This window comes from Carcharhinus amblyrhynchos, chromosome 3, assembly GCF_965287045.1.
Source record: "Carcharhinus amblyrhynchos chromosome 3, sCarAmb.v2.hapA, whole genome shotgun sequence".
Classification (NCBI taxonomy): Eukaryota; Metazoa; Chordata; class Chondrichthyes; order Carcharhiniformes; family Carcharhinidae; genus Carcharhinus; species Carcharhinus amblyrhynchos.
Window position 1 is genome coordinate 55566305 of NC_137326.1, and position 221186 is coordinate 55787490.

The 221186-nt window shown below is 43.7% G+C and overlaps 3 protein-coding genes across 3 annotated transcripts; all 3 read left to right on the forward strand.

Annotated features, from left to right (window-relative positions):
* The first annotated feature begins 20804 nt into the window (after positions 1–20804).
* On the forward strand, positions 20805–67266 carry LOC145339606 (protein SSUH2 homolog). Its single transcript, XM_080184108.1, has 13 exons — positions 20805–20997; positions 30163–30224; positions 33846–33944; positions 35059–35137; positions 39570–39699; positions 43514–43574; positions 44722–44846; positions 45908–45970; positions 48693–48775; positions 52039–52131; positions 55274–55379; positions 58820–58927; positions 64450–67266. The coding sequence occupies exons 1-13, from the start codon at positions 20975–20977 to the stop codon at positions 64591–64593; spliced, it is 1176 nt and encodes a 391-aa protein (XP_080040234.1). The 5' UTR covers positions 20805–20974; the 3' UTR covers positions 64594–67266.
* A 21508-nt stretch (positions 67267–88774) lies between these two features.
* On the forward strand, positions 88775–148873 carry LOC145339616 (protein SSUH2 homolog). Its single transcript, XM_080184118.1, has 12 exons — positions 88775–88950; positions 120287–120391; positions 122611–122689; positions 127548–127677; positions 129924–129984; positions 133656–133780; positions 135044–135106; positions 137708–137790; positions 139862–139954; positions 141631–141736; positions 142540–142647; positions 146417–148873. The coding sequence occupies exons 1-12, from the start codon at positions 88926–88928 to the stop codon at positions 146552–146554; spliced, it is 1116 nt and encodes a 371-aa protein (XP_080040244.1). The 5' UTR covers positions 88775–88925; the 3' UTR covers positions 146555–148873.
* Positions 148874–155537: 6664 nt separating this feature from the next.
* LOC145341386 (interleukin-1 receptor-associated kinase-like 2) lies at positions 155538–211373 on the forward strand. The gene is made up of 14 exons (XM_080186326.1): positions 155538–155751; positions 167715–167894; positions 179749–179889; positions 182277–182380; positions 183429–183623; positions 187952–188016; positions 191694–191808; positions 192345–192460; positions 193814–194024; positions 196325–196387; positions 196955–197146; positions 202774–203602; positions 204722–204847; positions 211233–211373. The coding sequence occupies exons 1-14, from the start codon at positions 155652–155654 to the stop codon at positions 211235–211237; spliced, it is 2442 nt and encodes an 813-aa protein (XP_080042452.1). The 5' UTR covers positions 155538–155651; the 3' UTR covers positions 211238–211373.
* Positions 211374–221186: the final 9813 nt, after the last annotated feature.

The window sequence follows — 221186 nt, forward strand, 5'->3', positions numbered from 1 at the left end:
TGGTGGAGGCTACCTCGCTAAATATTTTTAAGACGCGGGTTGATGGGTTTCTGATAAGAGAGGGGATTAAGGGTTATGGGGAGAGGGCGGGAATGTGGAACTGAGCAGCGACAGATCAGCCATGATCTTATTGAATGGCGGGGCAGGCTCGAAGGGCTAGATGGCCTACTCCTGCTCCTATCTCTTATGTTTCTTATGTTTATGTTTCTTATGTTTATGAGCTCCTGGCTCCCCAAAGTCTACCCACCATTTACAAGGTTCAAGTCAGGAATGTGATCAAATATGGTCTTCTTGCCTGGATGAGTGCAGCTCCAACAATATTCAAGAAACTCATTACCATCCAGGACAAAGCAAACCGCTTGTCATCCACCATCTTCAACATTCATCCCTCCACCACTAACACAGAGTGGCTGCGATATGTGCCATTTACAAGATGCATGGCAGCAACTTACCAAGGCTCTCTCAAGCAACTTCCAAAGCCACAAGCTCTACCACCAAGAAAGACAACGGCAGAAAACAAACAGGGACACCATCCAGTTTCCCCCAAGCCACGCACCATCCTGAGTTTGAATTATAGATTCATAGGATCTATATAGAGCAAACAGAGGCCATCCAGCCCATCGAGCCTACACAAAAAATATTCCTACCCAGACTCTATCCCTGTAACCTCACATATTTACCCTACAAATACCCCTGATAATAAGTTTAGCGTGGCCAATCAACCTAACCCGCACATCTGTAGGAGAAATGTGGGAATGTGGGGGGAAACCGGAGCACCCAAAGGAAATTCACGCAGATATATGGAGAGTGTGCAAACTCCACACAGACACAAGGCTGGAATTGAACCCAGGTCCCTGGCACTGTGAGGCAGCAGTGCTAACTACTGTGTCACTGGGTGCCGCCCAATTAAATCACTGTCCCTTCACTGTCACTGGGTCAAAATATTGGAACTCCCTCCCTAACAGCACTGTGAATATACATACTCCACATGGACTGCAGCGGTTCAAGAAGGCAGCTTACCAGTACCTTCTGCAGGACAACTAGGAATGTGCACTAAACACTGGCCCAGCCAGCAATATATTCATATAAAAGGTCTGAAAGTACTAACCAGAACACAGTCTTTGAAATATGATGTTCAATGTCTGGGGCATGTCCTCAGGCTGGACTAGGAATCTGGTGTGCACAACAGTTGGCAGAGGGACTTACAATTTTAATTTGGGTACAATTTTAAAATTGCTGTCCTGCTTCCCTTGAAGACAGGAGCAGTTTAATAGTGCCGCCTGCTGGTATACAAAGCATTAACAGGCTGAGTCTGTAAGAAACAAAACAGAACTTGCATTTACTTAGCACCTCTCGTGACCTTCCAAAGGATTTCACAGCTGATTAAATACCTTTGAAGTGTAGGCACTGCTGTAAAGCAGGAAACTTAGCAGCTAATTGCTGCACAGCAAGATCCCACAAACTGACAGATTGGAGAAACTGGGGCTGTTCTCCTTGGAGAAGAAAAGATTAAGAGGAGGTTCTAAGAGGCGTTCAAAAGCATGAAGGGTCTGGACAGAATAGAAAGGAGAAGACATTTCTGTTAGTGGAAGGATTGAGAACTGAAGGGCTCTGATTATAGGGGATTGGGAAAAGAAGCAACAGCGACATAAAAAATATTTTTGCACAATACGGGTGGCATGGTAGCACAGTGGTTAGCACTGCTGCTTCACAGCTCCAGGGTCCTGGGTTCGATTCCTGGCTCGGGTCACTGTCTGTGTGGAGTTTGCACATTGTCCTCGTGTCTGCATGGGTTTCCTCCGGGTACTCCGGTTTCCTCCCACAGTCCAAAGATGTGCGGGTTAGGTTGATTGGCCATGCTAAGAAATTGCCCCTTAGTGTCCAGGGATGCGTAGGTTAGAGGGATTAGTGGGTATAATATATGGGGGTAGTGCCTGGGTGGGATTGTGTGCAGTGCAGACTTGATGGGCTGAAGGGCCTCTTTCTGCACTGTAGGGTTCTATTATCTATAAGTGGTTAGAGCCTGGAATGCACTGCCTGGGGGTGTGATGGAGGCAGGTTCAATCGAGGCCTTCAAAAGTAAATTAGGTAGCTACCTGAAGGGAAAGAAATTGCGAGGGTGAAAGAGTCAGACAGTGCCAGATGCTGAGTTGTTCTTGAAGAGAGTTGGTGTGAACACAATGGGCAGTACAACCTCCTTCTGTGCTGAAACCATTCTACGGAAATGATAATCTGGTTTGTGATGTGAGGGATAAATATTGACCAGGACACTGAAGAGAAGTCCCACGCTCGTTGTAAAACTTGTGTCATGGTTAACATCCACCTGACAGGACAGAGAAGCCCCTCAAGTTAATATCTCAGCCAAAAGACAGTGCCTCCAACAGTGTAGCACTCCCTCAGTGATGCACTGGAGTGTCAACCTAGATTTTATGTTCATGCCTCTGGGATTCGAACCCAAAATTTGATTCCAAACAGGTGTCCAATTTCCAACCACCACTCTGACTCCTTGGATTCCTGGCCACATCGCTTTAGGCAACACCGTCACAGTACAGGGGCAGTTTAACTATGTTTTGTCCAAGAATGGGCACAGCTGAAACTAGATTTTTAACCGTATAGATTGCTACTTTAAACTGCATGTCACATTCTTAACCACAGCACCTCCATCATCAAATGCTCTTAGCCATTACCAACACTCTCAGCTTCCATGCAGCTGTCAATGGGTAGCACACTCCTCTCTTAATTCCAAAGGTTGTGGATTCAAGTCCCACTCCAGGAGTTGAGTACAAAAATCAAGGGTGTTGTTTCAGTGCAGTAGTTGGGGAATTGTTTTTCTGTCTGCTACATAGAAAAGATTCCACAACACATTATGGGATCAGAGCAGATGTTGAGGATTAACCAGACAATGCATGGTGAGTACTCAATCTTTCCAAGCTTTATTACTTGCTAGCAAGGAGAACACATATTCAGCACAATGCACTGCTGGGTGTTCTCTCAATTCATACAGATAATTAGCAGTTATAGTTAATTACAGCAAATGAGAAACGAGCAACTTTCTAACCCTTCATTTGCATACACAATCCACCAACATAGCATAGCCTTTTACCTTTTCTTATCCAATAGAAAACCGTCTCCTTCATTAGTGTAATATGTCAATATATCTTGTCTTTTGGTATTTGTCATGCTAACTTGTCTTTGCTTCATCCTGTGGCCAAGGCCAGGAATGCAGTATTTATGAAACTGACACAAGGTTAGAATAGTCTATTTCCTGAAAGCGTAATTGTTGACCTCAATGGGGCCTTGTTTGATAATAGTTTTTTTTCCATTTTTGCTGACATTGTTGTTGTAACTTCATTTCCATATATTCATGTGGAAGGACCCAGTGGAGGGATTGAAATAGTTGTTCTGATTTGGAATACAGTGCCTAAATGGTGGTACAAGTAGATTCACAAAATAACTTCCAAATAGGAATTGGATTAATACTTGAAATGAAAAACTGCAGGGCTATGGGAAAGAATAAGGGAGTCAGACTAATTGCATAGCTCCTTTGAAGACACTGAATAGACACCATGGGTTGATTTGCTGTATCATTTTATGATTAGTCTTGCAGAGAAGGCTCATGGCAAGATTCCCACCAGCTTGTGGGACAAAGTTTGCAACATTGTAATGTGGCAATTCTGCAGCATCCAAGGAGGTGCCAAGAACCTTACAAAGCGACACAAGTAGTGAGCTGGAGTTTTAATCTACTTGTTTGTTACCCAGTAAATTAGATGAATAGGGGTTAAATTAGAAGGTAAGATGGTCTTAGCGAGGCCCTCTCCCTCCAACTTGCCATCTTTCATTCTTGGAAATCTAGTCACTCCTCTTCCTGGTACTTTGACACTCCACAGATCTCAATCCTTATCTCACTTAGTGTTTGGGAACAAATATCAAATATCCCTGAGGACTTACACTGAAACAGAAGTAAAATTCTGCAGATGCTGGAAATCAGAATTAAAATACAATTTCAAAACCCGATCTGAGAATGTGCCATATTCAACTCAAAATGTTAACTTTGTTTCTCTCCCTCTGCAAATGTAGCCAGATCTGCTGTGTATTTCCTGCACTTTTCTATTTTTATTTCAGATTCCCCGCATCCATGGTGTTTTGCATTTATCCCTGAATATTGGTTTGCTCTGAGCTCTTGTAGCTGGTTTACAATCTCATTCTCAGTAATGTCAAAACTGTGAATTCTGTTTAGGCTTTTTCAGTTTGTGGAAGATACACCACTGAACAGTTTGGGAAAGTAATCACTGGGTGTATGAATTATCTCCCGTGCATTCTCCATTTCAATCTATTTGTAATGCTTTAGGGGTGTAATTGCTCCAACTATCCTCTGGCCGGTGTAATTCCAACATAATTTATTGTTACTGTGCTTAGTATCTGTAATCATGTTCAGTTTGGTAATCCCCTTCATCTACCTGTATGAAGATAGAATTGGTTATGTACGTTAAATAGTAAGGTTTTAAGATGAATGCTCCTCTTTCAGCCAAGTACCCCATGCTGTACGAAAGTATTTTTGAATGGACACCAAATGTGACTTTGGTGTAGAAAGGGATCAAAGGATATGGGGGGGAAAGCAGGATCAAAGTGCCAAATGGCCTCCTCCTGCTCCTATTTTCGGCATGGTGGCAGAGTGGTTAGCACTGCTGCCTCACAGCGCCAGGGACCCAGGTTCAATTCCTGGCTTGGTCACTATCTATATGGAGTTTGCACGTTCTCCATGTATCTGAGTAGGTTTCCTCCAGTTGCTCCGGTTTCCTCCCACAGTTCAAAGATGTGCAGGTTAAGTGAATTGGCCATGATAAATTCTCCCTCAGTGCACCCGAACAGGTGCCGGATGTGGTGACTAGGGGACTTTCACAGTAACTTATGACTACTTAAGACTAATTATGACTACTTATGACTAATTAAATTTACTTTCTTTTCCTTTACTTTTACTTAATTTCTATGTTTCTAAGTACATCCCAAGACATTTGAAAGAGGAATACCCCCCCAAAAACAGCACACTCCATCAAAGAAGACATATTGGGAGATGCAACCAAAAGTTTGATCAAAGAATAAGGTTTTAAGGAGGGTTTAAAAGAAGAAGAGTGGAGAGGCTGAAAGGTTGAAGCAGGGAATTCTAGAGTGTAGGAGTTAGCTGGTAGAAAGCATGGTTACCAGAAGGGGAGTAGGGGGGTTGTGAGGGAGGGGTTGAGGAAGAGGCCAAGGCCAGAGGAGCAGAGACTTCAGGGCACCAAGAAAGGTAAGGGGAGGTCATGAAGAGACTTAAACACAAGGAACTTGAGGCATTGGGAACACGGCAGCCAATGTTTAGCAAGATGGAATGTGACCTGTTGCAGGATAAAGGCAGCAGAGATGTGGATGAGCTGGATTCTATAAGAGTTGGATGATATTCTCTGGTGATCCATCCTCAATGCCCTCCACCATAAATAGCAAACCACACCCACTACTTCCTGTAGCATCTCTGACAGTATTTTCAGTGCTTTAGGTATCAATGCTAAAACGGAAGCTGGCTTTCTGAATATGCCCCACTGACTGTCCGCCACACTTACATCACTACGTCATGAGCTGGCAGACTGTGAGCTGCTCATGTATTCAGCTGGTACTCTCTACATTAGTAAATTCAACTCAAACACTTCAATTGTTGTCTTCCGAGCATAAAAACAATGACAGGCAAAGAAAGATGCTTTGTGGCAGTCAGCCCAGAGAACGGGAATACTGTGTAAATACATTCCCATCCCACCACGAAGCTCTCGGACAGAGAGGTGAAAACCAGAGAAAACCCAGACTAATCAGTGAAAGAAGTCTGGAAAATTGTTCTCAGAGCCCTTCTGGAAATGAAGATAAATCCAGGAGACCACCGAAAAGGGTTAAAAATCATATAAGCTGCAAGCTGAACTTCAGTCACACAGGGAAAGCTATGTGCAAATGACAGGCTTTGATTCAAGTAAACCCAGATTAGAGTCAAGGACCACCTAATTGAATGATAGAATCGTAGAATCCCTGCAATGCAGAAGGAGGCTATTTGGCCATCAAGTCTGCACTGACCACAATCCCACCCTGGCCCTGTCCCATAACCTCATGCATTTACCCTGCTAGTCCTCCTGACACTAAGGGAAAATTTATCATGGCCAATCCAGCTAACCCGCAGTTCTTAGGATTGTGAGAGTAAACTGGAGCATCGGGAGGAAATCCACACAGATGTAGGGAGGAAATCCACACAGATGTAGGGAGAATGTGCAAACTCCACACAGACAGTGACCAGAGACCAGAATTGAACCAGATCCCTGGTGCTGTGAGGCAGCAGTGCTAACCACTAGGCCACCACGCCATCCAAATGCTGTGCAGCTGCAATTCATGTCTACTCATTAGAACAAGGAACAATGGAAAAGGTGGTTGAGATACCATTGGTCAGAGATATAGCTATCATTTCTTGATGATATAACATGCATAAGTTTTATTTGGGCACTATACCTTATGTATGCATAATGTAACCTTTACTATAATTGAATATGCTAATTACTTATAATTGGAGTTGAATCTATAATTGTCTATGTATTTCTGAATTTTACACTCTGAATGTCTGAATGACTTCATTCAGAGCCCTAAAGCTATAGTCTTCTTTAATAAATCGTCCTAAATCACACTGTGATTTTGTCTGGCTACTTGAGGGGAACGATAGTTTAAAATATAAGAAAACCATCATAACAGTCCCATAACAATACAGTTTATAAGAGGCACTGTCCATCACTGTCAGAAACTGATCAACCTCGAACCAACATCTTTCACACAAACCAGAGTCCAATTGTCTCTAAAAAAAGAAACACTTCCTGATCAAGTTAAAATTAAGCCTTATACAATGTACTATTGTGGCCTTTGTCCTCCTATTAATTGAAACAAGGTGGCATAGTGCCACTGTTGCTGGACTAATAATCCAATATATGCTGCTTCGGGGGCACAGGTTCAAATCCCACCACAGGAACTCAATTAATGAAAAGAATATCTGGAATTGAAAAGTAGTCTTAATAATGGTGATCATGAATTTATTGATTATTGTTAAAAAAAAAACCTCACCTGGTTCACCAATGTCCTTTAGGGAAGGAAATCTGCCATCCTTATCTGGCCTGGCCAACACATGACTCCAGACCCACAGCAATGTGGTAGACTATTAGTTGTCCTCTGGAGTAGCCGAGCAAACCAGTCAGTTGTAACACATACTGGTCTTGCCAGTGACACCTACATTTCATGACAGAATTTAAACATGAACATAATCTATTCCCTTCATCAACTTGGTAAACTTTAATGAAGTCTTGTGTAAGTTTATCTTTTCCCAAGAGTAGAGCCCAATCTTTGACAAAAAGGTTGCTTCATATTGAGAATTAATCTTGTCCTTGCTCCCCCAGAGCTGTATCCAAAACTGCAACATCGTCCACCAGATCAAGGGATTCAAACAGGACCAAATATTCTAATGAAGGTCTGATCAAAGTCTGACCTTTTCCTGTTCCTAGCCACGATGGATTCAATGACAAGTGGACATGGGAAGCTTGTAGTGGGAACTGAAAAATTTGTGCTGCATAAACACGCCAGTAATGGTGGGTCACCATTCCCACCAGAGGCCAAGTGATGCTGTTTTACATCCAATTAATGGGAAACAGATGAAGGCCTAACTGGAGAAGATGTTGTAGCTTCTCCACTCCAGGGAAGTACTGGATGATGAAGGGTACTGTATCCGCTATGCTCCGTGTTTGTTTTCAGAGGAGGTTGGTGCGTTTTTTCACTGTGGCACATTGGAACTGTCGATCAATGAGTTGAGCGCCATATCCTGTTCTTACATGGGCTTCTTTCAGCACTTGTACATATCTATTGCGATTCTTATCTATGCAGATCCTGCGTATATGGAGAGCTTGTCCGTGGGGATGGTTTTTTTAACGTGTTTAGGATGGAAGCTGGAGAAGTGGAGCATCATGAGGCTATCCATGGGCTTGCGGTACAGTGAAGTGGTGAGGTGACTGTCCAACTTGTTGATCAACAGTTCCGATGTGCCGCAGTGAAAAATCGCACAAACCTCCTCGGAAGACAAACATGGAACACGACGAACAGAATATCCTTCGTCGTCCAGTACTTCGCCAGAACGGAGAAGCTACGACATCTTCTCCAGAGCCTTCAATATGTCATCGATGAAGACGAACATCTCCCCAAGGCCATCCTCACGTCTCCACTTCTTGCCTTCAAACAACCACGCAACCTCAAACAGACCATTGTCCACAGCAAACTACCCAGCCTTCAGGAGAACGGTGACCATGACACCACACAACCCTGCCACAGCAACCTCTGCAAGATATGCCAGATCATCGACATGGATGCCATCATCTCACACGAGAACACCATCCACTAGGTACATGGTTCATACTCTTGCGACACAGCTAATATTGTCTTCCTGACCGGCTGCAGGAAAGGATGTCCCAAGGCATGATACAATGGCAAGACCATGCAGACACTATGAAAACAGATAAAAGTACACTGCTCAACAATCACCAGGCAGGAGTGCTCCCTTCCAGTCAGGAATACTTCAGCAGTCAAGGGCATTCAGCCTCTGATCTTCACGTATGCATTCTCCAAGGCAGCCTTCATGACATACGACAACATAGAATTGCTGAGCAGAGACTGATAGCCAAGTTCTGCACACATGAGGACAACCTCAACTGGGATCTTGGGTTCATGTCACACTATCTGTAACCCCCATGACTTGCCTGGGCTTGCAAAATCTCACTAACAGTCCTTTCACACTTCTTTAACATGTGCTTAACCCTCTCTCCACTCACATTGTCTGCACCTGATTACCTGTTAAGACTTGCATTCCAACCATTATCTTGCAATTGAGTTTGTGCCTATATATGCTGTGTTTGTGAACAGAACTCTTCACTCACCTGATGAAGGGGCAATGCTCTGAAAGCTCGTACTACCAAATAAACCTGTTGGACTTTAACCTGACGCTGTGAGACTTCTTATTATGTTGACCCCAGTCCAACGCCGGCAACTCCACATCCTGACAAATGGCAGTGACAGGGTTAATTGTTAATTTTAAGTCTGAGAGTGATAGACTTTTGTTAAAGATGTCAACTGTTATGAGGCAAGGGTGGGTATATGGAGTTAGGGCACAGATCAACTGTGATCTTATTTATCAGTGGAACTGTCTTAAAGAGCTCAATGTCTTTCCCTGCTTCTATCCTCCCAGTTATACATCACTAAGATTATGTCATCAGTAAGATGGCTTCACAAGTCTCCATCATCAATGATGGAAATGAGTCATGGGACATCCACGCCCAGATGCAACCTTGATAAATTACTCTTATGTGTAAACTATATTCTATTCTGGACTATTTTTGTTCAGTTCAGAAATGCCGCCTGCATTGCGTTATGTGCTCTCCAAGAAGGGCACTTTCAGTTTAATCAAGTAAAGGATCAGATGCATATAATTATTTCAAAGTGAATTGGGAAGCTGAGTCTAGAAAATATAATAGTGAAATATTATATTCCAAATCTTAAGTTAGGACAAAAAAAAGTTTCCAATAAGGTAAGTCAGGAATAGAAAAGGGGAAATTCGTGAAATTGGGATAAATCAATCTTGTTCATGTTCATGTTGTCTTGTTCACTATACAATGACTCCTCCCGAGAAAGATATGTTTCTGGATCTGTACACGTCATATCAATGCTGCGAGTGTTTGATGGGGGCAGTGTAGAAAGAGCTTTACTCTGTATGTAAGCCCCTGCTGTCCCTATCCTGTGAGTGTCTGATCGGGACAGTGTAGGGAGAGCTTCTTCTCTGTATTTATGCCCATGATGTACCTGGCCTGTGAGTGTTTGATAGGAACAGTGTAGAGGGAACGTTACTCTGTATCTAACCCCGTACTGTACCTGCGCTGGGAGTGTTTGATGGACTCAGTAAAAAGAATCTTTACTATGTATCTAAAACCTCTTCTATGTGTTAAAACCGCTTTTATTCTTGCTGAAAAAATAAAATTTCTCTAATCTTTCCTGTAATTTAGTCCCTCGAACCGAAGCATCTTCTCTGCACCACCTCTACAGTTGGAGTGTTTTCTTCATGCCTGGATGGGCACTATCCTCAAGGTGTGGTCTGTCTGATCAGAGCAGGGCAGTTTGAACAGGATGTTTACTATCCTGGTTATGATCAGGTCCCTTTGTTTCTGGCTGCCCTGTATCTAATCCAAGATTCCTTGATTTTATTCCATCTCCGCCAAACCACGATTATCCTGTTGACCAACACAGAGGCAGATCCCTTCATCTATAGCTGGACTCATTATCTTGACTCAGTCTTTCAGAAAGTATTTGACAAGATCGTGAACAGGAGATTGTTGGAGAAACGTATGGGAGTGTGACAAATTGAGGAACCACATAGAAAAATCACTGGAACAGGGATATGCCATTTTACTGGTTGAGACCTTTCCACCACTCAATGAAATCATGGCAGATCTGTGACCAAACTCCAAAAAAAATGTCTGTACCATATTTTTTAAGACCTTTGGATAACAAAAGGATGGCACAGTGGCTGGCATTGCTGCTTCACAGCGCCAGGGACCCGGTTCAATTCTTGGGTCATTGTTTGTGTGGAGTTTGCATGTTCTCCCCATATCTTCATGTGTTTCTTTATGTGTTTCTCTGGGTGCTCTGGTTTCCCCTCTCAATCCAAAAGATGTGCACTGGCCATGCTAAGTTCTCCCTCGGTGTACACTAAAAGGCGTAGGAGTGTGGCAACTAGGGGATTTTCAAGTAACTTTATTTCAGTGTTAATGCAAGCCTAACTTGTGTTTAATAAACATAATTTTAACTGTGCTGTCTTTGTCTTTGGAGTGTTTGATGGGGACAGTGTAGAAAGAGCTTTACTCTGCACCAAACATTGTGCTGTACCTGTCCTGGGGTGTTTGGTGGACACAGTGTAACAAATCTTTACTCTGTATCTAACCCTGTGATGTACCTGTCCTGGGAATGTTTGATGGGGACTGTGCAGAGGGAGCTTAAATTTGTATCGAACACCTGGAGTGTTCAGAAAAAAATCACGTAAATCCCCCCACCAATGTTTTTTTCCAGAAAGTATACTTCATTGACAAAGCCTGAAAAGAAACATTAAAACCAATTGAAATGTGACAGTTCACATAGTGCAATACTGATCAATTTAGTTCAATGCAGCATTTGGCCTCTAGGGTGCCTTGTTCTACTTAGAATGCAGACTATTCTTATATTAACATTCCATTAAACTTTTCTGACACACACACCCCAAGGGATTTTTGCACAGGTTCTGGCCCCTCAGTGTACAATAGTGGCAGGGCCCTGGACTGTGGCCTCTTCCCCACGGAGCGATAACAGTGGTTGCCTGAAATTTCAGTGCATCCTTTGGTACATGGTCCTGGACCTTGAAACATGACAGATGTTTCCATTCTCAGGTTATGGAACTGCTCGGAATAAATGTTGACCAATACCACTGCAACTCTTTCCAGACCTGCCTTGCAAGCACACACTCCAGAGAGATAGACGATGGTTTCCACCACAGTGTAGTCACCTGAAAGGTAGCGTGCAGTGGGCGCTGAGTCACTGGATGCATAGGAACTGGATGCATCAGTTGGACTGAAACCTGGTGTTGTCAGACTTTTTACTGTGTGTACCCCAGTCCAACGCCGGCATATCCACATCATGCATAGGAATTGACAGGGCAGGAGGGCCTCTCTTACCACCAGCCAAGCCTTTTCTGATATTAGCAGTCTGCTGAAGGAACAATCATTCCCTTTGTCCACACAGCCCCGAGAACTTTACATGCAGCCAACGGCCTGGTTAACTTGTGGTCAAATTTAACAAGCAAGAGCAATCATTGAGATCGGTGAGGTTGATGTTACGGTACTGAGAGGGAAGTGGTGGAACGAGTTTCACTTCACACCACTGATCAGAGGGTGCAGGGTGCGGGCCCCCTTTTCACTGCAATTGATTGGAAATATGTGTGTCACATCCTCTTTATTAGATGGTAAGCATGAGTGGTATTCATACCTTTTTGCTCTGTGGGTCTAAGTGTGAAAATCTATACCCATGAATAATTGTGATGAGTTGGAGTGGGTTATTAAAACAGCCGTTACAAACTAGAGGTTTGGCCAAAATAACAATGATAAGAACGACATCTCCAGTAAAATACAGCGGCTTGAGGTCATTAAACGAAACAAATTCCATATGGAAGATCAATCCGGATTTTACCATTTTGATTCTAAGTGCTGGGCAGATTTGAAACTGGAAATGTTTCAGATCTGACTTTTAGACCCATTCTCAGGCGCTCCCATACACACTCCAGCTGCAAAAAGATCAGTGATTCTGAATCACACTGCACAAGCCTGTGGGCAGGGCTTAACGCGCCCAAAATCCTGCAGCATCGGAACATCCAACTGCGTGTGCACAAGAAAACACGATAGAACGCTGCTCCTCTGCCACATCCCTCCCAGACCAGATAATGTCTCCCCTGGCCCCCACAGACATTGCCTGACCCCCAACCCAACATTACTGACCTCTTATCTCCCTACCCCCTCTGTCACCCAGACCGATCACGGGCCGTTCCCCCCTCCTTTGCCTTCACAGATCTCAAGCAGAGAGCCGTTGGACCAACTCCCTCCCACCCCCCCCCCCCCCCCCCAACCGATCTCACGCAGAGAGCTATCGGACACTCAGCACTTACCTCCTCACTAACTGGAGCGCCTGCATCGGACTTATGTGGAGCACATCTGTTTTGCGCCGATTCTGGATGGACGAACGCGGTGGTAAAGGGGGAGTGCCGGTAAAATTGGGCATGTAGCCCATTAAGTCAATTTAAATGCATTGTAATTGCCATCATGCCCGTTTCGGGTGTGCTCCCGAAAGCAGTCATTTTCAGGCCTTGGTAAAGGGGGAACCTGCGCAGAGATGCATGGGGATCATGCTACTCACCTCACATCCTACTTCATCAAATTTTCATGCCCAAAAATAGGCGCAACTTGATGATAAAATTGGGCCCCCAGCCTCTCACAATAGGCACCTGTTAGCCAGCACATGGAGGTCCAACATTTTATACGTAAACCATCCAAAATCTCTCCTTCATTCCCGGATATCCATTATCCTACATATGAACCAACCAAATTCTTCAACAACTTGAGTTTATGGTTTTAATGTAAAAAAATTACCCAAAGCACTTCACAGTGTCAGAGGTAACAAAACAGGTGGCAAATATACTGCCTGGTACGGTGGTGGATATAGCTTCAACTGTAGTCTACAAAAAGACATTGGATAAACATCTGATGGTTAAAAACACTGCAGTGATATGAGGAGGTGGGAAGGGACTAAGTGGATTGCACAGAATTAATGGGCTGAAGGGTCTCCTTTTATGCAGCACCATGCTGTGATTCTCAGCTGGGATAACTAGGAGACAGATTCTGTGGAGGATGTTAAAGAACTGAGAGGTGAAGACATGGAAGTGTTCAGAAAGAGAATTCCAGCATGTGTGGGATATAAGCAGCAGAAGGTATGGCCACCAAAGGAGGGAGCTAAAGGAAGAGAGGGTGAACAAATATCTAACTGCAGGGCAGGAGGGGTTACAGATATAGGGAGAAGAGGATGCCATGCAGCCTCAGAAGGAAGAGAATTCTAAATTGCATTTCAGCCAGTAACACATTATATCTATTATTCTAAATATAAACCATCCAAGGATTTTGATCCACACCCTATCCCTAACACATTCTTGCCTAATTATTGTTCTCCTATTAAAAGAAACTGGAACAACTCAATTAAGTGATGGATTATAACCTGGCTCCGGATATCCAATATTTATTACACAAACCTGTGAGGATCATCTCCACCTTCAGTCTGAACCCCAATCCCAATGAGGCAAATAATGACAAATGTAAATGAGGGGACTGTCACAAGCTGCCATCCTCACAGTTATCTGGTGGTAAATGGGACCAGATCATTCAAGACATTCCCAATTAATCAGAGAATGCACAATTCAAACGATTTTCAATCACACAGCCCAGATGGAACCCTTTCAGTCCATATCGCCCATGCAAGCCTTTTGGAAGAGTTATCTAATTACTCCTGCTCCCCGGCTCTTTGTCCATTGCTCTGTAAAATTCTCTTCTTTAAGTGGTTATGCAATTCCCTTTTGAACAATCCTATTAAATCTGTTCCAACATCCTTTCAGGCAGCGCATTCCATAACTTACTGTATTAAAAAAGTCTAATTTGTGCCTGGGTTTTTTGCCAGTTGCATTAAGTACATGTTCTCTGAGTACTGATATTGCTGCCAGTCTAAAGTTCCTTCTTGTCTACTCCTTCAGATCACTCTCATTTTAAACACCTTGATAAAATCTTCTCTTAGCCTTTTCTGCTCCAAAGAGGACAGAGTTCCTCCAGTCTCTGTACATAACTGAAGTTGCTCATCCTGGACGCCACCCTTCACTATCGCTGAGTCATTATCCTGGAATTCCTTCCCATAACAGCACTGTGGGTGCATCTACATCACATGAACTCTAGCAGTTCAAGAAGGCAGGTCACCACCACCTTCTAAAGGGCAATTAGGGATGGGCAATAAGGTAGACGTGACCAAAGAAAATTCTATTAAATCTCCTCGATATCTTCTCCAAGGCATTGACATCCTTCTTAATGTTTGATGCCCAGAATTGGACATGACACTCAAGCTGAGGCCTAACCATTGTTTTCTAAAAGTTTATCATAACTCTCTTTCCTGAGCACTCTATGCTTCAATTTATAAAGCATCACATATGCTTTTTAATCAGCCTTCTCATCTTGCCCCGCCAACTTCAGAGCTTTGTGTAAGAGAACCTCAGGTCTCTCTGTTCCTTTATACCACTTAATTTGGGCCACTTAAAACTATGTGGCATATCTTCACTTTTCTTTCCAAAATGCATCATAATTCTCTGTGTTAAACTTCCTCTGCCATCCCATTTTACAAGGCTATGCTATGCCTTGTTACTATCCTCTCTCTTTCTTACATCTGGAATCAGCTAGACACCTTGAGGTTATGCCTGTTTATCCAGATCATTAATATATTTCAACAGAGAGTGGCCCCAATACCAACCCTACGGGATATCACTGTGCACACCTCCAGGTCTGAATAACAACCATTGATCACAATTCTCTGTTCTTGATAGAGAAGTTTTTAACTCTGAAGATTCCACATTTCAATATAAAACTGATGGGGTTGCAATTTAACAAAAATTGCAAAAATTGTGTTTAGTTTTGCGGGGGTTTTTTCCCTTTTTACGAAAGAAGTAGGTTTATTGCTGGCCAACAGCAGATGTTCAAAAAAGCCCTCAGCAATTTTATCCTGTGCCCTCTGTTGCATCATTGATTTTCACAACTGCTTCTCCTTCCCGTTGATCAAACGTTCCGTAAAATTAAGAAGTCAATGAGTCACCTCAGCAACTCTGTCAATGTATCCAGCAAGTAACGGCTTTCAACTTAATGTTAGACCAGACCCCTGAGTGTCCTCAGGGTGGTTGCAAAAGGTCCCACAACACTACTTTGAAGGAGGGTAAGGGAGTTTGCCCCAGTGTCTTTATCAATATCTGTCCTTCAATCAACAGCTAAAAGAAACAGATTAACAGGTCAGTATCCTTACTGATGTGTGTGGGAGTTTGCTGTGTGGAAATATCTGACACATTTCAACATTGCAATAGCCATAGCACTTCAACTAGCTGTAAATTACTTTGGGATTTCCTGTTATTGTGCAAGGTGCTGAACAAGTTCTTTCAAACAAAGAGCGCCAGTTCCAGTCTGTGACAACAACACAAACAAAAATACTGGAAATTCTCAGCAGGTCTGATAGCATCTGTGGAGAGATAACAGAGCTAACGTGTCAAGTCTGGATGAACCTTTGTCAGAGTTGTGATGAGTTTGCCGCTGTCAAATCTTCAATTTTCTTCATCTACATTACTTCAAGTGAGGGGGAGGATTATCAGACTCAACTACAACAACTTCAAATCATACAGTGGCAACAACTTTGCACCCGTGTTTGCCATGAGTGCAAATGATGACATGGGTGCAAAATATCGTGAGAGTTGGAAAGTGAGAATATCGCTGGCAAAATCTTGTTTTCCGATTCTTCCTGCTCCTCGCCAGTGACAGGTCAGGAATCTCATTGAAATAAATCATAATCTAAATAAAGGGCATCCCCAGCCTATGTTTCCCCCCCATAGCAGGATCTCTCCTCTTGCTAACGTGATATCACATCAGCAAGGTTTACAGCAAGCTTTTAAAAATGGGAATCAAGTGGAGAAGGGCACAGGTAAGTATAGCCCTTGGGGGTGGAGGAATATGGTCGGGCAGTACTCTGGCATTGTCCCCTAGCACTGCCAGGGGGCAGTGCCAAGGGAGCCTCTCTGTGGAGTTCCATGATCAGTTAGGGGGGCTTTCGCTTGTGTGTGCGTGGAGAGTCCCCATGTCCATTGGGGGAGGGCACTATGTCCATGAGGTTCCCCTTTTGTGTGTGTATATATACGTGTGGGGTGGGGGGTAGTGGAGGCATTCCTGTCTTTTCTACTTGAAATCGGGGCACCCTTCCTAACTTTGAAGTTCCTAGCTGCTGGCTTTCTCGGCTCCGCCCGCCAGCAGATGTTTTTCTGAGTGCTGGATTATCAGCCGCTGGTGGATTTCCTCGCCTTAGCCAGCTTTCTGTACAGAGACTGGAAAATTCCACTCAGTGTCTTGAACACAATGATGCTTCACAGTGTGGCACTGAGCCACATGAGGAAATATTAGGTCAGATGATCAAAAGCTTGGTCGGAGGCTTGCTCTCAGAATTGTTGCAAAAGGAGGAGGTGTAGGGTGGAAATTCAAGGGCTTTGGGGCCCAGGCAACTGAATGGTGAAGCAGCTACCACAGGAAATGAGCAAGAGGCCAGAAGGAAAGGCTAGAGGGGATTAGCAAATTAGGGAGGGACATGTCTGTGGAGGGATTTGTAAACAAGGGTTTGAATTTTAAAATCGAGTTTGGGCAGTGGACACAGAGATATCCACAATGTCACCAAAATGAAGGAAAGGAAATTGTCATCAACTTCAGGAAGCGTTGAGGAGAACATGCCCCTGTTTACATCAACGGGGACAAAGTAGAAAGGGTTGAGATCTTCAAGTCTTGAGGTGTCCAGATCAACAACAACCTGTCCTGGTCCCCCATGTCGACATTATAGTTAAGAAAGCCCACCAATGCCTCTATTTTCTCAGAAGACTGAGGAAATTTGGCGTGTCAGCTACGACTCTCACCACCTTCTACAGTTGCACCATAGAAAGCATTCTTTCTGGTTGATTCATTGATTGGTATGGTTCCTGCTCTGCTGTAGATTGCAAGAAACTACAAAGGTTGTAAATGTAGTCCAATCCATCACGCAAACCAGCCTCCCATCCATTGACTTTGTCTACACTTTCTGCTGCCTCAGGCAAAGCAGCCAGCATAATTCAGAACCCCACGCACCCCTGACATTCTGTATTCCATCTTCTTCTGTCAGGAAAAAGATACAAAAGTCTGAGATCACGTACTAACCGACTCAAGAACAGCTTCTTCCCTGTTGCTGTCAGACTTTTGAATGGACTTACCTTGCATTAAGTTGCTCTTTCTCTACACCCTAGCTATGACTGTAACACTACATTCTGCACTCTCTCATTTCCTTCTCTATGAACGGTATGCTTTCTCTGTATCGCACGCAAGAAACAATACTTTTCACTATATGCATGTGACAATAATAAATCAAATCAAATGATAGGGGTACAGGACTTGTTGCAAGTCAAGTCAAGGGCAGCAGAGTTTTAGACAGCCTAGGTTTACAGAGGGTGGAATGTGGGGGAGCAGCCAGCAATGCGCCGGGATAGTCGAGTCTACTTAACAAAGGCATGAATGAGGGTTTCAGCAACAAATGGGCTGAGAATGGGGAAGTTAAGCAATTTTTTGGAGGTGGAAGTAAGCAGTCTTGCTTCTGATTGCCATCTACTGACTCCTGTTTGGAGAATGATGCAAATTTCTCCCTCCCATAAAATTTCCCCATCCCCTAATTTTCCATGCCAGGAGGGTCTTATCCCACTGAGGTGGCCAGGCTTCATTCGTCTGCTGTCAGGAAAGTGAGCAACCCAGGGTAGGCCGCTGGCCTTCAGACGGCCAGTCTCGGTAATGCCCTGATATTAAGGCCACCTCCAGGCTGCAATAAAGGAGGTCTGTTGGTGTGTGTGAAGGGTCAGATCTCGGGATGAGGAAGACCTTTATAATCAAGTGCCCAGGCTGTTTCCGTAAAGGCCAGGATTCCATTTTTGCTCCTCCTGGCTCTGCTCCCCCCAAAAAATACAATGCACACAGGTTTACCTACCAGGCATCTTCTCTTTAGCTTACAAAAGATGGAATGTGCATAACCCAAGCTGAGCTCACTGTTGCCATGAAATGGTAAATAGGGTGCTACATATGCCACAGGATTCCGGTTGACTTTTGAAAGGGGTCTGTCACCTGGCTCAGACAGACTCTCTGCAAGCCCAGTGGATTAGCACCACTGGTATGGAAACCACAGTAACCAGCCAGGAAATCATTATCCACCATGCCAGGTGGGCACAGGGACCCTCCTCAGGCCATCCATGATCTCAATGAATGGTGGAACAAGTTCAAGCGGCGAGATGGTTTCCTCCTATTCCTATCAGGATCTTGATTTGATTTGAGTTATTATTGTCACCTGTATTAGTATACAGCGAAAAGTATTGTTTTTTGAGCACTACAAGACAAAGCATACCGAACAGAAAAAAGGAAAAGAGAGAGTGCAGAATGCTAGGGTGTAGAGAAAGGTCAACTTAATACAAGATAGGTCCATTCAAAGGTCTGATGGCAGCACAGAAGAAGCTGTTCTTGAGTCGGTTGGATGTGACCTCAGGCTTTTGTATCTTTTGCCCAACTGAAGAAGGCGGAAGAGAGTATGTCTGAGGTGCATGGGGTCCTTGATTATGCTGGCTGCTTTTCCGAGGAAGCGGCAAGTGTCAATGGATGGGAGGCTGGTTTGCAATATTGATTGGGATTCATTCACGACCCTTTGTCGTTTCTTACAGTCTTGGCAGAGCAGGAGCCATATCAAGATGTGATACAATGAGAAAGAATGCTTTCTATAGTGCATCTGTAAAAGTTGGTGAGAGCCATAGTGGACATGCCAAATTTCCTTAGCCTCTTGAGAAGGTAGAGGTGTTGGTGGGCTTCCTTAACTATGATGTCAGCATGGGGGGAACCAGGCAAGTTGTTGGTGATCTTAATACCTAGAAACTTGAAGCTCTTGACCATTTCCACTTCATCCCCATTGATGTCGATAGTGGCATGTCCCCCATTATGCTTCCTGAAGTCCATGACTATCTCCTTTGCGTTATTGACTTTGAGGGAGAGATTATTGTTATCACACCAGTTCACCAGATTTTCTATCTTTTTCCTGTCTTCCATATCGTCACTGTTTGCAATCCAACCCACTACAGTGGAGTCATCAGCAAACTTGAAAATCAAGTTGTAGGGGAATTTGGCCACAGTCATAACTGTATAAGGAGTACAGTAAGGGGCTTAGGACATAACCTTGTGGGACATCGGAGTTGAGGACGATCATGAAGGTGTTGTTGCCTATCCATACTAATTGTGGTCAGTGGGTTAGGAAGGCTAGGATCCAGTCACAGAGGGAGGAGCTGAGCCCCAGGCCACAGAGTTTTGGAGGAATAATGGTGTTGAAGGCTGAGCTGTAGTCAATAAATAGGAGTCTGACATATATGTCTTTGCTATCTAGGTGTTCCAGGATTGAGTGTAGGGTCAAGGAAATGGCGTCTGTTGTGATCTATTATGGCCGTAAGCAAACTGTAGTGGATCCAGGACTAACATTTCAAAGCACTTCATGATGATAGATGTCAGATGATAGTCACTAAGGCACGCTCCCTGGCTTTTCTTTCGTACAGGATGATGGTTATCTTCTTGAAGAAGATAGGGACCACGGATTGGTGTAAAGAGAGGTTAAAAATGCCTGCAAATACCCCTGCCAGCTGTTCCACGCAGATTCCGAGTGCTCATCCAGGGATCCCATTAGGCCAGTCGCTTTCTGTGGGCTGACTGTTGAGAAGGCTGATCTTACGTTGGCGATGGTGACGTCAGATACAGGTTTGGCCAAGGCTTCCAGGGTGGATGGCGTGCTCTCGCTGACCTCTTGCTCATAACAGGCATAGACTGCATTGAGCTCATTGGGGCCTGCGATTCTACATGCCTTCATGTCGGAATCTCTGCTCACGTCAGGTTATCTGACAAGAGATGGGGTTAGATTGTACAGCCACAAATGGCTTGCCAACACACCGCCTGAGTAGAGAATGGCCACTTGGGGGCTTCAGAGTGGCATCCAAGGGAGCCTAGCCCTCATGTGTTTTCACCATGGAAAAGGTTGGGTTTGAACTGTTTAACATTTAAGAAGCTAAAGACTTGAATATCTGATGATGTGGAGTTGCCGGCGTTGGACTGGGGTGGGCACAGTAAGAAGTCTCACAACATCAGGTTAAAGTCCAATAGGTTTATTTGGAATCACCAGCTTTTCCTCGGGTGAATCAGGCTGAATATCAGAGCCGGTGATATGCCTTTAACGGTGAATACAGTCACTTCCGCTACTGTGGTGTAGTTCTGAAAGAAGTACTGCATGAACCTCCCCTGAATGTTTAATTCCCAGTCTGAGAGGCTGCTACGGAGAAAGGAAGGAGGGATCTCGCAAAGGCGTGGAAAAGTGTTCCTGAAGGGAAGAAACGAAACTAACTGAGCCCGGAGGCCACTGAGAGTGAAACTGATCCAGCAGGGAGAGGAGTGCGGAGGTTTGGCAGAGTGAAGACATCGCTGGGCACAGACACTGACTGCCGTCCCAAACTATGGACAAACAAGCACTGCTCAGGTAAAAGAAACCCCAACCTTCTACAACTCTCCGGCTGCAGCTTACGTTCTCCCCTGCTGTTGACTGAACCATGACTACAGTGTACAGTAAAGCTGGCTTCTTGTAAATATTATAATTGCAAGTTCAATCAACCGGCCATTGCAACTTGCAACAGCCGGAATCGACTTTCTTCCCCGAGGTTTACTGAGACTGAGGGGGAGGGGGGGGGGGGAGGAGGAGGAGAGATTCTCTATCGCAGATATCACTGCATTCCGATGTCCTCGGCTTTAACATAGCCAGATGCAACAGGTAACGGTGGCAGCCAGTGGCTTACAGGCTGCACTGTGTTGCACAGACTGAAGTGTATCCCATGATGTGGGAGTCTGTGATTGAAGGCTAACTATTGGAAAAGTGTTGTGAGCAACTCGGCAGGAAAATGCAGAGGGGCATGAATTAATGTGTTTTTATCTCACAGTTTTCTTTAAGCCCCTGCTTATTGGCCCATTAAGAATATTTGGGTGGGAATTGGTTGTTTGATTGACAGTCAGTAGTCATCCAGTTGGATGATAGTCTCTTCGCTTTCCTATTGATGTGGGATGGTGGCACCCCGGAGGATGGATGTGTCCAATGATCAACTGTAGGGTGGACAGTTTGAGACTAGAATCCCTACAGTGCAGAAGGAGGTGATTCAGCCCATCGAGTCTGCACCGACCACAATCCCGCTCAGGTCCCATTCTCGTAACCCTACACATTTACCCTGCTAATCCCCTGACACTAGGGTCAACTTAACATGGCCAATCCACTTAACCTGCACATCTTTGGAGTGCGGGAGGGAACTGAAACTCGCGCAGACACAGGGAAGATGTGCAAACTCCACACAGACAGTGATCCAAGGCTGGAATTGAACCTGCGTCCCTGGCACTGAGAGGCAGCAATGCTAACCACTGTGCAGCCATGCCGTCCCGGGGCTGGGATTTTACCGTCCTGCTTGCCTCTGGAATTGGAGCAGGTGAAGGGCAGACCATGGAAAGGCCTGTTGGCCTCAGGCAGGATTTTATGGTTTCAAGACAAGTGAGACCATAAAATCCAACCCTCGAGGTCTGGCATTAAATCTCCACTGGGAATATCGCTAACCAGGATCGACAACTAGAACTTCCAGAGGTTCTTACTCTGCTTGTCTTGGTGGGGCCTCAGAACACCATTTCAGACCAAAATCAGTTTTTAAATCCAATAACTGTATTCCTTTTGCTGACCAGAATGTTTCCAGTCTTGTGCCAATAAAAGAACCTAACAATTAGAACATTACAGCGCGGAACAGGCCCTTCGGCCCACAATTGAGAGGGTGAATCTCCTTTCCGTTGAGAAAGAAGACTGAGGGGGTGACCAAATAGAGATTGTTAAAGTTCTGAAAGGTCTTGATGGAGTAGATACAGAGAGAATATTTTCACTCGTGGAGAAGAGCATAACTAGAGACCATCGATATAAGACAGTCACCGAGGAATTTAGAAGAAACTTCTTTCCCTAGGGTTGCCAATTGTGATTAGCCAACACACCCATCCTTATTATGTGCTACCTTCCTATGCCAATTGGACAGCAAAAGGACTCATTGCCCAATTTGATAATGCTTAACCGGGAGCCAAACAGCCATTGTTTTCAATATTTTTATATTTGATATAGAGAAATGTTCAAAGAAAATGAGAACTTTTTTACTGTCCCAATATATTCTATACTATGGTCAATACAGGGAATTATCCCATCTGCTTCTTAATCAATTTATCTATCTGACTCGCACATGCACCACAAGGTCACCTATTTCTGTATACTTCTCAGAATCCAATCATTTATAGTGTATACCCTTGCCCGGTTTGTCTTTCCCAATACACTATTTCATAACTTCTGCAGACCTCTTTTTTGCACACCATGCTGCAGGTTTTTCCATTATTTTTCAACCACACAACCAATTTTTGTATCATCAGCGAACTTCTTACTCATGCTTCTTACATTTAAGTCCAAATTATTGATATATGCCATGGACAGCAAGGGATCCAAAGCTTGAGCCTGATTGAATCACACTTGAAATAACTTTCCAGTCGCAAAAACACCCACTGATCACAAACTCTTTCCTTGCTGCCATTGAGCCAGTTTTGGACCCAACTTGTCCTTGGAGCCAAGGAGCTTTCATGATATGACCATGTTAAAGGCCTTTCTAAAATTCATGTTGACTGCATCAAATGAGCTACTCTTATCAACCCTCCTTGTTACCACCTCAAAAAATTCAATCAAGTTATTCAGGCACATTGGGCAGGATTTTACAGCCTCGCTTGGGCAAGATCATAAAATTATGCCCGAGGCCATCAGAAATTTCCATTCTGGGAACACCGCCCACCCTGGAATCGGAGTGGGCAATGTGGTAGGGTTTTTTTCATCTTTCCCTTTACAAATCCATGCCAACCGTCATTAATTAATCCATACCTTTCTAAAAGATGATTTATAATGTCCATTAAAACCTTTTTTTAATAATTTGCCTGCCAGCAAGATTAAGCTTTTCCACATAATGCTATATTTTGCTGAATTGTAGTCACTGCCATCAAAATACTCTCCACCCTTCCCCTGATCCCCTATCCACTGGCCCAGCATCATTCCCTCAATTGAGGTCCAGAACTGCTGCTTCCCCTTCAGACAAGCTGTGCATTCGCTAAATAGTTCTCCTGAATACTTTTTAAGAATTTTGTGTCCTCTACCTTTTACAGTGAATTTAACCAATTAACAGGAGACTAATTGAAATCCCGTATTTTAAAAAGTTAAACTTAGCTTATTAGTGTCACAAGTAAGCTTACATTAATACTGCAATGGAGTTACTGTGAAAATCCCCTAGTCACCACACTTCTATTGTTCTGCAATTTGCCTGTGCATTTTCTTTTATTTCCTGCTGGCCATTTGGAGGCCTATAGTCTATGTCACTGCTTGTTTCTTTATTTGATCCTGAATTCAACTCATTTGATGCTGTATCTAGGACATTATCCCTCCTTTCAGCTGTCCCTGTTTCCTTAATCAAAATCCCTCTCTCTTTCCCATCTGAAAATCCTGCAACAGGAACGAGCTGCTATTCATGCCCTTGTTTAAGCCATGCTTCAATAACGGCTATAATATTCTACTTCCAAGTATCTGTCTGTGCCTCAGCTCATCTGACTTATTCACTAGTCTCCTTACATTGAAGTATATAACATCAAGCACTGTCAAACTCCTTTGTTGTCTATTTTCTAACCTTTGACTTCTCTATCCTCCATACTTGCTTACTAATTTCATGTCTTCCATTTCCAGCTTTGTTTCACATGCTTGTGAATCTCTGTTCAGGTTTCCATCCCTCTGCCAGGGTAGTTTAACCCTCCCCAACAGCAGTAACAACCTGCCCACTATGATATTGGTCCTAACCCTGATGAGATGTACCATGTTCCGCTTAGAACCATCTCCCCAGAGCTGGTCCCAATGCTCGAGAAATCTAAAGCCCTCTCTCCTGTACCACCTATTCAGCCACGGGTCCTGTACCCACTAGTGTGTGGCAGCAGGAGTAATCCGGAGATTACTATCTTTAAGGTCCCACTTCTTAATTTCCTTTCTAGTTCCTTAAAATCTACTTGCAGGATTTTATCCCTCTTTCTATCGATATTGCTGATACCAACATGGCCTGTGACTTCTGGCTGTTTACACTTCCCGCACTGCAACAGTTCAGTGTTATCCTTGACCCTGGCAGTAGGGAGGCAACATACCATCCAGGCATATATATGGCTGCAGAAACGCCGATCCATTTTCACAAGTATCAAATCTCCTATCATTTATCACTTTTCTGGCCTTCCTCTTTCCCCGTTGCACAGCTGAGCCAGTCATGGTGCCATGGACCTGGTTGTATTCCCCAGAGATTGCCGTGGACCTGGCTCTGATTGTAGTGCCCAAGAGATACCATTACCCTCAACTGTATTCAGATCTGAAAATTGGTCAGAGAGCACAAGGCACTTGGGGTTTTGTGATCTATCTGCCTCTTTATCTTTGACTATCTGGCAGTCATCCATTTCCTCACTGTCTGCATAGCCTGAAGTTGCAGGATCATCACCTGCTATCCCTGTAACTCTGAGCCCTACTGATACACCACAGAGATGCCATTTCTTGCTGAAGCTGCTCTAGCTGATAACTTATGCACATATCGTTGTCCAATGCCCTGTTTTGTTTTAATTTATTTATTAGTGTCACAAGTAGGCTTACATTAACACTGCAATGAAGTTACTGTGAACATCCCCTAGTCACCACACTCTGGCGCCTGTTGGAGTACACTGAGAGAAAATTTAGCATGGCCAGTTCACCGAACCACATCTTTCAGATTGTGGGAAGAAACTGGAGCACCCGGAGGAAACCCATGCAGATACTGGGAGAACCTGCAAACTCCACACAAACAATGACCCAAGATTGAACCTGGGCACTGTGAGGCAGCATTGCTAACCATTGTGCCACCATGCTGCCCTGGTGCTTCCACATGGTACAAGATGCACATTCAACAAGACTGAGGTGCCCTGACTTTATTTATTAAACTAACATGAACAGAAAAAGACTTGTCCCTGATCGGGACAAAAACAGGCATACCAGCTACTTTCCAGCCACGACATTGTCCCTTCCTTCGCAAGTCTCTGATTGGAAATATTTTTGCTAAAGCAGTTATATTATCATCATTGTTAGAATTCTCTGGTCCTTGTGCTTGACAGCCTCTCCTCACAACTGCTTCTCCCAGATTTTACAGTCTCTCCTCTCCTAAGTTTGATGTTCTCCACAGTTTTGGGTCACCTGATGGTCATAAAAGGCATCATATTCTTTCTTTTCACCATCTTTACTTGTCTGTTTCACACCTTTGACGGCTTTTCCTGACTTTCCCATTCTCATTATTCTAAATCTGAAACACAAATCATTTATTCTGGAATCCTGCGTATTGAAGCAAAACCTGCCTTGGCTCCATGTTCTCCTCCCTTAAACACTTTGATCAAATCCCATCCTTACTGGCTGAAAAAAGAGTTCCAGTACAGCTAATTCTTCTCATAGTTCTATTCCCTTAGTTCCCAGAATCAATCCAGTAGTTAACAAAGAAAGACCTGCATTTATGTAGCATCCTTCACAACTGTATAACGTTTCATTTGAAAAGTAACACCTCTGACAGAGCAGCACTCCCTTAGCACTGCTCTGAAGTGTCAGCCTAAAGTTTGTGCTCCAGACTCTGATTTGGAATTCCAACTTGCAATCTTTTTGATCAGAGACCAGACTGTTACCCAGCGAGGCACCACAGACACACTGACCAGGATTTCATAGCCCTGCCAGTTTGTTACCTGCCAGCAGGTACGGTGGGCTATTTAGATTCCTGTTTATTCAGTGAGATTGTAATATCCTTTTGAGTGGGAAGGATCTTAAAATCCTGGCCACTAGATTACAGGGCTTGTGTGCATGTATGTTTTACAACAGCTAAATGCTAAATTGTCTCTATTTATTTGTATTTGTAGGACACAATGTTATTCTTACAGGACTAATAATGCAGAGGCCCAGGGTAATGCTCCGGGTACCTGTGTATGCCGTAAAAACTCATCTGGTTTACTAATGTCCTTTAGGGAAGGAAATCTGCCATCCTTACCTGGTTTGGCCATCATGTGACTCCAGATCCATAGCAATGTGGTTAACTCTTAACTGCCCTCTGAAATAACCTAGTAAGCTACTCAATTCAAGGACAATTTTAAAGTTTTAAAGTTTATTAGTTTCACAAGTAGGCTTGCATTAACACTGCAATGAAGTTACTGTGAAAATCTCCTAGTTGCTACACTCCGGTATCTGTTCGGGTACACTGAAGGAGAATTTAGCATGGCCAATGCATCTAACCTAACCAGATCGGACTGTGGGAGGAAACCGGAGCACCTGGTGGAAACCCACACAGACATGGGGAGAATGTGCAAACTCTACACAGTGATGCCCACATCCCATAAAAGAGTAAAGAAAACATGACTGTGTACATTTCTGATGGTGTGGCCCATTCGTTCTGCCTTTGTTTCTCTATAAGTGCATCCACGTGTCTGTTTCAGCTCGACAATGCAGAGGGACCTTGGGGTCCTTGTGCATGAGTCGCAAAAACCCAGCCTGCAGGTGTAGCAGGTGGTCAGGAAGGCGAATGGGATGCTGGCCTTCATAGCGAGGGGGATTGAATATAAAAGTAGGGAGGTCTTGCTGCAGCTGTATAGGGCATTGGTGAGGCCGCAGCTGGAGTATTGTGTGCAGTTTTGGTCGCCGCACTTACGCAAGGATATTTTGGCCTTGGAGGGAGTGCAGAGGAGGTTTACTAGGCTGATACCGGAGTTGAGGGGGTTGAGCTATGAGGAGAGGCTGAATAAACTAGGCTTGTACTCGTTAGAGTTTAGAAGAATGAGGGGAGATCTCATTGAGACATATATGATGATGAATGGGATGGATAGGATAGAGGTGGAGAGACTCTTCCCGCTCAGAAAGGACAGTAGGACTAGGGGGCACAGCCTCAAGATAAAGGGGGGGGTGGTTTAGAACGGAGTTGAGGAGGAACTTCTTCACTCAAAGGGTGGTGAATCTCCATCAGCCATGATCTTATTGAATGGCGGGGCAGGCTCGAAGGGCTAGATGGCCTACTCCTGCTCCTATTTCTTATGTTCTTATGTGCCTTTCTTTTCTCCTCTCTCTCTCGCTCGCTATCTCTAATTTATATGTATGCGGAAACTGATAACTTCCTCTGGTTGTCAAAAATAAGTCTGGGGCCAAGTGATCTTAAAAAAAGATAAACCACATCAACAGCTGCATGTTTCTTTCGTAATGTGACATTGGCCATGCTAAACTTGCTCCTTAGTGTTCTGAGATGTGTAAGTTAGAGGGATTAGCAGGTAAAATATGTAGGGGCATGGGGAACGGGCTGGGTGGGATTCTGGTCAGTGCAGACTCGATGGGCTGAATGGCCTCTTTCTGCACTGTAGGATTCTATGAACATAGGTATATAGATCGGAAAGGAACCACAGATTCTTACAATACCGTAGGGGGTTGTTCAGCCTGTCTTTGATGTACCTGCTGTTTGAAACAACTGTCCAATGTAGTCCCACCTCAACTTTTCCCCAAAATGCTACAAGTTAGTCCTCTCCAAGTACACATCCAATTACCTTAAAAGTCCTTATGGAATCTGCTGCCACCACACTTCCAGGAGTCTGTTCTATATCACAGCTGTCCTTGTATGAAAATAATTGTCCTCATTTCTCCTCATGTTGTTCCATATCTACTCTGTCCAGACCTTTCATCATTTTTGAATAACTTCATCAAATCTCCTCTCAACTTCTCCAGTCTATCTATGTAACTGCAGTTCCTCATCCCTGGAACCATTCTCTTGAATAATTTCTGAACCCTTTCAAATGCTTTCTCACTCTTCCTCAAATGTGGTGCCCACAATTGGACACAATACACTAGTTAAAGCTGACCAGCAATGCAAAGTCCCCATCCAGCACTGCAGTCACACACTGTATCTCCACAGGAAAATTGTTCTTTTTGTCCCTAAAAGTATTTTTGCCTTCCGTTTTGGGTTATGGTTGATCTTTTCTGATAATACCTCTTTCCCCCATAATAATCATTCTCGACTTCCTGCTGCACTCTGCATCCTGACTTGGAACTATATCATCATTCCTTCACTGTCGCTGGATCAAAATCCTGGAACTCCCTTTTTAGCAGCATGGTGCGGCTCCTACATCACATGGATTGTAAAGTATTTGTGACACAGTAACAGGCCAGTTGGCTCCACAGGTCCATCTCAGTATTTATGCTCAACCTAAACCTCCTCCCACTGTTCTTCATCCAGCCCATTCATAGGTCCTTCTCTTCCTTTCTCCTCTATGTATTTATCTAGCTTCCCCTTAAATACAGTATTTGAAGAAGAACAGGTCACCCCAGTGTCTAACCCAATATTAATCCTTCAACCAGCACCATCTAAATATTTTGGGCATGATCTTTCCAGCCCGCTGTGCCAGTCGATCAGCACAGCGTACGAGGCTTTCACACCAGACGTGAACCAATCTCACACTGAAAGCCATCTTTCCAGCCCTGCTTTGCATGTCATTAATGCGCCCAAATCACTGCTTCCAGCCTCCCAGACTTTTGCCCTCATTGGCAGGACCGCCGATGAGAATCACTCATGGTCCCCACCAATTGGGACCAGACATGATAGTCATGCCGGGAGGATTGGAGGCCATTGAAGTCCCTGCATGGTCAGGGGCATGGCCAAATACTGCCCATGGGGCAGCGCTAGCCTGGCAGTGCCCATTGGACTCTCTGGCACCTCACAATGCAACATAAATGCGCCGGGGTAGTGTCAATGGGGTAAAGCCTGAGTGGGAGTGGGGCAATGCTGGGGGAGGCAAGGGGAGAGTTCTGCAGTGGATGTGAAGGGAGCTCCGAGGGGTATTTTTGGGGGGGCGGGAATGGGAGTGGGGGACTACACTTTGCAGACAGGGGGTGATCAGCCGGGGTGGGGGTCGAACTCTGCAGATGGAGGCATGATCGGCAGGGGGTTGGGGGGTGGAGTGGTGGGGGGGAGTTAGCTAGCAGAGGGAATGATGGGTTAGGGGGCAGATATCTGTGCCAGAGGTGTGGCAGGATATCTGCCAGTGCATTGGAAGATCAGGGCACCTGTGCAATGGCACCTCAAGTGCTCAGCAGCCAGCTTAGGCTCTGCTATTTCTCCTCTCTTCCCCCCCTACCTTACTCATCCAGGCTTTTTTTTGCACTGAGTGCTGTAAGATGGCAACCCACAGCTCACCATAAAAAAACTTTGAAATTTTTTTCATAAGATCATGCCCTTTTCTGATCAATTATTTCATTTCTCTCTATGGGATCTCACTGTGTACAAATTCACTGCCTCTTTCCTACATTACAACAGAAAAGTGCTTTGGATCATCTTACGCTCGTGAAAGACATTACATAAATGCAACCTTTTTGATATTTTAAGATCCCTGTGATAGCAATTTTATCTTGATAGATAGTAGGTCATACTTAGCATAAAGGGATATGGTTTGATTTGGGTCTCCCCAATATGTCCAAATGAAGCTGATTGTACATGTCGTAATCTTCAATTCACACTGATAAATTCTTGTATTTTTCTTTCAGTGACACTCAAGGTCATTATGGATCTACGTACTCTGAGCCTTTACCGGCATCCACAGCTGCAGGTAAAGCCTGGTCAGGTCTGAATTAACTAAAATATTAAAGGGCCACTACCTGGGCTAGCTGCTTTTGGGAAGCATATCTATTGAGATTGTGGACATGTAGCAGGTAAATTTCAATGAATGCCATCCTCTGCTGAGAATCCTTGATCCCAGTGTTAACCTCTTCAGGACGGGATACGAAGAAATCCATTGGAATGCTTTAGTAAAGTCATAGAATCTTTACAGTATACAGAAGGAGTCCATTCGGCCCATCAAATCTGTACAGACTACAATCCTACCCAGACTCTATTCCCGTAACTCCACACATTTACCCTGCTAATCCCCCTTTCACTAGGGTCAATTTAGCATAGCCAATTCACCTAACTCGCTCATCTTTGGACTGTGGGAGGAAACCGGAGCACCCAGAGGAAACCCAGCAGACATGGGGAGGATGTGCAATCGCTACACAGTTGATGACCTGAGGCTGGAATTGAACCTGGGTCCCTGGCACTGTGAGGCAGCAGTGCTAACCACTGTGCCACCATGCTGCCCTAAAGTATTTCCACATTATTTTTAATCAGTTTAGTGTGGAACCTGAATGATCATAAACCCATTGTAGAGGAGCATCATCTTCAAGGAATGGCCACAAAGCAGTGGCAGATCAGAACATTATCTTCTTAACAGAACTAAGGTAAACTGGGGCAATGCAGAGGGAGCTTTACTTTGTGCTAACCTACCTCAAGAACAACTTGTATTTTATGTTATGGGGTGGGTCCTGAACACACTGGCAAGCCCAGCCTCACAGAAATCGGACCCCCCCCCCCCCACACAGACAGTGGTACCCCCTCTATCATTGAAGGCCTGTTCTCCTTCACCCACCACAACAGAGATCGTCAGCAAGATCGCTCTTCCCCCCAACCTTCCCGTAACATAAATCACGGCATTGGGGCCCTCCTAATATATCCCTTTTTCATGTCCCACTCCTTTATGCTTCACCCCTTGGCACTGACCCTGGCAATGCCACTCTGACACTTTCAGGACAGCGCCAATTTGGCATGGCCCAACTTGTCCCCAGCCACCCGATGGTTTCAATGGCCTCTGATCCCCTTCACATGGTCCAGGGGCTCTCGCTGGCACTAAATATGCTCGGCCCCTCCCCCACAATTCTTCAACGCCGTACAGCCCCAGCATACTCTGGGCCTGAGCATGCAGGGTCGGAAAAATCACCCCTCACTGTAACAGAACACCAAAAGTCTGGTCAAAGTGATGGGTTTAAGAAGGAGAGAGGGACAGGTGGGGAGGCAGCAAGTCTTATTGAGGGAATTCCGGAGCATTCCAGAGAATTCCAGACCCCTGAAGGCAAAACCGGCAATGGTGGGGTTGTAAGGGCGGTTTTTGGTAAGGAAATCAAGGGTGTGCGAGAGATGGCACAGAACCTTTAGGTGGGAACATCTTCATTTGGTGCGAGACATTCTCAAATGGAAGAAAGATCGGCAAGTGTGGCTGTCTTGGTTTGCAGGTGAGGGAGGGAAGTGTTGGGGAGGTAAACTGGCGAGCCTCACTCTCCCGAAGGTTAACAGTGTATGTTAGACGATGGCTGGATCCAGCTCAGCTGAAGTACTGTCAGACCTGCTCCCTCTCTCATGATTGCCTGGCTGGCTGACCCTCTGTCCGTGGTTGCCTAGATTTTACAGCTGAATCGCTGGCATTGTTGAACCCTCGGGGAGAGAGGAGAAGAATACAAATGGACTCCTGACTCAGAGACAGGAGTGTGACAAACCTGGCTCTTTCCAAGTTCAGATATACACCAGTAAACAGTTCTGAGTTATTGAAATGGCACACAGCAAACAGCTGGCCTTATCCTGCTTCACCAACATTCTTAACCACATATTCTTAGGAAAGATAGCACAGAAATGGGTTATTTGGTTCAACCAGTCCATGCCAGTATTTATGCTCCACTCTAGCGTCCTCCTATTTTTCCTCATCTAAATCCATTGTAACTTTTCATTCCCTTCTCTCATATGCCTAGAGTCTCCTTAAATGTGTCTACTTGTTTCAACCACTCCCTGTGGCAGCGAGCTCCACGTCCTTACCGTTCTCTGGGTAAAGAAGTATCCTCTGAATTCCCTATTGGATTTCTTGGTGACTATTTCATACTGATGACCTCTGGTTATGCTCTTCTCCACAAGACAAAACATTGGCTGGAATTTTCCGGGCCCACCAAAGTCAATGGACTTTTGAAAGGTTTGCCACATTTAACAGCCTCCCCCTTGTTGCAAAAGGGCTGAATTCTGTCCAGGACCACACGATCAAAGCCTTTCGTAAGCCTTCTATTAGTACATCCCTCAGGCTTCTTCAAGAAGAAAGAGATGCAGCCTGTCAAACCTTTTTTGATATAGTTGATCTCTCATCACCTTAAGTTTTAACAAGTTGAGTAGAGGAAGAGAATGAGAATTCTTACTTGGCGACATGTTTTTCGGTTTAAACGTAACCTTTGCTTCCATCCCGTTGCAACCTAAGTGAGAATGACAGCGGTGAGAAGGAACTGAAGCAAGACAGATGTGTAGATTTGCTTTGTTACATCTCCTCAGTCCAACACTGAAATTAATGACAGAAGTTTGCAATTGCAATGCAAATGAGGTGATGATTTTCTAATGCTACCTGACCTGTGGTATATATGTTTTCCACAGAATAAAACAATAACAGCAATACTGAAAGCCTGTGGCTAAACCACAGCGCCTTGCTTCAAAAACAACCTCAAGTGTTGCATCAAGTAACAGGCTTTTTCTGAGAGGGTGACCTCTTGCTTTGTCGGGTACTTTTCTGGCTGGAGTTTACAATAAACGGAACGCAATTAGTAAGATGTTCTTCTGGTTGCTAAAGATGGGAATAAGGAGGCTGAATGTTTGTCAAGACAAATGGTCAGAATGGCAAGTGAAGTCCTTGGGGAAATCTAAACCAGTTACATTCTGTGCCTTATACTTACATCAATGGCTTACACCCAGTCTATAAACAAATGTAGTTAGTTAAACGAGAACAAAGATCTAGTGTAGAGAGGATAAGCAGAAAGAAGATTCTGCCCTTACTGTAGTCACTGTTCTGGTGCAGACACCAACTGAGCTGTTTTCTGGTGAGGAAGTAGATCCCAATGCAATCCCTTGTATTAGCAACATGCTGAAGAGACTTTTCCATGAAAACCGTGCCCTGGATATTAAAGTGAACAGGTAGTTCTACGGAATGGCTGTCTCCCATTGCAAAGGTTTTCTCATGAGGACTGTGGATCAGGAAAAGGGAGATTAAGCTATTGCCATTATTCTCCAAACCTTAAGAACTGTTGGACTGGAAGTGTGCCCATTGTTGGGTGGATGGGTGGGGGGAACACATTGGAGAGCTGACCCAACACATGTTGTTCTGAATTTCCATGCAATGAGAAGAGGTATATGTGGAACATTAAGACTAACATGGACAAGTCGACCTATTTCCGTGAATTGGGCATGAAACGTAGTGATGGGGAAAGACAACTGTGAATTTCGAAGGGTTAGCGGGTCTCTTTAATGATTGGTCACGTTTGTTTCATGAAGGCAGTTGCTTGCAATGCAAGCAGTTCAATCAAATGATTAATGAATGCCTCCTTCTTCTTTGCAGCTTTCCCCGAAGGCCCACAGGACGAGGAATGGGCATCAGCACCACCGGCTGATATGCTGGATGATGTGGTTGGGTATGAAGGAACCATAGCTGGCGGCGGTAAGAGGCATCGATTCAGAGGGTCTGTTCACTAAGTGTAGCAGCATGTGTGCAAACGTCATCTTGTTAGACAAAGAGGCTTCATCCAGGGGCAGGGTAGGATCCCAACTCCTTATCTGCATAGCAACTTTCCAATTGGCGTCAGTGGAATTCACTTTGCTCAGGCGCTGAAGTTGTGGATTAACTGAGCCCAGAAATGGTACATAGCCAGCTGGAGGATTGCCAGTGGTCCTGCTCATTTGCATTGAGCAGGGGAAGAAAGAAAGATTTGTATTTCTAAAATGTGCCTTATTTTGTACTCCTCAAGACCCTACACCCAGCCATGGGGGGAATAAATAACTTGCCTGTGTGTTTATTCGTGCTGAGAGGTGTTTGCTGGCTAGGATGCAACAAGAACTCGTAGTGCCATGAGATTTTTTATCACCACCTGAGGCAATGGAATAAACAAGCACAGCCTGCCCTTTGTATTGGATCTGCTGTGCAGCATCTCTGACAGTGCTGCATTGGAATGTCTTCCCAGGTTGTGTGGCCACTCTGAGTGGGGTGTTTGACTCAGGCTATGTATATATATTATGTACGTGGGGGCAGTGATTCACTTTAACCTGCAACAAAATGGGCAGAATCAAGATGGGGAAACGCTCTTTCCATTTTTCTCAATCTCCTCCATTCCTGAACCCAGTGTCTTCTCACTAATCATCCTCCTTTTTGCCCAAGAGTGATCTCAGAAGTGATCCAAGTGCCAGCAGACTCTTTGACTGTGGCAGGTATCACAGCCACAGCCAAACCTTTCTGCATCTAAATGTCAATGGTGGATACTTCCCACAGGAATAACTGGACATCTAAAAGGAATGAGAACCCCATCACCACCTTTATACCCTCTTGGTACTTCCATCTGAATTAAATTTTAGTGCCCCAACTCAGGAGAGCAGAGTAGCATTAGGGTTTTTCCAATCTGTGTGGCTCAGCACTCACCGTCTCAGCTGGCTAAGCTGCAGTGGGTGGGGTGAGGTTGTGAGGTAGTTGGCAGCAGTGGGTTATTTGGCGGGGGTGGATGTTTCAAGATGAATGTCTGAGTTCTGCAACTGACCACCTAATAGCCTATGTTTATTCACAGAAGGAAGCTTTGTTCTCCCGCCTATTTCTATAGCAGAAGCAACAAGAAGGAGTGAGCCTTCTCCACAGAGAGCGTGGAGGTGAGATCCTAAAGCTGGCAAGTTAGAGTTAACCCTCAGCACCTGAATCTTATTTTTAGCCTTGCACCCTGAGGAGTTGCAGGGTATCTGAAGCCTGAAGGGCATCTCCTGGGGTAACTGATGAAAGAAAACAGCTGGAAAGTGCAGTGAACAACCTGAGACCTAGCTGCACATTTCCCCAGAAGTCGAAAGAAGTCAAACCACTGTCTGGCTTACCAAATGGGTGAGCCAGTGAATGAGTGGAAGGGGAAATGCTAGTACCCCAGTTTGTAGGCCCGTTAGTCAACATCAACATGAAATACTTTGGTTTCTTTCTGATATCAGGAGAACTGAAATGGTGCACTCAGTTACTGCACCAGCAGCACCTTTTATTTCCTCAGGTGCAGCTGAATTATTTTTGAAGTGTAGTCATTGGTGTTATGTAAGCAAATGCAGCAAATTCCCACAAAGAGAACATGACCTGACAATTGGTTCGTAGTCAAATTGGCTGAGGGATAAATGTTGACCAGAATCATAGAAACTCTGCAGTGCAGAAAGAGGCCATTTGGCCCATCGAGTCTGCACCCATCACAATCCCACCCAGGCCTTACTCCCATGCCCCTACATATTTATCCACTAATCCCTCTAACCTATGCATCTCAAGACACTAAAGGGCAATTTTTAGCACGGCCAATCAACCTAACCCGCACATCTTTGGATTGTGGGAGGAAACTGGAGCACCCGGAAGAAACCCATGCAGACACGAGGAGAATGTGCAAACTCCACACAGACAGTGACCCAAGCTGGGAATCGAACCCAGTCCCTGGTGCTGTGAAGCAGCAGTGCTAACCTCCGTGTTACCATGCCCAGACTAGATCAGCTCTTTTTTAAATAGTGCCCTCGGATTTTTCTTTGCATCCACCTAAGTGGGCCTCGATTTAAGATCTTTTCTGAAAAACGGCATCTTTGGCAGAGCAGCACTCCTTTGGAGTATTGGCCTAGATTTACGGCTTTGCAGTATTAGCCTAGATTCTTTGGTACTGTCCCCGGGGTGGGACTTCCACCTTCTGCCTTGAGACAACAGTGACACTGGAGTTGTTTTGGGCCCTGCAATTAAAACTTTTTCAGTTAATTTATAATGAGCGTGAATCCCCCGAGCCTGCTTTTAAATCTTTGGGTGGGATTGTTTGCTTCCCTGCTTCAGCCTGTTTTCTGATGGCAGAGGCAGCCTGCCATTGGCTGGTGGCGGGGTCACCCGGTCCCGTAAATGTCGGGGCTGCCAGAGAATCCACCACAGGGGTCATCATCGGCAGATTTGGAAGATCCCGCAAGCGGGAAGGGCCAGAGAAATCAGCAGTTGTCAATTCCGACTTTGGATTTTTGGTATGGCTATGCTTCTGTCATGATTAATTATGTTAACCATTTATATTTTTGCTGCCTATCTCTATTCAAATATAGAATATCAATCATACTTGCTTCCAATTGGCTCAAACATCAATGAATGACAATTAAACCACCCTAATAAGCAAAAAACAGTCTGGATGATGCTTCATTAGGGCTTGATAAAGAACTCTGAAGAGTCATCCTGCTCCAAAACTTGGGTCAAATAGCCTCCTCCTGCACTTTAGGGTTACTATGGAACTTTCACTGTTCTTTCTCCTGCTGCTAGGGCAGACAATGGCACGGTTTAACAATGCATCTGAAATACAGCACCCCTGACAATGCTGTACTCCTTCAGTACTGCATTAGACTGTGCACCTAGACTGGAATGGGGGTTGAATCCACGGAGATCTAATCCTGAAGCAGAAATACTGAAGCAAGGGGCAGCACGGTGGCACAGTGATTAGCACTGCTGCCTCACAGACCCGGGTTCAATTCCCAGCTTGGGTGACGATCTGTGTGGAATTTGCACATTCTCCTACGTCTGCGTGGGTTTCCTCCCACAGCCCAAAGATGCGCGGGTTAGGTTGATTGGCCATATAAACTGATCCTAGCTTTGGGAGGATCAGCAGGGTAAGTATGTGGAGCTACAGGGATAGGGTGGGATTATTGTCGATGTAGGCTCAATGGGCTGAATGGCAGCCTCCTGTACTGTAGGGATTCTAAGTGATCAAACCCTGGATAACTCGGGGGATGCAGTTAGCAAGCTGTGTAGGCAGGAGGGACTGCACCTGAGTTTGAAATTAGCGATACACTTTCTTATCCTGGAAATTCATCTCAATCTTTTTGACGCAACATTGGCATTAAGGTTTGGTCTACAGTCACTGGGTTCAGCATCAACTCTATGACGTCTATGAGGTCTGACAGAAAAAAGCAAGAAGAATGCAAAATGACAATTTAGCATTCCAAAATAAAGAGAAGCATGACCAGACCAACTCTTTTAGAATCTCTACAGTGCCAAAAGAGGCCATCTGGCCCATCAAACCTGCATTCATTTTTTGAAAGAGCATGCCATCCAGGCCTTCTCCTCTGTCTTACTCCCATAACCCATTTACCATGGCTAATCCTTTTAACCTACACATCTTTGTACACTAAGGGGCAATTTAGCATTGCCAATCCACCTACCCTGCACGTCTTTGGACGGCGGTAGGAAACTGGAGTACCTGGAGAAAACTCACGTAGACGTGAGGAGAACCTGAAAACTCCATACAGACCGTCACCCAAGGCCAGAATCGAACCCAGATGCTGTGAAGAAGAAGCACTAACCACTGAGCCACTGCGCTGCTCTTTTGGTTTGTCTGCTGAGGTTTTGATTTGCATTGGGAAGCAAAAGGGACTTTCCTTCAAATCAGTGTTTTTTGGTCCATCGGTTATGCAAATGTTCATTGCAAAATCGTTCAACATTGCCACAGTGAAGTGTACTTGCACATGGTTAATGACTCAGTATCACCATTTTTTAAGCAGGATTATCTGGTGCAGTGTAATAACTTTAAGAAACACAAAATAAGTTAGTGTTGGGCATGGATTGCTTTATTTGAGAAATGTTTGAAATATTCGACCAGGGAGGTAATGGTAGCATTAGAAACAGGAGGAGGCCATGCAGCCCCTCGAGCCTGCTCTGCCATTCAGTTAGATCTTGGACGATCTGTATCGTATCTTCATCTACCAGCTTGGCTATGTAATGCGTAATGCAGTGAACAAAAATAGATCGATCTCAGCTTTTTGAGATATTCAACTCCCTACAGCCTCGTTTTGTTTTGGGGGTTGGGGGCCTGGGGAAGAACTAGATTTTCACAAGCTTTTTTGGTAAAGAAGTACTTTCTGACATCACCTTTTAACAGGCTAGCTTTAATTTTGTTCGACCAAATTGGTGCTGGGTTCCCAGATGAGAGAAAAAGGTTTCTCCTTCTCTAATTTATCAATTCCTTTAGAGTGTTCTTGGATACAGTAATAGACAAATTAATGTCATATATTCTGCATTTACTTGGATTTGTTTCACCTATTTGCTTAAGGGTATGACTTCAACGTGACGCTCCAATGTCTGCATTGGTATGGTTAGCACATCCAATAGGAAGATTCCCAGTCTGCTTTGAAATAGTTGCCCAGGTTAACAGTAGCTGGGAGGTGATACTTTGGGGAGAGGGATGCGATTTTACCATTTTGATTCTAAGAGCTGAATCTGGGCGCAATTCAGATCCGACATGGAAACTTGTTCTCAGGCGCCCCTATACGCACTCAGCCTGAAAAAGAATCACAGGTCTGACTCGCACTGTGGGTGGGGCTTATCGCGCCCGAAATGCTGCTGCTCCAATCAGAGCTCTGAACTGCGCATGCGCAGTGAAAAAAAATTTGAAAAACGCTCCCTGTCACATCACTCCCAGGCTGCAAAAAGTGGTTGGCCCCCACAGACATCACCTCACCCTCACAACATAACTGTCCCCCTTATCCACCCACACCCTCCCCGCTACCCAGACTGGTTGTGACCCCCTTCCCCCCCTAACCAATCGTCACGAGTGGCAGCAGAACCCCCCCCCCCCCCCCAGCCCCTGCTACCCCCACCAGAGAATGATCAGGCCCCCCTCTCTCTGCTCCCCCCCCGCCAGAAATCCATCTGGCCCACCCTCCCCCCACCCCAAGATTCTTCTGACCCACCTTTGTATGTCAATCTGATGGATTCCTGTGTGAATCCACAAATTAATAAACTGATTGAATTCTGTTTCACAAAGTTTCCATGATGAGATTTGAACTCTTAACTTTTGTGATGTTTCTCTAGTGCCATTACCATTACAGTAATGTAGCTATGTTTGGATCAGTATCTGAAACGTGTTGGTACACATGGGAGTGACTTTGAACTAGGCCCCAGTGCTCTTGAAATGCATGTAAAGACTGCCAAAAACTAATGAGATGAAGAAACCTAATGAAAAAATGCCAGAAATGTATTTTGTAAAACTTGTGGAACAATTGTAACATCTTGTGTTTTTCTTCCCTGCCCACCTTGTCCTCTCCACCTCAGTATTCCAACCATCACTGAAGACGTGGCTAGAGAAGCATTCATTCAATTTGCATCCAGCATTTGTTGCTACAGCACCAAGCCTGCTAAAGAAATGGTCTTTCGAGATTTGCAGGCGCATAACACCTACAGAGTAAGTTATACCTTTTTCAAAAAAAAGAGAAACTGGCATTAATATACCGTTGTTATTTATGTTGGGGCATGCCCCTTTAAGAGAATGGGTCAGGTGACTCAGGACTGGCGCTCCAGCTGAGTGGAGCTTGCCTGGGCAGTCCTGTGCTGACTGTGTGCTAAGTGAAAGATCTGTTAATAAACTGTTCCAGTTAATTTACTACCACTGACCTCGAGGTTTATTATTAGTCTCGATATCAGAGCAGGCAACGAGGCTGTGTCACAGTCCACAGGCTGCATATCACTGCCTATTTTCAGGAGAGGCAGGAAGATTGACATTGCCATCCTGGACTCTAGAAATAGCGGGAATCACAGAGGTACTTGGACAGACTCGAGGGAACAGGCCTAGTATCAGTTGTGACGGGACTCGGACCACATTCGACGCCACAAGAGGTACTTGCCGGGAAGGCTGAAAGCAGTAGTCATGAGGGGACTTGGGCTACAGTTGGAGGCCAGGTATTGGAAAGGGATCTCTCCACTGTGAGCATCAAGACTTTCAGGAGAGAAACAGCCATGAGGGGACTCGGACAGCAATCGACGGGAAGCGTAAGGGAGCATAGTCAGCTAGGACGTGGCAGTGCAAAGCATGCAAGGAAGTGGCAAAGCATGCGAAATGTAGCTACAGAATGTGACAGAGGGGAAAAACTCCTGCCAACAAAAATAAAGCAGGCCAGTTCGGAGTAATATGGTTTTTAACGAGGACATGGAGAACTGTACGCTATATGTGGAGCGTTTCAACTCTTATTTGAAAGCAAATTAGGTGCAGAATGAACTAACAGGAGCAGTTTTCTAAAGTACTATAGGGAGTAAAACATTTGCGACGTTATGAGGTCTCATACAATCATATAAACCCGCAGAGCATCACCAGTAGAGCTGCATGAAGCACTAAGGAATTATTATACCCTGAACTCATTTATGATAGCATAACAGTTCTGATTTTATAAGAGAAGGTGATCCATTGCACAATTTGTGGGAGTGTTGAAGAGACAGGCTGAGCACTGTGAATTTGGCCTGACAGTTCGGAAGGAGGCCATTTGGCCCATCGAGTCAACAAAAACAACAGTCCCACCCAGGCCCTATCCCCGTAACCCCATGTACTTACCTTGCTAATCCCCCTGGTGCAATAATGCACGGCCAAATCAACCCAACTCGCATGTTTTTGGAGTGTGGGAGGAAGCCAGAGCACCTGGAGAATACCCATGCAAACATGGGGAGAATGTGCAAACTCCATACAGACAGTGACCCAAGCTGGGAATCGAACCTCAGTCCCTGGAGCTGTGAGGCAGCAGTATTAACCACTGTGCCACCGTCCCACCCTTGCAAGGATAAAGACATGTTAATAAACTGTTCCAGTTAGTTTATTACTGACCTCATGGGTCTTTTATCAGACCTCAGATATAAAAACTATCTTATCGTATGTTGCTGTTAATGAATCATGATTGAAGTTTTTCTGCATCAGCACTGGCTCAGTTTGTACCAGTCCGACTCATTGTGTCTCTAGGTTCAAGTCCCCCCTCCAGGACTTGAGTGCCAGAATTAAAGCTGATACTCCAGTACAGTACTGGGGCAATGCTGCACTGTCAAAGGTGCCAGGATTTGGATGAAAGGTTAAAAAATAAAGCATCACACAAGGTGAACAACTCTAGGGAGGGGGAAAAAAAATCAAGGACACCATGCACCCTAGACATACTTTCTTTCACCTTCTTCTGTCGGGAAAAAGATACAAAAGTCTGTGGTCATGTACAAATCAACTCAAGAACATCTTCCCTGCTGCCATTTTGAATGGACCTCCCTCACATTAGGTTGATCTTTCTCTACTCCTTAGCATTGATGTAACACTACATTCTGCACTCTCTCCTCTTCTTCTTCCTTCTGTATTCTATGAATGGTGTGTTTTGTTTTTATAGCAGACAAGAAACAATATTTTTCAATGTATCCCAATACATGTGACAAATCAAATTAAAAATTAAAGGACACCTTGGCTTGGTGAACTTCACAACTGGCAGGGATGATGCTGATGAACCTGGAAGTTTTGCTGGGAGGCAGCGGGGACGTAATTGTGAGGGTTGAATGGGAGGGGAGGCATTATGGGCAAGTCCATACTGCGCAAGCGTGAGAATCATGGCTCATAAAATACAGGAAAAACAGCTTCCCACTATGTCCTGGACTTAAAAGATGGAATAGTTCCACAAAATCCAGGCTGGCTGGTCACCCTGACCCCATCTGCTGGCTTGAGTAGATGTAAAAGCTCTGCCAGTTTTAATTTGAGGAAGAGCAGGAAAGTTATCTCCAGTGTGCAGGTCAATATTTAACCCTTGTTGGCTGGCAAGCATTTTGAGATATCCAGTATTTGTGAAAAGTATTATAATTATAAATATAAGTCTTTCTTTCGAACTGAGTTCATTTCTTGAGATGATGAAAAATGATTTACAGTATATCATTGCTAATGATACAGATTTTAGATTGTAATCAGCCCAATTAAAATAAATGCATTCAAATCTGCATCATGATTGGACAACCAAGGCCTTGTTGTCTTTCTGAGTTTCCGTTTCAAGGGTGGAGTTTTCTGGCCCCATCATGGCGAAAGCGGGGATGCAAAATGCAGCAAACAATTCAAAGGTTCATTCACTTTGGCAGGACTGGAAAATCTGCTGGCAGGAGGACTGTAAAATCTCTTCAAGTATTTTTCATATTTGTTTATTGGATACCCGGTACTCAATTTGGCTTTGTCTGGGAAGGTTGGTGCATAACTTTGTGTAAGGAACAGCCCTAGGATCATTCCTTTGTCAGAAAGTTTACAAATGTTTACGAGAATGTATTAAACCCGATCATCTGCTTGTTGTGCAAAGCAGCATTCCACTTTCTGGTGGGCTTGTTGTGTGCAACGCGTTTGGAATTAAACCATTGTGTTAACAGACCCAATTCAAAGTTTGGCCATAAGTAACTGGGATGTTTTCTGTGATTTATAAAGCATATCCTCTGGTAGGTCTTGATTAAGTCTTTGTAACGTTGAGTAAGTTAACTGTATGTATTTATTGTCTGCATTTTTTAATCATTCAAGGGATGTGGGCTTTGCTGGCTAGGCCAGCATTTTTTGCTCCTCCATAATTGTGCTTAAGAAAGTGGCAGTGAGCTGCTGCCTTGTGGATATAGACAGTATAGAGTTCAAGCTGGGAGCTGTCTTCATGCTGGTATATTCACACAGCTCTATCCAGTACTACACTGACCCCAAGGTGCAGGTAGTGTGTTCTCTCGCATTACGGTTTGGATGGTACTGTATCTCACATTGACCCAAATGACACACAGTGCTCTGTCAAATAGATAAATCTAACAAAGGGTGGATTTGTGTCCAACTTCCATAAAGACAAACATTCGCTACCAAATGGACCACCTCTTCAATGGAGAAATGGGATTTTAATGCTGAATTTATATCACCACCACTTTCCGTGATATAGTCAAGGTAGAAGATTAGATGACCCAACTGCTTCCCAGCCAACTCTGGTTGGGTGACTCAACCACTGTCCTCACCACCCCCCCCCCCCCACCCCAGATCAGCCTGGGTGACATGACCCAACCACCTCCCAGCCAACTCTGGCTGGGTGAACCAACCACCCCCACCCCCCACCCCCCTCCAAACAAGCTCTGGTTGGGTGGGGGCATAAACTCTGTCCTATATTGCTGAGCCATATTTTAGAAATATAACTTTCAATCAAATGTATGAATGTAATGTATTTATGGATCTGCAACACTGCTAAACCAGGTTTGTTTTACTTCAGTATCGCCTCGAAAGCTTCACTGAATCCAGATCAACTGAGTGGAAGATGGTGCCTTATAAGGGTAAGCATACAAACACAGAACAACTTCAATCCAAAGTACTTAGTCCTTCACAAGGATCACAGGCACCAGGTCACTGATATACTTTGAAGCCACACTATAAGTTAAACCATTGGTGTCAGCACAGCTGCGTCATTGGATAAGTCAGTATTGACGATAATTCACCCTTTTCAGCTACTTTGCATTTCAAATTGGCATGATTTTTTCTTAAGTCCATTCTGTTTCCCAGCGCTCCCAGCCAACCCCTAAATTTTGTTAAGTGCGGCCTCAAGATTTTGCAGTTGACTCAGACAAGGTTTCATCCAATGCCTCTTGACTTCCATTCTGCTCCATATGTCCTTTCCCACTACTGGCCCCTCCACTGTCAATATCTACACTTGGAAAAAAGCAAAATACTGTGGATGCTGGAATCTGAAACAATGCAGAGGATGCTAGAAAACTCAGCAGGTCTGGCGGCATCTGTAGGGAGAGAAAACAGTTAAAGGCTAGAATTTTCCACGCCCCCTTCCCTGGCCCCGCTCTTGCATACTTACCACTGGTGAGATAGCCTGCCATTGGCTAACTTCTGGTCTCACTGATGTCTACGGGGTTTTGTATGCCCGCAAAGGGGGAAATCATGCCACAGGATGTTATCACTGGCGGGACTAGACGATTCCCCCAGCGGGAAGAACTGGTACATTTCAGCCACTGTTTTGAGTCCATTTGACTCTTCTTCAGAACTAAGGAGGGAGGAAACGTTTGATATTACACAGTAGCTGAAAGGTTGTAGCGAACTTAAGAACAAGAGTCAGATGGCCCAGCGTAAGAGAGGGGAAACACTTGGAAAAACTACTGCTCTCTTACTGTCTAGCATTATCTTTAACTCTCATAATGAAGGCCCTGTCAATCTTCTGTGTGATTAACTCACATCCGCCTTTGATATCCTTGTCCCTCACAACTGGTATGGATTTAATTGGTAGATCTAATGATGCCTTTGTCCGAATTTAGGGACAACGTATTGCAGCAGTGCTAATAGCATAGAATATGATCTTGCCCCCAGAGCTCAGCTATCTTCAACATTTTCCACTTGTTTGAGAAAGATTTTGCTTTTTCTGACTTTGAGTAGCTGTCAGTGGTTTCTGAAGGTTATGGTGGTCTCTTGCTATTTTAGGTCAATTTGTTGATAACAGTACCTATGGAATGGCTCCCCTCCCCTGGGATATAATAGTGGAGAGGCCTCCAATGTTTCAGAATGATGTCAGTAAAGTCCCAGTGCCACACACTTCATCCACAAAGGTAAGCCTTCACACTGTTTCCTCAGTGCCATACGTGGGTAAACTTCAAATATCTTTATAAAGAACACATCAACGGATTTTGCTGCACCCACCATAAAGAATATCACAAGAAATCAGCCAGATTGCATGTGCTCATCACTGATGTGGTCGGACAAAGTGGTGCTAATTTAGAAGCAGAATCAAATCTGTAAATGGCCAACAGCAAAATTAGAAATGCAATTTGGGGCAATATTCCTCTTACGGTGTCCAGAAGGTCCAGCCTATCACAGCAATGGTTCTGAAGGGGTCTGGTTGTCCATCATTTACATCAAGTAAAGATTGTCAGAATGTACAGATATTCTGATCTCCACATGATAATTATATCCCATCTCCCTTATGAAAATTGTTGATGGCATTTATCACCAAGGGAAATCAAAGCAATCAAGTGAATTTGTTTCTGCTTTTATCAAATGCATTTTAAACTGTTACAGCATGAGTGTTTCTGAAGATGAAGGGATAAAATGAACGCCATAATAAACTGAGCCACAATCTCACTTGCTGATGGTTCTTGGTTCATCTGCATTGAACATGTTAATCAAAGTCACAAACGCCTCCTAACTTCGGAAAATCCATGATCTTTGAACAATTTTTATCATCTGTCAAATTCTGCTTCAAGTACACAGCCCTTTTGAAGATAAGTGGTTTTCAAAAAAAAATTGCCCAAATTTTGAAATGCAGAACAAGAAGTCAGCATGTACTGTACTGCCTTGTATTGTTACGTCTTTTTAAAGAGTGTCGTCGGTGCAATGAGTGCTTTCTGGAGCTGATTTTCACTTAGCGATGTTTTTGTCACAATTATACCATGCGCAGTAACATTTTCACACTGAATGTCCCCACAAGAGTTTATGGAGTTTGATTGAGAAACAGTACAGCATGAAGTCGGCATTCAGCCCTGTGGATTTTCTGTGCAGCTCTCTGCTTTAACACAGCAAGAATAAATTCACTTCTGCTGGTTTGAAGATGAGCTGATGGGGACACAATGAACATTTATCTCATGTAATTGCATTTCTGTCTCTCTCTCAGGGGTGTCCCACATGTATGACATTGGGCAGAATAGCATGTACTGAATGCACTGCAACTGGAAAGGTAGGGATTGAGCTTGAGAGCTTCGTGTTTTTGTTTTTGCAGTAGTTTTGTCTGGAGGTTACTTCTAAAGACTGAAGGGTTTGTTAGCAAGGTTATTTTCCAAGTGTGGAACCTCATTCAGTAGAAACACATGTTGCAGATTGACCCAAGGTATTGAAGGCTTATCTGTAAAACATACTCCCATTGAGTGATGTTCTCTGTTGGGACCACAGCCTCACTGAATACATTAATGCGTCTCCCTTCCGTGCGGTTTTTTCATGTCGTGAGATCTTATCCTACAAGAAGAGTACCCAATTAGACCCATCATGCTTGATCAGCTCTTTGATCAAACTATCCAATTAATCCCTTTCCCCAAAGCCACATAAATGTTTTCACAAGTATTTATCTAATTCCCTTTCAAGGTTACAACGGAACTTGCTGCTACCAACTTTTCAGGCAGTGCATTTCAGATCATAGCAACTTGCTGTGTTTTTATTAAATGCTTCCTCATGTTGCTTCTGGTTCTTTTGCCAATTACATTAAATCTGTGTCTTCTAGTTCCCTACCCACCCAAACTGGAAACAGTTTCTCCTTATTCACTTCAACATTTTGTGAAAGGGAAATCATGTGTAAGCAATTTATTAGAATTCTTTGAAGGAGTCACATGTACTGTCAATAAATGTACTGTACTTAGATCTCCCGGAGACACTTGATAAGATGCCACATCAGAGGTTATTGCAGAAAATAAAATCTCATGGTAACATGTTGGCGTAGATTGAAGATTGGCCAGCTAATACGAAATGGTGAGTTGGCATAAATGTTTCGGGTTGGCAGAATGTGATGAGTGATGTGCCGCAAGATCAGTGCTGGGACCTCAACTTGTTACAATTTATATAAATGATTTAGATGAAGGTGTGATTACTAAGTAGGTAGGAAAGTAAATTGTGAAGGGGACCTAAAGACACTACAAAAGGACATAGGTTAAGTGAGTGCGAAAAGATCTGGCAAATGGAGTGTAATGTTGGCAGTTTTCCAGGAAGAATAAAAAAAAACTTATTATCTAAGTGGTGAGAGGATGCAGAGTGATCTGGGTGTCCCAGTGCATGAATCACTAGTAAACAAGTACAGCAAGTAATTAGGAAAGTGAACGGAGCATTATTATTTATTGTGAGGGAAATTGAATACAAAAGTAGGGAGATGATGCTTCAGTTGTAGAGGCCATTGATGAGACCACACCTGGAATATTGTGTACAGTACTGGACTCTTTATCTAAAGTTAGAAACAGTTCAAAGAAAGTTTACTAGACTAATACCAGGAATGAGCAGGTTATTTTATGAGAGTTGGAGGGGTTAGGTTTGTATCTGCTAGAGTTTAGAATAATAAGAAGCGACCTGATCGGAACCTTAAAGATCATAAGGAGTCTTGACAGGTGGCTGTGGAACAAATGTTTCCTCTTGTCAAAGAATCTAGAGCTAGGAGTCACTGTTTAAAAATAAGGGGTCAAAGCAGAGATGAGTGAATTTTTTTTCTTTTAGAAGGTCTTGAGTCTCTGGAACTCTCCCTCAAAAGGCAGTGGAAGCAGTCTTTGAATATTTTTTCAGGCAGAGCTAGATAGATTCTTGATTAACAAAGGGGCAAAAGGTTATTGGGGTTAGGTGGGAATGTGGGGTTGAGGTTGAGCCATGATCTGATTGAATGGCGGAGCAGGCTTGAGAGGCCAAGTGTTCTACTCCTGCTCCTTATTTGTATGTTCATATGCATGTAACTTCTGTCAGCCTTGGTACAATTCTAGCAAATCTCTTCTGCACTGTATCCAAGGCCTTGACATCCTTGCTAAAGAGTAGAATTGAATGCAATTATATAGTTACAAAGTGTTTACAGCACAGAAATTTAGCCTGATTGGTATATTCCAGTGATTATGCTCCATTTGAATCTCTTCCCATCCTTTTTTTCACTCCAACTCCACTGAGATATTCTATCCCTTTTTCCTTAATGTTTATCTAACTTTCCCTTAAATGCAATTATGCTGTTCATTTCAACAATCCCATTTGATAGCAGGTAAAAAGAATAGAAAAATATCTCAATGGAGTTGAATTGAAAGAAGAGCGGGAAGAGATTCTTCTGGAACATAAACACTGGAACATACCAGTTAGACTAAATTGCTTTGCTATAATTGCATTCAATTCTACTCTTCAGCAAGGATGTCTGGTTCACTAATGTCCTTTAGGGAAGGAAATCTGCCGTCCTTAACAAGTCTAGCCGACATGTGACTCCAGAGCTTCATTGACTCTCAACTGCAACAAGGGATGGGTAATAAATGTTGGCCAGCCAGCGATGCCCATGTCTCACAAATGAATAAAAAAAGGTATAGCCTCTCAGTTCTGGTATCATTCCAGTGAATCCTTATTTGTATCTTTTCCAGTGCTGTTATGCACCTTTTTATAATATGGAGACCAAAGTATTTCAACTGTTATCTGTACAGGTTTGATGTAACTTGTTAGCTTTTTAATTCTAATTATGGATTTAAGATAAGCTAAACCCTTTCAGCAGAAGCATAATGTTTGACATCAAGCTACTTAATGAATGTAAGTTCCTTTATTCTTTATCTGTAAGATTCACCATCTGAATCACGTATCTTCTGTCCACTTCCATACACTTGTATGTCGAGCATTGAACTATCCTTCACCAGCCAATGGATTACCACCCAAAGATATAAAGTAACACTGCTGTCTTGTAAACACAGGTGAAATGCTGGGTGTGTAAAGGCCGAGGATACCAGTTGAACGATGATAGTTGCAGCCGCTGTAATGGCACTGGGCTTCAGTGGTAAGAAAACATGATCAAGTTATTATGCCAAATCCATGAACCTCAGAAAGATCAGAGATCCCAGACTGGGAAGGTTGTGTGTTTGGAGTTAGGCTGTGAGTGTGGATGCTTGGATATTTTCAATTCAATGGCACACCAAATAGTATGTTCTCAGTAATGAGAGTGCAGCCTTCTTCTACTCAGAAGTGTGAAAAATAAATACACTGAAAGCTATTAGAGAGCCTACAGGCTATAATGGCTGTAACTGAATTAGAGATTTAATCAAAGTGTGGTTGGCTGCATTCACTTGGTTATAATTACCTGAATCTTATTCTAGAATCTTTTGGGAGATTGAGGTTGATATATGGGACACAAATTCATTTGAGTTCTAGGACAGAATTCTCCCAAACAACCTGCAGTGGACAAGTGCAGTGAATCTGGCAGGAGAAACCCGCCAGTGTTAAATCACGATGCAATTCTCCGAATGGAGGGTCAGTCTTCCTGCTGGCTGGTGGCACAAATGCCATTTCCAGCTTGTGAATGCTGATTAAAATAGCTGCCACCAGAATCCAGTCTGGCCTTTCATTCTTGTGCCATGCCAGCAGGAAATTATATCGGTGTCAAACTGAATTTGCTAATTAAGAGGTGTGCACAAAGTAATTCACCAGAGACCTTGGGTGAGTGCAACAACTTTCTGTCAAGGTTTGTGCTGCTCCTGACATGCTGTTCACTACTGCGCCAGGGCAGATCAAGTTCCTGCCCGCTATCGCCATGCCTAGCTATGTGCCTGTGCTCATGGACTGCACCGTGCTGCTGGATCCTGCCGGACTATCATGTATCACCTAGTTGGATCAGTATTGAGCCTAGGGTTGGAAATTGCAGCAGTCTTCTTGCTCCTGGTGCCACACAGCAGTGTCTGCCTGGGCAGCACTGCGATGCCAGACTCTCGCTGCCATCGCAACAAAGGGGGGAAGGAGGGGCAGCAATGTGGAAGAACGGCTGTGCAAAGGGCAGGGGCTCATGGTGGTAGGCAGAGGGGCAAGGTGATGGATAAAGAGGATGAACCGTGCAAGGCAGAGGGAGGAGAGGGAAGCTGGACTCTGACAAAGCTTCATGAAAAGCTCACAAACCAGGGAGTCAAAGGATACCACATTGTTTATGGAAGGGAATGCGTGAAGACTCCAGATGTAATGGGTAGAGGTCCAAATAGGACATGGGCATATCGCAGGTGGTAAGCTTGTGGAGTGGGTGGTCAAATCAAGGAATGGACCCCTTGGAGCTGCTAGCCTTTTTCCTCTTTTTTTTCCCTCTATTTCTTTCCCTGAACACAGACCAGGAATCAAGCTCAGGATATTCTCATTTATAATAACAGCAGCATTAATGTAGATGGTCCATTTTAAACATTCAAAACCTCTAAATGAAAGGTTTTGACAGTTTTATAAAAAAAGAGAAACTGTTTCCACCTGTAGATGTGACAGTAACCAGTGGATGCAGATAACTGGCAAAAGAGTCAAAGGGGAGCGAGCTTTATAATTTGGAATGTACTGCCTCAAAGGGTGAAGCTGCTAGTCGTTCCTCTGACATCCTGCACACTCTGGTAATGACAGGTGGACTGGATAGAGTAATACGAGAATGCTAGGACTGGTGTTTAAATATGGCACTGGGAACTTTGAACCCATCAATTGAGGCCAGAAGGGTTGGAGGGGAACTCACTTGGGCATAATTAATGAGCTTCCACATGTAGAATTTGGCATGGGATCCCACTATTCTGGTTAGCAGGATGGATACTGCTGCAGTCAGCTGCCACCAAACTTAGTCACAAGACGGGAGAATTCCACCCTTAGTATTGAAAAGAGTATCACTGATGATAGAAGGTAGTTGTTAGTTTCTTTCATGCTTTGGGAGTTAGAGGAAGGGCTTCTGAGGTGGTAAATCTGTGAGAGCTTGAAGCTAAATCACACCAGGAATCTCATTGAGTTTTAATCAAGAACATTATTCTTTTAATCATAGAATTCTACCACTCAAATGGAGGACAGTCTGCCCTGGAGTACTGTGCTAGCCCTTTGAAGAACTTTACTTACTCTCACCTGTTCTTTCTCCATTGCCTCACAAATTTTTACTTTTCAATTATTAATCAAATTCCCTTTGAACATTACTATTAAATCTCCTTTGAGGCAGTGCATTCCAAATCATAAAGCTCACTCCCCTTTGATTCTTTCGTCAGTTACCTTTAATCTGCATCCACTGGTTACTGTCACACCTACAGGTGGAAACAGTTTCTCCTTTTTTTACTCTGTCAAAACTTTTGATTTAGGGGTTTTGAATGTTTAAAATGGGCTGTCTGTATTAATGCTGCTGTTTTGCAAACATCCTGGGCTTGATTCCTGGCCTGTTTGTTAATATCACCCAGGGAGACAGTGAGGATGCTTCAAATGGCCTTGATGCCTCTGGGCCAGAGAGAGGGAAAGTTGTCCTCGTCCCCAGATCCAGATCATTATTCTGAGATTCAGCTGTAAAGTGCACAACTATTGAGTTAGCACTGCTGCCTCACAGCGCCAGGGACCTGGATTCAATTCAATTGGGTTATTGTGTGGAGTTTGCACATTCTCCTTGTGTCTGTGTAAGTTCCCTCCGGGTGCTCCGGTTTCCTCCCACAGTCCAAAAGACGTGCTAGTTAGGTACATTGACCATTTTAAATTCTCCCTCAGTGTAGCCAAACAAGTGCCGGAGTGTGACAACTAAGGGATTTTCACAGTAACTTCATTACTGTGTGAATGTAAGCCTACTTGTAACAAATAAGTACAAGGAAAATATGAATTTTTACTGTGTTGCCCACCACCATGGGAAAAGCTACTAGCGCTAATGGACTAGGTTCACACACAAATAACAGCCATCTGAATGAGGTATCAGTGGCCACCGATGCTTTTTTTTTGCAGCTTACTCCAGAAAGGATGGGAGATTGAAAAAGAACAGTTTCCTGAATGTAATGGAACATGATTATGTGGACACATCTTGTTATTACTTGGGCAAATTACTAAAGTGGAGTCAGTCATATGATTGATAGACTAGAAGGAATTCTCAAATTTAGGGTATCAAATATACTGAATTTTAATTTTTTAAAAACTATTTTTAGAGAATAAAGGCTACCTTGGGTTGGCATCCTAAAGTGAGATTATGCAACGTGCAATACCTATAATGAGGTGAATAACAAGCTTATGAGTAAGGTTGATTGGATAGAAAATATACTGATATTTATCTGTCTCTGGTTTCTTGTTGATCCTCAGCTGTGGTAAGTGTTCTGGCAATGGCAAAAAAACTTGCAAAACATGCAGAGGAAGCGGACAATTAATGGTGTTCATCCAACTGACAGTCAAGTGGTAAGCGTAATGCATTTATAATATACTGCAATGTTCGTAGAATCATAGAATTCTTCCAGTACAAAAGGAGGCCATTTGGCCCATCAAGCCTGCACTGACAACAATCTCACCCTATCCCCGTAACCCCACATATTTACCTTGCTAATTCCCCAAAACTAGGGTCAATTTAATGTGGCCAATCAACCTAAGCCGCACATCTTTGGACTGCGGGAGGAAACCAGAGCACCTGGAGGAAGCCCACGCAGGCACGGAGAGAATGTGCAAACTCCACACAGATGATGACCCAAGCCGGGGGTCGAACCTGGGTCACTGTGGCTGTGAGGCAGTCAAGGATCAAGCCAATTAGCCATAACCCAATAATTCGCCTCCCAATACCATGGAGCAGTGAGTCGGGCAGGCCGTTTACAAAAAACACTTTTAAAAGGTCAGGAAGGAAGGAGGGGTACTATCTTCAAGGAGTGCTCTTTTTAGAATTTGGGGGGGTGGGTAGACACCCCCTTGCCTCAGTATTTCTGCTTTGGAATAGAGTCATTGTGGATTCAAACCCAATCCTACTAAACAGCAATCTTGAGGGAGTGTAAGAATTTTATATAAGAATGTTGCCTGGAGCGCTGTTTCCTCAGAGTTCTTGTTCAGATGCCTTTCAGTTGAAAGGAGGACATCAAGATGGAAATATACTGCATATTCTAGCTATAATGTAAGATGGCAGGCTCATTGCATGGGTATGTACCCATATAAGTTTAATACCTACTAGCAGATCTCTCTGATCGATCTCAAGGATGGCTGATGAAAAAACCATATTACATTTGTAGCACTCTTGAAATTGGAGCCAGTCTCCATTTGGTGCAGAAAGGAAATGCCATGCTCCTAATTTAGGATATTTTGGGCGGCACAGTGGTTAGCCCTGCTGCTTCACAGCTCCAGTGGACCTGGATTCAATTCCCGGCTTGGGTCACTGTCTGTGTGGAGTTTGCACATTCTCCTCGTGTCTGCGTTGGTTTCCTCCGGGTGCTTCAGTCTCCTCCCACAGTCCAAAGATGTGCGGGTTAGGCTGATTGGCCATGCTAAATTGATCGTAGATGCGTAGGTTAGAGGATTAGTGGATAAAATATGTAAGCATTGGGGATAGGGCCTGGGTGGGATTGTGGTCAGTGCAGACTCAATGGGCTGAATGGCCTTTTTCTGTATTATAGTGTACTATGATTTCTATGATTTTATTTTTCTGGAAATACGCCGTGCCAAACACACGGTGACAGCAAACAAAGCAGTCGAGCAGAGATTAAAGAAACGATAAGCCTGCGTGAGCTTGTCATTGGAAGACAGGAGGAGGAATGTTGTAGGAGGCAGATTCTAATGTAGAAGGTTTCCCTTTCATTCACAAAGATTCTGGAGTGGAAAGAATATTTGAGTAGAGAGATTTGTTTGAGATGACCCTTTCAATTTTAACAGTGCACACACCGATACCATGAGTATACAGCACTGTAACATGTAGAAAGTCACTGCAGAAATAATTGAGGTACGCTTTTTGAAAGCAGAAGCAAGGAAGTTGTTCAATAGATGAAAATGCTGCGGATGCTGGAATCTAAAACAAAAACAGAAAATGCTGGAATGTTCTGGTAGGTCTGACAGCATCTGCAAAGATAGAGTAGAGTCAACATTTCGAGTCTAGAGCTCTAATAAAGGGTCATCCAGCCTCTCTCTGCTCAGATGCTGTCAGACCTGCTGAGATTTTTCAGCATTTTTCTGCTTTTGTTCAATAGATTGATGGAGCTGGAATACTAATGGAGGGTTAAGTGGAGCGATCTTTAGAGTTAGGGAGCAGGAAATAGGTTCTTTAGAGATAGGTTGGTGATGGATTAATTGTGGACAGGGAGTTTCTGATTCCAGTGCAAACTGAGTAACGTGAGATGGGATCGTTGGTGTTTGTTTCCAATTGATATAATGAAAACTTGTGAGGGGGTGGAGATCGAAGGGCTCTGACTGTTAACGCTGGACCTGTATGTTGTGTCAGTGAAGAACTGGTTGGAGGAAGGTGACCTCTTTTACTGCTGAGGGGTTGAAGGCCCTGTCGCAGGAGGTCTTTAACAAGGTGTGGCACTTGTCTTTAACAAGGTGTCCCACTCCATATTATGGGGATGGTCGGTGCCAAAATCAGCAGCCTGCCCACCATATTCAAGTAGTCAAGGATCAAGCCAATTAGCCATAACCCAATAATTCGCCTCCCAATACCATGGAGTGGCGAGTCGGGCAGGCTGTTTACAAAAAACACTTTTAAAAGGCCAGGAAGGAAGGAGGGGTATTATCTTCAAGGAGTGCTCTTTTTAGAATTGGGGGGGGGGTAGACACCCCCTATAAAATATTACCCCACTTTTTCCTATCTGCTTGCTTTGTAAAACCAACTACCCCTGCCCCCTCTCCTCTCAAAATTTCCCAAACCATCTCCCACCCAACACTGTGGCTTACCTTGCTCCAGGATCCATAGGCCTTCTCTTCGAGCTTGCTTGCAGTCCTGGCAGTGCCTATTAATGCACTCTTAGGCCGACAGCTCTTTAGGGCAGGACATTTTCTGTGAGGCGTGGAGGTCTCACTGGCAACCAATTTAGCTTACCCTCAGCACACTATGGCAGCAGGACAAGCTGGCGTGAAGTTTATTCTACGGTGACTTTGCTTCTGGGTTTGCCATCCACCACCCACCCCCTTCCCCTGGAAAATGCCACCCATGTATACAGGTTTGAATTGCTGAGAGAATTCAATTGTAGTCAAGCTTTGACCATACTCAGTCATAACTTAATCCATGGTTGTTATGGTAGTGAACTAAGATAAGGAATAGTTTCTGTTCAGTTTTGTTCCAAGCCGATATCCACATACAATGGCACGCCATTTGTTTACAAAAGTGAGAGGCAAAAACCCAAGACATAGTAGCATTAACAGAGGCCCAGAAACAGTTTGATTCCCTTGAGTGTGTGCTCTGGGTAATGTGCAATGTGAGAGATCAATGTCCAAAATACTAGTATTCCATTATAATACAGGCTCAACTAAGGAAAGGATATTTTATTGGTGTTTACAGAACAAAGTGAAGTGAGCTCTATCTAATTTACTGCTACACTACACTGAAAGAAATTAACTTATCTTCTTCAATCAGGAAAAATAATATTCTTGAAAATATTGCTGAGCGACAAAGTGGACTTCCCATAGAACGTTTGGACAAAATTAATGGCCAGAACATCTTCACTGATCAACAATTCAGGGTGAGGAAAAGAACTTTGTCTCAAAACTCCACATAATCATCACACCATTTTAATCCAGTTGCATGTGGGCTTGGGCCAGTAATGCCGAGTGGGTTTACGAAATTAGCTTTAGAGAGATGGTTTGGTATGGGAGATGAGGAAAGGACATTGCTGGAGCAGGAATTGCATTTCTGAGACCGCGTTAAAGCTGATTTGGGAGTGGCTAATGCTGGAATTGGGTGACATAAGCTACGCCCATTTCCAGCTTGAATTGGAATCTGCTAGAAATGTTTGACATTCAACCCTAAAGGTCTCTACGAGTAAACTCATTTACCTTTTGGGGTCTTGTCAGTATGTGCCATCTTCCAAAGAGTTATGAAGCACATACACTGCGTGATAGCAGTATGTCTTGGTAATGGGTGTTTCAGAACAGGAACATCTGGCCAACCTAGAAGAAGTCCTGCAACAATTTTCCAGGGCAGGAGTTCATTTGAAGAAAGAGAAATGTGTTTTTCAGGTGGCTGAAGTAACCAATTTAGGCTACAAAGTAGATGGCAAGGGGTTACTTCCAGTAGAGGATAAGATAAAGGTCATTAGAGGCACCGAACCAAAGGAACACCACAGAACTAAAACTCGTCCTGGTGTTAGTCAATTATTATGGAAAATATCTCCTGAATTTGATTTCCCTGCTGCCCTCCTTGCATGCCTGACTATGAAAATATTCTTGGTCTTGGGTAACTCCGCAGGCAAAGGCTTTACCTAATGTTAAACGTCAGTTATTGTCATCCAACTTACTGGCCTATTTGGCCTTTAAGAACATAATTTAACCTGTAAAGCTTTCTTGTACAGGGTTGGTGCAGTGCTGTCACATCACCAGAAAGACAGAACAGAGAAGCCCATTGGGTATGAAACATAGAATCTAGGAGTAGACCATTCAGCCCTTTGAGCCTGCTCCGCCATTCATCTTGATCATGGCTGATCATCGAATTCAATATCCTGATTCTTCAGAATCCTTTCGGATGCAAAGCAACAATATTCTCAAATTGAGAAGGAAGGGTTTACGGTTGTATTTGGTGTGAGGAAGTTGCATCAATAAGTCTACAGTCAATTTTTTTTTAATTACTGACCTTAATGGGTCTCTTCAAAGAGGACAAAGCAATTCGCACCGTCACCTCCATTCAGATGCTTGTTATTGGCAGCCTAGGAGTGTCTTTTGGAACAATCCCCTGGACCCCGGACAGCTAATGCTGACATACTGAGTTGCCTCTGTTTGCCTACAGGCTTGGCTTCTTTACCAGCAATAGAACAGATTGTGATGACCGTGAACTCTTTGGAGACCTTCCCGGTTCAGCAAAGCAGATTAAAGCTTGGACCCAAAAAGACCCAAATTACGGCAAATGATTTTACGAAGGGGATTCCAAGGACAATGGCCGAAAAAATAAAACGCTACCTCATTAAAAAAGCTGAATTTAGTGTTGTGGACGGGATTATTCTCTGTAATTGTTGCCCCTCCCCACCCAGGACGACCTCCAATATTAACAGAACTGTGTAACGGGCACCCGGGAATCTGAAAAATGAAGATACAGGCCAAGCCTTACATCTGATGGCCGGGTCTTGATTCCGACATCACAGACTTGGTGAAGTTGCAAACTTTCACCCTTGCTCTACCTATACCCTTGGGAGTGGCCTGACATTGAGAAGGAAGGTTTTACGGTTGTATTTGGTGTGAGGATGTTCCATCAGTAAGTGTACAGTCAACGTTTTTAATTACCGACCATAAATACTTAGTGGGCCTCTTCAAAGAGGCCTTGGGTGTGCGTACATGAGAACTTTGCAGGTCTCTTTATGGGTTCTATGCTTTTAATTATGGTGGATGCACACTTCAGGTAGTTAGAGGTGCATGGTATGAGCTCCACAATCTCTCAGGCTACTATTGAGAAATTGCGACAGAACATCAGCACACACGGAATACCTTACGCCCTGGTTTCCAATAATGGCACGGCCTTTAGTAGTGGCGATTTCCAGAACTTTGTGCTCTCTAATGGCATCTGCCACATCTGGACTGCACCTTATCATCTACCAACAAGTGGTCTGGCAGTATGGGCAGTTCAATCCTTCAAAAATAGTATAAAGAAACAACTGGCGGCATCCATGGAGACTAAACCATTCGAATACAGGGCCACACCACAGAGGATGGTGATGGTCTGGAATGTGCTGCCTGGGAGAGTGGTGGTGTTGGGTTGATTCACATCCCTTAAAAAGTATCTGGATGAGCATTTGGCACATCAGAATATTCAGGGTTATGGGCAGATGGGATTAGGTGGAGTTCAGGTGTTGCTAATGTGTCGAATCAGACTCAGTGGGCCAAAGAGCCACTTCTCCGCTGTGTGATTCTATGAGACCACAACAGGGATTGCTCCAGCAGAGCTGTTGATGGACAGCAGCTTCATACCAGAAGAGCTGGGGGCTTAAGCTGGCAACCTGTATGCCTCCATTTAACTCGCTGTTAGCTCAGTGAAGAGCTTGTTAACAGGCCGGAAATTCAAATTCTTATTTCCCGACTTAGCATGCAGGATGCCTGAAGTAGTCACTGGTGAGTTCTACCTGTCAAATAATAACTCATGTTTGAAGATGTGCAGTTTTCCTCAGTATATTGCTGTATTATTTGCCACGGTTTCAACAGAGTAGAATTTAAGTATTGTCTTTCAACTTTGGCTGAACTCACCAGAACCTGAGCACGCAATCTAGACTGATTCTGCATTTAAATACTGAAGGAGTGTGGCACCATCAGTTGTACCATCTTTTGGATAAGACTTTAAACTGAGGCTCCTTCTGCACTCTCATGTGCACAGGAAAGATCCAGTGGAACTATTCCATGAGCAGAAGGATATCCCACCTGGTGTCCTGTGGCCAACATTTACCTTGCAATCAATGTTGTTCAGATTATCCAGTCATTTAACTCATTGTTGGTTGTGAGACTATTGCTGCAATTTTACCACCCCACCTGCCACAGAATTGGAGCTGGCAAGGGATGGACAATAGAAATGTCTGTTGACCTCGGGTGGGATTTTCCAGTTGCAGGTTGAACGAGGCTGTAAAATCCCACCCTACGTGTGCATGTGTGCAGACTGGCCGTTGCATTTCCCTAAGTACATAAATGGTTATACTTAATTGGTTGGGGGGGGGGATAGTGAGATATCCTTAAGGATGTGAAAGGTGCTATGCAAGCGCAAGTTCTTTCCTGCCTTTGTTTATTTTCCTCCTTTTATCAACATCCTCTGCTGTGCAATAAAATAGTTCAAACATCTGCAAGACTTTTGACAATGTGATACTGCTAACATCAGTAATTTTAAGGTATAAGAAAATCAATTAACTAATACAGGTAGTGAATTGTGTTTCCTGGGGTTTTGAACATTAACTTTGGTGCTTTTGTTAATGTGGTCTTTTGTTTGTTGCACTAGGTCAGTCCTATAGTTGCATTTCCAGACTCTCAGGTCAATCTGGCCTCCCAGAAGGCCATCCAAGAGCATGAAATCCAGTTGGCCAGAACCTCCTACATAATCCAACAGGTGAGTTGCACACTGTGCACAGTACCTACAGTAATCCATTGTGAATCTCTGTTTGCAGACATTTGTGTTTGAGTAGAATTCTCACAAGGGATTCAGGCATTTTGTGTGAAATCATGTGTGATCTGACCAAATATCAACTCAATAACTGACAGCTGAAATCACTGTGTTTTGACACTTTAGACAATGCTCGCTTTTCAGGGTCTTAAACTCCTCTTTTCAAGCTGTTGTTTGAAAATTTGATTTTCCCGACCTGTTAACAAGCTCTTCAATGAGTTTAACAGCAAGTGAAATGGAGATATGCAGGTTGCCAACTTAACTCCCCAGCCCCCCCATCCCACTGTCCTTTTAAAAATTCAAGCCCATCATGAAGGTTTCAGAAGACTGAGACGTCATTTGTAATGACTTCAATCAGGCCACTGAGGTTGGTCTATTGGAATATGAATTCCCTGATTAAGGAGTCAATTGATGGGCCAATCAGGGAATCTTTTCCTTGTATTTAAAAGGGAATGTCAGTGCCTTTGGCACTCCCGAAGGTAAAGTGCTGACTGATAGCACTTTGTGTACTGCTGTTGGAATTGTAAATAAAGGGACTGCTGCCTCTGAAGATCTGATATACCATCCAATTGTATTATTTTCTAAGCATGACCCTACATGCAATTGAAAATTCAGGGCTTTGTGCCAGTATTCATTTCGTGTCAGTAAAGCCTCCCATTTTTGTCATGTTTCATGTGAAACATTTCCATGTAGGAACTCCTCATGCTCACACAATGGGAATTGTCAAAGTAATTACACCCACTGGGTAACAGTGGCACTCTAGCGCCTCAGCCTTTCACTCCCCAGCTCCTCAGCCTGTCAATGTAAATGTATAAGCTGTAACTTGTTCTGCTTTCTGCTCTCCACATTGCCTTCAGTACTGCTGTTTAATAATGCAAAAATATTGGGCTGGAAAAAAGAATATATGACTTTGCAAATAGAGTGGATAATGTCTGTGCAGACTGTACAATTATCCACTGCCTCTTAACCTTACTTTATCTACAGGCTACACTTGTCCCATTATTTCCTGTTTCCTACACGAAGGAAGGTTGACTAGTAAATGGTGTCGTCCAATTTGCAGACAGTGATCTGTAACTGCTCTTCCTATTGCCCCTCCAGATCCCCAAGAATCTATCCTTAGCATCTCTTCTGTTTCTTAAGCTACACACTGCCCCTCAGTAACGTCATCTGAAAACGCAGCATCAGTTTCCACACGTATGTTGGCCACATCTAGCTCTTCATTACCTTCTCTCAGCACTTGTACTGTCTCTAAACTGCCAGACTGCTCGACTGGTACTGGATAAGCAGGAATTTCCTGTGGTTAAACACTGGGAAAATCAAAGCCACTTGGTCCCCAGCACACACTCTGTTCCTGAGCCACTGACTTCATTCCTGCCCCTGGTAGCTGATACTGAATCAGGCTGTTCACAGCCTTGCTGTCCTAGCTGACCCTGAGATAAGCTTCTAACCACAATTTTACATCATCACTAAGCCCACCTATTTCCACCTCCGTAACTTTGACCTGCATCTGCAGCTAAAACCCTCATCCATCCTTTGTTACCTGTAGATTTAACTATCTCAACGTGCACCTGGATGGCCTCTCATCTTCATACTCTGCTCCCCCCTAAAAGTAAACCTATTGAAAGCCCTGCTGCCCATATCCCAACTGGCATTAAGTCTCATTTCCCCTGTGTTCGCTAACCTACATTGGCTCCCAGTTGAGCAATGCCTTGATTTTAAAATTCTTATCCTTGTTTTCAAATTCCTCCATGGCTTCACTCCTCCCTATCCCTATCAACCCCTCCAGGCCTAAAACCCCCTGAAATATCAAATTCCTGAGCATCCCAGTTTTAAGCACTCCACATTAGTGGCTGCACCTTCAGCTGTCAAGGCGCCAAGCTCAGGCATTTCCTTCTAAAACCTCTCTGCCTCTCTACTTCTTTGTCCTCTTCATTAAAATGCCCTTAAAACCTAACTATTTGTCTGATCTTTTGATTATGTGTCCTAAAATCTCCTTATGTTAAATTTTGTTTGATAATGCCACTTTGAAGCACTTTCAACATTTCACTTTGTCGAAGACATGATTACATGTAAACTGTTAATTTGCATCCCAGAGTCATAGAATCCCTACAGTGCAGAAGGAGGCCATTTGGCCCATCAAGTCTGCACCAGACACAATCCCATCCAGGCTACTAATCCCTTGACACTAGGGACAATTTAGCATGGCCAATCCACCTAAGCCGCACATCTGTGGACTGTGGGAGGAAACCGGGACATCCAGAGGAAACCCACACAGACACGGGGAGAATGTGCAAACTCCACACAGACAGTGACCCAAGACCAGAATTAAACCTGGATCCCTACCGCTGTGAGGCTGCAATGCTAACTACTGTGCCACCACGATTTTCTTTGTAAATACTGGAGTCAGTGTAATGTCTACCATTTTTCAATATAATGTACACAGGATGGTTCAGGGGATAGAAAGGGATGTAAAAAGGGGTGGGAGAGTTTACACTACTGGTTAAGGAGACTATCACAGCTATACTGTGGGAGGACACCTCCGAGGGTTTATATAGCGAAGCAATATGGGTAGAGCTCAGGAATGGGAAGGGCGTAGTCATAATGTTGGGGGTTTACTATAGACTGTCCAACTGCGAATGGGAGATAGAGGAACAAATATACAAGGTGTAAAAGTAACAGGGTTGTTGTGGTGGAGATTTTAATTTCCCCTATATTGACTGGGACTCACTTAGTACTAGGGGCGTGGATGGGGCAGAGTTTGTAAGGAGCATCCAGGAGGGCTTCTTGAAACAGTATATAGATCGTCCCACTAGGAAAGGGGCCATACTGGACCTGGTGCTGGGGAATGAACCCAGTCAGATGGTCAACGTATCAGTAGGGGAGCAGTTTGGGAACAGTGACCACAATTCAGTAAGCTTTAAGGTGCTGATGGATAAAGATAAGTGTAGTCCTCAAGTGAAGGTGCTAAACTGGGAGAAGGCTGATTACAACAATAATAGGCAGGAACTGAAGAATGTAGATTGGGGGCAGATGTTTGAGGGCAAATCCACAACTGGCATGTGGGAGGCTTTCAAGTGTCAGTTGATAGGGATTCAGGACTGGCACATTCCTGGAAGAATGAAGGATAAGTATGGCAAGTTTTGGGAACCTTGGATAACAAGAGATATTATGAGCTTAGTCAAAGAGAAAAAGAAAGCTGGGAACACATTGAGCAAGTGTGGAATACAAGGAAAGTAGAAAGAAACTTAAGCAAGGAGTAAGGAGAGCTATAAGGTGTCTCAAAAAAATCATTGGCCAGCAGGATTAAGGAAATTTGTAAGGTTTTTTATACATATATAAAGAGCAAGAAGGTAGCCAGGGAGGGGGTTGGCCCACTCAAGGACATGAGAGAATCTATCTGTGGAGCCAGAGGAAATGGGTGAGGTATTAAATGAGTACTTTGCATCAGTATTCACCAAAGAGAAAGACTTGATAGATGATGAGTCTGGGAAAGAGTGTGTAGATAGTTTGAGTCATGTTGAAATCAAAAAGGAGGTGGTATTGGGGTTCTTGAGAAACATTAAGGTAGACAAATCCCCAAGGCCTGATGGGATATACCCCAGAATACTGAGAAGGCAAGGGAGGAAATTGCTGGGGTCTTGAGAGAAATCTTTGTATCCTCACTGGCTACAGGGGAGGGTGCCATGATGTGGACGTGCTGGCGTTGGATTGGGGTAAGCACAGTAAGTAGTCTCACAATACCAGGTTAAAGTTTAACAGGTTTATTTGGTAGCGTAAGATTTCAGAGTGTCACTCTTTCAGGTGAAAACTCTGAAAGCTCGTGCTACCAAATAAACCTGTTGGACTTTAACCTGGTGTTGTGAGACTACTTACTGTACAGGGAGGTCCCAGAATAGCCAGTGTTGTTCCTTTGTTTCAGAAGGGCAGCAAGAATAATCCAGATAATTACAGGCCGGTGAGCCTTGCGCCAGTGATAGGGAAATTATTGGAGAGGATTCCTTGAGACAGGATTTACTCCTGTTTGGCAGTAAGTGAACGTATTAGCAAAAGGCAACATGGTTTTGTGAAGGGGAGGTCGTGTCTCACTAACTTGATCGAGTCTTTCGAAGAAGTGACGAAGATGATTGAGGATAGGGCAGCGGATGTTGTCTACATGGACTTCAATAAGGCCTTTGACAAGGTCGTTTATGGCAGATTGGTACTGAAGGTGAAGTCGCATGGGATCAGAGGTAAGCTGGCAAGGTGGATACAGAACTGGTTTGGTCATAGAAGACAGAGAGTAGCAGTGGAAGGGTACATTTCTGAATGGAGGTCCATGACCTCAGGGGTCTGTGTTGGAACCTTTGCTGTCTGTAATATACATAAATGATTAGGAGGAAAATGTAACTGACTTGATTAGTAAGTTTGCGGACGACACAACAGTTGGTGGATTTGCAGATAGCAATGAGGACCATCAGAGGATAGCTGGAGGCTTGGACAGAGAAATGGCAGGTGGAGTTTAATCCGGACAAATGAGAGGTAATGCATTTTGGAAGGCCTAATGCAGATAGAAAATTTACTGTAAATGGCAGAACCCTTAAGAGTATTGATAGGCAGAGAGAGCTGGGTGTACAGGTACACAGGTCACTGAAAGTGGCAACACAGATGGAGAAAGTAGTCAAGAAAGCATACGGCATGCTTGCCTTCATCTGCTGGAGTATTGAGTTTAAAAACTGGCAAGTCGTGTTGCAGCTTTATAGAACCATAGTTAGGCTGCACTTGGAATATAGTGTTCAATTCTGGCCACCACACTACCAGAAGGCTGTGGAGGCTTTGGAGAGGGCACAGAAAAGATTTACCAGAATGATGTCTGGAATGGAGGGCATTAGTTATGAGGAGAGGTTGGAGAAACTTGATTCGTTCTCACTGGAACGACAGAGGTTGAACAAAGAACAACACAACACGGGAAACAGGCCCTTTGGCCCAACGAGCCCATGCCGCCATTTGAACATTGTGAGTCCCCTCTTCCACCCATGACCCTTGAAGTCTGATAGAAGTCTACATGATTGAGGCATAGACAGAGCTTTTACCCAGGGTGGAAGCGTCAATTACTAGGAGGCACAGGTTTAAGGTACGAGAGGCAAGATTTAAAGAAGATGTATGAAGCAAGTTTTTTTTTTACACAAAGAGTGATAGGTAACCCACTGCTGGGGGAAATAGTGGAAGCAGATATGATAGTGAGCTTTAAGGGGCATCTTGACGAATGAATAGGATGGGAATAGAGGGATATGGTCCCCAGAAGGGTGGTGGGTTTTAGTTCAGTCAAACAGCATGGTCAGTGCAGGCTTGGAGGGTTGAACGGCTTGTTCTGGTGTGTAATTTTCTTTGTTCTTTGCTCTTTTAACCTCTGGTCATGTCTGATATAACCAGTCTCAGACTCCAATCAGGAAACTCTGAACTTTGACTAATATGCATCTTTTCCTTGGCAGCGTCAGACGATTGAGTTCATTCCCATCACTCAAGTGTACTACAGCTGGAAGGATGAGGAATACAGTTACTTTACGTGTGGTATTGACAATAAAGTGTATGCCCCAGACTACCCCGCAAAGTGCTGCTGCTGCAGCATTCTGTGAGCGTACCAGTCAGAAATTGCTGTTCCTCCCTGAAGTGTTGTCCACACAACAGCTAAAATGCATAATGTCCCCACCTACCTACATTGCAAAATTCCAGATCAAGTTCAGCATTTTGTTGGTGAGTTAAATCTGACAGAAGCATGTTGTTTATTCTGATTAATAATCAATCATTAAATCAATAAGACAGTGGACCTATTTCCCAAGTCCCTCAGTATTTGAGTGGTTGAATGCCCCAGCCAGTTAGTTTTAGTCTGGGATGACTCTTGGTTCAATCAGTGATTCTTGCTGGTCTCAGCCCTGGTTGTGTTATGGGCACTCCAGTTGCTGAAGGGGGATTATGAAATTAAGTAAGGCTCGTGCTCTGGTTCATTGACTTCTGCTGGCAGTGTGGGGCTGTTTGGTGGGATGGAGTCCGGTTTGACTGTATCAGTCCCACTTAAGTAGAGCGTTGGAAGGCTGGAAGGGACTCTGGATCTGTGCCCCTTTGGGAATCACTGGCCAGGATTTTCCATATGGAAGATTTGATGTACTAGCCAAATGTCCATTGACTTCTGGGAATGGAAAATCCCAGCCATTGTTTCTGGATGAGGGTGGGGAGGAATCTCCCCATAACTATTCACTCCTTATAGAATAAGAGTGTGATAAGGCTCCAAATCCACTTGTGTGCGGAATCTTTGTCATGCTTAAACACTAATTCCAAATTATTGAGACAATACAATAGAAACCTTTGATAATTGTATATTAATAGTGTTTAATTATATAGAATCATAGAATCCCTGCAGCACAGAAAGAGGCCATTTGGCCCATCGAGTCTGCACCGACACGCAATCCCACCCAGGCCCTGTCCCCAGTACCCCTACATCTTTACCCACTAATCCCTCTAATGTACGCATCTCAGGACACTAAGGGCAATTTTTTAGCATGGCCAAACAACCTAACCCATACATCTTTGAACTGTAGTAGGAAACCAGAGCATCCACAGGAAACCCACACAGACACGAGGAGAATGTGCAAACTCCGTAGGTAGAGGACAATAATAGGGTTTCACTTGAGCACATAAAAAGACATTGAAATTGTGAGCTGGTTGAGTTAGGAGGTGTATGCTTGTCACATTTTACTCTAAATAAATAAAATGGTGAAGATTGACTCCAGTATCCTCCTTCACCAGCTGGCTTTCTGGGTGCTGTAATTTGCATATTCCATGTGATAGTAATATATTATCATCAGACTAAGAAGAACAACGTTCACAAGGACTATTATAAGTAAGGAGGGTGAGAGAAGGAAAGACCAAGCAATACACAAAGTGAGAGAGACACAGGCAGAGAGAAAGATGGAACCTCACACAGAACAAGACAGAAACACAGACAGACTGAGAGAGAGACATACAGACAGAAGAAGAGACACATAGAATGAGAAAGAGAGAGACACTCAACCCAAGAGAAATAGACACACAGACTGAGAGGAGGGCAGAGACACACAGACCAAGAGAAAGATGCATGCAAATGGAGAAAAAGAGAAATACACTCAGACCAAAAGAGAGCTATACCCATGCAGAATGAGGGAGATAGAGAGACACACAGAAAAAGAGAGATACAGACACAACAAAAGACAAAGCCACACATAGACACACCAAGAGGAAGAGAGACACACATACAAGAGCAATAGAAATACAGAGACACACCAAGAGAAAGAGAGATATTCTCTGAGATGCAAGAGGGAAAGACAGAGATACTCAGACTGAGAGAAAGACAGGCACATGTGCCACCTCCCCCCACCCACTCTCCTGCCTAAGGAGACACCCAAATGAATTATGAATTCTCCATTCCATTCTCACTCTGACCTCTCTCACCTTGGTCTCCTACACTGTTCCAATGAAGCTCAGTGTATGGAAGAACAGAACCTCATTTCATTTAAGCACTTCACAGTCTTCCAGATTCATGGAGTTCAACAATTTCAGATAATAACCTCTGCCATCGTTCAGTTTTGGTATTTTTTATTTTGATTTTTGGATGGCAGCTGTTGATAATGATTCGACTTTCCCACAAACACCTTCTATCGGCATATTAGTTTCTTTACTTATCCCTTCTGCCTTGCATCATCACTGTCACAGACTTATCCTTCTGTTCTACAACAACACCCCACTGTTACAACTTGTTTTAAACCTATTATTATCTCTAAAGATTTTCCGATCTTCGCTGCTGCGCATTTGACTCCATTTCTCTCTCCACAGACCTGCTGAGTACTTCCCAGCATTTTCTGTTTTGAACACAGTATAGTTAGGGATTTGGTCTTTCCAAACTACTGCTATTCTCAGGAGAGAATGTTGTGGCTGTGCTGCACTGGCTTTGGATGCGAATGTGTTTAGAAGCACTGGCTAAAGCCTGCTTTTCCAAATAGCTTTTTGAGACCCACAATAAGCCTAATTACCACACTGCAAACTGTAATTGTTATAATAGTAATGTTGAGGAAAGGTAGTACGAATGGGATGAATTGATTTACATTCTCATACATGATGGTGAGCTTTTTATAAACATCACATACATCACATTTTTCTTTAATGTCTGTTATATTTTAATTGTAATGAATGTTAATTGTGTAATTGTCAAATGTTAGGTGTTGGAATACTTGGTGAAAGGGATCAATTTCATTTTATTAAAACAATTTCAAATGTCACTGCTCTGTCCTGTCTCTTTTTTCACACCTTCAGTTTCAATAAAATATTATGGGTGGGAAATCTCCAATCTTATCTGTTCCCGTCCCACTGCCAGCAACAATGAAGAATTTGGCATTCAGCCAAAACTCCATTCACTGCAGTGGCACCAGAGAATCCCAGCCACGGAAAAGGTCGGGGGTTTTAGGCGTATATGTTTTAAATGTCACACATTGCTTATCTGGAGAAACTATACGTCCGTCAATCTAAGTGGCATCTTGGTAGGATTACTCATTATAGATCCCACCTGCCTGTCATGCTACAGTTGCTCACTTCTGATGGGAGGGGGGTGAACAGCCAGAGATCATAGTTTACATTAGTACTAATGACATAGGAAGAGAGACAGGAAGTCCTGCGGGCAGATTTCAGGAAGCTAGGAAAGGAATTTTAAAGTCAGGCCACAAAGGTAGCCTCCGGATTAATCCCAACGTCACGCAATAGTGAGTACAGAAGTCGGAGATTAGTGTAGCTGAATGCATGATTGGAGAGATGGTACAGGAGCGAAGGCTTTGGATCCTGAGGCGTTGAGTCCAGTGTTGGGATAAGTGAGATCTGTACAAACCAGATTGCTCACACCTCAACGGAGTCAGAACCAATAGCTGATGAAGGAGCAGCACTCCAAAAGCTTGTGATTCCAAATAAATCTGTTGGACTTTAACCTGGTGTTGTGAGACTTCTTACTGTACCCACCCCAATTGAATGCCAGCATCTCCACCACATGTCAACCAATAACTTGGCGAAAATTTGCTAGTGTTATCAGGGAGGGTTTAAATAACTTAGTGGGGGGATCCTGAGCATAGGGCAAGAAAGAAGAGAAGCAAAATGAGTAAGGAAGGTCATAAGATTAATGGAAAGATGATTGATGACAAAGGAGTGTTCAGTTTTTAGTAATATACACGTCTATGCAAGGAGTCAGAGAGCAATGCATTTGAGCTGGGGCAAAGACATACTTGGAACTATGATATCATAACTATTACTCAAATGTTGCTTTAGGAAGGGGAATTTCATCTCACCGTTCCTAGTTTTCAGATGGGACAGCGAAGGGGATTTAAAAAATGTAGGAGAATTGCAACATTAAAGAAACAACCACAGTTGTGAGGAGGGATGGTATGCTACAAGAATCATCTAAATAAGCCATATGAATTTAACTGAGGAATGAAAGGGGGAAATCATGTTGCTGTGAGTGTACCACATAGACCCTCAAATAGTCAGAGGGGAACAGAAGGCAAAGTGCAGAAACAAAAAGACAGCAGTAGAAAGGGATTTAAATTATCCTAACAACCTGGATAAATTCATTGTTAAAGATACAAATTGCAGAATTAATAAAATATGTTTAGGGGACCTTTTTAGCCAGTAGGCAGCAAGCCCAATGAGAAAAGGAGCAGATCTGGACATCATTTTTATAAATTTCAGTGATGGTGACAGTGACTCCATTATGAAAGGGGCAAAGGTAGAATAAGAGGTTGAAATTGGGAAAAGGAGCTAATTTAACCAGGCTTAAATAAAATAAGTTTATAATTACTAAAAAGCTAAGAAGAAATAGTAAAACACATGCATCTGTATTTATTTGGATTATCAGTAAGGATCAAGTCCAATAGTAAGTGAATATAAATGAAAGGTTATGCGGAACAGTCCTTGTAACAATTTGGGGGTATCCTCGCCAGACAGTGACAAATTGAAGGGTCTCGCCCAGACCAATAACTTTTGGGGAATCTCAGCTGGGGCACCATAAGGTAAAAGGGTGGAATTTACAAATCTAGATTCTCTGGATATCAAACAGCATTCAGAATAGGGTAAGGAAAAGAAAGTAACACATTGGGAAAAGGCCAATTTTTACTGAGCTGAGATGTGGAAGTTACTTGAAACTAAATTAGTGTTAGAGCAGTGAGAGGCATTCGAAGGAGGAAACCAGGAAGGTTGTGATGATGAGGGGAAAGAAAACGTGGAATTATGCACAGAAATATTGGACTTTTAAAATGGACACAAACTTGAAGATGGCTAAGAACATATGGTTAGCCACCGATAGGAATGGCAGCAGGATGTTTCCCTAAAGAACAATGGACAATGTTCTTCCAAACAAGTTACTTCTAAAGACATCCAAAGACTGATTGCCATCTCTGGTAAAGACAAAGGAACATAATAACTATCTCATCTAAAACTCTCTGGATGCAGTTACCTTCCTAGACTGGCTAATGAGTTCTGGATCTAGTTGGAGTACACAAAGGGGATTAAAAGCCAGCTGGGAGAACATGCCTGTATTTGCCCTGCTGGTGTGTGTGCTGTGAGAAAAGGCAGCTGGAAAACTCTCTGACTGTGGTAGTGAACCAGCCAGCAAAAAAGGATTGCAGCTGGGAAAAAAAGCAAAATAGCTCCAACAAGCAACAGAACACCTGAATCGCAGAATCAACTACATGTCCCTAGAAGTCAACTATACTGGAATCAATTTCTAATGGTCGCACACTTCATCATCCACCTCTCACAAATAAAGGATTGCTTCACATAACTTTATATTTACTTACTATAGGACTCAGTTCTTACTTATAATCTGTATGAATATAGATGCATGTGATTTGCCATTCCTTCTGCGCTTTTTAGTAGTCAATAAACTTATTTTATCTTAACTCAAGAAAGCCAGGTTAAATTAGTTCCTTTTTAAACATAACATTTGGGTCTGAAAAGGTGTCCATTTAATCTCAGTGGACAATGACCAATTGGGTGATGTCGTCCAGCTCAACAACTTTTGAGGAACCTCAGCTGGGGCTGGTCATAACACCACGATGTAAAAGGGTGGAATTTACAAACCTAGATCTCCTGGATATCTGAGAGTATTCAGGATAGGATAAGGCAAAGAAGGGAAGCTTGTATTAGCTACCAAGAGCTGAATACTGCAGAAAATACTGGTACTCTTCAAGATGATAGAGTTTGCAGGCTTGGGAGGGGCTGTCAAAGGAGCCTTCCTGAGTTACTGCAGGGCATTTTGTACATTGTAAATTGCCACTTAATGTCCCAAGATATGTAGGTTAGGGGGATAAGGAGGGTGAATACATGAAGGTAGGGGGAGGTAGGGCAGGGGTGGGCCTGGGTAAGATGCTCTGTTAGAAAGTCGGTGTGGCCCAGATGAGCCAAATAGTCGCTTCCTGCTCTGTACAAAGAAAAAGAACAACACAGCACGGGAAACAGGCCCTTCGGCCCAACGAGCCGCCATTTCAACACTGTGAGTCCCCTCGCCACCCATGACCCATGTCTACTCTTATGGCACTCCACATTGGAAACCAGATTGAGGGGAGACTAATTTAGGGACAATTTGTTACACCAATCAGCCTAAGAGCACATCTTTGGGGTGTGGGAGGAAACCGGAGCGCCCGGAGAAAACCCACGCAAGCACGAGTAGAAATTCAAGATATGTAGATACTGTGGAAAGTAGGGGATGTGAATGTTTAAGGGTGGATGAGGTGCTAATCAAGTGAGCTGTTCTGTCTTCGATGGTGTTAAGCTTCTTGTGTTGTTGGAACTGCACCCATCCAGCAAAGGAAGAGCCTTCCATCACATTCCTGTCTTATGCCTTGTAGATGATGGACTGGCTTTGAAGAGTTAGGAGCTGAGTGCCTCAGACCTGCTTCAGTAGCAACATATTTTATATGGCCAATTAATTTCTGGCCAATGTTAATGCCCAGGACACTGATGGCGGGGGGGGGCTCAGTGATGATAATGTTGTTGAACGTAAAGGGGATAGTTAGATTCTCTCTTTTTGGTAATTGCCTGACATTGTATGATGTGAATGTTAATCACCACTTATCAGGTCCACCCCTGGCCTATTCCCGTACCTCCACCTATTCACCCCCCTTATCCCCCTAACCTACACATCTTGGGACATTAAGTGGTAATTTACAATGTACAGAATGCCCTACAGCAACACAGGAAGGCTCCTTTCGAACATGCAAACTCTATCATCTCAAAGAGCAGCAGTATTTTCTGCAGTATTGAGCTCTTGGTAGCTAATACAAGTTTCCCTTCTTTGCCTTATTCTATCCTTGTTGCAGGTCTGGACTGCTTCATATCTGAGGAGTTGTGAATGTTGCTGAACATCGTACAATCATCAGCAAATATCCCCATGTCTGAACTTCCGTTGGAGGGAAGATCTTTTGATGAAGCAGCTGGAGATGGTTGTGCCTAGGACATCACCCTGAGAAACTCCTGCAGTAATATGGACTGGTGGGCAGAAAACCGGAGGTAATGCATTTGGAGATGACAAACAAGGCAATGAACAAACAATAAATAGGGAGTTATTCAGAGGCATAGACGAACTGAAGTTTCTTGAAGTGGAGGTCCATAGATCCCATAAAGTAGCAGGACTGATCGGTAACATGATCAAGAAGGTATATGGGATATCTTTCCTTGGCTGAGACATAGGGTATAAGAACAGGAAGGCTATGCTAGAACTGTATAAAATAATGGTTAGACCTCACAGTTAAAGTACTACATGCAGTTCTGTTCACCATATTACAGGAAAGTTATGGTATAGAAAAGATTTATGAAGATACTGCCAGGATGAAGAATTTCAGATTTAAAAGACTTCGGTTGTTGGGTTGTTTTCTTTGGAAGAGTGGAAAATAAAGGGAAATTTATTTGTGGGGTATAAAATTACAAAGGGTCTAGAAAAAGTGGATAGGACAGATCTAATCCTCTTAGCAGAAAGGTCAGTAACCAGGAGGCACAGATTTAAAATGTTTGATGGAAGGATTCAAGGGCTTTGAGGAGTGTGTTGGGGCTTTGGAACTCACTGTCTGAAAGAGTGGTAGAGGCACAAACCTGCATCAAATTTAAAAATAATACTTGGATATACACTTGAGGTGCAGGGTTATATACCAAAAGCTGGAAAGTGTTATTAGGCTGGAGCAATCCTTTTGGCTGGCATAGACATGATGGATTGAATAGCCTCCTTCTTTGCTGTGAATATAGTAACATAGAAAATAGAAGCATGAGTAGGCTATTTAGCCTTTCGAGCCTGCTCTGCCATTCATCTTGATCATGGCTGCTCATCAAATTCAATATCCTGATCCCGCCTTCTTCGTATATCCCTTGATCCTTTTCTATGTTTCTACCAGCAGATGGAGCATCACACTTATAACTAATCCTGATATGGTACAAGGAAAATTTGACTCTATAACCGCTGTCAATAAAATGGCACAGGCCTTAAGTGTCAACTGGTTCTCTACCTGTGAGTCTAAAGTTGGCAGCAGGCTGTTCAAACGAGTTTTGGGATGTGAACAACACTAGCAAGGGCACATTTATTGTGGTGATGAACTGCCCTGTATTGAATGGTGCCATCTGTGCTTGCTGAGTGAGTAGCACTCTTGTTATGAGGCCACAAATACCATGGGGAATTATCAATAGATCTATTTGTGAGCCTCATGGAGTATGAACTACCTTATTGAGTGAACGGAGGCTTGCCCAATGTGAAGCGGTATAGGAGTGGGTATTTAACCTGTTACTCCACGCGGACAGTTCTTACAGGTCCTGAGATGAAGACTGTAAGCTGTAGTCATAGCCCATTCCTTTGGAGCACAATAAAGAGTGTTGGTGACAGGAAACTGGCATTTGGCTAAATTACTACATTGGTGATGAGAACTTTTATTGTCCTCCCTCTTTCCCTCTGGACCTTGTACGTCAACAATTTGGACTTTAAAAAAATCCATTAAAAAAGCCTTTTCACTTGAGAACACAGAAAAATGGGCTCAGCAAATACAAGGGGAATCAGGCAGCAATGTCCTCCAATTAAAAAGAGGGCCTCATACAATCAATCCTCAATGGAGAGTGCTTGTGTAAATCAGGTGTTAAAGGGCGCCTTTCGATATAGGAACTCTAATGTCACCACCAGGAATGGCAGTGACAGAGTATTAGAGAACATACTCCAGAAAAGTGCAGTTGCCAGATGACAGATTTTTGCTATCAAAAGAACAGCCATGGCAAAGTTTCCAGAACTAGCAAAACTCACGCTGCCAAGGAAGAAGGCAGAGGCTCGTAACTGAGCATCTCATGCAGGTATTCCCTCTTCCAGAGACAGGGACTCTGCGACTGGGCAGCATGGTGGCATAGTGATTAGCATTGCTGCCTCACGGCGCCAGGGACCTGGGTTCAATTCCCAGCTTGGGTCACTGTGTGTGGAGCTTGCATGTTCTCCCCTTTCTGCGTGGGTTTCTTCCTGGTGCTCCAATTTCTTCCCATGTGGGTTAGGTGGATTGGCCGCGCTAAATTACCCGTTAGTATCAGAGGGACTAGCTAGGTTAAATACTTGGGGTTATGGGGATAGGGTCTGGGTGGGATTGTGGTCAGTGCAGACTCGATGGGCCGAATGGCCTCCTTCTGCACTGTAAGATTCTATGACTCTATCTAACTGAAACATTATTAGAATGAAATTTGCTTCAAAAATGGTGGAATTACGAGTGAATAACCATCCCTTGAAGATAGAGGTGGACTGGGCAGCTGCAGTCTCCATTATTGGAGAACAAATTGATAAGCAACTCCAATCGGGGATCCAACTCTTGAGGTTTGAAAATACAAAGGCCAGGCTAGCCATCTACACAGGGAACATTACAAATAAAAGGCACTACAATGACCCCAGTAACTTCTATGCAACAATTCACCAATCTCCCACTCATTGTTATACAGAGGCATGGGCCAAGCCTTATGTGGAAAGACTGGTTCCAGCAGAACCTGCTAAACCGGTTGGAGATCTTTAGGTTATGCAACTGGGGGAGTGTACAAAGTTATTAGTAGATACCCTGGGGGTTTTCAAGAGAGACTTGTTCATCCAGCACTCAGGATACTTCAGTTGCTAGCAATAAAAGAAGTAACTTCACAAAGTAAATCAGAGAAAAAGGTTTAATAAAAAAACTTCACTACGTCAACAGTCAGGCCACATCCTGGGCCACACAAGCTCACCATAATCTTAAAATAATAATGCTTATAACAATAGTGCTTTCTATTTGTACCTTTCTATTTTGTCAGCTAACCACCTATCATTTTGCCATTGGTTACATTGTCAGTCAGGTCCACTGGTCAGCTGACTCTCATGTTTACATCGATTACATTGTAACAAGCCTGGGAAAAATAAAAGGAGCCAAGGCCAAAATCTGCATTGACCCCAACCCTACACCCAGGTATTTCAGATCAGTCCTGTCCCCTACTCCATGCTGGAGAAGGTGAAATTGAACTAGGGCACTTTGAAAGCTTAGATATAATAAGGCCTGTACAATTTGCTGCATAGGCCATGTCCATAGTTCCTGTTCTTAGGCCTGCCAAATCAATTTGTCTTTGTGGGGACCAAAAATTAACCTTCAGTCGGGTCTCCAAACTTGATGGGTACTCAATTCCCCGAATCGAAGATTTGTATGTGAGGTTAACAGGTGACAGGACATTCTCCAAGTTGGGCATGAGACATGTCTATCTTCAGCTTGAATTGAATTGCCATGCTGGAAATATGTGACAATCAAAACATGGAAGAGGACGAGGCAGGTGAGGTTGGTGAGCAAACTGCACACGGTACAGTGATGCAGCAGGACATAGGCAAAGAGAAGGGGAAAAGGAACGTAGTAGTGATTGGAGATAGTGGGGTGAAGGGTATTGACACTGTCCTTTGTCACAATGACAAAGTGCACAGAAGGGTGTGTTGTCTGCCTGGTGCTCGGGTACAGGATGTCGCAGCTGGGCTGCAGAGGAATCTGGAGTGGGAGGGTGAGAACCCAGTTGTGGTGGTACATGTGGGTGCCAGCGACGTAGGCAAAGTGCGGACTGAGGATCTGGGGAGGGAGTATGAGAAGCTGGGAATGGAATTAAAAAGTAGAACCGACAAGGTGGTCTTCTCTGGGCTACTGCCTGAACCGAGTGCAGACGGGCGTAGGGTTGACAGGATAAAGGAAGTGAATGGGTGGCTCAGAGATTGGTGTGGGAGGAATGGGATCGAATTTATGGGGCATTGGCACCAGTATTGGGGTAGGTGGGACTTGTTCGGGCAGGATGGGGTTGGTCTGAATCGTGCTGGGACCAGAGTGCTGGCGAATCGAGTAAAGAGAACTGTAGACAGGGCTTTAAACTAATTAGGGGGGGGGAGGGTGCGAGGGTAGGTGATGTTAGGAGGTCTACAGTTAAGGATAGGGTACAGGTAAGGGAAGAGGCTGAGGATGTCCCAAGTGGTGGCGTTACGGCAAATAGGGTCCAGAAGAAGGCTGGGATGAAAGCGCTTTATCTGAATGCACGAAGCATTCGGAATAAAGTGGATGAGCTGGTGGCGCAGATCGACACAAATGGATACGATCTGGTGGCCATTACAGAGACATGGCTGCAAGGTGACAGGGACTGGGAGATGAATGTACAGGGCTATCAAGTGTTTAGGAAGGATAGGCAGGAGGAAAGAGGGGGTGGCGTAGCTCTGCTGATTAAGGACAGCATCAAGGTGGTAGCAAGGGATGATATCGGAGCCAAAGAGCAGAAAGTGGAATCGTTGTGGGTGGAGATTAGGAACAGCAAAGGGAGGAAGACGCTGGTGGGTGTCGTCTATAGGCCCCCGAATAATGATCTGGAGGTGGGGCGGGCTGTTAACGCGCAAATAAGTGCGGCGTGCAGGAATGGGACGGCAGTAGTTATGGGGGATTTCAATCTGCATATTGATTGGTCGACCCATGTTGGACGAGGTGGGCTCGAGGAGGAGTTCTTGGAATGCTGCCGGGATAGTTTCCTGGAACAGTGTGTGTTGGAGCCGACGAGGGAGCGAGCTATCTTGGATCTGGTGCTATGTAATGAGGCGGGTAGAATTAGGGACCTTGAGGTGAAGGATCCTCTTGGAGAGAGTGATCATTGTATGGTGGAGTTTCTGTTGCAGATGGAGGAGGAGAAAGTGGGTTCCCGGACACGTGTCCTTTGTTTGAATAGAGGGGAGTATGGTAGGATGAGAGAAGAATTGGCGAATGTGGACTGGGGGAGTGCGTTGGAAGGTAGGTCTGCTGAGGAGCAGTGGAGGATCTTTAAGGAGATCTTTCTTGGTGCTCAGCAGAAATTTATTCCGATGGTCAAAAAGGACAGTAGGAAGAGAGGTAATAAGCCATGGATAACGAAGGAGGTGAAGGAAAGTGTTAAATTAAAAGCGGAGGAATTTAGAGTAGCTAAGAGTAGTGGGCGAGAAGAGGATTGGGAAAGGTTTAAATGTCAACAAAGATTGACAAAAAAGTTGATAAAGGAGGGTAGAAGAAGCTATGAAGCTGGGCTAGCACTTAATATAAAAAAGGATAGCAAGAGTTTTTATAAATATATAAAAAGGAAGAGGCTGGCTAGGGTGAACGTTGGTCCCTTAGCGGATGAGAAAGGGGACCTAGTGGTAGGGGATGGGGATATGGCTAAGGTCTTGAATAACTTTTTTGTTTCTGTCTTCACGGAGGAGGACGTGAATAATTTGCCGGGTGTTAGCGATGGAAAGGTGGTAGGACTGGAGGGTCTTAATGACATTACTGTTACTAGAGAGGTGGTGCGCGACAGACTGGAGGGGCTGATTGTGGACAAGTCCCCAGGACCGGATGGAATGCATCCGAGGGTTCTGAAAGAAATGGCGGAGGTGATAGTGGATGCCTTGGTGGTTATTTTCCAGACGTCGCTGGATTCCGGGGAAGTGCCGGAGGATTGGAAAACGGCTAATGTTACGCCGTTGTTTAAGAAGGGTGCCAGGCAAAAGGCGGGGAATTACAGGCCGGTTAGTTTAACGTCTGTGGTAGGTAAAATGTTAGAATCCGTCATTAAGGAGGAAATTGCGAGGCATCTTGAAGGGAATTGCTTGATAGAGCAGACGCAACACGGTTTTATTAAAGGGAAGTCGTGTCTGACAAATTTAGTGGAGTTCTATGAGGATGTGTCTAGGGCGGTGGATAGAGGAGAGCCGGTGGATGTGGTCTTTCTGGATTTTCAGAAGGCGTTTGATAAGGTACCTCACAAGAGGTTACTGCAGAAGGTCAGAGGACATGGAGTTGGGGGTAGGGTGTTAGCGTGGACAGAGGATTGGTTGTCAAATAGGAGGCAGAGAGTGGGGGTCAATGGGTGCTATTCGGATTGGCGGTTGGTGACTAGTGGAGTGCCCCAGGGGTCGGTGCTGGGGCCTCAGCTATTTACCATTTATATAGATGATCTGGAGGAGGGAACCGAGTGTAGGGTGTCGAAATTTGCTGATGACACCAAGATTGGGGGAAAGGCAAATTGTGCGGAGGGTGTGGAGAGTCTGCAGAAGGATCTAGATAGGCTGGGCGAATGGGCCAGGAAATGGCAAATGGAATTTAATGTTGGCAAGTGTGAGGTGGTCCACTTTGGTAGGAAGAATGGTAGGAAGGACTATTACTTACGTGGCGAAAAACTGCAGCAGGCGACAGTGCAGAGGGACCTCGGGGTCCTTGTGCATGAGTCGCAAAAACCCAGCCTGCAGGTGCAGCAGGTGGTCAGGAAGGCGAATGGGATGCTGGCCTTCATAGCGAGGGGGATTGAATATAAAAGTAGGGAGGTCTTGCTGCAGCTGTACAGGGCATTGGTGAGGCCGCAGCTGGAGTACTGTGTGCAGTTTTGGGCGCCGCACCTGCGCAAGGATATTTTGGCCTTGGAGGGAGTGCAGAGGAGGTTTACTAGGCTGATACCGGAGTTGAGGGGGTTGAGCTATGAGGAGAGGCTGAATAAACTAGGCTTGTACTCGTTAGAGTTTAGAAGAATGAGGGGAGATCTCATTGAGACGTATAAGATGATGAATGGGATGGATAGGATAGAGGTGGAAAGACTCTTCCCGCTCAAAAAAGACAGTAGGACTAGGGGGCACAGCCTCAAGATAAAGGGGGGGCAGTTCAGAACGGAGTTGAGGAGGAACTTCTTCACTCAAAGGGTGGTGAATCTCTGGAATTCTCTGCCCGTTGAAGTGGTGGAGGCTGCCTCGCTAAATATTTTTAAGAAGCGGGTTGATGGGTTTTTGATAAGAGAGGGGATTAAGGGTTATGGGGAGAGGGCGGGAAAGTGGAACTGAGCCACGACAGATCAGCCATGATCTTATTGAATGGCGGGGCAGGCTCGAAGGGCCAGATGGCCTACTCCTGCTCCTATTTCTTATGTTCTTATGTTCTTATGTTCATCAGGAACTCTATGAGCATATGTGTTTGGGTTCTCGTCAACGTGTGCCATCTTCCAAAGAGTTATGGAGAAAACCCTCATGAGCTACTCTAGATAGCAATATATATAGATGATGTTTTGGTCACAGGTGTTTCAGAACAGGACAACTTGGCAACCTAGAAGAAGTCTTGCAGAGATTTCCTAAAACAGGAGTATACTTGAAGAGGGAGAATGCATTTTCCAAGTGGCTGAAATGATCAATTTAGGTTACCAAATAGATTGCAAGAGTCCAGTGAAGGATATGGACCATCAAGGAAACATCAAACCCAAGGAACACCACGGAGTTGAAATTCTTCCTGCGATTAGTCAATTATTATGGAAAATTCATTCCGAATTTAGCTTCCTTGCTGGCCTCCTTACATGCCCTATTACGAAAAGACAAAAGGCGGTCCTGGGAAGCTCAATGGGCAGAGGCTTTCTCTAAAGTTAAATAGCAGTTAGTGATCAAACTTACTGGCCCATTTTAACCCTAAGATAGAACTTAGATTAACTTGTGACACTTTCCCGTACAGGATTGGTGCAATGCTGGAAAGGCAGGATGGAAAAGCATATTGCTTTGATTGGGAGAACAGAACCATTTGACCCCAAAGTAGAAAACAAGAGACAGTATATTGAAAGGCTGTGTTATTTCTTTGTAACAAATGAAATAACATGAAAGAGAAAGAAGAAAATTAAAAGGTTAAAAGCAAAATACTGTGGATATTGGAATCTGAACCAAAAGCAGAAAATGCTGGAAAACCTCAGCAGGTTTGACACCATCTGTGGAGAGAGAATACAGCCAATGTTTCGAGTCTGGATGACCCTTGGTCAAAGCTGACAAAGAGCTCTGAGTCTGATGAAGGGTCACCCAGGTTCGAAACACTGGCTCTATTCTCTCTCCACAGATGCTGTCAGACTTAAAATCAAAAGGTTATTCTGCTCAAAGTCTGCAGCCCACAGTCTTACAGCTTAGTAAAAAGTTTAACATCACCTGATGCTTCAGACACAAAGGGGGCAATCTTATGAAAAATAAGTCTAAAACAAGCATGATAACAGGAAAATGTTGGATCTGTTTTCTCGGCGAGTCAAAATGTCAAATCCTACGTACTTAGTGCATGAAAAAATCCTAAAATCCATTTCTCATCTGTAGGGGGAGTGGGTGAGACTTAAATTTCCCAAAAGTCAGCCAATAACAGCAGAGGGTGCTATTGTGTATGTCCAGGTGCCATTGTGCTTGTGCAGGTGAGTGCAGCTGAGACCTGTCACACAGCCTCTGCTGCTATCACCAGCCTCTGAGGCCTAATCCCAGCACCCCTCCTTGTGCTACCGTGGGGCTCCACACTCGTTTGTAAACCCCCATCCAGACCTATTACCCCTGCATCCCCTGGACTGATCGCGCTCCCCCCGCCCCCGCCAACCCTGGCCTTACCAATCACTCCCCACACCCACCCACCCTCCCAACCCCTGCTGCACTGGTCATCAATCTCCCTCCCCCCACACCGATCGCTGCGCAGAGCAGTAGCAATTCCTCCCTCTCCCCCCTTTAGCCAACCACAATGCAGAGTGCACAATGGTCCACCACCCTGGTTGGTCCACCCATGGTCTGGCCCCACCCCCTAAGGCACCACCCCCTTGGCACTACCTGGTGAGTGGGTGCCCATAGGGCTGCCAGAGTGCCAGGCTGGAACCGCCATAGAGGCAACCCCCCCCTTGCTCCTGACCTCCTGAGTGGGGCTCTCAGTGGCTGGCCTTCATTGATGGGGGAACCATACATGATCCTTGCCAGACAAGCCTCCCTAGGGAAGGCCACACAGACAAGCGAGCCAGACAATTGCACTGATTCTAATTAATTATATATAAGTGCAAGTTAAACAACTTATTAGGCCTCGTGTCAGAAATGGGCGCGAGGCTGATCATACCAGATATTTGGTGCTGGTAAGGTCAGGAGAAGAGAAATCAGGCGAGAACCTGATATCTCAGCTTTCTTATGATCTTACTGGCTTGCCCCACCCAATGCAGCACCATGGATAAGATTGTCTCCAAAGTCTTTTGACTAGATAGTTGAGTTGGTTAAAAATTATTTCTAAGCTGACCCTCAATCATTACAATGAGATACAAACTTCAATCAGCAGTCCGGGAGCCAGGGAGGACAGCCTTGGCTTTCTGGCCAAACTGAGAGGATGGACAAAGCATTGTGAATTCAGCCTAGCTTTAGGAGAAGGGACTGTTCTGTCAGTAGTATAAACAGTCTCATCACTTGGCTGAGACCAAATTCACTTTAGAAAAAGTTGTGGAGTTGGCTCAGATGATTAAATGTGCAGAACAGGATGTGAGTGAGTGAGTTGCAAAGCGTGTCAAACAAGACAAACCATTTGTGATAGGAAATGGTCGTTTTGAAGAGCAACCAAATACATGTGCAGAAGATAAAAGGGATACATCAGAGGGCAGAAGCTTGTTGTCAGTGTGGGGGAGAACACTTGCAAGAAGCCTGCTGATATAGAAGTGTTTTAGGTGCAACAGAAAGGATGATTTACAAGCACAATGCAGAGTGAAGCATTTGGGATGGAAAGTGCAAAGAAAACCATAAAGGTTAGTTTTACTCCTGTGAAGAAATTGGCTGAGGAACCTGACAAGAGGCCCGAATCATTTATCTTTAAACAGGTCCAACTGAGGAAAGTGCTCCCTATTGAGATAGCCTTAATGGTAAATGGCACATCTCTTAAAATGGAAATCAACACAGGGGCTGCAGCTACGGTTATAGGGGAGCAGGCATTTCATTACCTTCGAAAAGGCCTCCGATCATTGCGATTGAGTGAGTCATAGAGCCATAGGGGATCGTTTTACTGGTGCAACCCCCAAGGTTCGAACGATCCTGCCCAAAGCCAACAGAGAATGCTTTGCTCTGAGCCTCACCCACCCCTGCAATCGGGGCGGGCACACCGATAAAATTCCGCTATGTTGTCTACACATGCTGGAGAAACATTGCAGACTTTAGGGGCAGCAAGCCACCATGTCCTATAAGGATCAGGCAGTGTAATTACCTGAGTTGGTAATTAAGGGTCAGCAGCCTTTTTTATAGGCATGATTGGTCAAGTAGACTAAACTGAATTGGTTAGAGATATTAAATTTGCAAGATGAAGGTTTTCAGGAGCTGCTGTGTAAATATTCTGGGTCTTCCAACATCAACTAGGATGTATAAGGGGAGCTAAAGCAAAAATTTATCTGAATCCAGAGGCAATACCAACATTTTTCAGGGCCCACCGAATGCTCATGCATGTCATCATGAGATTGAAGTTGAGCTAAAAGACTGATATATTTCGATATCCTGAATTCTGTTCAATTCTCTGAGTGGTCAGCACCTAGAGTCCCTATCCTCAAACCTGATTGTATTGTATTTGTGGGGATTATAAATTAACAGTCACTAGAGGAACTCAAATAGACAGTTACCCCATTCCTAGAATTGAAGACCTCTAGCTGAAGGTTTAAAATACAGCAGGTTATACCCCAGTGGATGAAGATTCGCAGAAGTCAGTTACTATCAACATTCACAAAGTTTTATACCAGTATACATGGTTACTTTTTAGAGTCTCATCAGCCTGCTCCATTTCCCATTGTATGATGGAAAGTTTATTCCAAGGCATCCCAAATATAGTGGTTTATCATGATGGCATCCTAACTACAGGAGCCACACTGAAGAACACAAACCAAACTTGAAGAAAGTTTTGAAAGGATTTAAAGAAGTAGGTGTTGGGCTAAAATGGTAGAAATGTAGTTTCTAGGCAGGTTTAGGGTCGGCACCAAAGATTTACATTCTTTGTAAGACAAAGTAAAATCCATAAAAGAGGCCCCACAGCCAAAAAAATCTCACAGTTAAAGTCATTTAGCGGAATGGTGTATTATTATGGTAGGTTTTTACAAAATGTGTCTACCAACTTAGCCCCACTCCATTACATGTTAAAGGAACATCAATGTTGGAGGTGGGGAGAAGAACAGTAGCTATTACTGTCAGTCACACAAGAGATAGTGCTGGCATTACGTAAGATCAAGGCCTTGCTAGTCTCAGTGAAGCACATGAAGATATGGACAGAGAAAGCCCGATGTTATCAAAAGTTAAGAAGGTGGTGATGCAAGCGTGGTGGCAATATGATAAGGCAGAGCTGCTTAAACTCTAACCAACAAAGCAGGATGGAGATAACCTGTGAACCCGGGGTGTTGTTGTTGTGGGGGTTGGGGGGGGGGAGCTGGAATTATAATCCCACCCCAATGGACTTTTGTTACAACAATTGCATGACTCATATCTAGGACAAACTGGATGAAAGCACTAGCCAGAAGTTATGTCTGGTGGCTGGGCATTGATAAAGAAAGGATGGTTAGTCAATGGCCAGTTGTGAAGCTCAACAGGCTTTGCCGCCACTGGCTAAGATGCATCCTTAGGAGTAACCAGGTAGCCCCTGGGCAAAAATACATATTGTTTCTTATATTAATGGACACACACTCAGAGTGGTTGGATGTCTAATTGATGAAGCCACAATGTCCACTGCCACCATTGAAACATTGCGAACATTTTTTGCCATTCATAGCCTCCCAGAGGTCTCAGTGACAGACAATACCACAGCACTCGTGACAAAGGAGTTTCAAAAAAATTGTAAAATGAAATGGCAGTTGCCATGTTAAGCCAGCCTCAAATGGGTTAGTGGAACATGCTGTGCAAACATTCAAGGTCTCAATGAAGAAACAAGTCAATAGACTCTTGTGTATAGCCAGGTTTTTGTTGTCTTACAACACCATGCCAAATGTGACCACAGGGGTCTCGCCAGCCAAGCGACTAATGGGCACTGTTTAAGGATATGACATTTGGATATGATGTTCCCAGATTTGGCAGGGAAGGTGGAGGCTAGGCAAGCCTCTCAGAAAGAAAATCCACAACTCAAGGAAGAATGACAAGAGTTTTCCAAATTGAGTATCTAGTCATGGTCAAGAATTTTGCAACAGGACCAGCATGAGTGGCTGGCAAGATTGTGGGAAGGACAGGACTGATCTCTTACATCATAGAGATGCAAAGATGTCGCATCAAGAAATATGTAAACCATTTGACCAGCGCCAGATACAATGGATTAACAGGCGACTCCAGCAGTAAATTTGGATCTCCAGGATTGGTTACAGGGATCCCGGGTGTAAATGTGGAATGGAGCAACTAGTGATTTCTGTTACTGAGAATACCGCAGCTACCGAAGGAAATCACGTCTGCGAAACAGTCTTCCAGTTCAACGAAGGCAAAAACTGGTTCCTTCTTTTGGGAAATTACGGGCAAAATCTTACCAAAAAATGGCAGATTGTTGGCTGAAATTGAATCCAGGTCCCTGGTGCTGTGAGGCAGCAGTGCTAACCACTGTGCCACCATACCGACCAGATGTAAGATATAAGAATGTTGTCAGTAAGACCTCTGGGAGACCATGAATGGCAAAATATGTTCTCAATTTTTCAATTGTGGCAGTAGCCATTGTGGACTTCATCAATTGGACATCCAGTCACTCTGACTGTGTGTCCAGATATAGGCACTACTGTCAATCAGTCACCACTTTGTTTTGAATGTTTGTCAATAAATTTCAGTTTGTTCATCCACAGAGCCTCCACCTTGTCTGTTCATGCCACCAAGCTTGGGTAAACCACTGTGTTCACCCAACACCTCATCCTGTGGTGTGTGAGAATGGCAGTGCTATGTCCCTCCCACCCTCTTGCCAGCCCCTACCAAGAAAGGGCATTCCCTCAGCTGCAATATGGACAGGAATCCAGGAAGGAGGACAAGCGCTCCCTGTACACCAGCCTTCACAACCCCTTTGAAGCACAGGGTGCACCGACATGATGGGAAGGAAAGGGCTCTGAGTGACCCCACTCAACCCCTTTCCCCAAAATGGTAATTCTGGGACCCCCCACGCTGGCCCCGAGTTGAACTGACCTGTGTCTTCCAAGTCCTCTCTGGTGCTCCCTGAGAAGTGCACACCATGGAGGGTGTTGGCTGCCTGAACACTCACCTCTGAATTCCCCCTCAGAGGTGAAGCCGCCAAGTTCATGCTAATGTAAATGGAGCCAGCATGACATCATGCCAGCACCTGCAAGTGGGAGAGAAGAGCCGCTAATGACGTGTTAATATATTAAAATGAGCTTTCTGTCGTCCTGTGGTGTGTTTCATGCTATTCCACTGGTGAGGCACCGCAAAGATCAGAACTCAGAAACTCATCAGCGTGAATCGCTCTCTCTAGATTTTGAGCACGTACCACCATTCTCGCTGATGGAAAGCGTGGGCTCTAAATCAGCCCCTATATCTACAACTGCTGCAGTTCTGATATTAGCAATGTTTTCGTATCCTACAATTATACATTTTCTTTTTGATATTATTCACCCTGTGGAGTCAGCTTCGGGGAGGTATGTGCCTGTTCCTTACATCTCCACTTTGAAGTTATCCCTTCTATAGCCCCATTCTACAGTCAGATATGTGTAAACACTTCTTTTTCCGTTTCCTGTGTTCTGCTCTTTTATCCATTGTTTCATTTTGTTTTCAATCTTAATTTTTCCCAATTCTTGACAGCAATGCAGACAAGTAGGGTCAATAGTCAATGGTTAGCATGTGGGAAGCTGGAAGATTCAGCAATGCTGGAGGTGGTCGGGAACTAGAACATGATTTCTTTCCCCAAGCAGAGGCGGGGAGGGGGTGGAAATGAACCAGTGGCTGGAAACAGCCTCATCGGTGACGGCAACTTTTGAAGTGGCAGAAACCTGTGTAAGTTGAGGGGCGTTAGTGAGAGAGTATAAAGTGAGACTCAGTGTGGGCAGGTCAGAGAAGTCCAAGCTGAGGGTAAGTATTGTATTGACTAAAATTTGATACTGCCTTTTGGATAACATCAAGTGTAGCATTGACATGCTGTACTTGGTTGAAGTCATGAGGTTAATTTGTGGTTTCAGTTGAAACAGTTTTTAAAAGCGGCATCTTGGTCTTTTGACTAAGATGCAAATGAGATCAAGCCTTGGAGGAGGAGCTATGCCTATTCCAATCAGTTTGGATCATGTAGATCAAGCCCAAGACAGGAGGTGAGAGCCCTGTCTTGTCAGCTTGGATCAGGAATGTCTCACTGCTGAGACTCTGAATTGGACTTTGATTGGATTGAATTGGAATAAAACAAAATCTGATATATTTCTTCACCATTTGAATTCACTTCATGGAAAATGGACTGAATAAACATTCTACTGAGACAAGGCACAAGTTTTAAACCAAAACAAAGGGTACACTTATATTGAATAAGTGATTAAAATGTGCAGTTTTCGTGCCTAGAATATGTATTTCACCACATTCCTTAGTTTTTGGAAATAATGCAGACAATTCATATGCTTTCTCAAAAGGACAAAAGATCATTTACGCCAGTTTAATCCTTCAAAATGACACTGGATGAGGCTTCAAGATACAGGCATTCATTATTCGCTGGTTGCAAAAAACATAACATTAACTGAGAGATTGCCCCCTTGCTTAACAGCACTGACCTCTGATAACAATGATCTATTTAACCCTTTATGTAAAAAAATGGAAATGTCGCCACAGTCCCAAAGGACTATAGGCTGCTCTCTCCCTTTGTGAGACAGAGAGCTGACTGTTGATTTAACCTGAGGGTCACCACACCTCTGACGAGGCAAAATTGACAAGGTGGGGCCTTAATGAATAACCTCAGCTGGTACAGGAATTGAATCCGTGCTCTTGGCATTGCTCTGCATCACAAACTGCATCAGGACTAGAGGGCACAGCCTCAAGATAAGGGGGGTGCAGTTTAGAACAGAGTTGAGGAGGAACTTCTTCACTCAAAGGGTGGTGAATCTCTGGAATTCTCTGCCCATTGAAGTGGTGGAGGCTACCTCGCTAAATATTTTTAAGACACGGGTAGATAGGTTTTTGATAGACAAGGGGATTAAGGGTTATGGGGAGAAAGCGGGAAAGTGGAACTGATCCACTTCAGATCAGCCATGACCTTATTGAGTGGCGGGGCAGGCTCGAAGGGCTAGATGGCCCACTCCTGCTCCTAGTTCTTATGCTCTTATGTTAAACTAGCTGTCCAGTCACCTGAGCTACCTGTCACATACTGATCTGAATGGTACACAAATGTCATGTTTAAAACAACAACATAGGCAACATTGGTAAAAGTTTACTCCTATCCACATGAGGATTGACAACTAAGAAGGAGGATAGAATGTTAAGTTCTTAGGCTATGAATGTGAATGGGGATGATTTTCAGGTCCGGACTCCTGTCTGGCTGTCAAGGACAGTAAGAAGTCTCACAACGCCAGGTTAAAGTCCAATCAATTTATTTGATAGTAAACTCACAAGCTTTCGGGGTTTGTCCCTTCATCAGGTGAGTGGAGAGTTCCACTCACCTGGAGAGGGGAGATTTCTTACCGTGTTTACCCCAGTTCAATGCCGACATCTCCACGTCATGGCTGTCAAGGACCCAGGGGTGCTTCCAACCTGATGCACCTCTGAAGAGGTATTAAATTGAATAAATGATCGACAGAGCTATATGAAAAAGATTTTCCTGATTTCATGTCTAAATGACAAGCTCTATTAAGGCCTTTTTATCTTTGTTTTGGACCCTCCCATCAGAAGAAACAGTTTTTCTGTATCTACCTTACTGAATGCTTTTATCATTTTAGACACTTCAACAGTCTAAACTCGTGGGAATACAAGCCAAGTTTGTGCAACCTATCGCCATAATGTAATAGCTTACAAAGGAGGACTTACAATGAAACACACCGTGTCTCAGCACAGGCCTTACCAATAGAGGGACCCCATACTGGCCAGTAGCTATTGGGGCCCAATCAGAGCTGATAGCTCTGCATTTGCTGATAGGCCTACCCAAGACTAACAACAGGAAATGCAGAGCAACGTCGGACTCTGATTGGTTGAGTCCGCTTACAGTGCGAGACTCGATTAGAGTTACATTTTACTGAATCCCCAGTTAAAACCCTGGGGTTTGGATCACTGTGTGCACTGGCAGTAGATGGAAAGGTGTGGATGTTGCAGTCTCCCAGTGAAGTTTCAGGAGGACAATTCCAGCAACCCAGATGGCAAAATGGTGCGGACCATCCATTGCCAATGCTGTCCCTAGTTTCTGTATCCCTGTCCAGTCTACTCCAGGTGGCTCTGGCCAGCTCCTGGTCCCTCCTGCACCAACCTGTCTCCCTAAGTGACCAAGCTGGGATGACCATGAGTATTCAGCTCAGCCCTGACTCCCAGCCCAGCATGATCAATCGGGATGACAAAAACCTTGGCGATTTCTTCGCCAAATGAGACAAATAAGACAAAACAAAGTCGCCAAAGCAACGCCTCTCTCATTCTTTTGAACTCCAGGGAATATAATCTTAACTGACTCAATCTCTCCTGACATGTCAGTCCCGCTATCCTAGGAATCAATCTATTAAATCTCTGCACTTCCGTGACAGCAAGAGCATCCTTCCTTGGAGATCTTTGGAAAGCAGGATACCCTTTAGGAAAGAGTAAGATGCCAACTGGAGAGGTCACATGCTTTTTTTGGACAGGTAAATTGCCCATTGGGATTTTTAAAAGTAGGCATGAATTTGTATAAAAAGTAGGTAAACTCTTGGGAACTTACTGTGCCAACATAATTGCCCTTGAGAAAGTAATGGTGAACTGCCTTCTTGAATCGTTACAATCCATGTGAGGCTAGATTACAAAAGATTGTTTTAATAGAAGATTAAGCACTAATGAAATGTTTGTTTTCATGAAGGATTATGTAGCTGAAGGAATGTAAAGGTAGTGATTGGATTTTTATAAGTGACAGTGTGTTTAAAAATATAAAATCAGCAATAGATATTTAAAGCTTTATTTTATCTCAGCATGGTTCCCGAGATCTGCCCAAGGTGAATACCAGATAAGTTGGCATTGAGGAGTAAGGGCATGGGATGATTGGTGAGAGACAAGAGTTGACTTTAAACTGGTATCGGGGCATGGGGAGTGTGAGGGCTATTTTTTATTTTATTGATTTTTTGTTTTAGAAACTGAGTCTAAGTCCAGAATTAGCAAGGTGGGCCTTTCACATAGCTTGTCTCTGCAGTCCCTGTAGCTGCTTTTGCACTCTTTCTGGGGACAGCAACCCTAGCCTGTGTTAAAACCCGGCCCAGAATGAAAATCCAATCGTCAGGGAACTGTCTCTTCCGTCAGATTTGCAAACCCAGTACTTCCTGACTCTGTGGTTCTAACTTTGAAGTGAAAGTTCTAAGACCTTTCATAAATAAAATGCAGTTGTTTTTCGTTGCAGCCTTTTACCATATTTCTGCTGTGCTGAAGAGAGAGTTGTGGATTCATTGTTCAACTGTGTTTAGATCAGCTTACTTAGATTTCCCGATAGTCTCTTTGAACAAGAATCATTGTTTTCAACATAAACTTTTGAACTGGTGAATCATGGAACCTCAACAAGCAGACTCATGTAAGTCAACTGCAGTTCACACTTGTGACCACTGCCCTTTTGCAGTGAAAAAGCATATGTTATTGATAGTTCTGTATGATCTGTAAAGCCACTTCTAACTTATGGTCTCAACAAAAAAACAGGGTCCTCCAGTATCAAGGCTGTGAGGCCACGCAGCAGGCTAATCAGGGTCTGTACAGACAGATTACTGTGTGCGTATAGCAGATATTTCTCAAAGCTCCAAGTACTTCTGGTGCATAGAAACAAGATTCTTAATGTGGTTGAAATACACAGAGAAATGTTCCTGAAATGGATCTGGTTAGAAATAAAATAATTTGGAGTGCATCTGTCAATTTAGAAGGAGTGTCTCAGCTCCTAGCAAGCAGCTGTTGTAAAACAACAAATTGTGTTTTGAATTCCCAAATCTGGTCTATCAGTTTGAGCTTGAATGCCTGGGGAGGCATTGACAAGATTCTAAGTTTTGGGTCTCATTTGAAGCTTGTTGCCTGGAAAGGAGCTTAGACACGAGCCAATGTTTTCAAACGTGGATCCTCATACCCCAGTAGGTTCCACAAAGAAACCCTAATGATGTACAAGCTGATCTGATATCAGGAAGATTGAAAGATGTGTGTTTATGTAGCACTGTTCATGGCACATAAGAACATAAGAACATAAGAAATAGGAGCAGGAGTAGGCCATCTGGCCCTTCGAGCCTGCCCCGCCATTCAATAAGATCATGGCTGATCTGTCGTGGCTCAGTTCCACTTTCCCGCCCTCTCCCCATAACCCTTAATCCCTTCTCTTATCAAAAACCCATCAACCCGCTTCTTAAAAATATTTAGCGAGGCAGCCTCCACCACTTCAACGGGCAGAGAATTCCAGAGATTCACCACCCTTTGAGTGAAGAAGTTCCTCCTCAACTCCGTTCTGAACCGCCCCCCCTTTATCTTGAGGCTGTGCCCCCTAGTCCTACTGTCTTTTTTGAGCGGGAAGAGTCTTTCCACCTCTATCCTATCCATCCCATTCATCATCTTATACGTCTCAATGAGATCTCCCCTCATTCTTCTAAACTCTAACGAGTACAAGCCTAGTTTATTCAGCCTCTCCTCATAGCTCAACCCCCTCAACTCCGGTATCAGCCTAGTAAACCTCCTCTGCACTCCCTCCAAGGCCAAAATATCCTTGCGCAGGTGCGGCGCCCAAAACTGCACACAGTACTCCAGCTGCGGCCTCACCAATGCCCTATACAGCTGCAGCAAGACCTCCCTACTTTTATATTCAATCCCCCTCGCTATGAAGGCCAGCATCCCATTCGCCTTCCTGACCACCTGCTGCACCTGCAGGCTGGGTTTTTGCGACTCATGCACAAGGACCCCGAGGTCCCTCTGCACCGTCGCCTGCTGCAGTTTTTCGCCACGTAAGTAATAGTCCTTCCTACCATTCTTCCTACCAAAGTGGACCACCTCACACTTGCCAACATTAAATTCCATTTGCCATTTCCTGGCCCATTCGCCCAGCCTATCTAGATCCTTCTGCAGACTCTCCACACCCTCCGCACAATTTGCCTTTCCCCCAATCTTGGTGTCATCAGCAAATTTCGACACCCTACACTCGGTTCCCTCCTCCAGATCATCTATATAAATGGTAAATAGCTGAGGCCCCAGCACCGACCCCTGGGGCACCCCACTAGTCACCAACCGCCAATCCGAATAGCACCCATTGACCCCCACTCTCTGCCTCCTATTTGACAACCAATCCTCTATCCACGCTAACACCCTACCCCCAACTCCATGTCCTCTGACCTTCTGCAGTAACCTCTTGTGAGGTACCTTATCAAACGCCTTCTGAAAATCCAGAAAGACCACATCCACCGGCTCTCCTCTATCCACCGCCCTAGACACATCCTCATAGAACTCCAGTAAATTTGTCAGACACGACTTCCCTTTAATGAAACCGTGTTGCGTCTGCCCTATCAAGCAATTCCCTTCAAGATGCCTCGCAATTTCCTCCTTAATGACGGATTCTAACATTTTACCTACCACAGACGTTAAACTAACCGGCCTGTAATTCCCCGCCTTTTGCCTGGCACCCTTCTTAAACAACGGCGTAACATTAGCCGTTTTCCAATCCTCTGGCACTTCCCCGGAATCCAGCGACGTCTGGAAAATAACCACCAAGGCATCCACTATCACCTCCGCCATTTCTTTCAGAACCCTCGGATGCATTCCATCCGGTCCTGGGGACTTGTCCACAATCAGCCCCTCCAGTCTGTTGCGCACCACCTCTCTAGTAACAGTAATGTCATTAAGACCCTCCAGTCCTACCACCTTTCCATCGCTAACACCCGGCAAATTATTCACGTCCTCCTCCGTGAAGACAGAAACAAAAAAGTTATTCAAGACCTTAGCCATATCCCCATCCCCTACCACTAGGTCCCCTTTCTCATCCGCTAAGGGACCAACGTTCACCCTAGCCAGCCTCTTCCTTTTTATATATTTATAAAAACTCTTGCTATCCTTTTTTATATTAAGCGCTAGCCCAGCTTCATAGCTTCTTCTACCCTCCTTTATCAACTTTTTTGTCAATCTTTGTTGACATTTAAACCTCTCCCAATCCTCTTCTCGCCCACTGCTCTTAGCTACTCTAAATTCCTCCGCTTTTAATTTAACACTTTCCTTCACCTCCTTCGTTATCCACGGCTTATTACCTCTCTTCCTACTGTCCTTTTTAACCATCGGAATAAATTTCTGCTGAGCACCAAGAAAGATCTCCTTAAAGATCCTCCACTGCTCCTCAGCAGACCTACCTTCCAACGCGCTCCCCCAGTCCACATTCGCCAATTCTTCTCTCATCCTACCATACTCCCCTCTATTCAAACAAAGGACACGTGTCCGGGAACCCACTTTCTCCTCCTCCATCTGCAACAGAAACTCCACCATGGCACCTGACACCTCAAAGCACTTTACAGCTAATGTTGAAATGTAATCACTGTTATAATGTGGAAAACAAGGCAGCCAACTAACTCTCTCAAACAGAAATGTGACAATAACCAGATAATCTGTTTCTTTGTGATGTTGATAGAGGGTAAATATTGGCCAGGTCACTGGGGATAACTCCCTTGCTCTTTCTTGAAATGATGCCATGGGATCTTTTACGTCCACCTGAGCAGGCAGATGTGACCTCAGTCTCATCCAAAAGATGACACCTCTGACAGTGCAGCACTCCCTCAATACCCCACTGGAGGAGTCAGCCTTGATTGAGACTTAAACTTGAACGTTGTGACTTAGACGCAAGATTATCTTTGGAGCCTCTGCCATCAGATTTCTGCATTTTCCGAATTGGTTGAATTAATTATAATAATTTTGGATACTGTAAGACAATTCTTAAAAAAATGATTTGGTATTAACATCACTGTTTTCTTTCGGGCATCTGATACTGGGCTAAATGGGCTGAATGGCCTGTTCTCTGCTGAAACCCGTTCTATGCTTTAAATTTCTAACTCTTATGGAGTCCATCAGACTTCCATTTATTTTTATAATTTTTGGAGGGGGTGGTGTTCACAAGGACTATTTCAACACTTTTAGTCAATCTCACGCATAGAAAAAAGTAAACTTTATTTATTAGTCATAAGTAGGCTTGCATTAACGCTGAAATGTGAAAATCCCCTCGTCGCCACATTCCAGCACCTGTTTGGGTACACTGAGGGAGAATTTAGCATGGCCGATGCACATAACCAGTGTGTCTTTTGGACTGTGGGAGGAAATGGGAGAACCCAGAAGAAACTCATGCAGACATGGGGAGAACATGCAAACTCCACACAGACAGTGACCCAAGGCAGAATTGAACCTGGGTCCCTGGCACTGTGAGGCAGCAATGTTAACCACTGTAAGGTTGACAACCACTGTAAGCAGAGAATAAAGTAAGGTTTATGAGATTTGTTGACACAAAGAGAGGGCAAGATAGTCACAGTCGTCACCATTCCATTTTTTCCTTCCGTCACAGTAAATAATTTATCAAACTTTTTGTTGTTCATGCTTCTTCATAAACATGCCCCTTTGAAAATATTACCTTCTTTATTCATTCATGGGATGTCATTGTCACTGGCAGGGCCAGCATTTGTTACCCATCCCTCATTGCTGAGTGGCTTGCTAGACCATTTCAGAGGGCAGTTAAGAGTCAACCACATCACTGTAGGTCAAAAGTCACACATAGACCAGACATCCTTCCCTTAAGGGCATTTGTGAACCATTTGTTTTCTTTACAACGTTCAATTTATGGCATCATAAGAACATAAGAACATAAGAAATAGGAGCAGGAGTAGGCCATCTAGCCCTTCGAGCCTGCCCCGCCATTCAATAAGATCATGGCTGATCTGTCGTGGCTCAGTTCCACATTCCCGCCCTCTCCCCATAACCCTTAATCCCCTCGCTTATCAAAAACCCATCAACCCGCATCTTAAAAATATTTAGCGAGGCAGCCTCCACCACCTCAACAGGCAGAGAATTCCAGAGATTCGCCATCCTTTGAGTGAAGAAGTTCCTCCTCAACTCCGTTCTGAACCGCCCCCCCTTTATCTTGAGGCTGTGCCCCCTAGTCCTACTGTCCTTTCTGAGCGGGAAGAGTCTCTCCACCTCTACCCTATCCATCCCATTCATCATCTTATATGTCTCAATGAGATCTCCCCTCATTCTTATAAACTCTAACGAGTACAAGCCTAGTTTATTCAGCCTCTCCTCATAGCTCAACCCCCTCAACTCCGGAATCAGCCTAGTAAACCTCCTCTGCACTCCCTCCAAGGCCAAAATATCCTTGCGTAAGTACGGCGACCAAAACTGCACACAGTACTCCAGCTGCGGCCTCACCAATGCCCTATACAGCCGCAGCAAGACCTCCCTACTTTTATATTCAATCCCCCTCGCTATGAAGGCCAGCATCCCATTCGCCTTCCTGACCACCTGCTGCACCTGCAGGCTGGGTTTTTGCGACTCGTGCACAAGGACCCTGAGGTCCCTCTGCACCGTCGCCTGCTGCAGTTTTTCGCCACGTAAGTAATAATCCTTCTTACCATTATTCCTACCAAAGTGAACCACCTTGCACTTGCCAACATTAAATTCCATTTGCCATTTCCTGGCCCATTCGCCCAGCCTATCTAGATCCTTCTGCAGACTCTCCACAGCCTCTGCGCAATTTGCCGCTCCCCCAATCTTGGTGTCATCAGCAAATTTCGACACCCTACACTCGGTTCCCTCCTCCAGATCATCTATATAAATGGTAAATAGCTGAGGCCCCAGCACTGACCCCTGGGGCACTCCACTAGTCACCAACCGCCAATCTGAATAACACCCATTAACCCCCACTCTCTGCCTCCTATTTGACAACCAATCCTCTATCCACGCTAACACCCTACCCCCAACTCCATGCCCCCTTACCTTCTGCAATAACCTCTTGTGAGGTACCTTGTCAAACGCCTTCTGAAAATCAAGAAAGACCACATCCACCGGCTCTCCTCTATCTACCGCCCTAGACACATCCTCATAGAATTCCAATAAATTTGTCAGACACAACTTCCCCTTAACGAAACCGTGCTGCGTCTGCTCTATCAAGCAATTCCCCTCAAGATGCCTCGCTATTTCCTCCTTGATGACGGATTCTAACATTTTACCTACAACAGACGTTAAACTAACCGGCCTATAATTCCCTGCCTTTTGCCTGGCACCCTTCTTAAACAACGGCGTAACATTAACCGTTTTCCAATCTTCCGGCACTTCCCTGGAATCCAGCGACGTTTGGAAAATAACCACCAAGGCAGCCACTATCACCTCCGCCATTTCTTTCAGAACCCTTGGATGCATTCCATCCGGTCCTGGGGACTTGTCCACAATCAGCCCCTCCAGTCTGTCGAGCACTGCCTCTCTAGTAACAATAATGTCATTGAGACTCTCCAGTCCTACCACCTTTCCATCGCTAACACCCGGCAAATTATTCACGTCTTCCTCCGTGAAAATCGAAACAAATAAGTTATTCAAGACCTCAGCCATTTCCCCATCCCCTACCACTAAGTCCCCCCTCTCATCCTCTAAGGGTCCAACGTTCACCCTAGCCAGCCTCTTCCTTTTTATATATTTATAAAAACTCTTGCTATCCTTTTTTATATTAAGCGCTAGCCCAGCTTCATAGTTTCTCCTACCCTTCTTTATCAACTTCTTTGTCAATCTTTGTTGACATTTAAACCTCTCCCAATCCTCTTCTCGCCCACTACTCTTAGCTACTCTAAACGCCTCCGCTTTTAATTTAACACTTTCCTTCACCTCCTTCGTTATCCACGGCTTATTACCTCTCCTCCTACGGTCCTTTTTAACCATCGGAATAAATTTCTGCTGAGCACCAAGAAAGATCTCCTTAAAGATCCTCCACTGCTCCTCAGCAGACCTACCTTCCAACGCGCTCCCCCAGTCAACATTCGCCAATTCTTCTCTCATCCTACCGTACTCCCCTCTGTTCAAACAAAGGATGCGTGTCCGGGAACCCACTTTCTCCTCCTCCATCTGCACCAGAAACTCCACCATACAATGATCACTCTCCCCAAGAGGATCCTTCACCGCAAGGTCCCTAATTCTACCCGCCTCATTACATAACACCAGATCCAAGATAGCTCGCTCCCTCGTCAGCTCCAACACACACTGTTCAAGGAAACTATCCCGGCAGCATTCCAAAAACAGAGATTAGCAATTTTTTTTCTTCCCCAAATCTAAATTTATTAATTGAATGCTAATTCCATCATGCCATGTTCATAATATTAACTTGGGCCTCTGGATTATCAGTCCAGTGACATTACTGTGACGCCACTGTCATCCACGGATTACAACAGGCTGACCCTCCAACTCACCTCAATTTGGAAGACAACACCCTACTGTTTGCATTGCTTGGTATATTTGTTATCTTATTAAACAGAATACATAAAGATTCTGTGCCAAGGTACGAACTTCCAGGGGCCTAAAGCAGATTAACCTATGATGCACATTTTCAATACTTGGCTCTGTTCTCACCCTCATCAAACGCTGGAAGAATTAGGCCATGTTAATCAATGAAACCCAGAAAAAGAAAGTGTGAACTTGAAATAGAAACTAACTATGTAGAAGTGAAATCAGGAAGTACTTTTTTATACAAGCGGTAGTGAAACTCTGAAACTTCCTCAAGCTGCCCAAAGAGGCAATGGACACGTGCCTATTGAAATTTTCAGATTTGGGATTGACAGACTTTTGTTAGATTGGGGCATTTACGGATATTGGAATTATGTTGCCGATAAGCCAAAACCGAATTGCAGGAAGAACAAGTGTGACAAGATTGAGTAGACTTTTGCTGTTCCTTACTTTCCTAAGGTGTGCAAGAAGTTTGCCGATGCTTTTAATAAAGTGTAAAGCAGCAAATAAGGATGTGTAGGAGCGAGTGCACTCAAACTGCCACACACTAAACTGCTCTTCTACTTTCATCCATCATTGTTTGTTTAATAATAGGATGCAACAGCTGATAGCATCACTGCCATGTACAGCATGTCAAAATTCACTGGACACACACGTGACAATTGAAGAGCCTGAAGATGCACATGTCCATTTTTGAAAAGCTGCATTGTAGATCAGGCATTTCTCCACTGCAACTGCTCCTGTCCAAGTCCCGCAGGTTCTGTGGAAACATAGGGTAGACCTCCCTGCTCAATGAGTCTTGCTGCAAAAGAAATTATTTTGCCTCTGTCCATCAATATTTTCATGAAAACAAATATTTAGAAAAGTTACTAAGTGAGAAATGAGTGAAACTGAGCAGATAGTTTCCAAATAGGATGAAAGATGAGCTCTGCTTAGACAGGTAGCCTTTCTGTGCTTTATTGCAGGGTACCAGGGTGTGTGAGACTGGCTGGGTAGCCCAGTTTTCTCCAATCTTATCTCATATTCTTCACACTGGGATCGTAGGTACTTCACTGCAGTACCTTCAACGTTTCATGTCTGGACTGGATTTTCTGTTTGGTCTGAGGGAGCGGGGTTCGGTCTGAGGGAGCGGGGTTCAGTCTGAGGGAGCGGGGTTCGGTCTGAGGGAGCGGGGTTCGGTCTGAGGGAGCGGGGTTCAGTCTGAGGGAGCGGGGTTCGGTCTGAGGGAGCGGGGTTCGGTCTGAGGGAGCGGGGTACTGTCTGAGGGAGCGGGGTACTGTCTGAGGGAGCGGGGTACTGTCTGAGGGAGCGGGGTACTGTCTGAGGGAGCGGGGTTCAGTCTGAGGGAGCGGGGTACTGTCTGAGGGAGCGGGGTTCTGTCTGAGGGAGCGGGGTTCAGTCTGAGGGAGCGGGGTTCTGTCTGAGGGAGCGGGGTTCAGTCTGAGGGAGCGGGGTTCAGTCTGAGGGAGCGGGGTTCTGTCTGAGGGAGCGGGTTTCTGTCTGAGGGAGCGGGGTTCAGTATGAGGGAGCGGGGTTCAGTCTGAGGGAGCGGGGTTCTGTCTGAGGGAGCGGGTTTCTGTCTGAGGGAGCGGGGTTCAGTATGAGGGAGTGGGGTTCAGTCTGAGGGAGCAGGGTTCAGTATGAGGGAGCGGGGTTCGGTCTGAGGGAGCGGGGTTCGGTCTGAGGGAGCGGGGTTCAGTCTGAGGGATCCTGATGTCAGGATCAAATGTGGATCCTGATCCCACATGATGACAGGAACAGTCTTGCTGTCGCAGACTTTGGCAAACTGGCCAAGTAGCGGTTGGAGGGCATGCCCCTTATGTAATTAAAGACAGTGGATGGGCTTCTGAGGCTGGAGAGCCAATAGAAGGCTCTCCACTGGTGACACATTGGCAACCCCAAGGTGGGAGCTGCCGACAATGTTCAGAAAGAGAGGGGTGAAGGGCCAGCCCAGAATGGAGCCATCTTCTGAAGGAAATTTATTTTAATGATCTATGATTTGTCAAAGCAGCCAGACCATGAGAGTGGACGGTCAGCCAGCAGCTGCAGCTGGGGCCTGACAGCCAGAAGAGGTGTGGGAGATGGGCATTCTCTTAACTGATGAAGTTCAGCGGGGTTCTTATCTGAGGGAACAGGGCACGGTCTGAGGAGCAGGGCACGGTCTGAGGGAGCAGGATGCAGTCTGAGGAGCAGAGTTCTGCCTGAGGGAGGAGAGTATGGTCTGAGGGAGCAAGGTACAGTCTGAGGGAGCAGGGTACGGTCTGAGGGAGCGGGGTTCTGTCTGAGGGAGCGGGGTTCAGTCTGAGGGAGCGGGGTTCTGTCTGAGGGAGCGGGGTTCAGTCTGAGGGAGCGGGGTTCAGTCTGAGGGAGCAGCGTTCTGTCTGAGGGAGCGGGGTACGGTCTGAGGGAGCGGGGTACGGTCTGAGGGAGCGGGGTTCAGTCTGAGGGAGCGGGGTTCAGTCTGAGGGAGCGGGGTTCGATCTGAGGGAGCAGGGTTCTGTCTGAGGGAGCAGCGTTCTGTCTGAGGGAGCGGGGTACGGTCTGAGGGAGCGGGGTACGGTCTGAGGGGGCAGGGTACGGTCTGAGGGAGCGGGGTTCAGTCTGAGGGAGCGGGGTACGGTCTGAGGGAGCGGGGTACGGTCTGAGGGAGCGGGGTTCAGTCTGAGGGAGCGGGGTACGGTCTGAGGGAGCGGGGTACGGTCTGAGGGAGCGGGGTTCAGTCTGAGGGAGCGGGGTACGGTCTGAGCGAGCGGGGTTCAGTCTGAGGGAGCGGGGTACGGTCTGAGCGAGCGGGGTTCAGTCTGAGGGAGTGGGGTACGGTCTGAGCGAGCGGGGTTCAGTCTGAGGGAGTGGGGTACGGTCTGAGGGAGCAGGGTTAGAAACCCTACAGTGCAGAAAGAAGCCATTTGGCCCATCAAGTCTGCACCGACCACAATCCCACCCAGGCCTATCCCTATATACCCACATATTTACCCACTAATCCCTCTAACCTATGCATCGTGAGACACTAAGGGGCAACTTAGCACGGCCAATTAACCTAACCTGCACATCTTTTGACCGTGGGAGGAAACTGGAGCACCCGGAGGAAACCCAGGCAGACATGAGGACAATATGCAAACTCCACACAGACAGTGATCCAAGCCAGGAATCGAACCCAGGTCCCTGGAGCTGTGAAGCAGCAGTGCTAACCACTGTGCTACCGTGCCGCTCTGATGGTTCTGTCTGAGGGAGAAGGGTTCAGTCTGAGGGAGGAGAGTACGGTCTGACGGAGGAGGGTACGGTCTGAGGGAGCGGGGTACAGTCTGAGGGAGCGGGGTACGGTCTGAGGAAGCGGGGTACAGTCTGAGGGAGCCGTGCACTGTCTGAGGGAGCAGGGTACGGTCTGAGAGAGTGGGGTACAGACTGAGGGAGAAGGGTATGGTCTGAGGGAGCAGGGTTCAGTCTGAGGGATTGGGTACTGACTGTGACAGCAGGGTACAGTCTGGAGGTGTACTGTACAGTCTGAAGGAGCAAGCTACAGTCGGAAGGAGCAGCGTACTGTTACGATGTCAGTGGAGACCAGTAACATTTTAATTTCTTTAAAATCAAAAATCCAGGTATTTATTAAATGAATAAACCACAAGGGTCACTGATAAAACCAAAGAATTCTACTACTCAAAAATGAGGCACATAAATACTAATATCTACATCATTTTAAGTAATCAGTTACGTTAAAGATATTCAAAGTATCCTGAACATTGTCACTTTTACCATAAACTGAACTTGACACAAATTTCCTTCCACACCCATTTGACATACCCCTCAGACACCAGCAAGTGAATGATTAAGCATTGCTCTGAGGACTGTTTCAAAGATTGATAGAAAGATTGAGATTCCTTCAACATTTCATTTCCTTCTGACAAGGTTTTTCATTTGAATCTGTTCCAACTGCCCTCCCCCGGTTATAGACTTCCAATTGAACATGGCTGTCACTCGCATCTTAGGTGTGGGCCACCTACTTCTAATGTTCTTTAAACCTGTGATCTTGCCCTTTGAACCCTCTCTCTTCTTGGCTTTGCTTTCCCAGGCATCCAACTCACTGTTAGCATCTTTCAGTTATCAAGGGATTTAAATGCTTTTAGCCAGCACAATGAATTTCAGCAGAATATTCCCTCTATCAGCTTGTTCTAAACTAAACTGCTTGAAAGAGATGTTCCCTTCAATGAATTTCTTGTTTATTCTTTGATTTTTTTTAATGCTTGCCTCCAGGCAGCTAAATCAACTAATCTATTCCTGGGACAAGTATATTTTTACAAGTGAGTGCTTACAGTGACCATCTCCGCAGTGTAAAATATAGTCTCCTCCCCAGATTCTGCCCCCTCCTCCCTGCACCCCCTCCCCACTCCCTGTAACTGCAACCCAGAAGCATATGGGCCAATGTGGTATAGTGTGAGGGAGAGAGAGGTGGACGGTGTGAGGCAGAGGTGGACAGTGTGAGGGGGAGAGGGACAATGTGAGGGAGAGAGGTACAGTATGAGAGAGCAGGGTACATTGTGAGAGACAGGGGTAGAATGTGAGGGACAGGGGTAGATTGTGAGGGAATGGGCTACAGTGTGAATGTGTTTTGATTTAGAGTTAAATGTCATGGAATTAAGCGACCTCCAAAAAATTCTGTTCGGATAATTATTCACTAATCTTTTGAAAGCCATAATTGATTCTGCCTGCAGTTACTTATGTTTAGAACTGCTCATATAACCAAACTAGCCATTCTAATTATTACCAGACTGTTGAACAATGGTTCACAAAGGTACTTTTTTCACTGGTTTCATTTCCAAAAAATTGCTAATGTTTCACTTCCAACAAAACGAAACCTAAGCAAATCTCCAGTAAAACAAAACATATAGCATTCATCTAATCCTCAGCTAATCCAAGCTCTTGCATATCATCAACGATCTTATATGCACATCTCTAATTTTGAACTGTAGATAAAATAGAAGAAATGGATTCTGTGTATTTGGACTTTTGAAAGGCACCCATTAAGGTGTCAAAATATATTATAAAACTGTGTAGTGCATGACATCATGAGAATAGCCAAGGGAGAACATTTAAAAATCAAAAACAAAATATCTGAACAGCAATTTTTACTTTATTTTTTCATGGAATGTCGGGATCACTGACTTGGCCAACATTTATTGCCCATCCCTAATTTCTCTTGAGAAGGTGATGGTGAGTTGTCTTCTCAAACCATTGCGGTCCAGGTGGTACAGGCACATCCACAGTGCTGTTTGGGAGGGAAACCCACAGAATTCTGAAGGAGAATCTCAGCAGGTCTGACAGCATCTGCGGGGAGAGAGTAAAACCAATGATTTGAGTCTAGATGACTGTTCGTCAGAGCTAAGAGTAAAGAGAATCAGCAGAGATTGGTAGTATGGGACGGCGGGGGAGGGGGGGTGTGGGGGGGAAGGTGTCTTGAAAGCTTAGATGCTGAGAGATTGTTTCCACAGCTCAGGATAAGAGGCCAATCATTTAGGATTCAGATAACAGTGGGTGCTCCTGTTTCTTCCCACAGTCTAAAGATTAGGTTTGAATGGGTTAACCATGATAATGAGGTTTTAGGAATAGGGTAACAGATAGGGCGGCAGAGATGGTCTAGGTAAGATATTCCGTCAGAGAGTCAGTTCAGATTCAATGAGCCAAGTGGCTTCTTTTGCACTGTAGGGATTCTATGATTCAATGACGGAGAAATTTCTTCACTAAATGGGTTTGTGATCTTCTGGTCCCTCTGAAGTCGATCCTTCCCTGCAGAATGGACAAGCTACGCAAAAGCCCATCAACTCTCTCCATGTCCGTCTCAGGAAAACCTGTGGTGAGGGCAGGGGCAGAAAATTATAGGCCCAATCAGTGTGCCGTGTAACGCTAGTGTGCCGTGAAGAATCCACAAGTGTGCGGCAAAATAAGATTCAAAGTGATTTAATATTAAGGTAAATAAACTAAATCTAATCTTTGTTTTCAGCTCCATGGTCAGCATCTCCAAATCCCGATGAACCTCAGGCCTCTGGTGCATGAACCAGCTGGAAATGGGCTACATATGCATGGTTCTGATTGTTTTATGTTGGCAATCTGAATCGTGTGGGCGCTGGCTGGGAATGGGCCACACATCCGTGGTTCAAATTTTTTAACACTGGTCATGCACATGGGCCTAACTGATATATTAAAAAAATCAGAACTGTACATGTGGTCTTTTCACGGTCAGCGCATGCACGCTTTGCGTTACCAACATAAAACATTCTGAACCACACACATGCGATCCTTTTCTGGCTGACACAGGCACAGGAGATTCCAGGCACTTTGGGAATTAGAAATGCCAACCACAGAGCTGAAGAGAAAGGTAAAAAGCAAACCACAAGAAAGGCACAAAAGCCTGGGAGAAGCAAAGGACAACAAGTTTATTTGGTAGCAAACGCCACTAGAGCTTCAGAGCGCTGCTCCTTCGTTGGGTGAGTGGGAGTTCTGTTCATAAACAGGGCATATAAAGACATAAACTCAATTTACAGAATAATGATTGGAATGTGAGTCTTTACAGCTAATCAAATCTTAAAGGTACAGACAATGTGAGTGGAGGAAGCGTTAAGCACAGGTTAAAGAGATGTGTATTGTTTCCAGGATAGTTAGTGAGATTTTGCAAGCCCAGGCAAGTCGTGGGGGTTACAGATTGTGTGCAATGAACCCAAGATCCTGGTTGAGGCCTTCCTCATATGTGCAGAACTTGGCTATCAGTCTCTGCTCAGTGACCCTGTGCTGTCACGTGTCATGAAGGCTGCCTTGGAGAACACTGACCTGAAGATCAGAGTCGGATGCCCATGACCGCTGAAGTGTTCCCTAACAGGAAGAAAACAGTTTTGTCTGGTGATTGTCAAGCTCATTCATCTGTTGTCATAGAGTCTGCATGGTCTCCCCAATGTACCATGCCTCGGGACATCCTTTCCTGCAGTATTTATGCCCTGTGAACAGAACTCCCACTCACCTGATGAAGGAGTAGCGCTCTGAAAGTTAGTGGCATTTGTTACCAAATAAACCTGTTGGACTTTAATTTGGTGTTGTGAGACTTCTTAATGTGTTTACCCCAGCCCAACGCTGGCATCTCCACATCAGAAGCAAAGGAGTCAGGGAAAGGTTGAAACAAATCACAGGATAGAAGACAGGGAGAAGTAAAAAAAGCAAATTTCCCACAATGGGAAGAAGACATGATTAAGAAACAGAAGCCAATAAAGTAAAGGAGAAACAGGCTCCAATATTGTACTTGACATGCAAATAGTGAAAAGGGTTTTATTGTAAACTTCTTAAACTATAATTGTATTAAACGGTGGCTTGAGATGTTTTAAAGAGGTTTAAGTGATAAAAGCGTTTTGCGAGAAGGCACTTCAGTTGGAGAAAATAAGATGTGTACATCAAAATCTTTTATAGTATAAAGACGTGCCATGATGTAAAATAAGTTAGGTTCTATTGCCTTAGAGGACCTACTGAACCTGACACAATGTGGTCTCCTTTATACTCGGCAGACCAAACACAGATTGGTGACCGCCTTTGTGGAACACCTCCATCCTGTCTGCAAGTGTAATCGAGCTTCCCGTGGCCCATTATTTTCATTCTTTATCTTGCTCTCATGCTGCCAATTCGGTTCTTGGTCTACAACATTGTTCTAGTGAGGCTTGACATAAAAGCTTCAGGAAAAGAGTACCTCATCTTTTCATCGGGCACTTCATAGCGTTCCAGACTCAACATTGAGTTCAACAGTTTCAAACGGTAAAATCTGTCACCTCCATTCACCCCATGTTGTTTCCTTTTCTTTCTTTCAGTTGTTTTTTTTCAGTTAGCAGTTCTACAGGCACGCCCTTTGTTTATTTTCTTGCCCCATCTCCTTTTCCTTTGCCCTTGCATGACTAACTATTCTGACATTAAATCTCTCCTGTCTTCCACCCACACCTTGTTCAAAACTATCACATCTATAACTTTGCCTATTTCTAATAAAAGATCACAGAACTGAATCATTAACTCTGTTTCCCTCTCTACATAGATGCTACAAGTCAGTTCATTTTTTCCAGGAAGTTTATATTTTAAGGGCAAACAACAGGGTTCCTTGCTTACTGGCGGAAACTAACTGTTCTTCATGCAATCCAATTCAGTAGCCCCCAGCAATATCTGAGACAATGTCTTTTAAACAATAAGAAACCCTCTCTCGGGCCTCAGATTAACAGGAAATCATACAGAGAGGCAGCTGAGGAAGTAATGGTTATAATTATCTACACCCAAGTATGCGAGAGAAAAAGAGGGCTGATCACCAATGGCAACAGAAAATATGCAACAACAGTGGCTCAATCAATATTTGATTTGGTTATGATAATACTTCATGCTCAAACAACTTATGGCCTAGGCTCATAGATAAAATAGACATGAGCTCCAGGGATCGTTTGTACCCATAGAAATGTAACCTGATGAGTTCTTGCCTGGTGGAGGAAGTTGGGCGACTTAAAAAAATAACAATTGGTAATGAACTTTATTGCTTCAATATCACCAACAGCTGAAAGATCTGCATTACCAGTCTGTACCTGTCTGATAACTGGCATGGTGGCAGAGTGGTTAGCACTGCTGCCTCATGGTGCCAGACACCGTATTCAATTCCAGCCTTGGCCACTGTTTGTGTGAAGTTTGCACATTTCCCCCAGTGTCTACATACGTTTCCTGCAGTAAGATGCTCTTTCAGAGGGTTGGTACAGCCTCGATGGGCTGAATGACCTCCTTCTGCACTGTAGGATCCTATGGTTCTATAGGCTGAGTGGCACTGATTGTGGAACACCCTTTGTGGAGCCTTCTCTGTAGAGGGACACAGTGAAATTCTCTCTGCAAACTCACACTCACGGTGGGACCCCTGTGTAAGCACATTCGGATATTGGGACTCTCTGTGTAAAGGGACAGTGACAGTGGGCCTCTCTGTGTGAAGGGACACTGACAGTGGGTCTCTCTGTGTAAAGGGACGCTGACAGTGGGACTCTCTGTGTGAAGGAACGCTGACAGTGGGCCTCTCTGTGTAAAGGGACAGTGGCAGTGGGTCTCTCTGTGTAAAGGGACACTGTAAAAAGTCTGACAACACCAGGTTTTAGTCCAACCTATTTATTTGATAATATACTCACAAGCTTTCGAGGGGACTGCCTCTTCGTCAGGTGACGAAGAGGCTGTCCCCTCGAAAGCTTGTGAGTATATTATCAAATAAATAGGTTGGACTAAAACCTGGTGTTGTCAGACTTTTTACTGTGTTTACGCCAGTCCAACGCCGGCATACCCACATCATAAAGGGACACTGACAGTGGGACTCTCTGTGTAAAGGGACACTGATAGTGGGCCTCTCTGTGTGAAGGGACAGTGACAGTGGGCCTCTCTGTGTAAAGTCCCCATGGAACAGCCATGGGGACCAAATTTGCACCTCAATATGCCAACATCTTCATGCACAGGTTCGAACAAGACTTCTTCCCTGCACAGAATCTTCAACCGATGCTGTACACTAGATACATCGATGACATTTTCTTCCTTTGGCCTCATGGTGAACAATCACTGAAACAACTATATGATGATATCAACAAATTCCACCCCACCATCAGACTCACCATGGATATTCCCCAGAATCAGTTGCATCCTTGGACACATGCATCTCCATTAAGGACGGTCACCTCAGCACCTCACTGTACCGCAAGCCCACAGACAATCTCACAATGCTCCACTTCTCCAGTTTCCACCCTAAACATGTTAAAGAAGCCATTCCCTATGGACAAGCCCTCCGTATACACAGGATTTGAGGAGGATCGTGACAGACACCTCCAGACCCTGAAAGATGCCCTCATAAGAACAGGATATGGTGCTCGACTCATAGATCGGCAGTTCCGATGCACCACAGCAAAAAACCGCACCGATCTCCTCAGAAGGCAAACACAGGACACAGTGGACAGAGTACCCTTCGTCGTCCAGTACTTCCCCGGAGCGGAGAAGCTATGACATCTTCTCCGGAGTCTTCAACATATCATTGATGAAGACGAACATCTCGCCAGGGCTATCCCCACACCCCCACTTCTTGCTTTCAGACAACCACACAACCTCAAACAGACCATTGTTTGCAGCAAACTACCCAGCCTTCAGGAGAACAGTGACCACAATACCACACAACCCTGTCACAGCAACCTCTGCAAGACATGCCGGATCATCGACATGGATACCATCATCACACGTGAGAATACCATCCACCAGGTACATGGTAAATACTCTTGCAACTCGGCCAACATTGTCTACCTGATACGTTGCAAGAAAGGGTGTCCCGAAGCATGGTACATTGGGGAGACCATGCAGACGCTACAACAACGGATGAATGAACATTGCTCGACAGTCACCAGGCAAGACTGTTCCCTTCCTGTTGGCGAACACTTCAGTGGTCACGGGCATTCAGCCTCTGACCTTCGGGTAAGCATTCTCCAAGGCGGCCTTCATGACACACGACAGCGCAGTCGCTGAACAGAGACTGATAGCCAAGTTCCGCACACATGAGGACGGTCTCAACAGGGATCTTGGGTTCATGTCGCACTATCTGTAACCCCCGTGACTTGCCTGGGTTTGCAAAACCTCACTTACTGTACTGTCTGGAGACAATACACATCTCTTTAAACTGTGATCAGTGCTCCTTCCACTCACATTATCAGCCACTTCAGGTCTTGAACAGCAGGTTAGGTGTAAGGATTCGCATTCTAATCAGTAATCTCTAAACTGTCAGCGCTTTATATGCTCTGTCTGAGGCCAGAACTCTCCATTCACCTGATGAAGGGACTAACCCCGAAAGCTTGTGAGTATATTATCAAATAAATAGGTTGGACTAAAACCTGGTGTTGTCAGACTTTTTACTGTGTTTACGCCAGTCCAACGCCGGCATACCCACATCATAAAGGGACACTGACAGTGGGCCTCTCTGTGTAAAGGGACACTGACAGTGGGCCTCTCTGTGTAAAGGGACGCTGACAGTGGGCCTCTCTATGTAAAGGGACACTGACAGTGGGCCTCTCTGTGTAAAGGGACACTGACAGTGGGCCTCTCTGTGTAAAGGGACGCTGACAGTGGGCCTCTCTGTGTAAAGGGACACTGACAGTGGGCCTCTCTGTGTAAAGGGACACTGACAGTGGGCCTCTCTGTGTAAAGGAACGCTGACAGTGGGCCTCTCTGTGTAAAGGAACGCTGACAGTGGGCCTCTCTGTGTAAAGGGACACGGACAGTGGGCCTCTCTGTGTAAAGGGACACTGACAGTGGGCCTCTCTGTGTAAAGGGACAGTGACAGTGGGCCTCTCTGTGTAAAGGAACGCTGACAGTGGGTCTCTCTGTGTAAAGGGACACTGACAGTGGGACTCTCTGTGTAAAGGAACACGGACAGTGGGCCTCTCTGTGTAAAGGAACGCTGACAGTGGGCCTCTCTGTGTAAAGGAACGCTGACAGTGGGCCTCTCTGTGTAAAGGGACACTGACAGTGGGCCTCTCTGTGTAAAGGAACGCTGACAGTGGGCCTCTCTGTGTAAAGGAACGCTGACAGTGGGCCTCTCTGTGTAAAGGGACACGGACAGTGGGCCTCTCTGTGTAAAGGGACACTGACAGTGGGCCTCTCTGTGTAAAGGGACAGTGACAGTGGGCCTCTCTGTGTAAAGGAACGCTGACAGTGGGCCTCTCTGTGTAAAGGGACAGTGACAGTGGGCCTCTCTGTGTAAAGGAACGCTGACAGTGGGTCTCTCTGTGTAAAGGGACACTGACAGTGGGACTCTCTGTGTAAAGGAACACGGACAGTGGGCCTCTCTGTGTAAAGGAACGCTGACAGTGGGCCTCTCTGTGTAAAGGAACGCTGACAGTGGGCCTCTCTGTGTAAAGGGACACTGACAGTGGGCCTCTCTGTGTAAAGGAACGCTGACAGTGGGCCTCTCTGTGTAAAGGAACGCTGACAGTGGGCCTCTCTGTGTAAAGGGACACGGACAGTGGGCCTCTCTGTGTAAAGGGACACTGACAGTGGGCCTCTCTGTGTAAAGGGACAGTGACAGTGGGCCTCTCTGTGTAAAGGAACGCTGACAGTGGGTCTCTTTGTGTAAAGGGACACTGACAGTGGGACTCTCTGTGTAAAGGAACACGGACAGTGGGCCTCTCTGTGTAAAGGAACGCTGACAGTGGGCCTCTCTGTGTAAAGGAACGCTGACAGTGGGCCTCTCTGTGTAAAGGGACGCTGACAGTGGGACTCTCTGTGTAAAGGGACAGTGACAGTGGGCCTCTCTGTGTAAAGGAACGCTGACAGTGGGTCTCTCTGTGTAAAGGAACGCTGACAGTGGGCCTCTCTGTGTAAAGGGACAGTGACAGTGGGCCTCTCTGTGTAAAGGGACGCTGACAGTGGGTCTCTCTGTGTAAAGGGACACTGACAGTGGGCCTCTCTGTGTAAAGGGACGCTGACAGTAGGCCTCTCTGTGTAAAGGGACACTGACAGTGGGTCTCTCTGTGTAAAGGGACACGGACAGTGGGCCTCTCTGTGTGAAGGGACGCTGTGGGTATGCCGGCGTTGGACTGGCGTAAACACAGTAAAAAGTCTGACAACACCAGGTTTTAGTCCAACCTATTTATTTGATAATATACTCGCAAGCTTTCGGGTTAGCCCTGAGAGGCCCACTGTCAGCGTCCCTTCACACAGAGAGACCCACTGTCACTGTCCCTTTACACAGAGAGGCCCACTGTCACTGTCCCTTTACACAGAGAGACCCACTGTCACTGTCCCTTTACACAGAGAGGCCCACTGTCACTGTCCCTTTACACAGAGAGGCCCACTGTCAGCGTCCCTTTACACAGAGAGGCCCACTGTCAGTGTCCCTTTACACAGAGAGGCCCACTGTCCGTGTTCCTTTACACAGAGAGACCCACTGTCACTGTCCCTTTACACAGAGAGGCCCACTGTCCGTGTTCCTTTACACAGAGAGACCCACTGTCACTGTCCCTTTACACAGAGAGGCCCACTGTCCGTGTTCCTTTACACAGAGAGGCCCACTGTCAGTGTCCCTTTACACAGAGAGGCCCACTGTCAGCGTCCCTTTACACAGAGAGACCCACTGTCAGTGTCCCTTTACACAGAGAGGCCCACTGTCAGTGTCCCTTTACACAGAGAGGCCCACTGTCAGTGTCCCTTTACACAGAGAGACCCACTGTCAGCGTCCCTTCACACAGAGAGGCCCACTGTCAGTGTCCCTTTACACAGAGAGACCCACTGTCAGCGTCCCTTTACACAGAGAGGCCCACTGTCCGTGTTCCTTTACACAGAGAGGCCCACTGTCAGTGTCCCTTTACACAGAGAGGCCCACTGTCAGTGTCCCTTTACACAGAGAGACCCACTGTCAGCGTCCCTTTACACAGAGAGACCCACTGTCAGTGTCCCTTTACACAGAGAGGCCCACTGTCACTGTCCCTTTACACAGAGAGGCCCACTGTCAGCATCCCTTCACAGTAAAAAGTCTGACAACACCAGGTTATGTCCAACCTATTTATTTGATAATATACTCGCAAGCTTTCGGGTTAGCCCCTTCGTCAGGGACAGTGACAGTGGGTCTCTCTGTGTAAAGGGACACTGACAGTGGGTCTCTCTGTGTAAAGGGACACTGACAGTGGGTCTCTCTGTGTAAAGGGACGCTGACAGTGGGCCTCTCTGTGTAAAGGGACGCTGACAGTGGGCCTCTCTGTGTAAAGGGACACGGACAGTGGGCCTCTCTGTGTAAAGGGACACTGACAGTGGGCCTCTCTGTGTAAAGGGACGCTGACAGTGGGCCTCTCTGTGTAAAGGGACGCTGACAGTGGGCCTCTCTGTGTAAAGGGACACTGACAGTGGGACTCTCTGTGTAAAGGGACGCTGACAGTGGGCCTCTCTGTGTAAAGGGACGCTGACAGTGGGTCTCTCTGTGTAAAGGGACGCTGACAGTGGGCCTCTCTGTGTAAAGGGACGCTGACAGTGGGTCTCTCTGTGTAAAGGGACGCTGACAGTGGGACTCCCTGTGTAAAGGGACGCTGACAGCGGGTCTCTCTGTGTAAAGGGACACGGACAGTGGGCCTCTCTGTGTAAAGGGACGCTGACAGTGGGTCTCTCTGTGTAAAGGGACGCTGACAGCGGGCCTCTCTGTGTAAAGGGACACGGACAGTGGGACTCTCTGTGTAAAGGGACGCTGACAGTGGGCCTCTCTGTGTAAAGGAACGCTGACAGTGGGTCTCTCTGTGTAAAGGGACGCTGACAGTGGGACTCCCTGTGTAAAGGGACGCTGACAGCGGGTCTCTCTGTGTAAAGGGACACGGACAGTGGGCCTCTCTGTGTAAAGGGACGCTGACAGTGGGTCTCTCTGTGTAAAGGGACGCTGACAGCGGGCCTCTCTGTGTAAAGGGACACGGACAGTGGGACTCTCTGTGTAAAGGGACGCTGACAGTGGGCCTCTCTGTGTAAAGGAACGCTGACAGTGGGTCTCTCTGTGTAAAGGGACGCTGACAGTGGGCCTCTCTGTGTAAAGGGACACTGACAGTGGGTCTCTCTGTGTAAAGGAACGCTGACAGTGGGTCTCTCTGTGTAAAGGGACGCTGACAGTGGGTCTCTCTGTGTAAAGGGACGCTGACAGTGGGCCTCTCTGTGTAAAGGGACGCTGACAGTGGGCCTCTCTGTGTAAAGGGACACGGACAGTGGGACTCTCTGTGTAATGGGACGCTGACAGCAGGACTCTCTCTGTGAAGGGACAGTGACAGAGGGACTCTCTGTGTAAAGGGACGCTGACAGTGGGCCTCTCTGTGTAAAGGGACGCTGACAGTGGGCCTCTCTGTGTAAAGGAACGCTGACAGTGGGTCTCTCTGTGTAAAGGGACGCTGACAGTGGGCCTCTCTGTGTGAAGGGACAGTGACAGTGGGCCTCTCTGTGTGAAGGGACGCTGACAGTGGGACTCCCTGTGTAAAGGGACGCTGACAGCGGGCCTCTCTGTGTAAAGGGACACGGACAGTGGGACTCTCTGTGTAATGGGACGCTGACAGCAGGACTCTCTCTGTGAAGGGACAGTGACAGTGGGACTCTCTGTGTGAAGGGACGCTGACAGTGGGACTCCCTGTGTAAAGGGACGCTGACAGCGGGCCTCTCTGTGTAAAGGGACACGGACAGTGGGACTCTCTGTGTAATGGGACGCTGACAGCGGGACTCTCTCTGTGAAGGGACAGTGACAGTATGAGTCTCTCTGTGAAGGGACAGTGACAGCGGGACTCTCTCTGTGAAGGGACAGTGACAGCGGGACTCTCTCTGTGAAGGGACAGTGACAATGTGAGTCTCTCTGTGAAGGGACAGTGATAGTATGAGTCTCTCTGTGAAGGGGCAGTGACAGCGGGACTCTCTCTGTGAAGGGACAGTGATAGTATGAGTCTCTCTGTGAAGGGACAGTGACAGCGGGACTCTCTCTGTGAAGGGACAGTGACAGCGGGACTCTCTCTGTGAAGGGACAGTGACAGTGGGACTCTCTCTGTGAAGGGACAGTGACAGCGGGACTCTCTCTGTGAAGGGACAGTGACAGCGGGACTCTCTCTGTGAAGGGACAGTGACAGCGGGACTCTCTCTGTGAAGGGACAGTGATAGTATGAGTCTCTCTGTGAAGGGACAGTGACAGTGGGACTCTCTCTGTGAAGGGACAGTGATAGTATGAGTCTCTCTGTGAAGGGACAGTGACAGTATGAGTCTCTCTGTGAAGGGACAGTGACAGCGGGACTCTCTCTGTGAAGGGACAGTGATAGTATGAGTCTCTCTGTGAAGGGACAGTGACAGTATGAGTCTCTCTGTGAAGGGACAGTGACAGCGGGACTCTCTCTGTGAAGGGACAGTGACAGTATGAGTCTCTCTGTGAAGGGACAGTGATAGTATGACTCTCTCTGTGAAGGGACAGTGACAGTATGAGTCTCTCTGTGAAGGGACAGTGACAGTATGACTCTCTCTGTGAAGGGACAGTGATAGTGGGACTCTCTCTGTGAAGGGACAGTGACAGTATGACTCTCTCTGTGAAGGGACAGTGATAGTGGGACTCTCTCTGTGAAGGGACAGTGACAGTGGGACTCTCTCTGTGAAGGGACAGTGACAGTGGGACTCTCTCTGTGAAGGGACAGTGACAGCGGGACTCTCTCTGTGAAGGGACAGTGACAGCGGGACTCTCTCTGTGAAGGGACAGTGATAGTATGAGTCTCTCTGTGAAGGGACAGTGACAGTGGGACTCTCTCTGTGAAGGGACAGTGACAGCGGGACTCTCTCTGTGAAGGGACAGTGATAGTATGAGTCTCTCTGTGAAGGGACAGTGACAGCGGGACTCTCTCTGTGAAGGGACAGTGACAGTATGAGTCTCTCTGTGAAGGGACAGTGACAGCGGGACTCTCTCTGTGAAGGGACAGTGACAGTATGACTCTCTCTGTGAAGGGACAGTGATAGTATGACTCTCTCTGTGAAGGGACAGTGACAGTATGACTCTCTCTGTGAAGGGACAGTGACAGTATGAGTCTCTCTGTGAAGGGACAGTGACAGTATGAGTCTCTCTGTGAAGGGACAGTGACAGTATGACTCTCTCTGTGAAGGGACAGTGACAGTATGACTCTCTCTGTGAAGAGACAGTGACAGTATGACTCTCTCTGTGAAGGGACAGTGACAGTATGACTCTCTCTGTGAAGGGACAGTGACAGTATGACTCTCTCTGTGAAGGGACAGTGATAGTATGAGTCTCTCTGTGAAGGGACAGTGACAGTATGACTCTCTGTAATGGGACACTGATGTGGGTCTCCCTAAAGTGAGTATCAATTTCAAGAATCTCTGCAACAATCACCAGTCCAACTAAAAAACATCAATTATTTGCACATTTGCCTTGCAGAATGTTTGAATTTTCCTCAACAAATTCCATCCATAACTTGCTCTTGAACATTGGCTTCAATCTGGCCTCTGTCCTAGTCTCTCTCCTATGGTTATTCAGGAAACAGCTCTGCTTCAGCTCAGCATTCACCACTTCCAGCCATCGTTCTGCTTTCAGTCAGGATAACAAAAAACAGCCATTATCACTCCCTTACCCTTGACCAGTGACCATGCTCTTTAATTCAGCAAAGAACGTTACTTAACTTGGATTGTGAGCACCAAACTAACAAGCTCCCAGCACAACCAGAGCCCAGAAGAATACAGAAACTGATACATTCCTATGATATTAATTTAATATGAAATTAAAGTGGAATGGATAAATATCCATTTAAAAATAGATCTGGACATTATATGGAGATGGTCATGATAAGAATCTTTTCCAAGCTTTTACTTCCCCAAGCTAATTAATTTCAACATGCTTTCTTTAAAAAAATCATTGATAAAATCTGAGTATCAGTGGCTAAGCCAGCATTTATTGTCCATCCCTAATTGCCCTTGAGAATTTGGTGGTGAACTGCCTTCTTGAACTGCTGCAGTCTGTGTGATGTCTGGGAGAGGGTTCCAGGCTTTTGACTCAGCATCAGTGAATGCACGGCAATACAGTTCCAATCAGGATGGTACTGAAGTGAATTTCCAGATAGCAGTGTTCCCATGTGTCTGCTGCCCTTATCTTCTGAATGGTACAAAGAACAGAACAGCACAGGAACAGGCCCTTCGGCCCATCAAATCTGTGCCAATACATAAAACTCACTTATCTAATATTTTCTTGCCTCTACATGGTCCATATCCCTCTATTCCCTGCCTTTTTAGGTATCTATCCAGATGCCTCTTGAATGTTAATATCGAATCTGCTTCTACCACCTCATCTGGCAGCATATTCCAGGCATTCACCATCCTCTGTATGAAAAATTTGCCTCCTACATCGCTTTCAAACTTTCCCCCTCTCACTTTCAACCTATGCCCCCAAGTAATTGACCCTTTGGCCCTGGGAAAACATCTCTGACTATCCACTCTATCCAAGCCTGTCATAAGCTTGTAAACCTCTATCAGGTGCCTCCCTCATCCTCTGACACTCCAATGAAAACAATCCAAGTTTGTTCAACCTTTCTTCGTAGTCCATATCCTCCAAACCAGGCAGCATCCTGACAAATCTCTTCTGCACCCTTTCTAATGCAACAACATCCTTCTGATGGTGTGACGACCAGAATTGTGCACAATACTCCAAATGTGACCTAACCAAAGTCTGCAACTGCAACAAGTAACTGCAACATGACTTTCCAATTCCTATACTCAGACTGATAAAGGCCAGCATGCCCTCTGCCTTCTTGACCATCTTGTCCACCTGAGTTGCACCTTCAGGGAACTGTGGATCTGCATAACCAAATTTCTTTGTATGCTAATATTTCTAAGGGGTCTACCATTTACTGTATAATTTCCTTCTGCAGTAGACCTTCCAAATTGCATCACTTCATTATCTGGGTTAATTCCATCTGCCATCTTTCGGTTCAGGTCTCTAGCCGATTTATATCCTGCTGTATCCTTTGACAATCCTGCTCACTACCTGCTACTCCCCCAATTTTTGTACCATCTGCAAATTTACTAATCAGACCCCCTATAATTTCCTCCAAATCATTTATATATATTACAAATAACAGAGGTCCCAGCACTGATCCTTGAGGAACATTACTTGTCACAGACCTCCAATTAGAAAAGTATCCTTTCACTGCTATTCTCTGCATTCTATGTCCAAACCTGTTTTGTATCCATCTTACCAGCTCACCTCGGATCCCATATAACTTCACCTTCTGTATCAGCCTGCCATGAGGAACCTTATCAAAGGCTTTACTAAAGTCCATGTATACAACATCCACTGCTCTGCCCTAGTCAACTTTTTTGTCATTTCTTCAAAGTAATCAACTTTGTGAGACACGAACTCCCGTTTACAAAACCATGCTGCCTATCACTTGTAAGCCTATTCTCTTCCAGATGTGAGTATATTTTCTCCAGTAATTTCCTCACCACTGATGAAAGGCTCACAGGCCTATAATTTCCCAGATTGTTTCTTCTGCCCTTCTTAAACAGAGAAACAACATTAGCTAATCTCCAATTCTCTGGTACCTCATCTGTGGATAAAGAGGATAAAAAGATTTTGGCCAAGGCCTCAGCAATTTCTTCCCTCAGCTCTCTCTCAGTATTCTGGGATAGACCCTATCCGACCCTGGAGACTTGTCCACATGAATGTTTTTCAAAATCTCCAATACTTCCTTCCTTTTTATCTCAACATATCCTGGAATATCAACATTCTGCACTCACCATCCACCACATCCTCCTCCTTTGTGAATACTGATGCAAAGTCCTCATTAAGGACCGTACCCACTCATCTGGCTCCACACACAAATTCCCTCCACTGTCCTTGAGTGAACTACCTTTTCCTCAGCTATCCTCTTCCTCCTTATATATGCATAAAAGCCTTGGGATTCTCCTTAATCCTGCCTGCAAAGGACATTAAATGGTTCCTTTTTGACCTCCTTAATCCCTGTTTAAACTCTTTCCTGCTATCTTTGTAGCAGTCATGGTTTCGGAAGGTGCTGTCTAAACAGCCTTGATGAGTTCCTGCAGTCCTTCTTGTAGATGGTACACACATTCTTTTTTAAGCCTTGATTTGATTTGATTTACAGTGAAAAGTATTGCTTCTTGTGCGCTATACAGACAAAGCATACTGTACATAGAGAAGGAAAGAAGAGAATGCAGAATGTCATGTTACAGTCATAGCTGGGGTGTATGAGAAAGATCAACTTGATACAAGTCCATTCAAAAGTCTGATAGCAGCAGGAAAGAAGCTGTTCTTGAGTCAAAAGGTATGTGTCCTCAGACTTTTGTATCTTTTTCCCAATAGAGGAAGGTGGAAGAAAGTATATCTGCAGTATGTGGGGTCTTTTATTATGCTGACTGTATTTCCGAGGTAGCGAGAAGTGTAACAGAGTCAATGGATGGGTGGCTGGTTTGTGCAATGGACAGGGCTTCATTCATGATCCTTTGTAGTCTCATGCGGTCTTGGACAGATTGGAGCCATGCCAAGTTGTGATACAACCAGAAAGAATGTTTTCCATGGTATATCTGTAAACGTTGGTGAAAGTCATAGCTGACATGCCAAATTTCCTAAGAAAGTAGAGGCACTGGTGGGCTTTTTTAACTATCATGTTGATATGGAGGGACCAGGACAGTATGTTTGTGATCTTGACCATTTCCACTTTGTCTCCACTAATGTAGACGAAGGCATGTGCTCCACTACGCTTCCTGAAGTTGATGACTATCTCCTTCATTTTGTTGGTATGAAGGAGAGATTATTGTCATCGCACCAGTTTACCAGATTCTCTCTTTCCTGTACTCTGTCTCATCATTGTTTGAGATTCAACTCACTGCAATGGTGTCATCAGCAAACCTGAAAATCGAGTTGGAGGGGAATTTGGCCACAGCCATATGTGTTCAAGGAGTATAGTAAGAGGCTGAGGACACAGCCTTGAGGGGCACCGGTGTTGAGGATGATTGTGGGGGCGGTATGGTTGCCTATCCTCACTGATTGTGGTCTGTGGGTTAGGAAGTCTAGGATCCAATTGCAGAGGGAGGAGCCAAGCCCTAGGCCACGGAGCTTGGAGATGAGTTTTGGAGGAATAATGGTGTTGAAGGTTGAGCTGTAGTCAATAAATGGGAGACTGATACAAGTGTCTTTGTTATCCAGGTGTTCCAGGGTTGACTGCAGGGACAGGGAGATAGTGTCTGCTGTGGACCAATTGCAGCAATAGGCGAACTTTACTGGATCCAAGCAATCTGGGAGCCCAGAAATGATTCGTGCCATGACTAATCTTTCGAAGCTCTTCATAATAATGGATGTCAGAGCCACCAGATGATAGTCATTATGGCACGCTGCCTTGTTTCTCTTTGGTACCAGGGTGATGGTTGTCTTCTTGAAGCAGATAGGGACATCAGGTTGTTGTAAAGGGAGGTTAAAGATGTCTGTGAATATGCCCATCAGCTGATTCATGCAGGACCTGAGTGCTCATCCGGTTATCCCATCTGGGCCAGTTGCTTTCTGTGGGTTGACTTTTAAGAAGGCTGCTCTGAAGTCTGTGATGGTGACCTCAGATACAGGTTCATCCCAGACTTCAAGGGTGGGAGGCATGTTCTTACTGACCTCTTGCTCAAAACCGGCATAGAATGCATTGAGCTCATCGGGGAGAGGTGCAATGGTGCCAGCGATTTTACATGCCTTCATCTTGTGGCCTGTTATGTCTTGCAGACCTTGCCATAGTCAGCGTGAGTCTGTGTGGCTAGCCTTGGACTCTAGCTTGGTCCGGTACTGTCTTTTGGCATCTTTGATGGATCTCCTTAGATCATATCTGGATTTCTTGTACAGGTCAGGATCGCCTGACTTGAATGCCTCAGACTTGGACTTCATCAAGCATCGGATACCCCTGTTCATCCATGGTTTCCAGTTGAGAAACACACAGATTTGCTTCTTTGACACAGTTTTCTACACACTTACTAACAAAGACAGTTACTATGGTGGCGTACTCGTTCAGGCTGGTTGCTGAGATTTTAAGGATTGACCAGTCTACTGATTCAAAGCAGTCCCATAGGAGATCATCCAATTCCAAAGACCAACATTGCATGACTAGTGGAGGGAGTGAATGTTTAGGGAAGGAATGGCAGCAAGCACACTGTTTTACCCTGGATGGTGTCATGCATGCTGTTGGAGCTGCACTCATCCAGACAAGTGGAGAGCATTCCATTGCAGTCTTGACTTGTGCCTTGTGGATGATGAGCAGGCTTTGGGGATTCAGGGCAGTACACGGTAATCAGCAGAGGGTTTCCTTGCCTGTGGGTTCTGGAATTGATATTGAGCACTCCCAGGACAACCCCCTCCCGACTATATACCACTGTGCTGCTGCCTCTACTGGGTCTGTCCTGCTGATGGAAAAGGACACACCCAGGAATAGTGATGGTGGTGGCTGGGATATTATTTCTTGGTATGACAACATGAGTATGACTATGTTGCTTGACCAGTCTATGAGACATCATTCCCAATTTTGACACAAGTCCCCTGATGTTAGTAAGAGGAACTTTGTAGGGCAAAGTTTGCCAAGGCCAATCCATCTAGTTTCATTCCATATGTGATTTTCTGCAGAGGTTTGATATAATTACTTGGTTTGCTAAGCCATTTGCTAGTGACCTGAAGCCATGTGCAGGCCAGGACAGCAGATGTCTTTTGACAATGGCAACATTAGACTTCTAGTTCCAGATTTTTTTAAAATTAAGTTCAAATCCCATTTACCACGGTTGGTCACAAGGGTTTTGCAAAGTGATTTGGAGTGATATGATTTCTGTTTTACCTTATTAAATAGTGGGTACTGCTGACTTTTTGATTGGTTTTCAAACTTTGATTGGTGCTCATCATTCCAGTTTGGTGTCTAGGATGTGTCGGATTAATTCCATCAATTACTGTTCATTTGCACCTCAATAACATCAGCCTCAGCTCATCAGTTAATAACACCTTCATTCCTTTGCATCTTTGTTACTCTAACCTTGATTATTCCAACATCCTTCTGGCCAATCTCTCACAATTTACCCTCTGTAAACCTGAGGTCATCCAAAACTGTGCAGTCCACATCCTAATTCTCACCAATCCTTGTCCATTCTCACTGGCCTACTCTGGTGCTCAGTTAAGTAACACCTCAATTTTTAAATTCTCATCCTGTTTCTAAACTACTTCCTGGAGTCAGCCACCCTATCTGTGTAACCTTGTCCAATCCCTCAACCTTTTGAAATATCCCTGCCTAGCTAATTCTCGCCATTTCAGCATCTTTGATTTTAATCGCTCCGCCATTGGCAGCTGTGCCTTCGGCTGCCTAGGCCGAATGTTGTGAAATTTCACCCACTTCCACTCCAAAACCTTTACTCAGATTCTCTGCCTTTCTTTTCTCCTTTAAGACGCTCTTTAAAACTTACCTTTCTGACCAAGCTTTAGCCATCTGCTGTAATGTCACCTTTTGTGGTTTGTGTTTTAACGCTTCTGTGAAGCAACTTGAATTTTTTTTAAAAAATCACATTTAAGATTCAATGTCAATCCAGGCTACTGTTGTGATTTATCACTGTTTTATTTTGCATGCTCCTTGACTTTCTGATAGGGCTGGTGATCATGCAGAGTGCTATATAATTTGTCTGCTCTTTACAAACAGAGGAATTCCATGTAGGTCAGGCTGTACCAAGTTTTATCTGCACCCTCACATGGCTATCCTCATACCAGCATCTCCAAACAGGAGGTGCAGATTTCTCACGTTGGATTGTGATTAGTTCTCGCAGAGGCTCCCGTTCCCAAAGGAACGGAGGATATCAGACTGATGGCAAATAGGTAATGTGAATGTAAAACTAACCATTCTGCTGAATAGTTCCTTGGAAGCAATTCAACCACAGTATATCAGATCTTAATTGACATGGCAGTGAAATTAAAAACCAGTGTAGCCTTTTTTGACGATACCAACCAAAATATCACTCACCAAATGAGAAGGCATTGCGACATCTACTGTACCTGGGAATGAACATGGGGAACTAACTTTGACAGTGTCCAGAAGGAGTGGCACAATGGCACAGTGGTTAGCACTGTACCAGGGACCCAGATTCAATTTCTGGCTTGGATGACTGTCTGTATGGAGTCTGCATGTTCTCCCCTGTGTCTGCGTGGATTTCCTCTGGGTGCACCAGTTTCCTCCCACAGTCTGAAAGGTGTGTTGGTTAGTAGCATTGACCATGCTAGTTTCTGCTTCAGTGTATCCAAACAGCGCTGGTGTGTGGCAACTAAGGGATTTTTACAGTAACCTCATTGCAGTGTTAATATAAGCCTACTTGTGACACTAATAAACAGTCTGCCAGAAAGTGACTGCCTCCTCTCCGGCAAGGGCATCAGCATTTACCATGCAGAATTGGATTGGTACAAGCTGGTAGCAGCTATAGCCCAAGTTTTCTTGCAACTGCAAAGCTGACCTATGGGGACAGCAGCAAAAGAATCTACAATTTCTGATTCTTGCAGCAGTTGAATTGTGGAAGGAATCCTGAAGGTGAGATTCTCGTGATAATTTGTTCAATTTGCCTTTTGACACCTCAAATTTTGTTTGGAAAAGAATGTTGTATGTTCAATAGAGGTTCTGACTTTTGTACAGTTGAACATTAAGATAACACATAACTGTATACATAGATACAGGGTACAGCCCAAACTACGAGCTAACTCCAAGCTTGCTTCTACACAAGTCTCTGTCCAGTCCGCAACTGACTCTAGTCTCATGTCTCTCCTCACCCCACACTGCGCGCGGTACTGTTTCCCAGTCCCACTTTAACCCTTGCTGCACCAGATACCCTTATACTAGAGAACATGTCTGATGCTAAGCCAAATGTTCTACCTCACACAGGGGCATCACCTGGAAATCCTCCAATGGCAACTGAGGGCCCAACTGCTCCACCGGCAAGCATGCTGGATAAAGTTGCTGGCTATGAATCAATAGCCATGGGTGGTGGTAAGTGAAGAGCAGCAGTTGAAGGATTGATGCAGATTAATTATATGGTGACATGCAAGCCTGACTGAATGGCCTAACCCAAATTAATATTAATATATCTAATTCAATTTCATTGAACGTTTCAGGTAGTCTACAATTAGAATAACAGACATTACTTACATGAAGGTCTTGGACAGGGTTCAGAGGACATTTACCAGAATTATATCAAGGATGAGGGACTTCAGTTGTGCAGGGATTTAAGAAGTTGATAGTGCTCTCCTTAGAGCCAAGAAGGAGATTTATAATTTATAAGAGGTGTTCAAAATTATAAAAGGTTTTGTTGGAGAAGATAAGTAAAATCTATTCCCAGTGACAGAATGATGAGTAAGCAGAGAACACAAATGTAAGATAATCAGTAAAAGAACCAGGGGAAAATATTTTCACATGGTAAATTGTTCGGGAACACCTTGTCTGGGGAAGGCAGTTTCAACAGTAACGTTTGGTCAGGAATTGGATAGTTCTTCAAAAGGAAAGAAAAGAATTGCAGGGAAACATGGAAAGAGCAAGATGGTGAGACTAATTGGGACTTTTTCAAAGAGCTAGCATATACACAATGGGCTGAATGATCTTCATCAATGCTGTATGCTTCTAGGAGTAGATAAACAATGAGTAGGAAAAGTAAAAGATTTCACTCCCAACTTATTCTAGCTGATCTCAACTAGAGCAACAATAGGAGCACTTTATCTGGCCTCAGCACGCTGGCGTAGGGGGCGTTTGGGAGATGTAGTGTTGGGTACACAAAACTGATCAGGATTTTCTGCTCCATGTCATTTTCCAGTGAACCCAGGTGAAAGTGTACACGTGGAACCTGGGTATGGATAGCTTAGGATGCAGTCAGCCTGCAATCACTGTCAAAACTTCATATGTAACTAATTATCAATGAGATGAGTATCAGAGAGCGCTCACAACAATCAAACTGGTACCCAGCAAGGAATTAATTCCTTCATTATATCATTTTAATCAATCTTTCTTTGCCCAGAATATAACCTGGAGCCCCGCACATAATGCTCCAAAAAAATGAATCCCAATTTCTCTAACATTAAGCTAAAATAAACAGAATAAATAAATATCTTTGACTGCAAATTGAGGACCTCATTTTCATATGGATATTGGAGGAGGGGAGATAGTGGTGTGGTGGTAATGTCATTGGACTAGTAATTCAGAAGCTCAGATTAATGCTCAAATCCCACTTCAGCAGCTGGTGGGATTCAAATTCAATTTCAGTAAAAATCTGGAATTTAAAAGCTAGTCTCAGTCATGGTAACTATGAAATGACTGTTGTAAAAACACGACTAGTTCATTAAATGTCCTTAGGAAGGAAATCTTCCATCCTTACCTTGTCTGGCCTACATGTGACTCCAGTCCCACAGCAATGTGGTTGAATCTTAACTGCCCTCTGAAGTGACTTGGCAAGCCACTCAGCTCATGGGTAAATAGGGATGGTAACAAATGCTGTCCTTACCTACAACACCCACATCCCATCAAAGATAAATAAAATAAAAGGTTCCAAGTGACCTCTACCAAATGTTGACATATTTCTGTTGATGATCACCCATACTGCAAGCTCTTCCTCTACAAAGTAGAGTCATGTGACTGTCGCCTTTTGTAGGAAATGTTTCTTTAAGGAAAGCTTTTGGCCAAGAATTTCCTCCAGATTCTACTGTCTACCATTATAAATGTGTTGACTGCATAATGTAAAGCCAACTCTTGCACATAAAGAGAGTTTTCACTTTACAGAGGAGTGCCTGCAGTATCTGAAGAAATTTCCTATCTTGGGTTGTTTTCAGACAACTTTCGGTCCTTTTGATATTTGTATTGGCCATTAGTTGATTTTGGTGGGTTAGTCACCTTTTTGAACTTTTGCTGATACTTTTCTTAACTGCTTCCTTGGTTATCCTTGGCTTTGGCAATGTATCTTACAAAAGATGATGCAGGCTCTGAAGCAGTTGTGATTGTTGCTAGATCATATTGGAGTGACGGTCATTAACACTGTATTTCATCCTCCTAATCTAGAGTCTGCTTCAGATTTAAATGCATTTTTATTGACAGGACCAAACCATTGATCATCTTATACATAACTCCCTATAGCCCAAGATTGTAACAAGTATAAAATCAACATGTTGATTGCCATGATAATGATATAATGTAATGGGAGTGCATTTTGTCTCTATTTCTCACAGAGGAAAAGTACCTGCCTCCACCAGCTTATCCAATGCCTAGTGCAGGGGGTGGACAACCACAGTCTGTTCAGCAAGGGAGGTGAGCTTTGAATCGTAATAGTTGCATCTGGAGTTGGCCCTACTGTAGGTGCGGTGTCTTAAAGGGACAGATCTCATAGCAATACAGCACAGAAACAGCCAATAGAGCCCAGCTTGTCTGCACGTGTTATGATCTACATAAGCCTCCTCCCATCCCTTTTCATCTTTCAGCATATCTTCTTTTCTTTTCACTCTCATATCTATGACATTTGACTCGTCTATTCCTTGAAGTAGCAAGCTCCACATTCTGATCAATCTATTGGATTAATTAGTGACTGGTTTATTTGCCCTAATTTTGGACTTCCTCATGAGTGGAAACACGAGATTAATTTTTATACTGATGCCTTTGAATGGAATATTTCTATTTATTGATTGATGTTTAACCTCATTTCTCCTGTACGTATCCTCGCAGAATTTTTTATGTTCTGACTTCCAAGACAAGCAAGTAAGTTAATGCCAGGTTCCCTGTGCCATGCTCTGGAGTACAGGTCCTCAAAAAAAGCCTGAGGACACTCTGCTACTCTGTTTTCATAGGGGAAAGAGCATAGGCCTACTAGGCCTAATTCAGATACGTTAGGGACCACATGGGATGGAAATTGCCAAGGGAAACTAGCATTCCCTGTCACTTTTCCATGACAGGGAATGCATCAGAACAAGCACTGGGTAAGATGTCGAACCACAGGCCTGAATCATGATGAAGCAGTCTAGGAAATATTTACTTGTTTTCAGCAGATTAATAAGAAAAGCCCCTGTAGTGGTCACTTCAAATCCTGGTACTCAATGGTCCAATACAATACAAGCGGCAGCACAGTAGCACAGTGTTTAGCACTGCTGCTTCACAGCTCCAGGGACCTGAGTTTGATTCCCGGCTTGAGTCACTATTTGTGTGGAGTTTGCACATTCTCCTCGTGTCTGTGTGGGTTTCCTCCGGGTGCTCCAGTTTCCTCCCACAGTCCAAAGATGTGCGGGTTAGGTTGATTGGCCAGGCTAAAAATTGCCCCTTAGTGTCCTGAGATGCATAGGTTAGAGGGATTACGGATAAATATGTAGGGATGTGGGGCTGGGACCTGAGTGGGATTGCGATCGGTGTAGACTTGATAGGCCAAATGGCCTCTTTCTGCTCTGTAGGGCTTCTATGATTCTGTGAATAGCCTATGCAGCAAGTTCTGCTGATGTGATCCATCCTCCCTTGGGAGCTGCAAGTTAAGAACATTGCTTTTCATACGTCAATGAATGACTACAAAAATAGACATTGGCCTGAATTTTTTGGATGGCGGATGCTTGACTTTCGTCATCCAGGGTGTCAACAGGGAACACATTCCCGCTGACTCCTCTAGAACCTATTGCTATTTTACACTCAAATAAACACTGACTGGCAGCAGACTGCCTTTGGAAGGAAGTCCTGCAACCGACGTTCACCTTTCCAACCACAGGCAATACTGTGGCCAGAAAGGACAAGGGTCCCAGGGAAGGTAGAGGATGCTGGGGACATTGCGGGAGGTTTGGCAGGGGGAGGGCTAAAGATAACCGGTCCTGGTGGAGTGGGCGTCTCCAGTCAAAGAGGACTCCTGAAGGAGCTGCTGGGTCTAGTACGTTTGCAGCGAGCTGGGGATTATGACCCTCGGCCAAGCAGTAGCACTCCATTTTGTATGGTTAACGCTTCTCTCGCGGTGTAAAAATGCAAAGCTTGTGGGCCATTCTTTCATGATGATGCCATGGACCTGCCTGCATGTGTGATCCGTTTGTAGGACAACTTTGAGTTCCTCCATTCTGCAGGAAGACAGCACTCGAATTCTCAGAATATCAATGTCCTCCTCACAATTTATATGCTCACTCGTGATTAAGTAAGCCCTGCAGAGACCATTGCCGACGCATAGCTCCTCACCACACTTGTAGATCACACTAAGTTTCTAGCATTGGAGTTTGAGTATCTTCCACTGCAGACAAGCTTTATAAGTCTGGTGATGATGCTTGGTTTCAACATTGGCAGGTTGGCCACAGCTTAAATCATGGAATTCCTGCCATGTGAAGAATAGGGCAAGGAGTTACCTCTCAATCTGGGCATGGCGAGTTTCCATGTTAATGACAGCCCTTAACACAAATGCTACTGGTCTGCCATTCTGGATTACACACTGCTCCAGTCCACGCTGAGATGCATCTGCTGATACGAGTATAGGTGCTCGGAGCTGAAGTACTGTAACAGTGGAGGGAATGACAGAAGATCCTTGAGTTTGTTGAACCCAGCTTTGTGATGCTCCTGCCAATACCAATCTACATCCTGGTGGAGAAGTTGACAGAGAGATTCAGTTATCTCACTTTAACAAGGAATGCACTTCAATAATTCATCATGCTGAGGAAACGCTGCAGGGCATGTTTGTCCTTAGGAGTGGACATCTGCTGTCGTATCTGGGTCTGGCAGTAGACAGGTGATCCACATAGGGGACCAAGCCGACCCTGAATCTGCATTTAGCAAGGTTAAGTTTCAACTGTATGGTTCTGATTTTGTCAAGGACTAAACAGAGACACGCATCATGTTCTTGCATTGTATGACCCCAGACCAGATGTTATCAAAGTACGTGCTTCTCTTCTCTGCTGCCTGCTGTAGTTTGGGCAGGGTATGTTTTGTACTGAGAAAACTTCCATTTCTCTCCTTAATTCCTTGGTGCTTCTCCCAGACTGCTCATTTAGCCTGCAGATACTAATGCAGGTTCTAATGTGAGGCTTTTTTGTGGTGCAACTGCTTACGTATGGCATTGCTGTATATTTCACACACAATGCGGTCTCTTACAAGTTCATTGTTGAGAGTACCGAAAACACACTGTTTTGCCAGAATTTTTGATGTTGAGATATATGATATTACCGACTCATCAAGTTTCTGGTTGGTGGTGTTAAAAGCATGTCTGTCCATGATGACATTTTTTGGTAAGGACACGCACATTTGTTCAAGTTTTTTTAAATAATACCTCAGGCTCCTCTTGGTATTCCTCCCCTTGGAAGATAAAGGATTCACATTTTCCAACCACCTCCTGTGTACGCTCATACTTTCTTCGGTTTATTGGAGAGACCAGCATGGCAGTACACACACCATTCCTTTTTGAACTTTTTCCAATTGTTGGCAATATTCCCATCGAAGGTGAGCTGGACAATACTCTGATGTCCTTGTGCCATCTTGGCCAGCTCCTGACACTAAGTTACTGGGTTGTGTAGGAATAATTACAAAAGACTGCAGCATAAACAGTTTACAGTAAGATCTTCAGCAGTTCTTACTTGCCATGCCTGTAGTCACATTGGTGAGAACTCCTGTGCCACCAACACATCATTTCCTGTGTACAAATCACAGCAATATGTCCATGAATATGCATTCGACAGTTCCAACTTCAAGTTCACCTGAGAGCCAACTACAAAAAGACTCACAGTTTACTGTGAATCCTTTACTTTTAAAAGTTAAAACATCAATTCATCTGAGGAGCTACATACCTGCTATGAAAGAGATGGAAATAATTTCAAATTGTAAATGTATTGTTTTTTATCTTCATCTGTAAGTAATCTCTATATGTACGAAATGTGTGTAAGATGTCATGTTTAACTCCAGGGCAACTGAGTCTAAGAAATAATCACATCTATTTTTAAATTCATAATAGCTTGCTACTAGAGACTTATTTAAATTAGAGCAAATCACTTTGAGGATCAGAAATTACTCTAACCTCACACATAAAATATGTTGATCATGGATAACAATAAAACCAATAAACTCTGGGTGGCACGGTAGCACAGTGGTTAGCACTGCTGCTTCACAGCTCCAAATCCCGGCTCGGGTCACTGTCTGTGTGGAGTTTGCACATTCTCCTCATGTCTGCATGGGTTTCCTCCCATCATTGACTCCCTGCCACCAAAATGCCTATATCCACCTCCATAACAGGTCCTGCTGTATCCTAAATTCATCTCTACCACTATTTTCATCCTTTTTGTACTGTAGAGCTGGTTTCTCCGACCTTCTCTCACCAGTCATCTGCATTCCATGCTATATAAACTAATGTTCTCTTGGAATTTTACTGCTGCAGTGCTGTCCTATACTGCATCCCATATACTTGTCACTTTCATTCTCAGCAACCTTGTTTTCTTTTTCTTCCCTAAATGTATTAAATTAATTTTAAAATGATCATTTTTGAATCCTTCCATTGCCTTACCCCTTCTTTGTAATCTTCATCAGCCCTGAGTGGAGGTATGTGCCCACTTTACTCTTGTAAATGTGATCCAGTGTTTGTGTCTGTGCTGTGCCTGTGTGTTATATTGATGAGAAATCACGCAACTGGTTATGGTAAAATTAAAATCACAGCCATCAGAAAGTCCATTTTCTACTTCCATTATCATGCTTAAACATTGCGACATTCGGACTCAAATCTTTCTTTTCACTGTATATTAGTCCTGTACATTTTAATTATTTAAGAGATTTAAGAATTGAACTTTATATACCATTACTTAGGATGTTCGAACTATGCTCTTTTTGTATTCTATCTAATTTAAGCACACTTGATTTATTTTCACATTCATACTTGACCATTGATTTTACTTAAAGAAGTCCTTATTTATTCCATTACCAGAATTCTACTGCCTCATCCGCCACGGAATTGGAGTGGGTGAGGGGTGGACAGCGGAAATGTCTGTTGACCTCGGGCAGGAATTTCCTGTCTCCCTTGAGCAAAGCCATAAAATCCCACCCATTGTCTTTTATCAATATAACATTCTATTTTGGAAATGTTTATTTTCATGGTTGAACAGAACATTGGTAAATGTATGAAAAGAATGAGAACTTTGACAAAAGGACAGTCACAACAACCTTTATACCATCTCTCCTATAGTCTTCCCTCCATCAGTGAGGATACAGCTAGACAAGCATTGATCAAGTATGCATCGGATCATATTACCTACAGCAGTCGCCCGGCTGAGGAAATGACTTTCAAAGAGTTAAAACCATACAACATGTACAGGGTATGTGATTGCTCAACTCTTGCTGTGCCTCTGACTTTTCTTTCAGCTATGTGTTTATGCTACAAGTTCTCCCCTTCAATGCTCATTGAGTGCTGACTTATATTCAAGTAATGGACATTAACAGGGGCATTCACTTGTGCCTTCATAGGAGCAGAGCGGGCAGTTCAGGAGACGTCTCCATGGGAGGCAGTCATAAATAGGTCCAGACAGTGGGCAGTTGAATGGGTTGTCCAGCCTGACTCTCTGCCCCGCTCCTGCAGCCAAGTTTGTGCCTGGTATCCTTTAAAAGGGAACATATCCCTGGTATGCTTGAGACCTTCTATGGCTGGTGGATGCCGTAGAGGCTGGAGTGCATCACACGAACATATACATTAGGAGCAAGAGTAGAACACTCAGCTCCTTGAGCCTGTTCTGATATTCAGTAAGATCATGGCTGATCTGATTGTAAACTCATTCCATATTCCCCCCTCCCCCCAATAACCTTTCACCCCCTTGTTTATCAAGAATTTATTCAGACCTGCCTTAAAAATATTCAAAGACACTGCTTCCACTGCCGTTTGAGGAAGGGAATTCCAAAGATTCACAACTTTGAGAAAAAAATTCCTCATCTCTGTCTTAAATAATCAGCCTTGGAAAGGGCATTTTAATTTACTTTGTTAATTTTTCACTGAAGATTATGTTTTGAGTTACAGTTCCCCATTAAGGGTTAATCATTAGTTAGTTAATTTGTATATTAGTGCTGCTGCAAAGAACATAAATAAGAACAACAGCGAGCAGGTCAGGAGAGCTCCGAATGGCAGATGGTCATGTTCAGATCCAGATCAGCCTGACTGACTGACTGCCTGCCTGTAGCTATATTCTCCACCTAGGTCCAATCAAACAAGTTCGATACTGAAGACAGTGATTAGTGGTTAGTACTGCTGCCTCACAGTGCCAGGGACTTGGGTTCGATTCCAGGCTTGAGTGACCGCCTGTATTTGCAACTTCTCCTTGTGTCTGCATGGTTTCCTCCCACACTTCAAAGATGTGTGAGTTAAGTGGATAGCCATGCTAAATTGTCCCTTCATGTCCAAAAATGTGGAGATTAGATTGATTGGCCATGCAAAATTGCCCGTTAGTGTCAGAGGGAGTAGCAGGGTTGCAGGGCCTGGTTGGGATTATTGTCAGTGCAGACTTAATGGGCCAAATGGCCTCTTTCTGCACTGTAGGGATTCTATGAGATGTCCCTGAAGATGAAGAACACATTGTTCGCTGTTATACTTGAGGCCTTTCTGCAGCCAGTGTGCTCAAGTACAACCCTGATAATGACATTTTAATTTAAATTATTAAGTTTCCTTGAAAGTTTGGCTTATTTTCATTACAGTTGGGTAGTTGTGCTTCTTTCTAATGGAGCACTTAATTGGTTACAGATGCTACAAATGAGGTATTACCAAGAGCAAATTGAAACTGTTTGGAGCTGCTTATGGTGGGGTGGGAGATCCTGTGAAGGAGAATAAGAGAGAAAAGAAAAGACATACAGAACAAGGACATTGGAGGGAGATTCAATAAAGTCGCCAATCACCCAAGTGTTTGAGGGCAATGCTGGAAATTTGGAACATAAGAAACAGAATATTGGGAATCTGTTAAAATAGAAACCTGTTTTATAGATTAATACGCAGGAAGTCTTCAATATTTGCCAATCTATATCCAGTACAAGTACTACCTTAAGGAAATTTGTACTGTCTTCATTGGAGGAGGATGAAAGGGGAAAATTAGAATAATTTTTTCATGTTCTGTTTTTGCTTTCTGACTATTTTTCTCCCTTTACCTTCTGAAGATGCTATATGTTACCTGTACAATTTTGTGGGGGCTGGCAGTTCTCCAATTAATTTCCCAATATTCCATTCAGCATGTGACTTGGAGTTCCCTATTTCTGAACCAAATTTCAGATCTTGGGTGGGATTCTCTTGCTGCGCTCGCCCCGAAACCGGATAATTCCACACGAGGTCAACGGGCCTTTGCGTGATCCACCCCCTTTCATGCCCGCGACAATTCCTGTAGCAGGCGTGAACGGAGAACTCCCCCTCCCCCCTTTTATCTGGACGATGAGAGAATTGCTGATAAACTGCTAACCCAGAAAATATAATGCTAATGGCTCTGGCAGGTGGAAACATATTGGTACTGTGTCACTCTAATATCTGTGGCACCTCAAGGTTTATAAAAACAACGGAAAATGTTGATGGTTCAAACTTTCTCTTCCACTTCAGTATCGTCTAGAGAGCTTCACTGAATCCAGAAAACCTGAATGGAAATGTGAACCTTATCACAGTGAGTATGTCACGTTTAGAGGAATCTAACTCACCACAGGAGATGTATATGAAAGCCCACTGTTTGCTTTCAAAACACATGTGCAGTTCCACAGGTGGTTCAACAAATCTAATGAATAGTGAATACCCGCAGATTGGAAAGATCTCTTCGATGCAACCTTTGACCTTTGCTGAATTAGCTGATCTCGGTAAGAGTGGATGCTAGTGGATCAAGAAAGAGAAAGTGGCAATGAGATTGCTGTCTTACCTTGTCATCAAAATATTCAACTGGATGGGTTTCATTCTTGTGAATAATGGTTACTTGAAGAAAAAAATAGAAAGTGACTCGTACCAGGAAGACCGCACCACTCTTAGATCCAAGAAAGATAGATCTGAGTACTTGTATTAACGTGTCAAAATAAATTTGCACAAGTGCTATTGCAGCCTGCAGAACCAAATGTCCTTGCGTTAACTGGTGAATTCCTATGTTTTAAATGGAAATGGTTGTGTATCTATTGGTTTTATTTGCTGTGGAATCTGCTGTGTTTACACTACCAAGGCTGCTCATCTCAGCATTATTTGCTATGCACATTGATTGCCACATTTGTCTGCATAACTGTCACTGTTATTCAAAGGACATCCTTCAGGACGTTTTTCAAATCTCTCACTTCACGCATGACTGTTTAAAACTTGTGATCATGACCACTGTTTTTGTTTACCTTCTTGGACCTTTTTAACATTCCTGGAGTAGGAAGAGGAACATAACACCTGGGTTCTGGGCTGTGATGTACGCTGCAATCAAATAGCCTATTGCTACTCACACTTCTGAGTCATGGCTCTGTACAACAGAAGTATAACCTACTCCCCATTAGACCAGCCCCATTAGCCTTATTGTCTCCTGGCTTTTACCAGGTACTTGGATTCCCAAATTTCTTTGTCCTTCTTCAGTTACTAGCTTCTCACCATTTAGAAAATACTCCGATTTATCTTTCTTGGATCCAAGAGTGGATTAACTCACATTTGCACACATTTAGATCCATTTGCCAGAGATTTTTGCTCACTCACTTTATCTACCTGTGTCCCTTAATATCTTTCTGTTTCCACTGCCACTGTTGCCCCTGGATTATTAACATCTGGAAACATGGATATTTTTCCCCCCAGTCCTACACCAAAGGCATTGATATATGTGATGAAACGTTAAAGCTCAAGAACAGATTCCTGGAGAACACTACATATTATATCACACGAATTAGATTATCCCCACTCTCCGTCTATTAGTTCCCAACCAATTGCCAATCGTCAGAGACCTCCAATTCTGTGTACTCTCACTTTTGCCAATATTCTCATTTGTGGGACCACACTGGATGTCTTCACAGTTCATACAAATAATATCCAAAGATACTCCCTTATTGAGTTCACTGGTGGACTTTTCAAAACAAAATTATATTACCTCATGACAGCTAAACTGTGCACTGTCACCCGGCGGGGTCTTGGGGGTGGGGAGGGGGTGGTGGGTGCTATCGCCATTCGTGGGTTGATGATCCTGGCAATTCCCATCTTCCTTACTCCAATCTGTGGTCCCATTCCCAGAGGGGGCCAAAGATCCAGTTCTCTGACCCTAATGACAGATCATAGTAGCTTTCTTGTAACCCATGTTAAATTAACCAGCCTGTAATGATTTGGTTTCTCTCTCTCAATTGTCCTAATAGAGTAACATTTACAACTTTCCAATCTAACAGCACAATCTTAAAATCAAATTACAATATTAGGCAAGATCTGCCAAGAATGTTTCAGGGCAGTGACCTTTCATGAGAACAGAAAGGAAATGGAAAGGTGAGAATTTTAAAGCCAGAGAATGGGGACAGGAAAAACAAAAGGGAAGCTTTTCTTCTTCCTGGTCCCTCCTGCTCCCCCAAATCTACCCCGTCCACTGGTTTAAAAACTCTTGTGTTTCTAACTCTGCTTCTCTCCATACAGATGGTGCCTTTTTTGTTATTATTTCAGATTTCCTGCATTCAAAGTATTTTGCCTTTGTGCAGCCAATGTTAGATGTCTAGTCCTATTTTGGCTTGTGGAATTGAGTTTTATGTTAAGGTTGATTCTCAAGGAACAAGTGAATGACAGACTTTATTTGTTTGCAGCAAATGGTTTGTACAATCAGGCAAATCAAGTTTTGATCCATCACTGCACCACTTATGATTGACACAATTTTGACATTGTCTCCCCACACAAAAATACACTTGCATCACATTTTCTTTGCAAACTTTTTTATTTGGGTGCTGCCAGAGTTCCAATTCCCATGGCCTGGATTCTGAGCAGGTTTGCTGTGCTGCTAAACACAACTCCTTTAAGAACATAAGAACATAAGAAATAGGAGCAGGAGTAGGCCATCCAGCCCTTCGAGCCTGCCCCGCCATTCAATAAGATCATGGCTGATCTGTCGCTGCTCAGTTCCACTTTCCCGCCCTCTCCCCATAACCCTTAATCCCCTCTCCTATCAAAAACCCATCAACCCGCGTCTTAAAAATATTTAGCGAGGCAGCCTCCACCACTTCAACGGGCAGGGAATTCCAGAGATTCACCACCCTTTGAGTGAAGAAGTTCCTCCTCAACTCCGTTCTAAACCGCCCCCCTTTTATCTTGAGGCTGTGCCCCCTAGTCCTATTGTCTTTTTTGAGCGGGAAGACTCTTTCCACCTCTATCCTATCCATCCCATTCATCATCTTATACGTCTCAATGAGATCTCCTCTCATTCTTCTAAACTCTAACGAGTACAAGCCCAGTTTATTCAGCCTCTCCTCATAGATCAACCCCCTCAACTCCGGTATCAGCCTAGTAAACCTCCTCTGCACTCCCTCCAAGGCCAAAATATCTTTGCGCAGGTGCGGCGCCCAAAAATGCACACAGTACTCCCGTTGCGGCCTCACCAATGCCCTATACAGCTGCAGCAAGACCTCCCTACTTTTATATTCAATCCCCTTCGCTATGAAGGCCAGCATCCCATTCGCCTTCCTGACCACCTGCTGCACCTGCAAGCTGGGTTTTTGCGACTCATGCACAAGGACCCCGAGGTCCCTCTTCACCATCGCCTGCTGCAGTTTTTACATTTGGGCACTCTTAGAAAACTGTGATAAACTAAGGCCTGATTTTTTTTGCCCAGACAGAAAGGTTCTCCATCTGGATGAAAATGCTGGCAGAGGTCTGAATCCAGATGTGCTGTCTCAGAACATGGCCTACACCATTTACGTGGAGAGGGGGTGGTTTAAGCGGGTCTAAATTGCACATCCACTTTGCCCGGAGGCAGCTGCCCATATAAATTAGCAATTGCCTCCATTCATGATTTGAGTTAGGTGCCTGAAACTAAAAGTGTGCGGATTAGACCTGATAGGGGCAGCAACCCTACCCCACCCCCCACTCCCCTGACAAACTGAAATCTCTTTTGGGTCTCATTCTCCCAGTAAGATTCACAGAACCAGGAAACCCGAACAACGAGAAAAAAAATCTGGGCCTAAGTATCCAATTTTTTCTTGACATTAAAGTGCTGGAAATGCAAACACCAGGGAGATGGCTCAGATACACCAGTCTTCTCCTGGACCTTGAGTTGAAACAGTGACATGGTTAAAGCAACAGAGGGCAATTGTTCATACACTGTGGTTACAAGGTAAGGCTTTTTTCTTCATTCTTTTCTTTCAGATCAGATTATTCACTGCTATGACTTTGGAGCCCCTCCCCCTCCTTGGGAAGTGGCAGTTGACATTCCAAAAATGTTTGAGAAAAGTAAAAAGAAAGTCCAGGTGCCTCAAACTGCGTCTGTAAAGGTATGTCAACTTAGAGCAGAGGTCAGACACAGTTGGAATTGAAACATCCCAGAGACTGTCAGAATACAACAAAAACACCCCACCAGCACCCTCTCTCCCTAACACACACACACACACACACCACCTCGACAACCACCCCAACTCTCCAGAACACAACAAAAGCTCCCAATCTACCAGCCCTCACCCTAACACACAACACCTCTGCTACCACCCATCCCCAATGCACACCTCAACAAACACATCAACCATCTCAAATACAATGGAATCCACTCCCTTCTTCCCCCAGGCTCTGCTATGTCTTCCCACCACCCCTCCCACGTGCCCGCGAAGCAACCACCACATATACATACACACACACGCACGTGCACACGCACACAAGGCTAACAGGAATAAAATGGAAGAGATCCAGGAGACGAGAAGACAACAAGCCACAATATAAAGGGCGAGGCATCATGCAGGATAAGAAGGGTTGGAATGAACTGAAAGAAAAGAGGCAGGGCAATAGAAAAGGGGACATGTCCCTGCTCTGTCCGACCCCAAAAATCAAGTTAAAGCTGAGCTGGACTGTAGGATGGAGAATTCATTGCCTGGCTCCAGAGACAAAATTGTGATAGGAACAAGAGCAAATGGTAATCATGAGCAAAAACATGTTATTTTATTCTGGCTGCAGGCATACAGCCTGACACTGATTTAGATATTGAAGTCTACATGGGAACCGAGGAAAAGGTTCATAACCATTTTTTAGCAATGGTAAAAGAGCTTCTGATTGCAATACTTCCTCAATGATGTTTTACTGTAACTCCACACTCTTCAATGGAACTATACATCAGGAATAATATAGACTGCTAAAACTTTCCCCATTTTGCACAATCGAATTAGCTCTTTGATATTTCCCATTTTGAAGTTGGCGATGGGAGATCAGCCTTCATTTATAAAGTGATAAAAAGCCAGAAACTAAAAATCGTAATTTATTTAAGTGTGAAAAGAGACAATGAGCAGTATTTAATCCAGGTGACAGGGGTCTCATCCACCAGCTAGAGAGTTGGCAACTGCCGTCTTTGGGGAAGGCCCACCCACTGACACCTAAGTGGCCAGCGGCAGGCCTTCATCGGGGGTGGAAATCACAGCCACAACAGCTGCTGGCCCAGAGGTTGGCAGCTGTCACTTACCAGCAGGAGCACTGGTAGCTGCCAGCAATTTACCCACGAGAGGCTGAGGATCAGTAAGGAGACATTCATTTTATTTGACTGTGATTTCTTTCAGGGGTGCCACAGATGCATGACCACGGGTAAAGTCCCATGCGATAAGTGTCTTCAAACAGGACGGGTAAGTAAACATAGAGAAGCTATACTGAACCTTTTAGAGCATCCATAAGGTCATAAAACATTGGAGCAGAAATAAGCTATTCAGCACATTGAATGGTGGAGCAGAAACAATGATAGGAAATAGGATGACTGGTTTGTCCTACAGAGAGCTGGCATGAACTTGATGGGCCAAATGGCCTCCTTCCATGCCATAAATGACTCTGACCCAGATTTTCAAAAGAGCTTAACTAGCCATGAGATCATGACTGATCTGATGTGATAATCTTCAGTTCCACTTTCCCATCTTATCCCCCTAACCTTTGATTCTCTTACTGATTTTTTTTAAATTCCACATCCTCTTACTGAATTCTAATTCCACCATCTGCTGTGGTGGGAATCAAACCCAGGTGCTGGAGCATTGATGGAGAGTCTCCAGGCTCAAAGCATTGGTTCTACTCTCTCCGCAGACGCTGTCAGACCTGCTGAGATTTTCCAGCATTTTCTGTTTTTGTCCCCAGAGCATTACCTTGGGTCTCTGGATTGCTCGTCCAGTTACAAAGCCCTTCTCAATGACCAACCTTCTGCAGTCTTATCTGTCAGTAAATACAGCAATCTACTTATTCCTGACAAGGTAACACAATGTTAATGAGACAAATTGCCAGTGAAGCTCTTTTGAAAACCTGGGTCAGAGTCTTTTATGGCATGGATGGAGGCCATTTATCATAGATCATAGAACCCTACAGTGCAGAAAAAGGCCCTTCGGCCCATCGAGTCTGCACCGACCACAATCCCACCCAGGACCTACCCCCATATCCCTATATTTTACACCCTCTAATCCCTCTAACCTAGACACTAAGGGGCAATTTCTTAGCATGGCCAATCAACCTAACCTGCACATCTTTGGACTGTGGGAGGAAACCGGAGCACCCGGAGGAAACCCATGCAGACACGAGGAGAATGTGCAAACTCCACACAGACAGTGACCCGAGCCAGGAATCGAACCCAGGACCCTGGAGCTGTGAAGCAGCAGTGCTAACCACTGTGCTACCGTGCCGCCCCATGAAGTTCATGCCAGCTCTCTGTAAAGCAAACCAGCCATTCCTATTTCCTCCACGTCATCCCTGTAGCCCTGCAAGTTTATTTCCTTCAAGGACTTATCAAATTTCCTTTTGAAATTATTAATCATCATCCACTTCCACCATCCTCATGGGCAGCAAGTTCCAGGTCATTCCTCACATTCCCTTTGCAACTCTTGCTCAAACCTAAATTTGTGTCTCCATCATCCTTGTATCATCATCTAATGGGAGTAGTTTTTTCTCGTCTACCTTATCCAAGCCTTGTACACTTCTTTCAAGTTTCCCCTCAATTTCCTTTGCTCCAAGGAGAACAACTCCTGCTTCTCCAACCTAATTTTTTTGTTAAGGTCACCTCTCATCCCTGGAACAATTCTGGTAAATCTCCACTTCTTCCTCTCAAGGATTGTCAGGGGTTGATGTCTTCGATTGTTGTTTAATACACTCGGAGAACTCTTATTTGAATATTGCCACAGGAACCTTATTTATGTCCACTTGGAAAAGTGGGGTGGTCTTGATTTAACATCTCATCTGAAAGATCACTCCTCTGACAGTGCAAAACTTTCTAAACACTACATTATAATGTATTGAAATCATGTGTTCACGTTCTGTAGAGGAGTTAGAATCCACCGCCCATCTCACTCAGTGACAAGCAGGACTGTATTGCTCCTTGCCATTGGCCAGGAGCAGAGGTTACCAAGATCTACATCGCAGCCAAAATCACTAACTTAAAGAGACAAACTACATGTGTGGAATGTTGGACTAAAAAGTGTGTGTGTGTGTGTTTCTGAATGTCAGAATGTGAGGTCAGCATTGGGATTCAGGTTTAACTCTCAGAGAAACAGTTAGTAAATGCTCACTGTCAAAGTTTCTCTGTGTAGAATGGCCAAAGTGACAGAGGGGGGCAAGGCATCACTTGTACTGTATCCAACAATAGACAACAATTTCAATGTTAATTGATTATTGAAAGCCTCAAAAGGGGCTTGATAGCCTTACTGCACCATTAAAAGGTGGGGTATCTTGTGGGTGTCTGCTTCAGGTGACTGGCCATCTTTAATGTGGAAACTAGGATCCATTGACAGAAATAGGACCCCAATTGTAATTTTGAAGTAAGACCTGGTGATGGCAAAGAGGCCAAGCAGAGTTAAGCCTTGAATTATTTTTCTGGGATAGGAAGAGCAGGAGTGCACCTCCGAGCCCCACAGAATAATCCGGGCCACCGATCCACTATCCATTAATGTAACTCTCCACCCTGGTAACAGAAACATTCTACATTTCTTTTCTGAATCTGGCAATCTGTGTTGTAGTGGCTAAATGGTGTACTGCAGCTTGCCTGGTCAATGTACACGGACCCAAGCCTTAAAGTCATAGCAGGTGGGTGAGGAGCTCATTTCCCCATCCAATGATTCCGGCTGACATCATTACGCTGAATTTGAGGGAGGGAGCAATTCTCCTCAATCTCCTCTTTAAACTTGGTTGTACCCATATTCTGATGTTCTAACAAGCATGTGAACTATATAAAGTAACACTGAGCCATTTTGCAACTACAGGTGAAATGCTGGGTTTGTCTTGGTAAAGGATATCGCCTCAGTGAAGAGAGATGTAATCATTGTATGGGCAGTGGGATTGAAAGGTAAGGATGTCGGAGGTCCTAAGAAAGCAATGACCTCGCCCACAGAAGAGCTGGTTGTTACTTGTACATTAAATTTGCTTAATTGTATGGAGATAATTGACATTAACTGGGATTTCACTTGTGCCCCCTTTGAGTAGAAAGAAAATGAAACTGTAAATTTTACCTATGCAAATAGATATTTATACAAGTGTGTAAAGATTGGCCCCAGTTCTACCCTTTGCCATTTGGCTTCATGGAGTACGTAATGGATTGGTGGCACAGAGGTTAGCACTGCTGCCTCACAGTACCAGGATTGATTCTGGCATTGGGTGACTGTCTGTCTCCCTCCCCATGTCTACATGGGTTTCCTCCGGATGCTCCGGTTTCCTTCCACAGTCCAACAAGTCGTCAGCTAGGTAGATAGGTCATCCTAAATTGTCCTCTCGTGTCCAAAGATGTGTTGTGGGATTTAGCAGAGTAAATATGTGGGGTTACAGGGATAGAGCCTGGGTAAGATGCTCTGTAAGAGAGTCGGTACAGACTCGATGGGCTGAATATCCCCCTTCTGCACTGCAAGAATTCTATGATTCTATGATAAGCTGACTCCATGCTTATTTCTAACCAGCCAATACTCATTCTAGTCTCAGGTCAGAAATCACACTTTGGACAGTACTGTTTCCCAGTTCCACATTAATCCTTGCTATGCCAGATGCCCTTATACTAGAGTGGCCATAAATATAATACAGTCCCTAATAAATTCACAGGAAATTCAGGAGAAACCTCTTTTCCCACAAATGGTTAAAAACTAGAACTCACTATCACAGGAAACAGAGGGGAAGCTAGATCATCAGACGAGAAAGGAGAAAAAAAAAGCTTTGCTGACACAGTTAGACAAGTGGGAGGAGGCTTTTCATGGACTTGTTGGGTGAAATTACCCTTTTTAAGTAGTTAATACTTTGTAGCACTTTGCTTTTGGTCATTATCAGTTTCTTGGACGCAGGAATCATCAAGTGGCAAAATGCCATCTTGTGAAGCAGATCATTGGAAGGTATCACTGGTGATGATGACTATGGGGTAGATTTCTACTTTGGACACTGTCAGCAATTCCAGTACAAATGATTTCGAATGTTCAAAATGCCTCTTCCCTGCCGTCCCCACCTAGTTTCTACTGAAGCTCATTTGTACGTTTCTGAACACAGTTCTGCTAAGAAACAGAACAACCAGGCAACATTTTAAAATGTAATTTAAACATTTGCCATTGAAAAAGATTCCCTGACATTTTAAAAAGCGGCGGCTTGGTATAGTTTGATTAATCCAGCTGAAATAGAATTTAGCATCAAAAAAAAGCATTTCAAATCACAATGCAAACCCATCACCTGTGGATAACCCGACTGAAAATGACTTTTAAAAAAGTTACACAAAACTATTCTCTAGTTAGATTTGGTTGCAGTAACAATTTTTTAAAAATATCTAACTTTCCAAAATGTGCCCAAAATATCCAGCTTAATTTTTGTAGCCTCTTTGAAAGCCTGCAAACAGATACAAACACGTAGTGATTTAGTCATCCTGCAGACATGGCCTGTTTTGTGTGTGGGGCCTGCTTCTGGTGTCACATCGTCATAATACACAATACTGGGAAAACCCGAAACATACTGCACTTATAATGTTGCAATCTTTTGTACAGGTTTGGTCGATATCCTGTGACTCATGCCAAAAAGAATGGCGCAATAATAAAACCTCTAGGCATATATACATTGAGTGGCACAATGGCACAGTGGTCAGCACTGCTGCCTCACAGCGCCAGGGATTCGGTTCGATTCCCAGCTTGGGTCTGTGCAGAGTCTGCACGTTCTCCCCATGTTTGCGTGGGTTTCCTCTGGGTGCCCTGGTTTCCTCCCACAGTCCAAAAGACGTGCTGGTTAGGATCACTGGCCATGTTAAATTCTCCCTCAGCGTACCCGAACAGGCGCTGGAGTGTGGTGACCAGGGGATTTTCACAGTATTGTCATTACAGTGTTAATGTAAGCCTACTTGTGACACTAATAAATACATTTAACAATATATATGATGAGTTTTCGACTCTTCCCCCCAGTTGTAAAAGCTGCACTGGATATGGCTGTCAGAAGTGCAACGTATGCGCAGGCCGAGGCCAGTTGTTTTTCTATATTCAGTTGACAGTAAAATGGTGAGTTCTGTTTTGTTTCTTAAGTAGAAGTTGAGTTGTTTGATCTGCCATTTATGCTAGCTGTGCTGCATATTGTATCAAAATTTCAAACATTTAAGCTAAAACAAAAGGTGACAAGATTTGACCCAAAGACAATTAAAATTCTGTACATAATTTCAATGTTTAGATATTCATTTTGGCTCTTCCAGCCAAACCCTAAGATCTCAGAAAGCTTATCTGGTGAGTAGCATGTAAACTTAAGATGTTGTTGGCAGCAAAATTGCTGATGACAGTGTCCTTTTGTTTAGGGAGAATAACATTGTACAGGGCTCATTTCCCTTATTGCTCTCCAGCACCCTCTGCTGGAAAAAGGACAGGATCACGCTCCACTCTCTGAAATTTGTCTAGACTGGTGGCTCTTTAACATAGCAAAAGCAAACTGCAGGACATAAGTGACTTTGAACCATGAGATTCTTTTTCATAAGGTTGCTCAATTGTGGTATTTTGTGGTTTCATTATTTTGACATTTCAGCCAATCAGATGAAAGTGCAAATCAGGTGAAAGTGTAACGTACACGTTCCTTGTCTGGATTCTCTTCCTGTTCCCAGACCATCAACTCAATCTCTCTCCCAAGCAACTATCTGAAACTGAACCAAAATGGTTGCATTCCTGTTGTTATATCTGATCCCATGACTACATTCCTGTGACACCACTACGATTACCTACTCCATGAAACTGCCCAAGTCCACCCTGCCTCAGCTCATCTACTTAAATCCTTATCCATGTTTTTGCTACCGCAATACTTACCTATTCCAAAGCATTCCTGGCCAATCTGCTTGCTACTATCCTCTGTAAATTTGAGGTCACCCACAGATCTAAGGCCTGGGCCTTATTCACGCCAAGTCGCATTTGCCCATTGTTAACTGGCTCCCAGTTAAGCAAGGCATCCATTTTATAATTATCAGCCTTATTTTCAAATTTCTCCATGGCCTCACCCCTCCCTATCTCTAATCTCTTCCAGCTTCACAACCTTCCAAGGTATCTGCACTCCTCTAATTCTGGCCTCTTGATCATCCCCAATTTCAATAGCTCCATGATTGATAGCTGTGTCTTCATTTGCCTTGGCCCGAGGTTCTGGAATCCCCTCCCTAAACCTCTCCGCCCCTTTTTCTTCCCTTAAGATCTTTCTTCAAACCTGACTTTTTGATCAAAATTTTGGTTATCTGACCTAACGGACACAGTGTCAAATGTTGCTTTGTATTGCTCCTGTGAAGTGCCTTGGGATGTTTTATTGTGTTAAAGGTAACATAAATACAGGTTGTTGTTATTGTAAAGTCACGTTTTCAAAGTGATGCATTAAGGTATGACAGACTTCTAAACTCTTTAGAGGTTGCAATGCAAGACTGTGTTTCCGAGGTGAAACCTCTCGAGACAGGGTGGAGTAAGAGAAACATCTGTAACATGATTGAATCTGCAAACTATGTGCCCAACTATCAGTGCTCCACACCACCAGGAATACGCTCTGTAAAATGTACTTCGATATAGAGATAGGTATTTAATTATAACAAAACTCTACATAGTTTTACTGGGGTACCGGCTGAAATGTATTTCAGGCTTTGAAAGTGGAAATTTAAAAACAAGATGCATTTCTAATGAACTTTTAGAAGAATTGCCCTTATTCTCTGCTTTCTAAACAGGGAAAATAACAAATTTGAACAGATAATTGCACAGCAATGTGAATTTCCTATAAAGCACCTCAGCAAGGTCAACGGGCAGCAACTCTTCAGTGATCAACAGGTTCAGGTAAGGAACCTGAGGTAGACATGAGACTGAAAGACTTATTCTGGGGTGGTTTCTTCTGTTTTTACCTGATAGCAATGACCTCAAAATGGGGTCAGAAACCATTCTGCCTGACAATGCAGCCGGGTCCATTTTGAAAGGGACCCCATGATCAGCTTTCCAAAGTGCCTACTTGCTCCAAGCAACAGTCCCATATTCATTCAGGAATCAGTATCTTATTGCCATAAATAGGACCCTTACTGCCATTTTCAGTCAGAGTGGATCCAAACTTGCGTCATGCACATTCTGACCAGTTCCACAGACAATGGAGTCCAAGATGGTCCCCAGAGGGGAGTGTCACATTATTGTTCTGGGTTCTGGAAGAACAGGAATGCTTCATCAGAGTTTACAAAAATAACATGGGCCATTGTCATCCTGGGATGCCCATTCTCCAGGACTGCAATTTACCTTTGTTGTTTGGCATCCGACAGCACATCTGCCAAACTTAATAGAGAGCAGGACCTCAACATCACAGAGATCAGTTTGCTGCAGGAATGGGTGGTTAATTGCATGATTGCCCAAAAGTCTAAATTGAACCTCAACCCTCCACCCAATCTACAAAGCCTTGTTGGCTTATTTTCTCATGGGTAAATAGTCCCTTAATGTAACTAAGAAATCAGCTTGAGAAGTCATTTTGCCAAACTCTGCATAATTTGTAAAGTTTTTCATATTCCTCTAAATATTTGCCTGTTCCTTCATTTGTAACTGAATATTTACATTTTAGCTGATGTCATATCCTTATGTCACATTTCCTTCTTGCTTCCTAGGTGTATCCTATAATGAATTTCCCAGATCCTAAGGTTCAGCAGGTATCTCAACAGGGGATCCAGGAACATTGGACTCAGTTTGGCAAAACCTCACGTATAATCCAACAGGTGAGAAAAGCAAAGTGCTCTCAGTGTTGGAAACAGAACATGCTGGAAATACTCAATAGTTCTGGCAGCACCAGGAGAGAGAAACAGAGTTAATGGGGTGGAATCTTGTTGAGGTGTCAGGACTCTTGCCTGCCAGCTGGAGAGCCAGTGAAAGACCCATGCTGCCTCTTTACAGGTAGGCCCAACAGACCACTAGCCAATCAGGCAGTGACAAGACCACTTGGGCCTTGTCCTGGAACCAATACCCTGAGGGTGGATGTCTCAGCTATGGAGAGCTGCCAGCCAATCAGAGGTCAGCAGCCTCTTGTGCTCAGGAGCATCAAAAGGGAGGCTGTGACTTCAGCTGGAATGACTGGACCCAGAATCCAAGGATGGCAGAGTGTCCCAGGGCACATATAAGTAATAGTGCAGATAGGAGAGTGGGTAGTGGGTGTTCACAGGGTGGATGGAGACTGTGGGGAGCAGGGTTCAGCAGCAAGAATAATGGGATGGCTCTCAATATGCCATCCCTCTCCCCCACCCACCCACCCACCAACCACCCACCCACCCACCCACCAACCACTTTCTGATTTCCAGACCCCCTTGATCAGGCACTAACAAGTTTGAAGTGTCTTTGACCAAGGAATCACCCTCTCTCCTCCCCTGACCTGAGTTGCAGGTGACAGATCGCCTACAAAAGTTTACCTGTTGTGCACGTCATACAGCACAAGCCCGCCTGCAGCTAAGTTAATAGCAGCAGTGATAGAATAAGGCCCTTAAATGTCCTTAATTGACCACTTGAGAGACTCAATTAGTGTTATGATGGGAAGGTTGATTTGGGATTTCCCACCTAGAACTTGAGCAGGTGGAGATGGGAAAGTGGCAGAACATAGAACACTACAGCACAAACAGGCCCTTCAGCCCACAAGTTGCACCAATCATATCCCTATCTACCAGGCCTATTTATAACCCTCAATCCCATTAAATCCCATGTACTCATCCAGAAGTCTTTTAAAAGACCCCAGCAAGTTGATGTTTTTCATCAACTTGAAAAACACCATGCAGTGCAACAATAAAATATAAAAACAAATTAATGCGGATGCTGAAATCTGAAACAAAAATAGAAAATTCTGGAAAATCTCAACAGGTCTGCTAGCCAGTGTTTATAGCCTGGATGGCCCTTCGGCAGATGCAATGCAATAAGTTTGCAGTGCAGTGAGGGAACATAAGTAGAGACATAACAATCTGTCAGCACAGTATCACTAGAGAAAGATTGTCCATGTATATATGTGATGTTGTTACTAAAAGGCATACATACTGAGAATCTTTAGCAAAATTTAACCCATTTATTTGGGAATAATGGATTAACTGTCTCACATACAGGGTTGACAGCTGGACCTTTGTCCATGCAACATTGTGTTTCTGAAAGCTGGTCTATTGAGTCTTCTAAGAGAACCAGTAGTTAAATTATTTAAGTTAATTAATTATGAAACAACTAGTTTTATAAACATAATGCAGAAACAGATTGTAATCAGGTTGCATTGTAAGATATTGGTTCTGATATTGGTGCAGAGAGCCTAATAGTGAGCACGGAACAATTCAGCAAGCCCCCAGAGGTTCAGTGTCTGATGATCTTGATGGCAATTGTTGGGGATTTCACTAATCCCTATTTACTTAGTGCCTTCAGCGAAGCAAAATGTCTCAAGGAACTTCATAATGGCCAATTTCCATGTGTGGGAAGGATTTTTGTAACGCCCCTATGATTCTTCTGCCTGCAGCAGTGTGATGGGGATCATTCTGTAATTTCTAGAGGTTGAGAGTTGATGATCTTTCATTATTTTGATCCCTCTCAAATTAATTACTACGAACGTTGGAAACATTTTCTGTTTTATTTAGAAGCAGGCAAATGGGACGATTGTGATTCGAACATATTACTTGAAAACTGACTAAGGGAAATGGCTGACCACTTGACTATCATATTCTCACTGAGTTTCCATATATACACTGTTCCAGCAGTAGTCACTGGAATGTGTTCTAGAAAAGGAATTAGCTTAGATTTTGAACTTTCTTCTACATCTTAAACCTCCCTTTGTTTCCTTTTTTTAATACTCCATAATGTATTAGTTCAATGGAGAACACTCTTTCCCTTCTCACACCAGGCTATCTATTGCTTGTTCTTGAAGCTGCTAAGTTTTGCTGCAGTTTCTTTTGCTCCAACATTCTCCTTTTAAGTTCTGAAGAAGGGTCTATGGCTCAAAACATTGACCCCGTTTCTCTCTTGATAGATGCTGGCAGACCTGCTGGGTTTTTCCAGCATCCTCTGTTCTTGTTTCAGATTTTATCTGTGTAGTATTTTGCTCATATTACCATGACTTTTACCATTTGTTCAGATTAAGTCTGGCCTTTATCCCAAGTAACTGATTATTCCTCATGTATTTATCTCCAGACAATTGTAGAATGGTTATAGCACAGAAATAAGTTATTTGGTCTATTGTGTCCTTGCTGGCTCTCTGCAAGAGCCATTCAGCTAGGCCTACTCCCCACCTTTTGCCCATAACTATGGTAATCTTTCCCTTTAGGAAAGCGTATGGTATGTTAGCCTTCATAGGAAGAGGTATAGAATATAAGAGTAGGAGTCTGATGTTGCAGTTGTATAGAACTTTGGTTAGGCCTCACTTGGAGTACTGTGTCCAGTTCTGGTCGCCATACTACCGGAAGGATGTAGAGATCCTGGAGAGAGTGCAGAGGAGATTTACCAGGATGCTGCCTGGTATGGAAGGGCTGTCTTACGAGGAAAGATTGAACGAACTTGGGCTGTTTTCCCTTGAGAGACGTCAGCTGAGGGGGGATCTAATAGAGGTTTATAAGATTATGAAGGGGATAGATAGAGTAAATGGTGGTAAGCTTTTTCCGCTATTAAAAATGGATAGAACGAGGGGTCACGGGCTTAGGGTGAGGGGGGCTAGGTATAAGACAAATATTAGAGGGCAGTTTTTCACGCAAAGGGTAGTGGGGGTGTGGAATGCACTGCCGAATAAGGTGGTGGAAGCAGGTACGCTAGGGTTGTTTAAGAGTCACTTAGACAGCCACATGAGCGGGCTACATATAGGGGGATATAGCAGGCCTTACTAAACATTGTAGGCTTGGGATTACGTTTAACAATGAATTTTTTTGTCTCCACAGGCATTTAAGTCCAGCAAGGGGCATGCATGCGGCAGGTTGTAGTGGGCTGCTCTTGGACGTTGCTTCAGGAGTTGCCTAGTGCTTCATGTCGTTAATGTGCTTAAACTGGACCATCTCGAGGGCAACATGACAGCTCAGAGACTATCTCTGTTGCTGTGCGGACACATGGATTTGGGCCTGTGTCTGTGGGAGTTTGCACGTTCTCCCCGTGGTTGCGTGGGTTTCCTCCGGGTGCTCCGGTTTCCTCCCACATCCCAAAGATGTGCTTTTAGGCTGATTGATTGGGTACTAAATTGTCCCTATATTGGACCTCCCTGATCCTCGCACATTAGGCGTAGACTAAAATCATGAATAGGTCACTGAGACAGTGGGACGGCGGCGCGGGCTCGTTGGGCCGAAGGGCCTGTTTCCCGTGCTGTGTTGTTCTTTGTTCTTTGTTCTTTGTTCTTTGTTCTTTAGCTAATTATTCCCTTTTGTGTGCCTCCATCACATCGGCAGGCACTGCATTCCAGAACCTCTAATCATTTACTGCACAAAATATGTCCACTTCGTCATATATTCCCATCTCACTGCAACTCTAACAAATTTGTCTTCCTCCCTTTGACAGCGCCATACCATTGAACTCATCCCTGTCACCGAAGTGCACTTCAATTGGAAAAGAAAAGATCACAGCTACTTTGTGTATGGCATTGAAAATAAGGTTCATGCTCCAGAATATCCTGGCAAGAATTGTACAATTATGTAAAGTGATTTACACACCAATTTATTTTTTCCTTTACTGCTTAACTTTTTAATTACACATATCAATAGGACAATTAATAATTGAACTGAGATATACATACACAATTTATAATAAACGGCTCAATATACTAAAGTAATTCTTGCTGCAGGAATGAGACAAACCCAAATGGAAGGGGGGGTTGCTTAATTTTACCTAAATGGATAAACCAGATAAAAATGTTATACCCCAATCAAATTCTATGTAATTTTCTGTAATTCTGCAAAGATTGTCCTGTTATACTCATGTGTGGCCCATCATTCCATATTTTCAGTTCTGTATATTGTAACAACATTGAAAAAGATGGGTTCAATATCACTCCCAAGTCCATTTCAATGTCCCTGTGCGAAGTATATTTCTTTCATCATATGTTGCCATTATTCACATCACTTGGAATGTTTTTCAAGTTGCTAACTTTAGATATTAATTTTAATTTGTACTTGCCTAATTGTGTAACTGATCGAAATTAATCCACAAATATTTAACTGCATCCTCTGGCTTTGCTATGCATTTTCCTCTTAGAATATGATTGCACTTCATTTGATGAGTGGACCACAAGGTAAAAAGCTAGTTTAAATCCTTTACAAGGACAGGTTTTATTCCAGCAGAGTTAAGGAAGAAAGTCACATGGGGGAAGGCTAAGTTAAAGTAATTAGAAATTGGTAAGAGGGAAGACATTTGGTTCTTTCATCAATAGGTTCCTTTGGTTCTTCCTTCATTGTAGAATTTCAAAATCCAGAAAATCCTTCACTACATCATCAGATCCAATTACTAACATTCCAGGAAGAATAGAGAAGGTAAAGAGAGGAGGAACTTGCAGGAAGAGGAAGAAAATTTCTGGTAGTAATCTTGGAGAAAGATTTGTAACAAGAGACTTAAATCACTGCCAAAACTTCCAAAATCTATTGCCCGATATATGCCACTGTCTTAAGAAAATTCAAGTAAAAAGAACATTCCATTACTTCTTTGGCTACAGTTAAAAATTCCTAACTTTTCTTCACCATTCTTTTTAAGTAGCGTGTGATGAAAAGCTTGCAACACAACACAAACATATTTTGACTATAAAGCGTTGATTTTCTCTATTTTATTCTTTTTCATTTGGTATCAAATTAAATTAATTGTATGAGTCTAGTATTTCTGACACTATATAAACTGAGCACGTCCATTGCTTCTAAAGAGAGTGCATTATGTGACAAGAAATAATACATTTGAGATTAAATGTTATTCTATTCTGACTTCAATGTGACAGAAAACATAGGACATTCACTTTTCCTCCATGGGAAGTGATATCACTCACCTGAGCCTGACTGGAATTCATTTTCCTGTGATAATTGAAAGTGAATAATTGTCAAGAGTATGAAGTGGATTTTTCTTGCTCTCTTAACTGGGCAAACCTTTTCACTAATAACAGTACACTTTCGTGCACCATCATATTTCTTCATCAGTCAAGGTATGCATCTGGATGGGAATATTAATTGTGAGGCTTGAAAAGTGCTTGTAGTTGAAATTTAATGACAATTAAAGGGGACTAATGAATGCAGGGTAGGGACATAAAATGTCAAAAGCTTTTTGCTCAAAAAAGCTCAAGCATTTTCAAACCTTTGCCAAAGCTATAGTAGAGAGAGAGAGAGAGAGACAGTGTTAAAAAGTGTCAAGTAAATGTGTACAGGTATAAGTCTCAAATTCAGAGAAGCCTACCATCAAGCTGCCTGTTTGGTTGTTGCCAATTTGAATAGTTCTTACTTTGAATAGAAATGGTAGCAGAGGAGGGCATTGTCCATCCCATCTATGCCAGTTCTAGCTCATCAAAGAATAGGTAAAAGGTAAAGTCACCATAGATCCAGATATCCATAAGTTGACAGGTGGTGATTTAACCTGAGGATCACCACACCTCAGATGAGGGACAAGGTTGAGAAGGCCAGCCCTCAGAATCACCTCAGCTGCTATATGAATTGCACCCCCACTATTGGCATCGCTCTGCAATGCAAACCAGCCATCCAGCCAACTGAGCTAACTAACTCTTCTTGAGAATACTCAGCCTTACAAAGGTACTATTCATAGTATGACAGTGTATCAACCCATCACCTTCTTCATGCATGCCTACTGATCTCCCAAAGTCAAAAGGACAAAGGGTAGTACTTAACCAATCAGAATGCTTTCCATGCAGCTGATAAAAAATAATGAATGGGCTTGTAATAGCTGTTGGGTGATAACATAATCACTGAAGGAGATGTACCTTGTTATTTGTGCAATGCAATTAGTAATAAAGCAAAAACTTAAACTACACAGCTTGCTTGTTTTTCTTCCAAAGGCATAGCTCACATTCTGCTGTTGGTTGCACTTCTATTTAAATACTAATGAGCAAACTTAAAATTGATAATTAAGATTTGCCCACTTTGACTCAGTCTCTTGAATTCAGAATTGATGATGCTTAGCCTAATACATTTGGTTTCATTCCCAAAGAATATTTGTTTATATTTCAAGAAAGGCATCTATTCAGCGAACAAGATGTTCAGTAACAAATGCAATTGGAAGGTACAGCAGCTTATGAGGAAGAGTTAGGAGAGGGTCCCTCCCTGTTATAAGCACTTCAGTCCTTCAGTGAACCTTTGCATATAAAGTGTGTTAACTGTGGTTGCAGTTAGAAGTCTTTTGTTAAACAGTTGAGAAATGTGACAGCCCCTTTAGTTAGAAGTACATATTACAGCTATAAAAGCAACAAACTGAAATTTGAAGACTTAATCACCCATTCTCAAAGTCATTTCTGCTGCTGATTTGCTAAGTAGCTGGAATTCTGAAGGGCTGTGTTGGGAAGGCTGGGATGTGGTGAGCTCCAGATTCTATGAATGCTATCATAGTATGGATCCCTTCCCTGCATCAAGGTAGGGAAAATCAAACACAGTGTTAGAAAGCTCCTAGTGGCTGGTCAGCAGCATACACCTGGCAGGTAGGCATTCATCCAGCATTTCAGTCAAGCCATCAAGAATCCCTACAAAAAGACACAACCTCACAACTATTTACTAGTCACAAAATCATAGCTTGAATATTGGTTATGTGACAACTGAATATGTGCAAATATAATCAAGGTCATTGAGTGGTTACTGAACAAATGAGTAACAGAGGTCATGTCATAGTTAACCACAGTGCTATCTATGTACACTGGCTTCTACAGCCCACATGCTGAAAGGAACATTTAATACTGAGGATAACAGTGTTTATACTAGATAATCTGCTATTCTGGATTTAATTACAAATAATAGGCAAAATATAAACAGAGCAAAAATCCATACGATATCAAAAAACCTGCTCAGATAGCTGCCATTTTACACTTTCTCAGAGTCAATAAACTGAGACTCATTTTCCTAGGTAGCCACTCATCTTCTTAAAACATATCTTGTGAGACGTTACACACAAAATTTAAAAAACTGGTTACTCACACATTGGACAACTCTTCATTCATCCAAAAACTTGCTGACAGAACATCCCATGGGATTCTTTGATGCTGTGTTATTAAAAGAATTGTTATTAATTGAAATTCCTTTTTTAAAATGATCAAATAAATTATCAAGAGTCCTCACACCTTGGGATTCAGGTTTGTAGCAGCAGGTAGTTTCCACACCACAAAACAGCCTGTTTTCATACCAGGCAGTACTGAGAAATTACAGGTAAAAGTTACAATGGAAAGGAATAATGGGTGACGAAGTAATTCTGATGAGCACGCTTCAGGAACCCTTCCTCCTCTATGCTGCATGTAACATTGCTATCCCACTTAATATTTGGGCAATTAAAGTATAGTATCTGTCTTCATGGGACAGTGAAAACTGGGTAGGAAGAAATATTCTCCATTTTGTAACACTAGTGACATCAAGTGGCAGAACTCAAGTACTGCAAGGAAACAGCACAACGTTGTTTGATATTGAAAAGAAAGAATTGTACAGTGGCCATTGAAATATTTGTGAAGTGCAGTGACCGTTGGAATGTAGGAAACATAGCAGCCAATCTGCACACAGCAAGCTCCCATAAACAGCAATGTTACAATGGGCGGAATTGTGTAACCCACAAGGAGGAATCATCTGGTTCTGCTGAAGTCAATGGAGTTTCGAATGGTTCGCTGCATTTTCCAGCCCCAACCCCACCCCCACCACAACATGGCTGTAAAATTCCACTCAGTGATTAGACAACAACAAGAAAAGCAATTTATATGCTCCTTTAATTTAATGACACACCCCAAGATGCTTCACAGGAGCATTATCAAAACAGTATGACCCCAAACCACATAAGGAGATTTAGTCCGATTCCCACCAGTTTGTTCAAAGACTTTTAAGGAATAAAGGTGAACAGGTGTTGGGAGGATATTCCAGAACTTGGGAATTAAGCAACTTTTATAGGATGACGGTGTTTCCCTATTTTCCCTTGAACTGAGTGGCTTGTAATCGAAGACAGTTAAGAATCAACCACATTATTGGAGTCACGTATATAGAGGGATATGGGCCAAATGCAGACAATTGAGATTAACCTAGGTCTTTAAAGAAAAAGGGCGACATGGACAAATGGGCTGAAGGGCCTGTTTCCATGATGTAAATCTCTATGATCAGCTCAAGATGGCAGATTTCCTTTCCGAATGGACATTAGTGAACCAGATAGGTTTTCACAACAATCGGTGATAGTTTCATAGTTACCATTACTGAGACTAGCTTTCAACTATGCTTTAAATTTGAACCCATGTCCCCACAGCATTAACTTGGGCCTCTGGATTACTGGCCCAGTAACATTACCACTAACACCACCATCTTCACCTGGCCAAGTTATGGCCACCAATGGTGAAGGAATTAGAATTGGGAACTAGGGGCCAGAAGTAGAGGAGTGCAGATATTGCTGAGTGCTTGTGTGCTGGCATAGGTAGGTAAGGGAGAGATTGCTGAGGGCTTTGAAAACAAGGGTGGAAATTTTAAAATCAAAACATTGCTTCACTGGGAGCCAGCATTGGCCACCGAGCTCAGCAGCTAATAGGGGAACAGGACTTGCTATTAATTAAGACATGAACAGCAGAGTTTTGGATGACCTCATGTTTAAGAGAGTAGAATGTGAGTGACCAGACAGGAATGCATTGGAATAGTCCAGTGTAGTGATAAGAAAGGCATGGATGAGGGTTTCAGAAGATGAGTTGAGACAGGGTAAAGTTGGGCAACGCACAGAGGTGAAAGTATGGATGTGAGGTCAGGAGCTCATCTTAGGATCAAATATGACACCAAGGTTACAAAAAGACTGGCTTAATCTAAAACTGTTCCCAGGGTGAGGAGTGGAGGAAATAGGAAGAAACTGATTGGGATCAGGAGCCTAAAACAATGGTTATAGCCCTTCCAGTTTTAAAGAGGATATTTATTTTCAAGCATTACTGGATCCTGGATAAGCAGTCTGACAATTTAGCAACAGTAGAGGAATTGAGAAAGGTGCTGGTGAGGTAGAGTTGGGTGTTGTCCACAGACATATGAAAACTAACGTTGTGCCTTCAGATGGTATCATCAAGGGGCAACATGTAGATAAGAGGAAGTGACCAAGAATAGATCCTTGGTGGGCACCAGAGGTAATGTTGCAAGTGAAGGAAGAGAAGCCATTGCAAGTGATCATCTGGCCACAACTAGATTTTAGGAATGGAACTATGTGAGTGCAGTCCCACCCAGCAGGATAACAGTTGAAGAGGCTTTGGAGGAGGATGGTGTGGTGAACCATTTCAAAGACTTCTGGAAAAGTGCCATTCAATTAGAAAATAGTGAATATTCATGAAAGAAGGCAGGCAGAAAACAGAAAATTATAGTCCAGTTAGCTTATCATGTCACTGGGAAGGTGCTAGAATCTATTAAGCAAGACACTTAGAAAATCTCATTGCAGTTTGGCAGAGTCAACATGGTTTTATGAAAGGAAAATCATGCATGACTAATTTATTGGAATCCTTTGAGGACGTAACAAGCAACATTGATAAAAGGGAGCCTGTGTGATGTGCTGTGCTGTGCTTAGATTTCCAGAAGGCATTTGACAAAGTGCCACATCAAAGGTTACTATGCAGAATAAAATCTTGTGGTGTAGGGAGTAACGCATTAGTGCGGATAAAGGTTTGGTTACCATAGAGTAAACAAAGAGTAGGCATAATTGGGTCACTTTCAGCTTTGCAAAATATGACAAGTGGAATGTCCCTAGTTGAGGCCCAGTGCTTGGGCTTCAACTAGTTACGGTAGATGTCAGTGATTTGGTTGAAAGGACCGAATGAATGGTTGTGATGACACAAAGATAAATAGGAAAGCAAGTTGTGAAGAAGACATAAGGCACCTGAAAAGGGAATAAATAGATAAAGGTGGCGAGCAAACATTTGGCAGATGGAGTACACTGTGGGAAATATGAACTTGTTCACTTTGGCAGAAAGAATAGAAAAGCAGTATATTATTTAAACTGAGTGATATTGCGGGACTCTGAGATACAGAGTGACCTGGGTGTCCTGGTACATGAAACACAAAATGTTAATATGCAGTTACAGGAAGTGATTAGGAAGGTAAATGGAATGTTGTTGTTATTGCATGGGGAATGGAATATAAAAGTAAGTATATTTGCTACAGTTATATAGTGTTGGTGAGACTGCATTTTGGTATGTCAGGATAAAGGTAAACAGGATCCCAGAGACAGGTAATCAAGTCACCTTGATTACCTGTAAAGACTTGCATTCCAACCATTATCTTGTAAATTGAGTTTGCCTTTATATGCCCAGTTTGTGAACACAACTCCTACTCACCCGATGAAGAAGTGGCGCTCTGAAAGCTTGTGGCTTGTGTTACCAATAAACCTGTTGGCCTTTAACCTGATGTTGTGAGACTTCTTACTGTCCTTGACCCTGGTACAGAGCTCTACTTCTGAATCTGAATTGGACTCAGGGCAACATAACGCAAATTCCGTGGGACTATTAAATATTGGAAAGATAACACCTGCAGAGCCTGGCCCTGCCCTCAATAGCGTACGTCAACTGGATGGAATTACACATGGGTTCTTTTAGTGAAATATCTAAATGGATACAAAGTTGGCCACATGACAGAAGCCAGAGGGTGGTTGTAGAGGGTTGTTTTTTCAAACTGGAGGCCTGTGACCAGCAGTGTGCCTCAGGGATCAGTGCTAGGTCCACTGTTATTTGTCATTTATATTAATGATTTGGATGAAAATATAGGAGGCGTGGTTAGTAAGTTTGCAGATGACACTAAGATTGGTGGCATAGTGGACAGTGAAGAAAGTTATCTCCAATTGCATCAGGATCTTGATCAATTGGGCCAGTGGGCTGACGAATGATGAATGGAGTTTAATTTAGACAAATGCAAGGTGATGCATTTTGGTAGATTGAACCAGGGCAGAACTTAGTCAGTTAATGGTAGGGTGTTGGGGAGAGTTACAGAACAAAGAGATCTAGGGGTACATGTTCAAAGCTCCTTGAAAGTGGAGTCACAGGTGGACAGAGTGGTGAAGAAGGCATTCGGCATTCTTGGTTTCATCGGTCAGAACATTGAATAAGGATTTGGAACGTCTTGTTGAAGTTGTACAAGACATTGGTCAGGGCACACATGGAATACTGTGTGTAATTCTGGTCACCCTATTATAGAAAGGATATTATTAAACTAGAAAGGGTGCAGAAAAGATTTACTAGGATGCTACTGGGACTTGATGGATTGAGTTATAAGGAGAGGCTGCTTAGACTGGGACTTCTTTCTCTGGAGCATAGGAGGCTGAGGGGTGATCTTATAGAGGCTTATAAAATAATGAGGGGCACAGGTCAGCTACATAGTCAATACCTTTTCCTAAAGGTAGGGGAGTCTAAAACAAAAGGGCATAGGTTTAAGGTGAGAGGGGAGAGATACAAAAGTGTCCAGAGGGGCAATTTTTTCACACAGAGGGTGGTGAGAGTCTGGAACAAGCTGCCAGAGATAGTGGTACAGGCGGATACAATTTTGTCTTTTAAAAAGCGTTTAGACAGTTACATGGGTACGATGGGTATAGAGGGACATGGACACAATGGGTACAGAGGGACATGGGCCAAATGCGGGCAATTGGGTTTAGCTTAGGGTTTTTTTTAAAAAAGGGGGCAGCATGGACAAGTTGTAAACCTCTATGATTCTACTCGATTCTTTTGTCACGTCCGGTTTGAGTCATTGAAAGATGAAATTGGAAATGAAATGCGCTGTGGTTCGGAATAGGGTTGGATCATCAGTAGTTTTTAAACCACTGTAAAAACCCCGCTCTCCGATTGCAGCCCAGAATTGAGCTACACTGGACGCCCCTCAAACATGGAAAACTTCTGCCGTCATTTAAAAAATATTTAGCTCCCTGAAAGTGTGCAGCAAGCGGTAAATTGTAAATTGTCAGAGCAAAGTCCCGATATGCACTGGCTTTAATCACAGAAAAGTTTGTAGCTTTCTAATGCAGGTATGTAAGTTAAAATGATTGGACAGGGGAATGTATGCAAGCGTTCGTGTAATCTGTTCACCAGATTATAGGAAACTGCTGTTTCCTCGTTAGAACGTGAATCCCACAGACCTGTTCCAGAAGGAATGGCGAGGAATGAATAAATGAATGAACCGTACGTTAACCCCCACTCGTACATCACTGAAGCAGCACCCAGGGCAGGTTTGTCCTATGAATGCCGTCACCGATGAGTCACTAGTTCGAGCTGCCCTGTTCCCTGTTATAATAATAAACAGTATTATTCCCCGGACACCAGCAGCATTATAATTGGCACAGATGACAGCGATTAATTTCACTGCGAGAGAAGAGTAAACAGGAAGGAATTCAAGTCCCTTTATATATTGCTATATTGCTGTGAGATGGTCCCCCCCCCCACCCCACCCCACCCCAACTTCTCCATTTCCTATGTGTGACGCAAAACAGAGAGAAAAAAAAGCACCGGAATATTTGAGTTCAGAGTTAGTGACACTATCGGCTCAGGGCTTTAACTGACACACTTGTAACAGACACACAGACAAAGCAGGTCGATTTCGGGAGAGGGGCTGGAAATGAGATAAATATAAACATAAAGATGACTTCTCAGCACTTTGTGTATGACATCCCTGCCAAGATTATGGAAGAGTTTTATTTGGTGATGGACACTTTAGCACCGGGGCTCTGGCATCAATTTGGTGAGTAAGCAGCGAGTGTTTTTGTTGGCAGAGGGATGGCGTGTGAAAGGGCTTTACTTTGTATTGAGTGGATTGCTGATGGCGGGGGTAGGGGTGGGGGGTTAAGTCATTTCTTCTCCCTTCCCCCCCCCCCCCCTGTATCAGCTGAGTTTCAGAGTGTACTGATTTCAGGGATTCTGTCACTTTCTGTCCAGGGGTTTAGATGAAGAAGACCAGTTTGTTATTTCGGCCGTGGCGAGGATCAGCCGTCTTGAGTCACATGCAGTTTAAAGGGGTCCTGCCTATGGGCTTTTGCACTGCTGGGTTTTTTTAGATTTCGCATGCGGCAGTTGCGTGTATTGTTTCCAGGGACGTTTCATCAGAGGGGAATGAGTAGGGGAAGTATCAGAATGAGTTATATTTGTCATTGCACCTTGTGCCCACAGGAAATTGGATGCGATTAGGCAAGAACCCCCATTGCCGTCAATATATTCTTGTATCGTATTTGTGTCTTTTTCTGCCATATCCGTTCAATTTCTATTTTATTGATTGCATGACTGGGCGAGAACACACTCAACATTTCCATTCACCACACCATTCAGTGTTAGGTACAAAAGTACAAACCTCCCGGTTACCGAGTCTGTGCCCTCGAAACCAAACATCTGCATTAATATAGCGCCTTTCACATGTCCTGAGAGCTTCATCGAAACATCATCGGGCAGGAAAACAAACGGAGGAAATGTAAAAAGCGATGCTGGGACAGTTGACGAAAACTTGATATAAAGGGGCAGGTTATCAGAGAGAGGGCCTGATTTCTTACCATTGCCACATGCCCATTTTCAGGCGCAAAAACTTGGTAAAGCCTGGCGTGAGGCCATTAACACGGTCTGTGCCTGTGTCCGTGCAGATGCCCACTTTACCAAGGCCCAGGAATGGCCATGATCCGATTCATGCCCAAATCGGGCGCATCGGTGATTTAAATGTATTTGCGTGCACTTAAGTTGAATTAGTGGGCCCGCCCATTTTACCAGCATTTCTCCCTTTACCATCGTGTTCGCGTGTCCAGATTCAGCGAGAAACAGACATGCTCGGCAAAGGTCTGTTTTGGATGCTCCAGCTTCTGACGAGGTAAGTTCAGAGCTTCCAATGGCTCTCTAAATCAGATCGGTGGTGTAGAGGGGGATAGGAAGGCGGGTTAGATCATTCTCTGGTTAGGGGGGTCGGGGGGGGGGTCCACTGCCACTCTGCGGGTGATTGGTGGGGGTGATGGGGGGCAGGCGGTCGTGATCGGTCTGGATAGCAAGGAGGTGGATAAGGGGGACAGTTATGCTGTCGAGGTGAGAGTGATGTCTGTGGGGGGCATCACTCTCAAGCCACTTTATCAGCTTTTTGCAGCCCGGGAGCGCTGTGACAGGGGCACGTTTTTCACACTTCTTTACTGCTCAGTTCAGAGCTCCAATCGTTTCACGGGCAATAAGCCCCGCCCACAGCGCGATTCAGACTTGCAATTTGTTTTTCAGGCTGAGGGTGTATGGGGGTGCCTGAGAACAGGTTTCCAGGTCAGATCTGAATTACGCCCAGATTCAGCACTTAGAATCAAAATGGTAAAATTGGGCTCAGGATCTTAAAAGGGGAAAGCTCGGTAGAGCGAGTTGTGCTGGAGTTGGGGATGGCCCTGATAGCTGAAAGTCAGAGCTGCCAGTAATATGTTACGCTCGCTTTTTCTTAGAGTCATTCTTGGCAGATGACATTCAGCAAGTTCAATACAGAAACATAGAAACGAGAAGCAAGGTAGGCCATTTGGCCCTTCGAGGCTGCTCCATCATTCACTTTGATCATGACTGATCATCAAATTCAATATCTTGATTCCCCTTCCCCCATATCCCTTGATTTTGCAATATACAGCAACATACTGAACTTGCGTTTGTATCCACTATTCACAATCGCAGGACATTCCAAAGCATCTTGCGGGCAGTGAGATGCAGAGTGCAGTCACTATTCTAATGTAGGAAATGCAGCAGTCAGTCCAAACACAGCAAGCTCACATTCACAGCAAGAAGATAAATAACTGTACTGTGATATTGCTTGAGGGTTAAATAACTGGGTAGGACATATGAGATAACTCCCCTGCATTTGGTACATCTCCTGAGAGGGTAGACGAACCCTGGGTTTAACATATCATGCATTCAACAGTGCAATGCTCCATCAGTAAGGACTGCACTGAGCATGCCTACCTAAATCATGCTCTCAAGCAGTGTACAGAATCATAGAATCCCTACAATGCAGAAGAGGCCACTCAGCCCAAAGCGTCTGCACTGACTCTCTACTAGAGTATCTTATCAAGGCAGTCTGATTCACTATATCCCCATAACTCCATGCTTTCACATGGCTAATCCACCAATTATTGCCCATTTCTAATTGTCCTATAACAGGTGATGGTGTGCATTCCACTTAAATCTCCAACCTTCTATAAACTTTGTGTTCTTCCAGTTCTGGTCTCTTGTGTATGCCAAATATCCTTCATCCCAATAATGAAGGCTGAGCCTTTAGCAGTCTAGACCCTAAGGTCAGGTACTCCTTCCCTAAAATTCCTCCATCTTCATCTCTTATACTTCAAGAGGTTCTTCAAACATCTCTCTTTGGGCAAGCTTTCAGTCACCTATACTATTATCTCCTTAAGCGGCTCATAATGTTCCTGTGAATTTTGGGAAGCTTTAGTGCTTTAAAGGTGCTATGATATCTAGAGGTTCTTCTTTCAGCATGCCAAATACCATTCCATCAGATAATGTGTTTTCTACAGCAACACATCCAGAAGCATCAATGCCTAGGGTTGCAACAGACAACTATCAAATGTGAGAACTCAGGCAGGGTTGGTGTGGTTGTTGATGGCTTTTGATGAGTTGTTAATTTGCTGAAGATTCATTGCCACTCAGAGCATGAACAAAGTACACACATACTAGACAGCACCTGAACCAATAATGTAAAGCAATGAGTGGACTGCAAGTATCAGCGCTCATTGAAGTAACCACAATAAAGTAACCACATGTGAACATTGATTAAAAATATTAAGAGATCCAGATGTTGTGGTCAACAATATCAGTTTGGTACACAATAACTTTTTAAGTACTGACTCTGTCCTTCGCCCTGGCAACAGTTGACTGTTAAGAAATAGGAGCAGGCTGCTCCTAGTTCAGACACTGTAGCAATCCATGACCAAATGCAGCAAGACCTGGACAATATCCAGGCTTGGGTTGACAAGTCGCAAGTAATATAAAACACAAGTGCCAGGCGATGACCATTTCCAACAAGAGAGGATCTAACCATTGCTGAATCCCCCACTATCAAAATCCTGAAGGTTACCATTGAACAGACAAGTAGCCATATAAATACTGTGGCTGCAAGAGTAGGTTAAAGGCTAGGAATCCTGCAGCAAATAACTCCCCAAATGTTTACCAGTCTCATGTCAGCAATGTAATGGAATACACTCCGCTTTCCTGGATGAGTACAGCTCCAATGGTATTCAAGAAGCTCAATACCACCTAGGACAAAGCAGCCCATTTGATTGCTGTCCCTTCCATAAACATTCACTCCCTCCATCACTGATGAACAGTGGCAGCAGTGTGTACCATCTACAAGATGCACTGCAGAAACATACCAAGGATCCTTAGGCAGCACCTTCAAAACCCATGGCTGTTACCATCTGGGAGCACAAGGGCAGCAGATGCCTGGGAACACCATCCTCTGGTGTTTTCCCTCCAAGTCATTCATCATCCTGACTTGGAAATATATCACCGTTCCTTCACTATCGCTGGGTCAAAATCCTGGCATTCCCTTTCTAACAGCACTGTTGGTGTATCTACTCCTCAAGGACTGCAGTAGTCCAAAAAGGCAGCTCACCATCGAGAGCAACGAGAGATGGACAATAAATGCTGGCCTAATCAGCAACACCCAGATCCTTTAAATTTTTTTTTTAATGTGAGATTAAACCAATCTCTTCACAATTTTGGTGTCATATTTGATCCCAAGATAAGCTTCTAATCTCATATTCATGGCATCACTAAGCATATTTCCATTGCTTACTTCTCCCTGCCTCAGCTTTTCTGCTGCTGAAACTCTCATCCAAGCCTTTATTATCTTTGTATTTGACTATTTCAATGCTTTCCTAGCTGGTCACCCACATTCTGCACTGTGTAATCTTGTGGTCACACAAAACTCTGCTGACCATGCCTTAACTCACAGTAAGTCTGTTCTATTACCCATGTGCTCGCTGACCTGCATTGGCTGCCAGTCAAGCAAACCTTAATATTAAAATCATCATTCTTGTTTCCAATTCTTTCCATGGCCTTGCCTCTCTCCATCTCTGTAATCTCCTACAGCCTCACAACCCTCTGTGATATCTGTACTCCTCTAGTTCTAGCCTGCTGTGCACCTCTGATTTTAATTGCTGCACCCCTGATGACTGTACCTTCAGTTGCTTAGGGTGTAAGCTCCGGACTTCTCTCCCTACACCTCTCCGCCTTTCCATCTTACTGCCCCCCTTTTAAGACATCTCTTAAAATCCATTGCCGTGATCAAGCTTTTAATCATATGACCTAACAACTCCTCATGTAGTTCAGTTTCATACTTTGTTTTAGAATGTAAAGCACCTTTAGATGTTTCATTTTATTAAAGGTGCTATGTAAGTTGTAGTGGTGAAATTCATGGGAATGGTTATTTTGCATATTGGGTTCTGTTTTTATTTTTAGCAACAAGATCAGCCATTGTAAACAGCAGCAGATCCCCCACACAGGGATATCATACAAGTGATCATCATTTTTCCTCAGTGTTTGTAATACTAGCTGTTCTGGTATTCTCTTGCTTTACCACACTTATCTTTCTGCTACTGTACCTGAACCCATTTGGGTCCCAAGAAAGATTTCAACAGAATGAAAGACTGTCTTTTGTAAACCTGAAAGAATATTTTCAAGATACGCCAGGTTAGTCCAGATTAATGTCTAATTAGCTCCATGAATACCACAAAAACATCATCATCATACAGATTGTACCAATTGACTCAAATCTAATTGGCCACATGAGCAATATCTTTGAAATGCCACTCTGAAGAACTGACTTACTGCTAGTAAGCTTGAACCCTGAAGTGATCTATTTAAACTAACAGTACCTTCAAACAGACATTTTCTCACACTCTGACGTTTGCAACCAAATTTCTGTTCTCTTTTCTCTCCAATTGTCACCTCCTGCCTCAAAGTTCTGGCCTGGGGGTGGGGGAATAATCAGACAAGGATACTGATCCTGTTCGTTATCCTGTGTCATCACCTGGGAAAATCCTGTGTGTGGACATCTAAATGGAAGAACCATACAGCTGAACCATTCAAAATACAGGCACTTGCTATCTGAACTTGTACATGGACAAGGAACCATCGAGAATATGTCTTCAGGCATGATGGGGAGCAGTGAAAGTAAGTTTTTTTTAACTGATTGGGAGTCAGTTCTGCTTTTCCTGCAGTTGTGGTGTACTAGGATGGAACGGGGGGGGAGGTCAAAGATTGAAAGAAAAAGTGAAATGCAACACAGAAATTGGAGTGATGGCTCTCAGTGATTAGAATAATACCCATTTAGATAACTGTGTAAGAATAAAATCTCTATTAAGAGAAGGATATTGAGACACTGGGGGAATGCACAAAGAAAATTTGCAAGGATGATACCAGAGATTATAATTATTGGAAAGCCTGAATAGGCAGAAGCTACTTTTCTTTGCAATGTACAGTATTTGATAAGATAGATATAGGGAAAGTGCTTCCATATGCGAGGAAACCCCACTCGGGGTCATATATATAGGATAGTGCTGAGTAAATCCAATAAGGAATTCTGGAGAAAACTCTTCACTCAGAAAATAGTTAGACTGTAGAACTTGTACAACCTTTCATGTCTGAGGATGCAACATCAAGGGTCGTTTATTCTTTTCTTTTAAAAGTAAAAGTTTGCCCATCTTTTCAAGAACCTGCCCCTTAAAAAACAAACTGAAACAAGCCTATCTGAAATGTTGACTGCAATACCATATTCAGGAAGGTTGTGCTGCCATGCACTAGAACATTGGTGGATGAATCCTATTGCTTGTTGCATTCATTACAAAACCTCAGGGGGTCGGACGTTAAGGTAATGAGATTGTTATTCATAAGAAAATAAAAGACTTTGTGTTTATATAGCCTTTTTCGGTGTCTTAAACTCTTTACAATTAATGAAGTATGTTTGAAGTATAGTCACTGTTGTGATGCAGGAAACACAGCAGCCAGTTTGCACAAATCAAATGCTGACAAACAGCAATGTGATAATTATAGAATATTCTGTTTTTGATGGCGAGGATGGAGGGATAAATATTGGCCTGGACACTGGGGATAACTCCCTGGCTCTCCTTCAAAATTGTTCCATAGGATGTTTTATGTCCACCTGAGAGGGCAGATGGAGCCTTGGTTGAACACCCCATCCAGGTGATGGCACGCTCAACAATGTAGCACTCCCTGTGTACTACACTGGAGCATGAGCTGGATTTTTGTACTCTGATCCTGAGGTCATACTCAAACCCAGAACCTTCTGACTCAGAGACAAGTGTGCTACCAACTGAGCCACAGCTGACACACAATTAAATTTTGCTGTGAAAAAGAATTTTCAAGCTTTAAATATGCTAATGGAAAGAAGTGTTGTGGGTTAATATGTCACTTTCTGATGTGATAATAGTGATGTGTAAATAAATAAGCTTAAGGTTACACTGGGAACGACGGGTACAGAGGGATATGGACCAAATGTGGGCAATTGGGATTAGCCCAGGGGCTTTAAAAAAAGCGGCATGGACAAGTTGGGCCGAAGGGCCTGTTTCCATGCTGTAAACATCTTTGATTCTTTAATATCTCATCAAGACATCAAACAAACTCATAAAACAACAGCTTCCTACGCTCCAGAGGAAAAAGTCCCGGTGGTGATGTGAAAGATGACGTTTAAACAATAAATCTAGAACAGAATGTCAAGATATGAAAGATGAATTCTGATTGGAGAGATGTGCACCTGAGAAGAAAAACTGAACAGACAATTGAAGGATCTTCACAATAGATTTAGAAGCTGAACATGCACCAGGGTAAGTGGAAATCCATTGCAAGACCATGAGAGATTCAGGGATAAAGTTCCCAATCAGTTCACAAGACAGTGGGCAAAAATTCAAAACTAAAACTGTACTTGTAAATAAGTGGCAGTTCCAGTGGCTCAGCAGATTGCAGGAGCTGGGGAGAGCTGCAGGGGGGAAAGAAGGCAGGCAACGCAGAAAAACAACTGCAGAGTAAAGAGAGAAACCTTCAGAGCACAGCTCAAAAAAAGGAAAACTGCAGAGTTTAAAGAAAAGGGAATCCTTTTCAGTGGGGACCCTGATTTCTTGTATGAAGAACAAATTGCTGCTGTTTTAAAGGTTCCTGTAGAGTTTGAACAAGAGGAAAAACCTGCTGCAGGAAAATGATCCACATTACCTGTCGAACCAGAGATAGCCTGAGTAGTAAAATGGTTACTGCACAGAAAGCCTTAAAAGGGCAACAAGAATACTCAACCATGGACAATAAATTAGAAGAGCCAGAAATGGCTAAACCAGAATCAAGAGTGGGAGTCTTGGAAAAGAACATTTTTAGTTTGAGGAAAATTACAGGATTAAATAAGGAATTAGAAGTACAAATTGACAAGTTGGCAGGATTTTCAAAATGAATCTCCCATACTCTGTGCACTGTAGAGTGCCTCAGGGAGATCCATGCTGAAAATCTATGTGCGGGGTTTATTCCTCCTGGAGAGGCCAGCAGAATAGTGCTGAGTGGGCCACTGCACGCGTGCCAGTCAGTGCAGAGATCGGCACATGCGCAGTAGCCTCATATTGCTGTCCTCCCATTCGCTGACCAACCATATATGGCTGGCTGTGTGACACCAACCGCCCTGCCTCCCCAACACACACCCCCCCCAGATGGCCAGCCTCAATCAGTCCTTTCCCTCTCCTACCCATATTCCCTATGCAGGATGGCAGCAAAACCACCCACCCTCACCCATTTCCTCCCTCATAGGCTACACCCCCCACTAGACTCAACACCCCTCTGACACCCAGTGTCACTCAATACCCAGTGAGCAGTGCTAAGGTGCCCCTTGGGCATTGCCATTTTGCCCCTATGCTAGTCAAGATTTCCAGCGCAAAGCTGACAACGCCAGAAATCTGGGCCCTGGCAATACGCGGAGGTCATGGCGCTCAACAGGGAGCCCACTGAATGGCCTCTGTTGAAGTTTGCTGGCCCACTGCGCTGCTCAAGCTGTCTCTATTCTCTCTCCACAGATGCTGACATACCTGCTGAGATTTTCTAGCATTTTCTGTTTTTGATTAAACAAACAGAATCTCAAGATCTCGTCATTGAGACATTAAATCAACCATAACACAACAATAAGAAGCACTCAAGAATATTATGTGGCGAGTACTGAAGAATCAGAATCCTGATCTGTATTTGGAGGTGGTAGGAATTGTGAGAAGTGTTGCCGGTTCTTCCAGTGAAATGAAAATAGTGCTCAGGTGCAAGCTAGTTTATTGTAACTCCTGATGGTACAAAGGAGATTGTCATCAACTTCAGGTAGTGGAGAACATGCCCCTGTCTGAATCAAAGGAGATGAAGTAGAAATGGCTGAGATCTTCAAATTTTTAGTTTTCCAGATCACCAATAACCTGTCTGGTCTCCCCATGCCGATATAGTTAAGAAAATCCACCAACGCCTCTACTTTCTCAGAAGACTAAGGAAATTTGGCTTGTCAGCTGCGACTTTTACCAATTTTTACAGATGCACCATAGAAAGCATTCTTTCTGGTTGTGTCACAGCTTGGTATGGCTCCTGCTCTGTCCAAGACTGCAAGAAACTACAAAAGGTTGTGAATGTATACCAATCCATCACGCAAAACAGCCTCCCATCTATTGACTCTGTCTACGCTTCCCGCTACCTCAGCAAAGCTGCCAGCATAATCAGGGACCCCATGCACCCCAGACATTCTCTCTTCCACCTTCTCCCGGAGAGAAAAAGATACAAAAGTCTGAAGTTACATACCAACCGACTCAAGAACAGCTTCTTCCCTGCTGTTGTCAGACTTCTGCCAACAGCAGGGAAGAAGCAGGACTTAATTTGCATTAAGTTGATCTTTCTCCACAGTCTAGCTATGACTGTAACACTACATTCTGCACTCTCTCCTTTCCTTCTCTATGAATGGTATGCTTTGTCTGTATAGCGCATAAGGAACAATACTTTTTACTGTATGCTAATATATGTAACAATAATAAATCAAAAAAAAATTAGTGCTGATAAATAAATTGTGACACATATAGGCTAAGGATTGCTTTTCATTGAAAACTAATTAAACACAGGGTAAGTGCAACTGCCGCTGCATAATAGAGGTTATACTGAACTTGTATATTAATTAGACTTTAGCTGGAGTATTATGTATAGTTCTGGGTGCCACACCATTGGAAGGATGGGAACACATTGGAGAGAGTGCAGAAGATATTTTCAAGAATGGTTGGTTCCAGCCTTGGAGAGAAGACTAAGAGAAGGTTTAATAAAACTGTTCAAAGTCATGAGGGGGCTGAACAGAGTAGATACGGAGGAACTGTTCCTGCTTGAGAATGAGAGGGGACAGATTTAAAGTAATTTGTAAAAAGGAAGCAAAGATGATGTGAGAAAAAACTTCTTCACACTGTGAGTGATTTGGGTCTGGATTGCACTGCCTGGCACAGTAGTGGAGGTTGGTTCAGTGGAGACATTCGAAAAGATGATTACTTGGGTGGAAACAATGCGCAGGAAAAAGACAGGAGAATGGCAATAAGTCATGATGCTCATTTAAAGAGCTGGTGCAGACGCAATGGGCCAAATAGCCTCCTCCTGCACTGTAGCAATTCTGTGATTTCCTCATAAGAGAAAGAGGGAAAGGTGAAGAAATTTTATGTACAAGACATTTGTGAATTTTGTTTTCCTAAAAGGACAGTGTCTCCTGATTTTTTTCAATGAACTTTTTCTCTTTTATTTCTAAACATAAGAGTGGTCAAATGAAGATTTTTTGAAGAGGGAATACTCATTCTCACCTCTGCTTCCCCATCATTAACTTTTCACATTAACCCACAATTGTCAGAACTTCCTTTTCCGTGTGCTCGTATAGACCATACTATGAGGCTACTAAATTGTCACTCGCTTTTCAATCTCATTCGTCGTGTGGAATTCTCCTAAAAAAAATTCTAAGTGTTGAATTTGCTTGAGAAGTGGCGTAAGTCATGCTTTTTTTTTCAGTGGGAGTTCAGAGAAGAATCTCCGATATTCTGTGCACTGCAGCGTGCACAAGCGTGATTCACTGCAGAAGTCAGTGGGCAGAGCCTATTCCCATTGGAGAGGCTGGCAGCATAGTGCTTAGTGAGCCATTGCGCATGTACCGATCTGTCAGAACATAAACATAAGACCATAAAAACTAGGAGCAGGATTAGGCCATCTGGACTCTCGAGCCTGCTTCGCCTTTCAATAAGGTCATGGCTGATCTTTTTGTGAACTCAGCTCCACTTACCCGCCCACTCACCATAACCCTTGATTCCTTTACTGTTCAAAAATGTATCTAAACTTTGCCTTAAAGACACTTAATGAGGTAGCCTCAACTGCTTCACTGGTTAGGGAATTCCACAGATTCACAACCCATTGTGTGAAGAATTCCTCCTAAACTCCATCCTAAATCTGCTTCTCTTTATTTTGAGGCTATGCCCCTAGTTCTGGTTTCACCCACCAGTGAAAACAATTTCCCTGCTTCTGCCTTAACTATTCCCTTCATAATTTTATATGCTTCTATAAGATCTCCCCTTATTCTTCTGAATTCCAATGAGTATAGCCCCAGTCTACTCAGTCTCTCCTCATAAGACAGTCCTCTTAACTCCAGAATCAACCTAGTAAATCTCTTCTGTATCCCCCTCCAGTGCCAATATATCCTTTCTCAAGTAAGGATACTTGAGAAAGTCAGCACCAAGGTCAGCATCTGCACAGTGGCCTGTCTGCCAGCCACCTGATTGCTGACCAGCCCAGCGACACATACATCACTGGCCCTCCACCCCCCTCACAACCTGATCAGTGCCCCCAAGCATGCCCAGGCCAATCTCGACACCGCACACCCTGCAGCACCAACCACCCCACTCCCCCAACAGGCTGAATGACTTACTCCTCCAGAATACTGGTCTTGTATGCATTGAAATGGACCATCAGTGAAAACTGGGAAACATAGAAAATAGGAGCAGGAATAGGCCTTTTGGCCCTTCGTATCTACTCCGCCATTCAGTATGATCATAGTTGATCATCCTACTCAATAGCCTGATTCCACTTTCCCCCCAAATCCTTTGATCCCTTTTGTCCCAGGTGGTATATCTAACTCCTTGAAAACATGTGATGTTTTGGCCTCAACTACTTTCTATGGCAGTGAATTCTACAGGGTTACCACTTCCTGGGTGAAGAAATGTCTCCTCATCTCAGTCCCAAAAGGTTTACCCTGTATCTTTAGACAGTGATCCCTGGTTCTGAGCTCCCACAGCATAGGGAACATCTTCCCTGTAGCTTCCCTGTTTAGTCCTGTTAGAATTTTATAGCTTTCTCTGAAATCCTTCCTCATTTGATTTCAACAATCTTTTTCTCTTCACATACGTATCATAGAATCATAGAACTCTACAGTGCAGAAAGAGGCCCTTCGGCCCATCGAGTCTGCACCGAACACAATCCTATCCAGGCCCTATCTCCATATCCCTACATATTTTACCCACTAATCTCAGGACATATAGAAAGAAACTTTTACAGTCTGCTTTTATGTTCATGTACATAACCTCAGTGTGAGGGAAGGAAAGAGAATTTAAAAATAAGCCATCATGACATGTTTTGGTATTCAAACTATCCCTTTTAAAACCTGTCTTTCAGGCTCTCGTATCATAGCTGATCAGACCGAACTCAGGAAGATTGAATCGCTGGGAGGAAATCATAACAGCAGAACACGAGAGCTGATGTGGGCATGGGGAATGAAACAAGCAACTGTCCAACAGCTTCTACACATCCTGGATGAGCTGCAGCTGTATCGTGCAGTATACATTATTCTGTCATGTGAGCACACTTCTTTGGTCAAAAATATTTGAGATACTGATCTTTTTATCTGAAAAGGCACATTGGGAAGCTTGTTTAAATATATTAATTTAATTCATGAATTGTCAGCTTGAATGCAGGCCAGACTGATGAACAAGCCTGTTCTGTTCTGATATGAAGTTGAAGGGTGAAATCGGTTTGAGCTGTCTTAAAGTCCGATTCCTGAAAGGACAGAGCTCACAATACTAAATTGACCCTAATTTGGTGCTAAATTGGCAGTCTCACTTGAAGATGTTGTTGTTGTGGAAAGAAAATAAATTTCATGGGTTGTTCCTCTGAAGTATGTCACTAAAATATAGTTGGGGGGAGAATTATTTTACATCTAGCCTATAAAGTAGTTGATTTGGATTGCTTGATACTGATTCTGGATGCCTATAATAAAGAAGTGGCAACACAGTGGCACAGTGGTTAGTACTGCTGCCTCACAGTGCCAGGGACCCGGGTTCAATTCCTGGCTTGGGTCAGAGTCTATGTGGAGTTTGCACATTCTCCTTGTGTCTGCATGGGTTTCCTCCGGGTGCTCCGGTTTCCTCCCACAGTCCAAAGGTGTGCAGGTTAGGTGGATTGGCTATGCTAAATTGCCCCCTAGTGTCGGGGGGCTGGCTAGGGTAAAATGCATGCGGCTGTGGGGATAGATCCTGGGTGGGATTGTGGTCGGTGCAGACTTGATGGGCCAAATGGCTTCCTTCTGCACTGTAGGATTCTATGATATCTATGAATTGAATACAGGAGTTGGGATGTCTTGTTGAAGTTTTACAAGACATTGGTAAGGCTGCACTTGGAATACTGTGTACAGTTCTGGTCACCCTATTATAGAAAAGGTATCATTAAACTAAAAACAATGCAGAAAAGATTTACTAGGATGCTACCGGGACTTGGTGGTTTGAGTTATTAGGAGAGGCTGGATAGACTGGGACTTTTTTCTCTAGAGCGTCGAAGGCTGAGGGGTGATCTTATAGAGGTTTATAAAATAATGAGGGGCACAGATCAGCTAGATAGTTACTATTTTTTCCCAAAGATAGGAGAGTCTAAAACTAGAGGGCATGGGTTTAATGTGAGAGGGAAGAAATATAAAAGGGTCTAAAGGGGCAATTTTTTCACAGAGAGTGGTGAGTATCTGGAACCAGCTGCCAGAGATGGTAGTAGAGGCAGGTACAATTTTGTCTTTTAAAAAGCATTTAGATAGTTACATGGGTAAGATGGGTATAGAGGGATATGGGCCAAATGCAGGCAATTGGGATTAGCTTAGGGGTTTAAAAAAAAGGGCAGCGTGGACAAGTTGGGCCAAAAGGCCTGTTTCCATGCTGTAAATCTCTATGACTCTATGCATCTTTCCATCGAGCAGTCTTTATTAGATCAACACACTCTTTATTAGTCGTTGAATGTATCCAAACAGATTCAATAGATATTTGGGTAATAAGGGAAATAAGTGAGGTGGGAATAGTATGAGAACATGGAATACCCACCATAATCTTACTGAACAGTGACGAAGACTCAAAGGACCAAATAGCCCACTTCAGCTCTTATTCCTTATGTTTTCATTCTCTTCCTACAAAATAAATCCATAGAACAATTCTGTAGGTTTAAAAAGCAAGGTCACAAATATTAGACACTTTTATTAAAGATGGAAAAAAAATCCATTATGCACAATGAATTAGATGGAAGATGGACCCCATGGCCACCGCCCCCTGCCCCCCGTCCATTGACCTCGGGAGTGGGGGGTGGGATTTTCCAGTTTGGGGGCGAGTGAGCTGGAAAATCCTGCCATGTGTCTATATATAGGAATTCAATTGAATTTCAGTTCTTAGCTTCAAACTGTATGTGAGGTGAATGCACCATATTTTCACAGGAAGCATTTAATTGATCCAGTTGTACAGAGTCACCTGTCAATCAGAAGACAAAGTGAATGGATGCCCCAGCAATACTAATAGTTAATCCTGGACAATATATAACTAGCAGCATCTCACTGGGATCACTGTTAGGCCTCAACCATTTAGTATTCATTAATGATTTAGGTGATGGAGCCAAGAGCCACATATCCAAGTTTGCTGATGACATGAAGATAGGCAACATTGTAAGCAGTGTAGATGGAAGTATATAATTTTGAATTGGACTTTAAGACAGCTCAAACCAATTAAGTGAGTGGGCAAAAATTTGGCGAATTGATTTTAGTATTGGCATATTTGAGGTCACTCACCTCAGATCTAAAAAGGATAAATCAGAGTACTTACTAATCTCAGGATTGCTGCCTGTGCCAAGGGAGAATGAGGGAAGAAATGAAATGAGGTGGAGGGTGAATGCGTGGCTGAGGGACTGGTGTAGAGGGCAGGGATTTCGGTTCCTAGATCACTGGGACCTCTTTAGGGGTAGGTGGGACCTCTATAGTAGGGACGGGTGGCACTTAAATACCAGGGGGACTAGTATCTTGGCGGGAAGACTGGCTAAGGCTACCGGGGGGACTTTAAACTAGAAAGGATGGGGGGAGGGGACTGTGTTGGGGAAACTGGGACGGAGGAGGTTCGCTCCCAGGTAGGGGAGGACCGCAGGCAGTATGCGAGGGAGGTTAGACAGGTGGTGGAGATGGGAAATGCCCAGACTGAGGGGCTGAAGTGTATATATTTTAATGCAAGGAGTATAGTGAATAAGGTAGATGAGCTTAGGGCGTGGATAGCTGTTTGGGATTGTGATGTGGTGGCCATTACGGAGACTTGGATGTCTCAGGGACAGGACTGGGTACTTCAGGTGCCAGGCTTCAGGTGCTTCAGGAAGGACAGGGAGGGTGGCAGAAGGGGTGGTGGCGTGGCACTGTTGATCAGGGATAGTGTCATGGCTACAGAGAAAGAGGATGTCGTGGAGGGATTGTCTACAGAATCTCTGTGGGTGGAAGTTAGGAACAGCAAAGGGTCAAAAACTTTGCTGGGTGTAATCTATAGGCCGCCCAATAGTGACAGGGAAGTTGAAGTGCAAATAGGGAAACAGATTCTGGAGAGATGTTTTAATAACAGAGTTGTCGTGATGGGAGACTTCAATTTCCCAAACATCGACTGGAATATCCCTAGGGTAAGGGGTATAGATGGGGAGGAGTTTGTTAGGTGTGTTCAGGAGGGTTTCCTGACGCAGTATGTGGACAAGCCTACGAGGGGAGAGGCTGTACTTGACCTGGTACTGGCGAATGAACCAGGGCAGGTGATGGATCTTTCGGTAGGAGAGCATCTTGGATATGGTGACCATAATTCTATCTCCTTCACAATTGCGTTGGAACGAGATAGGATCAGGCAGGCTAGGAAGGTGTTTGTCTGGGGTAAGGGGAGATACGAAGAAGTCAGGAAGTTACTTGGACAAATAAACTGGAAGGAGGCGTTCTTAGGGAAAAGTACCGAAGGAAGGTGGCAGATATTCAAGGAATGTGTGTCTGGAGCTCTGAATGACAACGTTCCGATGAGACGAGGGGGTTTTGGTGGGTCGAGGGAACCGTGGTGCACAAAGGATGTGTTGAACCTAGTCAGGAAGAAAAGGAAGGTGTACAAGAGGTTCAGGGAATTAGGAGATGTTAAAGATCTTGAGGAGTATAAGGACTGTAGGAGGGAACTTAAAAGGGAAATTAGGAGAGCCAGAAGGGGTCATGAGAAGACCTTGGCGGGTAAGATTAAGGAGAATCCCAAGGCCTTCTATAAATATGTGAAAGGTAAAAGGATAAGAAGAGAAGGGATAGGACCGATAAAAGGTGAGGGGGGAAAGGTTTGTGTGGAACCAGAAGAAATGGCGGAGGTGCTTAACGAGTACTTCGCCTCAGTATTCACGGTGGAAGCCGATCTGGGAGATTTTGTTATGGATTTGCAGCAGATGGAAAGGATTGAGTACGTGAATATTAAGGAGGAGGATGTGTTGGAACTTTTGAATTCTATCAAGGTAGATAAGTCGCCGGGACCAGATGGGATGTACCCCAGGATACTGTGGGAGGCGAGGGAAGAGATTGCAGAGCCCCTGGCGATGATCTTTGCGTCGTCAATGGAGACGGGAGAGGTTCCAGAGGATTGGAGGATTGCGGATGTAGTTCCTATTTTTAAGAAAGGGAACAGAGATAGCCCGGGAAATTACCGACCGGTGAGTCTGACCTCAGTGGTTGGTAAGCTGATGGAGAGGCTTCTGAGGGACAAGATTTACGAACATTTGGAGAGGTTTGACATGATCAGGAATAGTCAGCATGGATTTGTCAAGGGCAGGTCGTGCCTTACAAGCCTAGTTGAGTTCTTCGATAATGTGACTGAACACATTGACGAAGGAAGTGCCGTGGACGTAGTGTACATGGACTTCAGCAAGGCGTTTGATAAGGTCCCCCATGCAAGACTTCTTGAGAAGGTGAGAGGGCATGGGATCCAAGGGCCTTTGGCCTTGTGGATCCAGAACTGGCTTGCCTGCAGAAGGCAGAGAGTGGTTGTGGATGGGGCTTTTTCTGAATGGAGGTCAGTCACCAGCGGAGTGCCTCAAGGATCTGTTCTGGGACCCTTGTTGTTTGTCATTTTCATAAATGACCTGGATGAGGAAGTGGAGGGATGGGTAAGTAAGTTCGCTGATGACACGAAGGTCGGTGGTGTTGTGGATGATCTGGAAGGATGGCAAAAGTTGCAGCAGGACATAGATAGGATGCAGGACTGGGCGGAGAAGTGGCAGATGGACTTCAACGCGGATAAATGTGTTGTCGTCCATTTTGGCAGAACCAACGGGATGAACGAGTACACTATTAAGGGCAGAAGTCTGAGTAGTGTTGAGGAGCAGAAGGATCTTGGGGTCCGGGTCCACAGGACTCTTAAATCGGCCTCGCAGGTGGAGGAGGTGGTCAAGAAGGCGTATGGTGTACTGGCCTTCATAAATCGAGGGATTGAGTTTAGGAGTCGGGAGGTAATGCTGGAACTTTATAAGACCCTTGTCAGGCCTCATTTGGAGTATTGTGCGCAGTTCTGGTCGCCTCACTATAGGAAAGATGTAGAAGCTATTGAAAGGGTGCAGAGGAGATTTACAAGGATGTTGCCTGGACTGGGAGGCATGCCTTATGAAGTTAGGTTGAGGGAGCTGGGACTCTTTTCCCTGGAGAGACGAAGGTTGAGAGGCGACCTGATAGAAGTTTACAAAATGTTGAGAGGAATAGATAGGGTGGACTCTCAGAGGCTATTTCCCCGGTTTGAAATGGTCGCTACGAGAGGACACAGATTTAAGGTGCGGGGAGGGAGGTTCAGAAGTGATGTTAGGGGTAAGTTTTTCACTCAGAGGGTGGTGAGTGAATGGAATCGGCTGCCGTCAGTGGTGGTGGAGGCGAACTCGCTGGGGTCTTTTAAAAGACTTCTGGATGAGTATATGGGGTTTAATGAGATTGAGGGTTATAGATAGGTCTGTAGGTTGGTAGGTGATGTGGTCGGTGCAACTTGTGGGCCGAAGGGCCTGTTTGTGCTGTAGTGTTCTATGTTCTATGTTCTATGTTCTAATGGTGAAAAACTAGAAGCTGTAAGGTTCTAAAGAGACCTATGGGTTTCATGTACATAGATCATTTACATCTAGAGAAGAAGAATACTAGAGGTTGGAAGTACTGCTTCAGCAATTAAAAGCTATGATTAGACTTGGACAAGTGTTCAGTTTGGGGCACCACACCTTAGGCAGGATATACTGATTTTGGAGAAAATGCAGCATAGATTAACCAGAATAATACCTGAATTGAAACAGAAAAGGCTGGATAAACGCAGCAGATCTAACCACATCTTTAGGTTCAAAACTTTAACTCTGTTTCTCTCTACAGATGCTGCCAAACCTGCTGAGTTTATGCAGCATTCTCTGTTTTTATTTCAGATTTCCAGCATCCGCAGTTTTTCAGTCTTTTGCTTTTAGAATAATGGGTCTGATTTCCTCAAAAAGTGTCCATTGTGTGGGAATACAGGAGTTTTTCCTGCCCTTTTTTTGAGCAAGCTTAGTGGATTGAATCCATGGTACTCTGTGCAGCACAGAGTCCGTCAAGGGATTTACACTGATGGTGGTGGTGGGGGGGGTTGCCATCCGAGAGGCCACCATCAAACTGCAGAAAGAGCTTGTGCGCATGCGCCAATCGGTTGACAAGTGCTTCCCACCTCCCTGCCCCAAAGCAGCCTCCTGATTGCGAGTCTCCCAGTTGCCAGCCCTGCCTCCCTACCTGTCCGATGGCCAGCCTCTGATTGCCAGCTGTGGCCCCAGCCTCCCGATGGCCGTCCCCACCACTCTGGTCCCACCCACAAGACCATCACACCTGGTTCGCGTTGGTGCAGACCATACGTGATTCCCGTTGATGTGGACCTACACCAGCGGGGGCAGAAACTTTAGCAAACCTAAACAGTCGAGTCCCAGGCTCACTAAATAGATGGAAATCAGATTTTCATGTAGTAATCAGCCTCGCGCTGTTCCCCAAAAGAATGGACCAGGAAGATTGCAACCCAACGGTTGCCAGTGGAGAATTCTGTTTCCCCGCTCTGTTTAAATTTCCCAGCCCACTGTGCTACTGGTGCAGTGCAGAGGGCTGGGAAAATCACGCCCAATACCTGGACAGCAAATGGTTAAATTATCAGCAAAGGCAACACAAACTAGACGTGTATCCCATGAAATCTAATAAATTGAGGGGGGCAACACAGTGGTACTGTAATTAGCACTGTTGTTCACAGTGCCAGGGACCCAGGTTCTGTCTGTGTGGAGTTTGCACGTTCTCCCTGTATCTGTGTGAATTCTGGGTGCTCCAGTTTTCTCCCACATTCCAAAGCTGTGCAGGTTAGCTGAATTGGCCATACTAAATTATCCTTAGTATTTGAGAGAGAGGGTGGTAAATGAGTGGGGTTGCAGGGAGAGGGCAGGGGCATGGGCTTGGGTAAGCTGCTTGGTCAGAGAATCAGTGCAGACCCAATGGGCCAAATGGCCTCCTTGTGAATAAAAGCAAATTACTGCAGATGCTGGAATTTGAAATCGAAAGGGAAAATGCTGGAAAATCTCAGCAGGTCTGCCAGCATCTGTGAGGAGAGAAAAGATCTGACGTTTCAAGTCCAGATGGCCCTTTGTCAAAGTTTTGACCTCCTTCTGCACTGTAGAGATTCTATGATTCTATGAACATTTGATCCAGGCCTTCCAGGAGTGAAGTTGGGAAACTTACTCCTGAAATTTCTATACACAAAGGCTGGTCAAAGTTTGGGACCCTGTTCTACAAACAGCAGTTAACGCTAGGTATGTTGTTGATTTTAAACCTTAGATTTCTGTTTACCAAAAGTATTAAGGGATATGGGGCATAGGTGAGTTTATGGAGTTAGTTTACAGATCAGTCACAAACTCATTGAATGGGGAAATGCTTGAAGAGCTGAATTGGCTGTGTCTGTTCCCATGGTAGAAGAACTAATGTAGGAATTCACAATACACATCTCTTTAACCTGTGATCAGTGCTCCTTCCACTCACATTGTCGGCCACTTTAGGACTTGAACAGCAGGTTAGGTGTAAAGATTCGCATTCTAATCAGTAATCTCTAAACTGTCTGTGCTTTATATGCTCTGTCTGAGGCCGGAACTCTCCATTCACCTGACGAAGAGGGAAACCTCGAAAGCTTGTGTGTTTACTATCAAATAAATCGGTTGGACTAAAACCTGGTGTTGTCAGACTTTTTACTGTGTTTACCCCAGTCCAACGCCGGCACATCCACGTCAGGAATTCAAAATACCAGCCTGACAGAATAGATGATGTTTTAGAAGCTGGGTTAAAGGATTGTTATTTCAGAAGTATAAAAAGATGCTCCACCCTTCACCTTAAATTATGCTGCCCCTCAGCAGTGTTCAAATGTTGCCTTCATGAGCTAATTAATTGCATTACAAAGAGCCATAGGGAATCACATACCCTGTTTAAATCCACTGATCCACTAATTTACAAAAATCTCATTACTGATATAAGTATAATTAGGATGGGATTGTTCGGATTTATAAGGCCAGATTGCCAGGACAAAGGTTGTAGGTGGCCCTTGGACTGCAAACTGGCTGCCTGGTTGCAACAGGCCTCAGAGCGCCAAGAAATAGATTAGAGAAAGGTACTATAGCAGGGAGTGCTTGATGCTGACCAGAAGCAGAAACGTTTTACTCATTCTGCAGCCCTGCTATTTCCACATCTTCAGTTTGAAAATTCATCAGAGTATAAATTTATCTAAACCTACTACAGAAATTCAACCTTTTTTTTGTTTGAGAGACGGTCGCAGATCATGTCTTGTTTGACTGGATACTCCCCTTCCTTTTAATCTATTTTGGACTTTCTATGAAGTTGTGTCAATGAAAAAAGAGGAAGTGTAAAATATAACAGAACAATAACAAATAATTGGGCTTTTGGTCTTTTAGTTGAACTCTAATTAATGCTGGCAATAAGAAAAAATAAGCAGAACTCCACACAGTGAAGACAATTTGATTCAGTTCTGAAAAAGCAACTCCAAGGACCATATTTTGGGAACCTAACTACATGATCATTTCTTCTAATCTCTACCCTCTCATCACTCGCACTGAGAGGATTTGACACTTCGGAGGGTACATTTATGACTGCCCTGTTACATGGTTGGTATTGTGTTGTATTTGCAACACAGAAATGAGTGATTTAGTCCAACAGGTCCATGTTGGGCTTTATGCTGCACAGAAACCTCTTTTCACCTTTATTCATCTAGCCTCATCAACAAACCCTTCTATTTCTTTTCCCCTCCTATTTATCTTAAGTGGTTGCCTCAGCTACTCGAGTTGTGTGAAGCAAAACCAATGGCATGAGTCTGTTGCACCAAATTACCTGTTTCAATGTTGTTAATACTTTGTAACAGAGAGTTGTCTCGAATTCTACTCTTGACTCTGAAATGTCCCTTCACTTTTCAGCATGTGGTCAGAGAGCAGAGAATGAGGGAAAATGATTATTCGGTTAAGTTTCCAAAATGTGAACCTTGGATTCGCTTCACAGAACTGAATTAAAGCATCTTCATTATGTAAAGTTCTGCTTATTTTTCTGGTTGCCAGGATTAAAGTTCAACAATGAATGGAACTAAATGACAAAAGAAAACACCAACTGCCTACTTATCTTTCTTATTGTTTTGTTGTATTTTTCTCTTCCTCTTTTTTCATTAGCACTGTACTGAGGTTCAGCAGAACTTCAATAACAATTCCAAAATAGACTGGAAGGGTGTCCAGCCAAATAGGACCTTACTCAATCAAAACAATGTGGTTGATTTTGTAGTAAGGGATTGCTTTGCTTGTTTTTTTAATGACCTTATGTTGCTACTTCTAGTGATTCATGCATCTGTACTCTGAGATTCCTCTATTTCTGTTTCAGTACTTACTTTCCATGGAGTGTGTAATTATTCTTCCTACCAAAACATAGTACCTCGCAACTCTCTACATTGAAGCTAATTTGCTGAATACACACCCTTTCTGCAAGTTTATTCATGACTTCCTGTGTTTTGTTACATTCCTCCTCTGTATCAGCCATACTGCCAAATTTGGTGTCTCAAATTCTACTCTTAACTCCAAGTCTTTTACCTAATGGTGAACAGTAGCGCTTCCAGTATCAACCCAACAGTAATGACAACTTGCATTTAGATAGCACGTTTAACAGAATAAAACATCTCATGACACATTACAAGCTTTATCGAACAAAATTTGTAACCGAGCAGATATTAGGCCAGATGTCCAACAGCTCAGTCAAGTGAGGAAGGTAATGAGGAGCTTCTTAATGGAGAAAAGAGAAGTAGAAGGAACATTACAGAATTTAGGGTGCAGGCAGCTGAGGGGAAGGCTACCAATGGTGGAGTGATTCAAATTGGGAATATTCAAGAGGCCAAAATTGGTGGGGTGCAGAGTTCTTTAGGAGTTGTAATGTTGCAGATCACAGAGATGGGGAGGAGTGAAACCATGGAAAGAGTTGGAAACAAGAACGAAAACCTCTTAGTTCTGGCATAATCCTAGGAAGTCTTTTCTGCACCTGGTACAGTGTCCATAAGTCTTTTTCTATAATTTAGATGCTAGAATTGTTCACAGTACCCCAAGTGTGACCTAAAGAATGTTTAACATATCTACTGATGCAATAGTGGAGTTGGGGGCGATGTTGTGGAGGTGGAAAGAGGCAGCATTAGTAGTGGTGCTAAAGGGAAGATTCTCTGTCAGAGAATTGGTGCAGACTCAATCGGTCAAATGGCCTCCTTCTGCACTGTAGAGATTGTATGGTTTTATATATGATAAGAATTTCAGGCTGCAGCCAGGGTCAAGTTTGTTACAGTTAACTGGATTTCAATTACGATTTTGGTAAGAGCTGTTTTGATAACATTGGCAAATCTGTCTGGAGGGATTTTGGAAATACGATGGATTATTAGCTTTATGAACATCAATTCCCACACTTGGATGGTTTCAATAACTATAAGTTTAACTCCCACTTTCATGCGATCCAGGGTAACTTTGGATCCAAAATGGGCTTAATGGTAGAAAACAGAGGGTGGTGGTAGGAAGCTGTTTGTGTGTCTGCAGGCCAGTGTCCAGTGGCATACCATATGGATTAGTGCTAGGTCCCTTATTGTTTGTGATATTTATAGATGAGAATGTGGGGGTAGGTGGATGATGAGTAAATTTGTGGGTTAAGAAGATTGGCAAAGTGCTTAATAGTGAGGAAAGTTTTGGGTTGCAGAAAGGTATCGATGAGTTGGTCAGATGGACAGAGCAGTAATAGATGGAATTTAACCCAAGTGCAAGGTGATGCACTTTGGAAGGAGTAATAAGACAAGGGACTACTCAAGGGATACTAGGAAGCTTAGAGGAACAGAGGGTTCTTTGGGTGCTTGTCCATAGATCTCTCAAAGTGGCAGGACAGGCTTATAGAGTAATTAAGGATACTTCCCTTTATCAGTCATGGCATGAATTGTAAGCGCAGAGAGGTTATGTTGGAGCTGTACAAAACTTTGGCTAGGCCACAGCTGGAGTATTGCATGCAGTTCTGGTCACCTTACTATAGGAAGGATGTGATTGCACTGGAGAGAGTACAGAGGAGATTCATCACGGTCTTGCCTGGGGTGGAGGATTTGAGCTATGAAGAGAGGCTGGAAAGGCTCTGGTTGTTTTCTTTAGACCAGAGAAGGCTGAGGGGGGCCTGATTGAGTAATACAAGATTAAGGGGTATTGACTGAGTTGATAGGAAGCAGCCTTTTAGTTGAAGTGTCAGTAATGAGGGGGCATAATTCAAAAATGAGGTTTACGGGGCATTTGAGGAAAATATTTTTCATCCAGAGGGTGATGGGAGTTTGGAATACACTGCCGGGGGGGTAGTGGAGGTGGGAACCTCAAAACTCTAATTGATTTGTTGACAGCTGGAATAACGTTCAAATGTTAGGTTTTCTTTTCTGTCACTGGCAAAGCCAGCAATTATTGCCCATCCTTAATTACTCTTGAGAAGGTGGTAGTGAATAACCTTCTTGAAATGCTGCAGTTCATGTGGTGTAGCTACCCCTACAGTGCCGTTAAAGAGTTCAAGCAATTTAACTCAACAACAGTGAAGGATTAGCAATACATTTCCAAGTCAGGATGGTGTGACATGAAGGGGAATTTGTAGGCAGTGGAGTTCCCATACGTCTGCTGCCCTTGTCCTTCTAGACAGAACAGATTATAAGTTTACAAGGTGATGTTGGAGAAACTTTTTTTTATTCTATCTATTGATACAACATATGGATAGTGAGTGGTAAAATGCCCATCAGAGTCTGTATGGTATATTTTATTGTTTTTAAGCATGGCTATGGTATTAATCTTAAAATTGTCTTTTTAACAGGGGAGCCTGCGGCATCTTTCATTGCTCAGCCTGCTAGCTTGCAAATTTCTGTGCCAGAAACTCCTGAGATGTTCCAACCACCTCTATCTTCCAATGGCCCAGTATTAAGCGATGCAAACAAAATGGATTCAGCAAACAATTGTAATTACTAAACTGAGGCAATTAGTCATGGGCTGGGTCAGTGGTACGAAAATATTCACATGCGTAGTTTAGCACAGTTCCAACATTATGTTGATGTGAATTGTAACAATTGCTAAGAGTTTCACCACTGCCAAATCATTATTATGTATTCATGATCTGCAAGGTGTTTTAAAAAACTTTTACATCAAATAGAATAATTCCAGTCTCATAAAATAGTCTTACACATATGTAACAGTTACACTGTCATACAGAAAGGCATGGCTGAAGTGTTAACAGGAATTCATACAAGATTATTAAGAAGTATCTGCATCAGAACACTCTTCACCCTTGTAATAATCTACCATTCAAGTATTGCTGAAAAAGAAGAGACATGTTGAAGCTTTTTTATTGCACTCATCAAGACACTTCAAGTATTTGAAATGAATTTGGGTGCAGGATGGATCCGATTAAGACGTGTAAGGAAATTGTTACATGCAGCTGTGGATTGAAATATAGCAAACATATCTCCACACATCAGAAATATACAAGGGTCAGGAGGTTAGGTGTCATTCCATCGAAGGCACATTATTCCGAAACCCAACAAAGGTGTTTGCAAGAGCTAGGTCCAGAGTGAATCCCATGACAACAGCATCTATATGAGCATACATATGCCGGAATTCTGGTGCTGAGGGGCAGCAGTGCTAACCAATGTAGACTGATTCAAGAACTGGTGGCAGGTCTAGACCACCATGATAAAGTATTTCGGTGCAAATGTCTATAGCTTCCTTAAGTGGAACATTGGTGAATAGGTTAGCATTGCCAGTTAAGCAAATGGACACAGCATTGTTATCGATTTGTACATCTTATATAGTCTTTGCAAATGTGAAGGAATCTTTCACTCTGTATGTGGAAACCCTCCTCAAAAGTGATTGTAACAATTTGCCGAATATGCAAGCCTTGTATGATTTTCGCAAATCTTTCACTGTGTATGTGGAAAACTTGCTCAAAACTGGTTGTAACAATTTGTCCAACCATTTGGCTAATTCATGTTGTGTACAAACAGTCATAGATGAGATAGGGTGCTCAAATTCACCTTTGAAATGGAGTAGTTAAATTAACTCCACTTCCTTGATGTACTAATTGAGAAACCTGCCAGAGGATTTTCTACAATGGTCTACCTTTACAGGTCAATATACATGTTGAGATTCTTATAGTTCCACATGCAATTAGATTGGTCTTATCGGCAACCTTGTAAAGAGGGCCAGAGCCATTTGCTGACCATACAAGCTTGATGCTGAAATAGTGTGCATCAAAGATATCCTGCAGCATAAGTGGCTATCCTGATCAGATCATTTTGTGCTGTACGTCTTGCAAACTCATGAATGGGCCTAAGGCCATCACTCTGGGCCAAATCTACAGATTACCCTGGAAGAGCAAGGAATCTTAAATATTTGAGCGACAGGTGAAGCTGGTTGTTTCATGCTGCTGTTATGCAGTAACAACGCAATTGAAATTCACTACTAATGGGATGCTACCTTCAAGCCAATTAGATGTTCTGTCTATCATACCAATGAGTAATGTAGTATATGAATTTAAGTGTCAGTGTTATGCCAGGTATGTAGACTGTATACCCCAAAGATTGGCAAATCACATCAAATAGCATGTCCAGCTGTACTCAACCAGCCCCAGCTTGCAAACCCCAAAATACAATATCTAACATTAGACATAATTCCACAATTGGACAATGTTTTCTAAGTAATCCTCAGTGTGCTAACAATTGTGCTGACAACCAATTTAAAATTGTCAGTTGAGCTCACATGTGCATTTGCATGTACCGGAAGCTACATATATTAATACATAAGGCCCTGTTCTTTGCAGATGGAAAGAACATGTACAGACACTGCATCTGTTTCAGATAAACAAATAAGTGACAGTCATTAGCTGATTTATCCCCCAGGCAATGCCTTGACTAATCAAGGTCAAGCTGCCTGATTTAAATTTCAAACAGTGCTTGGCAGTTATGTCATTTACCATCAACTGGTACATTCTCCATGGCAACATCTCTACCAGAATCCACTTGCCAACCAATCATCATTCACTTGTCATACACTATAAATTGTTGTTTTTTCCCTTATATTGGTATTCTTGTGAAGTGTCCTGATGCGTGCAAGACAACAAGTTTTAACGTGTCTCTTTTTTCAGCAATACTCAAGCTCTACATTGCAAATTACTATAATCTACCATTTGTAAAAACTCTTACACATAAGGGGCTAACATTACCCATACGCAACACTGAAAGTATTAGGAATACAATGAGTAATTTATGTTAGAAGCTATTGCAGAATTGCACGGTTTTGATTCATAAATTTTTCTTGTTCCTGACTAATATTTGTCTTTACTCTTTCTAGTGCACAAGCTTGATTCACTCCTTAGACCATCAAATCCTCTGAGAGATTGGAACTCTACTTGCAAGTCAGACTATGACAGATGCAATGTGCCATCACCAGAGATGGTAAGATTACCAGCATATTTGGTGTTTCAATTATATCAGCTGGACATTTCCAGTGATTAGTGATTACTGACCATCCAGCTCAATGATATCTAGATGCTGCTGATTGGTCCAGCATAGGGGTTCTATTAATTTAGAATCAGAGATTAGCCAGGAAGCAAATAATGAAAAGTTGCTCAGTGAAATCATAGCGTGGATTTTCCAGCCGCGTTCGCCCTGAAACTGGAAAATCCTGTCCGAGGTCAACAGACCTTTCCATGATCAGCCTCTCACCTGCTACGATCCCCATGGCAGGTGGAACAGGAAAATTTGCCCCATAGTGTCAAGTATGCAAAAAGGAAGAATATAAAAAGATATGATTGAATTAGATAGTTCCAGGTAAAGAGCCAGCATCCAGATATGATAAGTTGTACAGTTTCTTCTTTTCTGCTCCAATGTAAAAAGGCATGAACAATTTAAGATCTGTCTGGATTTTTATAAACTGCCCTTTGATGACTATATTCGCAGTTACTTCACAGTTTAATTGGAGTAATCAGAAGTACATTTCTGGAGTCCCTGAAAAATATTCTGATCCATTTCTGTTCAATCATTGCTTTTAAATGGGAATTGGATAATTAACCAAAAAGAGAAAATTTTCAAGGCTTTGTGGAGAAAGCAAGGGAATGGAACTAGCAACGTTGCTCTTTTAGAGAACCACAAGCCAAATGGCCTCCTTCTGTGCAATGGAACACAATTATAGAATTCTATAATTCTACATATGAGCATGTCTGCAACCATACAATTTATTTTTCTACTTGTTTTCTTCCATGGGAGAGACTTTGTTCCTTTCATGCACTTTCATATGACCTTTCATCTAATTGTTCACACCAGATTAGACCCGCTTTGTCAATGCTGTGTCTGGAAAAGTGTCACATGTGAGCAGCACGCAATTCACATTAACACATACAGGTGCAAAAATACATACCTCTGGCACCCTTTTATACAGTGCACATGTATGTCTCTGTGTCAATTCCTGCACACATTACAGTATGTTTTGTCTGCTTTCGTTCAGGATGAAGTTGCCAGCAAACCCCTCCAGGAAACTCATTCCCATCCTGCAATACTCAGTTGCATCTGGTCCTTGCAGGACATTGAACAAGCCACTGATAATTTCAATGCGAGGTGTCAGATTGGCTCAGGAACATTTGGCCATGTCTACAAGGGTCACCGGTTCAATACTGAATATGCCATAAAACTGCTAAAGACGGCAAGTATCTCACCTTTTGTTGATAATAGAGTCCTATGATGGTCTTGCACACACCAATGTAGCTTGCTTTTCCAACTTAACGTTGCCTCAAAATACTTAGATTTCACAAGGATCTAATTTGTCCCTGGAACTGAGGAAACTGAGTGTTATGTATTTAAAATGGTTGCATTCCTGCTGCTATAATGTCACATGACCTATAGTGAGGTAAGCAGAGGGGTTTGTGAGCTTTTGGAGCTCTTCTGTCTTGGACCTGGAAAATCAACATCTCTTTAATGAACCTGCATCGTGTTTAACTTTAACCCACACATGTGGCACATCATTCATTTTCTCTTTGTCATGTTTTGACTGAGTATTACTAGCAAAGAGGAAACTGGCAGTGAGACTCAGAAAATTAATTCCTTCAATCGGAAAAGGACAAAAAGGAAATCCAGCACTTGCACTGAGTTGACAATTGAAGGCAAGGTAAAGAAACTTCCAATGCACTAGTAAAAGGTTTAGAAAAAAACATGAGCAAACAAGAAACAAATGTTAAACTTATCTTTAAATAAAGTGGGTAGACTTCAAAGCTACAGAGACCATGCAGGTGGCAAAGTGAAACGGGCTGCAGGAACACAGACTCACAGGACAATAAAAGAAGTCTGAGATCTTAAAGGAATTACAGATAAAAGCGAATTACAGATAAAAGCAAATTACTGCGGATGCTGGAATCTGAAACCAAAAGAGAAAATGCTGGAAAATCTCAGCAGGTCTGGCAGCATCTGTAAGGACAGAAAAGAGCTGACATTTCAAGTCCAGATGACCCTTTGTCAAAGAATCTACGGATGCGGTGAGAGATAGAGATATCTCTGGCATTGCATAAGGAAGACGAGGAAACTGAAGAAAATATAAAACCCAAGAAACCAGTAACCAAAAATGGCAGGGAAAAGTAGCACCCTGGATGTATTTAATGAGGGTCAAGAGACTTGGAACTCCTATGAAGAAAGATTCCAATATTATCTCCAAGCAAATCAAGTACCAAGGGGCAAAAGGTTGTAACATTTCTCAGTTTGGCAATGTGTAAAAATTCTACGTTACTACAAACTCGAGTCCATCCAGCAAAACCAGGCATTAAAACATACAAAGTACTGACAAAGGTCTTGGAAGAGCATTTCTCGTCAAAACCACTTGTTATTGCAGAAAGATTTAGGTTCCACCACTGGGAGCAGAAGGAAGGCAAAGGCATTTCATGGTTACCTTATGAAGCCTAGCTAAATATGAATTTGGTGTGATGTTTGGTGATACTCATTGCAAGAGGCTGGTATGTGGACTCTGGAATGAAATTATTCAGTGAAAGCTGCTCACTGTCCTTTCAGTGAAAGAACATTAACTCTTAAATCAGCAACATCAATTGCAGGGTCAGACAAGCTACATCTTAATAAATATGCATCATGTTTAACTCTAACCCACATGTGTGGCACCTCATTATTTTTCTCTCTGCTAATAATACCTGGTTAATGTGTAACACTGTGGCTATACTCTCATGTTTCCAATGAGAGGTTCATTGAAACCTCGAACCTGCTTAAAGGAATAGACAGGGTAGGTGCAAGTAAGATGCTCTACCTGTTGGGGAATCGAGAACCTAGGGACACGATTTCAAAATTAAGGAAAAGCCACTTCAGATCAAGATGAGGAGACTTTTTTGTACTCAGAATATTGCAAATCTTTGGAATTTTGTATCTCAGCTCAGTCTTTGAGTATGTTTAAAGCAGAGATTGACAGTCTTCTAAAAATCATTGACGTAAAGGGACATGAGGATAATGTGGAGAAAAGTCATTGACTTGAATGGTCAACCATGATCAGATTGGATGGTGGAATAAGCTCGATAGGCTGAATTGCTTACTCTTGCTGAATGTTACTGTCTAGTAACATTCAGTATGGTTTCACAACTTGCAAGAAAAATAACAGAAATCGATGCTTGCTGCCAGAGATAAAAGGGCTGTTTTTAACTCACAGTGGAAAACATATGAGTGAAAGCTAAAGTGAGATGGGTAGCAGTGATGGTGGTGTCGTCATCATTGTCACATGGTTGTAGGAAGGGAACCCTGGAGTACGAGAGTGCCCAAAGTTTTGTTGTGGGGCCTGCTCATCCTGACCTCAAAAGAAACTAAAGAATAAAATCATCTCTCCTTTTCTATGCCTCTTGGTATTGGAGTTTGATCAGTGTATTTAATACTAACTGCTGTGCCTTCCAATAAGTGTCCCTCTCACCTGTTCTAAGAATGAGTTAAACAATTTTAATCCCAGAGAAAGCAGCAGCTCCTTGGATAAGGCAGTTGAGCCATTTTTACTATTAACATGTCCAGTCACCAGCTGAGGAAAGATTTGTTCTCTCTGGGCATCCAGAGTCTTTGGAACTCTCTTCCTTAAAAGTCAGTGGAAGCAGAGTCTTTAAATATTTTTAAGGCAGAGCTAGATAGATTCTTGATTAACAAGAAAATAAAAGGCTATTGGGGGTAGGCAGGAACGTGGGGCTGAGGTTATATTTAGATCAGCTATGATCTTATGGTAGAGTAGGCTCGAGGGGCTGAGTGGCCTACTCTTGCTTCTAGTTCATACATTTGAATGTTTCCACTGGTTGGGTAGAGTTGAAATCAGCCCTCAGAAATCTGTCAGAACAATGCAACTCCAATTGGAAATCAATAGTAGTTGCATGAAAATTATTTAGTACGGTATTAATTTTCTGTAACACTGAATAATGCTTCTGATTTCATTGTTTGCATTGTGGTGTTGCTGGGGAGCAATTGAAAAAGGGGAAGTACCTACTGAAGTATCACTCAAATAATGGCATTCCATACTGTTAATGAGAGTTCTACTAATTCTAAAGACCTCACTTCCCCATCAGATCTTCGTAACCAGCAGAAACTAGTTTGGTAGTACAGCAGCATGTATGCTTTATATAAAAAAAGGAAGTAAAACGCAGCCTTTAGGCACTCCTTATAAACCAACAGACCTGTGAGACTAGTCATTGTCCAAGGTGAATGAAGAAATAGCAGAGATATTGAATTAATAATTTGTGTCTGTCTTCACTGTAGAAGACACAAGTTGCATATCAGAAATGGAGGGTAACCAAGGTGCTAAAAAGAATGATAAAATTAAGGTAATTCACATCAGTAGAGAAAAAGTACTGGAGAAGCAGAAACTAAAATCTGACAAATCCCCAGGACCTGATGACCTACAGGCTAGGGTTTTAAAATAGACAGCTACTGTGATAGTGGATGTGCTATCGGTTTACAAAAGTTCCTAGATTCTGCTACGGTCCCAGCAGATTGGAAGTTAGCAAATGTAACACCACTATTCAAGAAAGTGGGCAGAAAGTAAACAGAAAACTACAAGCCAGTTGGCTGATGTGAGTCTTGGGAAAGTTAATTTTAAGGAATAATAATGCACTTAGAAAACTATAGTATGATCTGACAAAGTCAACATGGTTTTACAAAACAGAAATTATGTTTAACAATTTATTCATGTTTTTGAAGTTGTAACTAGTAGGGTAGATGAAGGGGAACGAGTATATGTCAGATTTCTAAAAGATATGTAGTAAGGCAACAAACAAAAGATTAATAAGAGTAGGAATAATATATTAGCATGGATAGATCAGTTACTGGCCAGGAAACAAAGAAAAGACATAAATGGGGTATCTACATTTTAGTGACAAGCTGTAACTAGTGGATCCGTACTGGAGCCTTTGCTATTTGCAATCCATATTAGTGACTTGGGTGAAGAGATAGGGAGTAATGTATTTAGGCTTGTTAGTGACACTATCCAAGATGGAAATGTAAGCTGTGAGAAAGACACGGAGGCTTCAAAGAGATTAAGTGAATGGGCAGTGAGATGGATAATGGAGTAAAAAGGGGAAGAGTGAAGTTATTCACTTTGATCATTAGAATAGAAAAGTGGATTTTTTAAATAAAAGTATGAAACTTGTAAGAGACTTCAAAGACTTTGATGTGTTCGTACAAGAAACACCACGAGTTAGCATTCAGGTACGGAAAGTGGTTAATATCGAAAGTTGAACTCGCCTCAACATCTTGATTGACTTCAAGTTGAACTTCTGATCTCTATAATATTGCCCTCCTTCAACCAGATGTTTGGTCGTTCCTCCTGATCTTTCCTTCTTCAGACTGCCAGTTTTTTAGTGTCTCCGAGATGCCTTGGGGTATTTTTCTGTTTGTTCATAGAAATACAAGTTGTGGGTTATTATGTTATTGTTGAGAGATGCTATATAGAAATTTCTTTGTTTTGTAAATTGTACTGTTTGTTGTGTATCTCACATCTGAATACTTTTTTTATAGGTTGACAACATCAACTTGAAAACCGCACAGGACTTTTTTCACAGAGAGATTGAGAGTCTTTACAAGTAAGTATATTATTATCATGTGGCAAGGTCCCTGTATGTCCTGTAATGCTTTCATGATGAGAAAATGCCACCGAGGCTACCCACAATTTGGTGTGTTGAGTGCACCATGGGATATGACTACAATTTACATCCAGTGAATCCTTGGTTTTAGCTGAGTTGCCAAGAGAGAGGGAATGCTTAGGAGATACCCACAGAGAGGGAGTTCCTTCCCAGGCCACACTCAATGGCTGGAATTTTCTGGCCATTCACGCCAAGAGGATCTTGCAGTCCTGCTCACTGTAAACAAGCATCGCGTCCATCCTAGTGGTGGGGGGTCCAACCAACAGGAAACCCCGTTGACAGTTGTGGAACCAGAAGTTCCCACCACTGGCCAATGACAGACTGCCTTTGTCACTGTGGAACATGTCACAGAGGAGTGTGAAAAACCTGGCCGTATAGTTTTAACAGTTTTAATAGGCTTAAAGCAGAAGAGACTGTAGCGATGAATATTTACCAGCTGATGACCTCTATATGCTTTCTAAATCTTAAAAGTCTCGTCATGTAGAAGAAATATTTCAAGAAAATTACTGTTCAGAAGGATGGATGTTTCTGTATTTAGGTTGAAATGTTCAAACTTCTACGAGCGTTTTCTACATTTAGATCTTGCGCTGCTTTACCTGACTAAAGACAAGTTGTGTCATACCTCGCCACAAAGTTAACTCAGGAAAATCATATTTATCTATTGTTCTATAAATTGCTCCTCTTATCCTCCAAAACCTGTTTCCACATGTCTTGTGAGGCTTGTTCCAAAGGGGAAGAGAAACAAACTACTTTGATTCTGATGGTTATATAAGGTTCTCTAAATTTTAATGTTCTATCTACTCTGAGGTAACTGGATGTTCTGACAGAATTTTGTTGGGCTTCAGCACAAGTTTGGAGTCTAATTTGAACTTCTGTTCCACAAGGTGGGACTGACGGTGCTCCATAACTTACTGTCATCATAAGTTTGAAAGTTAGCCCATGATGGACTGCTTGGACTTTACTTTAAGGCTTCACCTTAATCAGGCTAATAATGGCTCATGAATGTTTTAAACAATTATTAACTAGATTCCTTTGGAAAATTATTATGCCAATACTGTTTTTTTTGAAAGACTCAGAAGCCATTTTAAAAATATTCTTTCTGGAATGTGAGCATCAGTGGCTAGGCTGGCATTTATTTCCCATCCCTAAGTGCCCTTGAGAAAGTGGTGGTGACTCACCTTCTGAAATCCGTGTAGTCCATTGGTGTAGGTATACCCAGTGCTGTTAAGAATAATTTCTGTAGAGCAGGGCAATCTGTCATCTCGTTGCACTTTATCCTCAAACAAAGGCTAGATTGTCAATCTCCTTTTAGTGTTTGGGAGACTCACATGAGGCTCAGCTAGAGTTATGTAGCAAGTAATCCTTCACTGTGCTCAATGTTGATCAAACACTGACTCCTTTTTTATCATGGATACTCCCCTAAATTTGTCTTCAGAAAGATAATTTGACATTATGTTCTAATTATGTTTCTAAAATTTTTACAAAACAAGCTACCAAATAATGTAACCTTGGTGCCCTGGATGGCTGTGGCTTTGTTCGCTACTATGATAATTTCAACCTAATGGATACACAGAGGAAATGTAATTCAACAACTTCTATTCTTTCCATGTATATTTTATGCACTTATTACTTTCAGGAGGCACCCAATGGGATGTGCAGGCAGCAATTTGTTCAACAGTTACTTCCATCCCCATTAGCAAACTGATTTTTGAAGGATCAATATTGTGACTATTCCCCATATGATCCCACCTCTGGGAACCAACTTCAGGCAAAAGAGAATAATTAACTTCATAACTTTTTTCATAATTGTTCTTCGGATGTGGGCATCACTGCTAGGTTCGGCATTTATTGGCCATCCCTAACTGGCTTTGAGATGTGGTGATGAGTCATCTTCTTGAACCAATGCAGCCAATGCTCTAGTCTATGCACTTATCAGAATAGTTTGCTAAAACAGGGTAAATTGCTGGAAAATCTGAGCCGATCTGACAGTATCTGTGGAGAGAAAACAAGAGTTAACATTTTGAGTCTGGATAACTGTTCCACATCCAGACTCAAAACATTGGCTCTGTTCTCTCTCCACAGATGCTGTCAGGCCTGCTGAGATTTTCCAGCATTTTCTGTTTTTGTGTCCTATTCCAGTATCCACAGTAATGTGCTTTTACCTCTGGATTACCAGTTCAGTGATCACTATGCTACTGCTTCCTTGATCAACATGGAGCTCCAAACAAATACATTGGTGTAATTGGTTTACTTACTATCTTACTCTGCTCTAGACGTCAGATCATCCAGTCATGTGGCAATATGAATGGCCACCTATTGAGCCTAATGAATTCAGAGAGATAAAGTAAAATTAAAGTTGTTAATGTAAGCCTTACTCGTGACTAATAAACAAATTTATTAGTCACCAGTAAGGCTTACGTTAACATCTATGAATTACTTGAAGTTCCTCTAGTCACCATAGTCCGTCTCCTGTTCGAGTCAATACAACTAACCAGCATGTCTTTCAAACTGTGGGAGGAAACACCCAGAGGAAACCCATACAGACACAGGGAGAACGTGCAAACTCCACACGGACAGTGACCCAAGCCAGGAGTCAAACCCAGGTCCCTCATGCTGTGAGGCAGCAGTGCTAACCACTGTGCCACTGTGCCGCCCACATGCTCAATATCTAACCAAATCACGTCAAGTTGCATCATTGATGGTCCCTGTCCTGCAGTTGTTGAGGGGATAAGTAGAAAAATTCTGACTGTGGTTGAATAGGGGTGCCTCCCCTATGGAAACTTCTGCAGGTTTGAAACAACTCGTGTAGATTTTGGGAGACTGTTCAAGCATCCATCCCACAACACATTGTAAATGCAGTGAATCTCAAACTTGTAAACTCCATTCCACTGGTGGAACCTGTGAGAACCCTTGTAGCATAAATGAATATTCCCTCTGTAATGTCAGGATTACTGACGGTGGGGTATTAATGAAACTGATATAGATTTGCCACTTATTTTGTTGGCATTTTTCAATATCATAAAGCTGAAATATAAGAAGTCGAAAAAGGAAGGGGTAAGGTATTCGTGGGGGTGAAATTGGTCTTCCCCACTTTCATGCTGTTAGCAAGGACAAAGTTCAAACTCTGAGTCTAACTTCCAGTTCCCCCTGTCTAGATCTTTTTACATTGTAATCAAATGACCTGCCAATATTAGTATTCAAATTGATTCTCCAAATTTTCCACTTCCCTTGTGATCCAAGGGTTTGCCTGATTGTATCATTTACCTACTGTCATTGCTGAGATTGAAAATTCACCATTATGAGAACAGTGACACAAACCAATATCCTGAGCTCCAATAGACGAGGCTATGCTGTTCACAGCATGACCCAGCCAGTTCTCACTCTCCCCCATTGCCTCACTGCAAAGTCCAAAATAGTAATTTCCTTTTTAAATCGACGTTTTTTTTTAGTTGACTGTTGCTGCTCAAAATGAGATAAAAACATACATCTGTGCACTGGTAAGATGAGCCATGTGATTTGCTGCTGCAAAAATTGAAGCAACGCTGCAAGATTCTCATGAAATATCTGTTCTTGTTTCAAATACATTTTTGAGTTTGATTTTTCCTTGTCCACCTCAGGTTTCGACACCCAAACATTTTGCCCTTAGACGGCTGCTGTGCTGAAAATGGCATTTACTGCCTCATTTATCAATACATGTCCAATGGCTCACTCGAGAGCAAACTTCAGTGCGAGGTAAGCAGTCATTCTTGCATTTTCACTAAATTACAAATGAAATTATCCATTTAAACTTGTAATTCTGTAAAGACACTCTCTCATCAGTCATCAAGCGGCTATTACGTTAATCTGGGATCCTACCCATGATGCATCTGATGCAACTGAGCAATGCTTCAGATACTTGGTATCTTTCTGTTGCAGGCATTTAAAGAATGAAAGAAGATAAAATTGCATGACTTCAGGTGGTTCTGAAGCTCTTCACAAACAACAAAATACTTTTTGAAGTGCAATCCCTGCTGTAACATAGACATACGCATCAGCTAATTTGCGTACAGTAATGTGCTCACGATCAGACAGTCCTGTTAATTGAGGAACAAACAGTAATCTTTTAATGGCATAAAAATCTCCCCTGGTTTTCCTTGAGCAGTGCCAGGGACCACATGATGTCCGCATGAAAGGGCAAGACATCTCATCTGAAAGGCAGCACGTCTAACAGCCCAGCGTGCTTTTGTTTTGCACTAAGGAATTGTTAAATAATATCTTTTTTGTTCTAGAATCCTGCTGATGCACTTTCATGGGACAGACGTATTGACATTGCAGTTGGAATAGCAAGGGCAATAGACTTCCTGCATCAGAATAATGTGCCTCTAATTCATGGAAATATAAAAAGGTAAAACTGCCAATTCCAGATTTTCATTCACCAAATCTGTTTTAGTTAGATTCCTGATATCAGACTAGATGTGAAAAGCATATACCTACACTAGATAGATGCTTCTTTATAATTCATCAACTTCCTCAAGGCCTCTTTTTCCCCCATTTTCCAATCTGCTTCTGAAGACAGTCATCTGAAGATAGTAATCAAAGTCTGATACCTCACCCAAGTAGTCATGTATCCTCCACAAAACACTGAACAACTGGTGGCACATCATAACTGGGCCCAGTCCTATCCTTGCCTGAAGTCTGTATGTGCACTTTGCAAAAAGGTACAGGATAGGAATTTTAACCGGAAATCCTGCCCATTATTGTTTTGCCTTTCCTACCTTAGCAACACAGCACTCACCCACTTCTCCCCCAAGTGAAATTAAATGATTTACCTGGAACCCAGGGTCTTCAAGGTACATTGGCCCAAAGACCATAAGAGATAGGAGCAGAAGTAGGCTATTCAGCTCATTGTGTCTGTTCTGTCATTCAATGAGATCATGATTGATCTGATGTGATTATCTTCAACTTGACTTTCCTGCCTTATCATCATATCTCTTAATTTCCTTCCTGATTAAAAATCTGTCCATCTTACCTTGAATGTACTTAATGACCCAGCCACCACAGTTCTGTGCGGTAAAGGTTTTCACAAATTCACTACTCTCCGAGAGAAGAAATTCCTCCTAATCTCTCTCTTAAAAGGGCAAAATTATGCCTCTTGTCCTAGACTCTCAAACAAGGGGAAACAACCTCTATCTATCCATTGGGGTGAAAGGTATAGTTTCTAGCTACTTTTTTATTCAGTTAATTGAGTTTAATATTACTATTTTTCTCATTTTCTCTCATCTTTGTGCACCAACTGCAGTCAAGAATGTTGGTAGATGGGCAGCCTAGTTCCAGGCTTTTCTCAGCATTTGATTGAAACAGGTTCCGGATGTACAAGATTGTTCCCAAATTCCTCATTTATTAGATTCTGTTGGGCTCTTCCACAAAATGGTGCAGTTGAAATCACAATCCTAGTAATATAGAATTATGTAATCTGGATTCCACAAATCCAGCTGGTTACACATTCAAATCCTGAGATTAGATAGCCATGATGAAATCCATGTAGAATATGTATTGTCAAATTTAACAATATACATTGAGAATCTAGTGGAGGGATTTTAAATTGGTAACTGGTAGTTTAGATGAGATTGTGAAAATCAAATGTCAGGATACTGCAGGATAAAGATTATAATATCATTACTGAAAACTTAAACCATAATTAATAGTTTACCAAATAATAAGACATTATGTCTCTTGTTTAATTTTCTTGCTCTTGCAGTTCTAACATTCTGCTAGATGAATATTTTACACCAAAACTGGGAGACTTTGGTCTGGTGAAGATTGGTCCTCTTAGCAAAAGTGTGAACCCCATCAACAGCCACACTACCCTGAAGACCAAGACTTTGCAGGGACCTCTAGCCTATCTTCCTGATGAGTTTATTCGGCACAGGTGGCTGTCTGTAAAAGTTGACACCTTTAGCTTTGGAATAGTAAGTAGTTTGCTTGTGGTAAGGGATCAATCATTTCGGATTATGGGAAAGAGAAATGACTTTACTCAAAGGGTGGTGAATTTTTTTGAATTCTCTAACACTGTGGGTTGTGGGTGCTCCATTGTTGGGTCTATTTAAGGCTCAGAGACAAAGATTTTGGTTTCCCTCTTCAACTTGTGAGCTTACTTTCAAATAAATCGGTTGGACTTAAACCTGGTGTTGTCAGACTTCTTACTGTGCTTCCTCCCACAGCCAGACAACGATCAGGCCCCCCTCCTCCATCAGCTCCCCGCCAGAGAATGATCTGGCCCACCTCCCTCCCTCACTCCCCACTCCACTACTGATCTGAGTCAGAGAGCCATTGGAAGCTTGAACTCACCTCTTCAGCAGCTGGAGCACCCAAAACAGAATTTTATTCAGCATGTCCATTTTGACGCAATTCCGGATTGGCAAACGTGGTGGTAAAGGGGGGAAAGGCTGATAAAGTTGGGTGGGCAGTTCATTAACTGTTGCATCCAGTTTGGGCACGAATCGGATCATGGCCATTCCCGGGTGTCAGTAAAGTGGCCATCTGCGAGGATGCAGGCACAGATCGTGTTAATGGCCTCACACCTAACTTTACCAAGATTCTGAGCCTGAAAACAGGTGCAACGCAATTGTAAAATCGGGCCAATATGTTTTTCTTTTATTCCTCCTGTCAAAATGGACAATTTTTCATTTTCCCACTTTATTCTCAAATTGACAGGTCAAATTTGCCCACTGCATTAACCTATCTTTTTCATAGCCTCCTTATGTTCCCTTCAAAGCTTACTTTCCTACCTATTTTTGTGTCATCAGCAAATTTGGCAACTATCCCTTCATCCAAGTTATTTACATAATTTGTAAACAGCTGAGGTCCCTGTGTCACACCACTTGTTACATTTTGCTAACCCAAGAAAGACCCATCCATGCCTACTCTGTGCTTCCTCTTAGCCAGCCGATCTTCTATCCATGCTAATATGTTAACCACATCGTCATATCACTACCTAATATTTGGTGTGTTTCTGTGCTGATGATTGAAAATCGTGATGTGGTCGCTAACAGTAAATATAAATATGCTTTGAAAAATGCTGCACTGTGAAACCTACTATAGCATGATGTAAAACATTGGCAATTTTTAAAAAATAACTGGAGAGTAATGACATAAAATATCAGGTTGACAGGTGTGAAAGTATTCCTTCATAAACCTTCTTCCATATTCCTGAATAAACAAAAGTACCTGATTTTACTCTAATCTTCTCAGAAAGATAGTAAAATTCAGAACTGAATTATGTTCCAGCGGATTTCCCTCTCCCTCAGTTTCTAAATAGAAATAGCTAGTTTGTCATTCAATTCTTCCAAAGGTCTTGGCTGGAATTAGGAAATTATTATATGCAGGATTCATTGGCACAAGATAGTATGCAAGCAGTTGGTAGGATAGTGAGTCAATACTCTCAATATGCTGTGGTGACAGATCATTTGGCCCCTCATTCGTACTTTATAGAGTATATTCAAGACACAATGGGCCCGATTTTACCATTTTCATTCTAAGTGCCGATTCTGGGCAAAGTACAGTTCTGACTTAGAAATCCGCTTCCAGGTGCCCCCATATGCTCTCATTCATCTCCAGTCCCATTCGTGCTGTGGGCGGGGCTTAGTGCTGCTGGAATGATCGGAGCTCTGAACTGCACATACGCAGGAAAAATTGGAAAAAGCGCGCCCGTGTCAGATCACTCCCGAACCAGAGAAAGCAGCCCAGGAGCGAAAAGCGGGAACGAGGGTGTATCTCGGGAGGCGGAGGGGGGTGTTGGAGAAAAGGAGGGAGGCAGGAAAGATGTATCTTGGGGGACGGGGGGGGGGGGGGCAGGACAAGGGGGTCCGCTGCCACTCTGCGGGCGATCGGTGAGGGGGACAGGGGTGACGATTGGTTTGGGTAGTGGGGGGGGGGGCGGTGGACGAGGGGGACAGACACACATCACTGCCCCCCTTATCCACCCCCCTCCCCACTACCCAGACTGATTGCTGCCCCTGCCCCCCCTTCCATCATTCATGGGTCTCCGTAGAGTGGTGAACTGCGCGGACCCGGGTGCAGATCACAGTTAAGGCCTCCCACCTGACTTTACCATGATTTCGCACCCAAAAATCGGGCGCAAATTGTTGGTAAAATCAGGCCCAATGTGTAGTATTTGTATTGGAATGCTTATTGCATTCATCAGTAGTTCTTATAAGCAGGAATAGATCTAAGGGTAAAGCTTTCAAGTGTCATTGGCATCTTGTTGCAGGTCCTTGCTGAAATTCTGACTGGTATCAAAGCAGTGGATGAGAGCAGGCAACCCGCATTTCTGGTAAGAAGATGTATTCAATAAATGCTTCACAATGAACTTTACATTAACTGTAATCGCCTCTTCGAACTAATTAGATACACAAGAAATACACAAAGAGGGCACAAATTCACTAATAATCTACTTCAATGTCTTTTTATTAGTTGGCCCTTTAATTTTTGCCAGCCTCCCCTGAGAAGGTTTTGGACATTTCCCCTTAATTCCCCTTTTCTGACTCTGCCTCTTTCTTCGCCTTCCAACAGCATTATAATCTTACAGTGGTGTCTTCTCTGCATTCATACATGAAGATTACTGTTTGCATATACATGTACACTTCAGTGTGACTAGCTCATTAAAGATAATGCCCAACTGTATATGACTTGGGAGTCTTTATTGACACTGTGACTTTATAGGGGGCATCTTGGCTCTAGAAATGACTTAAACTGTATGACCTTTACACTAAAGGAGATTGTGCTACTTCTCAGTCCCAACACCTTTTACCTTAATAAGCCCAAAAGACTTTAAATATTTGTGAATGTTTACAATTTCACTGATGTAATATTACGTCATTATCATTTTTGTGCTGAACAGAAAGATCTTATGCTGGGACAGCTGGAAGAAGCAAAGCAAACAAGAACTGCTGCAGACCTAGAGAAAATAGCATATAACATTTGTCAGACACATTTGGATACCAAGGGTGGCTGTTTTCCTTTACGTTTTGCAGTTAAATTTGCTGTCATCACCTGTCAGTGCATCAAAAAGAAGAGGCCAGAAATGAAACAGGTAAATAAAATACTTTGATCAATATGAAGAAAGACTTGAATAGATTTGGGCTATTTTTACTGGAGCAGAAGTGATTATGGAATAGTTTGAAAGAGATGTAGAAAATTTTTAAAGGATGGGACATTGTGGATAGAAACAGTGACTAACTAAATGGAATACTTAATGAGCATGGTTATGAACTTGCTTTCTGATGAAGATGATTTTGTTCAAATAAAATTATTTTCAGTCACTATGAAAACTAGAGAGCATCAATTATAAAATTGTACTTGCGTTCTGTCAAAGGTGTATTAGGAAAAGCGGATTGCTAGCAAAACAATGCTCAGCCTTACTATAGTTTACGACATTGATAATAAGGACAACATTAAAGACTTGGACAAATCAATAGTGAAGAAACTAACCAACTTAGCTTTGAAGAAACCGACCAGATCAGAGCATTGGGAGATGACAAGCAGCCTCGTGGTTATTATGGATGCCGGGTTTCCCACTGACTTTTCAGAGAAATACTTTGTCACTGTTCAAATCTTGGCCACAAGCACATTTCTACATGGTGCTGACACTGGCAAGACTGTGTAGCACAAACACACATTACACAGTGCCTCTTTGTATACCTGGTTTGAACACCATGCTTCCTGAAGCGACAGTTGGGGGAAATGTAATTTCTGCATTCTTGGGAATGCAGTTTCTGCAAGGCATTGGTTCTTTTCAGTGCAATCATTCAAAAATGCCTGAACGATAGACTAAATAAGATGGTAATCAAAGTGATTTCTGCAGCCATGATTTACTTCTCAATTTTTGTCTTCCCATGGAAGAATACAAGTACAGCAGGCCTTGCTGTTTCATGACTAATGAGAGGAGCAGCCCAACTTAATTCCCATTTTTTGCTTCATGTACCAGGAAACCTGCCCTGATCCTGCTGCCACAGTGGGTCTGTGCCGCATAGGGTGCATTGTCATAGCATTGAACAGTGAAGTGCTAGTGCTCCAAACACTGCAGAAAAGATTACATATACAGATCAGTATTGTGATAAAACCCATCAGCTCACATTCTGAGAAGCAACTAAATGAAATCATTTGCTGCTTCAGAAGCCTAGCTCCAACCTTTGCAGGCCAAATACTTGATTTTCTTCAGCTGCAAGTGTCAAATGACAGTTTCCACATCCAACTTCGGACTGAAATACCTGACCAATTCTGTCCCTTCAAACATAGAAAGTGCACAGAGTCAGGTTAGTAATAGTGATCATTTTTGATTGGCAGTAACGGAGTGAATGGAACAATTGCTCTATTGCCAGTCACAATTACTTGCAGCGAGAGGGAGAAAATGATCTTGTGGAATTTATCATCTAACAGTACTCTATCCACTGAGAAGAATGGAAAAATGAAAGAGGAGCTCTGTGAAATTGAGTGATGTGGTTCCACATAATGATTTAAGTAAATTGTATGAAATGTTGCTGAAATTGATTCACCATGTTCTCAGACCCTTCTTACTAGAATTTATGATCACCATAAAGTACACCAAAGCCTCATAAGAGTTTGCAATTGTTTTGATGTACCTTGGAGGAAAGAAGCTGAAAGCCAAAGTGATAGCTTTTTTTCTTAATTCTGAAAAAATTCCAAATTTTCTTAAAACTGCTTATGCGGCTACCGACTGCCATCTCTGCAGCCAGGAAAAGGTGAAGCTGCTACTGCTCTGAGCTTGTTGCTCGTCCTGGGATACAGCATCCACACAGCAGCAGTGAGTATAGTTCTGAGAAATCCCAACTTCAGTGAATTCAGAGCAGTCCAGTCTCCAGAGTAACTGTTGCTGCTTTTGTCTCAAACCCTGTAGGCAGCCACAGAAATTAGTGGCCATGCCTTCAGTTGGCTAGAAATTAAACACAGGAATTCCTTTTTGTTACCTCTCTGCCTCTTTACCTCGTTTTCTGCCTTTAAGACATTTTTTAAGATCTACTTTTTTGACCAAACATAATATGACATAATATCTCCTTGTGCGGCTTAGAATCATAAAATCCCTGCAGTGCAGAAGGAGGCCATTCTGCACTTTGAGTCTGCACAACAATCCCACCCAACCCCTATCTCTGTAACCGTAAATATTTACCCTGCTAATCCCCCTGACACTAATTGCAGAATTTTCCCATCCTGCCTGCCACGGGAATCGTAGTGGATGGAGGCAGACCATCCAAAGGACCATTGACCTCAGGCAGGAATTTCCAGCCTTGGGGCAAGCATGGTCGAAAAATCCTGCCAATTTAGCACAGCCAATCAACTTAACCCACGCATCTTTGGAGTGTGGGAGGAAACCAGAAACCCACACAGTCACGGGGAGAACGTGCAACTCCACATAGATAGTCACCCAAGGCTGGAATTGAACCCTAGTCCCTGGTGCTGTAAGACAGCAGTGCTAACCACTGTGCCACCCATACTACTGCTCTTGTTCTCAAGTTTTGTTTTCTAATCCTCCTGTGAACTATCTTAGTACATTTTAATATATTAAAGGCACTGTAAATCTGAGTTGTATCAGAGGTCCATGCTACTGCTGCGGAGGTTATTTTTGTTTATATCCAGTTCAATCCAAGCAAAGTCCAATTCAAAGCCTCAACAACTGAAACATTCCAGATCCAAGCTGACAAGACAGGCTCACCACTTCCTGTCTGGGGCTTGATCTGCATTATCCAAACTGATTGGAGCAGGAATTGCACCTCCTCCAAGGCTCGATTTCACTTGCATCTCAGCCAAAAGTCCTAATTGCTGCTTTAAAAAATTGTTTCAAATGAAGCCTTAGTGTAACCTTGTGACTTCAACCAAATGCAAGACAGCAAAACTACACGATCTTAGCCAAAAGGCTGAGAAGTCTTTTTTCATAATTTCAAAAATATATTCATAAATACTCTGAAATAAACCATTAAGAAACAACATTTCCAATCATGACAAACATTGCAAAAACAGTCATATTTACAATTTCCTTAACTTCAATATTTTAGTGCTCAGTTCCAAGACATAACATACATTTACAACTCAGTTATTCAAACCATACATGTTCATCACATTTCATTGTGTGCTGTAGTTTTTAGAGTTGCACACACTTACGCAGTCTGAGGGTTTTTTACAGTTACTGGTCTGCCTTGCTTGAAAGGCTTTAAACAGTGGCCTTTTCCTATTGTGCTTTTGTGGCGGCTGCCTCAGTTTAAGTGTATCCCTCAGCATACAGTCCTGGACTTTGGAACGTGCCAGTCTGCAACACTTGGTAGATGACAAATTTTTGCATTGGAAAATCAGCAGGTTTTGGGTAGACTTAAGAGTATCCTTCACCGAGTTGATGACCCTCCAGCAGCAGTTGATATTTGTCTCGGTGTGCGTCCCTAGAAACAGCCCGTAAAGCACAGAGTCCTGCATCACAGAGCTGCTCAGGATGAACCTCAACAAATATCACTGTATCCCATTCCAAACCTTCTTTGCCAAGGGATGTTCCACAAGGAGATGTGCAACTGTCTCATTGCCCCCGCAGCTGCTTCAAGGGCAGTGTGTGCTGGTGTTGAGACCTCAAGCGTTCATGAAGGATCTGATTGGAAGTGGCCTTCTCACCCCCAGCCAAGCCAGGTCTTGGTGCTTGTTTGAAAATTCTGGTGATAAGGCATTCTGCCAGATGACACTGACAGTCTGCTCAGGAATCATCTAACAGGTTGGTTCCTGAGCAGACTTTTCCTTCAGGGCCTCGAGGACATTATGTGCTGACCACTGCTTGATCGCCATGTGGTCAAAGGTGTGTTTCTGGAAGAATTTCTCCACGAAGGGCAGGCGCTGCGGAATAGTTCAACTACTTGGAGTGTTCCGTGACAGTTTGGCCAGAACCATCCTCTGCAACACTTGGGACAAGTAGAACCTCAGTAAGCAGTGGTATTTGGTGTTTGTGTACCGGGGATCTACACACAGCTTGATGCAGCGGCGCACAAAGGTGACCATCAGGATGAGGGTAGCGTTGGGAACATTTTTACCTCCATTCTTCAGAGATTTATGCGTTGTTTCCCTCTGGACACGATCCATTTTAGATCTCTAGATAAGTTTGAATATAGCCCAAGAGACTGCTGCTGTGCAGGATTTGGGAATCAGCTAGACCTGCGCTACATACAATAAAACAGACAGTACCTCACACTGGATGACCAGGTTTTTTCTGGTGATAGAGCGGGCGCATTGTTTCCACAATTTCTGCCTTTGAGCAGAAACACTCTCGCTGTGTTGGAGTTTGATCGCTGTGTTAGAGTTTGTGCCATACAGGCTGACAGCAAAGAAATTGAGATGAAAGTGTGTAAATCTGAAGGAAAGCTCAAATAGCAATCCTGTGAGAACAAGCCTTTCACTGAGCCTGTCCACATCCTTGGCAATTTCACTGTTTATTCCTTCCCAGCCAACTAGTTTGCTCAATGAGTCCCACCATACTCTCATCATTGACAACGGCAAGTTCCACACAGCTCAGAATGCTGGACTAACTGCCTATTGTGCGAACTGCCTTCTTGAATATTTTAATGATTTACCCAACAGCTCTATGGGGATTGGGCGGAGAGGTCCCAGCTCACATGCAAAGCCATGTAGATTCAATGAAGAACAGGGATCAAAATACATGAGGGCAGTAGGTAAATTTTCAGTCAAAGGCCCACAAGAAGCCCTGGGAAATTTGACCAGTGAGAATAAAGTCATCCCTGTACATGGAAGTGACAGAATGTGTGAAGCACTGCTTGTACAGTCACAGGCTGTTTCTCTCCCATGCTTGCTATTGATATTGAATTTTAATTCCACCAGTTGCTGTGGTGAGGTTTGAACCTGTGTCCTCAGAATTATGAGTCCAGGACATTACCACGGCACCACGTTTCCAATAGGCTCAGCCGGCTCCCACAATTTCAAATTACATCAAATGGCATGTTTGGAGTATGCCAGTAAATACAGGAGTTGAAATTACCTCATGTTGGGTCAACATCATAACTGCTCACATTGGTTGGTTGGCAAATCTAGCACAGATATGGTCTTACAGTAGCGAGGTTAAAATACCACCAACATAGAGCTGCACTTCCTTCCAGCTTTCCTATGCACTGCCAGAACCCCCACGTCCACCCCATCCCAATATATTATAAACTTATAATACAGTCCAAGATCTTACTCTTTGAGATAAAGAAATAATTTTCAAACAAAATGTTGTTTCTTAAACTTTAAAATGGTGCCCAATTGAATTGGTTCATGGCAAATTTTCAAATTTGGCAATCTGTAAATGAGTCTGAATTTCAAAGCATGTACACAACCCTGGCAGGAAGAAATCTGTATTGTCTCAAATGGTATTGGTTGCCAAAATAGCTTTGAACAATACTCTTTTGTAATAAAATGCTGATTTTTGTTTTAACCCCACTGAGTTCTAGCAGGGCAAGGGTGATCTCAATTGGGTTAACGGCTGGCATAGGAAATAGAAAAATTCACAAGTCATGGCATTTTGCCAAGTATAGATTGACGACAGATAGATTAGACATTATCTTGCCAGTGGTCAATTCAACGAAAAAGATATTTTGTTCCCCTGCACTGACGTCCCTCACTTTCATGAGTGCACTGTTTCACTGTGGTTATTTAACATGTATTTTGTGTGTTTTACAGGTTTATTCAATGCTGCAGAGTCTTGAGCGTGAGGTAAAAAGTCATGATCTGCATAACCCTCCTGAGGAGGTGGAAGACATTTCATGCAAGTTAAATCAATTGGCCTTATGTCCCCAGGAAAATACGGAGATCCTTTATTCTTCTCTGGTTCCCAAATACTGTATGAAGTCTTTACAATCCCAGGGTTTCGTAGGCTTGCCAGAAAGCTCCCCACAACTGCCAGAATCAAAGTTGCTGAAAATACCGTGTGAATCAGATGAGTCGGAGAATTTTGATTATTACCCTGTGCCTGTATCTCTTGGCCAATCTTCTTGTGAAATGTTCAGTATTAAATCCAAGTGTGTTTGCAGTGACTCCAGCTCATTCTCCCAGGGAATTGAAGACAATTCGAAATGTAACAATGCAGACAACTGTAAGGCCAGCCAGGAACCTGTGGAGACAAGTAGTAGCTTTGTTCAAGAATTGTTTTCAAAAAGAAGCCATGTCTCAGACAAGCTTTGTATTCCATTTGATTACTCTGATGCTGCACCAAATGGTGCTTGGGAATTTCATCCAGACTCAAAAGATAGAAAGGTTAATTCTAATAACCATAAAGAAGCCAGCAACACAGACACTGCCAGAAAGCTCTGCTGTTATAACCCTGGTGATTCTCATACGCAAGACAGACTGATTACCAACTCAGAATCTGAAAACTCAAAGCCCCCTTCAAGATGTGCTTTTTGTCAAAATTTGCACATCAATGAGCAATGTGGTGGAGCAACATGTGCTTTTGAGCATCCAACATCATCTGCAGGATGTCGACTAGGACTGCCTGAAAGCATGAGTCCAGGTAGTGTCCAATATTATAAAATCAACCATTTTTACAAATATTTGATGGATATTTTCACTTTCTTTTCCTCCTACCTTTCTCCTTCTAAAGGTCTTGCAATGGGACACTGTTCCGGGAATGGCAGTGGCCTTCCAGTATATCATCTAATTAAGCCAAAGCAATAACTATTGGTGTGATGTTTAACCATGATGGGGGTTGGGGATCAACACAGCTCACTTCAGCCTATCCTATGTATGTCCCATTATTCTGTACCAATCAGAAGACAATCTGGCTAAAGCCGGTAAAGATATAAATCATGATAATGTTGCACCCAAATTATGCCCTGTAATATGTGATAAGATGTAATCAGCACGTGCTGTTTAAACAAACATGAGTCAAAATATTTCCCTGCTGGCATTAAGACCTAGACATGCTTGCAAACTGAGTCCAGCAGAAGGAAGCTGTCACAATCTGGAAAACACAATGAGAGTATTGGAAATGGAAATGATGTGCTGGACTGGGTGGTGCAGTAGAATGGCATGTGTTACTCAGTTATTCCTGTGACCGCAATACCAGCCAGCCTGCTGAAAATCAGATTGCCTCTATTATTTGGCAGTGAGGATTCTAGGTGAACTGAGTTTTGGAGTGTCTCAAACAGCTGCAGTAATTTTTATGGATGCTTTTAATCACCACTACTCATGGGTCCTTCTTTGAAGTTGACCTGTGTGGCAGATACTTTGCACTAAATCTAACCTACATAATAGCTCAGAAACTATTGCATTAGCTGTGTAAAGGAAGCATTACATGAGCTAAGACTGCTCGACAAGTGGAGTAGAAGTATCGTCACTCTGTAACTAACCTGTTATATCTGGTCTGGAAGTGTTTGATGTTGATAAAAGTATCCAAACTAAAAAAATATATTTAATACCTTTAGACTAGCAAATCACTCAGATGAACACTTTTTCTAAAATCACTAAGTGAATAATTTCCACAACTTGTTGCTTTCATCTGTACTTAAAGGCAAGGCATAGGAATACACAAATCTTTAATTCAGGCTCGGAGGCAGGAATGGTGAATAATCTCATATATTAATCAAATGGTTCCGTTGCAGTATTTAATTTTCTATTTGGTTTGCAACAGAAATTTTGTCGTCCTCAGATATCAAGATAAATCCTCACAAAAAGAAACTACTAGCTAAGATCCTTTTGTATGAAGAAGACCAAATTGATAGCGCCGAGCTTCTCTCAGCCCCCTCTTTACCCGAAGGTATGTACACTGACAGCCTCTTTGATATTATGTTGACTCAGGTGATACATTTTTGTGTTTTGCTATTTTTATTCTAGATACTTTTGACTTGTATTTCAAGAAGTGAGCACTATATCCCTATAGAGTTACAGAATATGCAGCACAGAAAAAGACCCTTCGGCCCATTGTCAAACTCAAACTACCAAACTATTCTAATCCCATTTTCCAGCACTTGGCCCATATGCCTTGGCATCACAAGTGCACACTTAAATACTTTTAAATGTTATAAGGGCCCTCCTCCACCATCCTTTCAGGCAGTGAGTTCCAAATTCCCACCCTCTGAGTGAAAGCATTTTTCCTCACATCCCCGCTAAACCTCCTGCCCCGTACCTTAAATCTGTACCTACTAGTCATTGATCCCACCACCAAGGGAAAAAGTTTCTTCTATCTCTGCCCCTCAGTTTTATATATCTCAATCATGTCCCCCTACAGTCTCCTCTGTTTCAAGGAAAACACGGTAAGAAGTCTCACAACACCAGGTTAAAGTCCAACCAGTCTATTTGATAGAATCCCACAAGCTTTCAGAAACACTGTTCCTTCGTCAGGTGTGTGAAAGGTTCTGATCAGAGAAGGGCATATAAAGTCACACACAGTTTACAGAATACTGATTAGAATGCAACTCTTTACAGCTAACCTGCTATTCAAGTCTTAAAGATGCAGACAAAGTGAGTGGATATAACATTAGGCATGGGTTAAAGAGATGTGTACTGTCTCCAGACAGTACAGTAAGTGAGATTTTGCAAGTCCAGGCAAGTCACGGGGGTTACAGATAGTGCGACATGAACCCAAGATCCCGGTTGAGACCGTCCTCCTGTGTGCAGAAGTTGGCTATCAGTTTCTGCTCAGCGACTCTGCGCTGTTGTGTGTCATAAAGGCCACCTTGGAGGACACAGACCAGCTGCGAAACTCTGCCAAACAGATGAAACAAAGAAACTACACCACCTACATGCACACCAAGAACAGGAAACTTGAGAAACTCGGCATCACCACCAGCAATAACCAAGCCTCCCCCGGTACCACAGTAGAAAACAGTACCACCGCAGGGAAGTCTATTGTCAACTTGTCGGACTACACACTTCAACCAGATGAAATCGAAGTTCTCAGCCAAGAGCTCAATTTCTGCTCCACCACCAAAATAGACCCCATCAGTCTCGCAGCGGACACAGAGGAATTCATCAGGTGAATGAGGCTGCGGGAGTTCTTCCACAAACCCCAAGAGGCCAACAGCGGATACAATGAGACAGCCGATGAACCAGAACAGCCGACAGAGAGATCCGCAGTGCAGCAACCGAAGAGGAAAGAGTCCAGTTGGACTCCTCCAGAAGGCCGCTGCCCTAGACTGGACATGTATGCCCGAGCTATGAGGAGGTGTGTCAACGCCAGCTTCATCAACCGCACTCACAAGACAGCCCCGAACGTCACCCAAGCACAACGCAATGCCATCTGTGCTCTCAAGACCAACCGCAACATTGTCATCAAACCAGCAGACAAAGGAGGGGCTATCGTCATATTGGACAGATTGGATTACGGCAAAGAAGTGTACTGACAACTGAACAATGAGGAACACTACAGACAGTTACCCACAGATCCGACCAAAGAACACACCCATCAACTCAACACTCTGATCAAGACCTTTGATCCGGACCTTCAGGGCACCTTCTGTGCTCTCATCCCACGTACTCCCCGTGTTGGAGATCTCTACTGCCTCCCAAAGATACACAAGGCAAACACACCCGGCCGTCCCATCGTATCAGGCAATGGGACTCTGTATGAGAACCTCTCCGTCTATGTCGAGGGTATTCTGAAAGCCATTGTACAAAGAACACCCAGCTTTTCTCGTGACACTACGGACTTCCTATGGAAACTCAGCACACGTGGAGCAGTTGAACCAGCAGCACTCCTTGTCACAATGGATGCCTCGACACTCTACACCAATATCCCCCACAACGCTGACATTGCTGCAATTGCCTCAGTACTCAACGCTGACAACTGCCAGTTTCTAGATGCAATTTTACAACTCATTCGCTTTATCCTGGACCACAATGTCTTCACCTTCAACAACCAGTTTTTCATCCAGACACACGGAATAGCCTTGGGGACCACATTCGCACCTCAATATGCCAATACCTTTCTGCACAGGCTTGAAAAAGACCTCTTCACTGCACAGGACCTTCAACCGATTCTATACACTAGATACATCGATGACATTTTCTCCCTTTGGACTCATGGTGAACAATCACTGAAACAACTATATGATGACATCAACAAGTTTCATTCCACCATCAGACTCACCATGGACCACACTCCGGAATCGGTTGCATTCTTGGACATATGCATCTCCATCAAGGACGGTCACCTCAGCATCTCACTGTCATGCAAGCCCACAGATAACCTCACAATGCTCCACTTCTCCAGCTTCCACCCCAAACACATTAAAGGAGCCATCCCCTACGGACAAGCCCTCCGTATACACAGGATTTGCTCAGATAAGGAGCACCGCGACAGACACCTCCAGACGCTGAAAGATGCCCTCATAAGAACAGGATATGGTGCTCGGCTCATCAATCGACAATCCGTCGCGCCACAGTGAAAAACCGCACCGATTTCCTCAGAAGACAAACACGGGACACAGTGGACAGAGTATCCTTCGTTGTCCAGTACTTCCCCGGAGCGGAGAAGCTACGACATCTTCTCCGGAGTCTTCAACATATCATTGATGAAGACAAACATCTCGCCAGGGCCATCCCCACATCCCCACTTCTTGCCTTCAAACAACCGCACAACCTCAAACAGACCATTGTTCGCAGCAAACTACCCAGCCTTCAGGAGAACAGTGACCACAACACCACACAACCCTGCCACAGCAACCTCTGCAAGACATGCCGGATCATCGACATGGATGACATCATCACACGTGAGAATACCATCCACCAGGTACACAGTAAATACTCTTGCAATTTGGCCAACATTGTCTACCTAATATGCTGCAGGAAAGGATATCCCGAAGCATGGTACATCGGGAAGACTATGCAGGCACTACGACAACAGATGAATGAACATCGCTCAACAATCACCAGGCAAGACAGTTCCCTTCCTGTTGGCAAACATTTCAGCAGTCACGGGCATTCAGCCTCTGATCTTCGGGTAAGCATTCTCCAAGGCGGCCTTCACGACACACAACAGCGCAGAGTCGCTGAGCAGAGACCGATAGCCAAGTTCCGCACACATGAGGACGGTCTCAACAGGGATCTTGGGTTCATGTCACACTACCTGTAACCCCCATGACTTGCCTGGACTTGCAAAATCTCATTTACTGTACTGTCTGGAGACAATACACATCTCTTTAACTTATGCCTAACGCTATCTCCACTCACATTGTCTGCATCTTTAAGAATTGAATCGTAGGTTAGCTGTGAAGACTTGCATTCTAATCAGTATTCTGTAAACGGTGTATGACTTTATATGCCCTTCTCTGATCAGAACCTTACACACACTTGACGAAGGATCAGCGTTTCCAAAAGCTTGTGGGATTACTATCAAATAAACTGGTTGGACTTTAACCTGGTGTTGTGAGACTTCTTACTGTATTTACCACAGTTCAACGCCAGCATCTCCACATCAAGGAAAACAACCCCAGTCTATCCAATCTCTCATCATAACTAAAAACTCTCCAGCCCAGGCTACGTCCTAGTAAAGCTCCTCTGCATCCTTTCCAGTGCTATCACATCCCTCATATAATGTGGATTCCAGAACTGTACACTGTATTCTAACTGTGGCCTAACTAACATTTTCTGTAGTCCAGCATAACCTCCCTGCTGTTAAGCTTTCTGCCTCAGCTAATAAAGGCAAGTATACCATATGCTTTCTTAACCACTTTATCCACCTGCCCTGCTACCTTACTGTGTACATTCACACCAAGGTCCCTCTGATTCTTGGTGCTTCCAGGATGCTGCTGTTCATCAGGTATTCCCTTGCCTTGTTTGTCCTGCCCAAGTGCATCACCTCACACTTATCCAGATTGAATTCCATTTACCACTTGACCAGCCCATCTATGTGCTCCTGTAATTTAAGGCTATCCTCCGCATTATTTACCACCCCACCAATGTTCACATCATCCGCAAGCTTGCTGATCAACCTGCCGACACTCATGTCTAAATCATTTATATAAACCACGAACAGCAAGGGTCCCAACACTAAATGACCCCACTAGTCCCAGTTTTCCCATCAGGAAAATACCCCTCAACCATTGCCCTCTGCTTCTTGTCACTCAGCCAATTCTGCCAAATTTCCTTGGATCCCATGGGCTTACCTTCGCTATCGGTCTCCTGTGTGCAACCTTATCAAAAGCCTTGCTGAGATTCAAGTAGACTATGTCAAATGTATTGCCCTCATCTACACACCTGGTCACTACATCTGAGGTTCAAGTAGACTATTCAAATGTATTGCACTCATCTACACACCTGACCTCCCCTTACCAAGATCCCTGCTATTTCCTCCCTTGCTGCATTCAACAGCTTGGGATATATTTCACCCGGCCTGGAGATTTATCTACTTTTAAGCCTGTCCGATCACAGTTCTTCTCCCTGAGTTCTACACCCATGTTGTTTCTCTCATTAGTGAACGCCAACACAAAGTATTCATTTCAAACTTGATCTATGTCCTCTGGCTCCACATGCAAATTACCATTGTGGTCCTTAATGGGCCCTACTCTTTTCCTAGTTATCCTTTTGCCCTTAATGTACTTTAAGACAATTTGGGATTTTCCTTTTAGCTTACCTGCCAGTATCATTTCATGTCTCCTTTTTGCTGTCCTAATTCCCTTAAGTTCCCTCTTGCACACTCTATACTCCTCTAGGGCTTCTACTATTTTCAACCCTTCATGTCTGCCATAAGCCTCCCTTGTTCTCTTCGTCTGTATTCTTGAGAGAGTGTCTTTATTGCCTGATTATCAGGTAGAGTTCATGATGTGTCTGAAATGATAATCCTTGAGATCTACTTATTTCAGTGCCTCAATGAGTTGTTTCTCATTGTCAAGAGGAGAAAAATAACACTTAATAATTTTATTTTAGGTTTTAACTATCAAACAGACTTACTAAACAAAAAATTAACAGTATAAGTAATATATATGTATACTTAATAGCTAAGTTTAGCTAGCTCCACAATGCAATAGAAAACAAGTACAGTCAAAAGTGTACAAATGACAGCCCATTTTCTGGGAACTCATGATAGTTCAAAAGACTCCCTAGGAGATATATGTGTGGCTTCCTATTGGTCCTAATTGCTCCTATACCAATGCTTCTGTAACCAGATGCTGGAAGATACAAGATAATTATGAAATGGGTCTCAAAACTGTGTCCATCTCTGCTCCATTGCTTGAACCATTCACACTAAGAAAAGAAATTATGCAGAAATTGCGTAAAAGTCTGCTTGCGTTTCTCCAGATCTACTGTTCTTCCACTGAATGCTCAGTGAACGATCAGACTAGCTAACAGTTGTAATTGGCTAAACTCATGCTTCAACTTACCTGGCATGAATCATTGCTTTCCAGAAAAGAAACAAAGGAGAGGAATTGGAAGGAAGAAGTATGTAACCTTGGGCAGAATGTTATGTTCCCCCACCAGCAGGTTTGTAGTGGGGAATGGGCATAAAACTCTTCAGATGACCTTCCCACTGTTGGTGCTCTGACCTCTGTGCAACTTTACAGATGGACAGGCAAGGTTGGTCCTCCACCCCTGTACATTATGGCTCCTGCATATGTTTCCTCTGTATGGGACTTCTTGCTGAATGAGGACCAATTAACTCTTGTTGGAGTTTCAAATGCTGCCAGGCAGCCAATATTGGCAGCAATATGTTCACCACTGACTCTTCCAATGACAGGAAGAGAAACACCTAACCCATGCCTTTTATCTTAACTTTACCAATGCAACATTATAACTGGTATTATCCAACTGGTATCATCTCAATCTGAGCCCAGAATAACACTCCTCACTAAGAGAGAAAACAACTATCACACTTTCATGCTAAAAACTGATATTGAGTAAGGTTAAATAGCTTTAACAGTGATAAACTTGTAACTAAATGTTTAACTGAATAAACTGAAGTAATTGTAAATGCTTAGAAATATAGGTTTCAACTCAGCTTTTAATTAATTGAAAGCATGAATGTAACTGAGCTTTGGTTAGGCACGTAACAAAAGCTGTGACTTAATTTAGTGGAAAGTCCAATTATAAATGATTGCTGCTAAGAGCTACTTCAAAAGAAAATAACAGTTGGAGAGTAATGCCACAAGATATCAATAAGTTTTGAAGTCTGGACTTTTAAAGTCAAACCTGCTTATCTTTTACAGAATAAACAGCAATGTTGAAGCGGCACTGCAATACTGAATATTAAAACTGGCTGGAAACAAGAAGATATATGGACTCAAACCACATAGTAAAGAATTCGTATTTACAATGTCTGCTCAAAGGATGCATTTATCTGCTTCAATTGTTATGGACTTTAACCTGGTGTCGAGAGATTTATTGCTGATTATCGGAAGCATTTTTTGTTTGGGAATTCGAGCTAGAGATAGATGGTCAATTTCCCTCTGTCCAGGACTGGGGATTCACTCATTATCATTGCATCTTTACAAGAGTATTATTTTCAAACAAGATAATTCCTGATGATGTACCTATGAACACAACATGAATACTCCGTTTCGCAATTACTACATACCTCAATAGAATGCGTTTGCTCAGTGGCAGATGACTACAGCAACAGTGCAATGTGTATGTTCTTTTATGCTTGAAGTTCCAAATAAATTCTTTTGTAGCCTAAGCAGACTGGCAGACCCCAAGTTCCATCCCTGGTCTGTGCTGAGTTTGATAGGGGTGGTAAGAAAGACACTCTAAATGATGTTTGTATCTCTGTGCTAGGGAGACAAACAGAATTAACACAAACCACTCCTTGAGGAATATTAACTTCAATGAGGACAGAGCTGTGCTTGTGTGTGAGAGTCTCTGCAGTCAAATAGTTTGCTGAGGAGCAAGAACAAAATGAGCAAAAATAATTTTGAGATGGCATTGTGTCACTTTTCCTGAGACTTCATCTTTCAGGATCCAATTACGACACAGAGAGGTTTCCAAGTTCTTAAGATTAAACAAATCTACAACTTACTAAGTATTTTATTTATTAGCAATATTAAAGGGGGTCTCATCTTCATTCTTGATGTCTGAAGATTAACAATGCAGATGTAGTAGTTTATTTTAATGGAAGCTGTCTATCTGATACACCCATGACAGTCAGTGCTTCAGACTGTTCAAACCAAACATGATATGAGATTATATACTAAAGAGACCATTATCAAACCGTAAACCAGTTACCACTAGCCTACCTTATTAAAAACAACAGGTACTATGTTAGAATCATGTGCAAGAGGTGGCCATTCGGTCCATCGAGTCTGCACTGACTCTCCAACAGAGCATCCTACCAAGGCCCTATCCCCTATTACCCTGCTAATTCCCTTAATTTACACATCTTGGAACAAGGGCAATTCAGCATGGCCAATCCATCTAACCTAATGGAAACAGGCGGAAACTCGTGCAGACACGAGGAGGACATGCAAACTCCACTCAATCACCCAAGTCTAGAATTCAACCTGGATCCCTGGCGCTGTGAGGCACCAGTGCTAAATATTGTGCCACCTAGCTGCCTCACTCCCATGTGTCCATTACTTTACATGTAAACCCCCTCCATTCTAACGGTAAGATAAAACCTCTTGTTTTGTACATGCACACTAATTCTCTAAAGTTAAACCAATGTCTCTGGTTTGCAACCGTGCCAGGCTTCTGGTTTGCATGTCTACCATTTCCTGCAACCTAATTCCCCAGGGATTTTGTAAGTTAAATATGCCAGTTAACTATGGTGCAAGATGAGTTATCAGTTTATCTGAGAAAGAGACATGCCAAACCATCACAAATTGCTAGATGATTTGCATTATCCACGGTTACCTTTGCAAAAAATTATTTGCCTTCAACCTCCATAAGTTTCAAGAAAATCCTGTATTTGCTACAAAAGTAATTAAACTGACTGCAGAAATAAATTCAGGGCTGGTATTTGAGGAGTAAGCACTTTTCGAATGCCAACATTTATGTTTTTGAAATGCAGCACAACCTCAAGCACATAAAGGGACCAACTGAAATGGGAAGTGGTAAATAGTTCCTATATATTATTAAAATGTCATTGTTTTCTCACTTTTCTTTTGTGTCATTTTTCTTATAATCCAATTTTTGTTTCCCTATGTATCCCTTTTACCATCATTTGTCAGTTTCACTCTCTATTAAATTTAACTGGTTAAGGAGATAGACCACTTGTCCTATCATTCACTAAGTCCCAGATGCCAGCTCACACTTTGACACATAGAATAAATCATAGAATAGTTACACACAGAAAGAGGCCATTCAGCTCATCATATCCATGCTAGCTCGCTGCAAGAGCAATTCAATTAATCCTTTTTTTTGACCTTTCCCTGTAGCTCTGCAATTTCTCTTCAGGTAATCATCCAATTCTGTTTTGAAAGTCGCTGTTGAATTTGCCACTGGCAGATCCTGACCACTGTCTGCATAAAAATATTTTTAAGGGCGGCATGGTGGCACAGTAGTTAGCACTGCTGCCCTCACAGTGCCAGGGACCGGGGTTCACTTCCGGCCTCGGGTCACCATCTGGGCGAAATTTACATGTTTTCCCTGTGTTTGCATGGGTTTCCACCGGGCGCTCTGGTTTCCTCCCACACTCCAGCAATGTGTGGGTTAGGTTGATTGGCCATGCTAGATTGCTCCTTAGTGTTGGAGGACTGGCTGGGTTAATACATGGGGTTACAGGCATAGGGTCTGAGTGGGATTGTTGTCAGTGCAGGCTCAGTGGGGCAAATGGCGGCCTTCTGCACGAAAGGGATTCTGTGATTCTGTGGTAGCAGATTTCCTTCTCTAGAGAGGCGGAGATGAACCAGATGGATTTTTTTTTAACAACACTTTTTCTTAACTTTTTAATGAGCGTCCTCTGGTTCTCTACCCTTCCACCAGCAGGAACAGTTTCTCCCAACCGACCCTGCCTAGTCCTGTCATAATTTAAGACACGCATATCAAATGTCCTGTCAATCTCTCTGCCCCAGTTTCTCCAATCTATGCACATAACCAAAGTTCCTTACCTCTGGAAGCATTGTCGTGAATTTTGTTTTGCCTTCACATCCTTCTAAAAATGTGGTGGATAGATCTGGATGCAAAGTACTAGTTGAAACTAAACAGTGTTTTATCCAGCTTTAATGATAACTTCCTTGCTTTTGTACATATACTCCAAGCTCTCTGCTCCAGCACACGTGAGTTGTATCCCTTATTTTGTAGTGCCTCTTCTATTTCTTCCAAACAAAATGAATCATTTCACACTTCTTTGCATTAAGTTTCATCTGCCACCTGTCCACCAGTATACATTCTTTTCAAGTTTAACACTATCCTCCTCACAGTTCACAATACTTCCAAATTTTGTTCTATCTGCAAATTTTGTAATTATGCTCTCTATATCAAAGTTTAAGCTATTACACTATAATGTCTCCAACCTGGATTTCTTGAGACTAAGTCATTTCTGGATTTTGGAATTTTTTTGGATAGATTACCGTTGGAATGTGGTGAACCAGAAAATATCATAGATATAAATATTTATCTGAAGCATAAACAGTGTTAAACCATAAAGCAATAAAAATTATATTACTTATTTAAATATTCTATCTTCTGTGATTTCCATTTTCAATATTGTACGCATAACACAGTTAACATTTTGCTGCACCTTTCTCAGATGCCTTGATGAAGATTTACAAAAAAACCAAACTACACCCTGGAAATACTAGGGTCTGCTCAAAAAGGCCACTGCAAAAGGAGGGGGGAGGGGAGTGTGGCGAAGGGCAGTGAGAAAGCGTGACAAATTGAGAGGGAGACACCACGTGAGATTCTCTGGCCTCCCTACGGCATATTTCTTGGTGGCAAGAGGTGGCCCGCCATTGATACAAAGAGGGACAGGGAGTATTGAGGAAGTGGGGTGGCGGGGGGGGGGGGGTTGCTGCAGAAGTACTTGGACAAGTTAGGAGTGTGGGCAAAGAAGTGGCAGATGGAATAAAATGTGGAAACGTGTGAGGTTTTGCACTTTGTAAGGAGGAATGGAGGCATAGACTATTTTCTAAATGGGAAAAGGTTTAGGAAATCAAAAACACAAAGCGACTTGGGAGCCATTGTTCAAGATGCTCTTAAGGTTAATGTGCAGGTTCAGTTAGCAATTAGGAAGGCAAATGCAATGTAATGTTAGCATTCATGTCAAGGGGGCTAGAATGCAAAAGCAGGGATGTCCTTCTGAGGCTGTATAAGGCTCTGGTCAGACTCCATTTGGAATATTGTGAGCAGTTTTGGGCCTTATATCTAAGGAAGGATGTGCTGGCCTTGGAAAGGGTCCAGAGGAGGTTCACAAGAATGATCCCAGGAATGAAGAGCTTGTCGTACGAGGAACAGTTGAGGACTATGGGTCTGTACACGTTGGAGTTTAGAAGGATGAGGGGGGGATCTTATTGAAATTTACAGGATACTGCAAGGCCTGATAGAGTGGACCTGAAGAGGCTGTTTTCACTAGTTGGAAAAGCTAGGACCAGAGGGCACAACCTCAGGCTAAAGGGACAATCCTATAAAACAGAGATAAGGAGGAATTTCTTCGGCCAGAGTGGTGAATCAGTGGAACTCTGCTGCGGAAGGCTATGGAGGTCAGGTCATTGAGTGCCTTTAAGACAGAGATACGTTCTAAATTAATAAGAGGATCAAGGATTATGGGGAAAAGGCAGGGAAATGGGGATGAAATAATATCAGCCACAATGGAGCAGATTTGATGGGCTGAGGGGCCTAATTCTGCTCCTATGTCTTATGGTCTTATGGATCTCACCACTGTCAATGGATTTCCCATTTAATCCTCTCCACGCCAACAATGGGACCAGATGATCCCACCAGCGTGAACAGCTGGAATGTTCCAGTTGGGTTGAGAATGAAATGGAGAGGTAAAGAGAGAGTGAGACGGAGAGGTAAAGAAAGAGATGGGAAAGTAGACAGAAAGAGAGACAACGTAGAGAAAAATTTGAGTTGCTTTGTAACTCTGCATTTTTTCAAGTTGCATTTTCCTATGCCATACAGTCACCACATCCCCATCAGCACCCACAATGTTTCACCATCTGTCCAAAGATCAGGTGAGCCCAAACCTTTCCAATTTGTTGCAGCATCTGAATGGTCACATGGTGAATCTGCTTAAAATGTTTCTCAGCAACTGGTGTTTCCAGATTTCACATTTCTGGACTGGAGAAGTAGTAGTGAAATATAAATATCAAAGATATGTATGTAGTACTGAACCCCAGGGAATCACACTATCATCCACCTTCCAGTCTGAAAAAAGATCAACGATCTCTGTTGTTGCTGTCACTCAGCCAATTTCATACTCATGTTACGACTGCTCTTTTATGGGCTCTATCTTTACTCACAGCACTGATATGTGAGACTTTATCAATGCCTTCAGGTCCCCATACACCACATGAAACACATTATCCTCATCCACATTCATTGAAAAGTTCAAGTTAAATGTGTAATTCTTCAATCCTCTGACATCAACCCTGGGTGAAATTTTCTAGCTCCAGGCCAGAATTTCTGCCAGTCATTCAACACTCCATTGACTTTGGAAGGACAGGTGGATGGGACCTTAAAATTCCACCCCCTATAGGTAAGGAGGATTGGAAAATGATGGCTGGTGAGTATGCAATTTCCACTCTCAGTCTCATCTGGTCCTGGTGACATATGAACTTTAGTACAGCCAGCCTATATAATACCTCCTTTCAGCCAAGCAAGTGCCTCAGCTACTTCCTGTTTCGCTTGGCAGCATCTTCTTTCTCGATCAAAACAGTTGCAAAGTATTGTATTTAGTTCTACTCTTGTGCTGAATGAGTAAATTTTCATTTAGCTCTATAACTACCCTTCCTTTTACCATTTATGTGCCTAAAGAAGGCTTGTAAATTTGTTTTTATGCTGGTACTGTTGATACTTGAAATACACTTTTGTTACTTCTCTTATTACTGTTTTCGCTTCTCCTTTCTATATTGAGACTGCTTCTCATTTGTCTTTGTCAAACTGACATCTGTTGTACGCACCCTTTGTCTCACCCTCTACCTTTTTCATCATTTAGGGAGCACTGGCTTTGTTGTCCTACCCTTTCCCCTAGTGGAAATGTACCTCAACCATACCTGAACCATTTCACCTTTAAGGTAGCCCAGTCTTCCACTACAGTTTTCCCTCTTAATCTTTGATTCCAATTTACTTCGACCAGATCTGTTCTTACTCGATTGAAACTAGTCCTTCCCAAAATAATCATTTTTACTTTAGATTGTTCCGTGTTCTTTTCCGTTGCTATCCTAAACTTAATGGTGCTATGATCACCATCCCCTAAATTTTCCCTTACTGCCACTTGGTGCACCTCGTCCTGTAGAACCAAATCCAATAATACTTCCTTGTTTGGCTGGAAACATACTAATGTTGAAACTTCTGACCTCAATTTGGAAACTCCGCCCTTTACTATGCTTGTTTATATTAGGATAATCAAAGTTCTCGTTTATAACTATTCAACTGTTTGTACCTCTGTAATTCCTTACAAGTTATTCCTTCACTGCCAGTTGGAGTTCCATAGTGTACACTTAGTGAAATAGTATCTCATTGTTTCTTAACTCTAACCAAATCAATTCTGCCCTTGACAGAAGAGTATCCTTTCTTTCCAGCACTGTCATATTTTAATTAAGTAAGAGGTCTGACAACACCAGGTTAAAGTCCAACCGATTTATTTGATAGTAAACTCACAAGCTTTCGGGGTTTGCCCCTTCGTCAGGTGAATGGAGAGTTCTGGCCTCGGACAGAGCATATAACAGCACAGACAGTTTACAGATTACTGATTAGAATGTGAGTCTTTACAACTAACCTGCTGTTCAAGTCTTAAAGATGCCAACAATGTGAGTGGAAGGAGCACTGATCACAGGTTAAAGAGATGTGTATTGTCTCCAGACAGTACAGTAAGTGAGGTTTTGCAAACCCAGGCAAGTCACGGGGGTTACAGATAGTGCGACATGAACCCAAGATCCCTGTTGAGACCGTCCTCATGTGTGCGGAACTTGGCTATCAGTCTCTGTTCAGTGACTCTGCGCTGTCGTGTGTCGTGAAGGCCGCCTTGGAGAATGCTTACCCGAAGGTCAGAGGCTGAATGCCCGTGACCACTGAAGTGTTCGCCAACAGGAAGGGAACAGTCTTGCCTGGTGATTGTCGAGCGATGTTCATTCATCCGTTGTCGTAGCGTCTGCATGGTCTCCCCAATGTACCATGCTTCGGGACATCCTTTCTTGCAACATATCAGGTAGACAATGTTGGCCGAGTTGCAGGAGTATTTACCGTGTACCTGGTGGATGGTATTCTCACGTGTGATGATGGTATCCATATCGATGATCCGGCATGTCTTGCAGAGGTTGCTGTGGCAGGGTTGTGTGGTATTGTGGTCACTGTTCTCCTGAAGGCTGGGTAGTTTGCTGTGAACAATGGTCTGTAAGGATGTTAGCCACAGCCATGTTAAGGCAATCCATTCGGCCAATATAGGTCGCACCACCCCAAGAATCAATATCAATGATTCCATGAAGTCCTACATCTTGCACCATTTTGGAATATAGAAAATAGATGCAGGAGAAAGCCATTCAGCCCATCAAACCTGCATCACCATTCAATATAATCATGACTTACAGTTTCCGACTCATGACAGGCACTTTCAGTATCCCACTCCTGCTTTCTCTCCATACCCCTTGATCCTTCTAGTTGCAAGGGCCACATCCAGCTCCTTCTTGAATATGTCTAATGAACTGGCCCCAACAACTTACTGTGGTCAAGAATTCCACAGGTTCACAAGTCTCTGAGTGAAGAAGTTCTTCCTCATCTCAGGCCTGAATGGCTTACCCCTTATTCTTAGACTGACCCCTAGTTCTGGACTTCCCAAACATCGGGAACATTCTTCCCACATCTGGCCTGTCCAGTCCAGTCCAATCAGGATTTTATATGTCTCTACCAGATCCCGTCTCATTCTACTAAATCCTGGTGAGTACAAGCCCAGTCGATCCAGTCTCTCTTCGTATGTCAGTCCCGCCATTCCAGGAATCAGTCTGGTGAACCTTCGCTGGACGCCTTCAATAGCAAGAATATCCTTCCTCAGATTAGGAGACCAAAACTGCACACAATACTCATGATGTGGCCACATCAAGTCCCTGCAGCAAGACATCCCTACTCCTATACTCAAATCCTCTTGCTATGAAGGCCAGCACGCCATTAGCTTTCCTCACAGCCTGCTGTATCTGAATGCCAACCTTCAGCGACTGTTCCGCCATGACACCCAGGTCACGTTGCACTTCCCCTTTTCCAAACTACCCCCATTCAAATAATAATCTTCCTTCCTGTTTTTGCCACCAAAGTGGATAACTTCATATTTATCCACATTATATTGCATTTGTCAAGTATTTGTCCATGCAGTCAGCTGTTCAAGTCACTCTGCAGCCTCTTAGCATCCTCCTCACAGCACACACTGCCACCCAACATCATGTCGTCTAAAAATTTGGAGATATTGCACTCATTTTATCATCCAAATCATGAATATATATTGTGAATAGCTGGATGTCCCACTAGTCACTACCTTGACACTCTGGACCCTCTATTCCCACTCTCTGCTTTCTGTCTGCCAACCAGTCCTTGATCCATGTCATTACATTACCCCCAATACCATGAGCTTTAATTTTGCTCTCTAAACTGTTGTGTGGGACCTTGACAAAAGCATTTTGGAAAACCAGATACACAAAATTCACTGATTCCCCAGTCCATTCGATTGGTCACATCCTCAAAAAAATTCCAGATTTGTCAAGCGCTATTTTCCTTTAGTGAATCCGTGCTAACTTTGACCGTTCTGGTCACTTGCTTTCCAAATGCTCACATATTGCATGCTTAATAAATGACTCCAGCGTTTTCCCCACCATCGATATCAAGCTAACTGAGAGGGGGAGGAGGTGAGGGGAGAGCAGGGGGGAGGGGGCAGGGAAGAGGGGAGGAGGCAGGGGAGGTGGGGGAAGGCAAGGGGGCAGGGGGGAAGAGGGGGGCAGGGGGTGAGGGGAAAGGGGTGAGGAGGGGAAAGGGGGTAGGGAGGGTGAGGAGGGGGGAATAGAATTAACCAGGGGGAGAGTGGGGGAGGGAGGAGGGGGACGAGGGGTGAGGGTGTGAAGGAAGGAAGTTGGAGAGGAGGGCGTGAGGAGGGGGACAAGGAGTGGAATTGATTGGGGTAGAGGAGGGGGAAGGGGGGGATGAGTGGGAGGGGAGGAGGGGTGGTGGGGTGGAGGAAAGAGGGGATGAAGGGGGAAGGGTAGGAGGAGGGGGAAGGGGAGGGGAGAAGGGAGGAGGGGAGAGGAGGGGGAGGAGGGGAGAGGGATGGAGGAGTGGGGAGAGAAGGGGGAGAAGGGGGAGAAGGATGAGGAGTCAGTGGAGAAGGGGGAGAAGGATGGAGGAATGGGGGAGAAGGATGGAGGAGGGGAGGGGAAAGGGGGAAGGGGAATTGATGGGGATGAACAGTGTGGGGAGAGATGGGGAGGAGGGTGGAGGTGGGGCAGGGGGAGGAGAGGACGGGGATGGGGAGAAGGGGACAGGTAGGGGGAGGAAGGGGGGAGGGGGGGAGAAGGGGGAGCGGTGTTGATGGGGGGATGAGGGGAACTGGAATTGATGGGGGGAGGAGGGGGTGGAATTGATATGGGGGGGGAGGGGGAGAGGTAGGGTGGAAGGGGGGCTGGGGAGGGGGGAGGTGAGGGAGGACAGGGCAGGAGGGAGGAGGAGGAGGGTGGGGAAGGGGAGGGGGATGGGAGAGCAAATGGAAGAGGACAGGGAATGGGGGAAGAGTGTGAGGGGGAATTGATGGGGGGAGGAGGGGGAGGAGGGAGCCAAGAGGGCAAGGAGGGGGTGAAATTGATGGGGGGGTGTGTGGGGTGGAGTTGATGGGGGGGTGTGGGGTGGAGTTGATGGGGGGGTGTGGGGTGGAGTTGATGGGGGGGTGGGGTGGAGTTGATGGGGGGTGTGGGGGTGGAGTTGATGGGGGGGGTGTGGGGTGGAGTTGATGGGGGGGGTGTGGGGTGGAGTTGAGGGGGGGTGTGGGGTGGAGTTGATGGGGGGGGTGTGGGGTGGAGTTGATGGGGGGGTGT

Bases quoted from the DNA above. Each gene is read 5' to 3' on its own strand.
- LOC145339606 (XM_080184108.1), top strand. From the start codon at position 20,975: ATGGACAAACAAGCACTGCTCAG. The intron at 30,225-33,845 runs GTAAAGCCTGGT...TCTTCTTTGCAG, and splicing joins ACCGGCATCCACAGCTGCAG to CTTTCCCCGAAGGCCCACAG. The intron at 48,776-52,038 runs GTAAGAAAACAT...GTTGATCCTCAG, and splicing joins AATGGCACTGGGCTTCAGTG to CTGTGGTAAGTGTTCTGGCA.
- LOC145339616 (XM_080184118.1), top strand. From the start codon at position 88,926: ATGGAACCTCAACAAGCAGACTCAT. The intron at 122,690-127,547 runs GTGAGCTTTGAA...TCTCTCCTATAG, and splicing joins CAGTCTGTTCAGCAAGGGAG to TCTTCCCTCCATCAGTGAGG. The intron at 127,678-129,923 runs GTATGTGATTGC...CTTCCACTTCAG, and splicing joins AACCATACAACATGTACAGG to TATCGTCTAGAGAGCTTCAC.
- LOC145341386 (XM_080186326.1), top strand. From the start codon at position 155,652: ATGACTTCTCAGCACTTTGTGTATGACATCCCTGCCAAGATTATGGAA. The intron at 188,017-191,693 runs GTAAGTATATTA...TGTCCACCTCAG, and splicing joins GAGATTGAGAGTCTTTACAA to GTTTCGACACCCAAACATTT. The intron at 196,388-196,954 runs GTAAGAAGATGT...TGTGCTGAACAG, and splicing joins GCAGGCAACCCGCATTTCTG to AAAGATCTTATGCTGGGACA.